General features: G+C 49.6%; 5 protein-coding genes, 1 long non-coding RNA gene and 1 pseudogene across 18 annotated transcripts in view; 4 read left to right on the top strand and 3 right to left on the bottom strand.

Annotated features, from left to right (window-relative positions):
• The first annotated feature begins 27,309 nt into the window (after positions 1–27,309).
• On the top strand, positions 27,310–86,038 carry LAMC3 (laminin subunit gamma 3). Of its 2 annotated transcripts, none has more exons than XM_038549008.1 (28): positions 27,310–27,682; positions 41,676–41,980; positions 45,708–45,838; positions 49,057–49,223; positions 51,323–51,511; positions 51,590–51,707; positions 53,440–53,538; positions 56,095–56,231; positions 58,656–58,766; positions 60,735–60,927; positions 61,107–61,225; positions 64,667–64,885; positions 66,451–66,639; positions 68,869–69,114; positions 69,951–70,104; positions 70,787–70,929; positions 71,436–71,614; positions 73,157–73,298; positions 74,138–74,343; positions 74,720–74,796; positions 75,253–75,387; positions 76,514–76,661; positions 77,666–77,815; positions 77,966–78,068; positions 80,770–80,969; positions 81,531–81,677; positions 81,784–81,883; positions 84,495–86,038. In XM_038549008.1, exons 1-28 carry the CDS (start codon positions 27,310–27,312, stop codon positions 84,743–84,745), a joined length of 4,731 nt encoding a protein of 1,576 aa, XP_038404936.1. In that variant the 3' UTR covers positions 84,746–86,038. The 2 variants fall into 2 exon arrangements, with proteins under 2 accessions (XP_038404936.1, XP_038404935.1); XM_038549007.1 differs by having other exon boundaries at positions 77,636–77,815.
• LOC119873356 lies at positions 82,689–90,925 on the bottom strand. The gene is made up of 3 exons (XR_005364893.1): positions 90,270–90,925; positions 89,670–90,152; positions 82,689–82,972 (listed from the first exon to the last, which is right to left on the bottom strand). It is a non-coding gene; the product is annotated as an uncharacterized LOC119873356 (long non-coding RNA).
• Positions 89,241–111,295, top strand: AIF1L (allograft inflammatory factor 1 like). Of its 7 annotated transcripts, none has more exons than XM_038549010.1 (7): positions 89,241–89,377; positions 89,482–89,543; positions 100,593–100,659; positions 103,155–103,196; positions 103,961–103,984; positions 105,665–105,827; positions 108,448–111,295. In XM_038549010.1, the coding sequence occupies exons 1-7, from the start codon at positions 89,347–89,349 to the stop codon at positions 108,533–108,535; spliced, it is 477 nt and encodes a 158-aa protein (XP_038404938.1). In that variant the 5' UTR covers positions 89,241–89,346; the 3' UTR covers positions 108,536–111,295. The 7 variants fall into 7 exon arrangements, with proteins under 7 accessions (XP_038404938.1, XP_038404939.1, XP_038404942.1 ...); XM_038549014.1 differs by lacking the exons at positions 89,241–89,377; positions 89,482–89,543 and adding exons at positions 90,073–90,591; positions 102,420–102,543; XM_038549013.1 differs by lacking the exons at positions 89,241–89,377; positions 89,482–89,543 and adding exons at positions 94,121–94,269; positions 102,420–102,543.
• A 1,173-nt stretch (positions 111,296–112,468) lies between these two features.
• NUP214 (nucleoporin 214) lies at positions 112,469–215,950 on the top strand. Of its 6 annotated transcripts, none has more exons than XM_038549004.1 (36): positions 112,472–112,629; positions 115,099–115,294; positions 115,890–116,041; positions 117,062–117,260; positions 118,134–118,204; positions 119,361–119,424; positions 119,887–119,990; positions 121,039–121,145; positions 121,797–121,863; positions 124,906–125,032; positions 126,135–126,296; positions 129,179–129,626; positions 131,344–131,516; positions 133,624–133,721; positions 136,684–136,770; positions 136,966–137,115; positions 138,518–138,676; positions 141,655–141,758; positions 143,926–144,108; positions 144,786–144,871; positions 144,968–145,051; positions 156,011–156,268; positions 157,384–157,545; positions 160,314–160,413; positions 173,518–173,593; positions 174,873–174,951; positions 177,786–177,876; positions 180,123–180,184; positions 182,519–184,345; positions 186,073–186,143; positions 198,686–198,836; positions 206,081–206,233; positions 211,009–211,180; positions 213,149–213,288; positions 214,143–214,167; positions 214,675–215,950. In XM_038549004.1, exons 1-36 carry the CDS (start codon positions 112,585–112,587, stop codon positions 214,706–214,708), a joined length of 6,267 nt encoding a protein of 2,088 aa, XP_038404932.1. In that variant the 5' UTR covers positions 112,472–112,584; the 3' UTR covers positions 214,709–215,950. The 6 variants fall into 6 exon arrangements, 5 of the variants coding, with proteins under 5 accessions (XP_038404933.1, XP_038404932.1, XP_038404931.1 ...); XM_038549003.1 differs by having other exon boundaries at positions 112,473–112,629; positions 133,627–133,721; positions 198,683–198,836; XM_038549002.1 differs by having other exon boundaries at positions 112,473–112,629; positions 198,683–198,836.
• Positions 166,412–166,510, bottom strand: LOC119873450 (annotated as a pseudogene).
• Positions 215,951–237,533: 21,583 nt separating the features above from the next.
• FAM78A (family with sequence similarity 78 member A) lies at positions 237,534–250,775 on the bottom strand. Its single transcript, XM_038549001.1, has 2 exons — positions 249,986–250,775; positions 237,534–238,625 (listed from the first exon to the last, which is right to left on the bottom strand). The coding sequence occupies exons 1-2, from the start codon at positions 250,306–250,308 to the stop codon at positions 238,097–238,099; spliced, it is 852 nt and encodes a 283-aa protein (XP_038404929.1). The 5' UTR covers positions 250,309–250,775; the 3' UTR covers positions 237,534–238,096.
• A 4,216-nt stretch (positions 250,776–254,991) lies between these two features.
• Positions 254,992–255,030, top strand: part of PLPP7 (phospholipid phosphatase 7 (inactive)) — a 22,560-nt gene continuing 22,521 nt past the window's right edge. The window contains exon 1 of the mRNA XM_038548997.1: positions 254,992–255,030. This exon is cut by the window's right edge and continues 156 nt beyond it. The gene's annotated coding sequence lies outside the window, so the exon portion shown is untranslated.

Raw genomic sequence — 255,030 nt, 5'->3', positions numbered from 1 at the left:
GGGACAGGCAGGTATGGTGAGGCAGCCCATGGAAGGTCAATGGGGCAGGGTAGGTGCATGGGGTCCCTTCCTGTGGCCAGCACCTGGACTTCCACCCAGGCCTTCAGGAGCACAAGGGCACCCTCAGACCCCAAGAAGAGAGGAGGGAGCTGTGCCCGTGTGCTCTGACAGTTCAACACACAGGGACCCTGCCCCTAAGCAGGGCAGCCCAGATGGACAGGCTTCCTCTGCTCTTGATGAGGAGAGAGGAGGTGAGGGTCTTTGAACACTTCTCTCGAGAGGCCAGCAGCTAGGAGCCGGCCGTGGAATTATCCCTCAGTTGACTTTACTGGTTGGAAGACTGGAGCTGGAGAGAAAGAGCAGGTGGCCTGAGGCCATGAGGGGCTCTGCTGCCCCCCAGGGTGGGGCCTCGGACCAGTCAGCCGTTCGCCCGCCCTCAGCTGTCAGATGAGAATCTCCAACTCCTAAAATCTTCCAACCTCACAGTCTTGAGACCAGAGACTCTTAGGATCATGAAATTGTGGGCCTTCCAGGATGTTTGGGAGAATCTTTTTTCTAAAAAAGAGAGATCAGTAATGGCAAAGGAATTTGAAAATGTTTCCCAAATGTGACGATGGCTGATTCCTTTGTGCCATCTTGGAGGGTGGGTGTGGGGCGTCTGGTTGGGGGTGGAACACCAACACCGAGGGGGCTGGAGAGACATCGAGAGGCTGCCAGGACACCTGCTTCCTCTTGAGCAAGAACGCAGAGACGTGACACACCACTCCAGATGTCGCCAGCCCCCCTCCGCCTTCTCCCAGTAACTCCTGTCCCAGCGGCTGGGCCCTGGTAGCCTGGGACTCAGCTGTGACCAGGACGCAGCCCCTGCCCCGCCCAGCCACACTTTCCCAGTCTTCAAATGAGGGGCGCCTTCGGTTTTAGCTGCAATTCTCTGCTTGCATGAGTTCTCTTACAGAAGCCCCCAGTCTCACATCAGAGCCGTTCTGGGCTGTGAGGGTGGGGTGCTTAAAGGCCTCTGGCTCCCCACTGGCCTCCCAGTGTCCTCTCATGGCCCCTCCAGCTGTCATCCACCCCCCCAAAGTTGCTCTGCAGACCCTGAGACTATGAGCACATCTTTAACCCTGGCCTGGGTGGGTGTGCTGTAGACACAACACCCAAACTTCGGCACAGAAGAATCACTGATTCTGAGTCCATGAGCTGAGCTCCCCGGATTCCAGGTGGGTCTGGGCACCCCCCCCCCAAAGCTGGGAGTCCTGCCTAGGTCTGTGAGGGGCCCCGAGGTCAGTCGGCAGGGATGACTAGAGGATGGCTTGTCTGCTCCAAGGAAGGGCCTTCTGAGGGTGGACCTTGGCACACTTGAAGCTACCACATCCAAGGGGACCAGGCCTGGCCCCAAGCAGGTGCTCAACAAGTAAAGGTTGATTGTGATGGCAGAGTGGGGTGCCCCGGCCTGAACCCAGAGTTGGGGTGGGGTGGGGAGTCTTACAGTAAAGCCAGCACCCTTGGTCGGTCAGCCAGGCTTACATCTGGGGAAGGGTCACCAAAAAGCTGTCAGGTGACCTCTGTGATGTGTGTCCTAAGGGACAGAAACCCCAGGCTGGACAGGAACTCCCTCAGGGGTCTGACTTGGTCAGGTCCCCTGAGGAAGTGACAAGGGGCAGATGAGATGGGAAGGCTAGCAGGTATTACAGGTGAGGAGGCAGAGAGCCAGGACCCTGTGATGGCAGAGCAGGGAGCAGACAAAGGGCATCAGAGAATGATGAGCAGCTAAGTGGGAGGGGAGGGGAGAGGAGGGGAGGGGAGGGGCAGGAAGGGATGTGGGTGGGGAACTGGAGACAGATTCTGTGTCCCCTGCACACCCTGGTTGAAAGAGAACCAGGGACTCCCATAATTTGGTTTTATTTTTTTAAGATTTTATTTATTTATTTATTTATTTATTTATTTATTTATTTATTTATGAGAGAGAGAGAGAGAGAGAGAGAGCTGGCATGTGCGAGAGAGAGCGGGAGAGAGGGAAAGAATCTCAAGCCGATTCCATGCTATGCTAAGCGCAGAGCCCAAAGCAGGGCTCAATCTCTGGACCCTGAGATCATGACCTGAGCCAAAATCAAGAGTCCGACACTCAATCCTCTGAGCCTCTGCCCCCTGGCACCCCAGGACTCTCAGGGTTTTAAACAGGTGGCTCCATGTGATCAGATGGAAGCTCACCCTGGTGGTGACAGAAGATGGACTGAGGGGCTGACCAGGGGATGCACAGAGGCCAAGGTAGGTGATGGCCACTTGAACCAGGCTGGGGAGGAGGTAGAGGGATCGAGGAGGACAGTCAGCGGGGCCGTAGAGGGTGGTAAAGGAGCACGTAGCAATGGTGAAGGAGAGGTAGGTGTCAAGAGTGCCCACCACTCCCACCCCCGCTGGCATCTGGTCCAGGCATTTCCATGACAGAGTCACATCACGTCAATGCAGAATCCCAGGTCAGGACCAGTCTTGGGGGGATAGGTCTGAAGCTCCATGTTGGACATGTGGGGCTGGGGCAGCCCTTGAGACACACCATGGGGAAGTCAAGGTGTTGGAGTCTGGATGTAGTCTGCTACAGCACTGGATGGCAGGTGCTATCTCTGCAGCAGGGGTTCCGGGGGTGAGAGTTCTTGGAATGAGATGAGGCTGGACCCGGGGGGTGAGTCTCAGGGATTCAGCCTGAGAATTCCAGGCCACCATCCTGGGCAGGGTGCCGGCAGCATGGCCGAGAGGACCTTCCAGTGCAGGACATCGGTAAGGGCTGGCGGGCTCCTTGTGAGAAGCCCCCAGGGACCCCCAAGTATATCCAGGTGGCTCTGAGAGGAGGATGTAGCCCCCAAGGCGACTGGATGGCGGGGGAGTGGGCAGGAGTGGGGGGGCAAAGAGAATCCTATGCTCAGGGGACTTGGTCAGAAGGCAGGGCTGCTGGAACCATCCAGATTCAGGAGGGTCTGTAGCAGCCCCTCCAAGATGCCATCCATGACTCTAAGAATCGATGATCTGTGATTCTCAGACAGGAACCACAGAGTCCATGACTGGGGCCCATCTTATGCCAAAGCCTCTGGGATCCGTCCCTGTGCCCCCTCCCAGGGACGTCTCCAGCTGACCTTCCAGCCCCAGCAGCGGCCCCTAATGTGGGGGATCCCAGGGCAGAGGGACAAGGGGGCAGCTGGTGCACACCTCCCACGGAGTAGGCAGGGGTGCTTCCAGGGGGCCTGACTCGCATCCCTGCTCACATGGTTTCTCAGACACCCTTGTAATATTAATAATGGAAGGGCAGCCCGCACTTGGCTCTGGCAGGAGCCTGGAATGTTGTCCCAGGGATGCCACCACAGACAGATGAGGAAGCAAGCTGGCTGCCCGGGCAGGACGGCTCTCAGCAGCCTGCCCCCCGCCCCCGGGGGCTGTCTGGGATGTCTTTAAGGATGCTTTGTTAAGCTCCATTAAATATGCATCGCCCCCGTTAAACTTTAATGCCCCACTTTGAGGTGTCACATTTTTCACCTCCTCCTGCGATGGGGGAGGGTTGAGCTGCCCAGAGCTGACGTCTGGCCCTGGGGACCCAGGGGGGGGCTGCTGGCTGTTGGCTGTCAGGAGCCTGGCTGTGGGTCTCTCCCTCATCCTCTGGCCAGCACCTGGGACCTTGACAAGGCACAACCCAGTGTGAGAACCATCCCCAAACCTCAAGCAGTCTGGGATCCCCAGGCTGGAGGGCTCCAGCCATAAATCCGGGGCACAGCTGTAAAGGGCTGTAAAGGGCCCGACAGTAAATGCTTTCCGGTTTGTGTAATCATTTGATTTCTTTTTTCGATCCTTTAAAAATGTGAACACCATTCTTAACTCTGGATCTGGCCTATGAGCCACAGTTTGCCAATCCTGGCTGCCCGTTTGTGCCGGAGAGGGAGGAATAAAGGGACTTGGAATCAGGCAGACTGGGGCCAGGTGTGTGGGCATTTAAAGCCCTCACCAGCCTGCACAACTTTGTGCGCAGAACAGGTGCTGGCTGCAAACAGTGCGGGAGGTCCTGTCGGGCCCTGCCGCCCACCTCCCCGCCCCTCGGAGAACCTCACCTCTCCCAGCATCTGTTTTCTCTCTGCAAAGCAGACGTGCAGACAGAGCCTCAAGACACTGTCATGAGAATTGAATGAAATGAAGTGGAGAAACACTGACCCGACCAAGCCGGGAGCTTCCACCACAGGCTGCCCATCAGACTCACTGCACATCCTGAGACAATCCTACAGGCAAATCTGCAGTTCTTGCTGGAGCAGCCTGGCAAGAAAAGGACATGGGAGGCATCCATTAGGGAAATGAAAACCAAACCACCAGATACTACTTCACACCATTAGCATAGCTATTCTATTTTAAAAAATCAAAACAGAGGGGATTCCAGGGTGGCTCAGCAATTTAGCTCCTGCCTTGGGCCCAGGGCATGATCCTGGAGTCCCGGGATCGAGTCCTGCATCGGGCTCCCTGCATGGAGCCTGCTTCTCCCTCTGCCTGTGTCTCTGCCTCTTTCTCTGTGTCTTTCATGAATAAATAAATAAAATCTTTAAAAAAAAATCAAAACAGAAGCACCTGGGGAGGGCTTGAGCATCTGCTTTCAGCTCAGGTCATGATCCCGGGGTCCTGGGATCAAGGCCTGCATTGGGCTCCCCACAGGGAGCCTGCTTCTCCTTTTGTCTATGTCTCTGCCTCTCTCTCTGTGTCTCTCATGAATAAAAAAATAAAATAAATAAAAAATTAAAACAAAACAGAAAATCACAAGTGAAGAGGACGTGGAGAAGTTGCAGCCCCCATGTCCTGCAGGTGGGAATGTAAAATGGTGTGGCTGCTGTGGAAACCAGTATGGAGTTTCCTAGAAAAATTAAACATAGAGTGATCACATGACTGGCAATTCCATTTCTGGGATATACCCAAAAGAATTGCAAGCAGGGTCTCAAAGAAATATTTGTACATCCAAGTCTGTAGCAGTTGTTACTCACAATAGCCAAAGATGGAAGCAACCCTAATGCCCATAAGTGGATGAACAGATAAACAAAACATGGTTGATCCACGTAATGGAGAAACACTGCGGGTTTGACACCTGCCACAACATGGAAGAAACTTGAATACGTTATGGGAAATAAAAGAAGCCAGTTGCAGAAGGCCACGTATTGTATGATTCCATTTATATGAAATATTCAGAATAGGAAAATCCATAGAGACAGATGCTGATGCGAGGTTTCCAGGAGCTGGAGGGAGGGCAGGACAGAAGAGGGGCTGACTGCCTGCTTGGTGTAGGGTTTCCACGTGGAGTGGGGAAAAATTCTGGAACTAAAGTATTGGGAATGGTTATAAAACATCCTGGTTATATTTATTTCCATTGAAATTGAAAATGGTTAAAATGTGCATTTTATGCAATATGTATTTTAGCACTCTAAAAGATTACTAGAGGGATGTCCAGGATGGTGGCTTGGGTATCTGCTGTGCAACACCCAGGAGTCCAGCTTTTCTAGACTCTCTGACGTATATCCAGTGTCGGGTGGCAGCCACCTGAGGGAGTAGACTCCAGAAAGCCTAAATTTGAAGAGGAGGATCAAATGAGGCATGGTTTCTCTCAAGCCCTCTGTTCTCTTGAGCCCCAGAGGCCATGAAGGAGAGACCTGGAGGCTATTGGACACTGTGGGCAGCTTGTAAGTCACCGAATGGCCCCTGGCAGTGTAGGCGCTGCCCCCTGGGACAGGTGGGTGATGCTGTCAAGAGTCCTGAGCTCTGCAGAGAAAAGGCAGATGAATGGAGTCCCAGCTTAGACGAAGGTACGGTGATAATCCACAGATGCAGGGGTGGAGAAGATCTTTGGCTCCATGCAGAGGCAGGGAACTCGGATCAAGCTCCAGAGATGTGCCTGGGGTGGCCACATCTGTGCAAGGTCATGATCAAGGACACCAGAGTGGGGGTGGAGCCTATCTGTGGAGGCAGTTAAGGGGGTGAGGTGGCCCGACCTGACAGGCAGGTGGCGGGGAGCACAGGTTTGGATCCCAGCACAAGCTGTGTGACCTCAGATCTGACTCCTCCATTTCCCAGCTGTTAAAATGAAGCCAGTAAGGGGTGCCTGGGTGGCTCAGTCGCTTAGGCATCCGACTCTTGATCTCCACTCAGGTTTTGATCTCAGGCTCATGAGTTGAAGCCCTGAGCTGGGCTCCACCCTGGGCATGGAGTCTACTTTTAAAAAAGTGAAGCTGTAGAACACCTTCCCTCCTGCAGTGCCAGAGCTGAAAGGAGACAGTGTCTGTGCCTGGCACACAGTGAGCATCCAGAAAATGCTACCTGGTGGTGGTTGGAATAGCAAACAGCAGGGTTGTTGTCTGGGCACAGGGTCTAATCTGGCCAGGCCAGGCAGGCCCCCTCCAGGGGGATGGACACCTGGGCCTTCAGAACCCACCTCGGGCACTCCTTGTGAGGCGCATCAGCCAGGGGACCGTGTGCCTGGGAGAGGCTGCATGTGGTCTCTGGGCTTGGAGAAGGAGGCCTGCGGTCCAGCAATCTTTAGGTGGCTGAGAACACTCAGAACATGCCTCTGAAGAACAGTGGACCGCAGTTTTTAAATTTTCACTTATCGATAATCTAGTTTAGCCAGGCAATTCACACACATTCCAGGAGTGAATGAATGAGGGATGGAGCGGGTGAGTGAGTGACAGGCTCTTTGCCCCTGGAGATGGACATCTGCCTGTCCTGAGCCCTTACCCCGACGTTTGCACAGAAACGGGCTGTCGGTCTGCCTGCTTCTGACTCTCAAGGGCACCTGCTCGGGTGGTTGTGATGGGGGGACGCAGGGCTAGCTGAGGACAAGGCATGAGCCTGGGGCAGCACATTGACAAGTCCTTGAAACAGGCAGAGGGACCTTCCTCTACGGACTCAACTGCCTCAATGTTCATACTTTGGGCAAAAGGTAATCTTAGCCCAACCCCCAGGAGCCTGTAAGTCTACTTTAACATATAAAAATTCCTTTAGAAATTTCCTTTATTGGGGATCCCTGGGTGGCGCAGCAGTTTAGCGCCTGCCTTTGGCCCGGGGCGCGATCCTGGAGACCCGGGATCGAATCCCACATCGGGCTCCCGGTGCATGGAGCCTGCTTCTCCCTCTGCCTGTGTCTCTGCCTGTGTCTCTGCCTCTCTCTCTCTCTCTCTCTCTCTCTCTCTGTGACTATCATAAATAAATTAATTAATTTTAAAAAAAAAAGAAATTTCCTTTATCTCTAAACCCCCAAGATACGTGTTGGCAACCATTCCCCAAGCACATGGCCCACCGATGCATACCTGAAGGGTCTCATGACTCAGGTTTTATTAGACGGTGATAAGTGACCTTTTCCCAACAATAGCCAGCCCCTTCAAGGTCCTGGAAATCTTGCTTCCAAAATTCCTTAGAGACTACGCTATCCACAAACCCCTGCCTCCCAACTCTCAGGGATATAATCAGCCACCCCTCACAGGCCCAGGGCAGCAGCTCTTCCCACCCATGGGCCTGTGCCTGGGGTTTAACAAAACCACCATTTTGTACCAAAGACGTCTCAAGAATTCTTTCTTGGTTGTCGGCTCCAGACCTCACCTATATTCCAGAATTTCATCAGTAGGAACATGTTCAAAGGCCTCTATCCAAACCTCCTATCTGTGGAGGCAGTTATGGCACCTCAGGCAAGTCACCATGGTATCCCTCTGTTTTCTCACCTGCACATGGGGATTCCTGGGCCTCACTCACTGATGGTTGTTGGGTCCTCAGAGGGACCTTCCACATCAGAAGTTTCCAGAAAGGGTAGCTGCTGCTGGACTAGCTGATTGCCCATTAAACCATCATGACCACCCTGGGAGGCAAGAATGGCCCACCCTGCCATTCTGCAGATGTTGGGACTGAAGCCAAAGATTTGGTGACTTGCCCAGGGTGGGGGGCAATCCAGCAGCAGGTGGCAGCCCTGGCACTCGTGCCCCTCCCCGTGGCTATGACCTTAAGTGTTACTGCCGGCCAGACCCACCATTCAGTGTCCTGAGCACTAGGGCAGAGGCGGTGGGGCACATGCTCCCCTGCCTGAGGGCCTGGGGACCAAGGACAGGACCCTCATGGCCAGGCTGACCATGGACCCAGCATTTCAGCAGCTTCCCCCTGAAGTCATGAGGCAGCTCAGATCCCCCAGCCCTCCTCCTGGCCCCTACATCCCCCTCCCCATCCTCTGGGTGTCCCCTGGGGTCTCTGTTTCTGTGCATGGGGGTCAGGGGGCCCTCTTCTCTCTCCCTCTGGTGGATCTCTGGCTGCTCTGTGGCATTCAGCTGTGTAGTGACCTCTCTACCTGCCTCTCTCCTTCCCTCTTTTCGTGTATTTCTCTGTGTCTCTGCACGTAAGTGTCTCTCTTTTTCTCTGATATGCCCTGGGTCTCTCTGGGCCAGTCCCTCCCACCCTCTCCCTCTCTCTCCCTCCTGTTCCTTCTCTCCCTCTCCTTCTCCTTTCCCTTCAATGGAATATCGATCGGCCGGGCTTATTAAGCCCCATTATTTCTCAGAACATTTGCCTTTGAAATTCCAGCAGATGGGCCGGGGTGGCAGCCAGCGCCTCGGGCTGCCCAGGCCATGCAGCCTGCTGGGGGCCCAGCCAGAGGGGCAGCCGGGTCCGCTGCCCACTCCCCATTCATGCAGACACCAGACCTGCCTTCCCGAGGTCTCTGCCAGCCTCGGCCGCTCACTCCCAGGCCGCGGGCAGCCCCTGCCTGTGACAGCGACAGCCAGTATGGGGCAAAGCGATTCCAACCCTTCAGCTGAGAAGTGTCACTGTGACATGAAGTGGTGTGCAGGGTGACTCCATGGTCCCACCCCTAAGGCCAAGACCCTGTGCAGTTCACCCAGCTCTGAACCCCCTCATGGCACGCCCGGGGAAGATTAACCAGTCATGTGGGCACCAAGGGGTAAACCGAGGCACCAGAGCATCAGGTCCACGACAACTGTCTTGCGCAGCATGGGGGCAGCCTTTCTCCAAGAGCATAGTGCCCATCCCCATGTGAGCTCCCTGTCCTCACCAGCCTCCATCTCCTGAGTAGCTGCATGGCTGTTTACATGGCAGTTCCTCCGTTATGCTTGGAGGTGGGGAGTAGCTGTGGACATGAGAGCCCACGACCCCCTGGGCCAGACGTGGGGGTGGGGTGGTCACTTAGATGACTTTCCTTCTTCCCTGGCTTACACTGCACTGTTTCCACAAGTCCAGGCCTGCTCCTGGGGGGCTGCTGTGCCCACCTCTCCAGCCCCATATCACCCGACCCCACACCCAGTGCCTGAGAACTAGCCACCAGGCCTCCCCTACACACAAACTCTCCGCATCTTTCCTTCCTCTGGGCCTTTGCCCAAGCTGCCTTTCCTCTGCCTCAGGCCCCTTGTCAGCAGCTAACTCCACTGGCCCTTGAGCTGTCTTCCTGACCCCTGCTGCCTGCAATTCCCATCACAGCACCAGGCAAAATCTGCCTGCCTGGTGGCCAGAGTCACACCTGTGTGCATCTCCACAGTGTCCTCCCCCCACCGTCCTGTGCTCCAGGAGAACAGATTTGCAAGGAGCAGAAGAGGGAGGAGGAGCCCCAGTAAGATTGGGGCAGCTGCCCCAAAGCCCAGAGGTCTAGGCTGAGTGGACGGAGATTTGAGGCTGGACAGGATTTGTTGACAGAACTGTCTTTTGAAAAAAATTGATTGTCCCTGGGGATAGAAGGGAGCCACTGCAGGCCTGTGGGGGTGGACTGGGTTCCAGCTCCACTTCCAGGCAGTGTGACTTTGGCCAAGTTGCCTCATGCCTCTGAGCTGTTTGCTTACCTGTAAAATTGCTCTATCAGTATGACAGGCTGGTGACAAGCCCAGAATCTCAGTGGCTCACAGGTGCTGAGCTTTGTTCCTCACTCACACCACTCATCCTTCCAAAATCTGCTCGGGACCATGGGGAGGGTCCCACACCCACATTTAAATGCCCTGCCCTGGAAGTGGCCCACATCCCATCCCATCGGGTTTCAGGAGCTGGAGCAAGCCCAGTGTCTGCATCTGACTGGGGAGGGTGGGGAAGTGGGTTCCATGGAGCTCACTCCCTAGAGCATCTTGGGGATGGTAGGGGGCAAGATGCTGCAGGGCAGCCGATGGGGGAGCTGATGCCCAGCACAGAGCCACCCCCGCTGCTCGCTGCTCCTGCTCCCTCATCCCTGACACAGGGAGCTTGATCTGGGCTACCAATCCGCACACTGCAGTCGTCCTGCCGTGTCCATGGGCCAACTGTAGCATTGTTTACAACATCATTTCCCTTAAATCAATTCATTTGTGTGCTTGTTTGCTTTGCCACATGAGGAGCAGGGCCCTAAGTCGAGTGTCTAATTGCTCCTCTGCGCATGGGGGTTTTCCAAGTGTGCACAGCCATATGTGTATATATCCAAGGCTGCCCCCCCACACCCCCACCAGGAGGACCGTTGCATAAATAATGCATGAGACACTGTGCTATATTTTCCGTGGTGAGGCCATGTAGTAGAGCATAATACAATACATGGCATCATAAAAGTGTGCAATGGATGTCTGTGTCACTTTGGCACCATGCCTCCAGGCTTCCCGGAGAGCAGGAAATAGGAAACCAGCCTCCAAGTGAGGTCAGAGTGCCAGCTCCCAGCTCTGAGAGAGGTGGTGTGGGGCAGTGGTTAGGAACCCAGTGCCTGTGGGGGCAGGCCTGGGTTTGAATCCTGGTGCCAGATGCATGACTTAGAGCAAGGATGATAGAGACTTTGGTGTCTCGGCCAGGCCCCCTGCATCCCCTTTCCTAACCCTATTGCCCATGTGTAGCCATTGGCTGGCAGGCAGTTACGAAAGCCCCGCTCCGGGTGTTGGGATGGGATGAGCTCCAGGGTACCATCTATGCTCCAGTGCTCAGCCCAGCCAGGGCTTGGGCGGAGACTGGGACCTCGCCTCAAACCACATTTTTGTTGGCCTTCTATCCCTTCTCTGTCCTGCTTTCTCCATCCCTGACCAACCTCTCCTGGGATCACTTCCTTAATGAGATCACTTGCCCTGAAATCCTTCACATGGGCCTGCTCTTGGAAGAACCACCTCAGATAGCAAGTGGCTCTGCCTCTCTGAGCCTCACTTATTTCACTCGTAAAATGGACATAACTTTCCCCACAACATGCAGTTAACATAGGGCCTGGCACACAGTAAGTGCTAAATAAATGCTCTTCTGAAGAGTAGGGAACACGTAGCCATCTTGTCTGATGTTCGTGAGGAATGCATTGCCCCTCGGCAGTGGGGGACTTCCCGGGTCCCCTGCATCGTGGTAAGGAAGAAGCAGCTTCGGAAAGTGTCTGCAGCACCCCCTCTCTGGCCCCGTCCTGCTCACCCTTTCCATCAGAGAAGTTCTCATCCCCGGCTCTGTCCTTATAGCACAGCTGCCTTGACAACTCAGGCCATGGATTGGTGTCTTGGGTGATGATCAGTGCCAAGATGTGGTTTGGCCTCTGACGTGGTCACTTCCTGGAGATGCAGCCTAGGCCACACGGGCTCTGGATAGAGAGTGTGGGTGCTTTCCTGTGAAGCCATCCTCACCGTGGGGGGAATTCGAACAGACAGCAGAGCTGGTGAGCTGTCTGAGGAAAGAGCCACGGCAGGGGCAACCTGGACTGACCCCCACCCTGAGCCACCACCTCTGCTAGAGAAGACCCATGTGGCCGGCAGCCCAGGACAAGTCACATCACCTCTCTGGGCTCGCGTGGCCACATCTGTGAAGGGGTGGGGGCCGTGCTCTTGCCTGAGAGCATGGCACGGCCAATTTCCCTCTGTAGCTCCTCCTGAGTCCAAGGCAGATGATTCTGCAATTCTGCGGGGTGGACTAAAACAAGAAGAGACAAGCTGGTCAGCTTCCTGCCTGCAGGGCTCATAGCATGGAGACCTCAGCCAGGCTGGTGTGCGGCCATCCCACTGCATCCGTGATCACGGTGACACCGACCCATTAGGATGAGGCTGTGACCGAGCCCTAAGGGCTTTACAGCACCCACCGCCTCATTCAACCCCTCATTCATCACTTCCTTGGCCCTGGGGAGGAAAAGGCTACCTGGCCTGTGAGCAGGGGGCATCAGTCCGACCATGGCCGAGCAAACCACTGCGTTGCTGTGCCCCCTCTTGGGAGCCTCCCGCCCCCACCCCCCAGAGCAGCAGGCCCACCCTCGGGGCTTTCCAAGACTACCCCAGGCTGGGAGGGTGTTTAGGACCCCAACACTCTGGCCACAGAGTCCAGGCTTCAGGAATACCCTTGCACTTGCCTGACCCTGGCTTCCCGGACCCCCTGCCGCATCGCGAGCACCTGTAGTTGAGGCTTCCTGCCAGAAAGCAGCATCTCTTAATAAGCCGGCAGCCCCTCTCAGAAGGAGGGTGCTGGGCTGGCTCTGGCTCTCGTCTCTTCCGTGAGCCTTTCATCACAGGGAGAGAAATCCCAGCAAGATGGTGAGCGGACACTCAGCCTGAGTTACCAAGACAACCTTCCCTGGCCACGGCGGGTGCTGGCGGGGAGGCAGGGGAGGCAGGAGGGAGACCCCCGCCCACGCAGCCCTGCCGTGCCCCCCCCCCCAGGGCGCCCCTACAGGCCCGGCATCCCCACCGCGGGGCTAGCAGCCAGAGTGGAAGGCTGTGGCTTTCATCTGAAAGATGCCCCGTCTTTGCAGTGGATCCGATTCTCTCAGGTTCCCGGTGGTGAAATAATTGAGGAGGGAGTGATAGGAGATGGAACGGAATCCTCTCCACTGTGGAAAGGCTCAGTCACGGCTGTCTCCTCCTGCTGCTTCTGTCTTGTCCGGCTCAAGCCTGAATGTGGGGACCCGCGGCCTCAGGGAGGGACAGCACAGGGGCTGAGACAAGGCGGCCTGAGGGTTCAGACTGGCCTCAGTGCAAACTGCAGCTCCACCTTTTCTGAGCTGTGTGACTCTGGACGAGTTACTCAGCCTGGGTCCCGGTACTGACCAGACGCTAGTTACTGTCTTCATGGGGTTGGTGAGATCAAAAAGAGAATGCAAACACTTTCATGAACAGCACCCACAGCCCCAACCCCAGCCTTGGGAGAGGGGAGCTCGGGAAGGAGCAGAGAGCTAGCTGCCCAGGAGAAAACAGTTAAAAACCAAATATCTGCAGTTTGTTTAACAGGTGAGGCTCAGAGAGCAAGCAAGAGAAGGGCCCCACCGCACTCAGCACTCTCTTCCAGGCTGAGGTGATTCAAAGCCCCTGGTCCTCCCAGAGTTGAGTGGCTTCTGGCAGCAGTGGATGTGAGGCCAGCAACTGGCCAAGGTGGGGAGACTGGAGTGGCCAGGTGGCCCTGCTGCCCTCAGAGAGGCCATGCTCCTCACTGCCACTCCCACTCCAGGCCTCCTCCTGGGTGGTGGGCATGCCTTCACTTCCCCCATGTCCTTCCCCTCCCCCCATCCTTGAGGTGACCTCAGACTTGTGACAAAAGCCCTGGGAGGCACACAGAATCCAATAATCTGTCATTAAGTGTCCTCCATGGCGGAGGTCCTCACTGAGAGCTCAGAGGAATATGAACTGTTCAGGAGAGAATGAATCCGTAAACCGATTAGCTGAATCCAATCAACTGGGGTGTGGGGGGGCGTGAGCAGAGAGAAGAATGAGGACTGAGGGGGCAGCCCAGCTGGGGGCCCCTGGGAGGCCAGCGATGGGCCCAGGTGGCGGCTGAGAAGGTGAGCACTGCAGCCGGGCCATGCTGGTCCTTAAGACATTCAGCCAGCAGAGAAGACAGCCCCCAAATCTCCGGGTATGACAAAATCACCCCCATACCAGGTTAGCATCTTTCAGCCCCAAGAAAGTTTGGAATTAAAAATAGACACGTTTTATTTTTTTTCTTTCAAGATTTTATTTAAATTCAAATTAGTTAAAATAGAGTGTAGTATTAGTTTCAAGGGTAAATTTAGTGATTCATCACTTGCATATAACACCAGCGCTCATTACATCAAGTGTCCTCATCATCCAGTTACCCCGTGCCCCCCTCCACCTCCCCTCCAGCAGCCTTGTTTGTTTCCTGGAGTTAAGCGTCTCTTATGGTTTGTCTCCCTCTCTGATTTCGTCTTGTTTTATTTTTCCCTCCTTCCCCTATGCTCCTCTGTTTTGTTTCTTAAACTCCATGTATGACTGAGACCATGCGATAATTGTCTTTCTCTGATTGACTCACTTTGCTTCGCATAATACATTCGAGGAACAGATACATTGAAGAGAATCAAAAGAATGATATTACTATATCTTAAGTGGGTCCAGGTTTCAGCATTTGTAAGGTTCAGGGATATCTGGCTGATTAAAGTGCTAGCTCAGCCTTGCAGTTCAAACTTAAAATATGGCAGTGAAGGCTTGATTTAGATTCGGGGTTTTAAGTTGCGCCTTTAGTAAGTTTGTAAGCAGTGCGGGAACTCACTGCGTTTATTAATGCGTTGTACCGAATATGTGCTCCAATCTGTGGAGAGGCTGGTTTCTCAGGCAGACCACTGAAGTACTGAAAAAGAAATGGAATACGTTCAGTGTGTGTATTCATGCAATTTAAAGTGTTTAAAGGAGCTTGATTAACCAGTTTTGTAAATGGGACCAAACAGTAATCAAAGGGCCCTTAAAAGGGATTGTTCAAATGTGCTAAGTTTATAAATATGTAAATAGAAATAGAATATTATGATACGTAAAGTGAACTTAAAAGCCCAAGGAAGAACCGCATTTGGGGATGTGTAACATTCCTGAATCAAATGTTAATGTTTAGAATCAAAGTCATTGCTTGGCTAATCTCCGTGCAACAAAACTCACCCCAGAGGGTCCATCCACTGGGGAGGTTACATCCTTGTCCCCAACCAAAACTATCCTCCTGTATACCCCAGGGAAATGGGGAGCCCTGTCCCTTCCTAAGAGGTGAGTTCTGGAGGTGACAGACTTGGCTGTTGTCACGGGTTTACAGTGAATGGGTTAATGTCTGGCTCTGGCAGGAAGCAGCTGGGGCTTTGACCCACAGGTCAAATGACCCCCAAGCCTTTCAGTTGCCCCCCATTCAAGGAGGGGGAATGACAAATGTTGCTCTAGCGATATCCAGGAAGGGGTGGAGGTACCAAACAAGGGAACACTGCTACTGGGATTGTTAAATGCCGAGGACATAGATATTACAGGTGTGATTGCCATAACGACCCATTTCACAGATGAGGTAACTGAGATGCAGAGCTGGGCCCCTCTGACCTCTGTGCAGCCCAGACCCAGCCAGGGAGACGGACGTGCAGTACTCAGTGCTCTCATGGTCCTGTAATTAGAGTCATGGCCAGTGTTGTGCAGCAAGGGCAGGGGCTCCGAGTGCACATAACTGGGAGAGCCGGACTGCTCTGGGGACTCGGGGACTGGGGATGCCAGGTGGGAGCAGTGGATGGAGATAGGGGCCAGGGTGGAGAGGAGGACACAGGGTCCAAGGTGCTGAGTGCCCTGGAGGTATGTCCTGGCTTTGGACTTTCTCCTAAGAACCACTGGAGGCAGCTGCGTGTTCTGAGCACAGACGAGCCGATGAGACTCAGGTTTGTGAACCATCTGTCACGAGAGGATGGCAGGATGAGACGGGAGCAGAGAGGGGCTGCTGCTGGTGTCCAGGCTGGGGTGTGGCCCGGAGGCAGGGCTAGGAGAGCACAGGGAGGGTTGTTTAGGTGGCAACCTGGTCAGGATTTGGCAAGGTGGCAGCAGGGGGGTGGGATCAAGGGACTGGGCATCGCACGATGGGCACAGTGTGTGGACGCCTCTCCACGTGGACCCAGGCCTGCGATGCCAGGGCCCCAACCCAAGGGCTCCCATGGGCCAGAGGGCAGCGTGGTGAGCTGCTAATGGACAGACCAGCATGGCCACGGTGGCCGAGGGCAGCACGCTGGCCAAAGTTGAGCCCCCTAGCCCGGCCCGAGGTGCCCTCACCGCGACCCGAACCGCTTATCTGCCCCCAGAGGAGTCGGGGTAATTCAGTCTCTGTGTTTACTCCCGTGGTGAGCGCCTCTGAATCTTTCATCTTGACTGCTGACTGTATCAAAATTCCCGTGGTAATTGGATCAGGTGCAGTATTTTCCATGAGGATATTAAATCAGGCCTTCTGCCCGCGTCCAGAACGATCCGTTTCCGAATATAAAGACGCAGGAGATGGCATTACCCAAGGTATTTTTCCTCCTTTAAACTTTCTCCCCCGCCCCCCCATCTTAATCATGGCAGCTCTTTATTTGCTGCCAAATAAATTGGGTCTTCCTCCCCTGCTCCAGTTATTAGCCCAGGGAAAGGACAGATTCTTGCAGGGGGAGGAGGAAAGCCTGAGGCAGGGGGGAGCTGGGCAGTGGTGCGGGACGGCAGAGCTGAGGGCTGTCCCACTCCAGGCGACCCAAGGGCCTAGGCAGAGTGGCCAGTGGGTGGGTGTGGGGGGTTGGGGGGAGCCCAACGGGCTGCTTCCCTCTCCCGGCCTCTCCATCGTGCCCTGGGAGGGGTGCCCTGGGAGGGGGTCCCTCCTGTCAGCCATCAGCCAGCCGTCAAGGTGGAACTTTTTGACAGCCCATAAACACTGGAGAAGAAAAGCTCAGGGACACAGGACGCCTCGGTGCTGGAAAGGAATTCAGAGACTTTGAGTTGTTAAGAAAGAGTGTTAAGGTCCTGTTAGCGGCCGATGAGACCATGTCCAGACCACCTGTCCTTTGGAACAAGACGGGGGCGGTGGCTGTGCAACAATGTGAACACACTACAACGCCCCCAGATGACACACTTTAAAACGCTTAATTCTATGTTATATAAATTTCATTTCTGTTTTTAAAAAGTGCCCCTGTCAAAATGCCGCATTCCCTGCCACTGGCTCATTTCAATTGTTCGACCAACACTGGTTGAGCCTCTGTTCTGTGCCAGGAACTGATCTAGGCCCCCCGGAGATGCAGCACATCCAGCCCCCTGAGAGCTGACATCAGGGAGGGGACAGATGACAACGTGCTGGAAGTGCTGGGGAGACAAATGAAGCAGGGGGGTGGTGGGGCAGGGGGAGGTTAGCGCAGGTGGCCCTGAGAAGGTGACCCAGGGGGTCTGGAGGTGGGAAGAGGGGCACCGCATGGAAGCAGAGAAGGGGAGCAGAGAGTTGGGGAAGATCCGACCAGAGCCTCAGCTTTTACTCTCAGCAAGGCGGGAGCTGTGGGAGGGTTTCGACGACAGGTGGGTCCTGACAGGACAGCAGGGTCCCTCTGGCTGCTGGGTGCAGGGTGTACTGCAGGGGGCAGGGGCCAGCCAGGGCCCCCCATGGGAGCCGCCAGTGCAGTCATCTAGGTAAAAACTGCTGGTGGAGATAACACATTAAAACCACCAGAAGGGCTAAACTTAAAGACAAGACAAAGCCAAGTGTAGACACAAACTGGAGCAACTAGAACGCACACGCACTGCTGTGAGCACGTGAACTGGCACAGCCACTTGGAAGACGTGCTCGGCACGCGCCAGGACCCTGTAATTCCACTCCCGGCCACATACTCAAGAAACGTGTTTTTATAGTTACAGAAAGACAAACACGAGAACATCCGCAGCAGCTTAGAAACAGCCCAGATGCCCACCCACAGCCAAACGAGTGAACAGATTGTAGTGGCGTCGCACGTGAAATACCACACAATGACGTGGCTGGCTCTCCTGTGCGTTCATGTGGAGCAAACAAGAAAACGGGCACAGAAAGAGCCCAGATGAGACGATTGATTTTTCCGAAATTCTAGAACCCGCGAAATGACCTAAGGCAGTAGTGGTGCAGCTTCCTTTGGAGGGGTGCCAGTGACAGCGAGGGGCCATGAAAGGGCACACGCATCTGTTCATCAAGCCACACACCTACCTGTGCATTTTACTGAATGTAAAAAAGTTATATTTTGGGGGGAAAACTGGCATAGAGAGAAAGACAGGGAGAAGGTTGGCTCCAACCTGGTGGCAGGTGGGGGCCCCGGGCCCAGGAGGTTGTTTCCCTCTGATTGCCAGTCACCTCCTGCCCTTTCCCGCAGGCCCTGCTCCCGGAGTAGGGTGGAGGCAGCCTGAGCAAGCAGATGCCTGCGTCGGTGGGGGCAGGTGGCCTGAGGAAGCGGTTATTTATTTTGGGGACCCAGCCTGTTTGTCTAGTGGGGGAGGGGCTGGTGGTGAGCGTCCTGGGACCTGATTCCTGATTATAACTTCATAACGGGCATTGGCTATTCGGGAGGCACTGATATTTATGGAATAAATACGGCGCGATTTATGGCCGTATCTCCCTCTGATGTCCCATCTGATATGCAATTCAATTTCTTTTATTGTCTTTGGGCTTTTGCCATGGAGGAGAATGCATAAATAAATAAATATATGGGCAAATGGCAGCCGGCAGGCCGGGCTAGGGTTGCCAGCCCGCCGTCTCCAGTCCCATATTAGGCCCATCGATCACGCGCGATGAAGGCAGAGCCAGTCCCCCCGGCTGGGACAGGGAGCAGACGTGCCGGTCACTCCCTATTATGGAGGGGCCTCCTTGGCGGGCCGCCCTGCCTGCCCCCTGCCCACTGCCGGCCCGTGGCGTCCCTCCTCGGTGCCCAAGCCCCCCGCCACTTGCCCACAGGGACCCAGGAGGCCCAGCGTCCTAGCTCCCCGTGCCCGGAGGACCTGCAGACTCCTAGGTGTGCCCCTGCCCGGTCTCCCAAGGAGCCCCACGCCAGATCACGCCGTGCCTCTGCCTCGGAGTCAAACCACGTCTGCTAAACTAAGCACCTGGCTCCCCGTGCCCTGGGAGTCCCCCAGGCCCCAGCCCGAGCACGCAGCTGGGATGTGGGGCTGGCTGTCCAGTCCCCATGCAGAGCTGACCAGCACTCGGCGTGAGGGGTCTTGGGGCCTGTGCACTGTGTCCCTGCTCTTGGCAAAGCCCTGTTCTGGGGGCGGCGGAGGGACTTGGGGGCTGGCTCCTGGGTCATCATGAGCCCAGGCACCCTGGGGTCTCTGGCTAGCCTGCTGGAGGCCCCAATTCAGGCGGAGCCGCTATAGCTTTTTGGGGCCTCCATCTCACATGGACTCCTGCACTCCGGATTGGAGCAGCCTACGGTGCTTCTTCCCTGAACCCCTCAGGGACTGTCCCCAAGAGGCCAGCCTCTGGGTCAGACCCACCAACCCTCAGGTGTGTCACCCCATCCCAGAGTGAGCTCTGAGTCCTGCTAGGCACAGCCTGGGGCCCTGAGGCGCCCCCCTCCTCCTCCAGCCCCAGGTGTAGCCTGCTGCTCCCGGACCCACGGCTCCCCTCTCCTGGGCCCTCAGGCCTGGTCTGTGCCCACACCCCAGCCCGGTTTTGCCATGGGCACATGCACACACTCCAAATGCCACACCACACACTTCACACCACTATACACACCACACCACACACGCACACCCCTCACCACACACACACACACACCAGCATACACACACCACACACATACCAGCACCCACACACCACACCCCCCACGTACATACCAGCATACACACACCATACACATATCATCCATATCACATACACAACACATATGCACATTCACACCGTATACACTCACGTACCCACACCACACACACATAGCACACATACCCCACATCACACCCCCTATGCACACACTAGCATACACACACCATCCATACCACACACACCACACATGCCACACACACACATCATACACTCATAACTCCCACGCAGATCCAAATGGAAGCCTGACAGCCCTCAACACATCCCTAAGACACAGTATTGCAAGAAAGGTGATTTGCAAAAAATCTCTCCGTTGAAGGGACAAATTTCTCTGCTGGGGCGGGGGGAGGGTAGGCACAGATCATACTCCGTGGAGCAGGCTGGCCTTGGGGTGTGGTGGGGAAGGGTGTTCCAGCAGAGGGGACAGTGTGTGATGCTCTGCGGCCCACACAGAACTCCCCAGATGCTCTGAGAGGGAAGTCTAATCGGACACTGCACCAGGGGCCATCCCACACGAGTTTGTCCTGGAAATCAGGGGAAGTGGCGACGGGCAGGGTAAGGAGGCTGCTGTCAGTCGCAGAGAACTGAATTCAAGTCTGGCCTGACCCTCCCAGCTGAGTGACTTTGTTTCCCTGACCCTCACTCTCTGCATTGGAAGCATGGGGCTAATGCCCCTCCCTAGCATGGTGCCAAGACAGGGAATCAGAATGATTTTGTAGCCCAGCGGTGGTCAGGGATAGGGCCTGGCCCAATGGAACGAGGAGGAGGGGTCACCCCTCCCAGGATGCAGGAAACGGGGAGCCCCTAACCCTGCCTGGCCCCCATGGCCTCCACCACCTGTGGGGGTTGTCCCACCTGCCTCCCCGTCCTCCGGGCTTCCGGGCGTCCCCACGGTAGCCCCGTGTCCTCCTGGGGGAGGCATCCGTTCCGCAGCCTTGCTGTTTATGTTTTAGACGCTCCTGCCTTGGCCTCAGCATTAGCCCCAGCAGGCGGCATAAATTTCCCACAGCCTCTGTGCAGCCCCATTAGCGCTGGCACCAGGAATGCAAATCGGCTCTCAGCGGTCCCAGGCTGAGAATCCTACCTTTCCCTGACATTTGTAAAGTTCACGTTTTCAAAATAAAGCCACGTGAAGGGCAAGGTGTGAGAGTAGATCACTTCCCTGTCACAGGCCTGCTGGCTCCTTCCCTGCCCTTGGCCTTCACCTCCTTAAAGGGCCAGCACCTTGGGAGAGGAGCCCAAGCAGAGCCTTGGGCCTCACAGCCACACTTCTTTCCCCTCACTTCCCGTCTGCTTTCTATCCACCCTCCCTCCTTCCCTTCACTCCTCACTTTCCTTCCCTCACTCACTCACTTTCACTCCATACTGTTTAGGGACCACCTGGAATGTCTCCTGCCTGGGGTGTGTATCAGGGACGGAGCACGAAAATCCCAGGATTCTTATCCTCTGGGCTATCCTCTAGTGGAAACGAAGGACATAAAACAAATAACAAGTGTTGGAAGTGCCATGAAATCAAGAACGGGGCACCAGGGAAGGCTTCCTCAGGAAGCGACATTATCCTGACCCCGAGGCCAACAGGAGGAGCAAGAATCAGACAGTGTTTCAGGGTGGAGGCACTGGCAAGTGCAAGGGTCCTGGGGTAGGAGGGGACCTGGCATGTCTCAGTGTCTAGAAGAGGCTGGCCAATGAGGCAAGAGTTGTGGGGATTTGAGGAGCTGAAGCTTGAGAGGTTGCCTTTCCCCAAGGGCCAGGGGAGCCTCTGCAGGGACAGATGGGGTCCAACTCAGGCTTGGGGAGGTGTCCCAACATGGTCCCGCCGGTGCTCACAGCACTGAATCAGAATCCCTAGGGCAGCTGGAGGTCCGTGTTTTCTTATGCCTTCCCCTTCCTTGCTGGGTTCTGTGGCTGACTTATAATTGCTGTTTCCTTGTCCTCAGCAAAAAAGAGCTTGGAGACGAAATGACTGTTTGAGGGCAGCTTCCCTGCAGTGGGAACCCCCGGTGAAGACCTGGGTCACTCTGCCGAGGGACTCTGTGTCCTGCTCCACTGCCTTGCGCTCTATGGATACTGGGCCTCCATTTACTCACCGCACACGTGTACCTGCTGGGCACGGAGCCTGGGCGGCGGAGGGCAGCATAACCTCCACCCTCAGGGAGCTCACAGTCTGATGGAGGAGACAGACCACAGAAAAACAAGCCGGCGCACATATGCCGTCTCTGGCGTGGCGAAGGTTAGGTCAGGAAAGGTTAGGGAGGAAGACACAGGGGAAGGTCAGGAGGTCTGGGCAGTCTCTCCATGCAGGAGAGGGATGGGATGGGAGGGGCCCAGACATCTCTGGAACAGGGCTCCAGGCAGGAGGAGCAGCATCTGCAAAACCCCTGCGGTGGGAGTGTGCTGTTTCTGGGAAGGTGGCCGGTGTGGCCAGAACTGAGCAGCCCACAGGAGAGGGTGGCAGGTGCGTTCACTCTTCACTTTTTATTTATTTGTTTGTCATTCACTCATCATCCTTCATGTGAGCACACATCCTGCCACCAGCCCAGGGTCGGAGTCAGACCCCAAAGGGGTCCCTGGGCTGAGGTGGAGGCGGATGGACAAGAAAGCTTCCTGGGGGGCAGCTCAGATGTTTAGTCTACCCACAGGGTGGGTTCCCTGGCTGGGCCCTCCTGTGAGCTGCACATCCCACACTTCAGCTGCAGCGTCTGGGCACGGCAGGGCCTGGCTGCGTAGACCTGGCCGTGGGCATTTCCTCAGGGAGTCCCAGGCCCATGGGTGTCTGCCCCGGATCCTGGGTGCCCTGAGGAAGAGAGATCCAGACCCAGTAGGGGCCAGAGGTCTGGGCCTAAGGAGTCTCACTGGGAAGGGGGCAGTCTAGACGCCAGGAGAGGTTTAGGGAAGGGAAGCCACTCCACACGGGCCTCGGAGGCCATTCTAGGCCACCCTCTATCATATAGGTAGGAATACCATGGCCCAGAGAGGGGAAGGGACTTGCCCAGGGACACACAGCAAGGGAGGGGACAAACAGGGAGGTGTCTGGCCTCTTGGACACCTCTCTCAGGTGACCCCTGGGATGCATGCTTTCTTGTTTTTTTAAAAACTGACCTTCCTATCTCCCCGGGCCTGCTTCTCGGACTGTGCCCCTGTCTCAGGATGCCCCCCCTCTCCAGGTGGTCCAGCCAGAAGCCTCCGCCCACCCCCTCCCCCTCCCTCCAAGGTACACACAGAGTTTGCACAGCCCCTGCTCCTGTCCAGGCTGCCGCCCTCTCTCCCCAGGTCCTACAGAAGCTTCCAGAGCATTTGCACTTCCATGCCTACTACCCCTTCCCGCAGCCCCTGCTACACTACCTGCAGCAGCCAAGGAGGACTTTCCAAAACCACACCTGCTCCATCTCACCTCTATTGGAACTTTCCAGCTGGTGCCCCAGCTCCCAGGTAATGTGTAGGCTCTTCAGCAGGACATGCAGTGCCACCCGCCCCAGCTCCCACCTCAGCCAGTCCACCTTGCCTCTTCTCAAACTCCCACCTCCAGCCACAGTGAGCCTCCTTCAGATTTGCCTCTGAGCCTCTGCTCCTTTCACACTCTGTTCCCTGTCCTGGAATGCTCATCCCCACCTCCTTCTCCCAGCCATCTCCTCTCTAGCTTTCAGCTGAGAGGCCACCTTCTCCAGAAAGCCTTCCCTGGCCTCTCTGCCCCAGGGCTTCTCTGGCTGCCCCAGTGTTGTAATCACCAGTTTATCCTCCAAGTGCAGGGACACATCAGTCCGGCCCCAGGGCTTGGCGAGCAGACCTAGTACATGTCTGTGCATGGAGCATCCCCTGCAGCCCAGCCTCTGGGCCCCAGACCACTCAGGGGGAGGGCCTCCTTCATCCATCTGATGGGCTACCTAGGGCTGACTCGGCCCGGGCTCCAGCCCCCTTGGCTGGGCACTACGTGGTGGAGGGGGGTGGTGAGACGGTGGCTGGGCTGAGTGGTGACATGCCCATGGCCAGCCATGTCCCTCGGCCTGTCTGAACTTGTTAACAACTCCAGGGAGAGGATGCTCGGTGCTGCCGACAGCCGAGGGGCCCCCTGTCAGCTCCCATCAGCGGGAGCCCTCCCTCCCCAACCTGCTTCCCATCCCAACTTGCAGGACTGCTAATCTGTCACTTCCTTCAAGAAGCCTCCCCTGACTGCCCAAACTAAACTCATCCCCTCTCAGAGTTCATCCTGCCCCATCATCTGTTTCCTTTGTGGCTCTTACTGGTGACCCGTCGCTACCTCATTCATTGGTTTGTTTCCTGGGTCACTGTCTGTCTCCCTAATTCCCGGGGAAGCCCCAGGAGTTCGTGGTCTACCCACTGCCTACCCTTACCTGTGCATGCAGTGCACTCAGCCTGGGCCCGGCCCCCAGGAAGCCTCTATGAAGGCCACCCTGTCCTTGCTCGGAGGTACAGGACGGTGCCCCGGAGGGTGATCACAGTGTGGACAGATGGGCTTGGGCCTGGCAGCGGGGTCCTGGGGGGCCAGCTCTACTCAGGCACTAAATTTCCCGGTTCCCCACACGGCCTGGGCAGACCCCCGGTTCTGGCTTCATGCCTGGTCTGTCTACCTGCTGAGCACGTAGAGTCTCCCCACTTGACAGGAGGAAAGACTGAGACCCAGGCATGCAGATAGAGAGCACAGACCTGCAGAGCCTTGGGGCCAGACAGGGCATCATGGGAAACCACCTACGCCAATGCTCTTGCTGTCCAGATAGGGAAAACGAGGCACCCCAGGGGGGCAGGGCCCACCCAAGTGACTACCAGGGCAGAGCCTCAAGGCCGGGCAAGGGGGCTGCTTTTCCCCCTGTGCCAGAGCCTGACCCTGGGCTCCAGGGAGGCTGTGGAGCTGTCAGGTGGGATCAGCGGGGTCCTGGCCTCATCTCCCCAGATTTAATTAACAGACCTTTCATCTTTGTCTTGAAGGAATCTGATATCTTCTGTCTTTTTAATTAGCGTTCATTAAGCAAATCAGAACAGGATTCTTCTTCTTCCTTTCTTTGCCCGGAAGGTTTTAACCCTTGGTAGGTGGGCTGCAGTGAGGGCAGTCTGCCATCTCCGCTCACAGCCCCAAGTGGCAGCCCAGGCCTCTGCAGAGATCCCCCCATACCTCCCCCCTCTACAGCCCCCCATCAGCCATGCATAGATACTGGCCCCTCCTCCCACACCACCTCCAAGCTGGCCCCCTGGATTCCTCCCCCACCCCACCTTCCCCCATCCATCTTCCTGAAGGAAAGTGACTCTGGCTCTGCAGCTAAAAAGCCTTCCTGGGCTCCCTGCCACCACTAGGACAATGGATTAGGGTCATGGGCAGACTGTGGGATTGGGCCTCACAGCTCTAGGCTGCAGGGAAACTGAGGCTGGGTGATCCCTAACTTCTCTGGGCTGCAAAGCCTGAGTTTCTGTCCTGTGTGTGCAGAGGGGCCCGGCGGCAGGGCACAGGTGCCTTCACTGGGATTTCGGGGCATCCTGCTGGGAGGTAACACACAGAGCCTTCTCTTGATGGACAGTTGGTGGCATGGCTCTTGCCCAGTGGCCCCAAGGGGGAAGGCCACAGTTCTGCTCCTGTCACACAGATTTGGGGGAGTTATCCTGAAACTTTGTGGTGTACAGACACCCCCCTGCTTAGGGGGCCACACTTTGCTTCCCAGCATTTGTAGGTCCCCATCCCTCCCTGACTCCCACTCCCTGGTCATTTCCTGCTGTGAATGTGTTTTCAGCAAACCACTTCCCCTCCCTGGGCCTCAGTTTCCGTATTTGTCCAGCCAGTGTCCTGGCCCCGGTTACTTTATTCTGGTCCCTGCGCCACAGGCTGCCTGGGGACCTCCGCCCAAGTGTCCTTGGCCGCCAGGGGGCGATAGGGGCCAGCCCCGTAATGTGGCCAATGTCGCCACCTGGTGGTGGATCCTGGGTGAACACGGACAACCGGACCGGGTGCTCACGCAGGAGAAACGGGAAAGTGGGAGCCGGGAGGAGAGCAGGACTGAGGTGGCCAGCAGGGCATGATGGCCCTGCTGCCAGGAGCTGGGCAAGGTCGGGGCACACCAAGCTGGCACCTTCTGAAGGAGCCATCACCCCTCCCTGCAGGATCAACCTTTGCCAGGCACGTGGCTCCTGCTCATTCCCCAAACATTCCCTGAACCACCCTCAGCGCAGGCCCTGGGGACACCAGGGGTAGGCACACAAAGCCCCTGTCCCCATGAGCCCCTCAGCTCCCGCAGACCCTCTGCAAGATGAAGCCTCACCTCAGCCCCACGCCCCGCACTGTCTGGGCTCTGCACCGTCGCTTCAGCCCCAGGACCAACCTCCCCACCCCAGGATTGCAAACACACACCAGACCTGCCCTCCCCAGTCACCTCCGAGGCTTTGCACATGCTGTGCCTCCTGCCCTTCCCCCTACTCATCCTTTACGACTCTGTTTGTCACCTCTTCTTTGGAAAGCGTGCTCCCACTCTAGGCAGAAGTAGCCACCCCCCATGGACATCTGCGCATATAGATGTGCTGGGAGGGCGATGTCGAACTCTCCTTGTGCCCCTGCTCTGGCACGGTGCAGAGTACACAGTGGGCAGGGGTATATGTTTGCTGCGGAACAAATGACCGTAAGCACACGGCCACCACCTGTCTTATAAAACAGGTGAGAACAAGCCTTGGAACGCCGTTGTCAGGCTGTTTCTTAGCACCCGCACAACCAGACGGAGGGCTGGGTGAGGGGGCAGGGTCTTGCCTTCATGACAGCGACAGACAGCAACGTGTCTCACGCTCGCCCCGTGCTGGGCTTGGGGCCAAGCACTTGGCAGGTGCTTAGGTATTTCCGGGAGGAAGGATTGAGTGCAGGGAGCGAAGTGCTCAGGGGATGGCTGGGAAGACTGGGTGGGCTGCAGCTAAGACACTGCAGACTGACCCACCTGGGAAGCTGCCACCACCGGAGGCCCTGGGAGCTCACCCTCTGAGTGCAGATCTAGGGACCAGAAGTAGGGGTCAAGCCCCAGCGCCCCACAAAGGCCTCTGCACCCCCACAGAGTGGGATGCGGGAAGCATGCTGCTGCAGGCAAGCTCCTCCGGTGTGACCCCTCTGGCCACTGAGGCAATCCACCAGAAGGGCAGAAGACGGCCTCTGAGCACTTCCGCTTTCCAAGTCACCAGCGAGGACATCTGACCGGCAGGGCCTCGTTTGCTTCTGGGACTGTCGCTGCAGAGGCTGCAGCCGGAGAGCAGCCCTCAGCATGCCAGACCATTTGTTTGCATTTTCCTTAGAGTTTTTCTGGAAGGGCCGCTACATTTCATCAAGTGCTTCCTCTGGCATCTGTTGATGGAAGCCGGTGGCTTTTCTCCCTTGATTTACTAACTGGTGAATCGGGGAGTCAAGGGGGGCGGTGTCTCCGAGGCGACACCGTGAGGGGACTGGGTGCCCTCGGTGACAGATACCAAGTTAGGCTCCCTCTGTCTGCTTGGGGAGAAGCCCGAAGTGAGCGGCGGGCGCGCCGTTCCGAGCTAACGGGGAGGCGGGAAGGGCGGGGGCCTCCGCCCCAGGCCGCCGGCGGTGGCTCTGCCCCGGGAGAGGCCCTTCACCGCGGGGCTGGCCGGAGCCTGGGCCGCAGGTCCCCGGGGGGCGCGATGCGCGACGGGGAGCAGCTGGGGCGCTCCCGGGCGCGTCCACCAGGTGGGGGTGAGCGCCGGGGACCGCGCGGCCCGGGGCGGGGGGGGGGGGGGGGGGGGGGGGGGGGGGCCGGGCCGAGCGGAGCGGAGCCGAGCAGAGCGGAGCCGAGCGGAGCCGGGCGGGCGCGGGGCGCGGGGCGCGGGGCGCGGGGCGTCGGGGCCATGGCGGCGGCCGCGCTCCTGCTGGGCCTGGCGCTGCTGGGGCCGCGGGCGGCGGGCGCGGGGCCGGGCGCGTGCTACGACGGCGCGGGGCGGCCGCGGCGCTGCCTGCCGGGCTTCGAGAACGCGGCGTTCGGGCGGCGCGCCGAGGCCTCGCACACGTGTGGCCGCCCGCCCGAGGACTTCTGCCCGCACCTGGGCGCGCCGGGCGCGGGGCCGCGGTGCCAGCGCTGCGACGCCGCCGACCCCCGGCGCCGCCACGACGCCGCCTACCTCACCGACTTCCACAGCCAGGACGACAGCACCTGGTGGCAGAGCCCGTCCATGGCCCTGGGCGTGCAGCACCCCACCTCGGTCAACATCACGCTCCGCCTGGGTGAGCGCCGCGCCCCGGGCCTGCGGGCGGGCGGGCGGGCGGGCGGGCGGGGGGAGCCTCCGCGGGCCCCTTCCCCGGCGGGGCGGGGCGCCGGGTCTGCACGCGGCGACCGTGCCCGGCCTCCGGGACCGCAACTGCGGGGAGACCCGGCCGGCCGCCCTCTAGGGCGGGAGCCCCCAGGCGTGGCCCGCCGCTCGGCTTCGGGGCGCACGAATCCCCGCGGGGCCGTGTGTGGTCCGGGCCGTGTTCCTGGGGCCGGGAGCCGAGGCGTTCGCCCCATTCACCTCCGGGGAGGTCGAGCCTCTGAGCAGGGCTGGACGCCCCGACCTGGCCGCCCCTCCCGCCCCTCTGCCCGGTACCGGGCGCAAGAGCCCTCGGATCCCTGCGCTCGCTCAGCAGCCTCCCATCCGGAAATAGGAGAACCCCCGCCCCCACCAAGTGCGGCCCCACCCGGGTCCCCCTGGGCCCCAAGGTGTGCCAGGCGCTGAGCTGGGCCCCTTATCTGCTGCGGCCCCTGCAGCCCTTGAAGGGGGGGGGGAGCGAGCTGGCCACTGGTTCCCGCTCCCTTGTCTGCGGATTTGAAATCTTCCCAAACTTTGAAAATTCAAGTATTTCTGTAACTCATTCTGGCTGCTGAACAGGACCCAAGGCTATTTATAGGCCTGTTTATCCTAGTTAGAGTGAATATTCATACATTTTGCTACTGAAATCTCATTTAAGTACAGCCTGTGGGGGCAAACCCAGCTGGGGGTGTCAACACAATTTATGGTATAAGAACTACATCATCTCTCTAAACTGTAAAAAATTGTGAATTCCAAAACACATCCATGGCTGAGCAGTTTGGATATGAGGTTATCCCCAATTTTCAGATGAGAAAATTGAGGCTCAGAAAGGTTAAGTGCTTTGCCCAAGGACACAGCTGCTAAGTGACTGGATAGGGACACCCACGTATTTCCAAGGTCTGGAGCATAAACTCCTTTACGTGAGCTCCGCCCAGCAATGCCTGGGTGACAGCCCTGTGGGGGCGGCTGGGAGATGGCATTGAAGTGGGGTGGGTGGGCGCTGAGCCCCTCAGCAGACCGGCCAGCTGTGGCCTGGCACCCCAAGAAGCTCAGTTCCCTGGGGTTCTGTGGCTTCCCCTGGCCTGTTGGGGCTGCTAGATGGGGCGGGGTCTCTGGCGAGGCGGGTGACCGGAAACCAGTGTGGGGAGGGAGTCTGGGGGAGCCGGCTGGACGGCTGGCAGAACCCCAAGGCCCCTGGGAAGGAATCTGGGGCGGGGTAGGGGCTGCGGGGGAGACACGCTGCTCTGTGACCCAGGGCCGGGGGCTGGCTGATGGGTTACATGTGTCGGGGGGACCCAGCAGGGCAGGGGGCTGAGCCCAGGCTCAAAGTGGGGGCAGGGAGGCCCGGTGCGTGTGCATTTGGGGCTGTTCCTGTTTGCTGAGTGCGGGTGCTTGGCCCGGTGACCCGCTGAGCTCTGCCTGGGACCCTCACACTCACATCCACTCACATATGTCTGCTCACTCTCATACGCTCATCCACACCCCCCCACATACCTACTGACACTCATACACTCACATTCATAACACATCATTCATACTTGTGTGCTCGTCTACACACACACCTACTCACACTTATGTGATCACCCTCACACCCTTACACTCACATTCGCAATCTAGTCACTCATACACACATGCACCCTCACATACATTTGCTCACACTTATGTGATCATCCACATACACATCTACTCACTCACATGATCACCCACACACACTTACGCTCGCATTCACACACTCTAGTCACTCATACACACGTTCATGCATACTCACATACATCTATCATACTCATGTGCTCATCCACACATTCATACATCTACTTACACTCATGCTCATCCACACACGCTCACACTCACACCCACACACCTGTCTACATCCATACACACTCACATACATCTACTGACACATATATGCGCACCCACACACTCACATCTACTTACACTCATAGGCTCATCCACACACACTTACACCCTCACACATCTACCCACACTCATACAGATACATTCATACACACATATCTGCTCATACTCATGTGCTCATCAAGGACACACACACATCTACTTACACTCATATGCTCACCCACCCACACTTACACTCACATTCACACAATCTAGTCACTCATACATTCAACACACATTCATACACACTCACATACTTCTGCTCACACTCATGTGTTCATCCCCATACTCACACACATCTACTTACTCATGCTCATCCATTCATACTCACACCCACACACATCTACCCACATTCATACACTCACACACATTCACACACACATACATCTATTCATACTTGTGTGCTCATCCACGTACACAATCTACTCACACTCATATGTTCACACACACACTTACACTTACACCTATCTAGAGACTCATACACTCACATACATCTGTAGACTTTTGTGCTCATCCACACACACATCTACTCATACTTGTGTGCATAAACACCTATACATGTGTATATGTGCAGTCATACACACTCACATTTACTCATAGTCACCCTTACACACATCCACTTAGTCATATGCTAACCCTCACATGCACACATTTACTCAGATAAATTCATACTCACCTTCACACTCACATTCACACACTCACCTCCACATACCCACACACATCTACTCACACTTACATCTATTCACATGCCTGCACCCACAGTGATGTCCACATACTCACCCTCACACATCTACTTATAGTCACGTTCACCCTCATTCATTTACACTCACACATTCACGCACATCTACTCACTCACATATTCATCCTCACAAACCCACACACTCACTTGCACACTCACTTAAACTCACTCATACAGTTGCACTCAAGCATTCACACACACACACACACACCTTACCCTGAGCCAGCGTTCTTTCTGTCACCTTGTGCGGCACCAGGCATATAGGAGGGGTTCTGGGGTGTTTGTATGAATGAAGAAGAGAAGACTGAATGAGTGGATGGCAGTGTCCCCTCCTCCGTCCTGTGTTTCTGGGCCCAGCTCAGGACCTTGGTTGCCTGCTTGGGGAGACAGAACAGAGTAGAAATCACAAAACAAGCATTGGGTGCAGGCATGGCTCAGCCACTCACTAGGCAAATGCTGCTACCTCTTTGTACCCTCGTGTCCCCACCCCGTGAAACAGGGCTAAGCCTGGCCACCTCCCAGCTGGTTGTGCAGGCTCCATGAGCTCAGGTTGGCCACGTGCTTACAGGAGCTGTGACAGTCCTTGTGTGCGGCCAAGGCCACTCTGCTGAGAACAACTCAGGGCTGAAGTTCCCTGGCGGATGGCCTCTACCCAAGGATTGGGAAATGCCTGCCAAGCTGGCTCCCCAAAGATGTCCTGCCCCTGGGCCCTGTTTCCACACCGGGGGTGCCAGAGACCCATAGCGGCCCCAGATTCAGCCCATTTTGTGTTCCATTCAGCTTTGGTTTGCTCCATGCTGAGCTGTGGATTGCATAATCAGGGGAAGGAGAGGTCTGGGGCGGTCAGGGTGTTCCCAGCGGAGCCCCCCATCCTCCCCTCTGGGTCCTGTGGCCACCTCTGCTGGCTCCGTCTCCTGCTCCCCAGGTCCCCCACTCCTTGGGGCTCATGGGAGGAGAGAGTGGGTGGCTGGCTCTGGCCTGGGGCCCCTAGAGGGAGCAGGGTGAGGGACAGGGGAGGGAGGGGTGGCTGGTCAGCCCCGGGATGGAGGTCGCTGCTTTCCCAGCCCCCTGTGAGCTCACAGACATCTGTTCCAAATCCCAGAGTCGCCAAGCTGAGCCTTCCTGTCTGGGATGAAAGGCAGCAGCAGGGTCTGGCGGCTCCTGGCCCTCCACGGAGGTCCTGGGCAGCGGGCAGGCTGGGGGAGGTGCCTGGGCAGCAGGGATGAGAGACACTATTGGTGGGGCTCCCCGCTAGTGCTAAGAACCCCAGCCCCGCCAGAGTTCTTTTACAGGCAGGGAAACTGAGGCTCCCAAAGTAAAGTCTATTGTCCAGGGTCACACAGACAGTACTTGGCAGGCCCTGGGGTCCTGCCCAGATGGTGCTGCACTTGGGAACGATAAGCTGCTGGGTTAGGCTGGTCTGAGCCTTGGTTTTTGGTGAGGGTGGAGAGAATCTTCCTTCTCACTCCAACACTTCCTTGGATTTCTGAGAATCTCCTGCAATAACAGGAAAATCCTTGAGTTCCTGAGCTAGTGAGCGCTGAGCTGTCCGGTGGGGGGGGGGGGTTGCAGGAGAAAGCAGGTGGGCTCTTGCCTGCCCTCTCTCTCACTGCAGGTCCCACAGCTCGTGTGCAGGCCTTCTCTGTGCCTTTTGCAGTCCAGCTGGCTGCCCACTGTTGACTGAGCCTCGGCTGTGCTGGCCTTGGGGTATGCCCTGCCAGGAGACGGGTGAAGCCCAGGATGATGTGAATGAGGATTTATGCTCTGGGAACATACTCGGTGTCTGCGGAAGCTGACAGAAGAGCAAAGGACGTTTCAGGTCAAGGGGGAGATTGCTGTGTGTGTTCTTGGACCTGGCGGCCTGGATGGCTGGAGCGGAGGGGACCAGGGGGAGACCATGGGGGCTGGACGTCAGGAGGCCCCTGCCGGGCCCTGCCAAGCCCCTGAGCCAGCTGGGTGTCCGGAGCTTTGGCTGCATGGCGTCTTCCTTTTTGAGTGGGCGGCCGTGTTTGCGTTGGCCGGGGCTGGGGCCGGGGGGCTGCGGCCTCCTGCCTTCTCCCTGGAGGTTCTGGCTGGAACGCTGGGCTCTACGCGGATCGAGGGTCAGGGCAGCAGCCTTGCTTGGCCTCCGCGCACAGAAGCAGCCACCCCGCAGCCCCTGGGCCCAGCTGGTCCTGGCCGCCTCCCCCTGGCCTGGGCTCCTCAGGACCCACCGGATTCGCAGGAGCCGGAAGTCCCAAAGTCCAGTTGAGCACCTACTATGTGCTAGGCTCTGTGCCAGGCCCTCGGGATACAGCAGTGCGCAGGCCGCTGTCAGCCCCCCTCAGCTTAGAGGGGCCCTCCTCTGGGCAACCCCCTGCCTTCACAGAGGGTCGTGCTGCACTGGGGTTTGGGCATGTGTCCATCCCTTGCTCTGGGATGCAGAGGGAATGCCTGTCGTCACAGCCTCACCATGGCGCTCGGCACAGGCCCCCCACGCCCTGCGCAGGGGCAGCTTGGTGAATGTTGGTGCGGTGAATGAGGGGCACAGCAGCGGGTGTTTAGCCTCGGACATGCCACGTGTGTGCTAGAACTGTTCCCAGTGCTTTGCAGGTGTTTTAACTCCTTAAGCCCTGTTGTTATGCCCGTTTTGCAAAGCAATTAAAAAAGGAAAGGCAGATGAGGCACCTCGTTCATGTCACTTGCCCAGTTAAGGCCCCAGGAGGTTAGGTATTTTGCCCAAGGCCCCAACGCACGTAAAGGGTGGAGCAGATGTGAATGCCAGCACCTCATGGCCACAGCACGTTCCCTTGTTGGGAACCAGGGAGCAAGTGCAGCAGTGCATGAGCACAGGATTCGACAGTGTTCCAGATACATCCCGAACTCCTAAGCTGTGGCATTCCCGGGGCCCCAGCCCTCCCCAAGGTCCCATCCCTCCATCCCGCTCCAGCCACCTCCCCCTCTCTTCCCCTGCCCTCCCGCCATCAGAAGTACTCTGGCTGTGCCTGTGGGGATCCCAGGGGGACATTCAGGACTTCCCCCTGCACCTCTCTCCTAGTCTCTCCCCCTGAGCTCTTGACCAGGTAAGGTCCTCCTGAATGTCAGCCCTCGGATGTCACACAGCCCTCAAACCTAGGGTCCAGTCATTGCAGCACTCCTCACCATAGCCAGGGCAGAAGCAACTCAAGTGTCCATGGAGAGATGAACGAATAAGCAAAACGTGGGATATACATGCAATGGACTATCGATTAGCCTGGGAGAGGAGAGAGGTTCTGGCACCTGCTACGTGGAGGAACGTTATGCTGAGAAGGACAAATGCCATGTGATTTCACTTATATGAGGCCTTACAACACCCTAATTCTAGAGACAGAAAGTAGAATGGTGGGTGCCGGGGGCAGGGAATGGGAGGGAGTGGGAAGTTGTTCGTGGGGTGAGGACTCTCAGTTCGGCAAGGTGAAGAGAATTCTGGAGGTGGATGGAAGTGAGGGCTGCGCAACGGTGTGAATGTACTTACTTCTGGTGGCCTGTGTACTTCAGCGTGGGTAAGATGGGGTGCCTGGCTGGCCCAGTCAGAAGAGCATGCAGCTCTCCATCTCAGGGTTGTGAGTTCAAGCCCCGTGTTAGGCATAGAGGTGACTTAAATTAAAAAAAAAAAAAAAAAAGTAGGTGGCTCAGTCGGCTAAGTGTCCAACTCTTAATTTCAGCTCAGGTCATCATCTCAGGGTCATGAGATTGAGCCCAATGTTGGGCTCTGCACCGGACGTGGAGCCTGTTTATGATTCTCTCTCTCTCTCTCTCTCTCCCTCCCCCCTCCACTCACTCTCATGTGTGTGCTCTCTCTCTCTCTCTAAAAAAAAAAAAAGTTGAGATGGCAAATTTTATGTGTATTTAAAAGTAAAAAGGGGCAGCCCAGGTGGCTCAATGGTTTAGTGCTGCCTTCAGCCCAGGGCATGATCCTGGAGACTCAGGATCGAGTCCCGCATCGGGCTTCCAGCATGGGGCCTGCTTCTCCTTCTTCCTGTGTCTCTGCCTCTCTGTTTCTCGAATAAATAAATTTTAAAAGATCTTAAAAAAAATAAAATAAAAGGAAATTAAAAAGGAAAGGCATCCTTCTCCCATCTCTCCATGCACCAGGGCAAGAAATTTGGGTGTGAGCTGTGATTCTTCCCTCCTTTGCCTTCAGCACTCACCAGATCACTAGATCATTCTCTGGAATAGCCTTCATGTTTGCCGTCCTCTCCACCATTTTCACTGAGCTCCTCTTCTGTTCCTGGACTTACTGCAGTGGCCTTGAATGCCTTGCCGCCTCCCTTTGCAAATGGGTCATTTGTACGTTTCAGTCACATCGGCCGATCAGACCTGAGAATCCTTCTTAACACAAAGCCCTAGGCAATAATCAATCAGATGAAACTATTTGCTCTTTCCAGGTTAGTGTGCTTGACAATCTTGATTCATATTTAGGGTGTAGACTCTTGGTTCAAAGATAAGAGAACCGTGATGGGCCCAGTTCTCAGCCAGCCAGGCTCCCATGGCACCTGGCATTGTGCTCATGGGGATTCCCTAGCTCCTCACGGACCCACTGTACCCCAAATTGCCAAGACCTGGGGTGGGAGAGGAAGACAGGAGCAGCGAATGACTGTGATAGGGCCAAGTGGTTCCCCTGTAGGCTGGGAGCAGCTCTCCCCACCTGGTTCTCATGCCCGCAGTGGGCAGGGTGGCTTCGCCCACACATTCCCAGCTCAGCTCCCCACCCTGCCCCATCCAGCCCCACCCCCGGGCCACTGCTTCCCAGATGGCTCCAATTAAAGAGCTTTGTTTTGTTTCCACTTTCCCAAAATAAGCTGTGTTCCGAGCGCACTCTGCTTGTCAGTGCCGGATGTGAGCGGCTTGGTTTTGTGACCGCCCTGGTGTCATTCCTGATGGGCTTTATGCCCCAGCTGGTTGGAGAGGACGTGCTTGGTGCTGGTTTGGGTGGCCTCGCAGTCTCCGTGGGTGCCAGCACCTCCTTCCCGGGCAGCCCCTTGTGTCTGGGCACCCACAGATTCCTGAACGAGGGTGGCCTAGTTCAAGGCCGTAACTCTGGGGGCAGACAAGCCTGCAGTCAAGTAGAGACATAGCTAGATTCTGCGTGACATTGAGCGAGGCCCTTTCTCCTGCCTAAGCCTCAGGCTCCCTGTTAGTAAGACGGGCACAGTGATGCAACTGTTTGAGGTCTTAGCCTTAAGGTGCTGAGTAATGTACTTAACATGGTGCCTGGCACATAGTAAGTGCTTACTAAATGCTGACTGTTCTACAACAGATGCATTCAGGGGTTGTGGCTTGCAAAATATCAGCGGCATTGTCAGACCTCCCTGCCTCAACCCATTCACTGGATCATAAACTCCTTGAAGGTACAAATCATGCTACACCTTTACTTGCTCATATGGCAAGCATTTATTGAGCACCTACTGTGTGCCGGGCACTGTGCTCAGCTCTAAGGAGTCCCATGCCCTGTCCCAAGAGGGTCACAAACTAGTGGAACAGATGGGCAGATCTTTTGAGAACTGGATGAAGAAGCCCAGGGAGGCTGGGGTGGGGGGCACTGATGAGGGGGGAGTGGCCATGAGCCAGGAAAGGTGGGAAGAAGGGCATTCCACACTGGACTCAGGCTGGGGTATGTGGTCCGTGGGCTAAGCCAGAGGGATGAGCAGGGGCGCATGGGAGCCAGACAGGTGAGGAGGAGAGGGAACAGCATTCAGGTAGGGGGAACAGCATATTGGGCTGCTAGGAGGCAGATCTATGTGCTCCCAAGCAGTGTTGTCCCTGTTAACAGTTGGGAATGACATTTTGGCCCAGCGTTCCTAACAGGAACACACCTATCTTAATCACCCTGAAGCCTCATCATCCCCCGGAGCTTGCAAGGGTATGGGTAGAGGCTGCGAATTTAATTCTTGTCACTGCTTAGAAGATCTTGGGGCTGCTTCCTTCCCCCGCTTTTGGGTTGCCTTTGGCAGAAACCTTTTCATCACAAAGCTGGGATTAAGCTGTTTTCTTGGCCCTTCTAATTAACTCTTGTAACAAAAAGTCCCTGCCGAGTGTCTGTGATGTTCCTGTGTCTCCTCTCACCTCCTGGCTTGGCAAGGAAGAGGAAGAGCCGTGGTGCTTCCTAGTGCGTGATGTTGCTTCTTTGCATGAAATCCCAGCGACTGCCTTTTTCCGATCACGCTTCTAGCTGCCAGCTACCTTTTAAGTGGCTCCAAGCTCCCCTCCCGCGATGTGTCTGGCTGCTAGATGTTTACAGAGGAGTCTGGGCCGTGGGACCCGCTGCGGCCTCCACCCCGCATGCTCCCGTGAGTGCACATCTGGGCTAAGCCCCTGCCTGGCTCTGAAGCCTGAACCTCGGAACAGACGTGGCCACCAGGCTGCCCCCAGACACTGACTCGGTTTATGACACATGCTTTCTTTTCAGGGACTCGGAGTTACGGTGCCAAGCTGTGCCGTAACAGAACTTTGAAAAACACTGGAAACAGAACATGGCAAGGCGGTTGCTTTTCAAAAAAAAAAAAAAAAAAAGATTTTTTTTAAACGTGTTTTCTCCAGTTTTTAAATTAGAACAAGCTTTGTGAAAGAAAAATAGGAAAATGTAGAACAGTTGAAGAAATGCCACTCGCGGCCTCTGCCCGGAGGACACCACGCTGACTCGTTTGATGTCTCTCTTTTCTGTCTATTCTTCAGGGATTTTTAAATAATAATCTGATGATTCTGAACGTATGATCTTATGTCTTTCAATTCAGCATTATGGCTTAAGCTTTCCCCGTGTCATACAAGCTCACTGCCAGCTGTTTTTCTACGGCTTTGGTCATCCTGTGAATTTATATCCTTCCATTTATTGGATGCTGATGATTCCTGTGTTTCTCCTTTTAAGAAAACACCTGGATGAACGTTTTCATGCATTTAGTCTCCATTCCTCGTTTGAATTCCCAAAAGTGGGATGATTTCACCAGAGGCAGGGGATACTTCCACGGCTCTTCATCCGTGCCTCCAAAATGCCTTCCTAAAGGGCCGATGCACGTAGATATGTTTCCTATTTTTTGTTTTATTGTGTTAAATAGACATAAAATGAAGCTTAAGCATCTTAACCACTTGTACTGTTGTGCAACCGTCACCACCATCTACCCACAGAACTTTTCCCTCTTAAACTGAAACTCTGTTCCTGTTAGACATGGACTGCCCCCACCACCAGCCCCTGGCCCCCGCCACTCCCTTCTCCATCACTATGAACCCAACGTAAGTGGAATTGTAGTATCTGTCCTTTGGTTCCTGGCTTACTTCACTCCACACAATGTCCCTGGGTTCCATCCGTGTTGTAACATGTGTCTGGATTTCCTTCTTTTTCAAGGCCGGATGCTATTCCATGGTGTGGGTGGACCATGGTTTGTCTGTTATCCCTGGATGGACACATGGGTTTTCTTTCCACTTTCTGGCTGTGGTGAATAGGGCCACTATGAACACGGGTGTGCAGATGCCTGTGCAAAACCATGCTCTCAGTTCTTTGGGGTATGTGCCCAAATTGCGGGATCATAGAGTCCTTCCCTTTTCACCTTTTTGAGGAAGTGCCAGACGTTTTCATAGCGAATGCACCATTCTATGCTCCCATAAACCATGCACAAGGCTTGTGTTTCTCCACCTGCTCGCCATCACTTGTGAATAGGTGTTTTTTTGTCTCGAATCATGGCCATCCTAATGGATGTGAGGTCTAGTTTTTTGTTTTTGTTTTTTCAAGATTTTGTTTATTTATTCATGAAAGACAGAGAGGCAGAGACACAGGCAGGCAGAGGGAGAAACAGGCTCCCTGCAAGGAGCCCAATATGGGACTCAATCCCAGGACCCCAGGATCACACCCTGAGCCAAAGGCAGACGCTCAACCACTGAGCCACCCAGGCATCCCCAGTCCACCCGTTAAAAGTGTAAGTGCATTTTAGTCTGCTCATAGAATTGTGTCCCCATCCCCACTGTTGCCTTTGGAACTTTGCATCACCCCCAAAAGGAACCCTGCACCTGCTTGCTGTGTCTGCCCCCCAGCCTCCACTCCTCCCACCAGGCCCTGGCAACCACTAATTAATCTACTCTGTTTTTATGGGTTCGCCTACTTGGGATGCTCAAGATAAGTGGAATCATATGATGTGCAGTCTTTCGTGATTAGCCTCTTTCGTTCGACCTACTGTTTTCGAGATGTATCCACGTTGTAGCATATGTCAGAACATCATTACTTTTTAAAGATTTTTTTATTCATGAGAGACACACAGAGAGGCAGAGACACAGGCAGAGGGAGAAGCAGGCTCCCTGTGGGAGCCTGATGCAGGACTCGATCCAGGACCCCAGAGTCATGCCCTGAGCCAGAGGCAGACTCTCAACCGTTGAGCCACGTAGGCGTCCCAGACCATCATTACTTTTTATTGCTGAACACTATTCCGCCGTGTGACATATCACATTTTATTGATTCATGTGTCAGTTGACAAACATTTGAGTTGTTTCCAGCCTTTGGATATTATGAGTAATGCTGCTGTGAACAGCCGTGTGCGTTTGCACAGACACATGTTTCCCCTTCTTTGCTTGCGCACAAGCCTCGGGGTGGAACTGCTGCATCCTGCGTATTCCGTGTTGGCCTTTGCAGGAAGCACCGGGCTGTGTTCCACGGCAGCCACGCCATCTCGCATTCCCAGCAGCCGTGTAGGAGGGCTCCAGTTTCTCCACATCCTCGCCAGCACTTGTTTTTATCTGTCTTTTTTATTATATCCAGCTTAGGGGAGTGAAGTGGTGTCTCACGGTGGTTTTGATTTGCATTGCCCTTCTGGCTCATGATGTTGGGCATCTTCTCATGTGCTTATTGGCCAGTTGTGTATCTTCTTTGGAGAGATGTCTGTTTAGATGCTTTGCTCATTTTTTTAAAATTGGATTGTCTTGGGATCCCTGGGTGGCGCAGCGGTTTGGCACCTGCCTTTGGCCCAGGGCGCGATCCTAGAGACCTGGGATTGAATCCCACGTCGGGCTCCCGGTGCATGGAGCCTGCTTCTCCCTCTGCCTGTGTCTCTGCCTCTCTCTCTCTCTCTGTTTGTGTGACTATCATAAATAAATAAAAAAATTGGGTTGTCTTTTATTGAGTTATAAGAGTTGTTTGTATAGTTTCGGTAAATCCCTTCTGAGATATGAATTTGCAAATATCGTCTCGCATCCTGTGGGTTTTCATTTTCTCAGTAGCATCTTTAGAAACAGACAATTTTGACTCCGATGAGGACCAACGTATCTCTGTCACTTGGGCTTTTGGTGTCACATCTAAGGAACCTTTGCCCAGCCCAGGTCACAAAGATCTGCTCCTGTATTTTCTTCTGAGTTTTGTAGTTTCAGTGCCTACATGTGACCAAGATGCTTAAACAGGGGAGACTGAAGTGATGTCTCCTGGGTTGGTAAGGAAGACTGCAGACAGGGACAGAGGTGCGGCGAGGGCCAGGCCCCCGGTGGTATCTGGGCCCCAGGGCAGAGAGAAGAAAGCAGATACAGGAAGCAGAGGGTCTCATGCTGCCCTGGGGACGAGAGGCTACCAGCCATGGTAGGACCGGTGACCATTTGTTCACCTGTTCGTATATGTGTAGACACTCGTGGTGCCTGCTCAGGCACTGGGCACTTTGCAAGGTGCTAGGGTGGCAGAGCCTAGAAAGGAAAGGCCAGGTGCTGGTCTGAGCTCCATCCAGTGAGGGAATGCAGGTTAATGAGCAGGTGGTTCTCCGGTGATGAACGGGGGAGAGGGGACAAGGAGCGTATAACAGTCAGCATTCACCTTCCAGATCAGCCTTTGATGTCTTGCCTGTTTTGCAGACATGCATGCTCTTGCTTTAGAGGGGCTGATGCTCAGGGCCCCTGGGTGGCTCAGCGGTTGAACATCTGCCTTCGGCTCAGGGCTTGATCCCAGGGTCTTGGGATCGAGTCCTGCATCGGGCTCCCTGAAGGGAGCCTGCTTCTCCCTCTGTCTCTGCCTCTCTCTGTGTGTCTCTCATGAATAAATAAATAAAATCTTTAAAAAAAAGAGGGGAGAAGCAGGACTGGGGGATGCTCACCAAGCTGTGGAGGCTCCCCCCCTGCCTCCCCCAGCCCAGCCCCCCAGCCCAGAAACAGTCCCCCTCGGGCTCCCAGCGAGTCCTCTTCCAGAGTCCTCTTCCATAGCTTCCCATCCCCCAGCACTACTTGGTTCTTCCGTTCTTGTGGCACTGCTCCCTGACACCCCCTGAGCTCCGATGAGGGTGTAGGGACCCTTCCCTCCCTGCCCACTCTGCTCCCTGCCCATAGCCTTCCTCCCCATCCCGGCCTCCAGCACAGCTCAGAATCACTGTGGGGGATCTAAATTCATTGTTGTGGCTCCTCCTGGGACATGATGGTGGGAGCTGGGCTTGATGGAGAGGAAGGCAGGGCGGGGCCCAAGCTGGAAGGAAGCTCCCCCATTCTCTTGGTGTGGGCAGCGGCAGTGTGGGAGAGGGGAGTGGGGTTCAAGCTACTGGAAGAGGAGGCCCTGGGGGAGGGATGAGCAGGGGTCTGAGGAGCAGCCCAGGAGCATGACCCAAGAGGGGAGCTGCACAGAAGCCTGGGGGAATTGCCAGGCCCCTGGCTGTGGCCATGGAGGGCTGTTGGTGAGGGAGCTTTCCAAGAGCAGTGTCCGTGGAGCAGCCCAGAGAAGCTGAATTGCAGTGGACTGCAGGCCAAGTTGGGAGGTGAGGCCGTGGAGCCAAGCAGATGCAGACTTCTCTTGAGAAATTTGGACCAAAAGAGACATTAGATGGACACTGGAAGAATAGAGGGTCCTGGGAGGGTCGCACTGGGGCTTAGGGGAGTTGGAACAGGGTGTCTCTAGACTCCAAAGGTGTGAAGTCACTGGAGAGGAATGAGCCCAAAGATACAGGTGGAAGGATTGGCTTTGCTGGGGTGTAGTAAAAGAAATAACTTTCTAATGGTAAAGCAGCCTTCTTCAGGATGTGGCAACATGCTGTTGCTAGAGATATTTGAGCAAAAAGAGTTGGCTGCCCATCAGGGGTCTGACAATGCAGGTTCCCATGCAGGGAGGCAAGGTGGCCGAAGCAAGGGATGGCAGGTACCCAGGAAGCTCTCCCTCTGGGTCCGGTGCCCCTGACAGGCATCGCTCATTGATCATGGCACTGCAAGCACGGCGCTCTAGACAGCCTCTAACCTCCCACCCAAGAGAGTTTACACAAGGCCGCCCTCCCACTGTCCCTTGCGCCAGGACTCTGACCCTCCCTTCCCTGCTGTAAAATGGGTCCCTGCCTTCCTGCTGCAGGGAAAGCTTACGAGATCACCTACGTGAGGCTGAAGTTCCACACCAGCCGCCCCGAGAGCTTTGCCATCTACAAGCGCACACGTGCTGGCGGCCCATGGGAGCCCTACCAGTACTACAGTGCCTCCTGCCAGAAGACCTACGGCAGGCCCGAGGGACAGTACCTGCGCCCTGGCGATGACGAGCGGGTGGCCTTCTGCACCTCGGAGTTCAGTGACATCTCCCCACTGAGCGGTGGCAACGTGGCCTTCTCCACCCTGGAGGGCCGGCCCAGCGCTTACAACTTCGAGGAGAGCCCTGTATTGCAGGTCAGAGAGGAGCGGGCTTGGTGGGTTGGGTCCCCAGGACTGGGGGAGCGCAGGAAAAAGTGGGAGGACGCAGGGCTTCCTATGGGATGCCACAGTTTTCAGACCTCAAACAACAGAGGCCTTGGTGGCGTCTCAACGTGTTGTAGATGCCGACAGTGAGGTTGATGCAGGAACCCCTGCGCAGCCTGCAGCAGCAGAGCCCTGGGGCTCCCGGGGGCCCTGTGACAGCCACCAGCTCTCCTGGCCCCTTCCTGACTTGGGTGGGGAGGCGGAGGCCTGGATGGCAGAGACTGTTTCCCAGGGCCACACATGAGTTCGTGGAAGGGCCCAGACCAGATCCTGAGTGTCCTGACTCCTTACTGGGGCTCTTTCTAGAACCTTCTAGAACACCCTTCGGAGGGCCTTGCTTCCTTCCTCTGTGTCCCCAAGGGTTTTTATGATGATAAAATGAGAAACGAGAAAAGAACATAAGTTTAGGAATCGCAGTCCTGGTTCTGTGCTTTAAGCTGGCACTGCGCTCTCCAGAACGTCCTGCAGTGACAGAAATGGTGTCTGGCTGTGCCCTCCAGGGTGGTGGCCACTACCCACATGTCTAGAGTGCTAGGAATGAGACTGGCATGACCGAGGAACTCAATTTTTAAGTCTGGTTTCATTTTAATGAATTTTCATTTAAACTGCTTGGTGTCAGCAGTCAACTCAAACACCGCCAGCACAGTGCTTGGCACGTAAGAGGTGCTCAATCACACTTTTCAGGGAAGAGCTCGAGGTGGCTTACCCTTCTCGTCCTCATGGCCAAGAAAGAATAGCAGGCTTGTAGCTGTGTCCATTCACACAGGCCCCCCTGTCCAGCCCACCCACGTCTGCCCAGGCTTGTGGCCCTACCAGTTTTGGCACCCAGGCACGTCCTTATTCCTGTGTGTCAGTGACCTTTCACCTACAGATGTGGGGGTCTGTGCGATGTTTCTGGGCACTGGACAGCCCTCTAGTCTACTTCCCAGAGTTTCCTGTGCTGAGAAAGACAGCCATCCCTTCCCTTGACAGGTTCAGAACGTTCCCTTTGCCAGTCAGCGATAACGAGGGGGCAAGGGTCAGAATTCCTGTTTATTTCTAGAGGGAACACTTAGGCCCAGAAAGAAATTGTGTCCCTGCCAGGGCTGGTTCGGGGTCGCCAGGACCTCCCTCAAGTCTAGTGATTCTCTCGAAGGACTCACAGAACTCAAGAAATCCGTGAAACTCAAAACGGACCAGAGGTGCCTGGAGCAGGGTCCAGGGAGGACCGGATGTGGAGCTTCCCGTTGTCCGATCCTGGTAGATTCATGGCGACAGCACTTATTTCTCCCAGCAACGATGTGACAATGTGCAGAGTATTGCCAACAGGGAGGCTCCCCTATACCCTGTACCCTGGAGTTGGTCACATAGACGTGGCTGATGGCCTGCACGGATGACTGTGACCGTAGTCAGCTCCCCTAGAGGGCAAGCTGATCCCATGTGGCCCGAGGCACCCCCTAAACCAGTTGTTAGCATAGACTGGAGTGACCCAAGACCGCAGGTGAAAAAAGACACTCTTCTCAAGCAGGGTGTTCTGGGGGCTTAGAAGTGACCTCCCAGGAGCAGGGGGCAAAGGCCTGACCTCTCTTTGGGCAAGGCTAATCCTTCAAGGTACAGAATCACACGTCCAGATGCCCAGCCCTCCTTGTCTTATTCAAAATGGTCACGTCATCATCATGATTCTGTTTAAAATGACAATTTCTTCCCCACAGGGCTCCAGACTCTGTAGATTACAAATTATTAGCCAAGGTCATCTGAAGATGAGCAGAGGGCCAGACCCCCCATTCCTGGGTCTGAGCCATCACCCCAGAGCAGAGGCTCAGGCTAAGGCCCCTCTCTGACTTGCTGTCTCATATGTGCTAGACATTGTCCCCAACAGAGAAGCAGTGTTTTCAGAAATGCTGCCCCCTACCCTCCTCTGCTCCCAGGGGGAAGCGGACAGATGAAAGGCAAGTCCATCTTGCCCTTCTGTCCTCCCCTCCTGGCAGCTCTGGGAAGGTGCTTCCTCTGAGGACTTGGAGCATTTCAGGGTGAGAAGTAATGAAAGACGTGGGTGCGTGGCTGCTGGGTCTTGGGTCCCTCTGTTCCCCATGAAGCAGAATCCAGCTACCAGATCCGAGTGGCCACCTGAGCGTCTCTGCTGTAGGGTGCTGGCCGGAGCAGGGGCTCCCTGCCTCCTGCATCTTAATGCCACATCCCAGACCGCAGGTCTGTGCAAAGTCCACCCAAGACCCCATCCGTGGTTTTAGCTGGGGCCATCACAAGCTGCAAAAGCCCGTCGTACATCACAGATGTGGTTTGCCCTAAAATGACCTTTACGGCATCGGGGAGTGCCTCATACCACTTGGGCTGAGAGAACCAATTCCCCTTCTCTCGCCAGCCCCCAACTGTGCACACTCTCCAGCCCCAGGCACCAGCTCTTTGTTGTCAGCTGACCCAGAGACCTGCCGCATCCACACCACCTGGGCATTTGCTAGAAGTGCAGAAGCCCAGGCCCCACCCCTGACCTCTGCATCAGAGGCTGCATTTTAACCAGATCCCTGAAGGCACACTGACATTTGCCAGGTGATTTGCAGGGTGTCGGAGCACTTATAAGCCCTGCTCAGTGCTGAGGCTTCCGCTGAAGTATTTCAGGTGCTGGACCCTCCCTCCCCAGCAGAGACATCCTTGGGCAGAGGCCCCAGGCCCTGGCAGTGGGCTGACTGAGCCACTGAGCTTAGAGGGAGCAGCAGAGTCCCGCTGGCCTGCGTCATGCTGGGGCCCAAAGACAGACTTTGCCAGAGTTTGTTTCAGCCCTGATGGGCCTGATTGCTAAATCAGGAGCTCCTGGGCTGAATTAAAATGCTGATTAAAATTCAGCCGGAGCTGCCTCTGTGTACCTCTGATTATAACAGCAGGCAGATGAAAATGTCAGCCTTCACGTGCCTTCTCCCCTTCCTCCCCACCATGCTCTTCCAGGGGAAGGTGTCATTCAGCGATCAGCAAGTATTTACTGAGCACCTGTGACGAGCCAGCCAGAGCCTGGGGGCTGGGGTGCCGAGAGAACAAAGGGCCCCAAGTCCCTGCTCTTGTAGGGACAGATGTCACCTGGGGCGGGTGACTTGCTGCAGGAGTCTGTGCATTTGGGGACCTGCCCACATCAGGCCCAGCTGGGCACCGGGACATGTCCTCCTTCTGCTCAGCTCTAGGATGGGGGTGCAGAAGCCGTTGGGAGAGGTTAAGTGACCAGCATGACAAGTTATAGGATGGGCTTCCTCAGCCCTGTCCCCCAGCACCTTGGCTGGCCACTTACTGAGCATGTGCCAGACCCCATGCCCCACTGCTGACGTTGGCTACCCTCTAAACACCCTTGTGGGGTTGGCACAATCCCTTGTTTCATTTTACAGATGGGGAAACCAAGCCTTCAAGACATTGAGTAACTGTCCAGAGTTGCATAGCCAGTAAGTGGCCTGGCACCTGGACCGGCTCAATCCCAAAGCACAGGCTCCTTATTTCTGCACCGTTCTCAGGGATTTATCTAAAATCTAATAAGATTTGTCTAAGCTTGTCCCTGGGTCCTAGGAGACCCCACTCCCCTCCCAGGGCAGCCAGCTGGACCTTCACACAGAATAGGGTGAGAGCAAGTACTCAGGAGCCTACTAATGCCTTCCTTCCTCCATCCTTACCCCCCGCCCCTCAGGAGTGGGTCACCAGCACTGAGCTCCTCATCTCCCTGGATCGGCTCAACACATTTGGGGATGACATCTTCAAGGACCCAAAGGTGCTGCAGTCCTACTACTATGCTGTGTCCGACTTCTCTGTGGGTGGCAGGTAGGTGAAAGGTAGGATGGCGGGGCCTGGGACCCCAGGACCCCAGAACTCTGGGCATGGGGCAGGAGGCAGCAGCCATATGGGGGTCATCCAGTGGCTGCCGTGGAAGGTGAAAAAGCCATATCATGATGCCTCGGCAGGAGAGAGAGTGAGGGCAGGATCCTGTCCCCTGGGCCTGGCATTCGAGGCCTTCATGGCCAGCAGCATCACCAGCTTCTACTTTTCCTGCATCAGCTGTGTTTCCACCACCATGTACAGGATATGCTAGGCCTTTGTACCTGCTGATCCCCCTGCCTGCAGATCAGTCCCTGCCCCTCCTTCCCTCCTCTCTTTCCCTTTTTTCTTTTACTTTTTCTTTCCTTTTTGCATCCTACAAGTACACTCATTTTTTTTTAAAGATTTTATTTATTTGTTAAGAGAGCATACAAGTGTGTGGAGAGAAGCAGGCTGCCCGTTGAGCAGGAACCCGATGTGGGGCTCCATCTCAGGATCATGACCTGAGCCAAAGGCAGACGCTTCACCGACTGAGCTCCCCCAGGCGCCCAAGTACACTCATTCATGCCACAAAGGAAGTGGCACTTATAGGAGTGTCTGGCAGTGGTCCAGGCTTCCACCTACACCCAGACTGGCATTCTATCTGATGTACACTTGCTCCCAGTAAAGCTGGTTAGGGGGGACTGTGGGCAGGTGCAGGACTTGAAGCTTTCAAAGCTTCACTTCTTTTAGCAGCACTCCTGACTTTACAAAGCATGAAGTCCATTCACCCCACTTCTGCCCCAGTCTCCTGGGGACCTTGGGTATGATAGAGCTTCACGGGGACCCAAACATTTTTAATGAGACTTTGAGGCACTTCCGTGCAGATGAACAGCTCAGGCCACTCCAAAGCCCCACAGCTGACTACTTGGAAGGAGCCCCGAGTGAGCAGGGGCTGGATTTCTGCCCCTTGCTCCTGGGGGACCTGCCAGGCTCTGCCATCTGGGTCCCCAGTGCAGGCTCCATGTGCTGCTCCGGTGTTGGTCAGTACATGCTCTGGTTTGGTTAAGCGTCTCCTCTCCAAGAAGCAGGGGCCGCCCAAAGGGCAGAGGCCCAGTCTTGCTCCACCTCCCTGGCCTGTCTCCCATGTGGCTGCAGGTACTGTGTGCACACGGCGGGCTGTGGAACCAGGGGAGGCGTAAGCAGTGTCTTCAGCATGAATGCTTGGGGGCTTCCTTCTTGGAAAGGAAAGAGGGAGACAGAGATTCCTGCCCCAACCTCAAGGGGGTGGCCAACAGTGGTCAGATCACTCTCCCAAAAGCATGTCAGCATGCCCCGGAATAACAAGGCCGGGGCCAGGGCAGGGTGTGCTGGCAGTCGAGGCGACTACTCTGTGGCCGGGGGCCCAGCCAAGGTGGAGGGAGGCTGGCATCCCAGCCAGAAGGGCCGGTGTGTGCCTCATCTGGAGATAGGCCAGGACCGTGGACTGAATTCATCCGTGTCCCACAGGCAGAGGGGAGCCTTTGAAGGGTTTGGCCAGGGTGGTTTTAAAAGGCCCCAGCCCCCGGCATCGCATGGGGAAGGATGAGAGGAGAGAGAGACAGAGATTGTTAGAAAGTGGCCTTGGAGGGCGGGCGGGGAGGGCTAGCTGGTGGGTCCACAGGCTGTCTGGGATGGGAAGTTGGCCTGCTCTGGGGGTGATGGCCTGTGGGAGTGGGAAGCAAGGGGCTTCTGGAATTCAGGGGCGCTCAGGTACTATTCAGAGAAGTAGAGAGGTTCAGAAAGGGAACGGAGGGCCCAGCTTGCACTTGCAGTGTCTGCACTCTTCAGCCCAGGCTGGGCTGGGAGTGACGGGGAAGTGGGGGTGTCTGGGAGGGCTCCTCCACTCCCACACTGGGTTTGGGTCAGACCACGTGGGGGAGGGCGAGCTCTAGCGCCTCCTGTCCGGGGGCTTCGGGCCAGAGAACATCTGGGCCCCAGCTGCCACAGCCAGACCACCCTCGGGCCTGCAGCCGGCTGGGGGGCAGGTGGGCCGGCGCCCTGAGTCCCGCAATGGCCTAGAAGAATTTCTTTCCTTCCCTAGGGGTCGGAGGGCTTCACGGGGGAGGGTGGTGTTTGCAGACCTCCTCGGAAACATGGGTGGTGCCTGTCTCTTGAGACTGCTGGGTGTCCACCTCAGCCTCTACCAGAAATGCTAGGGCATTACCTGCTTCCCTGGGGCTCCTGTGGAGGAAACAATGCCCTGTGCCCTTCCCAAGCCATGTCCCCAGAGTAAACACTGGGGGCACTGGCAGTGGTCACCAGTTTCTTAATGCCAGCTGAGGGCGGAGCATAGAATGCAGCTTATGGGAGCCACCAGGTGACCAGAGGGTAGTAGTGTCTGGGAGCACGGGGTCTGCGTGGAGCAGAACAGGGTGCAAATTCTAGCTCTACCACTTAGCACCTGTCCTTTCGGGGCCTGAGCCTCCATTTCCTCATCTGTGAAATGGGGGTGAGTGTGGTCCCTCCTGCCGCAGCAGGGAGGCTGCAGAGAGGAGGTATAAGCTGGGTCAGGGGTGCCACAGAGGAAAGCTAGAAGCTGAGATCATGGTGTCCCTAAAGCAGCTCAGTCTGGCCCCTGGGGATGGGGTCCAGGGAGGCCCCCACGGCTCACCTGATTCCACGGCTCTCCTAACCCTATATATGCGGGTGGATGGGGTGGGAAACGGGCCTCCCAGAGGCACAGAGTCACTGGGGACCTGAGATGAGTTGGGGGCTGTTCTCCGTAAAGAGCACCCTCTTTCTTGCCCCTGTAGACACAAAGGAGGACTGTGTGAGTTAGCTGGCTGGCTGCCCCCTGCCTCCATCCCCTGCCTGTGAGCTGCCCCACCTTCCACCCAGGGGACTGGGATGACTTCTTTCTGGGGCCCTCTCGGCTAGGGCTCCTTCAGCAGCAGCCTCATCAGCTTTGCCATTCCTAACTGGTGGCCTGGGGCGACCTGCGTGCCTCAGTTCCTTCATCTGTGAAATGGGGAGGTTAGGGGGCTTGTGGAGATGCAGTGGGGTCTGTCCGCACGCACAGAGCTCCAAATAGCCCAGTGCAGCCAGATCTCTGCTACCGTGGCCCACACCCCCGCGGGGCACATAGTGGGGGTTCCCTATGTTCCCCATCATTGAGCGATAGAATCAGGGGCCACCTGGCAATTAACCACTCCTTGGACAGTGCCTTCCCCAGTTCCTGGACCCCCTCTTCCATGTTCCCCCAGATGCAAGTGCAACGGGCATGCCAGCGAGTGCAGTCCCGATGGGGCAGGCCGGCTGGCCTGCCGGTGCCAGCACAACACCACGGGTACAGACTGCGAGCGCTGCCTGCCCTTCTTCCAGGACCGCCCGTGGGGCCGGGGCACAGCCGAGGCTGCCAACGAGTGTGTGCGTGAGTGTCCTGGGGCTTTGGGCACCGGAGGAGGCCATGGCTCAGGCTGGGAAGCAGCCTCCCTGAGACCTGGCAGTGGGGGCTGCACCCAACACTAACCCCCTGTGTCCCTGCAGGGATGAGGAGGGGCTAGGGTGAGAGCAGGAGGGGCTGTTTGTTCCTCAGTCTTTCCCCTACAAAACGCTGCCCCCAGACCAAATCCCCTAGTGGAGGCCACTGCAGTGGGACTGCTGGGAGGCCCCCCTGCCCACCCCCCCCACCCCACTGTTCTTTGTTTCAGTGGCTCCAACCGCAGCTGCTAATCAAAGCCAGAAGGCCCCAGGTCCTGGGGGGCGCTGACCTGCCAACCCAGCCTCTCCCAGGGCCCCCCAGGCAGCCTTTTATGTCCTGGTCCCCTTGTGATGTGGCTCTGACCACCTAACCTCAGAGACGGGCTGGGGGGATGGTGCCATCATCCTTCTCTGGGACGTGGGGCTGCACGTGGGGTGGTTGGGACAGTCCCTTAACGTCCGCCCCAGCCCTCACCCCAGCTTCCCACGGTCTCCAAGTCCTACCCTGTCCCCCAGATGATCACCTGAACTGCTTCAGGCTCTCTGTGTGTAGCTGGCTGTCACCAGGCAGGAGGAACATGTTCTGGGCCGGCTATCCTCTGGGCGGGCAGTCCCAGGCTGGGGTGTGGAGGGGACCCTGTTCTGTGAACAGGGTGGCACTGTCTGCAGGAGCTTCCCAGTTCCACTGTGGCTCTCGCAGGTTCCTGTTACCCTCACTGGCCTGCCTCTATCAGGAAGTCCCCCCTGGGGCCAAGGAAGCTGTACTGGCTGGCTCACCCATTCTGGGACTGAGGCTGTCTCCGTGGTGGGTTCACAAAAGGCCAGACCACTTCTCCTGCCTTGTCCTTGCCCAGTGGTCACATCTTCGTCCTCTCAGCCACCAGCCTGGAAGCCAGGCCTTCGCACCTGAGCCCTCGACACCCCCCAGGGTGGGCAGCCCTGAGCTCGGCCTCATCCCTGTCCCTCCAGCCCACCTGCCTGCGTCCTTCGCCGTCGTGCCTCGGTGCCAGCCCTAGTTCCCCTCCTCCAGGCCTGAAGCTCTGGCTTCCCTGCTCACCAGCCTGCAGCCCTGCTCCCCCCACAGCCTGAGGCCCTAGCTAAAGTGCAAAAGCATAGTTATGCTCAGCCCCCTGTAACCCTCCCAAAGCCTGCCTTGCTCCAGGGTGAAGTCCACTGACCGTGGCTGCCTGGCCTTCCTGGATCAGGCTCTGCCAACCTCTTGACCTCCCAGCTGAGCCTGCACCCCTCCCTGTTCTGTCATTGTTCTGTTATGCCACCCATCGTGTGACATGCCGGCCCCTGCCATGGCCCCCCAACACTGGGCAGACCTTCTTTGGCTGTCCACAGATTATCCTCCTGCCTGGGACCCTCCCCGCCCGCACCTAGCCGACTCCTTTCAGCCTGTGGGGTCCCTCCTTTCAGCTGCCAGAGACTCCCTGCAGCTTTACACCTGTAGGATTTTCACTTGCTGGCTGCAGCTGGCCTCCATGACACAGTGGGCGGTGCAGTGAGTGCTGCTCGCAGCCCACCCACGCTGGGCTCACCGCGGGAGGGGAGGGGAGCCATCCTTAGTACACACTCCTTTTTTTTAATGAGTTAATGCCTGAAGGAGGGATGACCTGTACTTCCATGCATCTGAATGACCTCGTGGTCACTGTGGGGGGTCACCCCCCACTGTGTGGGGCCAGATCCACACAGTTACTATTGCTGAGAGGATCCATGAGACGTCTTGGAGTGAGCCACACCTCTTGGAGTGAGCCACACCGCCGATGCAAAAGGTGGCCGGTCATGGGCCGTGTGTCCAGCTGTGCACTGTACATCCGGCTTGCCTGGGAGGGTCCTGTGTCTTGGTGCTCCCTTTACTCTCGACGGTCCTGTCAGGGAAGAGCAACCAACTGGTCGCCATGTCCTTGATCGAGCTGGGCCTGCACTTCATCCTTGGCCTTCCTGGGACTGCCTGCTCCCCCATCACAAGGAGGCAGGTGGGCACAGACCCCCTCCTGCCGTGCCAAGGCCGCTCACGCGCAGCCCCCTGCCTCCTGCCCGCAGCCTGCAACTGCAGCGGCCACTCCGAGGAGTGTGTGTTCGACCGGGAGCTCTTCCGCAGCACGGGGCATGGTGGGCGCTGCCTCCGCTGCCGGGACCACACGGCTGGGCCGCACTGCGAGCGCTGCCAGGAGGACTTCTATCGCTGGAGCCCACGGACGCCCTGCCAGCCCTGTGACTGCCACCCGGCAGGTATTGGGCCCCACTGCCTCGTGCCCCCCAACCCGGCCCCGATCGGGCCCCTACTGCCCTCTGCCCTTCCTCCCCCAGGCTCCCTGCGCCTCCAGTGTGATGCCTCAGGTACCTGCATCTGCAAGCCCACTGTGACGGGTTGGAAGTGTGACCGCTGCCTGCCTGGGTTCCACTCACTCAGTGAGGGAGGCTGCAGGTAAGGCGGCCAGGGCAGCGGGTGTGGACGGAATGCCAGGGAGCAAGAGGAAGGGGACGTAGCTGTCTTCCTCATTCTGCAGCCACCCCAGTCTCACTTAAGCACTAGAGACACCAGTCCCTGGAGAATGTGAGACAGGGCATGAGTCCCATGGAAGCCCTGCTGGTCTTGGGGGTCCAGGGCAGGCTTCCAGTGAGAGGCACTGAGTTCTAGTGGGAGGCCTGAGAAGCAAGGGCTGCTGAGAGAGGGCAGAAGGACAGGAGTTCCAGGTGGAGGAAGAGCGCATGCAAAGGCTCAGAGGCAAGTGCAAAGGCAAAGGTCAGTATGGATGAGCAGTCGGGGCGGGGAGTGCAGGGCAGGAGGGTGTACAGAGAAGGAGGGTCCAACAGGGCCTCTCAGGTCTCAGGTGGAGCTGTGGACAGATGTGAGGCTGGAGGCCAGGGTAGAGGCTGTGGCAGGAACAGCTGAGAGACATGGCAGCTTGTGCTTGGGTTTGGCCATGGAGAGGCAGAGAGCTGGACGGATTCCAGAGCCCCTTGGAAGGCAGAGTTGGCCAGAGGTGGTCACTAGGGAGCAGAGGAGGAAGAAGGGATGAAGGCTGAGCCGCCAGGCACCTGGGTGGAGGGAGGCTGGTCACGACACGACACGGGGAGCATAGTGTAGGGAGAGGCTGAGTCTTGCAGTGCTGGTGGGGCATTCAGGCAGAGAGAGATGGGCAGGGGGCTGCTGGGGTCTGGACCTCAGAAGAGGGGGTCTAACACGCTGGCCTAACTGCATCTCTTGACTGAGAAACACCCATGACCGAAAAAGTAAAGCTCTTAGAAACTCATACACTCTTAACTGAACTTGGCTTTGGTTATAACAAACTCTTTGTGTATTTGAAAGGCAGCGGAAATGCATTGGGGTTGAATGGGGAGTCTCGGATGCCCCACGGAATACTCAGTGGTTCTAGGCACAACTGGACATTAGGTGTGAACTCAGATGCTTCCCCAGGGTTTCTCTGGCCTCTGGGCTTTTGCACATGCTCCTACCCCAGAGTATTCTTCTCTCCCCAGCCCCCTGCCTCTCCCCAGCCTGGGTCTAGCAAACCCTTACACTTTCTACAGCTCTTAGCTGAGGTACCAGTCTCCCAGGAAGTCTTCTCTCTATCTGTCCTCTGGTCCCCATCCTAAGCACCTCCTTGGTGTACCTATAGCCTCTCATACTTCCTCTTAGGAACATCTCAAAGTACAGTACTTACTTGTTTACTGGTCATTGTCCTTCTTCACTGGACTCTAGGCTCTGTGAGGGCAGGAACCATGGTCTTGTTGGATGGTTGATGGATGGATAGATGGATAGGTGGATGGATGGGTAGGTGGATGGGAAGATGGATGTGTGGATGGATGGATGGATGGTTGGATGGGAAGATGCATGGGTGGGTGAGTGGATAGGTGGGTGGGTGGGTCAATGGATAGAGGCTGGAAGGATGAATAAATAGATAGGTGGTTGGAAAAATGCACAGATGGATGAGTGGGTGGGTCGACAGATGGATCACTCTTCAGGTGAGTGGATGGGTCACTTCCTCACCAAGGTGGGAACAGTACAAGCCAGGCAGCAAGCTCTTGGGTCAGACTGCCTCCTGGTCGTCTAGGGAATGGGGAAGGATAGTGAAGTTCCTTTCAAGGAGGATGGGCTATCTTCAGTCTGGAGTTGCTTATTAGACACCTTTCCTACTATCCTGTCTCATTGGCAGACCCTGTTCCTGTAGTCATGCTGGCAGCCTGGGCACCTGTGACCCCCACAGTGGACGCTGCCCCTGCAAAGAGAATGTGGAAGGCCATGTGTGTGACAGGTGGGTGAGCCGATTCAATGATCAGCTTGCTGGGAGTGACTTTTCAGGGCTTGTGGTGGAGGAGCAGGGACATGGTCCCTATGGACCTGGCATCCTTCCTGGAGCAGCATGGGTCTGCCATCCTGGAAGTTACCTAAAGGTTTTGACACTGAGGGCACCTCAGTGGCTCAGTCGGTTAAGCGTCTGCCTTTGGTTCAGGTCATGACGCCGGGGTCCTGGGATTGAATCCTGCATTGGGCTCCCTGCTCAGTGGGGAGTCTGCTTCTTCCACTGCCTCAGAGGGAGAGGAAGAGAGAATCTGAAGCAGACTCTATGCTCAGCAGGGAGCCTGATGTGGGGTTGTCTCCCAACCCTGAGATCACCACCTGTGCCAAAACCAAGAGTCAGATGCTTACCTGGCTGCGCCACCCAGGAGCCTTGACACTGTTTATACTTTGACCTCCTACCACTGATGGTTATGCTGTGATAGCCGTTTTCTTTTACATTTTAAAAAGAAAGAGCTGGAAAGGATAGGAGAGGTGATCTAATCCAGGGATAGCAAATATCTGGTACTCCTACCACAGCCCTCCCTGCTCACACCCGGGCAGACATCACTAGTGGAGCATCACCTGACTCAGCATCATATCGTGGACTCGAGTCTTATCAGCCTGCCCTGGGCCTCTACTGGCTCAGGAAGTAGCCAGTACCAAACCGGTGGCTGGCCCTGACCTTGACTTGCCTTGGTCAGCCCTGGGCTGCCCCCTCACCTCACCCACATGTGACCTGGGGTGGGAGCTGGGCTCCCTGCTGGGGACCCTCCCTCAGGTGAGGAAGCAGAGTGGAGCTGGGGAACTGGACCCCATCTGGGTTTTCCCACAGATCTGCCCCCACTGCCTTATGCCTTGAGGCGGTCCTCCCTCTGAGCGTCACTTTGCCTGCTTGTGAAATGGGGCTACTTGCTGAGATGTGTTTCTTTTTTTTTTTTTTCTGAGATGTGTTTCTCATAGCTGGCTGGGCATCGCGGCCATCGACAGCTCCTTATGAATTGGATACCTCTGCCTTGGCTGACTCAAACAGAATGCCCGGGGTGCAGTCCAGGAGTCTGTGCAATGTTTCTCCAAGGCTCCTTGGAGAAAGGGCTGATTCCAGGGCTGGGGCAGGGCACATGCAAGACAAGCCCAGAGTGTCTGTCTGGTACTAACAGAGAGCAAGGAAGTGCTTAATTAAAAACAAACAAGAAAAAAGCCTCTAAACCAGGGTGGGGGCCTGTGTCAAAAAGACACAAGCCCGGGGCAGCCCTGGTGGCTCAGCGGTTTAGCGCCGCCTGCAGCCCAGGGTGTGATCCTGGAGACCTGGGATCAAGTCCCATGTCGGGCTCCCTGCATGGAGCCTGCTTCTCCCTCTGCCTATGTCTCTGCCTCTCTCTCTCTCTCTCTCTCTGTGGATGTCTCTCATGAATAAATAAATAAAATCTTAAAAAAAAAAAGACAAGCCCCAACCCAAAAGAGCTCCCAATGCTAGAACAATTTGAACAACAAAATAAATAATGACAGTATTGGATTATAACACAAAGAATAAAATAAATATCCGTGAGTCCACACTGATATACACAGATGAAGGGAAAAATAAATACACCAGGACAAAGGGACAAATCTTCCTGGCAAGAGAATCCCAAATAATAAATGTAGAAGGAACGGGGTAAATACAAAGTCAGTTCAAATTTCGCAGCAACAGTCGCTGTGGGCAAGAGCCACCTAATTTAGTGGGCAGAATTTTAAGGAGAATTAGGATATTTGCGTAGCCCCAAATACCTCCCTTATAAAATATTTGGTAATCACTGCGGTGGTCTCAACATATACCCGCAAGTCTTTAACACCCCGCTCTCCAGGGGACGGGGTTTAACTCCTTTGCACTGCTCGCTGCATTTACTGACTTCCCTCCGACTGCAAAAATATGGCAGTTTTGCAGTGACAGGCAGCAACCTGACCCGGTTGTGAAGGTTAGCACTCCTGGTGTCACACGGGTGTCATTTACCCCAATGTGATGTGACAAGAGGGACATTTCTCTTCTATTTCTTCCCCAAACCCATGGCCCCAGTCCAATCATGAGACAGCATCAGAGAAACCCAAATTGAGGGGCATTCTACAAAATATCTGATTGGACCGAGAGCCTTCAAAGGCGTCAAGGTCGTGAATGACAAGAATATCAGCATAGACTCGAGGAGGTGCCTTGGTCCTGGATTGGATCCAGGCCAGAAAACTGACATTGGTGCAAAAAGGGCAGAAATCCTAATAAAGTCTGCAGTTTAGTAAATAACATTGACTAATGTGAATTTTGTGGCGTGGTGAAGGGCGCCGTGATGTTGGGTGTTGGCATTAAGGAAAGCTGGTGAAGAGGCCACAGGAATTCTCTGTGTGATATTTGCAACTCTTGTAAATCTGGGGGAAAAAAATCTTCTTCCCAGCCACTTCCTCCAGTTGATTCTGACTCCCATCAGTCTAGCTGGGATCTCCTGAACCTCCCTGACTCATTTGGCACCTGCCCTCCCCACTCCCCGGGGGAATGTTGTCCTTTCAGATGTCGTCCAGGAACATTCAACCTACAGCCACACAACCCAGCCGGCTGCACCAGCTGCTTCTGCTATGGCCACTCCAAGGTGTGTGAGGCTGCTGCCCAGTTTCGGGAGCACCACATCATCTCTGACCTCCGCCAGGGTAAGAAGAGCCTCCCAGGGTCTGCCCCTGGCCCAGGTTGGGCAGGCTCTCCCACTCTGAGGAGATCCTGCAGGGGCGGAGGTGGGAGGTGGGAAGAGCGGGCAGCCCCAGGCTGCAGGGGAGGCGTCTCCCTCCACACACAGGCCATGCAAGATGTGCTTCTCTGCACCTGTGAGTGCTCCCTAATACCTACCTGCAACTCTTGGCTCCCTCCCTGGCCCCTGCCTTTTGACTCGGCTCCAGCAGTATTGGGAACTTTTAGATCCTATCGGGGAGTTTCTAATCAGTTTGTCAAGATTGGCCTCCCTTGGTGCATCCTAGTACTGGGGATTCAGGCTCAATCCCCTGGACTCTCACTTACTGAGCACTTGCTGTGTGCCAGGCACTGTGCTGAGCTCTCTCCATGCATGGAACCCACAGAGTCCTTAGAAGGTAGGTGCTCTCATTCCTATTTTACAGAGGAGACAGCTGAGGCCCAGAAAAGGTATGTCACAGGATTTAGTGATTGGCACCCAGGTTTTGACAAACCGCTCCTGAGTTTTGCTCTGAGCTGCTGTGCTGGCCTTCTGTCTGGGGGCAGGGTCCAGGGATGCCCCGGTGCCCTGGGTGTCACACGCATCTTTGGAGCTGGAGGGGCAGTGGAGCTCTGAGTTAGATCACAGCCTGCGAGGCCCCTTGCTGTGCCCCCACGGAGTCTTCCCACCCCTGCATCTCTGCCAGGCGGGGAGCAAGGTATCAGCTGGGCTGGAAGCTTCCAGCGCCTGCTCTGGGGTGTGCCAGATGTGGGGGCAGTGCGCCCTCTGCTGGACGCTGTGCAGCAGGCAGGACAGAACCAGGGGTTCAGCCTTGAGGTCACCTGGCGGGGTCTCAGATGTTAGCAGCAGACGGGTCACATTTTATAGATCTAAGAACAATACCGCTAAACCGCTGCACCACCGGGGCTGCCCAGCACTTTTCTTTATGTGGCCAGTTTGTATGGGTATTTTCCTGTATTCAAAGTAAAAACGGGATCCCTGGGTGGCTCAGCGGTTTAGCGCCTGCCTTAGGCCCAGGGCAAGATCCTGGAGCCCCGGGATCGAGCCCCACATCGGGCTCCCTGCATGGAGCCTGCTTCTCCCTCTGCCTGTGTCTCTGCCTCTCTCTCTCTGTGTCTCTCACGAATAAATGAAATCTTTTAAAAAACCAAAAAAAAAAAAGTGAAAACAGTAATTTAAAAATAGCTATATAGTAATTCACTTAAAAATGACCATAGTAGATGTATAACATAAAATATCAGCCTGTGAAAAAATAGCTTAGCTCTTTTTTAAAAAGACAAAAAGAGGAGAGTGTGCTGGTATATGTTTGCACATCTCTTTACGGTTGGATTAGTAGAGTTCCGTCTGTTGTGATAGCACGTGACTTGCAGTTTCTGGAAAATTCTACCCATTTGTGGGTAAGACACAGCATGAAAGATGCAAACTTTATCTCAGTGTTCCTGAGAAGACAGCCCGGCCTCGTGGGCCCCTGAAAGAATCTCAAGAATCATCCCGGGTATTCAGACCAACTTTGAGAACTGTTGCCAGGGCCACAAGTACTTCATTCTCCCCATTTTGCAGATAAGGAACTGGCTTAGAGAGGTGAAGTCATTTGCCCCAGAAGCTAGTCTAGCACCGGGGAGGCCGCAGTCCTCCTCTCTCTGACCTCTTCATCCCTCCCACCTCACCCCTCCAGTGCTGCAGGGATTGGGCCTCCAACCCCCTTCCCAGCCACGTCCTCCAAGTCATTTGCTCCTTGCCAGGCTGTGTTTGGTGTAGTGCTATCACCAGAGGGAGGGTGGACAGGACTGGGGAGGGAAGGTCTGGGTTCTCATCCCGGCTTGACTGCTTCCTAACCAGGTGGCCTCCCTGAGTGCAGTGGCTAATGACACATGTACCTGAAAGACAGAAGTGGTGAGGTCATGGGTGAGGAAGTTCTATGAAGACCTTTAGATGAGGTTAGGCCCAGTCTGGTTAGAGATGGCCCTGATGGCCCAGTGCCCCGTACTGGGGTCTCCAGACTGTCATGTTGTATTCAGAGCCCACCAAAGGGGCAAGGCAGGCCCAGAGATCTGACCTTGCCCTAAACAGCCAGCACCCTGAGCTTTCTAACTTCTCCTGGGGTTACCTCCCATCCTAAAACCCCTACCCTGACCCTGGGGTTGGAGGATTCTGAGCTGTCTGACTGTGGGCAGCACAGAGCATGTGCTAGCACTAGCTGGCATTCACCGCCCCCCAACCCCTCCCTGTCTCTAGAATGATCTCTCCCCTTTCTGGGCCTAAGGGAGTTGTTTCAGGCTGTGCTCAGGCCTCTGGGGGCCATCCGTGGGACCCTGGGAAGGCTATGAAATAGGAAGAGGTGGAGGCCGCCCTCCAGAGCCTCACACTGGCGTGTGTGTTTGCTGTCCAGGAGCCAAGGGCTGGCGGACTGGAAGTGTGGGGGGCCCAGAACATCCTGCACAATGGGGCCCAAGGGGGCTCCTCCTGAATCCCGAAGATGAGGAGGAGCTCACGCTACCAGGTACCTGCTGGACTGCCCCTGTTCATTTCCTGCTATGACAAATTACCACCAAGCTAGTGGCTAAAACCAATGCAGATTTATTCTCTCCATGTCCTGGAGGCTGGAAATCTCAACTGGGTCTCGAGGGGGCTAAGATCCCAGCATGCACTCCTGGGGCTTCACGGGAGAATCCATTCCCTTGCCTTCTCCACCTTCTGGGGTCCGCTCGCCCCCCTCAGCTGGTGACCCCTCCTCTGTCTTCAGAGCTATCGGGTCTCTCCCTGTTACAGCACGGTGACACCAGCTCTTCTGCCTTCCTCTTCCGTGCATTAAGGACTCTGTGATGACCATGGGCCCAGGTGGATAATCCAGGATACTCTCTAAGATCGGCTGATGAACGGCCTTTATCCCATCTGCAACCTTAATTGCCCCTGCCATGCAACATACCATATTCACAGATTTCTTGGATCAGGACATGGATACCTTTGGGGCCCATTTTTCTGCCAACTGCACACCCTGTGGGGTCTACTAGAGCCCCCCCTCACTTTCTGATCCAGGCCTTCCCACTGGGATCCTAGAGGTCCCCAAAAATCCCAGTACATTTCCCATCAGTTTCTCACCTTACGAGGCCACTGCACCCTCCTCCCAGAGGCCTGAGGTTCCTGCAGAAGCAAGAAGTTCTAGATTATTCTGACTACCACTCCCCCTTTAGTAGGGCAACTTTGGTCTCTTGGAAACTGCACCAGATCTGGAACCAGGATCCAGGAGTCTATTCTTAGCTTTCCTGTGGCCAGACTCCGGATCCACTGGCTCCCCCAGCCCAGTCCTCCCTTTGACCTCAATCTCCAAGGAGGGCCAGAGCAATGGTGCACAGACATCTGGGTTGCTATGTGGACACAGCACCCAGGCAGGAAGCACAAGTCACAGGGGTCCTGAGACCCCATCTTGGGGCAGGTGCTCCTAGCTCAGAGGCCCAAGAGAACGAAACACACACTATTCCGTGTCTGCTTTGTTGATACATTTATTTTTATTTATTTTTATTTATTTTATTTTATTTTATTTTTTAATTTAATTTTTTAATTTAATTTAATTTTATTTTATTATTTTATTTTATTTTATTTTATTTTATATTTTATTTATTTTATTTTTTGTTGACACGTTTAAGAAAAAGTTATTCACTCAAGAAGTGCTAGCTGGGTCCTGTGCATGCCGCGGCAGGTGAGCAAGGCAGCTGGATGGACTCAACCATTTTTATTTCACTTCTTGATACGCACACGATCTGCCAACATGTTCCACCTCCAACTGACTCCTGAGTGCCAAGGCTGAAGGGAGATAGGGGGGTCGGGGGTCCTGCTGGGCCTTTTGCTGCCATGTGGCAGATTTTCAGCTGAAGCAGTTGGAAGAAAGAAAAAGTCTGAGTTTGAAGGCTGTGATAGGGCCCCTGGGTCCTCCGTGTTCTTAGAGTGCCACTGCCTTCTTTCTGCTCAAAGCATCTTCTGACTCCAGGGGAGAGCGTGGCCTTGGGCTGATTGGCACCCCTGCTTCACCACACATACAGCAGGCTTGCCTTGAACCTGCTCTGAGCCTCACTAAGCTCCCACACGTGTGGGATCACCAGAATCTGCTTGTGGGGTATTGTGAGCTCGGCTTGTGAGGGGGCGGACACATGTATCTGCTCTGCTCCCATAGATTCCACTGTCCCATCAGACTTTACTCATCAGACCCCAACTCCAGACAGTGACAGCAGAACAGCGCGCCAGGCGGGGGCCCTGTGTCACTGCGGGATCACAGCCCGCTAAGCTGGCCTGCAGGGGTTGGTGGGGTTTCCACCTCTGCATCTGCTGTGCAGGGAGCCCGTGGCTTTCTCCTTGCTGCCGTTTTAACTTGTTTGAATGTTTCATTGTCAATAAAATCAACATACTGGAGACACTTAAAATCTTCAGAATTAAGCTAATAAAGTGAAGACAAGCCTTCCTCTCTTGTCTTCAGAGAAGTTCCTGGGAGATCAGCGGTTCAGCTATGGACAGCCCCTCACCCTGACCTTCTTGGTGCCCCCTGGGGCCTCCCCGCTTCCTGTGCAGCTGAGGCTGGAAGGGGCTGGCCTGGCCCTGACTCTGCAGCACTCCAGCCTCTCCAGCTCCCTGGATGCCGAGCAGCCTGGGGAGGTACAGCTCAGGTTCGAGTAAGTGTCTCCCTGTGTCTGGGGAGGTGGGGCTGGGCGGTCAGAGTGGTCCCTGAGGTCAGGGCATGCTTGGATTGTCCTGCGGTCCAGGGCCTCCTGCCCTTTCCACCCCTGGTGGTGGCTTCTTGGCACCAGCTGCCCCCAGCCTTGAGTTCCGGTTTGACTCCCTCCCCCGCCAGGCTGCAGGAGACCTCCGAAGATGTGGACCCTCCCCTGCCTCCCTTCCACTTCCAGCGGCTGCTCACCAATCTGACGGCTCTGCGCATCAGGACCAGTGGCCAGAGCCCAAGCCCTTCCGGTCAGTAATGATAAGGAGCTCCCCCATCAGCAGAGCCAGCTGGGCCCCGGGGTATCCTCGGGCATAGCTTTGCTGAGTCCTCAGAACGGACAGCTACGTCCACCCCTGTTTTACCACAAAGACCTCTGAAGGTCAGGGGACACTTTGCCAAAGGTCATCTAACTGGTAAGGGCTGGGAGGGTGGACCCTGAGGACAGGTGAGGGGCCTAAGGGTGGACAGCACTAAGATGTGTGGCCACGAAGCAGTCAGGAACAGTTGGATGTTGTCAGGCCATGGCCGAGTCCACCATTGCCAGAAGGGGGAACTTTGAGGGTCCTCAGTGGGTGCAGGGTGGGGTGTCTCAATGGTCCCGGGGAGGATCTCAGAGTTGGCTTCTCCTGCTGGGCATTGGTGGAATCGTGCCTCAGCCACCCTGAATGCCGATCTGGTATCTAAACCTTCTCAGGGAGGCTGCTGGGCGGGACCCAGTTTCCAGGGGGATTTCTCATCCTGATCACATAGTGAGTGTCCTGATGGTCCTCTGACCTGTCCTGCTTCCCCCCTCTCTCTTTGATGTACATTCTCCTTCTCTCCCCCTGCCCCCCTGCCCCTCCCCCCCGTCCTGTAGACTAGACTTGTTTGGTGCCCCCTGTTAGAAGAGCTATTTCGCATAGAACACCCCTTTACTATCTGGGAGGGAAATGTGTAGATATTATAACCTACCTAGACACAAGATTTTAAGACCAATCTGGAATCTTAATGGTAAAATACAGAGTGAATAAAAGGCAAGTAAATGACACACAAAAGTGATCACTGATTTCCAAAGTGTCGAGTGCTCGACATGTGTCCATGTGTGCACGACCACACTGGACAACAGAAAGAGATAATCACTGTCCCCCACTGTGATGAGTAAGTGTGGGTTTCTCAGAGAATCTGAAGCTCGGGAGCCATGTGCGTACACAGAGAGCAGGGAAGTTCTAAGGCAGAGGCATGCGTGACTAATGCTAGAATAAAAACCAGGGTCAGGATGTGCAGTCCCCAGGCAGACTTCCATGAGGAGCGTCCAGTGGGGCACCCACAGATGGAGATGGCAGGGCCAGGAGCTGCTGGTGTGCCTGGTCACAGGTAGCAAGGAGATGGTGAGTGGGGGGGGGTGTGGTTCTGTCAAAAGGCTTCCTCAGCCTCAGTGGTTTTGTTGCTTTGTTAGGGGAGCAAAATGCCTTGGCTGAGTAACCACCCATTTGTGGGTGAAGCTGTAAAACCACATTTTGAGCATCCATCTGAATATGATTAACCTTTGTCCCTTAACTTAAACCCTTTATGTGCGGCGTCTTGAAATCATCAGTAAATGGGAATATTTGCCAGATATTTGTGATTGGGGCAGATACAGAGGGGACCGTACCAGGGACAGGGTGCACGCTGCTGACAAAGTGTGAGAGCTGGTAGGGGAGGAGGCACTAGTGAGGCGATGCTCCGAAGTGGTACCTGACTATCAAGAATATTCTGAGCAGCACAAAGCATGGCGTTCCCTCCACATTCACGGTATGTGCATTGCTAGACAATTCCACGTGTACCTGAACATTCAAACATGCCTTGTGCTTATGTGTAAAATGGAGTTGGGGTCTGGGCTCACATTTGCAGAGGGGCTTCTCTGCCCCTTTCGGCATCCAGCAAGACGTGAAATCATAGGGGCAGTTTCTGCTCATGTCGGGCTGTCTGATAGCCCTGGCTCTTGTCTCCCTATTGTTGTGGTGACTAGAACAGCCCCAGATTGGCCTCTAGGGGGGTGATTGGCCCCTTCTGAGAACCCTTGACTCCAATGGCCAGTTTTTCCAGGGCCCTTCAAGTCCACACTTGGGGATTGTCACCCAGCCCTCCTGCCCCAGTTCCCTCTTTCATTTTGGAGCCTCATCCCCATCGTCCTTGCCCATGCCCCCCAAAGCCTCCCTGCTCACCAGGTCACCCTGCTGAGCCTCCTCACAGGAATTTTATTTCTGTTCTTTCCAGAGGCTTCCAGCACTTCTTTTTGCCACTCACTCAGCCTTCATTTCACAGATGTCCATGAAGCACCTACTTAGGCCAGGTCTATGCTGGGTGCTGGGGTGAATTGGAGAGGCAGGTAGACATACTGATCATGTCTCTTCCCCCCAGTCCCTGACCTCTTCCCAACGATGATGTTCTGGGCCCTATCTCTCCATGCACTTGCTTTTTTTCAGCTAACTGTGTCTTGGAGGCCATTTCCTTGTCTTGCACATAAAAAAGGCTGTCTGGCCATCTGCCATAAATCATTCCCTGGTATAGATGCTCCCTAAAGTTTTGACCATCACCCTATTCATAGACCGGGAAATGTTTCTGGTTTTTCACTTTGAAAACAGTGCTTCAGAGAATAGCTCCATAGAAAAGGCTTTGTCTCCTTGTGCAAGTCTTTCTTTAGCATCAATTTCTCAAAATGGAAATGTTCGGTGTTAGGTCAAAGGGTGCACATTTTAAGTGTTAATACCTGCTGCCAGATTTTCGTGCTGAAAGGCTATACCAGTCTGTGTTCTCAGGGCCTCTGTGTTCACCCTCCTCCACTGCCTACCTGCTCTGGCTATTCTCCGGGGCTTATGGATCATTGTTATATTTTGCCCTGAGTTTCTAGTTATTTTCTGGAGAAAGGTTGGTCTGATAGGGGCTCCCCAGCATCAGTAGAAACAGACCCCCCCCCCAATGTATAGTCCCATAGCCCTGTGCGTGCTTTCCTCACACCATCTTTCCCTGTCACTTACTTATTTTTAAAGATTTTGTTTATTATTTGAGAAAACACAAACAGGGAGAGCAATAGGCAGAGGCAGAGGGAGAAGCAGACTGCCTGCTGAGCAGGGAGACTGACACAGGGCTCAATCCCAGGACCCGGGCTCATGACCTGAGCCAAAGGCAGATGCTTATCCGATTGAGCCACCCAGGGGCCCTTTTATTTATTTTTAAAGATTTTATTTATTTACTTTGAGAGAGAGAGAGAGCAAGAGAGCGCCTGAGCAGGGGAGGGTCAGAGGGAAAGGGAAAAGCAGACTCCCCAGACTCCCCACTGAGTGTGGACCCTGATGCAGAGCTCAGTGTGGGGCTCGATCCCAGGACCCCGAGATCATGACCTGAGCCACCCAGGCACCTCTCCTGTTATTGATCTTTAAATGCTTACCTGTCTGAGGCTCGTGAATGGTATCCTCGTTGCTTAAATTTATGTATCTTTCATAGCCCATGAGAATGAACGTCTTTCCATAACATTCCCAGCCATATCCATTTTTTGTTCTGAAAATTACCTTATTTTTCCTTTGTCCTTTTTTTTTAAAATAATAATTGACTCAAACACTACCTTTTTATATGTGGGCCAATAACGCTTTGCCTGTTACATATGTGAATAGGAAGGTCTTGGAGTGAACTGTGTGGCTATAACTCTCTTCCTCTCTGTCCTCGTTCTGCAGGCCAGGTGTTCCTGACTGAGGTTCGGCTCACATCGGCCCAGCGGGGGCTCTCCCCCACAGCCTCCTGGGTGGAGACCTGCTCATGTCCCAAGGGGTACACAGGCCAGTTCTGTGAATCCTGTGCTCCAGGATACAAGAGGGAGATACCACTGGGGGGTCCCTACACCAATTGTGTCCCCTGCACCTGCAACCAGCATGGCACCTGTGACCCCCACACAGGTGAGTCCTGGCACCCCAACCAAAAGCCATGTAGGCTATACCCAGCAGCTGATGAATACTGACCTGAACGGGATCAGCTGCGTGTGTGTGCGAGGGATCACTGAGAATGAACCTCTTAAGAGAGTGTCATCAGGTTCCCCTACATGCTAGCTACCTTTCTGTCCACTATATCATGGACTCCTGCAGGTACCGTCCCACCTTATAGGGAAGCTGCACGGCAAGTAGGTCGCAGAGCTGCTCCTGCCACAAGTTTACTACCAGCTGTTCATGCCCACTTGTAGCAGAGAGAGCCCTTGACCAAGGTCACTAGGCAGGAGGGGCTGGATGGGGCTGAATGGAGGCCTCTCTCCACCCTGGAAGTGCCCTGCTGCCCACCTGGAGCAGGTGGGATCTCTGAGAAGAGAAATGCCTGCTCAGCTTTCTCTGGGCTCCACACTGATGCTGACAAAGGACAGCAGCCTGGGACTCAGCCAGCTAGCCAGGGGGGGACAGACACACACTAACTACATCAGTGCCCTCCTCCCCACTTTTGCTGTGGCGGGCATCACTAACCGAGCCTGGATGAGGCCTCATAATCCTCCCTGCGCTGCTGTAGGATGCATGACGCGGGAGCAGACCATGACCCCTCAGAGCCCTTGGCCACACCATGACTCCCTGCTCTGTTTGGACAAGTCCTCATCTGTCTGATGGGCAGAGTGGCTGCTGCTGCTCACACCGGAAAGAGTGCATGTGTGGGTCTGGGCCAAGGCAGGGACCAGCAGAAAGCAGCACAGGCGTGATCATCCCCACTGTCCCACTTGTCTGCCCTGGATTCCCTCTATTTCCCATTCCCTGACCCCCACCTGCCTGGGTGCTGCTGGGCCTCCAGGAAGTGGTGGTCTTGTGTCGTGAGCCCTTCTCAGCCAGGTTCCTCCCTCAGTGGCTGGGAGTGGTGCTTTCGTTCCCCACGGCAGCAGCTCTGAGTGGACTCTAGGTGCTGGAGATGGGGGTTTGCAGACCTCTCAGCATGAGATGGTGTCTCATGGCCCCCCACTGGTGTGGGGGCCAGGGACCATTCTATGAGACCAGGCAGCCTCTGGGACCCTGCAGACTGCATACGTAGGGAGCTTCTTGCAAACTCATGTCAGGAACAATCGTGGGTCTGCATCACTCTTGCTTTTGGCCTCTGAGGTTAAGAGGACACAGAGGAATGGTCCAGAAAACCATGAGTACAAACACAGATGTGCCATCTGTTGGTTTGCTGACAAGCTTTGGAATACAAAACACGGTCCCTGTGTGCCAGGGACCTGCAGGGTGCTCGGGCTACATGGTCCTGCTGCCTACTGACCAAAGCCCTTGAGGTCAGAGCCCCAGTTGTGTCCATCTCACAGGTGGGGACACTGAGGCACAGGGTGCTTTCCTAGCTTCATAATTGTTATCACAGGCCTTGCTGCCTCTCCACCTCGGCAGATTCCCACCTCTGCCCCACTGGGGATATGTTTTGTGACTTCTCCACCAAGATACCCTTATCTCTGGAGCATTATGGGCTCAGACAGTTGTAACCAGGTGCTTCTCTCGGCTCTCAGGGATCTGCGTGTGCGACCACCACACGGAGGGTCCATCCTGTGAGCGCTGCTTGCCAGGTTTCTATGGCAACCCCTTCGCAGGCCAACCTGATGACTGCCAGCCCTGTCCATGCCCTGGACAGTCGGCCTGCATAGCCATCCCAGAGAGCAGCGACGTGGTGTGTACCCACTGCCCCCTCGGCCAGAGAGGTGAGTGGCTAGTGCCCTGGGGCCCTGCCTCTGCCCTGGGCTCTAGCAGCGGAATTCTGGGTTTGGAGTGTGACAAATGGGGGAGGGCCCTGCTTAGGAGTGGCAAGCCTGACCTCTCGGAACATGGCCAGGGCCCCAGGCTGCTGTGGGTTCTCTGGGCAGAACTTGAACCATTGAGCATATCCAGGAGAGCTTTGAAAATCCCCATCTGGGCCCTGGCCCCATGGAGCCTGATTTAGTAGCTCGAGATGAACCCTAAGAATCTAAATGCATGAGAAGTGCTCTAATTCTGATACACAGTTAAGGTGGAAGACCCCTGATTAAACATTCAACTTTTTTTTAAATTTTTTATTTATTTATTTATGATAGTCACACACACAGAGAGAGAGAGAGAGAGAGAGAGAGAGAGAGAAGAGCCAGAGACATAGGCAGAGGGAGAAGCAGGCTCCATGCACCGGGAGCCTGACGTGGGATTCGATCCCGGGTCTCCAGGATTGCGCCCTGGGCCAAAGGCAGGCGCTAAACCACTGGGCTACCCAGGGATCCCCAAACGTTCAACTTTGAAAACATGCTGCCACGTGTTGTTACCTGAGGCAGAAACTCCCCCAGCCCCCACTCCAGGACCCAGGGGCCATCCTTGACATCTGATTCTTCCTTTTTTTTTTTTTTTTTTTTTAAAGATTTTATTTATTTATGAGGGACACAGAAAGAGAGGCAGAGACATAGGCGAAGGGGAAAGCATGCTCCCTGCAAGGAGCCAGATGGGGACTCGATCCCAGACCCCAGGATCATGACCTGAATCGAAGGCAGACACTCAAACCATTGAGCCACCTAGGTGTCCTGACATCTGATTCTTCTTAACAGCTCTTATGAGATACTATTCACATACCCTACAGTTCACCCATTTAAAGTATACAACTCAATGATGATTTGTGGGGTTTTGGGGTATATTCCTTTAATAATTTTTAAAATTATGGCAAAAAAAACCCATAAAATTTGTCATTTTAACCATTTTTAAGCATACAGTTCAGAAGCATTGGGCAGCCCAGATGGCTCAGCGGTTTAGCGCCGCCTTCGGCCCAGGGCGTGATCCTGGAGACCCGGGATTGAGGAGTCCCATGTCGGGCTCCCTGCATGGAGCCTGCTTCTCCCTCTGCCTGTGTCTCTGCCTCTCTATGTGTCTTTCATGAATAAATAAATAAAATCTTAAAAAAAAAAAAAGACATTCACACTGTTGGGTACCTGTCCCCACCATTCGTCTCCAGAACATATTCACCTCCCAAACAGAAAGTCTGTCTCCATTAAACACCCCCCACCCTCTTCTCCAGCCATGTCTCCCCATTCCCCAACCCCCCCCCCAAGGACTGTCCTACTTCCTGTTTCTCTGCATTTGACGCTTTCAGAGATCTCATGTCAGTAGAATCCTCCAGTGTTTGTCCTTCTGTGTCTGGCTTGTTTCACTTACATCATGTTGCCAAGACATCATGTTCTCAGACATCTGATTTTAGGTTTGGTGACTGTGGCTGCCTCAGGACAGCCCATGTTGTCCTGTCAAATGCCTGCTCTGCTGGGGAGCATTCTGAAAGCAGCTCCCTACAGCCAGCGGCAGAGTAGGGGTCCCCCACCCTGCACCCCACCCTGCCATTTTGCTGTGCCTCTGTCCCTAAACTTCCCCACACTTTCTGGCTTCCCCGGCCTGCAGACATGAGGGGAGTCCACCCAGTGGGTGTGGATAGTTCAAGAAGTTTGGTCCTCGAGATGTGCCTGAGGGAGGATTTTGGGGGAGCAGGGTGCATGGAGCAGCAACCCCACGGGAGGGGTGCCCAGATGGGCACCAGCCCCACCTTCGCCACACCAGCATCCTGTGGGCCTCACTGAGGAAGACGATGGTGGCCATGGTGCTGAGGAGAGGGATGACAGTGAAGAAGTGGTGACAGCCCCTGCTGCTGGGCACTTAGCTCACCAGGCCCTCTCCACAGTCCTCTGAGGGGGCTACCATTATCGTCCTTGCTTTGCAGACAGGGAGCCTGAGTTCAGAGAGACGCAGGGGATTACCCAAGGTCACACAGCCAGCTGCTGGCTGAGCTGGGCCCTGGCCCTGGAGCCCCATGGCCCACAGGAAGGCCGAGAGATGCTTGCTCTGGCTCAGGCTGGCCCGTCCCCCCAGGGGACCTGGCAGCCACATGCCTCAGGCCTGCCTCTCCACACGCAGCCTTCTCCCTTACCTAGGGCGGCGCTGTGAGATCTGTGATGATGGCTACTTTGGGGATCCCCTGGGGATCTCTGGGGCTCCCGAGCCGTGCCGGCCGTGCCAGTGCAGTGGGAACGTGGACCCCAACGCTGTGGGCAACTGCGACTCCCAGTCTGGCCACTGCCTGCGTTGCCTGCACAATACAACAGGTGCCCACTGTGAGCGCTGTCAGGACGGCTTCTACGGGAGCGCCCTGGCCCCTCGGCCTGCAGACAGATGCACCCGTGAGTTCCCACCTCCTGCCCCATGGGGGTCGGGCGGGGGGGGGGGGGGGCGCGGTGGCAACAAGGGGAGGTGCCTGCTGGGGCTGTGCAACCTCAGGCAGGTTCCTCACCTCCTCTGTCCCCTCGTCTGGAGGGTGTGTTTGTTCTCCAAAGTCAAGTTTCTCTCAGCCATGACCTAATCAGCTCCAATTCTGTGACTGATCGATTGGCCTTCATAATTTAGTGCTTACCTCCAGCTGCACAGCATCTACAACTGTCCTCTGTGGCTGGCAGCACCTGTCACATTTGTACTGTCCCTGGGTGACCATCAGGCTGTTCCTTTCCACCGCCTGGGTTAGCACTCAGTCTCCAGTCCCCACGCAGAGGGCCACAGCCTACCTTAGCCCCTGGAAGGCCTCTGGAAGTGCTGGAGGGGAAAGCTCAGCGTTTCCCCCAAGCTGACTTGCTCCAGAGCCCATTCTCCACATGGCACCTGTCCGCACTGTGCCAGCCTCTCGTTTTATGGGGCCCAGGAGAGCAGGGTCAGGTGACCCAAAACAGTGAGTACAGGGGTCCACCCGTGACTCTCTGGCCAGGTCTCTGGCCTTCTCTCCAGCCAGTGGGGAGTTCAGGGCGGGCTCAGGAGAGCCATCTGCCCCCATGATGCTTCTACGCTATAATCTCCAAGGACATACAAAGTGGGGGAGATTTGAGCCCACCTCTTGAGCCTTTTTCCAGAAAAAGCTTAGGAGTCTGGGTTGAATGTGAATCATCCCCATGGGTTCCCCATCTTCTCCTGGACCCCCAAAGGTTGATCTGCATCATTCCTCAACACCGTTTTCTGCTTCCATCCGCAGCCTGCAACTGCCACCCTGAGGGCTCAGTCAGCGAGCAGAGACCCTGCGACCCAGTGACCGGCCAGTGTACCTGCTTGCCTCATGTGATGGGACGGGACTGTGACCGCTGCAGCCCCAGCTTCTATGACCTCCAGCCTGGGAGGGGCTGCCGGAGGTGGGTGGGGTGAGACTGTGGGTGCTCCTTCCCTGGGTGTGTCTCCGAGTGGAAGAAGTCCCAGGGAGCCTCCAGAGAGGGGCTTGGCCTAGAATATGTCATCCCAGGCCCACTGCCAGGTACACAGTGGCCTGCACCAAAGGAGGACAAAGGAATGATCCCTTGGGGAGTCAGACTAGTGGCCCTGCCAGCCCAGGATGCAGGCCAAGAGCAGCCCTGAGGGATGTCTGGGTGGGCAGGGGACCGGTTTGGTCTCTGATTCCCTGCTCAGTGACGCTGTTGCTTACTGACCTTTTTGGCCACAGCGGCACCTTAGACAGTGTCTTTAGGGAACAGTGAAGGACCCCAGGGAAACACCCAGTGAAGCAAACAGGTTTCTTCCTTGCAGGACCGCTCAGAGCCTTTAATATGCTAATTGCACTGTGGCTTTCCAACAGAGGGGTGTAATCTCCAAGATTTATGTGTCCCCATAGCCTTTTGGAGGACAGGAGGGGGTAGCATTTTGTGAGACTGTGCTTCCCAGGACACAGCTCCAGGAGAGCTGTTTGACATGTATCCTTGTGGAGGGGCCTCTTCGGCAGAGAACGTGATCTGGAGGCCCCTCGCCGGCTGCAGCCAGCAGAGGCTGGGTTGGGAGCAGCCCAGAGCTTGTTTCAGACCTGGGTTCCTTCCTTTATTGTAGCTGCAAGTGTCACCCGCTGGGCTCCCAGGAGGACCAGTGCCACCCCAAGACTGGGCAGTGCCCCTGTCGCCCGGGTGTTGAGGGCCAGGCCTGCGACAGATGCCAGCTGGGTTTCTTCGGCTTCTCCATCAAGGGCTGCCGGGGTGAGGAAGCCAGGTGCTCCCCGGCTACCCAGAGGGTGGGGCCCAAGATGTCCAGGCAGAGGAGCAGTGGGGACGCCAGCCATGTGGTAGGAGATGGAAAGATCAGGTGCTCTATCTTCTAAGAGCAGCCATAGAAATGTGGGGTGAGAGAGAGCTTAGGGGACCAAATGTCTCCTCCCAGACTCCACTGCCAAGTTCCTGTGTGCTGGGGCCATGGTTTCTCACCTTTCTGGGCCTCAGCATCTGTATTCGTACAGTTGGACTGCATAGCAGTTCCAAAACTTGACTGCTTCTCAGACCCAGGGATGCTGAAATAAGTCAGGCGTCACCTCTGACCTTCTGAATTGGTCTCTCGGGAAGAACCCAGGAGTGGAATTGAACTGGCCATGGCAGCGAGGTTAGGGGAAGGCTGAAGCAGTCAGGTGTGAGGATGCAGGGGACCTGGGGGTTCCGAAGGTGGGGGGGACCACCAGGGCACCCAGCGCCACCTGCCCTGGTTCCCTCAGCCTGTAGGTGCTCCCCGTTGGGTGCTGCCTCACCCCAGTGCCACAAGAACAGCACGTGCGTGTGCAGGCCCGGCTTCGTAGGCTACAAGTGTGACCACTGTCAGGACAACTTCTTCCTCACGGCTGGCGGCACACACTGTCAGGAGTGCCCATCCTGCTACTCCCTGGTGAAGGAGGAGGTGAGCCCGTCCATCCAGGCCCCCAGGAAACGCCCACTCACCCATGGCTCTCAGGCTTTCTAGGGCCACTGGTCACATTCCCCCTGTGCCCACCCAGCTGCTCAAGCCTCACCTCTGCCCGTCCCTGGTTCCTGAGTGAACAGAAGAAAAGTGGCCCTTCCCTGGCACCCAGGCCCATGTCTCACACTTTTTCAAGTTCAGTGGGGATGTGACCATAGGTGGCCCTCTGTGGGGATGGTCAGAAGGAGGGCAGTGCCCATCCTGGGGCACAAATAGGATTTTGAGAGCGGGAACCTGGTGTGGTGCTGGAGTCAGGAGTGTGACCTCTGGGGTTCCCCTCCCCAGCCCCATTAATTGTCCCTATTAGCAGGTAACAGCTTTGGTAAGTTTCGGTGTCTCTCTCCTAATTCCACAATGGACACAGGCCTGCAACCCCTTACCTGGGACCAGTGAGACCAGCCTTCAGAGGGGTGCTACTCGAGAAAGACACAATGATGGGTGCTGAGCATAAGCTACCCCCCAGCAGTGCCTGGCCAGTGCCTGGGCCAGTCCTTGCAGTCATACCCAGTGATGTGTCTGCAGGAAAACAGACGAATAGTCACATCAAATAAATAAGGGCCACAAACAGCCTTGTTCAGAACAGTTTTGCTTCCCAGTGAGTTTAGAAATTTTTTTTAAACCAGATTTTGCCATTAAATAAGGAATGGAAAACCTGTGGTATTTCAGAGCATTCTGGACTTTGAATCAGAGAGTGGGCTCAGGACCTGTTTCCCCTGGCCCTTAAGGTGGTTACAGGGTGGACATGAGCTGGTATGTGGCCAGCAGCCACTAATGGCTGGCTCTTAGCAAGTGCTCTGTAAATGCAGTTATTGTACCTGTGATTTAAAGAACAGCGCTAGGGGTGCCTGATGAAGGAGGCTCAGCTGCTTAAGCATCTGCCTTCAGCTCAGTTCATAATCCTGGGATCCTGGGATCAAGCCTCACATTGGGCTCCTCCTTAGTGGGGAGTCTGTTTCTCCATCTTCCTCCGCCCCTTCCCCTTCTTGTGTGGTTTCTCTTTCAAATAAATAAGTAAACTCTAAAATAAATAAATAAATAAATAAATAAATAAATAAATAAATAAATAAATAAATAAATAAATAAACAAACAAACAAACAAACAAACAGCACCAGGAGACATTGCATGGCACACTTACTCGGCCAGCAGGTATCCATGCACACCTGCTCTGTGGCAATATAGCAGGACAGATGGATTCTCCTGGGCCTTCCCTTCTCGAAGATCCCTGTCTGAGTAGAACAGAGATGTGGTCGGCTAAATGGCAGCAGGTGTTGTGGGTGTGAGAAGGGAAGGGACAGCTCGGAGGAAGGAGCAGGCAAGGCTGGTTCTCGAAGTTCTGCTGTGTCCTCACCTCTGACGCCCAGGATAAGATGGGAGAAAGGAACTGTTGGGGAGGGAAGGCCAGGCAGAAGCCAGGGGGAGGTGTGCAGACAGGACTTCCCCGCCACCAGCCTCACATACCCTTCTTTTCCTGACTCCTCCAGGCTGCCAAGCTGAAGGCCAGGCTGACCCTGATGGAGGGGTGGCTGGAGGGGACCAATTGTGGCAGGTCCTGGGGACCACTGCCCATTCTGCAGGGAGAGGCCCCACGGGGGGACATCTACCAGGACTACCACCTCCTGCAAGGTATGGTGAGAGAGCGGAGAGGGAGGCAACGGGAAGGCCAGCTGGTCGGGCCCAGCCCTGGGAGCCCCTCAGATAACATCCTAGCCCATGCCCCATGCCCCATGAGCTTGGTGAGGCCAGGGCTTGGGTTCCTTCACTGATTGACTCAGGGAACAAATAATCATCGAGGTGCTGTCCCAGGTGCTGAACAGGTAACATTTCTGCTGTCCCCGGCCATTGGCCATTTTGCTCACTTCCCAGCATAGACAATTAACGAGTGAAAGAGGGGGGAGGGGGGGAAGAAAGGCTGTTCTTAGAGCCAGGTGGAATCTGTACTTGGGGCACTACAATTCAGGGAACTTTGAAAGTGAATCGATTCTTCAGTGTAATTTCATGTTCCTAAGCACCTACACACCTTTAGCAGCAATTCTTAGGTAAGCTGAGCACCCTTTAGCAACACTCATTGTCAGAACAGGGAGCTTCCTTCTGGATGCTCTATGTTAAAAGGCCTATCCTGAGCCACACTGCAGATCACAGAGCTGACTCGAGGCAGGGGTTCCTGCTGTCTCTGATTCGGGAATTGCTTGTTGTGACTCCAGCAGATCTGGATTCCTTCCAGCCGACTATGGCCAACTTCCTGTGTGGGAGGCCTTGGGTTGGGATTTGCCTCTTCTGGGCCTCAGCCTTGGCATCTGTAAAATGGCGAGGCAGTTCCCTTGGAATTGGACTGGTGGTGGTGCTCAGGCCTGCTGATGGATGGAGCTAAGCTGTGGGGCACAGATGGGGTCCTCCAAGAGCGGGACCTTCATTGCAAAATCTTAATTGTTCTGTGACCCCTGGACTTTGTGGGCTTCATGCAGGAGCCTGGGAAGTCTTCCTGGAGCAGGTGACAGGCCTCAAGGATGCTGTGAAGGCTGCCCGGGAGCAGCTGTGGGCTCTGAGCAGAGGTGCCAGCTGTGCCCAGGCCCAAACAGAGAAGACCTGCATCCAGCTGGCAGACCTTGACACAGTGTTGGAGTCCTCAGAAGAGGAGATTCTGCAGGCGGCCACTGTCCTCAAGTCCCTGGTACCGCAGGGGCCCCTCCGCACCACCTGTCCTGGGCTTACTGTGGGAATCTGGTGGCCTGAGGTGTGCCTCTTTGGAGAGGTTCAGTTTCCTCATGTGCAGAATGGGGGTCACATAGTATCCCTTCTGCTGACTCAGTGGGCTACTGTCTACATAGAACAAGGCATGTTCCAGGCGGACAGTGAATGCCCATCAAATGGGTGGTGGGTGTCATTCCTGTTGTTTCCACATTCTGGGGCTCTGTTCACTGGGTGCTGACTTTGAGGCTTTTATGAAACAACTGGCATGGTCTGGTTCTCCCAGTAATTTAACCAGACGAGGCCCTTGCCTTTCAGGGATGGCCGTCATTCCTCCTCTCTCACTCTCTTCTTTAAAGGTGATTCCTCAGAATGGGCCCAGCCAGCCCACCACCTGGAGCCACCTCGCCACAGAGGCCCGTGCTCTTGCCAGAAGGTTAGACCCCAAGTCCCAGGAGCCTGCTGAGGTCCTGCCCACACAGTCATGAAGGGAGCCCAGCCCTTTCCCTGCCCCTGGTTCTGGGGTCAGGGTCAACCTCACAGGTGTCCCTCTGCCCAGATCCAGACCTAGGCTGTCCTGAGCACCCTCCTCTGTGATGTCTTTATTAGGGTCATCATATCATTATTGTCCAAACTGAGATTTAATGTGTGGTAAAAGGCCCTCTTGACCATTATGCCAGGATAATAGGCATAAACTCTATGTAACAGGAAGTGGGGTATGGATCCCTTCCCATCAGCCTTCACTGTGTGTCAGGTGGGAAAGAGGAGACTGGCCTTCGGGGCTGGACTGCTTGGGATGGTGGAAGACCCACGTGGTGGGAGGTGTGGGCTCGGGAACACACTCCCTTCTGTGTGAGTGGTTGATGACCGCCAGGTGGGCATTTCCATACAGCCACAAGGACGCCACTGCCAAGATCAAGGCCACTGCTCGGAGGGCTCTAGTTGCTTCCAACACCAGTTACGCCCTTCTCTGGAGTCTAGTAGAGGGCAGAATGGCCTTGGAGGCCCAGCGGGAACTAGAGGACAGGTGAGGCCTCCTGGGTGTGGGTTAGGGCTTGAATTGGCTTCCTGCAGCTGACGGATCCTAGGCCCAGAACTGGCTTCCTTTATTCTTTCAATGGGAGTGGGGGAATGTCTGAGGTCTTGGGCTGACTGGGTGGTGAGTTACAGGAACCCACTTATGCCTGGGGGTGTGGCTCAGCCTCTGGAGAGAAGGGACGAGAACTTGAACCAGGAAGGTCCAGAGCAGCACCATTCTCTCTCACTCCTGCAGCATCCCCCAGCCCCGCTCTACCCGCTCTCCCCCCCCCCCCCCCCCCCAGGCAGCTCCTCCTGTCAGGCAGCAGCTTCCTGCTTGGCCTCTGCTTCTCTGCTCTGGGTGACACTCCTATGTCCTCCGCAGTCAAAGGGTCAGGAGAGACCCAGCAAGGTCTCATAAATCCCAGGTTGACTTCCTAGATGAGAGAATCTGAGACCCACCTCCCATCAGGTAGCCATCCCTGAGCCCACTGGCGTGGGTGGGGTGAGGTCCCATGACTCATTCCTGGGACAGCGGTGGGGACCCCGGCTCTCTGAGAAGTGGGGAGGGAGAAGAGACAGTGGTGGGGGACCGTGCCCCAGCAGTGCCCATGATGGAGCTGGGCAGGAAGGTTGTGGACAGCTGGAAAGTCCTAGGTGGTTGATTCCAGCACCTTGGTGCTGATGGAGCCCCAGAGCGACCATGCAGCCCAGGACTCTGCATCTATCTGGAGAGCAGCATGCCCAAGGTCACCCAAGGGCACAGCCCAGCCAAGACCAGGGCCTGGGCTGAGGTCCCTTCCTCCGCACCAGCACCGCACCTAGCATTTACTGGTTAGTGATTCAGCCAGAGGCTCCAAACATTTGCAAAACAGATGATTCTCAGGCGGAAACCAAGGGCAAGCCCCTTCAGAAAAGAGTGCTTGAATTGAATGAATGAAGAAACAAGAATGTGGTGCCTCTTCTGCCGAATAGCAGCCAGTTTCTGAGGCCAGCTGCTGGGTGCTGAGCCTGCAGAGGACGGCTCTGCCTGGGAAGTTACAGATGGCTCCAGAGAGGGGTGGGGGGCAGCCATGGGGAAGGATGGCCCCGTGCCCCACCCCACCCTGTGAGCCACCTCTGCTGTCTTCTCTCAGGTACCAGGATGTCCAGGCGGCCCAGAAGGCGCTGGGCACAGCCGCGGCAGAGGTGCTGCCTGAAGCGGAGAAGGCGCTGGCCACCATGCAGCGAGTCGGTGTAGACGCAGCCCCGCGCCTGGCCTTGCTGGCTGCACCCATGGCACTGGTCAGCCTGGCCAGGCAGTCCTTGGAGCTCCAAGGGGGTGGGAGGGCGTGGGGGTGGGTGGCTGTGGCAGCTGGGAAACCAGTGCGGCCCAGGCAGAGGCAGATGATGTAGCTTATCTTTATTTGGCAGTCGATTTAAAACGAGATAATCTACCTCCGAGGCTTGGCGGAGCACCTGCCTGGCATGGAGTTAGGGCTCGGCCAGTCTTTGTTGTTGATTGTGGTGATAATAGCGAGGCTGGGACTATTCTTGGTAGTGGCATTAGCAAAGACATGGGATCAAATCCCAGCCCCGCTGCTCCAGATCTGTGACCTTGGCCAAGGACTCCACCCAGCCTCCTCCTGCTCTGGTTAAGTCCTCTGTCAGAGCTTGCCCATCAGGTTACATTAGGGCTGCGTCCAAGGGGGCCGGGAGACGATTCATAAGTAATGGGCAAGGTGGGCGTACCGCTGGTCGGCCCTCTGAATAAATCAGCTCCATCGTAATCCTGAAATCCCACAACTCAGAAACTGCACTTTAAGGATGAGATTAAGCTTCTACAAATGCATTTGGGGCAAAACTTGACCAACCCGAAGCTGTTTATTTGGGGTCTTCGCTTCCCTGCTCCTGAACACGAAGAGTACTATGCAGGTGTTAAAGGGGTTGACCCTGAGCGTGGCCCCAGTTGCCGCCGAAGGTGCCAGAGGATGGGCAGTACTTGCACAGTCTGCTTCTCTCGAGTCAGGAAAGTTCTAAATGTGGAGGCACATCGGGCCCCAGGGTTTCCACTGAGACTGTGGGCCTGGGGAAGGAAGTACAGGTCAGGGAGGCCTCACTTCTAGTAACTAGTAGAGCTGGAGTAGAGACAGGTTCCCCTGCCTGGTATCCCCACCCTGGCCCCCCTGCTTCCTGGGGTCCACATGCAGTGCCCCCCATTCCCATCCCCAGGCTGCCTCTCACCCACTGGAGGGTCTGCCCCACAACCTTCCTACCAGGTCCTGCCTGAGCCTGCCATCTCCCTGCAGCCCCAGAAGTCCCAGGCTGGGGCCCTGGACCTGAAAGTTCAGGCCTTGGAGAAGACGGTCACATCCAGAGAGCGGGTGGTCACCGAGGCTGCCTGGGCCCTCCAGGCCACTGCCCAGGCTATGCTGCACAAGACCCAGCCCCTCATGCAGGTGGGCTCTTGGTGGGGGCTGCCCTGAGGGTGTCCTGGGGTAGGGGACAGGTTTGGGAGAGGAGAGGGCAAAGACCAGGGAGAGTTCTTTCTATCCCTCCAGTGTCTCCCACCTGTAACCCCCTGCCCAGCCTCTCTCCTCTCTCTCCAGCTACGCCAGGAGGCCAGAGCTGCCCTGACCCGGGCTTCCTCGTCTGTCCAGGCCGCCACAGTGACTGTCATGGGAGCCAGGACCCTGCTGGCTGATCTGGAAGGTACACATGATCCTTGCTGAGCCCTGGGCGTCTTGATGCCCAAATGTCCGTGACAGCCACCTGGACTCCTGCCTCAGCCCTAGCAGCTTGGCTCTGGGGACAAGAAGGCGACAAAAGTCCAGCTGTGTGGGCATAAGCCAAACAGCCCATTCCTCCCAGCCAGGACCTCTCCCAGGGCTGCTTGTCTTTCCTTCAAACACCACTCACGGGTACCCTCCCACGTGGCCATCAGTCATCAGACCACACAAAACCGTCAGGGCCGGAAGAGATTCTGATGCCGTCGACCGTCTGTCCCTGGTCTAGTCTTCCCCTGCCAGGGGTCCTGTCCAACCGGTACAAGGGCTGCCACAGTCTGGTGTTCAGCTGGGGCAATAGGAAAGGAGGCAGAGCTCTCTTTAGAAGGGGGTGTGGGTTTATTTTATTTATTTATTTATTTATTTAATTTATTTATAAATAAATAAAATATTTTTAAAAAAAGGGGGGGGTTGATGCCAATCCAGGTCTCCTCTGAGCTGTAGGAAAATGAGGCTAAGTGGTCCCATTTTATAGATGTGTAGACCCAGGAGAGGGATTGATAACTCCCCAGGGTCAGCGGTGTGCCAAATGGAAACCGTCCCATGTTAGGGTCCTCCAGCTCCGCGTCCCCCTACGGAATAGGCTTGTCTGATGTCCTCTTTGCTGCAGACAGAAGACCCCTCACCCTTTATCTCGGTGCCAGTGAACTGGGTAAGGCAGGAGCACGCTCAGCCCCAGAGGCCTCTTGGGGTCTGAGATCAGGAGTCAGACTCTGTGGCCCTAGTGGATCTATGGCTTTCCTCCCCAACTCCATTCGCTGCCCCTGAGAGATGTGGGTCCCACCATGGACCCCTGCCCTCTGGGGCAGAGGGCAAGCTGGTCGGTGCCTCCTGTTCTCTGTCCCTCTGCGGTCTGAAGTCCCAGTCACCCATGGGTCAGGGGGCTTCTCATGGGGAAGGCATGGCTGTGTGCACTTGCCTCTGAGTCGTGTTTAGGAAAATGTAAATTCAGTGATACTAGTGGTAGAATATTAGGACTTTAGAACATAAAATATTTTTAAGGGTTGCTAAAACCATATGCTGCCCCCCACACCCGCCTTCTGCTGGGCTGCCTCCAGTGATGCGTGCTCACTAGCTCATGAGGCATCACCTTCTCATTGTCAGACATACATACTGCATGGACATTGGCCTCCCTGGTGCAGTACCACGATCCACAAAAGGACTCATCTCAACCCGCTAACCCGGGCTCTTTTCCCCGTTCCTGCCCCCTTTCAGAAACACCTCCTTTCACCAACACTTGGCCTGTGCTCAATTGGTATTCAGGATGCAAGGAAAATTGACTGAGCAAAATATGGAGCAGCCTTCCCCAGGGTGTGGCCCTGGGCCCTTAGCCCAGATCCGGAGTCAGGCTCTGTGGTCCTAGTGGCTCTATGGCTTTCCTCCCCAACTCCATCTGCTGTCCCTAAGAGATGTGAGTCCCACCACGGACCTCTGCCCTCTGGGGGAATGTGGGCATGCTGTGCCAACAGTGGGTTTGTGTTCAGATCAGTTTAGGAAATGTCGCTATTATAGTGCCCTCTCGAGGCCACACAGTGCGCACCCTAGGGTAGTAAAGGCCCTGAGAAGTCCTGCAATAGGGAAACCTGGTTCTCTTTATTTAAACTTGATTGACATTTCCTCCTGACGCTTAGAGTTAGGACTCCAAGGATTGCATTTTAAGAAATGCCAATTTTGTACACAAGAAACAAATCTAATTTCCAGATTATCTTCATAGAAAATTATGTGACATTCTGCCTTAGAAGGTTTGATTCATTTTAAAAATTGGCTATAATCAGTACTCCTGATTTCCCTTGAATTTTATCTGAACGAAAGGGCAAAAGTCTTCTTTACAGAGACAAGCTACTTCTTTTTAGGTAAGAAAACCTATGCAAATCATAATACTTTCCCTTTTTATCTTGGCTGCTAGGAAGCTCAGAGGTAAGTAGAGCATTCAATGCCTGCAATATCATTATCCTAATTTTCTGGCACTTCTTCCTCCCTTCCTTCCTTATCCCCCCAGTTGCACGTGGCCCTTAGTTTTTTTATTTTAATGGTCAAGTTGTTGACTTACCTATCACTGTAAGCTGCCCCAAAGCCCTTATAGGAATAAGTGGTCATAGAAACAAAGGGCTGAATGGATTCACTGAGTGCCGCGCTGTGGCTCCCCATCCATTCCCACCCCTGGCCCAGCCATTGACCACCATGTAATCTCGAGATTTTAATAAACATCATAATATACTATGAATCTTTAAATTCATTGAGCAGGGGACACCTGGGTGGCTCAGTTGGTTGGTGTCTGCCTTTGGTTTGGGTCATGATCTCAGGGCCCTGGAATCGAGTCCCATGTTGGGCTCCCTGCTCAGGGGGGAGTCTGTTTCTTCCTCTCCCTGTGCCCCTCCCCACAGATCCAGTACTCTCTCTCTCTCTCAAATAAATAAATAAAATGAAATAAAAATCACTGAGCAGTACATCTTGCTCATTATTTGTTTATTTCCCAAACAAGCCTCAGAAGGTAGCTCTCTTGCATCTAGAACCTCCACTCACATCGTCTGCAGGCCTGAGGCTGGTTGGGTGTCTGGCCGTGGCTGCCGGGCAGGCTCTTGAGGCACAAGCCCGCCTTGCTGACACAGCCTCCCCCGGGTTTGCAGGAATGAAGCGGCAGTTTCCTCAGCCCAAGGACCCGGCCACGCTGGGGAGGAAGGCAGGCTCGGTCAGGGGCAGGCTTCTCACAGACTTGAAAAAGAAGACCAAGCAGGCAGAGAGGATGCTGGGAAATGCAGCGTCTGTCTCCGCCAGTGCCAAGAAGAAGGGCCAGGAAGCCGAGACGTTGGCCAAGGACAGTGCTAAGGTCAGGGCCATGGAGGTGACCACAGTGATGTCCCTGCTCCTGGGCCTGTGGGAGGACTGTCCTATAAGAGCTGCCCTTCTGTAGGTGAAACGTGGTCCCTACAGCCCTGCGCCCTTCTGCATAGACAATGCTGAATGCTCCACACTTACTAAGGGCTCAGTGGATCCCAGGCTCTGAGCCCTGGAGTATCATGCAAGTGACCCTGTTGATCCCCCAAGAAATAGGTGTCACTATTATCCCCATGGGACAGGTGAGTACCCTGAGGATCAGCCGGGTTTCGTTAATGCATCGCCAGGGCTCTCACCTAGGTCTATTTGGCTTTATTCCCCCAAACTTCTAGGTCCTTGTTGTTTAGTTGGGGCCAAGGTCTAATCCAGGTGCATCCCTCTGGTCCCCCGCTAGCTTTGTGTGTCTGGCCAGCATCTAGTACATGTTTGTGGAATGAATGTATGGTGCAGGGCACAAACTGGTGCCTGCTTGGCATGATGGCCTTGAGTGCTCTTTACCTGCTCTTTACTCCACTCACCCTCTGCTGCCCCCCACTGCCGCCCGCCCCCACAGCTCGCCAAGGCCTTGCTCAGGGAGGGCAAGCAGGAGCACCGGCGGGCAGGCCGGCTCTCCAGCCAGGTGCAGACAACGCTCCGACAGGCTTCCCAGCAGGTGCTAGCTTCAGGGGACCGCAGACAGGAGCTGGAGGCAGCTGGGCAGGTATGTGTGCCAAGGACCCCCCCACACACCGCACACACTCCCATGTCCCCCTGGCCCCCTGAACTGGCAGGAGCCCTGTTCAAGCTTTCCCTTCCTCCCTCCCCAGGTGGGTGCCAGGCTGAATGCCGTGGAGCAGCAGATCTGGGAATCACGGACCTCCCTGGAGAAGGATGTCAAGGTCTTGTCGGAGCTGCTCGCCAGGCTGGGTAAGGAGACCCTTGGGTCCCTGGAGCACCTTCAGGACTTCTGGGAGGCTGAGCCCTAGAGAAGATCTCCCCCTCAGCCACGAAGGTCCCCCATCCTCGGCCAAAAGCATTTGTAATAAGCCCAGGACCCCAAGCAAGGAGGGGCTGGCATCCCCAGGCCGGTCACCATGTGCCTCCAAGGGCCAGTAGTCTGGTTGGGGGAGGAGGACGCAGAAAACCTAGCACACAGACCATTGCGGGTACCACAGGAGCAGGAGCAGATTGGCCCTGAGTGCTTGAGGGTTTCGGAGGAGCATGGATGTCACAGAAGCAAGTGTGCTGTCGAGGATCAAGGTGCTGGCTTGGAATCAGACCAAGACTCAAGTCTATGCTTTCCCATCCTGGGCTGTGAGAAAACCACTTGGGAAACCCACTCCACCTCTCTGAGCCTCAGTCCCCTCATCAGTAAAATGGGAGTAGACCCTTGCATAATTTAGAAAGTGCTTGCCACGCTGTGTGGCAAGAGCCAGCGAGCAGCAGCTGCTCTCGGGGGAGGGAGAATGGAGATGAGCCACGGCAAGGAGACATTTCAGATGAAGGGGACAGTGTGCAGCAAGGCCCAGAGGCCTCAGAGCAGGGTGCGGGGGCAGCAGGCCTGCATTTTTTAAAATGGTGGTAAAATACATAATGCAACATTGGCCTCTTTAACCATCTTCAAGCATACGGTTCAGGGGCGTTACATACATTCGCACTGTTGTGCAGCCGTCCCCACCCTCTGTCTCCGGAACTTTCTCATCTTCTCAACCCGAAACACTCTGCACCCATCAGACATGAACTCCCTGCTCCCCTGGCCCCTGGTGTCCCTCATTCTCTCCTCCGTCTCTTTGAACTTCACATTCCAGGGACCTCATGTCAGTGGACTCACACCCAAGATTTGTCCTTCTGTGACTAGCTTCTGCCACTTAGCGTCGCATCCTCAGGGTCACCTGTAGAACAGCACGCATTTTCACTTACCGTTATCAACAAGGGAGAGAATCGCCACGTTCTGAGCTGTGTCTGCACATCAGGCCCACACTAACGCTGTTCCTGCACATGATCTTCTAGAATTCTCTGCGTTAGAGGCAAAAGGACACAGGTTCTCTTGCCATTTGGCAGACAGGCAGTCTGAGGCACAGAGTTTACATGAGGTGCCTGGGGCCCCATGGGCAGTCAGTACAAAAGTTGAGGTTCACATGCGGGTCTAACCGATTCAGGGTGCCCCCTGGCAGCCACTGACTGGTCTGTCCCCGATGCCAAGGACCCAGAGCACTGTGGACCTGGTGCCCAGCCCGGGACAAACGCTCTGCAAGGGTAAACTGCTTTGGCCATTTATCCATGTGTCCTGGTGCTGTGCTCGATTGGGGGTGCAGGCGAGAGCAGCACACAGCTGGACCCTGCCCCATGCCTGGGAGCCCCAGTGGGCAGGTAGAGTGCGGCTGCTGCCTGGACCCGAACCTGCTCGAAGGCCAGGCAGTTTGGACTTGCCTGTGGACCGATGTCTTTGCTGCGAGTGGGATCTGCCCAGGCCAGCAGGGCTCAGATCCCCTCTACCTATTTCTGCCCTCCAACCCCCACCTTTGTTGCCCAGGAAATTTGGGGCTAGGGGACCCCTGAGCTCAGTGGGATCCTGTGGGATTAGAAGCCACATAGAACTTACTTCCCCTGGGGCACCTGGCGGCTCAGTGGTTAAGCGTCTGCCTTCGGCTCAGGTCATGATCCTGGGGTCCTGGGATCGAGTTCTGCATCAGGCTCCCTGCTGAGCTCCTTCCTCTCCCTCTGCCACTCCCCTGCTCATGCTCATGCATGCTCTCTCTTTCTCTCTCTCAAATAATAAAATCTTAAAAAAAAAAAAAAGTACTTCCCCATCCCCCCTACTCTCCCATGTGGATGAACCTCATCTTCCTGTTGAATGTCACCTGTAAATGACAAAGTGACGAGGGCCAGAAGACAGCCCATGGATTCGCCACCACCACCACCCAGTTCAGATGTGAGCACCTGGCCCCACCACCATGATTCACCCTTGGAGAGGCTGTGGGAAGTACTTAATTCCAAGAAATAGAGTTAATCTGTGCTGGGCCAGGATGAGACCCCCACTGCCTGCTTCCCTGGGTCCGCAGCCCTTCCTGCCATATCTGCTGGCCCCACCCTCATTCTAATGCCAGAGATGCTGCTTTTTACCTGCATCTTGGCACAGGTGGTATCTGTAAATGTGTGCCCCTGGCAAATCAGCATGGTATGTTGGAGCCGGTAGGACTCATGGGAACCTTGTGCGCACGCACTGCTCTAGGAAATGGGCTCAGGACTCACACAGGGCCTTCCTTTTATCAATAATAGCAATACCACCAACAAAAATGAACAGTTGCCCAGTGCTGCCTAAGGGGAAAGTTTCAGAGTCCACATGTGAATCCAGGGGGGAGAGGGGGGTGTGCCAGGCACACTGCCCCCTCTGTCCCTTGCTTTCTTGGTAGGTTGTGGACAGTCAGAATCCTGGATGGTTTGGGCTGGCAAGGATCTTAGGGATGGGGGGCTGACCAGGCGTCTTGTGCCTGCAGGGGGGCTGGCCTGTGCTGAGGCTGTCTGTGTCCCTCTGCAGGGTCACTGGACACCCATCAAGCCCCAGTGCAGGCCCTGAACGAGACCCAGTGGGCACTGGAGCGCCTGAGGCTGCAGTTGAGCCCTCCAGGGGCCCTGCAGGGGAAGCTGAGGCTGTTGGAGCAGGAGTCTGAGCAGCAGGAGCTGCAGATCCAGAGCTTCGAGAACGACCTTGCTGAGATCCGTGCTGACAAGCAGAACCTGGAGGCCATTCTGCAGAGCCTGCCCAAGAGCTGTGCCAGCTGGCAGTGAGGGCTGCCCAGACCCCCCCACCCCCCGACCCCCGCAGGCTGTGGCCCTAGCCCAGGGCATGCACACACATCCCACAGGTGCACCCATGCAGGCACATGCACCAGAGTCTGCTGCTGTGTGTCCGCCCTGAATAATGCTCACATAGCCTCCCAAGTCCATGCCCATATCTCCTCCATGCCCGCCGGAGTGAATGTATGTACACAGTTCACCCAGGTGGCCCCTGGGTGCCCACCACCATCAGCAGGCACTCCCATGCTACGGTGCATAAACACACACACCCCAGTGTTAATAACACATACATATATATGCATATGTACACCTTGTGGGGACACGCCTGTGGGCATAATGCTCAAACCCATAGAAGTTCCTCTGTGCATGCACACACGACAGTCCACAGCTGGTTAGCGAGCACCAGCTGTGCTGTGTGCCCTCTGGATGCTCGGGTTATGTTAAATACCCTCTGGCGCTACAGTCCTCACTCTCGCTCCTGAAAGCAAGGACCCAGGCAGAGTGTGGTGCCTGAGAGGCTGAGGGGGAACATCCGCAAAGATCCAGGTGGGCTCAGCAAGAGCCAGAGCCCCAGAGCCTCCCCCTGTTCTGCTGCAGCTTCTCACCCATTGCCCGGCAGCTCCACACCACCGAGGGACCAAGCAGTCCAAGAGATGCAAGGTCCTCAGCCGAGATCTGAGGGTTCTCAGCAGTGGAACCTGAGGCTCAGGGACTTCTGGGGCCATGGGACAGCCTACTTGGCCAGCCGGGAGGATGGCCCACAGCTGCACGGTTATCACCAGCGGCGTGGAATACTTTGGTCTCTGGGGATCCTGGGAATTGCCTGCCCTGGGCTTGGTGCTCCTTTCAGCCTGTGGCCTGTCCACAGAGCTGAGCCTTGAGGGCCGGAGGGGACCTAGGTCAGGGGGCTGAGGGTCATGTGGGAGCTCCTCTTTGTGACTCCATGACCCCCGTATGGCCTTAGACTGATTGACACTGGCCTTGAGACCCTGTGGCCCCACCTGCCACCGGGGAGGCCTCTGCTGGGTGTGGAGGCCAGTCTGTCTTGCTGGGGAGTCCTCCTGTGGTCAGGCCGCCTGCCAGCCTCTGCCCAGGATTCCTGGCCTTCCCTCCGGAGCCCCTCCCCATTCCCAGGGCCCTCTTCCAGCAGACAGTAGGCCCTCAGCTCTGGGACCGATGGTGGCACCCCTTCCATGGCTTCTCTTGCCCCAGGCAGGGGGGACATGCAGCAACATGGACCACTTCTGTTTAATGTGAAAATAAAGGACCTCTTTACTATCTGGGTGACAGGCTTTTGGTCCTCTTGTGCTGGCTGGCAGCAGAGGCCTCGGCTGTGGGTGCCGATTCACTACTCTGGCATGTGGGTGCGCACGCCCGGTACCCGCGAGTGGGTGGAAGAATGTTTGGTGAGCCACCCTGGTCCACTGCAGTAGCAGGAAGGTGGCAAAAGCAGAGCTCACTGGCTTTGCCAGTCTTCCCATGTGGAGGGCTTTGCTGAGACCTACGACCATAGGCACCCACTGTCTCCCCTCTGCTCCAGGGGGTTTGCCAAGCAAAGCCTAGAGGGGTGTGAGGTGCCCTCAGCTGACTTCTGGTTTAGGCTGGAGACAGGCAGGAAACAGTGAACTCAAAATCAAATGTCCCCCGGCACAGAAAGGCACACCGAGGAGGAGGAAGAGGAAGAAGAAGAGGGCTTTGGGCCTGGCTTTAAAGGGTGGGGAGAAAGAGGGAACCTTCCAGGCAGGAGGGTGGGCAATAGCTCCGGGTTTACAGGGTGGGGGCCTGGCCGGGGCAGATCATTCCAGGAACCTAGGTTGTGGTACGATGGATTATGGAGCGTGTGCAGTCTAGGCTCTTGGCCACATAGTCTAAACCCTTTCAAATTGGTTTTTTTTTTTTAAGATTTTATTTATGTATTCAAGAGAGACACATAGAGAGAGAAGCAGAGACACAGGCAGAGGGAGAAGCAGGCTCCATGCAGGGAGCCCAACATGGGACTTGATCCTGGGTCCCCAGGATCAGGCCCTGGGTGGAAGGCAGGCTCTAAATCACGGAGCCACCAGGGCTGTCCTTCAAGTTTGTTTAAATTTAAAAGGGGTTCATTGGGAGGTCATGGAGTGTCTCCTAGGATCCTGGGGTGGGAAGAACTGCCAAGCCTCCAGACAGCCTGGAGGGGGGACTCTCCTGTCCCCTCCCTCCTGCCTCTTCCCTGGGCCTCTGCCTCTCCTTCCCCCTCTGCATTTGCTTCTGTCTTTTTTCCCTGCAGAATAGCTTTCTTTGCTTTTCCTGAGCCTGATGGAAGAGGACGTTCATGCCCCCCCACCCCCACCCCATCATTGGGTCAAATGCAGAGACCAGCTTGAAACTGTCCTGATTCCACCTTTTCTCAAGAGAGACCCAGCTTAGGCCAGGGTCCCCCAGTCCTATTCTGAATAACAGAGGTCTCTGGGTGCAAGGCCATATGGTGAGAGCTGCTCCATACCCTCTCTAGATCTGCCGGGGGAGTTCATTCAGAGAGGAGAGGGAGGCATGCCCCTCCACAGAGAACCGGACAGCCAAGGCCATGGGGGGTTAGGGGTGTGTGTGTGTGTGTGTGTGTGTGTGTGTGTGTGATGTGGACAGCAATGATGCAGGAAGTGACTCGGTAGGTACGAGAGGGAGGATGGGGGCAGGAGGATGGTGCTCGCTAGTGAGATTGATGACCAGTGTCTGGCATAGGTGGTGCCAAAGAGACTGCAGTTCTTTGAAGACTGTGTCCCCTCGGGTCCCTCCTCCCCAACACCCACCTTCTCTGCTGATGGAGGCACACAGCCACTCTGATGCCTGCTCTTGGCATTAAACCCCCACCCACTCAAGCTGTGACTGAGCCCAGCCTCAGCATCCCAACACGGGGTGGGGGCAGGGCAGGGAGGGCACAGTAGGCCTCTTCTCCATTCCACGGTGACGTACCTCAGGCTTGACATCTTGTGACTCATACGGTCCTGTCATGCCTGGTGTGTGCAGAGCCGCTCTCTGGCCCCAGAGGTGGGGCTGTGCTGGGTGGAATGTGACCGCTGTTAAACATCTGACTAGCAATGCAGCCCAGCAGCTGAGCACTGGAAGGTGGGGTGGCCTCTGCCCTGCAGAGTGGCCGATGGGGCCAGCCACCGCCACTGACCAGGGCAACAGGCCATCTGAGCCTAGATCAGGAGGCGGGTTACGAGGGCCCCATTTTAGGTCTGGCCTCCAGATGGAACATCTCCCATCAACCAAGGGTTTTTATTCCTAAGCCCTTGTCCCCTGTAAACTTTTACTATCTGCTTAGACCACCCTGAAAGTCATACAAGTTTTATCAGCCCCTGCTTGGTGAGAGGCACTGTTGCCTCCATCCTACAGGTCAGGACACTGAGCCTCAAGTTGAGTGTCTTGCCCAAAGTCACACACAGCCTGGCCACTTCCTCCCCCAGGGACGACCTCAGAAAAATAAGACACCCAGCTAGTCCCAGGATCACTATCCTTGGGTCAAGATGAAGGTAAGTCTGTGGGGAAGGGGACTTTCCAGATCCAATCCCCAGGGACACACTCTGTGTGTGTGTGTGGGGGGGGGGGGGGGCATACTGGTGACCAGGTGTGCCATTTGCTCAGGACAGTGCCCATTTGTACCTGTGGCCACCAGCATAATTATTAGCAGTGCCACCCTTCACTCTCAGAAGCGTCCTGCTTTGGACAGGAAGCTTCATTATGGCCCTGTCACTTGGTCACTTGTCCCTGGTTCCTGTGCCCTGAGCCCCACTCCCACAGGAGCTGGAGGCTTGGCCTATCATCCCAGTGGTCTTGTGCCCCCAGGCTTCAGCTGCCTGACTTTTCTTTTCTGCAAAACGGGAACACAGTCTTATTATTTCATAGAGTCTTGAGAATTAAGTGACATAAACTATATCCTGTAGTGATCTGGCAAAGTGCCTGATGCAGAGTGAGTGCTCAAGAAATAGATTTTTAAAAAATTTTTATTTATTCATTCATGAGTACACAGAGAGGAGAGAGAGAGAGGCAGAGACACAGGCAGAGGGAGAAGCAGCCTCCACGCAGGGAGCCCGACGTGGGACTCGATCCTGGGACCCCGGGATCACGCCCTGAGCCGAAGGCAGACGCTCAACCACAAGCCACGCTTGTAATTTTCTTTCTAGAATTTAAAGTTCGGGGAGGCTGGCCTGCCTTCTGCAAGGGCGCGCCGCCCGGGCGCCCCGTAACCTAACAGCTGCCCTGGGGCCCGCATCCGACCCGGGGGGCCGCCCCGACCGGCCGCCCCCGAGTCTGGGGGACCCCGCGGGCCGCGCCGTGCACTTTCCGCGGCCTCCAGCAGAGGGGCGGGCGCGGGCGCGGCGTCCCGCATAATAGGCGCTTTGATGCCGGCGGCGGGCGGCGGGCGGAGGGCCGGGCCGGGCCGCGGGGGGGGGGGGGGGGGGGGGGGGCGGAGGGGTGTGTCCGGCCGCCCGCGCCGTCCCTCCGCCCTCCGTCCCGCGCCACACGCCGCCGAGCCCGGACCGCGCGCCCGTCCTCCTCGTCGTGCGTCGCCGCGGCCGCCGGACCCGAGCCCGCCGGAGCCCGGGCTCACCATGTCGGTCGCGCTCAGCAACAGGTTCCAAGGTAGGCGCCGCCGTCGCCGCGCGGTCCCCGCCCCCCCCCACCCCACCTGCGCGCGCGGCCCGGGGGGACCCCCGCTTCCTGGGCCGCCTCTTTGTCTCCTGCAGGAGGGAAGGCGTTCGGCTTGCTCAAAGCGCGGCAGGAGCGGAGGCTGGCCGAGATCAACCGGGTAAGCGCGGGCCCGCGCCCCTGCCCCCTCCTCTTCCTCCGCTCTGGGCGCCCCGCAGTTCCCTCCCTCGGCCCCTGCCCCCGAGCCTCGGATTCCGGGTACGTCCCCGCCACCCCCTCCACCTACCTCGGCTCCCGCGGCTCCCGCGGCTCCCGCGGCTCGGGTTGCAAGTGGTTACTCTTAGCCTGGGGAGGTGGGGCTCGCCCGGGCGCTTTGATGCCGCCGGCCCGGGCCTCCCCGGAAGCCCGCCTGGGACCAGCTGCCAGGATGGGCTCAGGGAGGGACCTCCGGGGTCTCTGAGCGGTCCGGGGAGTACAGCGGTGGAGGGGAAGGAGGCCCAGAGAGGCAAGGTGGCTGCCCCGAGATGGCCCAGAAGTCCAGGTGGGGCTGGGTCCAGGCTGCAGGTAGGCGCTCCCTGCCCCATCGAAGAGCCAAGCGTGCACCCCAGCCCACCCCACTAACTCTTTCTCACTCCTGCCTTTAGGAAAAGTTCTCTGAGAGACCTGATGCTTTTCTTGTTGGACCTCGTGGGTTTTCTTTATAGAAATCCTGCCGTTGCCAGGCACACCATGGGAGCTCCACGAACGTTTGCTTAACAACCAGTGAATTCTAGAAGATAAGGAAAAGTGTCAGGGCCTCCCTAGGTTGGCCAAAGCTCAAAGGCAGCACAGCCCGAGCTTTGGGGATCTGTGAAATCAGGGCTCAGGCCTGGCCTCCATCAGGTACCTGCTCTGTGGTCTTGAGCAAAGACTCTCCAAACAAAGTCGGGGTCACCATGAGGGCCCACCAGGGGAAGGCATGTAGTGTGCATGCTCCAACGCCTGGTGGGACGATGACTTCTGTGGATGGTGCTGGAATGATTTCCTAAGGTAGACATCTCCCAGATTCCCTCCAAACAGGCTGCAGAGGCTTGCCCACTGAAACAGGGCTGGGCGTTCCGCCTGCTGGCTCCCCCAGCTGCTGGGCACCCGAGGCCCAAGCCCAGCTCAGAGTCCCCAGATTGGGAGCTGGTGACGGTCACCAGAGTCATGGTCAAAGTTGTGTGGAGGTAGGTCCATGGACTGCAGTATTTTGTAGTACTACTTCTTGCCAGGGCTCTGCAATCTTGATTCCCTCTTTGATTTTTCTGGAGAGTCTGGAACTCGGTAGCCTATCTGATTTCATCCTGCCGGCTGTAGGAATCAAACACAGGACTCTGGGGACCTTGGGTCCCTCCAAGTAAACTCCGGCCTCCCTGTGCCATCATCACCCTGCCTCTTGGTGCCATCTCGAGCACATGGACGTGTGGCTGGGGCTCTCAGGGGTCCGGGCTGCTGGACTCCCTCCCAGTTTACTCTGCAGCCAGCCCGCCCTTGGTCTTGGCTGCTCCTGCCCTCTGGACAGAAGCCTGCAACCCTGACCTCATACAGCCCCCTGGGCCACTCAACAGGGCGGGTTCCAAGCTGGCTGAATCCACCCACAGCCAGCAGGCCCCTGAGCCAGAGACAGCTGGAGATGGGGGAGAGGTGGCAACAGAGTCAGGCAGACCAGAGTCGCTGAGAATGTGTGGGACTTTCCGTGCCTGTTCTGCCCTTGGTGGGGGGGGGGGGGCAAATCAGGGCAATGGGGAGGGGTAAGCCTCTGGGTTGTTTGGGAGGTGGACTGGCATGGCTCAGAAGGGGGAGAGCCTGTGGCTCCCAGGGGCTGACCTGGACAGCACTAGGGCTGGAGAAAGTGAGTGAGGAGGGGCCATCTGTCGCTGCCTTGGGACCCCAAAGCTCAGAGAGGGCAGGCAGCTGGCTAAGGCCACACAGAAGCTGGTGACAGAGCTTGCAGTCCAGTGTCCTTTCCCTCCCTGCCCAGAAGCTACTATGGGTCTGGCCACGGGAATCCAAGCAGCTGTCGGGCTGCTGGATCAAACCAGAGGAAGGGGACTCCAGGAGCAAACCAGAAGTTTGACCTGCTCCCCACACCCCACAGGAGGTCAGGGTACTCCCCTCCCCACATAGTGTGGAGTCCCGAGTGGGGGTGAAGGGGCTCGCTGGCTCTATGACCTTGGGCACGTCACTCGAGATAATGGTAGTTTGGTTGCTGTGATTTTGCAGGGAGATAATCTATGTAAAGCACATACCTGTCATGATTGTTGTCTTCGGTTTTGTTTGGTGCTTGAAGACGCAGGGAGTGGAAACCCAGGGGCAAGGTCTGAGACAAGCCTCAGCCTATACTGGCTGCTCTGCCCGGGTCAGACCCTTTCATGTGCAGAACCTCAGTCTTCCCTGCCTGAAATGGGAGTAGCGATCCCTGCTTTGTTCCGAGTACCTGTGACAGTCAGTGGTGATGAGTAGACAGGGGGTCCTTGCATACTCAGGGAGTCACTGCTTGACAGTCTGAGTCCACTTCACCTATGACTGGGACCACAGCAGGAGTTTCCCGAGGTGGGTGGATTCTTTTTTTTTTTTTTTTTTTTTTAAGATTTTATTTATTTATTCATGAGAGACACAGGCAGAGGGAGAAACAGGTTCCATGCAGGGAGTCCGATGTGGGACTTGATCCTGGGACCCTGGGACCACGTCCTGAGCTGAAGGCAGACACTCAACTGCTAAGCCCCCCAGGCATCCTGGGTGGGTAGATTCTAGAAGGAACCAGGTTGGCAGCCCAGATCTGCCTTTCTTTGGAGTGCAGCTTCACTGCCCCTTTGGAGCAGAGCTTCTGGGGGGCCGGGCGGAACAGTTTCCCAGTGGCCCTGTGGGAGCAGGAATGCCTTGGAAGATGGGGCTTCTTGACGCCCTGGCTGTGTGTGCTTGAGTACCTCTGAGGCTGCTGCCTGGGGCCAAGCCCAGCCTGGCTGGCAGCTGTGGGGGCTTCTCTGGGCCAACATCCCAGTTCCCTCCAGGGCCTCCCCACCAACCCGGGGGCCAGGCAAGCTTCCAGGGGGTAGCAGGGCAGCTCAGTCTTGGCTACTGTTGTTATAAGGGTCAGGAGTAAAATTAGAAGGGAGTCTTGGGTGGACCTGGAGGTCTTGGGGAGCTGCGTGGAAGTGCACTTTTTTTTTTTTTTTTGGTTTCGCTCTAGTTTTTGTGATCATTTTCTGAGCGCTCGGCATGTGCCAGGCAGCATGCCAGGACTACTTCGGGAATTACCTCGTGGAGCACTCACTCTAATCCCTTGAGTGTCTATTCCCATTTTACAGAAAACAAGACTCAGAGGGGCTGAGTAAACTGCCTGAAGCCAGCCTGTTTGTCCCTGCCATGTGTGTATTGCATGTACCTGTGCATTGTGTGCGTGTGTACAAGGATGTGAGTGTTCTCTGAAGTACTCAAGCGGGCAGGACCTGCACGTGCCTCCTACTCCCCCCCACATAGCTGACATTCCCTGAGCTTTTGCAGCATGGCAGGTGACCCCGGGCCTGGCCTTATATGGCAACAGGACAAATTCTCTCCAGCTTCCCACAGAGGCAGAGAGAAGCAACGGGACTGGGTGGGTGCCCCTCAGAGTGCCCTTACCCTTGGGACTGAGTGGGAGGAGCCCAGAGGATGACGAGGGCTGCATCTCGAACCAGCCAGAGGCCAGGAGCTTTGACGAATAATGTGGGACGTGCCTTTGCTCAGTGCGCAGTGCTTGACATGCATCATCTCCGTGACTCCTCTGGATGGAATGCTTGATTAGATAGATGTGCAGGAGGAACTGTGAACATCCCCATGGGACACGGTTTACTCAGGCCTACATTTTAGAGATGAGGAAACAGCTCAGTGAAGTCACCTGCCCAAGGTCACCCAGCCAGGAAATGGCAGAGCCAGGATTCTAACACCACGCGGTCCCTGTGGCCTGCCCGGGATGCTGTCCGCCAGGGGTGGCCACGGCCTAGCTGTAACACAGAGCCTCTCTTACTCATGTGATAAGGATCTCTGGCTACTGTCCTGCCTTCCCAGCCCTCCTGGGTCGAGCGAAGGGCACTCAGCATTCCCCAAGCGTTTAGGGGCCTAAGGATTATTTCAGAGCCCACACGCCATCTATACTGGCAAGAGCTGGACAGGGTAGGCAGGGGGTCTGTGCCCTGGTGTTACATGTCCCTGGCCCTCCCCCAGCGATAGGGGACCTCTGAGACCTGACCCAGGCACTGGGCAGGTATGTCTCTTTGCCTGTGTACTGGCAGTGCCACCCTGTCCTTGCCCAGGTGAGTGTGCCTGGCTGGCATCGCTGGGCACCCATCTCTCTTGCTCTTCCTTAATATATTATAAGGGAGATGCTGATAAGCAGCCACGTGAGCCTCCGAGGATTCAGTGTCCCCATAGTTGGTCTCGACCTTGGTGTGGCCGTGTCACAGGAAGCCGGGGATGGAATTTCTGTAGAGTCTGCTTCATCTGTGAAGTCTGTGGGGTGTTTTTCTTCAGCTGCCCCAACTGCTGGCAAGGATGCTGTATCCAGAAGAGGCCCCAGAGCTGCTGTGGGGAATGTGAGCCTGCTGTCCTTGTGGGTGCACATTACAGGCTCCTGCCACGCTAGGCACCAGGCCGGACATGGCCCTGGCCCTGGCCCTTTAAGAGCCTGTGAATTGCGTCAGAGGCATCTCGGCCCTGGGCCCTATGGTGCTTCCTGTCCTTGGGGGTTTTGCCCAGGGCTTCAGCCACCAGCTCCTTGGATGGCCTCCAAGATGGTGATATCTGCCCGCCCCAAAATTCTGCTGCAGCTAATACATAAAGACAAGCCCAGAGGGCCAGGAGCAAGCATCCGGGAGCAGGTGCTAGAGGTACCAGCCCAGAAAGAGAGTTAAGTAGAGGGTGGGGGAGGGGAGAGCAGGCAGGTGGCAGGGATCTGGAAGCCGGGACCCGGCAGGGGCTGCCAACATCTGCTGGTTTTGGAAACGTTCCTTTCTGGGCATCAGTGCGTGTAGATGGGGCTCCCAGGCGTGGGGGTAGATTCAGATGTTCATCAGAGGTCCTAGAGGTCCTAGAGAGACTATAGTGAGCAGGTGTGGCTGTGGCGCTGTCCCCTGGGGCTGAGACAGAGCACTCTGTCCCGTATGGATGGTCCATTACTGCCAAGTCCGCCAGGTATCCAAGGACAAATCAAAGCTTGCGCTGCAGAGGGATGCAAAGGGCCAAGGCTTGCCAGGAGGACTGTGTGGCACAATGTGGGACAGGGAGTTTTGGGTAGGTCTCTGCCCTTCCCCTGCTCATGCTTCTCTCTTGACATGGCTTGAGTTTGGGGGATCCCGACATATAATAAGAACAGCTGACACTGGGTAAGCGTACTGGGAGCCAGGCCCTCCCTGTGCAGTTAGCTCCTTTAATCCTTACACCGACCCAATGAGGAGGTTGATCACATTTTACAGATGAGAGAGCTGAGGCCCAGAGTGGCAGAGCAAGTTGCCCAGGGTCCCAGAGCTAGTAAGTGCTGGAGCTGGGATTTGAACCCAGGCAGTTCGATTCAACCTCCCTCCCCAAGCTCTTTGCCCTGCACACCCTGCACCTCGGGAGTCTAGGTGGGTCTCCTGACCACAGTGGCTGGAGGCAAGTCTTTCCCTTCTGAAGCCTCAGTTTCCCCAGTTGTGGAATAAAGAGGACAAGCTGGATGCCCTGAGGAGTCCCCTCTAGGTTCTGTGCCTGAATGGACCTTGCCCGTGGTCTGGTGTGAGGACTGACTGGCTCACAGCTTCCTGCCTTGGACCCCAGACTCCTGCCCACTTGTGGATTCTGGCTTTTTGCCAGGGACTCATCAGGCCATTTCAGGGTGCCATCAGAGCCCAGCCCTCCCTCCCTCCCTTCCCCAAGCATCCCTCATACCTGGAGGCCCTGACAGCAGATTCTGCAGCTGGGAAAACTTGTCTTTTGGGGCCGTGAGTTGGAGTGGGAGAGGGGCCTGGCAGAGGGGCCTGGTGGTGGTGTCATGTATCCACACACCCTCCTCATCCCCCTAGAGGGCTTAGAGTAGTTCCCCAGGGTCTGGAATAACCTTCTGCAGCTCCCCACGAGGAAACATAACTCTAGGTATTGACTTTCTTTACCCAGAAACCTGTGGCCAGGCCACCCTCTTCTCATCTGGGGACAGGGGAGGAGCTGGGATGGTCAAGGGAAGTAGACTTTGCTTGCATTGTTAAAACTTTGTATCGTTGGGCGAGTTGAGCAACATCTCTGGGCCTCAGTTGTCCTATCTGTCCAATGGGAAGACCCGGAAAGGGGAAGGAGAAATCACAACCAGCCTAAGTCAGACGACAGGATTTGCTTCCGAATCTGTTTAATAGCTGATGACGGTCTGGATGATGAGCTGGCGGCGGGGGGGGGGGGGGGGGGGGGGGGGGGGGGGGGGGGGGTAAGTGCATTCCACACACATATAGATGAGAAGGTCACTAACAAATAGCTAACATTTATTTAGTATTAGGTGCCAGGCACTGTACGAGCACTTCACATGCATTTGCTTACGTCCTGCAATTCTCAGACCACACCTATGAGATATTTTTGTCCTTTCCACAAATGAGAGCACCCAGGCACAGACGAATGAAGTAATTTTCAAACAGCTACTAAATGGTTTGATCCCAGACATCTGGCTCCAGCCCACCCTCTTTTTGTCCCTTGTGCTTTTGTTCCAAACATCTGTGGTGGCTTCTGTCTCTTTCTCCTCTGCCTGGGGACCCAGAGTCAGGGCAGCTGGGGGTCCTGCAGTGTGGACACACAGGCAGGGTACCTGCCCACTGGGCAGGGAGTGCCCCAAGGCTGGGCAAGGATACAGGGTGGGTGGTAGGGAGAGGACGCCTAGAAGCGGGAAGGCTATGGGCTGTGCATGAGCAGGAACCAAGAATCCAAAGCGTGGAGCTGGGCTGGGGGCTGGGAGCCCCGCCAATGGAACTCCTGCTCTGGGTTCCACCTTCCTCCTCCCTGGCACCCGGCCAACAGCCTGGCCTGCACAGCTGTCCCAAGCTTGGGCTGAGCAAGGGTTGCCCACACACGCATGGACAGGTCAGCTGCCTCTCCCAGCCCCGGCCACCCTGTGGCTCAAGCACGTGTCATCTTGGGCTCTAAGGAGAAATGCGATTCCCACCTCTGATCTCCTGCAGTTTGTATCGTGCACAGATGCGTTTGTAAAGCTGCCCTGCCACGTCAGGGCTGAGAGTGGAGAAAGTGATTTTGGGCTGGATGCCAGGCTTCTCCATTCACTTGACAGATGTTTACTGAGCACCTACTATATGCTGGGCACTGCTGGGTGCTAGGCATCAGTGGGCCTGGAGACAGTAAACACATCCTCCTGGCACCTACAGCCAAAGCTTTGCTTCCTCCCAGCTTCCTTCCAACAACCACTACCTTGGGGCACTTTGATTCCTCAGCTCTGTGCAGGGAAGGAGCCCAGGCGGTCTCTGCTGTGGACTTTCTTTCTATTTTCTATATTTTTTTAGGATTTTATTTATTTATTCATGAGAGACGCAGAGAGAGAGAGGCAGAGGCAGAGGGCTCCCCAGGGGGAGCCTGATGCGGGACTCGATCCCAGGACTCCGGGATCATGACCTGAGCCAAAGGCAGACACTCAACCACTGAGCCACCCAGGTGTCCCACTGTGGACTTTCATCCCAGCTCAGTCACTTGCCAGCTATGCTGCTTTGAGCAAGTTCTTTATCCTCTCCGGGTCTCAATTCATTCACTCAGCTTGCAAATATTTACTGAGCACCTACTATGTGCAGCCTACACTGTGGCAGGGCAGACAGACAATGGACAGTGCCCTTAATAAGCATCACATTGTAAATTGTGTTCGGAAGTGATTCATCCTGTGGGTAAAAGGAGATGCGAGGCAAGTAAACGGGGGTTGGGAGTGGAGTGGGTGGGGTGGATGGGGTTTGCCTCCTTGAGAAGGTGATGGTTGAGCCAGTGCATGAAGATGGTGAGGGAGGGAGCCGTTCAGGTGTTGGAGGTGGTGAGCGCTGCAGGCAGGGGGCACAGCTAAGCAAAGGTCCCCAGGTGGGAGCAAGCCTGGCATGGGGGAGGCACAGAGAGGAGGCACTCACTCTATAGTGGTGGGGGTGGGTGGAGGGCAAAAACCAATAAAACACAAGTTAGGTGGTTGGTAGCACTAAGGAGAAAACAGTCTCCATCAGAGCGAAGACCGTCCCCATGGCTCCCCTAGGGGTACTGTCCCTGCCAGCTGGGGGTCAGCCCTGTGAAAGGGAATCACCGCCTGGTTGTCGTGTGTCCATCTGTGCATGATTTGCCTCCAGGACTGGGGGCCATGCCTGACCCCTTGAGCCCAACTTCCCTAGATCCCTGGAGGGGTTGGTATGCGCTGTGGGACAGGCTCCAGCTGGTGCGGGATTTCTGGTTAGAGGGAATGTGGGAGCTGGGAGGGCCCCCAGGTCTCTTGCCAGAGGTTCCCAGATGTTGGGCCTTGCCCGTGGCCTTGTGCCTCCCTGAGAAGGTTTTCCGGCTCCTGAAATGGGAAAGCGGAGGGAATACGGGGGTAATGCAGTGAACCGAACATAGGCTAAATGGATTCCATTTAGAAATTATGAACTTTCCAATTTTATGGAATGTCCTTTATTTAAAAAATATTTCATTTATTTATGAGAAAGAGAGTGTAGAGGGAGGGGAGGGGACAAACAGACGCGGTACTGAGCACAGAGCCCATCACAGGGCTCGATCCTGCGACCCTGAGATCATGACCTGAGCCGAGACCAAGAATCGCACGTTCAACCAACTGTGCCACCCTGGCACCCCCAAAATGTCCCTTTCTGAACTCATGGCAACCGGCATTGGTGATTGTTTAGAGTCTCTACTTGGCAAAATAAACCCTTGGCAGCCCTATGTTAGCACCTCCCTCTATTTTCTACTGTTTTGGGAAATGTTTGCTTCTACATTATCTCAAAGTTTGGGAACTAGTGACCTATTTGTCCCTCTGCTGTGCAGATAATAGGACCTGTGACCCCGGGAGGTGCCTGTTGCTTTTGGTCACAGACAAGAGTTAATTGTCCTACTTTTGGTCCGAGGAAAAGAGCTATGAGAGGGAGCCAAGAGGAAGAGAAGAAGAGAACTCCTGGCTGCAGGAGACAGTTCCAGCTCCGGCTAAGCGGGGGCAGGACCGTGCGTGGCACCTGCTACTGAGGGCCAATGCGAAGCTGTGGCCGATCCACACCATGGGCACTGGGCTGCCCTCTGCCAGGTTGCTGGAGGCAGGGACCAAGCCTACTCTTGCCAGCTGCAGGGACTTCAGACACGTCATTTAACCTCCCTGAACCTACTGTTCCCACCTTGAGACCCTCAGAGAGCTCAGTGCCCTCCCAAAGCCGAAATCCTGCACCAGCCAGAGCCTGTCCGCAATATATACTGACCCCTCTGGGGAATCCGGGCGAGTGAGGCTCAAGGGGGTAGAGCAGAGCCCCAGAACCAATGAGGGGAGCCACATGGGCAGATGGGCATCTCTGTCGAAGGGGTGGGTTAATGTGGAGGAACTCGAACCCTTGAGCGGATTGATTCTGCCTCACGTTTCGTCATACCCGTTGCTTCTTGGACGCTGATGGAGAAGTTTGGCACTAGGTGATTACAATGGGTTATCCCCGTTGAGGGGCAGGGGCCTGAGGAGATGGGCACCCTTGCGCCCATTTCGCAGCTAGTAAGGAGGGGACCGAGACCCCAACCCAGAGCACTTTGGTCATCAGTTGGTGGAATATGGCAGCAGGAATTTAGAAACAGATTGAGGGATGGATCCAAATAACATTTGATATCATTTTAAACACGGGCTTCCTGGAATTTTTATGGTAAGGACCTTATTTCCCTGGTCTCACCTGCTCCCTTGGTGCCTGGAATGAGCAGTGTCCCCTGTGGCCCCTCAAGAACTGTTGAAGGAGGGGGCAGTGCCATGTCCGGTCTGCTCAGTAATGAGGAAAGGGAGGTTCAGGGGAGAGAGGGGACTTGCGGAGTCCGGTGCTAGGACAGAACGTGTCCTCTGCTCTCCCATCTGAATACAGGCTCTAGGGCTGCTGGAAGGTTAGCAACAAGGTGAGCAAGCTACCTGGCACTGTGCCCAGCATAACAGGTACTTACTAATTAGTGGTGTTATGTTTTGAATGCCTGCTATCTGTCCGTCTTTAAACATTGGCATTAAGGATGCGGGGTCTATAGGAGACAGAGCTCAGGTGAAGCTCTGCCTGTGTGAGCCTCAGTTTCCTCATCGGTAAGACGGGAGTAGTATACTAGCTACTGGGACGCCTGGATGGCTCAGGGGTTGAACGTCTGCCTTCTGCCCAGGGCATGATCCCGGAGTCCTTGCATGGAGCCTGCTTCCCTCTCTGCCTGTGTCTTTGCCTCTCTCTCTGTGTCTCTCATGAATGGATAGATAAGATCTTTAAAAAAAAAAAAAAAAAACTAGCTACCTTTGGGGCCCACTGGGAGAGCCTAAGAGATCATGCAGGTTGGTGTTTCACTCTGGAGGCTGTGTTCCTCCCCTCCCCCACACATCTGGTTCTGAAAGGCATCGTTTGAGGGGAAGGTGGCCCTGTTTTACAGGTGAGGACACAGACGAGAGAGTAAGTGACCTCCCAAGTGATACACAATCATTTTCTGGCTACAACAGAGACTAATGCAATAGTTGCTGTTTATCGAGCGCTTGCTGTGTGCCAAGAGTTGTACATACACTCTCCTTGGATTCTCTTACAAACTTGAGAAGTTGCTATGATGATTATACCCATTTGTCGGATAAGGCAATAGAAGTACAGAGAGGAATTAATAAGCTGGGGTCACGTACTTAGGAAGTTAATGCTGGAAACAGGCAGCTTGGGTTTGGGGCTCGTGGCTTCATGGGTCTTGAAGCTGGGGTGCCCTGGGGGAGGAGGGTTATACTGTGAATTCAGAGGCTGGCTGAAGGTGTTTAGGGCAGAGGCTCCAGGCCCCACCCTGGGCTGCCGAGCATGGTTCCTGCCTTCGGGGTGGACTGCGGATCTACCTCTGAGGCTTGACAGGAGGCCAGGACAAACATGGGAGCCTCCTGCCCTGCCCGGCCACCTGGCATGGGAGCAGACACGGGGGCAGTGGGCGTATGTGTCAGTGAGTTCCGCCTGCTGGCCCGGTGCTCAGAACTGTCCTTTCACCTTCAAAGGAGTTTCTCTGTGACCAGAAGTACAGTGATGAAGAGAACCTGCCGGAAAAGCTCGCGGCCTTCAAAGGTAAGCTGGGGCTGTCTGCCTCTCCCTCCCGGGAGAGCTGGGCTGGCCCCTGGCACATAGGATCCCTTACCCCACAGGGCCAGCCCACGCCCCCTAATTTTTCCAGAATGCCCTCCTCCTGGGGGGGCTGTGAGAAGGGGTGCTGGCCGCCGGCACAGGCCCCTCCACCTGCCTCCATGCCACCCCAGGCCCCCCCTATGCCCGCAGGCCCAGCCCCTCACCCCCTACCCTGGCTGCCAGGCAGGCAGGGCTGAGGCTGGCTTGCGTCGGCTGCTGCCCAGGCCCTGCTCGCTCCCGGGGCCCCAGCACACAATCAGCCCTTTGTAGCAGCCCTGGCCTCTCCCCTCCACGGGGGAGCGGCTCAGGAGCCCCTGTGCAGAATGGATGTTTGTGTCGCCACAGTGGGGCAGGGGGCAGAGTTTCTGCCCATTGAATCCCAGCAGCACGGGATGAAAAGAAAACAGGGCCCAGGAGCCCGCGCGGGGAGGGGGCGGCATAAAGGTCCCTCTGTTCCGGGCCCTGGCGCTTGGTTCCCAGCCAGCAACTCGAAAGGAGAGGAGCCGTGCACATAAGGAGCAAGACAGACCCACCTTTCCTGCCTGGGAGATGCTCTCGGCGTGCAGGGAGCCCTGGCTGCTGGAGGATCTCGCCGAATACTGAGGTCACATTCCACCTCCCCCCCAAGTTTTGGCAATGGGGACATCCTTCCAGCTCCAAGGCAAAGAGCCTGCCAAGTGCTCCTCAAGCTGCTTGCAGGACACTGATGGCGAACCCTTTGTTGAACGTTGAACTTGTGGGAACTACTTCGAATGCCGTGTTGTGAACTTCCCAACTCATCCCAATTCAGCCAGGAGGGAGATGGGTGTGAGCTTTAATTTATAGTTGAAGACAGTCAGGATTAGAGAGGTGGGGTCACACAGCTCGCCGATGGCAGAGTTGAGGCTTGGGCACGTACTGATCTCTCTCCAAAGCCCCTGCGCTGAACCATTATGCAATGGGGCCATTTATGTGAGCAAAAAGAACTAGAGCAAAGACACCCCCGTCCCTGCCCCATTCCACCAGCCCGTCCTGCTGCCCAGAGGAGAGCCACTCGAGGGAGGAGTAGTCCATTCCCTTCTCTCTGGGATATCAAGGGGATCCTTCTCCAGGGGTGTCTCTGGGAGGAGGGACAGAGGTCTCCCCTCCTTGTCTTCGTTGGCACCTAGGATTGGGTCTGTAGGACTGGAACCACAGAATTACCTTGGAAGTGAAGAGACTAAAGATTTTCAAATCACTCACTCATTGGACCTCTAAATGAGCACTATGTGCTGACCCCACTGCAGGCCTGGAGGTGCGACAGGGCACACGCAGAGACGCCTGCCCAAAGGAGGTTGTGTGCTAGCAGGGGAGGAGTGGGGAAGAGAAAGGTACTGCAGAGCACACAGATGATGGTAGGTGCTCTGTGGGGGGTGGCAGTGCCCAACCAGCAAGGCTGGGGAGCCCTGAAGGTGGGGGCCGGGGCCCTGAAAATACCTGGGAGGAACATCCAGGCAGAGGGGCAGAGCACACCTCAGCAGGAGCGCAGCGGGGGTGAGAGTAGAGCAAGGGGCCGATGGGCCTGGAGTAGTAGGACCAGTGGGAATGGGAGCAGTGGTGAGAAAGGAAGAGGGAGCTTGGTAGGCTGGAGAGCAGGCCCTCGTAAAGGTCATGGGGAAGACCTTGGCTTTCTCATACTGGCTCTTCAGTGCAGAATAGACTTCGAGGGCCCTGCTTTTTTACAGCAGGGGTGACCTGCCCAGGGCCACATGCTGCCCTTGTCAGAGGATTCCAAGCTCATGGCTCTGCATATGTTCCCTCACTGTTGGAGATTCCCTGGATCCTTTGATCAGAGAGGCTTAACTCAAGGTCTGTAGGTGAACTTTTGGGGAGGGTCTGTGTCCCCCTGGACACTGTATGTGCCACTTTGGGTCAAGGGCAGGTCCACGGCATTTCTCTTGGGAGAGCATCATATTCTCAGGGGTGGCTGCAAACTCCCTCCCCCCCCCCCCAAATATTCAGGAACCACAGGGACTCCTTAAATCAGTGGTTCCCACACCTGGCCGCCCAGCCCATCAGAATCACCTGAGACACTCTAGAACATACCAGTTCTTGCCCCCACCTTCCCAAAGCCACTGCATATATATATCAGGGTCTGGGAATCTATTCTGGTCACTTCGTAGCCAATGTGATGCAGCCAGCTCATGCTGGTGAGGACCCAGGAGGAAGCAGCTGCCTTCCTCCGCAGAGAGAAGGGCCCCTCGTACTTTATTCTGTGGCACCTTTGGGAGAGGAGTGTAGGCAGGGTGAGCTCTTTCTCCAGATACAATGGCTGAGATGACAGGACTCATGTCAAGACCCCCAAGTAAGGTGAGGAAGATGGTGTGGGCTCCCTGAGGACCTGGCCAGTTGCCCTCAGGACATCTCTGGGACCCTGCAGGGGGTTGAGCTAATGCCAGTTTTTGCTCTGTGATTTCCAGAGAAGTACATGGAGTTTGACCTGAATAATGAGGGCGAGATTGGTAAGTGAGGCCTCGAGTGTGGGAGGGGAGGAGGGCGTTTGGTGGCTGGAGGGTATGAAGGTCCGGAGAGCCCCACTGACCCACCTGGGTGAGTGAGGGGCACATACCAAAGCTTCCCCAATGTGCCAGACCAGCGAGCTGTCCATCAGCCTGGCTGCCTTGGACCCTGGACCCACTGCCCCCAGACCCCTCTTCTCACTGGTTCCCTCCTACCCACCCCCCTGCACATGCCACAGCCTTCCACGCCAGGTGCCATGGGGACTCAGGATAGAGGGTGCCGTTCCGGCCTGGGGTCGGAGATGCTCAGGCTCCTGATGCACTGGTCCAGGGGGTTGGCAGTTCCTTTGTCCTTGCATTTGTACACTGTCCTGCATGGGACACGGTGCTTCTGTGAACGTAGTTTCCCCTCCTCCAATAGACCCTGATTGTATCGTGTGGTCCGGGCATGAGGGTGGGGGGGCGGGTGACAAGCGCCAGTCCCATGGCCCTTAGAGCCGAGACCATATTTTTTCTTTTTTAAGATTTTATTTCTTTATTCATGAGAGACACACAGAGAGAGGCAGAGACACAGGCAGAGGGAGAAGCAGGCTCCATACAGGGAGCCTGATGCAGGACTCGATCCCAGGACCCTGGGACCATGCCCTGAGCTGAAGGCAGACGCTCAACCACTGAGCCACCCAGGTGCCCCCCGAGACCATATCTTGACCTTCCTGAGTAATGCTATGACATGGTCAAGGCTGACTTGAATTATTCCCATTTTACAGATGAGGAAGCTGAGGCTCAGCAGGGTGCACTGACTTGCTCGGGGCTCATGGTGGTGAAGTGGCAGGCCCAGCGTCCAGATCCCAGCCTTTGGTTCCCAGACTGGCTCTCCCTCCTCTGTTTCGCCCTGAGCTCAGTATTGCTGCCGCTGCAGTGTTTCTACCCTTCCTCTGTCTTGTCTCCTTCTTCTCCTTTTAAAATACTTCTATCCTTGTTTTCCTTTCGGAAAAAAAAATGGGGCGTTATCAAATTAATACATTTTCATCATAAAAAATTTTGGAAAACACAATGAAGCACAAAGACAAAAACAAGTCACCCACAATAACTGCTCTAAATATTTTGGGTTGTATCCTTCCACCCTTTGTTCTAATCACAAATGCTGTTTTATGACCATTTTAGAACCTCTTTTAAATAATATATATATTGTGAGTGTCTTGCCATATGATTAACTTTTCTTTTGAGGTATAATTAATGGCTGCCTAATATTCCATCATGGGGCCAGACTGTGATTTATTCAGCCAGTGCCTTAGAATCGCCCATTTAGACAATTTCAATTTTAACTACTTTTGATAGTCTTGTGAAGAGCGTCTTTGTATATGAATCTTTGTCCACGATTATTTCTTTAGAGTAAATCTCAGGAATTAGACATTCTGGGTCAAAGACTTTTGAAGCATCTTGCCAAATTGCCTTCCAGAAAGGTCTTGCCAATTTAGAGTCTGGCCAGCAGCGTGTGGGAGACCTGTCACTTCTCCCCGCAGAGTGTTGCCTAGTTTCTTTGAAATGTCCTGGGCATCCTGTCACCTAGGGATCTGGCATCAGTCTGCCCACCCTGCTCTCGGGTGAGCTGTCCCGCCACACCCTGGGCCCTAAAATCGGCCCCCTATCCCGCCTCTCTCCCGCCATCCTTTGCCGACCCATTGTTCACAGAACAATCTGGAGGAAATTGCCTAAGATCTGGGCAGCCAGCAGGTCAGAGGCAGCAATTCTGTGGAGTGTTGTGGCTCTTTGGTGCCTCCCTTGTTTTTCTTGAATTTTGTTCCTTTGTTGGTTTTCCTGCTCTGCGGGATATTTTTGGCACCCTCACCCTGCCAGCGAGGCAGAACCCTAGGCCTGCTGGGTGGGAGTGGCAGGTGGAGAGAAGCTGCCACCCGGCACCCCGCGGAGTGACTTTTCATGCCGAGGGGTTGAGCTGACTCCCTGACCCCACCTTGCCGGGCAGTGACTTCCCGGGGAGCTGGAGCAGCAGGCACACAGCTCGCTGTAACCTCAGGGCACAGCAGGTGGAACAGAGTAAACAGTGGTGGCTCTGTTACTGAGCACCTGCTTTATGCCGGGTACTTCTTGCACACCACCCTTCCAAAAGATCCCGTCACCCCATGTTACCACTTCTGGGAGCAGTTTGGGAGCAGTTTCAGAGAGGTTAAGTAGTTTGCCCTCGGTCCCACAGCCGGGAAGAGCAGAGCTGGATTCCAACCCAAGTCCAAGTCTGTCTGACTCTAGGAGTCTGTGTCCCTAACCACTAGTATATACTACCTCTGAAGAGAGCAGGGAGGGTGTGATGGGCTCATCCCCCGCTGGAGGACAGAGGCAGTTGACCACAGTCCGCAGGGAGAGGCTGTCCTGCGGGGCTTCTTCCGGGCGTGGGTGCCAGGGGAGCTTGGCCCGCAGCCTGTCTCCACTTAACAGATCTGCTTTTCCTCTGGCAGACCTGATGTCTTTAAAGAGGATGATGGAGAAGCTTGGAGTCCCCAAGACCCACCTGGAGATGAAAAAGATGATCTCGGAGGTGACAGGTGGGGTCAGTGATACCATCTCCTACCGAGACTTTGTGAACATGATGCTGGGGAAGCGGTCGGCTGTCCTCAAGCTGTGAGTACCTCCTGCCTCTCCTGGGACCTCTGAAGGCAAAGTCATTGTGCGTGGAGAGGCCATTCCCTGGCCAGGAGGGAACGCCCTGTGTGGCCTGCGTGATGAGGGTCTTCATTTCTCTGAACCCAATTTTCTTGTCTGTCAAATGGTCACATTAATACATACCTCATAGGCAAAATTAGCCTGTAGCAGAACTTCTGGTAGAATCAGCACTCAGTAAGCAGAAGGATGGTGGTGATGATAAATCTGTGAGGGCACCTGGGTGGCTGGTGGTCAAGCGTCAGCCTTTGACTCAGTTCATGATCTCAGGGTCCTGGGATGGATGGAGCCCTGTGTCAGGCTCCCTGCTCAGCTCTCTCTCCCTCTGACCCTCCTTCCTGTTTGGGTGCGCTCTCTCTCTCATTCTGTGTCCCAAATAAATAAATAGGATCTTTAAAATAAATTTAATAAATAAAACACCTAAGGTTTAGTGCGTTTACAGTGTCAGGCACTGGCCTACCCAGTAACTCCTTAGATCTATCATTTATTAATTCAGCATATATTTACTGAGCACCAACTATGTGCCCAGAATTATTCTAGGTGCTGAGAACACATGAATTGCTGGCCTCATGGAGCTTACATTCTAGTGGCAAGAGACAGAGAAAAACAAAATCAAAACCCTAAAAGGCAAAAAAAAAAAAAAAAAAAACCCTAAAAGGCTAAAATGCCAGATTGCAATGGTGTGGTTCAAAGGAAAACAAAGTGAACAAGAGGAACAGGGAGGCATGGGATAGTGGGCAGAGAACATCTCACTGAGAAGGCAACACTTGACCAGAGCCCTGAGGGTGGGAGGTGTGAAGAGATGAGCCATGGAAAAGATCTGGGGAAAACCATTCTAGGCAGAGGAAGCAGCAAGTGCAAAGGCCCTGAGACAGACTGCTTGTATGCGCAAAGAAACAGCACGGAAGCTAGTGTGGCTGGCCATCAGTGAGTGCAGTGAGTGAAGGATGAGTTTGCAGAGTGACGTGGGGCCTCATAGGTCACAGTCCCACTTAGTATTTGGCACTAGTGTGAAGGGATGCCATTGGGTGACTCAAAGCTAGGGACTGATTTTTAAAAACCTCTGGCTGCAGCAGGGGTGAGAGTGGCAGCGAGGAGGCTCTGCAGACAAGAGATGAGGCCACTCGGCCTGGAGAAGCTGCAGTGAAGGTGGCAGAAGCCACTAGAATCAGGAATGATTGGGGAGACAGAGCTGGGAGGCTTGCTTCAATGCCCAGAGAGGGGGCGTGAAGGACAGCAAGGAGTCAGATGATCCTGATCTGTTTGGGGTCTGAATAACTGAGTGTAACTGAGTGATGTTCCGTTTGCTTTAGGGAAAGAGCAGGGGAGGGATTAAGAGTTGATTTTTTTAAAGATTTATTTATTCATGAGAGACACAGAGAGAGAGGCAGAGACACAGGCAGAGGGAGAAGCAGGCTCCATGCAGGGAGCCCGATGCGGGACTCGATCCCAGGACTCCAGGATCAGGTCCTGAGCCAAAGACAGACACTCAACCACTGAGCCACCCAGGTGTCCCAAGAGTTGAGTTTTTGATGGATTAAGTTGGAAGTGATCTTTAGACGTCCAAGGGGAGAGGCCATGGAGGGGGCTGGATGTGCAAATCAGCTCAGAGGTAAGCTGCTTGTGGACTGTCGCCCTTAGGGAGGGATTCCTAGCCAGGGGATGGAAAGCGCCCACCCAAGGAGTGCCTACAGAAGGAGTGGGGCACTGATACTTGCTACGGCTCCAGGGTGTTGGCACTTTGGGGATCCTTACTTCCCGATGGCAACACTGAGGATCAGGGGAGTTGAGTGTCTTTTCTTGAGTCACCAGCTGGGAAAGAGTAGGGCTGGGATTCACATCAGGCTGTTTCCCACGAGAGGTCCCATGCAGGACCCTTGTCTTCTACTTTCCAGATGCTACTTTCTTTGAGAGTGGGGGGTGGCAAGGGAGAGGGGAAGAGAGAGAGTCTTAAACAGGCTCCAGGCCCAGCATGGAGCCCGACACAGGCTCAGTCTCACGACCCTGAGATCATGACCTGAGCTGAATTCAAGAGTCGGATGCTTAACAGACTGAGCCACCCAGGCACCCCAGATGTTACTTTTAAAACCTTGGGAGGTTTTTGAAGATCTGAAAGGGTTTTGAGCAGAGCCGTGGCCCAGCCTAACTGCCTCCTTCAGGCAGCGTGGTTAGGGGAAAATGCATGGCCAAGAATACAGAGATCTTTTTTTTTTTTCTTTAAATATTTTATTTATTCATGAGAGGTACACAGAGAGAGGCAGAGACACAGAGGGAGAAGCAGGCTCCCTGTGGGGGGCCTGATGCAGGACTCGATCCCAGGACCTGGGATCATGACCTGAGCTGAAGGCAGACGCTCAACTACTGAGCCACCCAGGTGCCCCAAATACAGAGATCTTTGTACTCGGTTTTCTCTCCTGTGAAGTGGGACTAGCAGCCCCTTCCACACCAGAGAAGATCCCACTGGAGAATGGACGCAAGGACCCTCTAGCCGAGGACCTTGCAGACACTGGGATGATCTATCCCTGGATAAGGGAAGGAATCCTAATCCTGTTTGTTTTTTTTCCCTTCATCTCCAAACCAGAGTCATGATGTTTGAAGGAAAAGCCAACGAGAGCAGCCCCAAGCCAGTTGGCCCCCCTCCAGAGAGAGACATTGCCAGCTTGCCCTGAGGACCCCCGTCTGGACCTGCCCCCGTTCCTCCCTCCTGATCTTGCTGACCTTGATTCATTGTGATTTGTCTTATTTGTTTGGTCATCGTGCGTCTGTTTAGTTTTCAATCAGCAGAATCAGTGATCTCTTTGTAAAGCACAAATTTTCTGCCTTAAAGGGGCTCTGGGCCAGGGAATTCTGAGCCTTGGGGACCCTCCCTCTTTTCTCTTCCCTCTTTCCCCCTTCCCTGTACAGAAGGGCTGACGTCAAACCAAAAACTGAAGGGAGCAGCCAGGACGGGGAGGCTGGAAGATGGTGAGCCTCATGCTCGGCACTGGCACAGTCCGTCCTTCCAGGGTCCCCGAGCTAAGTCCAGGCTCGCTGGCCTGGCCCTGGTGAGAACCACAGCCCACTTGCAGAAGATCCTGGAATGGGAACTAGGGTTTCCTCTTGGGCTGTCTAGGGCGTGGCCACTCACCCTCCTCCCCCAGTCCCCACTTCTTATCCTCACGGAGGTGACAGAAGCAGAGGAGAGGGGCTTGGTAGTCTGAGCCATTCAGGAAGGTTCCAGAAGAAATCCTCTGGCTTTGGCTGCAGCCACATCTTTATAGGCAGCTCGGAGGGAAAGTGTAGCACCCCTGTCCTTTGCTGGGGCAGCAAAGGGCTTTGGGGGTAGAAGGGAGGCCAGGGGCCTTGGGAGGGGCATCTGTTTGGTCTGGTGCCACCTTTCGGGGTGGGGGGGATGCTGAGGATAACAGGATAAGAGAAGGAGGCATAGAATGCCCATGGCAAAAAGTCAGCACCACTAATTAGCCAAGAGCTGAGAAATAGGTTGCCTTTCCGACCCCAATCTGCTTGAAAGCTGACTGTGCCCCACCCCATTTGCCTTCCCATATTACTCCATTCATTTATTCATTCAGTCACTCACTCGCTCACTCAGTCATTCAACAGGTACTGACCACCTATTATAAGCTTTAAGTCCCCCCACTTTGTCCTGACATGTGCTTTGCCCTCTAACCCATCTCTCCATTTCCAATCACCTAAAACCTTGCCCTTGGGAATTGCATTGGGGTCCCTTATAGTGGACTCCCAAGGTTCGAGAGCCCTGATCCACTCTGTAGGTTAGCTGGACGGGTCCTCTTATTTCACAGGTGAGAAAACTGTAGTGCTCACAGGGATTAAGTGCCTTGCCAGGGGGTTAGTTGGGAGACGGAAATTTGGACTGGAACCCAGGGGTTCAGATGCCGTGCCCATGCCTCATCTCTGCTCTGGGCTGGCTCAGTGTTGAAAACGAGGGAAGGGACGGGGAGGGGTAATTCCTAGGTCGATACTTGGGGGAGGCCCTGGGCCAGGACTCACCCTTCCCAGGACCTCCACGTCAGCACCAGGGCTTGGGTAAGGGCCAGGCTGCCTCGGCCGTTCTGCCCTCCCTAGAGCTGCTCCGCCAGGCCACTTCCCAGGAACTCACACAGGAAGGTGTCACACTCAGCCCCTCCTTGGCTGAGCAGAGACCCCAGCCTTGGCCCCATCTGGTTCTGGTGTCCCTTACCCTGCCCACTCAGGACTTAGTTAGATGCGCTCATCCATTGATTATATTCATTAGGCTATGGGCCAAGAGCGAAGAACCAGGTAGTGAACTGGACAGACTCCTAGAGTTTTCATCTAGTGGGGGAAGTCAGAACCAGAGAACCACCAGTGAGATGAATGTTAAGAAAGAGGGGACTGCGGGGGTGACTGCACTGCAAGACTGAGCAAGAGTCTTGGAGAAGCCCTTGCCAAACATCTGGGTGCTGCTGGAGGTGGGAGTCAGTGTGGGCTCCCCGAGGCTCCTTAGTGACTCGTAATCAAGGGCCCAAGGAGTTGCCCTTGCAGCAGCTTGAGGAGTGAAGAAGGTAGGTGGATGAGGAAATGCCCAGGATTAATCGTGGATAATCCTGGTTAACCACCAGGTTAATCTGGTCTCAACCAGTTGAGAAACAAGATTATTTGGCTATGACTGGCTGATCTTTAGCCCAAGGAGCTGCTTCAAATGCACAAGCCTAGTTGAAGTTTAAACCCCAGCAAAACAGTTCTCCCTGTAAATGTAAAACTCACCCCACCACCCCCACTGTCTCCCTCTCCCCCCGGATCGTTAGAGAAACAACTGCCTGTCCCTACCCCTTCCCCCTGGCCTCCTTCTCTGGGACAGGCTGAGACCTTTGAGCAAGGTAATACCTTCCTTCACTATCCATTATAGTCCGTGTACCTGTTCCTCACTCAGGGATGAGGGCAGAAGCAACCGGGCTTGTTTCAGCAGGTCCCACAGTTAACAAGACTGTAGGAAGCCTTCTTTGAGGGAGGGACACGAGTGGGTGTGTCCCCAGCTGCTGGAGAGGGCAGGAAAGACCGTTCTCCATTGGATGAGGAGTGTCCTGGGAAACATCACCAGTTCCTCCACCATTTATTAGCACTCAATTCCTGGTGGGAGAGGGGCTTAAAAGTGGTCCCTGGAAAGGAGGGTCTGCATAGATTTCAGATCGTGGCTATCGGCTCTCGGACTTACTGCTCTGGCCAAGGGCTCAGCTTCTTAGAACTTCAGCTTGTCTTCTTTCTGAAAGAACCAAATCTGACTAACGCAACCAGCAACGCGGGGACCGTCAAGTATGGCTTTGTCCCTAGACTCAAAAGGAAGTTTGCCGGGCACGTTCAGGTGGATGAAGTATGTGAGCGTGTGTGTGCATGTGAGTGCATGTGGCACCGGGTGTCATCTCTACAGACTAGAAATAAAACAGACAAACTTACCAATGTCCCGACTTGTGTATTTTGGGGGCAGCTCCTGGGCTCAGCAAATTCAGAAAAGGTAGTTCATATAGTAACAGCTCTAATGAATGTGTCCTGTGTGCCAGGCTCTGTTAAATGCTGGACTTCATTTACCCGCCGCGACAGCCCCATGAAGCAGCTTCTATTATCCTTTTTTTTTTTTTTTTTTTTTTTTTAAAGATTTTATTTATTTATTCCCGAGAGACAGGCAGAGGGCGAAGGAGCCGGGAGCCCCAGACAGGACTGGATCCCAGGACCCCAGGCTCCCGGCGGGGATCACGACCTGGGCAGGAGGCAGACGCTCCACCACTGAGCCACCCGGGGTCCCCCGTTATCCTTGTTTTAGAAAGGAGAAGGGGGGGGTGGGGGGCGCCTGGGGGGGCTCAGTTCAGTGCCCGACTTCCGCTCAGGTCGTGAGGTCAGGGCCCAAGGATGGAGCTGGAGTCAGCGGGGAGGCAGCTTCCCCTCCCCGCCAACAGCGCTCTTTTTCTCAAATAAATGAAATCCTTAAAAAGATTTTTTTTTTTTTTTTTTAAAGAAATGAGAAGCGGGCTGGGGGCAGATAAGCAATTTGCTGAAAAGCGGGCGGTAAGGGCCGGAAGACAGCCGTGCCCCCGCCCCGAGCTCACCCAGGGGCCCGTCCCCGCCGTTTACAGCCCGGACGCAGACGCCCGCGCGGAGGCCGCCGTCAGTCACCTTCGCCGCCTCCCGCGCGAGGGCCCTGGGTAGCGAGGAGGCCTCGGAGCCGCGACAACACGTCTCAAGAGTTCCGCGCGGCGCCAGGCTCCCGCCCGCGAGGCTCCCGCCCTGCAGGGGCAGACGAGGCCGACGTCGCGCGCCCTGCGCTTCGGGGCCTGTGTCCCCCACGCCCCCTCCGACGCCTCTCTCGGGAGCTGCCCCCTGGAAATGTCCGTCAGGCTCCCAACTCCTCTCGTCCGGGGACCGTCGGGAACCACAACATCCTCCCGCCACCGCGAGGCCTCGGCGCCCCGGCCCGGGCTACGCCCCACCCCCGCCCGCCCCGGCCAATGGGAGGCGGTGGCCGGGAGAGCGCGCGACTTCCGAGGGCCGCTCAGCCTCCTCCGACCGCACGGCGCTCCGGGGCGCGTGACGTCACCAAGGCGCGCCGGAAATGCGGCGTCTGCTGCGCGCTGCCGGCGGCGAGAGGGAAGGAAGTTGGCCTGCGAGCGGCCGGGGCTGAGTGGGGGCTGAGTGGGGGCAAGGCCGCGGGCGGCAGCGGCGGCTGCTTCGAACAACTAAGCGTGGCGCGATGGGAGACGAGATGGATGCCATGATCCCCGAGCGGGAGATGAAGGTCAGAGACTGGCCGGGGCCGCCCTCCCTTCCTTAGTCCCGGCGCTGCCTGGGAGCCCCGCTGAACCGCGCGGCGCGGCGCGGGGCCCGGCTCTCCGGCTTCCCGCCTCCTGCTCGCACCCTTTTGCGCGACTGGAGAGCTCTCTGCGGTGCCGCCGGCGCGCTAGCCCCGCCGAATGCACGGTCCCCGTCCCTTGTTGGTCTTGCGGGCGCCGCTTCAGTTACCCTAGTTACTTTCATGTGGTGCTCGGAGTCGTGGTAATAATTACCGTTTATTGAGCGCTCAGTGTTTGCCAGGTACCGTGGTACCAGGTGCCAGCGGCCCTAGGAGGGATTGCGAATAAAGAGGAGCATAGCGAGGCTGGGGAAGTGACTTAGCCAAAGTCCCACTTGACAGAGGGGCTGAAGTTTAGGTGGTGGGTTTATGTATTTTTTTTTTTTTTATGTATAAGACCCTCTCCCTGTGCTTTGTACTTTGTAAGAGGGTCCTGGCGTGCCTACCGCAGAGCCGGGAGGGTTCGTCCCCTGCGCTGCAAAACCTTTAGTTGAATGGAATAGGAAGCCTCTTTTGCTGTTAGAGATCAGCGTAAAGTCAGGAAACTGAAGAGAGGGGCAGGTGATCCAAATGAAGGTCATGAGGAAGTTGCGGGAAGCTTTGAGGCGATTGAACCCGTCCCTGAAATGCGTTTAGGGAGTAGTAATCCATCCCCACAGTTACAGCAGTGATTCCTGAGGACAGGGGCGGGGAGGGGTGGTGAGCCACCCAGTGAGAGTGAGACTGTGCCAGCTTCTCCCGTAATGCTGGGGGGGGGGGGGGGGCGCAGAAGGAAATAAAAAGGTTTCAGAACCACAGACTTGGAAGATGACAGTCCGCCTTTGGGTTCCTGATGATAGCAGAAAGGAAAGTTTTCATCCCACTGGGTCTTCCCAATGAATGTGATCGTGACCCAGACAGGATATTTAGGATTATCAGGATGAGAATCACACAAATGCTGAAAATTTCATTCTACTTCTGTATGGTTTCATCTGGAAACGTGTGAGTTCCTGGTCACTGTACTCATTTGGCATTAAGAAGCGTATTTCAGTTAAGCTTTCAGTCCCTGTGTGTAAAACACTGAATCTAAGGGAATTAGTATGTGGGGTGTGCTAAGGATCTCATACAAAACACTGTTAAGTGTACAAAAATAAGGGCTGTCTTTGGCTTTTACCCTTTTGGGATGTGAGCAAAAGGCCATTCACAAGCTTCATACCAAAATCTTGACTTAAGATAGATTTGGAATTGAAGGAAGAAAAAAAAAATCAGCGGTGTATGGTACCGCTTAACATACTGATTGGTAAAGTTATGGAATTCCTACCAAGAGGTGGTTCACACTGAAAATTGTATTTGAAAGCATGTAGTTATACTTGTGGAAGATGGTGACAGGAGGCTGGGGAAGGCTCCCAGGCCCTGGAGTGCTAAGGAGCATGAACACTGAAAGAAACGGAAACAAAACAGGTCTAGGATAGAGGGGCCCTGGATGTTGCAGAGGTAATGGTGCACTAGAGGGAGGAAAGCAGAATGCCGTGACGTAAGGTGGCAGAGGTAGGTGGGTCAGGCCATATCTGGCCTTACAGCCTGTATTAATGGCTTTGGACATGGGTTTAATGTCTTCATGGCATCTAGGTATGTTTATGGGTCTCGCAAATTAAGAGATTGACCGTACCTGTCCTTTTCTATGATGAAATTTTGTTTAGTATTTGATGCGGGTAAGCCAGTTCTTGGGATTTGGTTATAGTTCTGTGGTCATTATTTCCATATATATGTATGTGTGTATATATATATCTTTTGAGTACTTCACTGGAAGTTCAGGCTAACAGTGTATTTGGGGGATGTTTTCAATATTTAACAACAGTTATTAAGCACCACCCTGGGTCATGAGACAGTACATAGCATGAAATAGGACAAGATTATGAATTTTGAAGTGCAGCATGTGTGGTGGTTAGGGCAATAAACCAGGAGTTCAGAAAAGGAAAGGATCGGTGTGAGCTGGGTTAGTTAAGGCAGGCTCCGTGAAAGAATTTTTAAAACTTCATTTCATTCAATAAACGTTGATAAGCCCTATGCCAGGTACTACAGTACACGCAGGCAGCTTAAAAACCGCTGAGCCACACAGTCCTTGCTTCAGGGTAATATTTATTTTTCTTTAGGTCTATTGGAATATAATGACAGAGGGATCCCTGGGTGGTGCAATGGTTTGGCGCTTGCCTTCGGCCCAGGGTGCGATCCTGGAGCCTTGAGATTGAGTCCCACATTCGGCTCCCTGCATGGAGCCTGCTTCTCCCTCTGCCTGTGTCTCTGCCTCTCTCTCTCTGTGTCTCTCATGAATAAATAAATAAAATCTTTAAAAAAAAAATGAAAGGAATGTAACAACAGACCTGATTTTATTTCCTCTTTTCCCTGAACTAATCTTGGTTTCATCCCCCACAACAGGATTTTCAGTTTAGAGCACTGAAGAAGGTGAGAATCTTTGACTCACCTGAGGAGTTGCCCAAGGATCGCTCAAGTCTGCTTGCCGTGTCCAACAAATATGGCCTGGTCTTTGCTGGTGGAGCCAGTGGGTTGCAGATTTTTCCTACCAAAAATCTTCTGATTCAAAATAAACCTGGTGATGATCCCAATAAGATAGGTAAGTTACTTATTTTTTGTTGCACGGTAGAGAGAGGAGTGTAGTGAAGTGCTAATGTTGTCTCGTTCCCAAGAAATCATTCTAGTATATGAAATAAAACTGCTATTAGTCTTCATGTTGATCTCCAAGAAGATTAAGTTCCAGGTAGTTTGCTGGAAGCCTTTCTGGTTGTTTTCTTTGGTCCTTTTGGTGAGTTGTTTCTCAGTGCTCAGAAGGAAGAAGAATTGACCAGTCCGCCATGCTTTTTATTTTTGTTCAGTTGAACTTGGGTTCTGGATCTCTAGGAGAAGGGTTTTTTTTGCATGGCATTTTAGTTGGCACAATAGTGCCGTCCAAATAGGAAGCATTGTTGTGAAAATAGAGGTACGGGACATTATTTTTAACAAGGGGAACAGCCACAGTTTCCTTGAGGAAGAGTCTGGGTTATTTAATGCATCACTGTACATCTGTAAGAAAGCTAAGATTTAACTGCATGACCAAGTATCAAAATGTGCTTATATGTTTATGTAGATGTAAAAATTGTTTCACGTAAACCTAGATAAAGGGGTTGTGGCTTATGCTTCTGCTTTGTCTTTTTTTTTTTATGTTTTCTTAGTTGATAAAGTTCAAAGCTTGCTGGTTCCCATGAAATTCCCGATACATCACCTGGCTTTGAGCTGTGATAACCTCACACTCTCCGTGTGCATGATGTCCAGTGAATATGGTTCCATTATCGCTTTTTTTGATGTTCGCACATTTTCAAATGAGGTAAACTACTGGCAAACCATAGTGTCAACATGAGACCTAAAAAAGATTTTCTGGTATTCAGTCATAACCTAGAAACTCCTGGATGACCCTTGGAGTCATTTTCTAGATTAAAGTATGGGTTTAAAAAAAAGTCCTTAGCTATAGAATCATAGATCCTTGCGATAGAAGGGACTTCAAGAAATTATTTCATAACATCTGCCCCAAGGTGTTTTTTCTCCTTTATATATGAGACAGCCAAAGCCCAGGTGGCTTGCCCAAGGCTGTAAAGTTAACAGTAATGTCAGAAATTCCTACATCCCAGGTCTTTGACCTCCTCTGGAGTATTCTTCCATTCCAAGCAGTTTCGTAACGATAATTGTCAATAATTTGAGTATTTTTTTTTTAAGATTTTATTTTTGTTTATGAGAGAGAGAGAAAGAGGGAAGGAGCAGGAGAGGGACAAATGGTCTCTGAGCTGAGAGCCTGACATGTGGACTGATCTCAGGACCCTGAGATCATGACCTGAGCTAAAACCAAGTCAGACACTTAACTGAGCCACCCAGTTGCCCCAATTTGAGTATTTATACTGTGTGCCCAGCTCTGTACTGATGCTTTATATGCCTTGTCCTTATTCGTATATACCACGGCCTCACAAAGTAGGTGCTGTTGTCTTCATTTTATAAATGAAGAAACAGGCCCAAAGAATTTAAACGTTCAAGAACCCAACACTATTAAGCAGAGCCAAGATTTTAATCTAGTATTTGCTCTTTACCTATTATTTTGCATTTGTGTATTCCCTTGCTGAGAGTCCCTCAGTGTGCTAGAATAATTGACTGCTGTTTTCCAAAGTTGTGTTGAAATTGTCTGTAACAAATATACTGTTGTGTAAAGCTCTTTTTTTTTTTTTTTTTTTGGTCATGGCCATGGAGAAAAGTGAAGTAATTTAAGAATACATATTCAATAATTTTCTTTGACTGTTAAATGTCTATGTATTTATTAATTTATCAATTTATTTTTGCTTCTGGGCATTTGTTTTAAAAGGCTAAACAGCAAAAACGCCCATTTGCCTATCATAAGCTTTTGAAAGATGCAGGAGGCATGGTGATCGATATGAAGTGGAACCCCACTGTTCCCTCCATGATGGCAGTTTGTCTGGCCGATGGCAGCATTGCTGTCCTACAAATCACAGAAACAGTGAAAGTGTGTGCGACTCTCCCTTCCACAGTGGCAGTAACATCTGGTGGGTAATAAAGGCTTTCACTCTGTAACATACAGTGATGGTAATCTCCTTAAAAATTAATTTCCTGAAATAAATGCAAATGGGGTTTTTTGTTGTATCTGTTGTTGTTTGGTAGAAGCAGAAAGTGTTCTTTATTTCCATAATGTTTGATACCAAACAGCAGAGTTGATTTAACTTGAATGTGCTTAGGGTTTTTGGAGAAAGAAATATTTTGGTACAGATGGTTTAGAAATGTGTTTTTGAGAATGACTGTTTCTGGACCCAAAGGGGTGGTGTGGATGGTACACTGGAAGTCATTTTTACCTCTGCGGGAAGAGCATTATAAATCTTGGATAGGAGTAAGAGAATGATTTCTTGATACTTGAAAACCTCTATTCTCCTTACCTAAAGATAACAGAGTTTTTGTATTTTCCAGCTTTCTGGACAACACTCTATTGAAAACAGATTTTTTTTTTTTAATATTTTATTTATTTATTTAGGATAGTCACAGAGAGAGAGAGAGAGAGAGAGAGGCAGAGACACAGGCAGAGGGAGAAGCAGGCTCCATGCACTGGGAGCCTGACGTGGGATTCGATCCCGGGTCTCCAGGATCGCGCCCTGGGCCAAAGGCAGGCGCCAAACCGCTGCGCCACCCAGGGATCCCGAAAACAGATTTTTAGCAGTTGATTTAATGGTCCAGTGATAAGTCGTAATTGGTTTGTATCAACAAAAGGAATTTTTTTGGACTTTTGCCAAATAAGGATGATCCTCCTGTCTCCCATGGACTGACAGAGGAACAGGAAGTGGTGGTTATATGGCTGTTTCAGTACAGACCTCTATGGTTTGCTCCATTCTCTTCAGTTCTTAATTGGCAGCATTTTCTTCTTTGCTCAGTGTGCTGGAGCCCCAAAGGAAAGCAGCTGGCAGTGGGGAAGCAGAATGGAACTGTGGTCCAGTATCTTCCTGTAAGTGTTGCCTTGGACTTCAGCACTTTTCTTAAGTTATGTACTGTTTTTGGGATGGTTTGGGAGCTCATTAGGGTTTTTTCTGTTAAAATGTAATTCATGCTCACTGCAACAAATTCATCAGTAAACTAGTGAATGCAGGAAAGGGTGGAACTCTTCCCTTTCTATCCCATAGTCCTTCTAGAGGCTCTCTCTGTGTTTTATTTAGTGGCAGCCTCTAGACATTTCTGGATGCTTATACAAATAGTGTATAGATGCATTACATGTCTACCATACACGCTGGTCATATTCTACGCAGTGTTATCTAAACATTCCATCAAAACAGTTAAGGCATAGCATTATTTGGTAGCCGAGTCCATCTGAAAGATTCAGTTTCTTCAACTCTAGGCACCCGAGACAATGGATGCCCCTGTCACTCTGTCATCCTCTCCCTGGGGTCTTCCTGATATCATCACAGGTATTATTCAATATAAATTGACATAGAATCCATATATGTTACATCAGGCATGGATGGGAAGGAGGGTTCCACAGGCAGTTCTGAGGCCTGTGTTGCTGTCCATTCTTCCTTGAGAGACTGTTCTTGGGTGTAAAGCAGAGAATGTAGTTTATGGGTTTGAGGTGAAGCTTTTATTTCTTGTTATTACAGAAAGTTGTTATATGAGATTTGGTACATACTCTTAGGGCGGTAGCCTCTAAAAAGATAACTGGCTTAATTTTATTGGTTTGCTCTTTGCCTTTTTTGTCTTAAACATAATACTTTATCAAGGTCCTTTTCCCCAACATATTATATATGGAGCCATTCTTTTGAATGACTGCGTAGTAGTCCATGGTGTGGATGTACCATGATTTACTTCTCTATTCCGTTATTGGTGGTTGTCTGTGTCAGTGTGTGTGGCTTTGCTAGTATAAATGGTATAAGCTTGAGCATCTCCTTTCTACGCCCGAACATATTTGTGGGAGATTTCAGTAGGATGGGGTCCTGGATGGAGTCATTCACTATTCCCTGTGTTCATTTCTTTCCTGGCTGGGAAGATGAAGCACAGTGGTTTCTGGGGGGAACATACTGGATTTGACAGAGTTTCATTGGTTTAAGTTTGTTTCATTTGACCATTTGATACTCCCCCCCCCCCCCCCCCGCCCGCCCCATCTCTTTCAGACTCTGCAGGAAAAAAAAGTCATTCCTTGCCCACCATTTTATGAGTCAGATCATCCTGTCAGAGGTAACCCATTTGCTTTTCTTATGCTAGGTCCACCTCTAATGAGGTGACACAGTATTTGCAGAAATTTCACATCATGTGATGCAGCTGCACACTCAGGGAAGTGTTAATGCCTCCTGCATGAACACTCTCATTATTATAGTTGGCTAATTAAGTCAGCATAACAATAATCCTCTGGTAGACACCTGTGTCTCATGGTAAATAATAGTAAATGGGTCCTGATATTTTATTAGAATCCTTTCAAAATTTGCCATCCTTTTATTCTGCCAGGAAAAAAAAAATGCCACTTTGGGATGATTTGGGGCTTCTTGAATTCTTTGTATTTGTGAATTATATTCAGTCAGTGAAATCTGGACCTTTTAGAACTATAGCACTCGGTCTCTTTTATCCATGGGCTGATAATTTTTTGAACATATGGGGGCTATTCCAAACATAAGATGCTTTATTAAAGTGTGTGTATTTCAGTTCTGGATGTGCTGTGGATCGGTACTTATGTCTTCACAATTGTGTATGCTGCTGCGGATGGGACCTTGGAAACTTCTCCAGATGTGGTGATGGCTCTCCTCCCGGTATGTGTGTGAAAGGGACATCTTTGGCAGCCCCGTGTGGCTCAGTGGTTTAGCGCCGCCTTCAGCCCAGGGTGTGATCCTGGAGGCCCAGGATCGAGTCCCACGTCAGGCTCCCTGCATGGAACCTGGCTTTTGCCTCTGCCTGTGTCTCTGCCTCTCTCTCTCTCTCTCTCTCTCTCTGTCATAAATAAATAAAATCTTTAAAAAAAAAAAAGAAAGAAAGAAAAGGACATCTTTATCCTTTGGGAATCATAGAGGTCTTCTAATAAAGTTCTAGGGTTAGGCTTTAGTTTCCTTTTTTTGCTGGCAGGGATGGTACAACTTCAAGCGTAAAACTTGAATGCTGTCCCGTTGCCTGAGGGCCAAAATTACAGTGTTCCTGACAAAGTTGAATTTTAAAAATATGTTTTTGAGGTCCTTATTTTAAGAACTTAAGATTTTCTATTCCCAGAGATCAGATTAGCTTTGGCATTTATTGACTCCTTCTTAGGTTCCATGTTCTGGGCTAAACTCTTCATATGTATCATTTTGTTCCACGCTTAAGACAGAGTGTGGAGTAAGTTCATCAGGCCCACCACAGACCCTAGAAAAATTATCAGAGAAGTGAGCAGTCCATCCATGCCTGTTCCATGGCCAGAAAGTGAAAAAACAGTTTGAATCCAGTTCAGTTAGTGGCCACGGCTCATATTCCTTGTATTACTCAACTCTGTCTTTATAGGATGTCTATATATTTGGACAGAGTTTTTTTTTTTTTTTTTTTTTTTTTTTTTTAATATTCATGAGAAAGAGAGAGGCAGAGACATAGACAGAGGGAGAAGCAGGCTCCTTGCAAGGAGCTCGATGCGGGACTCGATCCTGGACCTCAGGATCATGCCCTGAGCCGAAGGCAGATGCTAAACTGATGAGCCACCCAGGTGTCCCTGGACAGGGATTTTTGAGTGAATTTTCTCATAAAGTGTAAATGGTTTTAGTTTTTGAGATTCTTTAACTGTGTAGAATTAAAGAAAAATTGCATGTGGGATTTTTTTTCTCCTTTTGTTTATTGTAGAAAAAAGAAGAAAAACACCCAGAGATATTTGTGAACTTTATGGAGCCCTGCTATGGCAGCTGCACGGAGAGGCAGCACCATTACTACCTCAGTTACATTGAAGAATGGTGAGCTGAGAACCCAGAATGGATTCCTTCTCTCTCTGTCGGGTCCTACCTGCATTGCTTTGTTCCCACTTTGAGATTCTTTTCTGTAGGGAAGGAGAATAGAGAATTTATGCCCTTGAACATATTTTCCTCTGAGGCTGGATAATGCCTCTGACTACTTCTGTTTCCCCAATCTTAAATTATCTGGATTGAATACTTACTAATCTTAAAAACCCCATTTTCTCAATAACCCCAGTGATGACTTATGACAATATGATATTTAAGGAATGTATTAAATGTGTCCCTTTGAGAGCAAAAACTTCCCCTTGAAAGATAGATAGCTTGAAGCAAAGCTTCTGTCCACGATTTCACCAGATCTTTCTGTTTACAGGGCAGTAGACTTAATGGAAATTCTGACTGGATTTTGTCATGTCTCTGACCTTTGTCAGAAATACATAAGGAGTTGGCTGAGTCTCCAGGGCTTTATCCTAATGAACTAAGAAGTTAAACTTTACATCTAAAATCTTCTCACCTTTCTTCAGCCATGTAGAAGACCTCACCTTCCTCCTTGACATCACACGGAAGTCCTCATGGACGCCACCGCAGGCTCAAGTTGGGTTAGAATTGTTGCTACGTTTGAATTTAACAGTCTCCTGCTTTTGTTCTTTCAAGGGATTTAGTGCTGGCAGCATCTGCAGCTTCAACAGAAGTCAGTATCCTTGCTCGACAGACAGATCAGGTAAATTTCACTCTTCGGTCACTTTTATGTGACACTTTTCTGAGAAAGATTCTTGGAGGAGTTAACTATGTGGTGAAAGTTTAGATGAAGCCACATCCTTTTGAATGAGTTTCTGGATGAGAGCAAAGCTGACACTTGGCTGATGTGACGGAGTGCCTTGGGCCATGTGGCTTGGATTTTGCATGGGACAGATGTGGGTTTCAAACTCAGCAGCTCCCCCACTGTCTTAAAAAGCTCTTCTGTCCTTTCAGGATCCACTCACGATCTGTGGAAGCATAGATATAATCAGCTTCCCACAGGAGCACACCTGGGTGTGTAGGAGGATTTTCTGCCTTGTTCTGTTTCACCACCTTTATTTACTTCCTGTTGCTTGAACCTGCCCCTTCCGTTCAGTTACCTCTAACCCATCCTTGACTAATGGAGAGAAACATGCAGACCATATCAAATTGCGACTCACCAGCAATACTTTCTATTTCACTTTGAAAAACCACCCAAGAGCTAAAAGCACTCATGTGTGTAAGCACCCACCTCCCTTCTTGCGCTCTGTCCTTGCAGACAAGAATTGGGCTGAGGTGATTGTGGTAACCCATCCTCAACCAAGGTAGGTTATGTACAGTGACCACAGAAGGACGTGATAAAAGGGAAACTTTTTTTTTTTTTTTTTTTTTTTTAAGATTTATTAGAGCAAGAAAGAGTGTGCACAGAGGGAGAGAAAAACTCAGGCAGACTGGGCTGAGCACAGAGCCTGACACAGGGCTCTATCCCACAATCCCAAGATCACAACCTGAGCTGAAACTGAGAGGCAGTTTTAACTCTTACCACCCAGGTGCCCCAGGAAACTTTTCTGCTTAAAACTCTGCCTTGAGTTTAAAAATGTTGTATGCGCCCCACACACAGAGACTTAGACCTCTCCAATCATTCAGTATTTATCCCTCATTCTCTGGGTGGCAGGGTGGTCCACTATAAGTACATGGCTCTCATAGTATCTAGGATGAGCGCTTTGGGGTCACAGGCCAGAGTTAGTCTGATGTGAAGCCTTAGATTGTCTTTAAGAGCAATTTCCTATGAGCACAGCTATCTTATGTACTGACACGTTTAAAATGTACTTGTATTTTTGTTTTTTATCAGGATAATTTATGTACATGACTAAAAAATGACGTAGTGGAAAGGATTTATAAAAGAAAAAAAAAAGATTACCCCTGCCTACTCCATCCTTATCCAGCCCTGGTTAGAGGGGAACTTTTTTAACTTGTAAATTTTTGCTTTTAAAGATTACCTCCTTATCCCTAAATAATCTTAAGGGCACCTGGGTGGCTCAGTTGGGTAAACGTCTGACTGAATTTTGGCTCACATTGTGATCTCAGGGTTGGAGATCGAGTCCTGTGTCAGGCTCTGCACTGGGCATGGAGTCTGCTTAAGATTCTCTCTCACTTTGCCCCTCCCGACCTCTAAAAACAAATAATAATCTGCTTCATCACTAGTTAACGATTATTTGTTTTAGACCTTAGGTGTTGTGGTAGATAACAATATAGCTTACATATGGCCCTCAAATCCTCCTTTCCCTTCAACGGGGTTACAGCACTGTTGTAGTTTCTTCTGCTGGTTACCTTTGTAACTGTAAGTAATACTTTTAATCTTCCATTTCTTAGTTATCACTATACCCAGTATCTCTTGACTCTCTACTTTGTGAGAGGAATACCTTCTCTCCCACTCTCGCCTTTAGCATACCTTCCCCGCTCCCACCTCACTGCTGTTCTCATCTGTAGCTTGTCTTTTGCAGAATCAAAACTGGTACTGTTGTATTCTGTTCTGTAGTAATTATTAAGTTTTCTTTATTTTGTCTATAGATTGTTTTTCTTTTTTTTAATATTTTATTTTATTTACTCATGAGAGATACAGAGCGAGAGAAAGAGAGAGAGGCAGAGAGAGAAGCAGGCTCCATGCAGGGAGCCCGACGTGGGATTCGATCCCGGGTCTCCAGGATCATGCCGTGGGCTGCAGGCGGCGCTAAACCGCTGTGCCAGCAAGGCTGTCCTATAGATTGTTTTTCAAACTTGATATCAACTTTATTTACATTATTATGAATGCAATTATTATTCACACCATAGCTAAGTCATGGAGTATGATTACATTCCCTTTCCTGAAGGGCTTTTTGTTTTCTCTCTGTTATTCATAGAGCATTATTTCCTTTTGAGTTGTGCTGCCCAGTTTTGGTCAACACTGAAAGTTAGACAAATGTGTGGTTTTTAAAAATCAGATCATAGGGATGCCTGGGTGGATCAGCAGTTGAACGTCTGCCTTCGGCTCAGGGCGTGATCCCAGGATCAAGTCCCATATGAGTGCTTCTTGCAAGGATCCTGCTTCTCCCTCTGCCTGTGTCTCTGCACCTCTCTCTGTGTCTCTCAGAGTGAATAAATAAAATCTTTAAAAAAAAATCAAATCATGTATTGGCAGGAATATAGCCCATTCAAGCACAGACATAAGCAGAAGAGTTTATTGGAAAGACTCAGTGGTTTCTCAAGAACCCTGAAGGCAGGAAGGGCCCCATGGGAGGAACAGATGCCAAGATCTGGGAGGATAAGAACTAAGGGTAATTCTGTCCATTAACAAGTGGGCATAGGGCATCTGGCCAGCCCTACAAGCCACATTGCTCAAGACCACAGTAGCAATCAACTGGAGTTCCTTGTGCCAATCCCACATTTCCAGGAGCAGCTAATAACTGTTTGGTGCAGGTATTAGATTTATCCACCACGTTTAGGAATGTACCTAGTTGGGGTAGACAGTACTTGGGAAAGTGTTCACGATAGTGGTTATTCACAAGGCAGGTACTTGGTATACCAGTAACACATGGGTTAATTTGGAAAATTAACCCCTCACTTGCTAGGATGCCCGTTGCTTTTAGACCATCTTTCCAAATTTCAGAGTCTGGTCAACACATAAATCTAAACCAAGTGAATTGTCTTCTCTCCTTTTTGAAATATGGGAGGACCATTGCAAAGCTCTAACCAACATAGCTTTTTCATCTTTACTTCTTTTTTCCAGATTAATTGGGAATCTTGGCTCCTAGAGGATTCCAGTCGAGCTGAACTGCCTGTGACAGACAAGAGTGATGACTCGCTGCCTGTGGGAGTTGCCATAGACTATACTAATCAAGTGGAAATCACCCTCAGTAAGTGTGGCCTGATGTAGCTCAGTGCAAAAGTGGTCGTGGTTGATATTGAAATCCTGTTCTGCGTGTTCATGACAGAATCTACTCTGCGGGGCACTTAACTCCTGGTAGTGCATTGCTACTTGAAGAATGATACAGAGTGCATTGTGACGCCACTAGATTAACTTGATTGACATTCATTGATAAGACAAAAGCCAGACTCTGTGCGTGTGTGTGTGTGCGTGCCTGTGTGTGTGCGCACCCGTGTGTACACTCACGCATGCCTATCTCTGTGTGCTTTCATGTATAGGTGAAATCTAGAACAGAAGGGTCTCATTGCCTTGTTTCTCCAAGCATTCCAGTTTCCCAGCGGCCTCCCACAGAAACAGCACCCTAGTTCAGTACTGCGTAACAGTGCTTGGTTTAAAGACACAGATCAGAGAATGGGGACCTCAAGCACTTGGCTTCCAGGGCAGGCCTGAATTTGTGCTATGAATGGGTCTTCTCTCTTGGAGCGAGATAGGGCTGCAGTCTGTGAGATGCACCAGTATAGTGGAACTCATGCCCTATGCTCTTTGGTACTTCAATTTAGAGAGGTGTCATTGTTGAGCACCACTAAGTTCCTTCCTGTCCTTTCCCTGGTAAGATTATTTGGTCTCCTTAGTTCATTTATTCTGAGTCTCTTCAAGTCCTAATTGACAAAATACATCTTAGGATTGAACTGTGAATGAATATAAAGTAGTTTGACTTACCTTTCTACGTCCTGTGTATTTTCCAAAGTGTGTAGTCTGTCACTTTTCTGCTAGGCCAGCCCCCTCCTAGAGACACCTGTCTTGGGACATCATGAACCCTGAGACACTCGTCAAAGTCTCAGGAGCTCAGGGACAGTCACAGCTGCCATAGGACTACTGGAACTTCCCTGCAGGGTCTGGCATGATGGTAGCCACTGAGAATGGCAGTAGTTCTCTTTCAAGAGCCAGTGCTCTCGAGGCTGTTCAGATATGAATCAGAGCAAACAGTCTTGAGCTACTGTTGGGGCAAGTCTACTATAGCCTTCTTGCTTAGAATAGTCTTTGCCTTCGGGACTTGGTTCATTTTTCACTTGTGCTTATTTTCTTAACAGATGATGAGAAAACTCTTCCTCCTGCTCCAGTTCTTATGTTACTTTCAACAGACGGTGTGCTCTGTCCATTTTATATGATCAATCAAAATCCCGGGGTTAGGTCCCTCATCAAGATGCCAGAGCGGCTCTCGTTAGAAGGAGAGCGACAACCCAAGTCGTCAGGTACGTGCCTCTTTCTGCTCTGTCACAGAGGGAGTGCCATGGGCTCGTTCTGGACCATCCCCAGGGATGAACACTGTGTAGGGACACATAATGATCCTCTTCCTTGAGCCAGTCTGAACGAAGCAGGGACTTTTCCTTGAACACACGCACATTCTTGCATCCTCTCACCCACAAGCTTTATTCTCCAACCTTTACTTTAGAGAAAAGGAAACTCAGCCAAATGAATCCCATCAGGTAATCTACCAACAGTATCCTGTTACAGCACCCTGTATCGTATGGTCTGAATCCTACCAACATGTTTAGTCCCAGAGGATTGGTTACATATGTCTTCGTATGTGCATACCGTGAATGCCACGGAACTTAAAAATGTTGCATTTGTTGACAAAGCTGTAGTCGAATGTATCATGAAAAAGCACTGTATGCTTTATGATTTCTTTCTCATTGAGAAAAAAATATGTACATAGGGAAAATACTAGCAAGTTGGATATTAAAATCTAAATAGTGGTTATGTCTGGGCAGTGGGAACATGGTGATTTTATTTTTGTTTATATTTAATTTACTTTAGGTTTTTCTCCCCTCCTCTTTGAAAATATTGCTTGAGTAGTATATGTTTATTGGAGGAAAATTAGAAAGTACACAATCATTTAAGAGCCCATCAGTCATCAAGCAATAGCCATAGTTATTAACATTTTGGTCCATATTCTTCATATACATAAATGCACACATGTAAACACTAATTTTCACAGTGACAGTATCACTTGTGAGAGCAGGGTGATGTTTACTTCTGAGCACAGTCCAGTGTGAAGGACTTTGCTCCTAGCCCATCAAATCCTCTAGCACAAGCAGAGGCTAGTTTTATTTTTTGCCTCATGCTTGGTCCAGAGGTGGTAGCCATGTTTAGATGAGCAGAAGAGAGCCATTGAAGGGGGAGAAAGTAGCCTGCCAGTTATAGCTAAAGCCCAGGGGGTAGACCCAGAAGACACAAATGGTTCTGCTCATTTTTACGCTACCGCTCCACATTTGCTTTGGTGAATGATCAGAAGTAGCAGTGCGGCAGTTTTCATATGTTCAGTTCTATTTTCAATTAAAGTGCCTCTAATTTCTTTCGGGTCCTATATGTACTCTTCATGTTGGTCTACTGAATGTGTGTGGAAGTGACAAATATCTATATGTTTGTGGTTTGTTTTTTGTTTTTTTTTAATATTTTATTTATTTATTCATGAAAGACACAGAGAGAGAGAGAGGCAGAGACACAGGCAGAGGGAGAAGCTGGCTCAATGTAGGGAGGGAGCCCGATGTGGGACTCGATCCCGGGTCTCCAGGATCACGTCCCGGGCTGAAGGCAACACTAAACCACTGAGCCACCTGGGCTGCCCATGTTTGTGTTTTTAAAGAAGTTGGTGGTTGCTGGTTCCCTATTTATTGTGTGAAAGAAATATTAACAATAAATTTGCTTGCATTATTATGCTTCCATAAAAGTGACAATTCACTGAGGTCTTCTTTTTTAGAAGTATTTTTATACTTGTAAGTGTTTCATTACTTTTGACATAGTGAAGGTAAATTTACAGCTCAGACAGTTTGGAAGAGTGGAGACCCACTAAAATAAGTTTATTGATTTAAAAAAATACTATTTTTTAATATATTTATTGAGTTAATTGAATTTGGCAAATTAACACATTTATAGAAAGTTGGGAAAATAGAAAAAAATTTAAACCTGCCCTCCTCTTCTCGTGTTTTTTTCATAAACATCTTTCTTCGTTGTTGTAATTCTATTGTATATACCATTGGTGTGTAGGTTTTTAATTTAAATTGTGTTTCTGTGTTCTTATATAATCTTTGTGATTCACATAAAAGAGTGCTTACTATTCCATTGAACATCTTTTAGCATTTGGGTTGTATTAAATGTGTTTTTCATGTTAGGTTATTTTTGTAGGCTTTATTCTTAGAAGTGGGATTTCTGAGTCTATTTTTTATGATTTTTTGAGACAATGCTAAAGTATTTTCTAAAAGATTATGCTAAATTTGGTGCCTACTAGTGATAAAAGTTTTCAGGTTCATGTTACCCTTCCAAGCATAAGGGGTTATACATATTTAAATTTTAAGGACAATAAAAAATATGCCTTATTTAAATTTGCATTTTTTTGATTACACACAGATTGAATGTATTATTTTATGAATTAGGTTCTCAGCTTATATCGTAGTCTTGGAATTTTTTTTTTGAAATTTCTTTATCTCAGTTTATGTGAGTTTTTTTAAAAATATAAAACATATTTGCTACAGATTTTTAAAATTTCATTTACCTTTTATGTAACTGTTTTTACACAGTCAAATCTTCATCTTTTCCTTTTGTGATTTTTTTTTTCTTTTGGTCACTTCTAAATTTCAGGTTGTTAGATTCAGTGACTTCACTCACTTTTTTGTCTCCTTTGTTTTGAGATGTATGTATACGTGAGCTTTTGTATACGTGGACATCTTTAATTTAGCTGGAATTGCTTTTAGTAACTGTTATGAAGTGGAGGTCTGAAGGGAAGTTTTTTCCTGATTGCTGTGAAATGTTGCAGAATGGTTTCTTTTTCCCTATAACACCGAGACACGCATTTTTCCTCTGGGATTCAGCTGTGTGTCCATGAAGTCCTGTTAACTTAATGCCTTTCCCTGTCTCTCTTTTCCTCTAAAGTTTTGTCCAACTTACTATGTGGAAAGTTTGCTGTGGCAGGTCCCCCATCAGCCCTGCTCTCTTTTCTCCCCCGCTCTTGAACTAGGACCTTTCTTTCTGTCTTCCCTCCGCTGCGAGTTTCTTTCCACTTGCTTTCTGCCGTATGGACCTCCACTGTTGCGGTGCTAACTTCTGTCTTCCTTTTTCTCCATTTCATTTACTGCAGGCAGTACTCCCACTACGCCAACCTCCTCTCAAGCCCCACAGAAGCTCGACACGCCAACCCCTGCAGCTCCAGTCTCTGGCCCACCTTCGTCACTGGCTGCCTCCCCCTCCACCTTCTCTGTGCCTTCTGCTGTTGGAGCCCCTGCCGTGTTCTCCTTTGGTTCTTCATCCTTGAAGTCATCTGGTTCTGTCCCAGGGGAGCCCCCTCCATATTCCAGTGGCTCTGTCGCATCCACCTTTTCTTTTGTTCCCCCTCCTCAAGCCTCCCTAGTGCCCACCCCTGTGGCCTCTCCCATGACACCATCTGCAACCTCGTTCTCCTTTGGATCCTCGGGGTTTAAGCCTACCTTGGAAAGCACGCCGATGCCAAGTGTCTCTGCTCCAAATATAGGACTGAAGCCTGCTTTCCCACCCTCAGCCTCTGCAGTCAAGGTCAACCTTAGTGAGAAGTAAGTAACACTTGAAGAAAGTTCGCTGCTTCTGTGGCATTAGTAGAAACATCACGTTGTTCCCTGGAAGTAGAGTCACGGTGGGTGGAGTTACAATAAATTTTTTCTTTTTCCTGTTTTCCAAAATGGTAACTGCAAATGGTGAGAATTCAAACATAAAAGGTTTGCATCTAATCAATGGATGGAGTCCAGGAGTCTCTTAGATAATTTTTTTTTAATCATTATAAGTTTATGTTTATATGCTGGTTTTTGCTTTTCAGATTTTAAATATAGAAGATATCCCTATCTTTATTTTGTTTTATTTATTTAGCTTGTTTTTTGAGAGAGAGCAAGCACAGGGAGGGGCAGAGGGAGAGGGAATCCCAAGCAGGCTCCACACCCAGTTTGGAGCTGGACTCTCGGGGCTGGATCTCACAACCCTGAGATCATGACCTGAGCCAAAATCAAGAGGCAGACCCCTAACCAACTAAGCCACCTAGGCACCCTGATAATCCTTATTTTAAAAAATGAAGCAATAAGGAATATACATCCTGGGTTGGGGGAGTGAATCTCTTAGAATCCTTCTGTCCCTTTACTCTGTGAACTGCTCTGTGACAGCCACTACGACGGTCTGTGAAGTTGTGCCCGTGTCAGGTGACTTCCCTGTGCAACAGTCCCCAGGGGCTTCTCACTGCTCTTCCTGGATAGTCCATAACTCCTTAACATGGTCCTCGGTTTCTTCCACGTGTGGGTCCTACCAGCTCACTCACATCCCATTTTGGACTTCTTTGTCTGCATCTTATGTTCTCCCTGCTGGAATGCAAGCCTTCTGCAGAAAGTGATCGCTGATACCCCATAACCCTCCCAAGCTTTCCTGCTCTCCTTTGCTGCCTTTTGTTGCCACGGAGGCAGTGCTGGCTGTCACCCTTGCTGCTGCCATTGTCACACAGCCACTTCATTCTAACGGCTGCCTAAGATTCTACTTTGTAGGGGAATCCCCTGGGTGGCTTAGTGGTTTAGCGCCTGCCTTTGGCCCAGGGCGTGATCCTGGAGTCCCGGGATCGAGTCCCACATCAGGCTCCCTGCAATGGAGCCTGCTTCTCCCTCTGCCTTTGTCTCTGCCTCTCTCTCTGTGTGTGTCTTTCATGAATAAATAAATAAATAAAATATCTAAAAAAAAAAAAAATTCTACTTTGTAGCCTCACTGTACTGTATGTGGCCAGTCGGCTCATGCTGGATAATTTAGATTGTTTACAGGCTTTTGCCCTGTAGGTAAAACTTAACTTTCCATGCCTATGAGCACCCTAAAGGTAGTGATCTGCTTTCCTCTGCCTTTCTGACTCCCCAGAGGAGGTGAGCGCCCCAAAGTGAGTTCTCAGTAATTTCATCGGCAGGACAATACTAGACATTCCTAAGTGTAACAGAGTCCTAGCCTCCTTTTTTTTTTTTTCCACTTGGTTTGATAGAAGGGAAAATAAATATTTCACAACCTGATAAACTTCATTTTTCCTTTATATAAAGAGCTCATTATAATTCATGGAATAGTTGACTCCTTAGAACACAGAGGATAAGATAAATGTTTCCTTGCAGCGTTCGCTTTTTATAAGAAATAGCTAAACATTATGTTTCACAAAGAAAACTATAGGAGCCGTAAGTTATCCATTGGTGGCATTGCTCATGATCAATGTGAAGGAGCCTCCTTGAGAGCGCTTCTCACACAGTTGGGCCGCCGTTTCAGGTTCACTGCAGTGGCTCCCTCCGCTCCTGCCATCAGCTCCCAGGGTGCACCCGCGCTGCCGTTCCCCTCCACCTCCAAGCCAGCCGCTTCTGGACCCCTCAACCACCCCACGCCCCTCTCAGCACCACCGGGCTCCGTGTCTTCAAAGTCCTCAGTCTCCCCCTCGGCATCAGGTATGATTTGAAGCAAACTGCTCCAGAGCTCAGCCCCAAATTCTTATGTTTGCATGTTTCCATTGTCAGGAGCCCGAGCTGCCATAGTCAGACTAGATCATTCATTCTTGCTTCCTATACCTCACACTGATGAGCTCTAACCTTTGTACTCTCAGTTGGGAAGATTGCCGTGGCCGTGGTGCTGCCATGCTTGGCTCTCCCAACATTTTTCATGATGCTAAGTGTGCTTGATGATTCAAAGGAAGTCTCTTGCTGTGTGACATCTGTCTTCATGTGGAGCCTGCCCTATATGAAGGGCAGTTATAGAACAATCCATGAAGTTCCCTTGAGGAGGAAAAGCCTGCAGTGACTTAGGCTTACTGCCTCTGATGGTTGTCCTGTGATTTTCACACCAGCCCTACTGTGAGCAAGTCTATTAAATAAAGATGACAAGTGGAATTGGTTCTCATAACCAAGTTGGATCGAAGGGCATGGTACAACTCCATGACCAGATGTACCTGTTTTTTTTTTTCCTTTCATATTTGCAGAAAGGTTGCATGTACTCTAATGAATACTGTGCCCTCCCTCTGCCAAGACAACACTTGGTAACATTTGGTGCCATATGCTTTGTGTTCTTTTTAGCAAAAATTTTTTTTCTAAAATATTTGAGAGTTAATTGCAGGCACTTCACCCCTAAATGTGTAAGCACGTATCTATTAAATATGGGGGTACGTGATACATTATCACGCTAAGGAGATTTAACCATAATCTACTCTGTAGCCCTCATTGACACTTCTGTAGTTGTCCCAGTAGTGTTCTTTATGGCTTTGTCCCCTCCAGTCAAGGACCATATGTCCTATTTCAGTTTTTCCAGTTTTTAGTCTCAGTGTCAAACACTTCTTTGCCATTCTCATATTTCTCCGCATTGATGTTTGTGGAGAGGTCAAGCCAGTGATTTGGGAATAGTCCCTCAATTTGGACTTGATTGTTTCCACACAACGAAATACTATTTGAACGTTTTGGGCAGTAATACCACATAGGTGATGGGTACATACATGTCCCATGACTTTGTTTTGTCCTGATATGAGTAGTGTGAATTTGCTCATGTGGTTAGCATGGTATTTGCCACATCTCTCTCAATTTTTAAGTGGGATATTTTCATGAATGTCAGCTATGATACCTAGCCAGACATGTTTGGGTAACCATTTAGTGTTTGAATGTCAGGAATAATGTTATCTTGGTAAATATTGAGCAGGCATTGAGTTGTGAATTCTTGAAATCCTCTCTCATACCTATCTTCCCTATTGCCCAGGAGAAAAGACTGCCTGTGGAGTTTGCCAAAGTCACCTCATTCTAGGACTTTCTTCCAATTCTGAAAGACATCTGTCTATGACCCAGAAAGTTAAGGAGTCGTGGCTTAGTTTTTTCACATCTATTTTCAGCGTAGGAGAGAAAATTTGAACCATGATGCCCATACACGATCTCCATTTCCATTGCTTACTACCCAGATCACCCTGCCCTGCCGTCGCCATTATTTAATTCTTAAAGTTTGGAGGGTGCTGGGAATAACACCATGGATCACAGTTCCATTGGCACTCTAGACTCCCTTGGGGATCCTTTCCCTAACAGCTCAGTCAGGTTCTCTGGAGGTGAGGTTTGGGTGTGAATTTTTAGTGTGTTTGTTTTTTAAAAGCTCTCTGAGTGATTCTAATGTGCAAAAGAGCAGGGCTTGTTCTAGAAGCTTCCAGGAGGGCCGTGAAGACTCTTATGAGTTCTACAAGGTACTGGGATTATTTAAACTTGTCCCTGGTTCCCAGAGATGCAGCAGGAGTCTCTGGGGAGTAAGGATGGGCCAGGGAGCCTCCTGGGCCTACACCTACAAACAGAGATATTCCAGTTATACCTGCTTTATAAAAGTGCCTTGCATTTAAAAATATAGCTTTTTTTTTTTCATTATCTAGGAATAGGCCTGACAAAACTAGGTGTCACTCTTGGTAACAAAAATCATAGAAGGGCGACCGGGGACACTGAGAAGCTTATTTTTTTTTAGCTTTGAGGAAAGGACACATATGCTGAGAGAAATAATGACAAGAAATACTATCTGTTTTCACTGACCTCTTATTTCCAGCAGGGCGGTCTGCTCAGGGCAGCCCAAGCCCAGTGCCCTCAATGGTACAGAAGTCACCCAGGATAACCCCTCCAGTGGCAAAGTCAGGCTCTCCTCAGGTATGTTTAAACCTAGCTTCCAATAGTGTGTGTATTCATCTACTGCCCCTATCATGCATGTTTATCATAAAGTGGGCTTTCATGTTTTAGAATTCATCCCTTTGAAATAGTACTGAGGGCTGTGTGTTGGGAAATACTAAAGTATGAACTTGGAACATTTGTAATGTGTGCTCCCAAAAGCCATTTACCTCAACCCCAGAGCCATAGTATTGTTGTCTCTGCTGGTTCCTGAGATTGTCCATACTGTGCTATTCACTTTGTTGTAATCTCTTTCTGTCTCAAGACTGTAGCACCTGCTTTTTATCTCCTTCCCAAAGTAACTGGGAAATCTATCCAGTGCCCTCCTTCTCTGTGCTTTCCAGAACATCTCAGTTTATCCATAACATCTTATTTTACTGAATTTTTTTACTGGCACATAATACACACAGGAAAATAAAAGTATTCCCATATACCAGCTGAGTATGCCTTGGTAACCAACACTCAGATCAAGAAGTGGCACATCACCAGGACCCTAGAATCCTCTCTCCTGTGTGCCCTTTTAGTTATTCCCCTTGATAAAAGGGCTACCTGCTATGATTTCTGACATTGGAGCTTAGTTTGGCCAGTTTGTACCTTCTCTAAATTGGAATCATACAGTATATAAGAATACAGTATGTATTCTTGTATCTGGCAGTTTGACTCAACGTTATGTTTGTGAGATTGACCCATATCACTGTGACTGTGTGGAGTTCATTGGGTGGTTATACTATAAATATTTATTCTAGCCATGACAGACATCTGACGAGCCTCCAGGTTTCAGTTATTACAAATAGCATTGCTGTGAGCGTGCTAGTTGAGAGGTCTGTGGGTGAATATACGTATGCATTTCCGTTGGAGTACACCGAGGAGTGGATTTGCTGGGTCATAGAACATATGTGTATGTTTCTCTTTCGTAAGTGCCCGCTGGGAGTATATGAGGGCCCAGCTGCTCCGTATCCTCATCGGTCTTTTTTATTTTCATTTCTTATTGTTGTATTTTTAGTTTTAATTAGTATTTCCCTGGTGACCTCAGAATTGAATATCTTCTTTAATGGGATATCTGTTCTTATATCTGTTATCTATTTTTCTATGGGGTTGTCTGTCTTCCTACTGATTTCTTTCAGAGTTCCTTGTTGGGTACACTCAAGCATGTGCACACACACATAATGCAAATGCTTTAATTGCTTTTTCTGTTCATGGTTTCTTTTGATAACAAGTTTTTAATATAGTTCAGTATATCACCTTTTCTTTTATGATTAGTGCTTTTTGTGTTCTGTTTAGATAGTCTGGTTCCAAGGTCAAAAAGATGTTTTCCTGTGTTTTTCCAAAAGCTTTATTTTCATGTTTAGATTTACAGTCTGTCACCTCAGTTTCTTATTATGGTTTAACTTAAAGAGAATTTTATGTCACTTTCCCACTTGATGGGATGCGTTCCCTGGGGACCAGAGTCGGGTTTTTCTTTCCGTTTCCCAGCCAACCCCATTCCTGCCCTCAACACAACCGCACAGGGCACACAGTAAATGCCCCACTTAGAGGTCTAGTTTTTGGCATAATCCTTGACATGTGGGACTTGTTACATAAATGCTTGCTGTTTTACGGGGTGCATAGTAAATGCCCAGCTTATAGGTTTAGCTTTTGGCATAGTGCATGACACAAGGTATTTATTAGGTAAATGCTTGCTATTTTAATGATTGCTAATGCAGTCTAAATATGCTCTATATGGTAATTGCTATAGTTATTAAATAATCTAAAAGCCATCTCAAGTTATAATGTCTCTACAGCAGAATTCTTGATTTCTCTCTTCCCCAGAGCCTTTTCTGGGTGGTTTGTCAAGCCCCAAACCCAGAAGTCATTCTGGATTCCCTCCCCCTAGTCCTTACTAGCGGAAGATCTCGTCAGCTGTCCTCTGATGGGGCATGTGCGTGGCATAAATCCGCATCTGTCACCCCTTTTAACGTCATATTTTAGACCATTGTCCTCTTTTGCTTCGTTATCCTCCTGACTGGTCTCCTTTCTTCTCTCTTGCTGACATCTCTGCTCGATTTAGCAGCAAGAGGGACATTTTTATTTTATTTTATTTTATTTTATTTTATTTTATTTTATTTTATTTATTTTTTTTATTATTATTTATGATAGTCACACAGAAGAGAGAGAGAGAGAGAGAGAGAGAGGCAGAGACACAGGCAGAGGGAGAAGCAGGCTCCATGCACCGGGAGCCCGACGTGGGACTTGATCCCGGGTCTCCAGGATCACGCCCTGGGCCAAAGGCAGGCGCCAAACCGCTGCGCCACCCAGGGATCCCAAGAGGGACCTTTTAAATCATAAATCAAGAAACAAACTCCTTGAACTCCAATAGTAGTCTTCCGGCACACTTAGAAAAACAGCCAAGCTCCTTGGGTTAATTGTACTTGACCTGCCCAGGCCTTTCCAGTGGCCCTACTCATTTCATTGGGCCCCAGATTTACTTCATCTCTTGGTTTCCAACATGCCAGATGTCTCCTGCCTTACATTCTTTGCTCTTCTCAGTGTCTGGAAGGTACTTCCCCCCAGAACTTACAGAGCTTTCCGCTTTGCCTCGAGGCTAGGTTCAGAGACTGTGCTCTAGGAGGGCGTCCTGGGCCCCCTCTTGTCCAGTAGTGCCCCTTCTCTTAAGTTCCTATTTACTTTTGTCCTGTTGCTATCACCAGCTGGAATGATCTGACTTGTTGGCTTTCTACCTGTTTTGGCCCAGCAAAATGTAAGTGCCATGAGAACAGGGACCTCCTCTATCTTGTTCACCTCTCTCTACACTGTCTAGAACATTCCTAACACAAAGGAGGTATAGATTCAAAAGAACAGGTGAGGGAAGAGTGACTGTATCACAAGTGTGCCAAGCACCGAATCAGCTGCTTCAAGAAGCCATACTGGTGGGGGCACATCTGTCAATCTGTGCTTTCCATTTCAGGCAAAATCACTTCAGCCTCCTGTTTCAGAAAAGCAGGGACATCAGTGGAAAGAGTCAGATCCCGTAATGGCTGGAATCGGGGAGGAGGTAAAGTCATTCCTGCAGATTTTGTGCAGAAGTTGCTCTGACCGTGAGACTGGAGTGGCTCTGAGTGCAGCCTCATGCATGAACTGGCATTCAGCCATGATGCACCCCAGGGGTGTGTGCTCTGTGGGTCCAGAGCAGTGACAGTGCTGCTGTGCCATTCACACCGAGGGGCTTCCTCTTTTGTGGCTTCTGCAGATTGCACACTTTCAGAAGGAGCTGGGGGAGCTGAAAGCCCGGACTTCCAAGGCCTGTTTCCAAGTGGGCACTTCGGAGGAGATGAAGATGCTGCGAACAGAATCTGATGACTTGCACACCTTTCTTTTGGAGATCAAAGAGACCACAGAGGTCTGTGCTTACTGATGTTCTTTCTGAGTTGAATTACACTTCAACAGTTGCTCTCCATGCACTCCATGGGTGTACTTTATTCTTTAAGGACCCTGGTGTTGTTTTTTTCAGAACGATGAGTAGTTTACCTAGGACTGCCCAAGTTCAGGTCCTGTCTTTTTTTTTTTTTTTTTTTTTTTTTTTTTTAAGATTTTATATTTATTTATTTATGAGAGACAGAGAGTGAGGCAGAGACACAGGCAGAGGGAGAAGCAGGCTCCATGCAGGGAGTCCGACGTTGGACTCGATCTCGGGCCCCTAGGATCACACCCCAGGCTGAAGGCAGCGCTAAACCGCTGGACCAGCGGGGCTGCCCTGGGTCCTGTCTTCAGCACTTAACACATTATGTGACATTAGGCAAGTTAATGTAGCTACTCTAGGTTTTAGTGTTCTCCTATAGAAAATAGAATAATAATAGTTCTACCCCATTGACACACAACAGCCATTCCATAAAAGTCTATTATAGTCACTAGTTTAGGTATATTTGAAAATTTACCATATTTTGTAATAAATTGCTTGGTTACAGAGTTAGGTTGAAGAGCATGTACAATATAAAAATATCAAGTATTTGTTGTTAATAGTATGTACTATGTTACTATTATTACTGCTTACTCTGTGCCAGGCACTGTGTTATCTCACTGAATCCTCAAACTGTCCTGTTTGGTAGGTGCTATTGCTCTGTGTCTCTCGCAAGTCAGGCATCTGAAGCATAGAGAAGTGAAATAATTTGCCCAAAGCTACCCAGTTACAGTGTGTCAGTCCCAGACTGTCTGCCGCCAGAACCCTACACTTCTGTTTTTGTTTTTTAAGATTTTATTTATTTATTCATGAGAATACACAGAGAGGAGAGAGAGAGAGAGGCAGAGACACAGGCAGAGGGAGAAGCAGGCTCCATGCAGGGAGCCCGACGTGGGACTCGATCCCGGGTCTCCAGGATCACGTCCTAGGCTGAAGGCAGCGCTAAACCGCTGAGCCACCCGGGCTGCCCCAGAACCCTACTCTTAAAGCATGCTGGGAAAGACGAGAGTTCTGCAGGGTGTCAGCAGTGGTTGTCTTCAGGTACCATCACATTCTTTGGTACCATCAGTGTTCCATCAGTTCTTCCTACTCTCTGAGTTTCTGGTCATTAGAGTATGTGTTTTTTTCAATGAGGAGGAAAAAAATAATTTTTAAAAAGTGAATATTTGTATTTTTCTTACTAAGCAGTGAACTACTTTTTTGTATGAATTTCTTTTTATATACTCACAGGTGCATCATGTAAACTACTTGAGAAACACCCAACAGTTGTCCTTGATCCAGACAAAAAGGTTTATTTCTCAGAAATATCACTCCTTGTCTCAATATGTCCTTGTACCTTTTCTAGTCTCTTCATGGAGATATCAGTACCCTGAAAACGACTTTACTTGAGGGCTTTGCTGGTGTTGAAGAAGCCAGAGAACAAAACGAGAGGGATTGTGACTCTGGGTATCTGCACTTGCTCTATAAGAGACCATTGGATCCCAAGAGTGAAGCCCAGCTCCAGGTAGGAGAATCCAGTCCAAATGAGCTGTTTATTTCTCTTATTTAAGATTTTATTTATTTATTTGAGAGAGAGAGGGAGGGAGAAGCAGGCTCCCCACTGAGCAGGGAGACCAATACGGGGCTCAGTGCCAGGTCTTTGGGATCATGACCCGAGCTGAAAGCAGGCATTCAACTGGCTAAGCCACCCAGGCACCCCTGTTTTTTTTTTTTTTCCTTAAGATTTTATTTATTTGAGAGAGAGCCAGAGCGTGTGCAAAAGCAGAGGGGAGGGGCAAAGGAAGTGGGAAGAGCAGGGAGCCAGACATTGGGCTTTATCCTAGGACCCCTCAGATCATGACCTGAGCCAAAGGCAGATGCTTAACCAACTGAGCCAAGGCATCCCCCGCCCCCGCCCCAAGTGAGCTGTTTGAAACAAATTCCTACAAGTCAGTTCTCCTTTGTGACGTTTTGATTCGGATACCTGCCCTTAGGAAGTTGTTGCCTGTGAATAATTTGCCGCTTTCCATGGATGTCCTTGGCTGTGACAAAGAAAAGAGCACTTCTCCACTTCATGTTTTTTTAGGATTAAAACTGACATTAGAATTCTTTCTTTTTATTTATTTATTTTTTTTTTAAGATTTATTTGCTTATTCATGAGAGACAGAGAGAGAGAGAGAGAGAGAGAGAGAGAGGCAAAGACCTAGGCAGAGGGAGAAGCAGGTTCCATGCAGGGAGCCTGACGTGGGACGCGATCCTGGGTCTCCAGGATCAGGCCCCAGGCTAAAGGCAGCACTAAACCGCTGAGCCACTCAGGCTGCCCTGACGTTAGAATTCTTGATTAAACTTTAAGTTTGGTAGAAAGCATACTGTGGAAAAAATGAATTTAAAAATATATTTATCAAATCATGTATAATAAGATTTCATGTTGCAACCACTCGTTGAGCACTAAGTACTGTGCTGGGTGTTTTTTGCACATTATTTCTAGGCTTCAAAACCAACTGCTCTGCAAGATGAGAGTTACTGATCCCATTATACAGATAAGGGAGTTGGGCCCCATGGTCTAAGGAGCTTGCCCATTATGATGATGTTAATAAGAGTGGAACCAGAGCCAAAGCTGCATCTGCTGGGCCTCTTTCCTGTACACCATACTTCAACATACTTCTCTCATTTATTCATAATTATTCTCTGTTGTAGCAAAATCTGATTTTTGTTTTCATCTTTTAGTTTACTGAAAATTGTCGCGTCGTAAACTTTAGTAGGGTCACCTCCTCCTCCCTCCTCGCATTTCCCCAAAGCCCTGGTAGGAAAGTGTGCATGGGTGGCCGCTCTGAACTTCCTTACCTAAGATGTGAGAAGTGTGTGAGTGTGACGAATCCCCTCCTGTCTTGAGAGTTTGACACTGTGGATTCCTCACTTTCTGCCATTTCCACCCCTTACCTGTCAACTGACTGATAGTAGGAAAATAATCCTTCTCCTGGAGAGGCTGAGGAACCCCTGCTGTGTCTCTCAGCCCTTTGGTGTTGCTGGAGGACTGTGGGTGTTTACTATCTTAGCAAGACAGAGCAGGCTCCCTGCCCGCCCCTCATCAAATTACCCATCTCAGTGTTGCATCTAGATACACTTCATTTCTTCTTGTGTTTTCACCTCTTGCTGTGTGTCCAAACTAAAGAAAACTATGCAGCTTTGGGGAAACACTTTCCTCATTCAAAAGGAAATGCTATTCTTTTTTGCACAGTACTAAGCTGATAATAATAGCTAGCATTGAGTACATATTATGTACAAGAAAAGGATAAGGAAACAGATACTGAAACTGTGCAGGAGTCACCATGAATAGATGCTGGGCCTGGAGTCTGGTACAGAGCCTGCACTCTTGACCAGTGCACTGTGCCCTGCCATCCCTGCAGCTGATAAGTAGTAGTAGAAAAGGGACATATAAACATAATGTGGGCTCTGTTGCTATGGCATTGCTGCAGATGAGGGAGTAGCTAAGCCACAGAAGAAGTATCTGTGAGAGGCCTTAAAAGAGAAGTTGGCTTTTCTGGTAGACAGAGTGGGAGGGCACTCAGAAGCAGCAGTGCTCGCGAGCACCTAAGACCTGGTGGCACCTTGAGTTGCTTGCAGCAAAGGACCTCCCTGCATCCATTCGAGTAGTGAGTTGCAATTTATACTTGATGCTAAGATTACTGCTACTTCCTGAAATCAGCCTGGCTCTTTTTATTTTTTTATTTTATTTTAATTTATTTATTCATGTACAACACAGAGACAGAGAGGCAGAGACACAGGCAGAGGGAGAAGCAGGCTCCATGCAGGGAGCCTGATGTGGGACTCGATCCTGGGTCTCCAGGATCACGCCTTGGGCTGCAGGCGGTGCTAAACCGCTGAGCCACCCGGGCTGCCCTGGACTGAATTCTTTAATTTTAAAGAAAATTACCACAGGCCTAAAATAAATAGGTGTGAATTTTAGTTAATGATCAATTCCATTTCTAGTGCTGATACTATTCTTTGAGAAGAGATGAGTTTTTCTCAACTGGTAAGAAGACTGTGTGTCCTGTGCTAAGAATAGGTTCAGATTTATTTTCAGCACTTTTGGAGGATAATTTTGTCTGTATTACATTTAATTTCATGGGTGGGAGAGCAAAAGCTGAATGGCTGTGCTGTTGGAACCACTGAGTGCAGTGGAAAGTTCCTAGAGCATGTTGAGTTACTTTATAGGAGCTGACAAATGAGAATAAGCAACAGTATTTGTTCCCTGGAGCCCGAGGCCAGCACATACAATCTGTTTCCTTGTGCTTTGTAACCGCTTCTCTGTCACAGTTAAAAAGGTTGGATTCTGTTGTTTTGTTTTAATTATATGTTCTAATGATTATATGAAAGCCTCTTGTGTTTTCTTTGTTATGGCTCTCAGTATAAAAAATATTGCAAAATTATTTTGATTGTTTCAATACACCCTCCTCCAAGCTACTGGAAAACTCATTTGCTTTCTCATTTTTTTTCTTGTAGGAAATTCGGCGCCTTCATCAATATGTGAAATTCGCTGTCCAAGATGTGAATGATGTGCTAGACTTAGAATGGGATCGACATTTGGAACAAAAGAGAAAACAAAAGTGAGCGAGGGCTATCTACCACGGGTTGCAGGAGATACTCTATAGCCTTTTTAAAAGATGATTTAAGGGCATTGATTTAAAAACCTTAAAATTCATTCTCTTTGACCCAGTCACTGTATTTCTAGAAATTTGTTGTACAGATACAATAACAACATTTGCAGCAATTTACATGAAAGAATTCACATTGCAGCAAAATTTACAACAGTGAAAAATTAAATTCAACTTACTATGTAGAAGTTAGAGGAGTGGTCAGATAAGTCTGGTCACATTTCACATTTTTTTTCTTAATGCAGAATATTATGTAATCACTCATTTCTTTTTTTACAAAAAAATATTAAATATATTTTATGGGGCAGCGGTTTAGCGCCGCCTGCGGCCCAGGGTGTGATCCTGTAGACCCAGGATCAAGTTCCACGTTGGGCTTCCTGCATGGAGCCTGCTTCTCCCTCTGCCTGTGTCTCTGCCCCCTCCTCTCTCTCTCTCCCTCTCTTTCTCTGAATAAATAAATTTTAAAAATAAATAAATAAATATATTTTGTGTATTAAGTGAAATTTACAAAATAGGTAATCATATAATGGTAATTATTAAATCCAACATAGGGAAAGGTAAGACAAAAATCATACTGGATGATCTCTGGAAATCTAGACAAGAGGCTAGAAATAAATTTCACAATATTTGGTTATATCTGGGAGATGGGATAAGAGGGATTTTTCTTTTATACTTTTCTGTATATTCTAAATCTTCTTGTTAAGGAAACATTCCTAATTAGTGTGGATAAGTTAGAAGGAAGAGAAGAAGAAAGGCACAGGAAAACCTTGTTACTACCCTGGTCTTCTGTGCCCAGATGTTTTGTTGTATGTCATCTGTTTTCCTAAAGGAATAGAAAGCAGTACATCATGAGAACAGTGAGGTACCCGCAGGAAAGCCGAGAAACAGATCAGCCTCAAAATGCTCAGTTTCTGAACCACTTACACCTGATGAGTGTGATTAGCCCTGTAAAGAAACAACCAGGAAATGATCTGTTTACTTGTTTATGAAGTTGTGGGATCACAGAACTTGCAAGTGGGACAAGCTGGGTGTGATGGCAGGGGCTGGGTTACAATGTGCTTAAAATTCAGTAAACAGAATTTAATACATTATATTGTACAACAGGGTGGAAGGCTTTGTACCTGAATTGAGAGCCTCCATTTGGAGCATAGATAGGGGAAGGTAGAGGTGAGCATTGAGCTGTAGGTGCTGGTCAGGGGGAGGATTCTGTGCCTGGGCACTTGTCCCCTGGGCAGTTGGACCCCATTAGAGATTTCACAGCTCACTGCACTGGTTCTGAATTCACATTCAATTGCATGGGAGGGAATGGCTTGACCCAACAGCAGGAGCCTTCTGTTCTGCGTGACAGATGGATTTCTCTCTGCTAATTAATAAATTGGCTTCTTAGAAAGTGTATGATGCTAACAGAGAAACTGGGCTTTTTCTCCTTCATGACAACCATGGATTTTCCACTTTGTATGTCTTTTTTTAAAAGTTCCTTTTCTGCAGAGATTTAAGTTCATAAATTTATAGTTTTCTAGCACATCTCTGTCTTTTGAGTCTTTCTGAATATTGCTGTACCCTACTGAAATGCCTTCTTAAAAATTTATGTTGAACTGCCCTGTCACCGGAAAGAAAGGGACCGTTGTTCCTTTCTTGTTTTAGATCCTTCAAGTGGGGTACCTTAACTCCCTGTTGCCAAACTGAGTGCTTATCTCCATGTTTCTTCACAGCACTCTAAAGAAGTGACTCCTCCTCATAGACCTCTAGTGGACCCCAGGGCTTTTCTTTTTAGTGTAACTTACATGCAGAAAAATACACAAACCTTAAGTATATAGCTGAATGTATCACCTCTCCCCCCTGTTTTTAACTCTGTCTCCCATCCTTTTCTTCCCTGGAGCCTCTGTGAGGTTTGGTCTGATTATGCCATCTTTTGCTACAGGCTCAGCCTGCTTACCCTAAGCTTCTCCTTCCTCATCCTGTATTATCCTTGTAAAGCTTTCATCGAAACCCTTTTTATGTTCTGGTTAATTTACCATTGCCGCTTGACCACTGGGTGTTCTACATTTTGTTCTTTCACTGTTAGAGTTGTAGTATTTGGACCATTCATGTCAAATTCTTTCTTTCTTGCTGTCCACAGGCGCTTGCTTGTGCCAGAGCGAGAAACACTATTTAACACCCTAGCCAACAACCGGGAAATCATCAACCAACAGAGGAAGAGGTTGAATCACCTGGTGGACAGTCTCCAGCAGCTCCGTCTCTATAACCAAACCTCCCAGTGGAGCCTTCCCTCGGATGTCACCTCCCAGAGCGGCACTCCTGGGTGTGCAGGGAAATGGGCCTGTCCGTGGTGCTGGCGCTTGATGAATGTGGTTGAAGGGCAAATAACCATTTTGGGGTCAGGTGTAAAAGTCGCAGAGTAGTTCAGATGTGGGTGTGCAGGTGACTCTGCTGTCACCTGTGTGAATCTGGTCAGGTTTCTCACCCTCTGTGATCCTTTGTTCCTTTGCCTAAAACATGGGAATAGCAATAACTGCCTCCGGGGATTATTGGAGAGGTAAATTAAGTGTGCCAGATGAAATAGGTGCCAATAGACGATGGCAGATTTTATAGAGATGTTGTTGTTCTTTTGAAAATTAACTGGTAGAATTAGGTGGACTAACGTGTCTAGAAGCTCAGGCTTACCATTTTGTTTGAGTAGAAACTTTCAGACTGTTTACCCCTGAAGTTACCAGGGTATTTGTATGTTTTTCCCTCTAGGCTGAATGTATACATCCTGGTTGCCCTTTGTACTAAAGCGCTTTTAGTGCTGCGTTTGCTGGGAGGTAGGGAGCAGGGTGTAATGTTGAGATTGTAATCTCTTTCCTTTTGAATTGGTTATGTTGATTGATGGGTCAGATTTCCCATCTCTATATTAAGGAGGCTTTCATCTCTGGCACTTACATTTGGGGAGATTTCTCAGGTCATAGTTGATTTGTAGGTAACACGATCCTCTTTTAGTTTTGACAGTGATCTCGAGAGTCTTCGTAATGCTTTGTTGAAAACTACCATAGAATCTCACACCAAGCCCTTGTCCAGAGTGCCAGGTAAACACATTCTCATCTTCAACTCTCTGTATTCCCTTTTATTGACGTCTTAAAATCCAAGTCTGAAGCATTTATGGGTTCATGTATTTCTTGCAGCTAAGCTGTCCCCTGTGAAACAAACCCAACTGAGAAACTTCTTGGCCAAGAGAAAGACCCCCCCAGTGAGATCCACTGCTCCAGGTAAAGGGAACTGGTCCTGAATTTTTTTAGCATAAAACATGCTATACCTGGTATGGAAGTAGAATGGAAGGAGGAGTCTATGAGTGTATCCATGTTTGCGTGTCTGTGTTTTCCTGTAGTTCTTAATAGGAAATAGAGAAAGTGTCCCCAGAATCTGTTGTCCATCTGAATATTGGAGTAGTGAGCAGCTTAGACATACTGAACAAAGCAGTTGAAGGTAGGTGCTGTGGCTCTGACACTGCTCCATCGTTCTTTGGTTATGTGGTGGTAATTCCCAAGGGTTTAGAGGAGGCTGAGCTGGTGCCAGGGATCCAGGCCTCCTCTTTGGAGATGCTTTACTTGTCTAATTTGTATGGGGGTTTTGGGCAGCCTGGGTGGCTCAGCAGTTTAGCACCACCTTCAGCCCAGGGTGTGATCCTGGAGACCTGGGATCGAGTCCCACATCAGGCTCCCTGCATGGAGCCTGCTTCTCCCTCTGCCTGTGTCTCTGCCTCTCTTTCTCTCTGTGTCCCTCATGAATAAATAAATAAATAAATCTTTAAAATAATAATAATAATTTGTATGGGGTTTTGAGCAGAATTGCAGTGAGATGGGGGAACTACTTAGGAAATGGCAAAAAACTACTAATTAGAGAATGATGGCAAAACGCACTTGCGGAAAAGAAGCCATGTGATTAATGAAAAAATTTTTGTCATTAAATTATCTAGAGTATTGTCTCAATTTTCTTTTTAAAAAATACTTGTCGGGACGCCTGGATGGCTCAGTGGTTGAAAGTCTGCCTTTGGCTCAGGGCATGATTATAGTTCAGGGATTGAGTCTCACATTGGGCTCTCTGTGACAAGACTGCTTCTCCCTCTGCTTATGTCTCTGCCACTCTGTGTCTTTCATGAATAAATAAAATCTTTTTTAAAAATTGTCATATGGGAAGCCTGGGTGGCACGGTCATTTCTTGGTTTCAGCTCGGGTCAAGATCTCGTGATTGTGGGGATCAAGCCCCGTCTTGGGCTCTTGCTTAGTGCAGAGTCTGCTTCAGATTCGTTCTCCCTTTCTCTCCCCCCCTCGCCCCACTTGTGTACACTCTATCTCTAAAATGAATAAATGAAATCTTTTTTAAAAAACTTAATTATGTATAACTTTGTACAGAATGATGCTTTGCTTTAGTAGCAGTCATATCTGCTTTTTTAATTAAATTTTGTTGAGAGTTGAAACTTTTTTTTATACACCCACAAATGCTTTTTGGTAATTAAAATAGCAGAAGGAAATTCAATTTAATCTTATTGTACCATGATTTATTAATTTTTCTACAACCAGTTAATGTTGAATTAGGTAAATAGTAGTCATAGACCAGGGAATTTTTTTTTATTTTATTTTATTTATTTTTAATTAATTAATTAATTAATTAATTTTTGTAAGTAGGCTCCATGCCCAGTGCAGGGCTTGAACTCATAACTCTGAGATCAAGAACTAAACTGAGACCAAGAGTCAGGTACTTAACCAACTGAGCCACCCAGGCTACCCGACAAGGGGATTTTTAATACTTTTTTTTTTAATCTAAAGAGTACATTTTCTTGATGTATGATTGGAAAAATAGAGAAAATTCTGAGGAAGAATAGAAAATAATTATCCCTCAATCCAAGTATGTCATCAGTTCATTTTGGTTTACTTCCAAACTTTTTTTCTTTACGTATGTAAATTTGATATTTTGAAAATGAGATTGGGGCTATAAAATGTGTAGTTTTGTGTCCTAACAAGTTCTTGATATGAAACAAAAAGTAAATATTGGCAAGGATATGGAAAAATTGAAACCCTTGTATGCTCTTTGTGGGAATGTAAAATGGCACAGCCACTGTGGAAGACAGTTGGGTAGTTTCTTAAAAAATGGGAAAGAGAATTACCATGTGATCCAGCAAATCACTCATGAGTAGGTGCCCGAAAGAATTGTAAACAGGGTCTCAAACAGGTATGTGTGCACTCATCTTCACAGCAGCACTATGCACAGTAGCTGAAAGGTAGAAGCAAGCCAGATGTCCATCAACAACTGAATGGATAAGTACACTGGAGTAAATGTGCACCCTCACAAGGAAGGAAATTCTGATGATGTGCTGTGCTGTGGATGAACTTCGAGGACGACATGCTAAGAGAGATGAGCCAGTCACAAAAAGGCAAAACACTCTGTGATTGTGCTAATATGAAGTCCTTAGAGTCATCAAACTTACAGACACAAAAGGAATGGTAGTTGCCAGGGGCTGAAGGGGAGAGAGAATGGGAAATCATGTAGACTGGGTACAGAGTTTTGGTTTTACAAGATGAAATGAATTCTGGAGATGGATGGTTGCACAACAGTGTGGATATACTTAAAACCAGTGAAGTGTACATTTTAAAAATAGTTAAGGGACAGCCCGGGTGTCTCAGTGGTTTAGCACTGCCTTCAGCCCAGGGCCTGATCCTGGAGACCCGGGATTGAGTCCCATGTCAGGCTCCGTGCACAGAGCCTGCTTCTCCTTCTGCCTGGGTCTCTGCCTCTCTATTTCTCTCTCTCTCTCTCTCTCTCTCTCTCTCTCTCTGCCTCTCTCTCTCTCTCTCTCTCTGTCTCTCATGAATAAATGAATAAAATATAAATAAATAAATAGATAGATAAATAAATAAATAACTTTCATGAGCCTTTCCTCTGCCTTCTCTTTCTTTTTCTTTTTCTTTTTTTCTTCTTTTTTTTCCCTCTGCCTTCTGTTTTTAAATATTGAACATATGCCTTGTAATGACTGCACACTATTTCCTTATATCAGAAGTCTATAATTTACTTATCCAATTGCAGTTAAGTGTTAATCTTATTGCCAAGATTTTACTCAGAATATCCTTGTTCACAAGTCTTGAACCACATCTCTGATGGTATCTTTGTATTAGGTTCCTTAGAAGTAAGATTTATGTAATTTATTTGCTCATTCAACAAATATGATTGCCTGTTTTGTCCCAGACATTGGTTAATAAGAGCAACATGGTCTCTAACCACATTAGACTTTCAATTAGGAAGATAATACAGACATTAAGCAGAAACTGCACATTATACTTATTTAAATCTAGGAAATACACCATGACGAATAATTCAGAGCATATAAACATTTAACTTTCAGTGTCATGAACTACACATGTACAGAAAAGAAAAAACAAAAATATCCATCTGTGTAACCTCTACCCAGATTAGGAAACAACTTTGTCATTGCCAGCTTTCTAGCCTCCTCTTGTGCACCCCAGTCTTCTCCCAGGAGGTACCACTGTATGGACATATATGAAAGTGTGCCTTTGCTTTTATTTATTTTTTTTCCTTTTGACATTTGCAGTTTTTACTTAACTATTTTGAAAAGTTTCAAAACTCCAGGTGCAAGAATAATACTGAGCACCCACCAACCCTTCACCCATATTTCCTAGTAATGGTGGCTGCCGTCGCTTTACTTTTTTCCTCTCTACCACACATGCTCACATTATTGTTATTGTTATTTTTTAATATATTGCTTATAAAAATACTTTCTTAATATATTAAAAATTAAGTTTTAGTTTCAGGTGTACAATACAGTGAGTGCATCAACAATTCTATACATTCCTCAGTGCTCATCATAATGTGTCGTCTTTAACCCCCATCACCTATTTCACCTTCACCCAGTCCTCCACCCGCCTCCCCTCTGGCAACCAGCAGTTCTCTTTAGTGAAGAGTCTGTTTCTTGGTTTACCCCTCTCTCTTTTTATCCCCTTTGTTTCTTAAGTTCATATATGAGTAAAATGATTTGTCTTTCTCTGACTTACTTTGCTTAGCATTATACTCCCTATATCCATCCATATGGATGCATGGCAAGATTTCATTCTTTTCATTCTTTTTCTACTTGCACACACACCCTACATCTTCTTAATCCATTCATCTATTGATGAATATTTGGGTTGCTTCCATAATTTGGCTATTGTAAATAACGCAATAAACATAGAGGTGCATGTATCCCTTTAAATTAGTATTTTTCTTTGGGTAAATACCCAGTAGTGCAATTCCTGGATTATAGGGTAGTTTTGTTTAGTTTTTTTGAGGAACCTCCATACTATCTTCCACAGTGGCTACATGAGTTTTTATTCCTACCAGCAGTGTACAAGGGTTGCTTTTTTGCCACATTCTCATCAACACTTGTTTCTCGTGTTTTTGATTTTAGTGATTCTGACAGGTGTGAGGTGATGTCGTGTTGTAGTTTTGGTTTGCATTTCCCAGATGATCAGTGATGTTGTGTATCTGTGGGCCATCTGTATGTCTTTGGAGAAATGTTTGTTATGTTAATGTCTTCTGCCCGTTTTTGGTATTGAATTGTATAAGTTCTTTTTATGCATTTTGGATACTAATCCTCTATGGAATATGTCATTTGCAAATATCTTCTCCCATCCGGTACATTGTTTTTTAGTTTTGCTGTGCAGAAGCTTTAATTTTGGTGTAGTCCCAATAGTTTATTTTTGCTTTTGTTTTCCTTACTTCAAGAGACCTATCTAGAAAGATGTTGCTATGGCGGATGTCAGAGAAATTGTTGCCTGTGCCCTCTTCTGGGATTTTTAGGGTTTCGGGTCCCAAATTTAGGTCCTTAATCCTTTTGAGTTTATTTTTGTGTGTGATGTAGGAAAGTGGTCCAATTTCATTCTTTTGCATGTAGCTGTCCCGTTTTCCCAACACCATTTGTTGAGAGAAAAAGACTTGACAATATTAAGCTTGGCAAAAATGTAGGAAACTGAAATAGTCATACCTTGATGTTTTGTGAAAGTAAAATAAGCTGGTACAACCACTTTGGAAAACTGTATAGAAGAATCTACTGAGGCTGGGCATGTGAACAGAGTACTTTTCCCCATTGCATATTCTTTTCTCCTTTGCCAAAGATTAATTAACCATATAATTGTGGGTTTATTTCTGGGTTTTTTATTCTGTTCCATTGATCTGTGTGTCTATTTTAATGTGCCAGTACCATAGTATTTTGATTACCAAAGCTTTGTGATATAACTTGAAATTGGGAATTATGATACCTCTAGTTTTGTTTTTCTTTTTCAAGATTGCTTTGGCTATTTGAGATCTTTCGTGGTTCCATGTAAAGTTTAGCATTGTTCTAATTCTATGAAAAATGCTGTTGGTGTTTTGATAGGGATTGCATTAAATGTGTAGATTGGTTTGGGTAATACATTTTGATAATATTTGTTCTTCCAGTCTGTGAGCATGGAAAGCCATTTCTTTGTGTCATCTTGAATTGCTTTTATTAATTTTTTATAGTTTTCAGAGTACAGGTCTTTCGATTAGTATTTTTGATGAACTATTTGAAAATAGGTTGTCAACTGGACTCATTACTCCTAAATATTCCAGCATGTGTCCTTGAAGAACAAGATGTTCTCTTACACAATAATACTATGATCAGATTTAGGAAATGTAACATTGACAGAACATCTAATATGCAGTCCATACTCAGTTTGCCAACTGTCTTTCTTTTCTTTTTTTTTTTTTTAATTTTTTATTTATTTATGATAGTTAGAGAGAGAGAGGGAGGCAGAGACACAGGCAGAGGGAGAAGCAGGCTCCATGCACCGGAAGCCCGATGTGGGATTCGATCCCGGGTCTCCGGGATCACGCCCTGGGCCAAAGGCAGGTGCCAAACCGCTGCGCCACCCAGGGATCCCGCCAACTGTCTTTCTTATGACCTTCATAGCATCACTTTTTTAAAAATCAAGGATCCAGTCCAGGATTGGACATTGCACTAAGTTGTCACCCTCTTTGGTCTCCTTAACTTTGCTTTTTTGGTCTGTTTTACTACCTGAGCATGTCTTCGCATGCCTGTCATTTGGTGTTGCCTATTTTTGGGGGGGGTTTGGATGCTGTGTATATCTGTTTGTTTATTCTCTGGGTGGATTTCTCTTGTTCCACATCAGGTTTGTAAGAGTCATCCATGCCATCACAGGTAGCTGTGATTTGTTTTGTTGCTGTGTAGTATTCAGCTGTATAAATGTACAGCATTTGCTTATCCATTCTCCTCTTAGTGGACATTTACTGTTTCCAGTTTCTGGCTGTAATAGAACAGAATGTTGTTCTGAACATCTTTGGTCACATGGCTAGGAATGGAATTGTGGGCTCGTACTCTGTCCACATGCCCAGCCTCAGTAGATTCTCCTATACAGTTTTCCAAAGTGGTTGTACCAGCTTATTTTACTTTCACAAAACATCAAGGTATGACTATTTCAGTTTCCTACATTTTTGCCAACTTAATATTGTCAGCCTTTTCCCTAACTTTTAACTACTCTGATGTAACCCTTGTATGTGTTACCAAGTATTTGGTTAATAGTTGACTTTTATAAAATGTGCAATTGCATCTTTTGCTCATTCGTCTATTGGGTAATCTGTCTTACTGATTTATGAAAGTTCTCATTCATTCTGGATACCAGCCCATTGTTGGTTATATGGGTTGTAGGTACCCACTTTGTTGCTTTTCCCCCTCTTAATCATGTCTTTTGGCAAACAGAAGTGCTTTGTTTTATTTTATTTTTTTTTTCTTTTTTAAAAATAATTTTATTTATTTATTCATGAGAGACACAGATAGAGAGGCAGAGATATAGGCAGAGGGAGAAGTAGGCTCCCTACAGGGAGCCTGATATGGGACTCGATCCTGGGACTTTGAGATCGCGCCCTCAGCCAAAGGCAAACGCTCAACCACTGAGCCACCCAAGTGTCCTGAAGTGCTTCATTTTAAAAAAGACTTCTCGGCCTTCTCTTTTGCAGTTGGTACTTTCTGGATTCTATTTAAGAAATACTTCTCTATTGCTGAGTAACAATGATACGTGTGTACCTTTATTATTGTCTGTGGAAATATTAATGGTTTGCCTTCCAAATTTAGATCTACCTGGAATTGATTTTCTTTTAAACAGATATACCAAGGTACTACTTATATATTGAAAAATTCATCTGAGTGTAGAGTTTGATGATTTTTATTAAACTTACAGAATTATATAATCATCACCACGTTCCAGTTTTAGAACACTTCTACCACTCGGGAAGTTCCTTCGTGCTTATTTGTAGTCATTCCTTCCTTTGCCCCCAGCAACCACTAATCTCTGTTCTTTCTGCAGGAATCTGCCTTTTTTTGAAATTGCATATAAATGGAATCATATGTCGTTTGGTTTCTTTCACTTAGTATATTTTTGGGATTCATGATGCATAACATGTATAAGTAGTTCATTGCTTTTAGTTGCTGAATAATAGTTTATTGTATGGATTAACCACATTTTATTTGTACTGTCTGGAATTGATTTGTATGTAAGATGTAAAATTTGGCTCACGTGTTTTATATTTAGGTATCTGATTGTCCCAATAATGTTTATTGAAAAGTCTCCTTTCCTCCCTTAGTGGCTACCTTTGTTGTATGTAAGTTATCCTTGTATATAGGTCTGTTGGTCTCATACACTAATTAAAAACCACTGCTGCCACACTGCCTTAATTATCTTGTACTAAAATAAGCCTCAGTGCTGTTCTTCTTCTAGATTCTAAAGCTGTGCTAATACAGTAGCCTATTTAAATTTAAAGTAATAAAAACTGAATCAAGTTAAAAATTCAGTTATACAATCCCAGTAGCTACATTTCTCAGTAGGCACATGTGACTGGCAGCTGTTATATAACATAATAGTAATTTCATCATCACAGAAAGTTCAGTCTAGGGCAGTGGTTGGCAAACTTTTTCTTTAAGGGCTAGGTAGTGAATATTTTAGGCTTGCTGGTCTCATGGTTTCTGCTATACCTAATTCAGCTCTGCCTTTGTGATGGAAAAGCAGCTACAGACAATATACAAATAATGAGCATGGCTGTGTTTCAATAAAACCTTATTTATAAAAACAAGTAGCTGGTAGTTGTAGTTTACTGACCCATGATCTAGAATATTTTGGCTCTTCCTAGTGCTTTCCATTTCCATATTAATACTGCAATTGTCTTGCTAAATTCTGTCTCCCTCAACCCTTGAAGAAAAGTTGAGATTTTGATTGGGATTGGATTAAATCTCTAGATCAACTTGAGAGAATTGGTATTTGTACAGTGTTGATCTTTCAGTTCCTAAACATGGCATGTATTTATTTGGGTCTTTAATTTCTCTCAGTATTTTCTTCATGAAGGACACACCTTTTGTTAGATTTACTCCTATGAGTTTAATATTTTTAATGTTCTTATAATTTCTTCATTAGATTTCATTTTATGGGGCAGCCAGGTAGCTCAGCGGTTTAGCGGCGCCTTCAACCCAGGGCGTGATCCTGGAGACCTGGGATCAAGTCCCACGTCGGGCTCCCTGCATGGAGCCTGCTTCTCTGCCTGTGTCTCTGCCTCTCTCTCTCTCTCTCTCTCTCTCTCTCGTCTGTGTGTCTCTCATAAATAAAAACAAACAAAAAAAGATTTCATTTTATGTTTTACTTTATGTTAGATGTGATAATAGAAATATATTGGATCTCTTGTATGTTGACTTTGTATCCAGAAACCTAGCTAAACTCATTTATTCAGATAATGTCTTTGGGATCCCTGGGTGGCTCAGCGGTTTAGCGCCTGCCTTGGGCCCAAGGTATGATCCTGGAGTCCCGAGATCCAAGTCCCACATCAGGCTCCCTACATGGAGCCTACTCCTCCCTCTGCCTGTCTGTCTGTCTCTCTCTCTCTGTCTCTCATGAACAAATAAATAAAATCTTAAAAAAAAGATAATCTTTTTTATCAAAGATAATAATAGTCTGACTATTTCTTGGGCTTTCTATGGGAACAGTTATAGTCTTTATAGATACTAATACTTTGGTTCTGCTTTTTTGGTCCTTTTTTTTTTTTTTTAAAGATTTTATTTATTCATGACAGACACAGAAAGAGAGGCAGAGACACAGGCAGAGGGAAAGGGAGAGAAGCAAGCTCCATGCAGGAAGCCCAATGCGGGACTCCACCCCGGGTCTCCAGGATCACATCCCGGGCCGAAGGCGGCACCAAACTGCTGGGCCAGAGCTGCCCGCAGTCCTTTATTTTTCTTGCCTTATTACCCTTTCTAAGACATTGAGTTTTGTTGCTATTATCTCTCAAGAACTAAGATTTTTGGGAACTGTTTTAAAGCAGTGTGGCTCTAAAAAAATGGAGGATTTGTGTTTATTTTCTGTGTATGCTGTTATAAGTTATCATAGATGTAGTGGCTTGAAGCACCACCCATTGATTCTTGCACAGTAGTGTGGGACAAAAGTCCAGGCGCAACACGGCTCAACTGTGTCCTCTGCTCAGGGCTCCCAGGCTGAAATCAAGATGTTGGCTGGGACAAGCTCTTATTTGGAGGCTCTGGGGAAGAGTCCACCTCTAAGCTTATTCTACTTGTTGGCAGAACTCAGTTCCTTGCAGCTGTCGGAGTGAGGTCCATGTTTCTTTGACGTGTGTTCCTGGCCCCTTCATCTGCACGCCAGCAAGAGTACATTGCGGTCTTCTTGTGCTTCTGCCCTTTAAGGTCTCATGAAATATTACCTTGAGCACAACTGGATAATCCAGGATAACTTTCCTATTTTTAAGACGAACTGATTAGTAACTTTTATGTCTGCCATAGCCCTTTTCCATCTAATGAATCATAATCATGGCTGTGGTGCGAGGGGCAAAGGTCATGGGGTCCCAGTTCTGCCTAGCACAGGGTTCAGTCTTGTGTAATACTGTCTAGAAAGAACATGGTCTTTTCCAATCAGATGCACCTAGATTTGAATTCTGGCTCCACCACTTAGCAGCCTTAGGACCTTGTGCAAATAGTTAACCTTTACAAATATTTAAAGTCTGATAATAGCAATTTTTAACTTACAAGGTAATTATGAGAATTAAATGGGATAATATTTGAAGGTCCTTTGTGCAGCACCTGGCCCAAATAAGTTCTCTTCAGAAAATATGGACTGCAGTTTTACTAGTGGTGCTGGTGGTTATGTATGGAATTTCCACATGACCCTCCTACAAATTCACTTGCATGAGAATACTGTGGCACAGCACTGTCCAGTAGAACTTTCGGTGCTGAGAGAAATGTTCTATGTATCTGCACTCCAGTGTGGTAGCCACATGTAGCTGTTGAGCAGTTAAAATGTGGCTGGTGAAGCTGAAGACTTGAAATTTTCATTAATTACTTTAAATTATTTTTAACTTAAATAGGCACATATGGCTAATGGCAACAATGCAACAGCTCCAGTAACATTGGTTTTCATTTGCATTTGTTGATTGTGACAAATAAAATCTTGTAGAGTGATGTGCCTGTAAGGCAACCAAGCCAGCAAATTTTAGCAATGCTTTTAAATAACTTGAGAAAGGGCTAGGTTTTTGGTTTGGTTTGTTTTTTCCAGTACACAGCCAGTAATATATATTACAAAATGAATTGAGGCCTTACTTCATCATTTATAGAAAGGGGGAAAAAACCCAGGGAAAGTCAGGATTAGTTTCAGGGATTTTTTTTTTTTTTTTTTAAATCTAATTGATTCAAAAGAATCATTCAAGGATTGGGGATGTTGGAGATGCCAGGATTGAGGACATTCAGCCTTCCCCAGTTTGCATGACCTGTTCTTAGAAGTTAGTTGTTGGCAAGTGGTTCTTCTGCACAGGCTTGTCTGATACTTTCCTGGTTTGTTGGTATTCTGCCCGTGAGAGCTTGTGGTGGGGGCTCGAGGACTCCTGCCTTTGCCAGCACGTACTCTGTCTCTCACTTCTCATGTTGTTTGTTTGACAATCAAAATGTTCCTGTCCTACACAGCTTGGTTTTTTCAAAGCTTCATTTGAGTAAAGCCCCCAAACTGTGTACGTTTACCTTCCACAACAGCTTCTTCCTCTTAAAAAAAGTCATAGTTAAAGTGTTTCCAAACTGGTTATTTCTCTCTTGATAGTGAGAATTACAGAGCTTTCAGACTTGCTAGAATCATCTAACTTGTGTTTTGTTTCGGGCTTGATAGCCAGCCTGTCCCGGTCAGCCTTCCTGTCACAGAGATACTATGAAGACTTGGATGAAGCCAGCTCTACGTCGTCCGTCTCTCAGTCTTTGGAGAGTGAAGACACGCGGGCGTCTAAAGATGATGACACAGTGGCACAGGTCCCACGGCATGCGCCTGTGGTTCGCACCCCTTCCATCCAGCCTGGTGTCTTGCCGCAGGCAGTGCCTTTTGCTAAATCTCACCTGATTCATGGTTCACCTGGCGTGATGGGAACATCCAGTAAGTGCAGAGTGAGCTCCCTGTTAAGTTTGTGTCTGCTAGAGGAGCCATAGCTGAGCTCATATACTATTGCACCAGTAAGTCCAGCTCCTCTCTGGTAATAGTCTAGAAATTAAAAGACAAATTCAGAAAATCTGGTTTCCCCTGAAAGAGGCAGGAAGAAGGGGGCCCTGTAGGGCTCACACTGGCACAGCTTTCTTGGTAGTGCAGCTGGTGTTTCAAATTTTTTTTTTTTTAATTTTTATTTATTTATGATAGTCACAGAGAGAGAGAGAGAGGGGCAGAGACACAGGCAGAGGGAGAAGCAGGCTCCATGCACCGGGAGCCTGATGTGGGATTCGATCCTGGGTCTCCAGGATCGCGCCCTGGGCCAAAGGCAGGCGCCAAACTGCTGCGCCACCCAGGGATCCCTCAGCTGGTGTTTCTAGAACAGGTATGGGGCATTCACCTGGCTGGCTCAGCTGGAGGAGTATGTGACTCTTGATCTCAGCGTCCTGAGTTAGAGCCCCACGTTGGGTGGAGAGATTATATACATAAATTAAAACACACACACACACAAAATGGTGTTTTCAGGAGTAAGAGGAGGAGGTTATTTGTCTCACTCTGAAGCATCATCCACACTCCTGCCTTTCAAATCCTAGCTCATTTCAGATCATTACTTGTAGCCATATTCTGCCCCAGAACTTGCCAGCTGCCATGCTCGTATCAGTATTGATTCCCAGAAGTGACCAGTACTGGGCTGTCACACCTCCAATTCAGTGTTAGGACTTCACTTGGAGGAACTTCTATAAGAGAATACCCCTGGGGAGGTGCTCGAATGGAGATATTTTATGAGAAGAGAGCAGGAAGTTGACCTATGTTGGCATGAAAGTTCTATCTCAGTATCAGAGGAAATGCTCATGTCAAGGATTTAGCTAACGGATATGGGCAGGGACATCTTTGAAAGATAGAGGTGCCACCCTGTGATTTTATTGGTACTTTTCTGTGTGCATGTTTAAGTATTTTTAATCTTAGTGTTTTCCCTATAGCCTCACAGTGGAGGACTTGCCACTGTCACTTTTGTGTTTTCCTCTCTTCTGACCCACTCTCTTACTTAGCATTGTTTTTTTCTTCAGTGTCGACGTCTGCTAGCAAAATTATTCCTCAAGGGGCTGATAGCACAATGCTGGCAACAAAAACCGTGAAGCATGGTGCCCCTGGTCCTTCCCACAGCCTCTCAGCCCCCCAGGCAGCTGCCGCTGCAGCACTGAGACGTCAGATGGCCAGCCAAGCACCAGGTAGGACATGGTCGGGAGCTGCGGCCACACAGCAGGTCCCAGGCAGCAACTGGCTCTTTTTGCCACCCTCAGAAAGAGGGGACTGATGGGACAGTCCTCTTCCCTTTTCGGGGAGCAAGTCCTGAGAAGACAGAGACCAGATATGAAGCTTTTTCATTTCAAAGAAAGGTGTTAGATCCACTCTACCTGGCCTATCAGTGGTCTTTGGATGAAGTGGTTGATCTCTGCTTTTTTTTTTTCTTTTTAAGATTTCATTTATTCATGAGAGACACAGAGAGAGAGGGAGGCAGAGACACAGGCAGAGGGAGAAGCAGGCTCCATGCAGGGAGCCTAATATAGGATTCGATCCTGGGACTCTAGGATCACGCCCTGGGCCGAAGGCAGGCACTAAACTGCTGAGGCACCCAGGAATCCCTAATCTCTACTTTTGAATAATGTCTGCTTTAAGCCTCCAATTAATCTTTGCTGTTAGATCATCTGATAACATTGGAATCATCTCACAGTGTCCTGTGGATCCCAGACACCCTGGGAGGTGGCTATTGGTGTGCCCATTTTGCTTTTGAGTAATGTCAGGTTCAGAGAGGTGAAGGTGACCCAACCAGTAAGTAGCAGAGCCCAGACTGGACTCCTACCCTGTGCTCTATTTCAGCACAGCATTTTCGTAAGATTACCAACCTAGCCTTTACAGATGGAAACTCTAATGAGCTAGTCATAATCAGCACTTGCATTTTGTCAGTGCTCTGTGGTTATCCAGGATTTCCTGCATTAGCATTTCTGGGTAATTGGCCTCAAGGGCTTCAGTTATCACTAGTTAATCAGTTTGTACAAGCTAGTGGTTCTCAAGTGGAGACTATTTTTGTGCCCCGTACTCCTCCCCAGCAGTTGGCAGTGCTGCTGGCATCTAGTGGGTAGAAGTCAGGAATGCTGCAAAAAATCTTCAAATGTGCAGGACACCACCACAACAAAGGATTATCCAGACCCAAAATGTCAGTAGTGCCAAATTCGAGAAATTCTGTTATAAATAAAATATTTTTGTTTCAGTTGAATGAAATTGTATTTTAGTTTTATCCCTGCTCGGAACATGTATCACTTTGGACAATACTTTTTTATTTTTATTTTTTTTATTATTTATTTATGATAGTCACAGAGAGAGAGAGAGAGAGAGAGGCAGAGACACAGGCAGAGGGAGAAGCAGGCTTCATGCACTGGGACCCCGACGTGGGACTCGATCCCGGGTCTCCAGGATTGCGCCCCGGGCCAAAGGCAGGTGCTAAACCGCTGCGCCACCCAGGGATCCCTGGACAATACTTTTTAAAGAACTAAAGAGAGGGAATCCCTGGGTGGCTCAGCGGTTTAGCGCCTGCCTTTGGCCCAGGGCTCGATTCTGGAGTCCCGGGATCAAGTCCCACGTCAGGCTCCCAAGGCTCCCAGCATTAAGCCTGCTTCTCCCTCCTCCTGTGTCTCTGCCTCTCTCTCTATGTCTGTCATAAATAAATAAATAAATCTTTAAAAAAAAGAACTAACGAGATACAGTAGTTTGATTTAGACAAAGAAAGGATTACCATTATATAGTATAAAAGCATTCTTAAGAAATCTCAAATATTAAAACCTTATTAAGGCATCTAGAACAGATATGAAAGAGCACAAACAAGATAACTTTTTAAGGTACCTTTGAGCCTTCTGAAAAAATAGAAGTCTTTGATGTTTTCTTTAAACGTTACTTGGAGGAAGCAGAATCTTGGCATTGTGCTGAGTAGGCCGCAAATCAAGCTGATTGAGTCAGGAATCTGCCAGGATGTAGGATTATTCCACTTAGCAGGAGGTGGTATGATCTCTGTTACCATCTTAGAAGCAAAAAATTTCTAAGGTGTTAGGTACCTTTGAATGTAAAGGATGCAGTATGTACAGTTGTAGGCAAGACGAGCCATCTCACTTCTCTGAAGGAGGGAATGAGAGCATGCTGCCATGCACCCACCATTCTGTGGCCACAGCATTCAACTGTGCCAAAAAACTGGTCCAAGAGCTTTGCTCAAACTTTCTTGGTAGTTAATTAGAAAATGTCATTAAGTGCTTTAGAATGCAGTTTTAAAATATAAGACCAAAAAAGACATGCAAGCTGACACGCCTAATAAGATGTCATGTCCATCTCTGTTGCCGTTCCTTAAATAAGCCTCTTGGACTTTCCTCCCATTCTTGCCCAAGCTCCATTTTCCACATCTTATTCATGTGCCTGTCTCACTAAGCCATGAGCTCCTTTAGAGAAGAAGCTATATTTTGGACATTTTTTTGTATTCCCAGCATCTGACAATCTGGCAATAATGAGCTGCCCGTGTGAAAGGATGATTGGATGGTTGGATGGTTGGATGGATGGAATAGATGGCAGAAATCCTTAATCTGAACACTGCTTATCGTCTAGCTCTTTCTGCCCTTTCCAGGGTGAGCCAACAATGTTGCAGGTAGCTCAGCTCTGCTCTCTGAGAACTGGCCAGGGAATTCTTTTTCCCTAAACTAGTACATTTGACTAAATTGCACAAAACTTCATCCCATAATCTTCATAAATAGAGTAGAACAGCTGTCCCATTGAACACAGAGCTTTAGAACTCCCCAGAGTAGATTTCCTTTATAATAAAATTACATCCTGCTTGAATATGTTGTCCTGGTTATTCAGTTGTACATGGCTGGGATTTGTGATCCTTTACTGCAATTAATATGCTTCTCTCTCCTCTATTTATTTATTTTTATTTTTATTTTCTCTCCTATTTAAATAGCTGTAAGTACTTTGACTGAATCAACTCTGAAGAATGTCCCTCAAGTGGTAAATGTGCAGGAACTGAAAAATAATCCTACAGCCACCTCTGCAGCGATGAGGTATGTAACTGCTTTGTTAAACTGTGTTTAAGCCAGGGAGTTCTTCTGTAATAGCGATGAGCTGTCTGCAGGGAGCAGCACTGCTGCTGTCACAGTTTCTGGCAGAGCCTTAGGTTCTCTTAGGTTAGATCTCTTTATCCATGACACCCTCTCCTGGGCACAGGGAAGAGTTGAGGGGCATTTCTTCACTTTGAACATAGGGATGGTGAGGACCAGTGTAATTCAGGGAGTTGGTGTCTGGCGATTAGTCCAGCGGTAGGAAGAGCAGCCACAGGCCCAGTGTTTTTTCCACATTGTGCCTGTTCTCTTCATCCCATAGAGCAGGTCTGCTCACTGCTGTGTTTGGGCCTTATCAAGTGGCTCTGCATCTCTAGTCCACTGGCCTTCTCTTTCTTCTACATTGGTCCGTTTATCAACACTGCCTGTTCCAGGAATTTCTTAGTTATCTCAGGGCTATCCTAACAGCCAAAAACAAGCCTACTCACTTTCCTATCTTGTAGTGACCTTGAAGCTTTGGTATGCTGTTTATACCAAGATGGCATTTGTGGTTGTTGTGAACTTCCCAAGAGAAAAAACTGTACATTAGAGTTTGGGAATTGCAGCCAAATTCCTAGTGTAGGGAAGGCAAAGAAAAGCCACCAAAAGGCAGAATATTGCATAAGACAGGAATATCCAGCTTAACGGTAAAAGCAATGTAGTCTGGTATTTCTGAGATACTTTAGCCATTAACCATGGAGTAGAAACACCTCTTAGTGATTTCATTTAACCATTTCTTAAACTCTGTTTCCTTCAACTGGTTCTTAGCATATCTCTGATCAGGGTTTTGTCAGAGGAACAGTTCTAAGTTTGCCCTTTCCTCTGACTTGAGAAAAATAGACACAAAAAATCAAAAGGAATCTTAAAGAAACTTTCTCTCCCTTCCCTTTGGATTTGGACTCTAGTACAGTTATTGAACTTGTATGCCCAGCAAGTTGCCTGGAACATAGTTCATTTATACTTTTTTTATTTTTTGCTTTTGTTTTATTTATTTATTAGAGAGATACGGAGATAGTGAGAGAGAGCATGGAGCAGGGAGGAGAGGGAGAAGCAGGCTCTCCACTGAGCAGCCCTACACGGGACTCAATCCCAATACCCTGGGACCATGACCCAAACCAAGGGCAGGCACTCAGCTGGTGGAACCACCCAGGCGCCTCATAGTTCATTTTTATTTTTTTTAAAGATTTTATTTATTTATTTGAGAGAGTGACAGAGCAAGCATGAACAAGGTGGGGAGGATGGGCAGAGGGAGAGGGAGAAGCAGACTCCCCTCTGAGCAGGGAGCTGATGCGGGGCTTGATCCCAGGACCCTGGGATCATGACCTGAGCTGAAGGCAGATGCTTAACCACCTGAGCCACCCAGGCGCCCCTCATAGTTCATTTTTAATCACCATGCATTGAGTAATGCGTTAATGCTAAGCAGAATTCATTAATGCAAATTGACATTTACTACATCTTCCAATAAGAAAGCTAGAGAAATACGTTCATTATGAAATTGCTTTCATATTCTGTTAAGCGGTAGTTTCCCTAAGTGTATTTTAAGTATTTAACTTTGCATTTAATTTCCTGAGTAGTATCTTGCAGAAGATTATTATAAGATGAGCTTACATATTTCTGCTATTGATGTATCTTATGTTCATTGGCTTCATCCTTTACATTCATTGACTAACCACCCTGTTTTAAGTAAGGAAGAGGGTTTATCTAGTGCAAATCCATGGGTACTCAGTCAGTTTGGATCCCACAGATTCTTATGGGGCATCTGCTAGGAGTATGATACTGCCCTGGGTATTAGGGGATGCAGTAGTGAATAAGACCTACAAAGTCCCCGCTTTCACAGCACTTATATTTTAGCAAGACAGCCACTAAATTGGCAATTACACAAGGAGTTGTATGATTGCAATATAATAAGTCCAATGAAGGAGTGCAGGGTGCTAAGAAAGCATATAATGAGGCAATTGGATTGAATCTGGGTTGATGAGGTTGGTGAGGGAAACGTACTTTAGCTAGAAGTGAACAATGACCAACAGTTGCCCAGAGAAGAGTGTTCTGGACAGAGGATGCAGAATCTGGAAACCCAAACTGGGGACAGGGCAGAGCACATTTCAGGCAGAGTTGAAGGAAGGCTGGTATGACCTGTCAGGAGGTAGAATATAGAATATGAAGAGGGGGGCCAAATGAGGTGAGGTTGTTGGTTTCTTTTTTTTTTTTTTTTTTTTTTAACCAAAACACACCAGACACACCCATTTCTTTCAGAAATTTTGGTGTTTATTCTTTCAACAAATGCTTAATTTAGTACTTCTTAAAAAAAATGTATTTGTTTTAGAGAGAGAGAGAGAGAGTAGAGCACATGACCCGGGGGGGAGGGGGAAAGGAAGGGAGGGAGAGAAGCAGATTCTGCATCAAGCTTGGAGTCTGACATGGGACTTGATCTCATGACCCCGAGATCATGACCCAAGCTGAACCCAACTGACTGAGCCACCCAGGTTCCCTTTAATTAATTAAATATTTAATACACTATTCTAGCTATTCTAGGTGCTGGGTATAAAGCAGTTAACGAAACAGACAAAAACCACCAATGAATCCTGCACTAGATATGGAAAGACATTAAGTGTGAAATGAGTGAGTAAAATATGCAGTGTTTTAGGTGATGACAGATGTGGAGAAAATTGAAGTAGGAAAGGGATTTAAGACCTATTATCTGGGTGTGGGCTACAATTTTAAAGAAGGTGGCCAAAGAAGGTGCTTCTCCTCCATGATTAATGACTAAACTATCTCAGAAGTACCAGACCATTGTGTATACATAGCACATCTTCTTTATTCATTCATCTGCTGAAGGACATCATAGCTCCTTCCACAGTTTGGCTATTGTGGACATTGCTGCTATGAGCTACCTACTGTTTACATCAATGTGGATGGAACTGGAAGGTATTATGCTGAGTGAAATAAGTCAATCAGAGAAAGACAATTATCATATGATTTCGCTCATATGTGGAATATAAGAAATAGTGAAAGGGACCATAAGGGAAGCGGCTGGACGGGAGGGTGGGGGTGGTGGCTGAATGTGGAAAAATTAGAAAGGAAGACAAACCACAAGAGACTCCTAACTGGGAAACAAAGGGTTGCAGAAGGGGAGGTAGGTGGGGTTTGGGATAACTGGGTGATGGGCTTTAAGGAGGGCACATGATGAGATGAGCACTGGATATTATACGTATGTTGGCAAATTGAATTTAAATTAAAAAAAAAAAAAAAAAGTACCAGACCATGTTGCTTTCACTGTTAAGCTGAATCTTCCTATTTTATGTGGCTTTTGATACTTGACATTTGAGTAAAGACCAAAAGGCTAGAGAGCAGGTCTCATGACCATCCTAAGGAAAATGGCCCCAGGTATAGGGCCAGTGGCAAGTTCAAGAAGACCAGGAGGCTGTTGGTGGCTGGAGCAGGAGGGAGGGCACCTGGAGTGGGGGCAGAGGTGGAATCCTGTGTCCTGTGACATTTAGTGAGCCTTGTTCAGGACCTGGCTGCAGAGTGTTGGATGCTTTGGCACAGTCATATAACCTGATCTGATTTGTTTTTTTAATCTTAGCAAGTTTTTTTTAATTGAGGCATAATTTATATACAGTAAAATTCACCTTTCTTTTAGTGTAAAATTCTGTGAGCTTTGATAAACATGAATGGTTGCAATGACCTAAGGTTTTAGCAGGAAGCTTCTGGTTCTTATATTGAGAAAGATTCAAAAGGGCTAGAGTGTGGAATGGTAGAAAGAGGATAGTTAGGAAGCTTTTTCTTTTTTTTTCATTGTGGTAAAATATATACATAACAAATGTTAACCATTTTTAAGTGTACATTTTTTTTAATTTTTATTTATTTATGTTAGTCACAGAGAGAGAGAGAGGCAGAGACACAGGCAGAGGGAGAAGCAGGCTTCATGCACCGGGAGCCCGACGTGGGATTCGATCCCGGGTCTCCAGGATCGCGCCCTGGGCCAAAGGCAGGCGCCAAACCGCTGTGCCACCCAGGGATCCCTAGAATAGGCAAATTCTTAGAGACAGAAAATAGCACAGAAGTTAGCAGGGGCTGGAGGGAAGTGGAGAGTTATTAATAATTTAATAGGTACAAGTTCTATCTGGGATAATGAAAAAATTCTGGAAATAAATAGTGGTGAGGTTTATACAACATGGTAAATGACTTGGTGTCATTAACAATGTACACTTAGGGATCCCTGGCAGCAGCAATGAGTGAGAGTTCCATTTTTCTCTACATCCTCACCAACACTTGTACTCTGCATGTTTTGATTTTAGTCATGCTAGCTGGATGTTAAGTGGTATCTCATTTTTTTTTTTTTTTTTTTTTTTTTTTTTAGGATTTTGTTTATTTATTCATAGAGACAGAGAGGGAGGCAGAGACACAGGCAGAGGGAGAAGCAGGCATCATACAGAGAGCCTGATGTGGGACTCGATCCAGAGTCTCCAGGATCACGCCCTGGGCTGCAGGCGGCGCTAAACCTCTGCGCCACCGGGGCTGCCCTCATGTGGTTTTAATATGTATTTCCTAATGACTAATGATGTTGGGCATCCATTTGTGCTTATTGGCCATTTGTATCTTTTTTAGAAAAATGTCCATTTAGATCCTTTGCCCATTCATAAAATGGATTGTCTCCCACTCCTCAGTTGGTTTTTCACTTTCTTGATGACATCCTTTGAATCACAAAAGTTTTAATTTTGATGAAGTTGTTTATTGTTTTCTCTTTTTTTCTTTTTCCTGTGCTTTGGATGTCATATTTAAGAAACCATTGCCATATCAGAGATCATAAAGATTTATGTCTATATTTTCTTCTAAATCTTTTAGTTTTAGTTCTTACATTTTGGTCTTTGATCCATTTTGACTTAATTTTTGTAAATAGTATGACATGGTGGTCTACCTTCATTCTTTGGCAAGTGGATATCCAGTTGTCCCAGCTCCATTTGTCGAAATACTCTTTTTTTCCTCCATTAAATTGTCTTGGTGCCCTTGTTACACTGATTGGTTTTTTAATGTTAAAGCAGTCTTTAATAATGATGCATTACCCTTGTTGTATATGGTTGGACTCCATTTTCTAAAATTCTTTTAAGTGGGACACCTGGGTTGGCTCAGTGGTTAAGCATGTCTGCTTTCAGCTCAGGGTGTGATCCTGGAGTTCTGGGATCGAGTCCCACATCAGACTCCCTGCATGGAGCCTGCTTCTCCCTCTGCCTATGTCTCTGCCTCTTTCTTTCTGTGTCTCTCATGAATAAATAAATAAAAATCTTCAAAAACAAATAAAATTCTTTTAAGAGTTTTTGCATCTAAGGCACCTGGGTGGCTCAGTGGTTGAGTGTCTGCCTTTGGTTCAGGTCGTGATCCCGGGGTCCTGGGATTGAGTCCTGCATCAGGCTCCTACTGCTTCTCAGCTCTGCCTATGTCTCTGTCTCTGTCTCTCTCTCATGAATAAATAAGTAATCTTAATTTTTTTTAAGATTTTATTTATTCATTCATGAAAAACGCAGAGAAGCAGAGACATAGGCAGAGGGAGAAGCAGGCTTCCCACTAGGAGGCCAATGTGGGACTTGATCTCAGGACCCAGGAGCCGAAGGCAGATGCTCAACCACTGAGCCATCTAGGCACCCCAATAAGTAAATCATCTTTAAAAAATGAATTTTTGCATCTACCTTAATGAAGGATATTGGTGTATTGATTTTCTTGTGATGTCTTTTTTCAGTTTTGTTTATTAGAACAATGCAGGCCTTGTAGGATGAGTTGGGAAGTATTTGTTCCTATTCAGTTTCTGGAAGAGTTTATGTAGATTTGTTATTATTTTATCTTTAAATGTTTGGTAGAAGTCACTAGTGGAGCCATCTGGGCCCAAAATTTTCAGGTTTTTTTTAATAGCTATAAGATTCTTCAGCTTACCTACTTCTTGAGTGAACTTTGATAGTTTGTGTCTTTCATGAAATTTGTACATTTTGCGTGTCATCCTTGTTAAGGGGCCATGCTAATCTTCTCTGTATCATTCCAATTTTAGTGTATGTGCTGCCAAAGCAAGCACAGGAAATTTCTACATTTTATTTGAATTGTTGAATCTGTTTTCGTGAGGTTTTTCATAATAGTCCCAAATTAGTAAACTCTTAATGTGTTTAGAATTCATAGTGATTTCACTTCCCTCTTTCCTGTTAGTGGTAATTCGTATCTCTTTTTTTCCTGCTGATCAGTCTAGCTAGAGGTTTATCAGTTTTATTGATCTCATAGAACTAGCTTTTGGTTTCACTGATATTTTTTTTCCTATTATTCCCCCCTCCCTTTTTTTTTTTCAGTTTTCTGTTTGCTTTGGGTTTTATTTGATCCTTTTCTAGTTTCTTAAGGTGGAAACCGAGTCATTGATTTGTGACCATTCTTTTCTGTTACAGGCATTTGGTGTTATACACTTCTGTCTTGAACTACCTTGACTACATCCCACAGATTTTGAATATGTTCGGTTTTCATTTTCATTCAGTTCAAAATACTTTTTAATTTATCCTTTGGGGTTTAAAAAAATTTATATATAATTTATATATATATATATATATATATATATATATACATACACACACACACACACACACACACCTATGGGTTATTTAAAAGTGTGTTAATTTCTAAGTAGTTGGATGTTTTTTAGATATCTTTTTGTTATTTTTAATTTAATTCCGCTGTGGTCAGAGAACATGCTTCATGTGACCTGAAGTCTTTAGAGTTTTTGAGACTTCTTTTATGACTCAGAACTGAGATCAACAAAGTTTTTCTTAAAGGACCATATAGTAAATACTTCACGCTTGTTAGGGTGACATGTGGTCTCTATCTCAACCACTCATCCAGGCCACTGTAGCCTTCATGCAGCCATAGACAATATGTAAATGAATAGGCATTGCTGCTAACAATAAAACTTTATTTATAAAAACAGGCAGTTGGTCCTTGCTCAGTAGTTTGCCAACTTCTGAACTAGAATATCAGTCATTTTGGTAAATGTTCTCTGTGTATTTCAAAAAGAACACGTATTCTGCTCTACTGGTTGAAGTGTTCTATAAATGTCAATTAAGTTAAGATAGTGGATAGTGTTGCTCAAGTGTTCTATATTCTTAATGATTTTATGTACTTGTTCTGTCAGTTACTGAAAGTGGTGGTGAGATTTTCAACTATAATTGTGGATTTGCTAACTTACCTAGCAGTGCTATCAGTTTTTGTGTCATTTTGAAATTCCTGTTATTGGTTGCATAAATGTTTAGGATTGTTACATTCTTTTGATGAAATGGCCCATTTATCATTATAAAAATGACGTTCTTTATCCCTGGTAAGATTAATTGCTCTGAAATCTACTTTCTCCTATATTAATTTAGCCAATCCAGCTTGCTTTGTTTGGTGCTAGTATGGCATATCTTTTTTCCATTCTTTTATTTTGAACCTATTTTGTGTCTATAATTTAAAATGGATTTCTTGTAGACAACATATAGTTGAGTATTTGCTCTTTATTTAGGCTGACAATCTGTGACTTTAAATTGGAGTATATAGACCATTTATATTTAATATATGATGTTGGGTTTTATTTTTTTATTATTATTTTTTAAAGATTTTATTTATTTATTCATGAGAGACACAGAGAGAGAGGCAGAGACACAGGCAGAGGGAAAAGCAGCCTCCACGCAAGGAGCCCAATGTGGGACTCGATCCCGGGACTCTGGGATCATGCCCTGAGCCAAAGGCAGACGTTCAACTGCTGAGCCACCCAGGCGTCCCTGATGTTGGGTCTTAATACATCATATTGCTGTTTGGTTTATTTGTCTCATCTGTTCTTTGCTCCATTTTTTCCTCTTTTTCTGCAGCTTCTTTTGGGTTGAATATTTTTTATGATTCTATTTTATCTTTCTCAGCTTAATCAGCTGCAACACTATGTTATTTACATGATTGCATTAGGGTTTACAGTGTACTTCTTTAACTTACCCCATTCTGACTCCACGTGATACTGTACCCTCTGTCGGGGTCCCCACTCAGTGCGAGTCTTCTCCCTTTCCTTCTGTCCCTCCCACTGCTTGTGCATGCTCAGGCTCACTCGCTCTCTCTCTCTCTCAAATAAATAAATAAAATATTTTTTAAAAATACCATATAAGAATCTTTTTTTTTTTTTTAAGATTTTATTTATTTATTCATAGAGACACAGAGAGAGAGAGAGAGGCAGAGACACAGGCAGAGGGAGAAGCAGGCTCCAGCAGGGAGCCTGACACAGGACTTGATCCCGGGTCTCCAGGATCACACCATGGGCTGCAGGTGGCACTAAACCGCTGCGCCACCAGGGCTGCCCTCATATAAGAATCTTATAGCAGTATTCCTCTGTTCCTGCCCTCCCCACCTTTGTGGTGCTGTCATCATCATTGTACATTTACTTCCACTGGTGTTATCAGTTCCATGATACGTTCATTGTTACATATAGTTCATTATCTTTGAAGCAGATTTAAAGAAGAAGGAAAACCTCTTTTGCTTATCCATATGGTGGTGTCATTTCTGGTGTCCTTCATTTGTTTGTTTAATCCCATGTCTCTGTCTGGTATGTTTTCCCTTCTGCTTAAAGGGCTTCCTCTGACATTTCTTCAGGTGTAGATCTGAGTTCTTTCAGCTTGTGTGTGTCTGCCAGAGTCTTTATTTTGCTTTAGTTTTTGAAAGATATTTTCACTAAGAATTCTAGGTTGGCAGTTTTTTCTTTCACGGACTTAAAGATGTTGCTCCACTTTAAAAATAACTTTAGTAACGACCATAACCTTAAAAAAAACTTTGATCCTTGACTTCTGATTATAAATGTTCATTGTAGACATTATAATAAACAGAGATAGTTAAAAAGAACAAAATTGGGGCACCCGAGTGACTCAGTGGGTTAAGCATCTGCCTTTGGCTCAGGGTATGATCCCAGGGTTCTGAGATTGAGCCTCGCATCTGGCTCCCTGCTCAGTGGGGAGTCTGCTTCTCCCTCTGCCCCTCCCCAGCTCGTGCTTGCTTGCTCACTCTCAAATAATAAAATAATAAAAATAAAAAAAACAAAATTAAAATCACCTTTATTCCCACCATAGAGATTCAGTCACTATTTACATATTATTCATCTTTATTCTATGAAAATTTAGTTTTTTCAAGTTTGAATACATGAAGCTTTGAAACCTCCTCTTTCAGCTTAATCATGAAACATTATTGTGAACATTTTCCACAGTCTTAGTAAATTCTTAACAGAATCCCATTTTTATATTTAATATAGGCCCTTCTCAGAGCTCTAAAGCAGTTCCAACTTACATTATTTAAGTCATTTGGCATATGGACATTCATACAAGAACCACAGTTTGGGTTAGAAGACTTAATGATATTTGGGAAAATATTTTGAATTTTCAGGGACATAAAATTTACCAGTAGGGGACAACGGTTGGCAGTTAAAATCTCCAGTGATGGATATAAGAAACTCGTGAAAATGAACTGATAGCTTTTTTTTCCCCCTCCACTGATTGATATTGGGGATGCTCCTCTTGCATTATTACTAACGATGCTTGATAAATAATTGGCCACATGAATCATTTTGCACACTTGTAGCTGTATCTATAGGATAAACTCTCCAGTGCAAGACTGCTGAGGCCATGGGGGTGTCTGTGTCCTTGTATCCAGATGTGGGTGAATTGTGACAGCTGTTGCCATATTTACCCCCTTAGAGGTTGTATCATTTATCTTCCCACAAGCAGTGTATGATGACATGCTGACCGGTATCTTTACCCAGAGTGTCTCATTTGTTATCACCCTTGAGGGTGACTGCCCATCTGGTAGATGAGAAAATTGACTTTTGTTTTCCACATTTCCTATCATCTGCTTTCTTTTTCTCCCCTGATTTTGTTTTGTCTGTTTCTTCAGCTGCTCTTGAGATGTTGTCCTTTCTCCCCACTTGCCTTACCTTTCTCTAATCTATTACCAAAAGTTTCTTAAGTCATTAGGTAACTTTTGAGTAGCTTTCACAGCTTAGATCTGCCGTGTCATCCACTAATACATAACAGGATACTCATGATCATAATTCAGATTTATCAAAATAAAGCATAGCCTGGTTTCTTGTTTTTTAAGATCTTTAAAACGTTGAAATAGAGGCACCTGGCTGGCTCAGTCGGTAGAGCATGCAACTCTTGATCACGGAGTTGTGAGTTCGAGCCCCATACTGGGCATGGAGCTTATTTAAAAAAATGTTGAAACAGGTAAAAGAATGAGTAGTTGGCCCCTTTCACAACAACAATATATTTACCTTGTTAAAGTTCATTGACATCTAAACGACTGCTAAGAAAAGGCCAAGATGACATTTTCATGCTTCAACGTCTCAACAATTCAGTGTTATAATCGTGTGTAGATCGTGCACCCTACAGCATGTGTGCCTCAGTCCACCTCTGTGGGCACGTGACGTTGGTAGAGTGTGCTAACAACAGGGAGCAAAGTGACTCTTCTGTATTCAAGGTAGCCCTTGACACAGGTGTGTGGTGACATTTCCTGTGTGTAGGATATTTGGTATTTTCATCTGTAATTATTGCTTAATCTTTATCAGAGTGCTCTGGGGAATGGGAGCCAGAGGACATAGATTCTGTTGAGAGTGTTTTTCTCCAGTAACCAAATTGGACCACTCTCCATGACCTATGTGACCCTATTACTCATCTCTAAAGCAGCACTTGAGTGTTGTCAGTAATGTAATGTCATCTGTGGACGCCTGTGCTATGGGTTTCTCTTTGGAGTTCTGGTGCAGTGCCAGTTTCTGCTTGCGGTCCTCTGACTTGTTTTTGCTTGTGGAACAGCACATCAAATGAAGTTCTGATCATCCCTTTCAGGCCTGTGCTGCTAGAAAGTAGAATTCAGTCATCCCTTGCTTTTGCTGTCTTGGATCATGGCAGATGTAGTCCATCTAGATCTAGTCCCATCTGATCCACTGGTTTGTCAGCAGATTGCGCTGAGCAGCATTTCTCTGCAGGGCTATCACGTGGGCCAGTGTGTAGGTACTGTGAATTCCTAATGTTGTGTGTTTGGGGATTTAGGACACCCAAGAGATTTTGTAGCATTATCACAAACATTTAGAACGATAATTACACTCAGCCTATTTTGTGTGTGATTTAGTTTACCATCACGTCATAACTAAGTTTTAGGCATAAAAAATATTCTAAAGTTGGATAAATTGCTGCTTTTATTTTTACTTATAATTTCTTTTTTGTTTGTCTTTGGGAAAGAATAAAAGATTTTCATTTCCCTTGTGGTTTTTATGAGCTCAAACCACATCTTTACCCAGGTCTGCCGTGTCTGCCCGGGGCTTTCTTAGTCTTAGCAACCTCAGTCCCACATTCTTCTCTCTCTGGTGGAATATCTCAGGGGAGCAGAGACATGTTTCTTCAGAGAACACATTTTTAGCTTCTTCTGTCTTCATGGAAAAGCAAAGGGGATTTGTTTCATTGAAAATAACTCCATTTTTTCTCATCTCTCAATCTCATAAAGTTTGGGACAGTTCCTGTGTTTATCCAACAGAGGATTGTGAGGTGCTTGTAAGATTGTTAAATCATTTAATAATTTTCTTCTATGAGGCATGGGCTTATTTTAGTCTTTCCTCTTCCAAATTAATTTTTTGATGGAAAAATAGCAATCCTCCCTAGTCTAGGGGGAATTCTGAAAAATAAAACTAGATCCTACAGCTACTACTGCTATACTTACCAGTCAAAGGAGCTTTGGGCTTAGGACAGATAAATAAATTGCTTCCAATAGCTAAGAGTAGAGCTTTTATCCATGATTGCATTAATAAGCAAGAGGGTTTGTTCCCTCACCCTTTTAACACTAAATAATTACTGAAATAACAGCTCACTGCATACCTCATTCAGAGTTAACAAAAGATCTCTTTTCTACAAATAGTGGATAGGCTTCTCAGACTGCAGCAGAGGTGCAGTTTGTAGTTTGTACGGTACAGGGGTACATTTGAATCTCTGTGTGCTGACCTGGTGGGCAGTGGGCTCAAAGGGGCTGGTTGCTGTCTCTTCTTTAAGTACTACAGTCCAGGGATGCCTGGGTGGCTCAGCAGTTTAGCGCCTGCCTTTGGCCCAGGGCATGATCCTGGGGTCCCGGGATTGAGTCCCACATCGGGCTCCCTGCATGGAGCCTGCTTCTTCCTCTGCCTGTGTCTCTGCCCTTCTCTCTCTCTCCCTGTGTCTCTTATGAATAAATAAAATATTTAAAAAAAAATAAGTAACAGTTCATATACATCCCATGGATCCTGATGAACATTTTCTCAGGCTTGGAAAGAGAATCAGGCATGCCCCATAGAATCTAGAACTGGGGATGGCAGGGAGGGAGAAGATAAAGAAGGCTGAATCTCCTGAAAAGAAAAAGCTCTACTTCTGAATAGTTTTAACTTTTTTTCTTAGGATTTCAGGAAGAAAAAAAAAGTTTTAGGCTCACTGCTTTGACTTTTATGCTGAAGACTCAGATTTCATTTAAAGAATTTATTCTTCAGAAAAGTATTAAATGGGGGATCCCTGGGTGGCTTAGCGGTTTAGCGCCTGCCTTTGGCCCAGGGCATGATCTGGAGTCCCGGGATCAAATCCTGCATCAGGCTCCCTGCAGGGAGCCTGCTTCTCCCTCTGCCAGTGTCTCTGCCTCTCTCTGTGTCTCTCATAAATAAATAAATAAAATCTTTTAAAAAAGAAAGAAAGAAAAGTGTTAAATGACTGTTTAGGGTCCCTGAGATAGTCTACCCAAAATTAGTATGATTTATTGGATAGAAGGTAGGCTTGGGCAGCCCGGGTGGCTCAGTGGTTTAGCGCCTGCCTTCAGCCCAGGGCGTGATCCATGGAGACCCAGGATCGAGTCCCGCATTGGGCTCCCTGCATGGAGCCTGCTTCTCCCTCTGTCTGTCTGTCTCTTTCTCTGTGTCTCTCATGAATAAATAAATAAAATCTTAAAAAAAAAAAAAAAAAGGGTAGGCTCAAGGATGAATATAATTTCCACCTACGTGCCTTCCTGTTGAACATAATCTTTTGTGTTTTCCAGTTCTTCGGTGCCATACTCTTCAGCCAAGACACCTCACCCTGTGATGACCCCAGTAGCTGCTAACCAGGCTAAGCAGGTGACTTACTGATCTTTGCTTTTGTGAACAGCCATGCTGTTTTAAGTACTGTTTTAAGTCCTGACTTCATTTAAACAGATTATAGGTCTAACAAAGACCTGTGATCCTTTCCTTACAATTTATGCTTCCCTATAATTTAATTTAGTAGGTCATTTGGAACCTGACATTGTCTTCTCAGGTCATTTAACATTCTGCATCTAGTCATCTTGGGTCATAATTCTAATACCTTATAGTTCAGGATATTTGGGTTTATAATTTACTTTCACTTAACATGATCTTCATTTACCCATATGACAGCCATGTGCAGTAGAACGGGGCAGATGTTTAAATGTGTTTCACAAATGAAGAGGCTGAGGTGCAGGTGACCAGTGCAAGCTCACATGATCAGTAGATGCTGGAGCCAGAGCTGGACCCCAGCTCTTGTACCATCTTCCTGTCTGTGGCTTTCAGGATCAGTACCTGGAGAGTGACTTCTGGCTTTCTCCTACAATCTCTTTTTCAGAGCTTGCCTATTCAGTGACGTTCAGTAGGTCTACAACTAGGCTTTTGCCTGATGAAAAATTACTGTCTCACAAAAATAGGTTATATTATTATAAACAGTTAAACAATCCAGCAAAGACTAATAGGAAGTGGCTAAAAGATAGATCAAGCTATCTTTGAAACCTTCCCCAAGAAAACCTGGTTTCTCCACTAATCTCCATGTCTCTGAGATGAGTCATTTCAGATTGTGTTTGAGATCACAATTTGCCTATCATGAGTTTTCAACATGGCTCTGAGCCTTGGTTTGCCATGACTTAAAGTGGCATTTTAGCATTTGGTCACGCCTCTGGAGGGTTTCATGTTGACCTTATGTAGGCATAAGTCATAACAAATAAGAGTAAAGCAACATTCTCTGAAGATGGAGAAGTTGAACAGTTTTGCTTTTTATTTTATTATGAATTTATTGAGAATCAGTATCTATTTCATTCATTCACTTACTCTTCTACCTGATAATCTGGTCCCTCTTGTGTACCAGGGACTGTGCTGGGCACTAAGAAAATAGCCAGAAGCCACATAGGCGAGACTGTGTTCTTGGAGCTCACAGGATATTCCATTTGCATCCTCCAATACACTCTTACACATGGCAGGCATTTTTAAAGTACTCACATTGTAAGGATTTTTTAAATTAAGATAAATAAAAGTGCTTATGCTTGCTTACTTTTAGATGTTTTATATGTTTCTTTATTCTAAAGGATGGTTAGTGGTTTCACATAAATGTTCTGCTTGTGTTCTGTTACAGGGATCTCTAATAAATTCCCTGAAGCCATCGGGGCCCACGCCAGTGTCCAGTCAGTTGTCATCTGGTGATAAAGCTTCAGGTCAGTTTGCATTTTTGTTTTAGTGAAAATAAAGGTGAAAGAACACACACCCACAGCAGAGGTTAGTGTTCTAGATCATAGAGGGCAGTTGACATAGGAAACCAAGTAAAGAGATCTTGGAAGGTTTCAGTCGATGAAGTCTCTAGGAAATAGCGAGCCCTCCACCAGCTCTGCAGACTCCGAAATTCAAGCACAGTATGAAAAAAATCTTCCTAGAAATGCTCTTCCTGAAAAGGAGCAATACCGTTGTCTTCACTAGCCTTGCTGGATGATCAAAGTTAAGAGGGGAGGAGAGTGGAACAGGAACTATAGTCTTCTACTAAAAGGAGTGAAATATCCTCTTGGTTCACAGTGATAATTCAAAGCTGGAAAAACAGAGCGGTTGTAATATAAGATGTCAGAGTAGATATAATGTCAGTATCAGATTTTATGGTTTCACGTACTTCCCAAAGCCCACTCAAGCTTAGTTATTCTTAAAATTCATAGTTTTTGTAGTCACCATTGTGCCATGACCAAGGGGTCAATGTTCCCCAAACCACCTTGAAGCACAAGGTTATGTATAACTTGATGTTGATGTGGGGTCGCCCTTGGCACCCCCTTCCTGGTGGCTCCTTTTTTATAACCCCTAGTTTGGCATGTGTCACCTTCTGCTTTGGGAGTCTTGTGCTGCCTGCAGTTCTGTATTTTCACCACACCATGGACTCCGACTTTTGCTTTCATTCATGCTCTCAAGTGGGTCTCCAGGCGGATTCTGTTGGACACTGAACCTCCCCCATCGGCAGCCCACATTCTGTCATCTCTGCTCAGCCATATAGTCATTCTATTCTCTATGATTGAGAGCTATCTGCCTGGATATTGGGTCTATCTTCTGTAAATAGTCCCTGCATTCAGGAGAAATCCATTAGCATGTATGCCAAAGTTGAGCTCTAGAATTTGGATTAGTGCAGAGCCACCATAGTGTCGTGTAAGCTTTCTATGAGAAGGAGTTTTGTAGCACTTCTTAACTGAGATCTAAAGTTGTCTGTTAAAAGTGAAAATTTAGTGGAGTTGTCAAAGACTTTTGAATCATTTAAGATTCAAATTAAGTTCATTTCCATTTCTGGCTAATGTTCTAGAAAGTTTTTGAAAGACATCTATCCCAGCTTCTTTCAAGGACTGCTTTGAAGAGCTTGTCACTCTAGAACTTAAGAACCAAGGATATCTAAGAAACTTTGCTTCACATACATCTTACACAGTTAGCGTGACTTTCCCAGACATTTTCTGAGATTCATCATGCAGCAGTGATTGTGAAATCTGTCTTTCATTGCTCGGCATATACTTCTGTTTTCACTCACTGGATAATCAAAGGAAAAGGGTTTTGGGGGCAGAAAAATTTCCCTGAAAAATACTATTCAGAAGCTTACAAAGTTTCTTTAAAAATTTATTCTGAGACCTCTGTAGTTCTCTCTTTAAGAATGGAAATACCTCTGTTGCTATTCTGATTATGAAACAATTTTAGATGTTCAAAAAGTCTACACTGAAGAGGTATAGAATGTAAAAAAGTAAAAGCTGCCCTTTCAAATCATATTCTAGAAATAGCAGCCCTTAATGATTTAATTTGTATATCTTGAAGTTTACTTCATTGTTGTTTTTTTTTTTTTTTCTTTTTTAACAAAAATAGGCATATCCTGTGTATGTTAATCCTCCCCCCATTGCAGTAACTATTCGGCTCATCTTTCCAAATCTGACACAGCTCTAACTAACTTGTTTCAGCTGTAGCCTAGGAGTTGCACCCTGTTAAGTTTTATCAGTACTATGCTGATAGTTTAGATTATTTCTAATTTTTCAAGATTATAAGCAAGATTGCATTGAATATCCCTATACATACCACATTGCATTATAGTAGTTTTTAAAATAATTTTACTAATATCTACCCCATACTCATCTGAAGAGAATGTACTTTTTCTTACATTTGATTTGATTTGTGCCCCCCCCCCTTTTTTTTTTTTTAAGTAGGCTTCATGCCCACCTCTAGCGTGGAGCCCAGCTTGGGGCTGGAACTCAGGAACTCATCAAGACCTGAGTTACCAAGAGTCAGACACTTAACTGACTGAGCCACCCAGGCGCCCCAGTTTGGGCTTTTTAGACATAGTGTTTCTTCTCCCTCCCTCTTTTAAAGTAGAGCAATGGGGGAGGAAATTAAAGATATACCCCAAACTGTTTATGAGTACTTACAGTGAAATTGAACTTGGAGAAGAGAATGGATCATACTTTTAGCTTTCTACACTTTCTGCATTGCAGGAATCATGTATTACTTTTGTAATGAAAAAGAAAGTTAATATTTATGAAATATAAAACGATGCCCTAAGAGAAATACAGGAATGTAGAGAGAAAGCAAATAGCCATGAAGTCACTATTCAGATATATTTCACCTATTAACCTATTTCTTTTTGGATCTTTTTCCTTCAGTTATATACTACTTAACCATAATTATAAAACTTCATTATAAAGTATATCTTATAAAATTAAAAAACTACTTTCAGAGGTTTCAATTTAAACTGCACTGGAACGATTTCGATATCTTTTCTGGAAAGAAGGCTGGGGCATGTGTTGGTTTGGAATTAACACGGACGGAGCCAACCAGAAAGTTCAGAGGCCTCGCGCACGAGTTTGGCAACACGTCCACTCCCCTGGCCACTGACCTGACCTGTCAGAGAGCATGGTAGGGGCCTGCGGACTATAGCCGCGCTCCTCTACGTGGCATTGCACAACTGGTGCTATACAGAATCACAAAGTGGAACGGTGTTTCTAACAGCATTTTTGTAATGTTCTTATTTTCTTTCCCACGATTTCAGGGCCAGGGGCAGCCAAGATAGAAACAGCTGTGACTTCTCCTCCGCCTGCTGCTGGGCAGCTCAGCAAGTCGTTCTCATTTTCTCCAGCAGGGTCAGTAATGAACTAAATTTCATGGCAGATTGCCAGCAACCTTATAGATAGCTTCCCCCAGTCTTAAAATCAGAGGTATATTTATCTGCTTATTAACTGTATATGAACCCCAGAGTTGTTATCACTTCAGTAATGCATCTGATAATAGTGGCAGCAGCTTATTGTCCTAATGTAGATCTACAGCTGACCCTTGAGCAATAGGGGTTTGAACGGTGCAGGTCCACTTATATGTGAATTTTTTTTCCTAATAAATGCAGTATAGTACTATAGATGTCTTTTCCTTATGATTTTAATTTTTTTCTTTAGCTTCCTGTATTATAAGATACAGGACATAATGCATATAATATGTGTTCATCAACTGTTGATGTTGTTAGTAAAGCTTCCCATCAACAATAGACTATTTGTAGTTAAGTTTTGGGGAATTAGAAGTTACACGCAGATTTTCAACTGCATGGGGTGGGTGCCCCTAACCGCTGCATTGTTCAAGGGCCAACTGTATTTCCCATTTTCAATTCAAGTTTATATGTGTGTTACAATATATTTCTTTGTTTTGTTTTTTAGGTTAAGCCTCCTTTTCTTTGGGTAGTAGGTCTGTGTCAGATTCTGTGGTGGGTTTTCTAACTTCTCACCCTGATATATTTGCATTCTGACACCATTTGGGGGTTAGGTGTGACATTTGGATTGGCTTGACTGCTTGAGAGATCACTATACATTAAACTTCGAAAAGGTGATGAAAGACAGGAGCCATTGGGGAATCTGGGTCTTATATAGATATGGAGAAGTATTCCTGTCTCATTTTTCTAAAAGTAGTGATGGCTGTACTTGGAAAGTTGAGTCATTTTTAAAAATGAAAGAGTCTTCTAACCTTCGTTCCATGTGCACCTTGATTATCTTTATAGGGACAGTGCCTCTTCTCAGTGCTGGAGGCACTTGCCTGTGTGGAGTCCTGTGAAAGGTGCCCTCAGCCGGGAGCTGGGCTCAGTGGAAGAGAGATAAAAACTTGTCCAAAGACTTTTGCCATTGAAGGGCTGCATGATATTCAGCTCCCATTAGGAAAACCTCTGGAGCTCTCCCATTTTGTGCTTTTGTGACTGGAGTCACATTAACCACAGTCTCTCCCCTAATATTAATGTGTTTCCTAAATGCCCTTCAACTTAACATGTTAAGAGCAAATAGGGGGTTTACAATTTAATTTGAGGGGGGAGATGATATATTATTTTTTCCTTAGTGTAAATCATTGTGTTTTATACTTCTCAGAGATAATTGGGAGCCAGTTTCAAAGAGTAGGTCAGTGCCAGGAGTTATTGCTTCTTTTACGAAGGCTAATAATCTTTACTTCTGTAAATGGATATTCTTCTTCCATTTTTAACATAAGGTGAAAAAGTTTGGGTCACTCTGTCAGTTGGTTTACGCCTATTAGGTAAAATTTCTTCAAGGTTGAGACAAAGAAGGGTTTTTTTAAAAATACAAAATGTAGAACACATCCTCTTAGATAATTAGTGTCCATTGGAGGAAGGCAATGATGGGTAAGAAAAACCTAAATCCTTACAATACTATATTTGATGTGGTTGGCCATAAGTTTTAAAACTAGACTTTTAAATGTGCTATTTGAACTTTACCACAGTGAGTGGTCTGTTCTAGTTCATGTGTGTGTTGAATTTTCTCCTTTGGCTGTGGAGTCTTTACTCACAGCTTAAAGAAAACCTACAATAGGAGAGAGGGGTTGATAAGAGGGGTACAGAAAGGTTTTGACCCAAATTTTCCCAGCCAAGAACCAAGTGTTCTGTCAAAATGGCAGAGACAGTGGCTTCTATTTCATGCTTTCCTTCCTGTCCCCTGGCAGCGTGGCACACTCCTGACGAGCTCTCTGATCTTAGGGTGGGTTACGAGGGAGGGGGTTCTCCCTGGCCTGGGCCCCTTTACATCCATCCTGAGGCACACCATCTGCCCTAGCCACTGTGCCTGCATACGCATTCCCTGTGCGTTTCCACAACTGCTCCTTAGCTTTCCTTGGCACAGGTCCCCACCCAGACTCTGCCGAGGAAATGCAGCTGTCGCTCTGAGCCCTTTACTGTCTCTGAGATTCATGCATTTACTCTACTGCTGTTTATCTTCTCTATTGTAAGTTCCTGCGAGTAGATCAATCAGATCAGTTGTATGAATGAGTCATAAAATGTGACAGTAAAAGGGCAGCATTGTGCCCTAGTTGTTTGTTCCTCTTTAACTTCTCTTCTTGCGCTCCCTAGGACTGGCTTTAATTTTGGGATAATCACACCAACCCCGTCTTCTAACGTCACCGTCACACAAGGTACAGTCTCTCTGTGGGGTGCAGCCATCCTCTTGTGTTACCTCTAAACAGGTGCTGGGTTCTGTACAGATATGTCAACATTTTCCTTGCTGCCGAGTCTTGACTTAAAGCATCGGCAGTAAGTTCGGTGTCGATGTTGGTCCTTTGAAATAAGCAGGATTTATTTTTTTTAAATTTTTATTTATTTATGATAGTCACAGAGAGAGAGAGAGAGGCAGAGACACAGGCAGAGGGAGAAGCAGGCTCCATGCACTGGGAGCCCGACGTGGGATTCGATCCCGGGTCTCCAGGATCGCGCCCTGGGCCAAAGGCAGGCGCCAAACCGCTGCGCCACCCAGGAATCCCTAAGCAGGATTTAAACCAAAGGGGAGGACTTCTGTTGACTTTTTAAATTACGAACAAGGAAAAGATTTGTTTCTGGGAAAGCAAGACTGGGCTATAAAGGTAGATGTTAATGTGTGAATTAAAATGTCTCACTCCATCTTCTTATCTGTAAAAGACCAGATTCATCTTCTCTCCCAGATAACCTGTCTGTGAACACACTGGTCCGCAGTGTGTTGTTATATATCCATCAACTGGCATGTTTTTAACGTTGAAAAGAATTTAGGGACCTGTAAAGAAACCACATGTATTTTTTAAGTGCCTCTCAGTTCTCAGTTTAATTAAGTTTATTTTTCTTTCATTTTGAAAAGCAAGCTCTTCCTATGAAAGGGATGTATTCCATAATCAAACATTGTGCTCCTCAGTTGCTGCATTTCTTTTATATGTCCTTCTGGGTTTTTTGTCTTCTTCTATATTTCATTTAACACCATCTCTTAGGATTTTTCCAGTATTACTGGAAACGTTATATAAATGTTACTTGCAATGGCTACGTGATTTCTGTCTTGTATATATGCTGTGATCTATTTAACCCATTTACCTTTTGGACATTTAGGTTATTTCTAGGTTTTCCAAATAATAACACATTAAGCGTCTTTCTTCTGTTCATTCAACAAATATTTTTTGAGTGCTTTCTTTGTGCCAACCTAAGTGGTAGAAGTTTTAGTGAAAAAGGGATCCCTTAAGATCTGGAGAGAGATTAGGGAGCTAAAAGCATAGCAGACTTCCTAAACCTAATTTGTGTGTGGCACTTAAAGAGTTGATGGTTTCCTTCCTTTCTTTCTAGAATAATGATTCTTAAACTGTTTTCATAACCTTTGCCCGCATAGATATGGCAGCGTACACTGGAGGCCAGGCCCATGTCTTCCCCTGTCCCACTTTCTAGAGGAAAAACAACTCAGTGATATAAAAAGATTAAGAGGAACAAAATAATAACTGTCAGAAGTCATAAGTAAAATAGTCCTAAAATGCAGTGGTAATTCCATAAACATTTTAATTAATAGAATAGAAACCACCCAGAACCATAAGCAACCCAGTACAACAGCAGTGATACAAGGTTTTTCAGGAAATTGTACACAGGAAATTGGGGCTTTGCAGTCTTCCAAGAAACCAGACTTCTTAGAACAATATGGGTTAGAAACATCAATAAACACTGTAATAGGTGAATTTTACCTAGAACTATCATATTTTGGTTACTTTTATTCGCGCTTACTATTTGACCGGGAGTTGGTAGTGCTTCACCTGTTTCATTTCATCTTTATAACAGCTCTCTGATGTAGCTACTCTTACTATGTCTATTTTTCAAATGGGGAAATTGAGGCCCCAAGAGGTAAAGTAACTTTTTCAGAGTTATTAGTTGTACAGACAGCAGGTGGCAGAGTACCAGGCTCCAGAGCCTATGACCTTGACCCCCGGGTCATATTGCCTCTTTATGTAAAGCTGATTACCGAGTGAGCACTAGGGAATGACCCTTCATTGTACATAAAAATAATTGTCTGTGTACTGATATTTTCTTTGCCCATAAAAAACGCATGAGGAACTTCCATTTTGGATCAAGTCCTGGCCTACCAGGAGGTCCGTAGACAAGCACTGTGTCAAAAGTATTATTGAGGAAGGCACACACAGGGAAAAAAAGAGAGAAGATGTCATTTTATTTCTCTATCACAGTGTGATAACCCTGTGAATTTCATGCATTCTAGATAGGACAGTATGTTAGTTATGATGTAATGGTCACAAAAAGGATGTTTATTCTTCTCACCTCCGTGAGCTTGCTCAGAACTAGCCCTCTCGTGGAAAAGCCTTCACTATGTTTCCCCAAGGAAAAGTGCTGTCCCAGGACAGCCATCCCGACTGTATCGAGGGGAGAGAGACATGGGCTTGGAAACAGTCCGTGGGAATATGACAGATTATGTGTTGCTAAATCCAACCCACTTTCTAATTTCTTTTTCTTGCTAGGGGCAGCACCCCCCACTAAAGAGTCACACCAGCTCGACGCATTCTCCTTTGGCGGGGGAGGCAAAACTTTTTATGAGCCAGGTACTGAAAGCTCCCCACCCTCGGGGATGGCAGCGCCACACAGCTCTGGAGCCACCACCACCTCTCCTGCGGAGCCTGCGCCTTCCAGTGGCCGACCTGCAGCACCTTCTGGACTTGCTGCCTCTACTGCCTCTGGCAAGCTGGAAACTCCACCATCCAAGTTGGGAGAGCTTCTGTTTCCAAGTTCTTTGGCTGGAGAGACCCTGGGAAGTTTTTCAGGACTGCGCGTCGGCCAAGCAGATGATTCTACAAAACCAACCATTAAGGCTTCATCCACAAACCTGACTGGTGTGCAGCCGGCCAAGACTTCAACCGTCCCCTCGGGGTTTAGTTTTACTGGCCCTCCCCTGGTAGGGAAGCATGCAGAGCCCCCCGTGACCTCCTCTGTGACCACCACTGCAGGGGCACCAGCGGCAGCTGGCACAAGCACTAGCAGCTCCTCAACTGGCATCTTTGGCGGCCTGCCCCTCACCAGTGCAGGATCCTCAGGGATAATGGGTTTTGGTGGGATGACCCCAGGTGGTAGCAAGACGAGTTTTTCCTTTGGCAACCAACAGACGAGTAGTATGGTACCCCCACCTACCCCCCCATCAGCAACAACTGCCACCCCCCTTCCTACCGCATTCCCCACATTGTCCTTTGGTAGCCTCCTGAATTCAGCATCTGCTCCCACCCTGCCTGTGGCCTCTGGGAAAAGCACAGAGGAATCCACGTCATCAGCTTCTCCTGAGAAGCCAGACAACAGTGAGGTCTCAGCCTCAACAAGCTCGCTTCTGGGGCCGCAGCCGTCAACCTCACTTCCCCAGGCTCCTCTGCAGACTTCCGACTCTGTTAAAAAAGAAGCTGCTGTGGCTCAGCCTGCAGCCAGCAGCCCTGGCCCTGCAGGCTCCAATACCAGTCTCATAGCACCTGGTGCCGAGGCCGCTCCAGCTGCCCCCACAGTCCCCGATGTCAGGACGGAATCAGCGTCTCCCACCTCAACGCTCTCAGCAACTGGGCAGAGCACTGTCACGGCTGCTGCAGTCCCCAGCGTGGTCCCTGTGGCCATTGAAACCCCAGGTCCCCCTGTAACCTCCAGCTCTGTTTCCAGTGTTGCTCCAAGCCCAGTCACAGAGACACCAGTGTTTGGGACTGCCACCGCGGGCTCATCTGTCTTCACTCAGCCCCCCGCTGCCAGTTCTAGCTCAGCTTTCAGTCAGCTCCCCAGCAACACGGCCACTGCCCCCTCGACCACCCCTGTGTTTGGGCAGGCGGCCGTCAGCACCGCACCAAGCCTGTTTGGGCCACAGACTGGCAGTGTAGCCAGCACGGCAGCCGCCACACCTCCGGTCAGCAGCTCAGGCTTTGGCAGCCCTGCCTTCGGCACCTCAGCCACCGGGGTCTTTGGACAGACGACGTTTGGACAGGCTCCGGCCTTTGGGCAGTCCACCAGCAGCCCTGCAAGTGGCTTTTCCTTCAATCAGCCTGGGTTCAGCTCTGGGCCTGCTTTTGGCCAGTCCGCATCTTCCACCTCCACGTCTGCCAGTGGGAATGTCTTTGGTGCCTCCTCAAGTACCAGTAGCTCCAGCTCCTTCTCGTTTGGACAGTCTTCTGCCAACACAGGAGGGGTGCTATTTGGCCAGAGCAACCCTCCCGCGTTTGGGCAGAGTCCTGGCTTCGGGCAGGGAGGCTCTGTGTTTGGTGGCACCTCTGCCACCACCACAACGGTGGCGTCATCCTCTGGGTTTAGCTTTTGTCAAGCTTCAGGTAAGAATTTACAGAAGACTCCCTTTGTTCTCCTCTGCATTATTTGAAACATTTGCAAAAATCCTGTATTTCAAATTAAAAGAAAGGAGGGGAAACAAAAGAGAGACTCCAAATTCAAGAAGGGCACCTCAGAGCACTGGCGGCCTCAGGCATTTCCTGGGCCTTGTCACCATCACTGCAGTTCTGCTCCTCAGCAAGTTCTCCAGTCTTAGTCAGCAGAGTGCCAGTTTCATGGGGAAAAACACACATCTTTAGCTTAAGGTCATAGCAAGGTTCATACCTTTAGATTTGGAAGGTGCTTAGAGGCTGTTAGGTCCCAAACTGTCAAGCCTCGAGGAGACTCATCTAAGGTCATGAGCCAGAACCAGACTCTGAAGTGCCTCCTAGTTCGCTGCCCTGCCAACATTTTATATCCTGCTGCCTCTGACGCCATCTTACTTGCTATGAGGGCAGATACTGATGTTTGAGAAGTTGTGTTTTTTCCCCATTTTCAGTGTAATTAAACAAAAATCTTTAAATGTTACTTTTTTAAGTAAAACACAATCCACTGTTGTGTGTCCAATTTTAGCAGCTGCCTTTACTTCCACAAGTTATCAATAAGACAATTTGAAAATAATTTCGCTTTCTGATAATTATCTTAGGGAAAAGGCATTTCTTCAGTTAGGCTGTGGGAGGAGAAACAGGGATTGATGAATTCTTGTTGGGCAAGGTTATGAATAACTGCTTATTCGTTCACATGGTGATGATTTATTTGAAAATGGTTCATAATTTATCAGGAAGGAAAATTTTTCCTTCCTTCCCTCAACAAATATTTGTTAAGCTCCCACTAAGTTCAGCTACAAGGACACAGAGCTGAAAGAGTCCTGAGATCTACCTGCTGCCCTATCAGGAGGCTGTTTGGCCTGTGGGAATTATGGGAAATGTGATGATGGTTGTGGAGAGTGGGCAAGGGGAAAGGCCTGAGGAGTCTCACAGAGAAGGGTGTTCCACACACTGGGGTGCATCCTTTTTCTGCAGTCTGAACCTGAGAATCCCTCATGCACAAGTTTAATCCAACTATTTGAACATAATTGAGAACCTCTGAAAAAATCTTTCATCTAGTAACTATGTGGAAAGGTACCTGAACAATATACTTAAGCCCTGGTGGAAGAATTGACACTTGCCTGAGCTCACCCACCTAGATCAGTGACACGGCTGGGAAGGGAACTCTTGCCTTCTAACTCCTTGTCTAGGGCTCTTCAGTTAGAGTACACAGTCTCATCTGGTTTTCCCAGGTCCTGTTCAGACCAGCGCTTCAGACATCCTCTGCCAACCAGAAGAAAGATGAACTACCCCAAAAGAATCTCCTATTTGAGGAAACCAGAGAGTAAAAATATTCATGATATTAAGTCAGTCATTGGAAAGACTCCATGACAGCTAAGTCTAAGGAAAAACTACCCTGAGAGTATACTGCTGTATCAGTCCCTACCCACCTGGGGTTTGGTAGGAGACAAGAATTCAGTCCTCAGGATTTTGGAATTTATATTAGTATGAAATGTTAACGATGACCAAAGGTCTTTATTTACTCATAATGTTCTCCGTTTCCTATAAAGGAAAACAGATTTTATTTGTGAGTTGACTTATTATCAGGTATCTTAGTACATCTGAATGCAATTTAAAAACAAACAAAATACTTGATGTTGTAAAGGAGTCATCCAAATTAAACTTGTTCTCTTCTTATTTTACAGGTTTTGGGTCTAGTAATACTGGTTCTTTGTTTGGTCAAGCAACCAGTACTGGCGGAACAGTCTTTGGCCAGGTAAATAATGTATGTTTGTTTCCATTCATGTCAACGTGTAGCAGACCCATCCACATCATTCCCACACAGTGTAAGCAGTTTGTACTCTATGCCCGATGCCAGCAAATAGCCTCATAGGATTCTCAAGCTCTGCCTTCTTTGGCTCCCTTGGGGAGGCAGAAATCTCAGTCTCTGATTCGAGAGAATCACTATAGTTTTGACCCTTCTCTGACAGTCCTCTAGGAAGCACTTTAGAAGCACAGTATCTGATCTCTATCCATCTTCTCTGCCCATTCTGCTAGGGCGGGAGTTCACACACTACAGTCCATGGGCTACATCTCCTCCTCAGCCTTGTTGTATAGGGTTTTTTGTTTTCTTTTTAAGGTCCTGGAGCTAAGAATACTTTTTACCTTTTTAAATGGTTATTTAAGCCAAAAGAAGAAAATGTAACCGACACCATATATGGCCTCTGGACTAAGCTGTATGCACTTTGGTGACCTGAGTTGTTTGAGTTTGTACAGATAGTGGTGATCTACATGTGGGCATGGTTTTAAGTGCTTTACATAAATGGACTCACATAATCATTAGTGCTTCTGGGAGGTAGGTGCTATTATTGTCCCCATTCCACAGATGAGGACAGCGAGGGCTCAGAGAGAGTAAATGTATTGTTATATCACATGCTTTCAGATCACAGTAACCCCTCAAGGAGTCCTTGTGAAGAAAGGTCCTCTAATGTAGCAAAGACGATGGTGGCTTTCTGAAGGTGGACTTGACACATGTCCGTTAACTAACGAAGTGGCAGATGTACCGTATGTTTCTGCCACATCTTCAGGAAGATATTTTCTTAGTGCTCCCTTTCCTTCAAAGACAGGTTTTATCCTGATCAGTGATCTGTGGCAGGGGGAAGTCTAACTTCGGAGCTGATAATGGCAGGTGAAGTCATTTAAACTGAGGTCCTCACTGGAAATGGCTAAAAATGGTAGATAAAACACAAAAACCACAGTTTCAAAAGCACTGGCAAAAAAATTAAAATAATAAATAATAAATAAATAAATAAATAAAATGCATGCATGCACTGGCAGCTAACAGGGTATTTTGCCAAGCCAGATAAAAAGAAAATGGGCATCTGTAGAAGTGATGAGAACGCAAGAGCCAGTGTTACCATGAGGGCATTCATTCATCGATAAAATTTTATTTTATTTTTTTTAAGATTTAATTTACTTTTTTTTTAATTTTTTTTATTTATTTATGATAGTCACATATTGAGAGAGAGAGAGAGAGAGAGGCAGAGACATAGGCAGAGGGAGAAGCAGGCTCCATACACCGGGAGCCCGACGTGGGATTCGATCCCGGGTCTCCAGGATCGCGCCCTGGGCCAAAGGCAGGCGCTAAACCGCTGTGCCACCCAGGGATCCCTAGATTTAATTTATTTATTCATGAGAGACACAGAGAGAGAAAGAGGCAGAGACACAGGCAGAGGGAGAGGCAGGCTCCTTGCCAGGAGCCCAATGTGGGACTTGATCCTGGGACTCCAAGATCACGTCCTGGGCTGAAGGCAGGCGCTAAACCACTGAGCCACCCAGGCGTCCCTCATCTGAGAAAATTTTAATAACCCCAAAGGGCAAAGGAACAGAAGTCCCAACTGATATAGGCACAGAATGAGGAGTCTAAAAGAGACCACCCCAAGGTGAGCTGGGACTCCAGATTCACTGGGTCTCCACCTGTGAATGTAGCCTGACAGGATCCTATGGTGGTGATGTCTGCAGATGGCTGGCAAAAGCAGCGCAGACCCACTTTGAAGAAAAGTAGCTTTACTCTAAGCCTGGGATGATTTTACTCCTAAGCCTAGGACGTCAATTCTCTCGCCTAAATTAATCAAAAAAGGAAATAAGGAACTATGAGCAGGGCCCAGAATAAACATCAGACATACATGTGCAAAGACTTCCACACTATAAAACATCTATGTTTTACATGCTTGATAGAAATAAAAGGCAAACTTGAACATACCGGTGAAGAGGAAGGGGTGAGATGTGTCATAGCTGCATTGAAAACCAAATAGAACTTCTAGAAAAATATAATTAAAATTTAAAATCAGCAGATTAGACCCAGCTGAAGAGAATGGTAATCTACCAGAATAGGGATCAGCAAACTTCTATAAAGGACTGGATAGTTCGAGAACCACATACAGTTTCCACCACAGCTACTTATTGCTACACAAAAGCAGGCCATAGACAGTAAATACGTGAATGAACATGATTATGCTTTCATAAAACTTTATTTACCAAAACAGCAGCCCGGATTGAGTCCACAGATTATAGTTTGGCGGCTGTCAAACTCACGAGCAGGTCAGATTGAATTACCTGGAATATATCATGGGGAGCAAAAAAGATGAAAGATACAAAAGATAGCCAGATGTTAAGAAAAATTTAACACGTTTAATCAAAGAAGAGGAGAAAAGATGTGTGACAATATCAGAGAAAAAGACATTTCCAAAACCAGTAGAAAACAGTAACCCACAGATTCAAAAGTCCCACAAATGCTGAGTAGAACGTGTGAAAAGAAACTGATTCCAAGACCCATCACAGTGAAGCTGCACAGCTATAAAGATAAAATGTTAAAAACCGGGATCCCTGGGTGGCGCAGCGGTTTGGCGCCTGCCTTTGGCCCAGGGCGCGATCCTGGAGACCCGGGATCGAATCCCACGTCGGGCTCCCGGTGCATGGAGCCTGCTTCTCCCTCTGCCTGTGTCTCTGCCTCTCTCTCTCTGTGACTATCATAAATAAATAAAAATTTAAAAAAAAAAAATGTTAAAAACCCTCAAGAGAAAGACAAGTTACCTTTAAAAGAGCAATAGTTGGACTCAGAGCTGACTTCTCAGCAGTGACAGTGAAAGCCAGAGACAGTCTTTTTACCTAGAATTTCTAAACCCCAGAAAAAACATCTTTAAAGATTGAAGGGAAATCAAGACATTTCTCAGACAGATACTGAGAGAATTTATGCCTAGCAGACCTGAAGCAAATTCTAAAGGATATTCTTCAGGCAAAAAGAAAATTTGACTTCACTAAAATTATAGCTCTCTTAAGGTAAAATAAGCCATGAAATGGTAAAATTACAGCCTATAAAACTGACAGAGTAATTGAATTTAGAATATGTAAACAATACAACTAAAAAGAAGGCAAGTACACCACCACCAAAATGGCTAAAAGGTTGACAGTATTCAATATTGGTGAGGAGGTATAGCAACTAGAAACTCGTATGTTGCATAAGGGAGTATAAATCCATATAACCACAAAAAAATTCGTCTTGAGCCAGCGTATCTACTTCGGTATAACGTAACCAGCAGAAACAAGTGCTTTCCTTCACAAGAAGGTAGGAATGAGAATGTTCCTGGTAGTGTATTTGTAATAACTAAAAACAAGAAACAACCAAAATGCCTATCAGCTGAAGAATGGATAAATAAATTGTGGTATATTTGTACGGTGGCATACTACAAAATAGTGAAATCAAATGCATGTTCGTATACAAAACAAAATGGGTAAATCCCACAGATGTAGTGTTAAATGAAAGAAGCTAGATCTGAGAGTATGTACTGTTGGATTACAGTTTCTTAAAGAGGCAAATACAGGCAAAACTTAGCATGATAGAAATTATAGTGATGGTTTCTCCTAGGGCATTAAACATGGGGTACAGAGGAGCTGTCTAAAGTTCTCAAACAATGTCTGCTATTTTGAACTGCTATAAACACTTGTATGTCAAAATTCACTGAGCTCTCTACACATAAAATGTGTAAATTTAAACACAAGGAAAATAAGCAAAAAGGTTTCATTAAAAAAAGATAGTTTATTGCACAACTTTGTAAATGTACCTGATGCTGCTAAATTGTACACTTAAAAATGCTGAAGTCAATAACTTTTATGAATATTTTATCACAATTTTTTAAAGAAGGAGGAATAAAATATAATAAATAGATAGATAGATAGATAGATAGATAGAGGTTAGCTAGAAGACCAAGAAACATTCAGTTAAAAAAAAAAGAAGAAAGAAACATTCAGTTAGTAATATGAATTAAACCAACAGAGATACACACCTATACAACAGCAAAAATTCAAAGCGCAATTATAACAAATGCCAGCAAATCTATACAGAGCAAAGGAAGTTTGCATGTACCCCTGGTTGGAGTGTCATTTGGTACAACCTTACCTTGGAAAATAGTGTGGCTTAATCCAACAGAGACTGGTAGTTCCAACTCCTAGGTGTGTTCTTTAGAGAAAGTCATCATGGACATGGGCACCAGGATACAGGAGCGTTTATAGCCACATTGTTACAGTAACCAAAGACTGGAAGCATCCCACATGTTTACCAGTATTCCAATGTGTAGACAAGTTTGTATTGTTCTATAGTAGAATTTAACCAGCTGTGAAAATGACTAAACCAAAGTGGCATGAGGAACTCACAGGCATAATGTTGAGCTAACAGATATAAAACTTACTGTGATAAACTCTATATTGGTTACTCGTTTCCACCACCCACCCCCATATTCTTCTGTCACAGAAATTATGTTTGCAATTGGAGGGGCCAAAAATTCAAATCAATATTTTTTCTGATGATAGGGGCTTTCTGTGTTGTATTCATTGCTATATCCCCAATTCTTAGGACTGTGGCTAGCACATGATAGACACCATAAAAATGAATAAATTTTCAGTTGATAGGAGTATCCTCAGAAATATCTAAGAGAAAGAAAGAGAAAGAAAGAGAAAAGAAAAGAAAGATAGATCTAAGAGTACAAGGCAGATTCTGGCTAGGATTCGGAAGACCTTAATTCCTTTAATAACACCAAGCAAAATCCAGATAGTGTAATAATCACATTTATCCCATGGATATTGGAATTATCTAGTGCCATGTAACACATGACCTCCAAATCAGTAGCATTTATATATATCCAGTGGTTGGTTTTGCTGTTGGCTCAGAATTTAACTGGAGTTCTTGGTTTCTCTCTGTGGCCTGGGCTTCCTTACAACATGGTGGCTGGATTCCAAGGAAATTTTTCAAAAAAAGAAAGGGAATCAAGCAGAAGCCATATAACCTTTTATGACCTATTTGCAGAGCATTACTTAGGTTGCATTCTCTTGTTCAAGGCAGTCATAAAATCTCATTCAAGTGTAAAAGGAGGGCAATAGACTTTACCTCTTAGAAGAGCACATGAGTCTAGAAACATTGCTGTGACCATCTTTGGAAAGTATCTGTCACAGTGGGACTCAGACTGGCAGAAAGCCTTGTGGAATTGATTTCCAGAGAGGGAAGCCCATGGTAGGTGAATGTGATGGGATAGCGGATTCTGGGGGCACATGTCAGGTCTGGGTTTGAGAAGTGGAAGAGAAGCCTTGCTAAAGACTGAAGAAATGTACTGGCTAGAGAAGAATCCAGAAGGAGCTCTTGGCAACAAGGGGAACAAGCAAAATAAATGACCAGTAAGTGCATGAAAAGATCAATACCATTCAACATTAGGAATATGAAAATCAAAACCATAATGAAAATACCTCTTTACACCCATTCGGTGGCAATAATAATAATTTTTAAAACCCTGAGAATAATAGGTGTTGACAAGGATGTAGAGAAATTGGAACCCTCATACATTGTTGGTTAGAATGTAAAATAGTGCATCTGTAGAACATAGTTCAGTGGTTCCTCAAAAAGCCAAACATAGAATTGCCATATGACCCAGCAATGCCACTACTGGGTATATACCTATAGGAATTAAAAGTAGGAAGTCAAAGAGACTCTTTTCACCAGTCTTCACAGCAGACTATTGTGAGCATTACTCACAATAGCCAAAAGGAGGAAACAACCCAAGTTTCCATCAACAGATGACTGGACAAACAAAATATGGCCTATTCATATGGCAGAATATTATCCAGCCTTCTAAAGGGATGAAGTTCTGATTCATACACACTACACTTGGATGAACCTTGAATGCATTATGCTAAATAAAATGAGCCAGACATAAAGGGACAAGTAACGTATGATTCCACCATGAAGTATTTATTTAGAATAGGTAAATTCATAGAGCAAGAAAATAGATTAGAAATTACCATTGGCTATAAGGAGGAGAGAGTGGGACTTACTGCTTAATGGTTAAGAATTTTGGTTGTGGTGATGAAAAAATCCTGGAAATAGGTATTGATGATGGCTGTATAACATTGTGAATATAGGGATCCCTGGGTGGCGCAGCGGTTTGGCGCCTGCCTCTGGCCCAGGGCGCGATCCTGGAGACCCAGGATCGAGTCCCACATCGGGCTCCCGGTGCATGGAGCCTGCTTCTCCCTCTGCCTATGTCTCTGCCTCTCTCTCTCTCTGTGAGTGACTATCATAAATAAATAAATAATTAAAAAAAATAAACTTATAAAAAAAAAAACATTGTGAATATAGTTCATGCCACTGAATTGTATACTTACATGGTTAAAATTACAAAATGATATTTTGCCACAATTTTAACTTAATAATGTAACATACCAAAAACTATTTAATTCTATCCTTTAAAATCGGTGACTTTTATGGTATGTGGATTAAATCCCAATAAAGCTGTTTTGTTAAGAAAAAAAAAAAGATGGAGGTCGAAAGACTTGCAAGTACAACAGTAATTTGTTCAATATAAAAATCTTCCCTAACCACCTCTCCCCGACTTTTTCTAAGAGAAAAGAAGTAAAGGCAGGACCAAAAAGCAGAAAGACTTGCACAGTCCTGCAATCTTGCTGCCCAGAACTGTTGAATCCAAAGGTAACATTGCAGCCCAACTCCCTCTTGGCTCCAGACTCAACAATAAGAGAAATACCCTAAACCCTAAGCAAACAGAGGTGAGTTCAGTCTTTGGCTCATTTCCAGATCAATTCAACACATAGTAAAATGTGAATAGTTGCATATTCACTTTTGGATACAGATGAAAGAGGGCTCTCGTGCTGTGGGAGAAACAGTGTTCTTCATTCCCCATGTCTTTGTTCTACATGCAAAGTCTGGTATACCAAAAGAAAAAATGTATGTATTTTACACATATATGGCATATATAATATATAACATGAAGAAGCAAAAATAGTAGGGGACACCCACAATCATATTTTAGAAAACAATAAAAAACAACCTGTAGATGATCCAGATAATGGAACTAGCAGGCAGAGACTTTAAAATAACAATTGTGACTCTTGTGCTCAAGTATTTACAGTAAAAGGAAAGAACGGGTGAAAAAGGAATCTCAGCAGAGAATTGAAGGTCATAAAAATAAATAGTCTTGATCTGTATCTAAAGTTTAAATCTAGGGACACCTGGGTGGCTCAGCAGTTGAGCGTCTGCCTTCAGCTCAGGGCATGATCCCAGAGTCCCAGGATTGAATCCCACATCGGGCTCCCTGGATGGAGCCTGCTTCTCCCTCTGCCTGTGTCTCTGCCTCTCTCTGTGTGTCTCTCATGGATAAGTAAATAAAATCTTCAAAAAAAAAAAAAAGTTTAAATCTAGTATCTGAAATTAAAAATGATTAGACAGACTTACCAGCAGTGTGAGTACTACAGAAAAACCGTGAACTTGAACACGTGTCAAAAATTATTTCAGAAATTATCTGAAGTGAAGCTCGGAATGGGGCTCAGTTGGCAGAACATGTGACTCTTGATCTGAGGGCCCCATTTTATTGGTGTGGAGCCTACTTAAAATGAATATGTAAACAATGTTTTGAATGAAACTCAGACTGAGATACCCACCAAGCAGAACATTAATGACCTGTGTGACAAAGTATCAGGCAGTCTGGAGTGTTTGTAATTTGAGTCCTTGAAGGCAAGGAGACAGACAAAAGTACTTGAAGAAAAATGGCCAAGCTCTTCCAAATGTATGGAAAAACAAATCCTGAAGCCCAAGAAACTCTGTGAACCCTAAACAGAATAAATGCCAGAAGACCACATCTAGACACATCATAGATAAGCTTCTGAAAACCAAATACAAGGAGTAGAATCTTAAAGCAGCTAAAAAAGACTCAGGCCATACTGGGAAACAATGTATTGTATGGTTATGAGGAGATGTTAAATATGTGACATCCGGAGCAAAAAGCCTTCTTTTGCTCCTTTTGCACAGACCAATGGTTCTCAAATGGTATCAATTCCACCCCTACCCCCATCCCTGTGGGAGAATTCCACAATTACAATGTCTGGAGACCTGTTTGGTCCTCAGGAGTAGGGGATACTGTCAGCATCTAGGGGGTTAGAGGCCAGGGATGCTGCTCAACATATATCCCTCCAAAACAAGGAATTATCCAGCCCAAAAGGCTAGTGCCACTGTTAAAAAACCATTGTTAGGTAAACAAAGATATCTTAGAACACAAAAAGCAGTAAGCATTAATGGAGAAACTTTAGAAAGTAGCCTCCATCAGAATTTGAAAGTAATACTCATCAAAAGACTGTTATGAAGTGAAAAGGCAGGGCATAGACTGGGAGAAAATATAATGTACCAAATGAAAGGCTTCTGTCCAGATTATATAAGGAATATATAAAGAACTTTTAAAAAGTAAGCAAAGTACTTAGATACTTTACAAAAGAGGATATGAATGGCCAATAAGCATGTGAAAACTTGCCTGTTGTCATTAGTCATCAGAGAAACGCAAATTGGAATCACAATAAGACACTGCTCCATAGCTGCTAGAATCACTAAAATTTAAGAGCTAACAAAATCAAATGTGGAGATCTAAAGCAAGTAGATCTCTGAATATGTTGCTGGTGGGATGATAACCTAGTGATTTGGAAAACCATTTGGCAATAAATCTGAAAAATGTACTATTTTTATAGTTTAACAGTTCCAGTCCTAGGTATTTACCCACAAAAGCTGAAAATAAAGGTCCACAAAAAGACTTAATGCTTTTAGCAGCTTTGTTTATGACAGCTAAAACCTGGAAACAATCCAGATGTTTACCAGGATACTAGTAAACACCAGCATACTCCTGCAATGGAATACTGCTCAGCAGTCTAAAGAGAAGAATGACCAACACATGCAGCAATATAGATGAATCTCAAAAGCACATGTTGATTCTAGCCAGGTCAGTTAGGCAAGGAAATGAAATAAAGGCATCTAGATTGGAAGGGAGAAAGTAAAACTATCTGCAGATAGCATGATCAGGTAAATAGAAAATCCTAAGGAATCCACTAAAATACTGTTAGAACTAATAAATGGGTTCAGTTGTAGGATGTAAGATTAATATTTTTAAAATCTATTATATTTCTATACATTCACAATGAACTATCTGAAGATGAAAGTAAGACAATTCGATTTTTGATAACATCAAAACGAGTATGATACTTAGGAATAAATTTAACAAAATAACTGTAAAACATACTCTGAATACTATAAAATATTGTTTAAAGAAATTAAAGATCTAAAAAAATGGAAGGACATCCATTGTTCATAAATTGGAAGGTTACATTTGATAGAGTCTTTATTAAAATAGTTCATTTCAGAGAGTTTGAGTACTATGAAGAGAATAAATAATGAGGGAAAAGGATTTAGGTTACATACATAGTCAGGAAATGCCTTTCTGAAGTCTCATCACTGTCTCCTTTTCCTTTTTATATTTGTTTCTTTGTATTAGGATCAAATCCAGTCCACACATTGAGACTGCTTGATAGGTCTCCTGAGTATGTCTCCATAGATAACTCTTCATTGTATCTCTTCCCCTCGTTTCTCATAATTCAGTTGTTCGGTAGAATTTCCTGTGATCTGGTTGCTGACTGCATTCCTGTGTTACAGCTCCCAGTTAACTTGGTCCCCTGCCCTTTGTTCCTTCCTTTGAAGTGAGGGTTGGGTCTGGAGGCTTAAGGAGGTTCAACTTTGATTTTTTTTTTATTTATTTTATTTATTTATTTTGGCAACATTATGAGGTTGGATCTTAAACAGTAACTGCCTATTTCATGATATTAAAGAATTGTTCATTTTTAAGGCATGATAATGGTATGGTTATAGTTTATTTTAGAGATTATATTAGAAAAATCAGTGGTTCAAATGATAAGATGTCTAGGATTTGCTTCATACTAATAAAAGATGAGGGGAGATAAATGGAGTATAGATAAAGATCAACTGGCCATGAGTTCATCAAAATTGCATGATGGGCCTGGGGTAATAGCATTACTTTCTGTACACTTTTAAGATTTTCCATAATTTAAAGTTTTAAAACTGTAGTAGTTTATTGTATTTAAAATGAATGGGAAAAAAAATAAAATAAAATAAAATAAAATGAATGGGGGGATCCCTGGGTGGGATCAGTGGTTTAGTGGTTTAGTGCCTGCCTGTGACTCTGGGGTCCCGGGATCGAGTCCCCCATCAGGTTCCCTGCATGGAGCCTGCTTCTCCCTCTGCCTGTGTCTCTGCCTCTGTCTCTCATGAATAAATAAATAAAAATTTTTAAAAAAATGAATGGGACTCTCTAACCTATTTCTGAGGTTGCAATAACTATCAATTCACATTCACTTTTGTGATCCCCATCTATTCATTTCTGCAGGTAGCCATTATTTTTCAGATCCTATTTTTACCATTTAGGTCGAGCCATCTGAAATTGCCATCTTTTGGTAGGGTGAAAATATCCACATATTGGCAGTTGACTGTGTTTTGGTCTGATGCATGGAAGTCAGCTACGAAGTCTGATATTTTCTGTATGATGCTTGGATTCATTGCCATGCCTTCCTTCCTTTCAAAGTTTGGCTATTAGTTATCAAAGCCTATGCTTTTGTGATTGGATTCCAGGTTTTAAAAAACTCTTACTCATCGTTAAGTGGTTGTAGTAAACTGTTATTGTCGTTTTAAAGAAATTTAGGGAGAAAAAAAAGGGAGTTAGAGACAAGTGTCTTAAAATTAGCCTGTCGCATTCAAGTACAAAAGACCAGTGTAAATTGGACCATGTTGAGGGGAGAGGGAAGGAGAGATGCTAAAAGATGATGTCAGAGGTAGACTGGGGCCAGATGATGGAGGATCTTGTAGAATTTTTAATTAATGCATTTAATGGTCTGACTGCCACTCGTAGATATTATTCTAGCTGCTGTTTGAACAGAGATTGTAGTGGAAGCAGGACATCGGTTAAGTTGTATAGTAAGGTTAGGTGGCTCAGACCAGTGTGGTGGCTGTGCCCCTGAGGGGACGCACTAGGGAGTTGTTTCAAAGGTGGCCCTCTGGAGGTGTGATTTAGTGTGAAGTGTTAGAAAAATGCCTGGCATCTAGAAAGTGCTCAGTCATTGGTCTGTTCCCATCACTGTGAAAATACTAAACAGCAGCTGTTTTCTGAGCATGTGTTTATATTTCAGGCGCTATTCTAAAGTGCATCATGTTTCTTAGCACATTTAATTGTTTTGAGCTGGATAGTTCATTATTCCCATTTCAGAGACACCATTCTGTCTGCCTTTGAAGGACACTTTTTTTTTTTTTAGGATTTTATTTATTTATTCATGAGAGACACGGAGAAAGAGGCAGAGACAGGCAGAGGGCGAAGCAGGGTCCCTGCAGGAAACCTGATGTGGGGCTCAATCCCAGACCTCAGGATCATGACCTGAGCCAAACACAGCTGCTCAACCACTGAACCACCCAGGCATCCCTGAAGGACACTTCTATAAGATTTCTGTACATTAGTAACCCATTTCTGTTTTTGTTTTCTTTTGTTTTTTGGAACTAGGCTCCATACCCAGTGTGGAGCCCAGTGTGGGACTTGAACTCACCACCCTGAGAACAAGACCTTATAAGCTGAGATCAAGAGTCAGATGCTTAACCACCTGAGGGGCACCCCCACATAACCCATTTCTAAAAGTCTGTCTAATTCTACATTATCATCCAAGAAGACATCACATTTAACTAATATTAATGGTCCCTCAAATCTAGCACTGGTCTTTCCTAATGAATTTCCAAACAGAAATAGTGTGTGATGCCTGAGACAGCTTTGAGTCAGCAAGCACCCTAAGTTAGCAGCCTCCTCTAAGCATAAGATTTGCAGACTTGGACAAAATTCAGCCATGGTCATCATTTCAACAATGGAAGCTAATTTGAGCTTATTTCTGCAGTATGGGAAAGTCATTATGAAATAAAAGTACTCAAATTGGGAGAAAAGACAGTGTAAATCACTTTTCATCAGTTGCTGATGAGTTCAGCCAAATACTGGAGGAATCAAAATCAGTCGTGTTCATAATTGTCCAGAAATGTTTTTAAACTTTCTCATTTGGGGGAATCCTTGAGGGATAGGTTTTCCTGCCCCTGGCATTGTGTCAAGCAGAGACTACAGGCAGCAGAGCAGATAAACATTCAAAGTTCCCTCCTCCCCTAAATCATGTTTTCAGAGAACTGTGAACATGGAATAGCTTGAGAACTTCTGATTTGTAGGAAGTGCCTGTCCAGAGTCCAGCTTCTTGTGTGGTTGTTAGAGTATCCGTCCCAGAACTAATCAGAGTACTCTTGCTTTTTCCATCTGTCCCAGCTGTGAATGCCTCCTTTCCACGGATGTGGCCTGCCGTTTGACGATGACCTCTCATCCTATCTCACTTCCTGCCCCTTTTGTTTTCCAGCAGCCCTCTTCCAGTGGGAGTGTGTTTGGGTCTGGAAACACTGGAAGAGGGGGAGGTTTCTTCAGTGGCCTTGGAGGGAAACCCAGCCAGGATGCAGCCAACAAAAACCCATTCAGCTCAGCCAGCGGGGGCTTTGGATCTGCAGCCACCCCAAGTAAGTTGAGACCATTTTCCCAGTCCCTTGGCCCCATAATGCCATTGTCATCCTTGTGGTGCGAGCAGAGCTTTGGTGACAAGTGTAGAAAGGAAAGAGAAGATCTAGAAGGCCCATTTAACATGGATCAAAGCAGTGTGATCTGTTTTGATTTTGCTTTTCGGTTTTCAGTTTTTTAATGAGATGTCCTGTATAATTATGAAAAGACATCGGAGCTGCAGGGTGAGGATCTGTGCATTGAGTTCCTCCCCTATTCTCTCCCAAGGCCCAGATTGCTCTGTTTTTTGGGATTGAAATGACTTGAAGTGAATGCGAGTGGACAGGCATAAATGAGAGCAGCAGAGCAAGTTGGGTATGCTTGGAGAAGAGCATCTGGATTTTCGTTGTGTCGTACTCACTCTGAATTTGCTTTAAAATTCAGCTGCCACAGGGAAATGTTGCCCAAAACTTGAAGCCTTCATTATTTCTCATCTCTTACATTTTTGTCTTATTTTCAAATGAAGCTGTATCGTTCTGCTCTGGCTAATTTTTCAAATTCTTTGTTGATCTGTCTATTCATAGTTGGAAATAAAAGAAATTTGGGGTTTTTTTTTAAGTCCTAAAAAAAAAGAAAACTCCGCTGCCGATGGAGGCCGATACGGAAAGTTGGGGGCCTGTCATCTTCCTCTCTGCTTCCCTCATTTAACATGCTACCCACGGAACACCTCTTGTCTGCTGTGCCACACAAGATCTTCGCAAATCGGGAGCTAATGTTCTACAGAACAAGATAGATCTTCCTTCACGTTAAGACTTATGCAGTTCAAAGCACAGTTCTCTGTTCTGAGTCTCCAGATTCACTGATGAGTTGTTTTGATGTCACTGTCCACCTAAAAAGTATATAAAGAAAGATTATAGTCTAGAGACACAGACTTCTTCACTTGTGAAGGTATATGATTAGAAATCTTTGCTTCCTGTCTGCCAAGAGGAATTTAAAATCCTAGAATAGAGAGATCGTAGAAATTGAGTCTAGTGGTTTTCAAAAACTACTTCTGCAGATAAACTTCTAAGCAGAATTCTTGATGCTTAGAACAGATAAAAGTAGATGTACTTGGAAGCAAGGGTCAAGAACCAGAGATGCGTCTGGGTGGTTTCCCAGCCTTTCCCCCCAGCTCTTAGCATGGGACTGCAGGACTTCACGGCACATACTTAGACAATAGGATCCTTGTGTGGCACTCTCTCCATTTTCCAATGATGAAACAAGCCCCGAATGGTTAGGTGATTTTTTTTTTTTTTTTTTTAAGTCACAAGGCCAGGAAGTGGCAGATCTAGAACTCTACTAGATCATATATAATGTACAAAACAGCCTCCAGCACAGAAGAACCACTCAGTAACATGCTACTTAGAAATATGAGTTTCTCCCATAGGTAGGTTACCATCTACGAGATTGTGTTATAAACCAGTTTTGTTGAAACTTAGGCACGTTGTATCCTTTTAAAAACCCCTTTCCGGGGTGCCTGGGTGGCTCAGTCAGTTAAGTGTCTGCCTTCGGTTCAGTTTCAGGATCTTAAGGTCCTAAGTCCTACATCAGGCTCCCTGCACAGTAGGAAGTCTGCTTCTCCTTCTACCCTCCCCCCGCTGCTCCTGTGCACGCTTGCACTCTCTCTCTCTCTCTCTTTCTCTCATGCGTGCACTCTCTCTTTCAAATAAATAAATCTTAAAATAAAGAATGAAAAAGTAAAAACCCCTTACCTCCTTGCTGATTCATCCCTTACACCTTACCTGTCAAAGAGTTGCCTTTCCTCAGTGGGGGACTAGAGATGGCTTGCCCTGGCTTGTGGGAGCCAACTGTGCACATCTCTCTCCAGTTGTACCCAGTGTACATCATGTTGGAGAGCCTGAACTCCACTGTTACGTGAGTATTTATATGATGGGAATTGGACAACGCTGCAAGTCAGCACTGCCCTCCCCTACCCCTAGTCCGTTGTTCACTGGCACACTGTTGTTTCCAAAGCTTTAATTCTGCCTTAAAATCAAAGCAGATGCTTTTGTAAGATTATACATTCATGATACCAGACACCTCCTGGTCTTTATTTTCCTGAATGTTAGTTTTTTTTTTAACTGGCAGTTTACTTTTATGGCAAGAGAAGTTTCAGGTACCAGAAAGACTTAAACATTATTTTGTTTTTATTTTTTTAATTTTTTAAAGATTTTATTTATTCATGAGAGACACACAGTGAGAGGCAGAAACATAGGGAGAGAGAGAAGCGGGCTCCCCATGGGGAGCCCGATGCAGGACTCGATTGCAGGACCCTGGGATCCCTCCCTGAGCTGAAAGCAAGACACTCAACCACTGAGCCACCCAGGTGTCCCAACAGTATTTTGTTTTTAAAACTGAAGATAGGATTCAATAGTGGAAGGGACAGGAGCCTTTGTAGCCTGAGGACCAGGTGCAGGAGAAGAGGAAGAGCCTTGGAAGAGGAAAAGCTAGAAGTCATCCCGGGACAGGCATTGTCCTCACCAGAACTAAGGCAGCTTTCTGCAAACCATGGGTCACCTCTTTCTTTTTGGGTGACTTGGCAATATTTGGCACTTGGAGCACAACATCTGTCCTAGGCCATATAGATGGTTCTCCTGGTTCTCTTCCTGCCTTTCCACTGGTTCCTTTGCTGCTGCTTCTCTCTGTCCTTGGAGGCATGTCCCCCATTGTCCTCTAGGTTATCACAGCAGTCCGCATATCCCCCTCCCTGCTTCCAGCCTCCTCTCCAGGCATCTGGACATTCACACCAAGTAGAGTGTTTTTAACTCTGCTTTGCTTTCACCATTCTCCCTGCACACAACCCCTGGCAGCTTCCCACTTACTTGAAGTCAGCAGTCAGGGCCCTCTGTGAACTGTTCCTACACTCTTTTCTGTTCTCCTAACATGTTCCCTCTGCTTTGGCCAGGTTGTCTGCTGGCCGACCTTCATACACACGCCCCTCACCCTACTCCCGGCTTCAGGGGCAGGGCTCACCTGCTCCCTCCACTCCACCCACCGAACCTCCCCTTCCTTTAAGGGTGACTGTAAGTCTGCACCCATGTGCAGCTTGACCTGAGGGTCATAGGGGTCCACAGTGACCTCTCTCTCTCTCCGGAATCCCACAGCCCTCGTGTCACCTTCCTGTGACATGAAGTGGAAGACAGTGGATCTTTATGGACCATCTATTATGTGCTAGATGCTCAGTGTAGTTGGGCTAACCATTTCTTACAACAGTACTTTGAGGTGTGGCTTTCCCTGTTTTACCAATAAAGAAATAGGTTCAGAGAAGGGTTTTGGACCTACAGAGGTAGCAGCAGTTAGGGGGAGCAGCCAGGGTTTCATCTGAGTATGCTTCCAGAATTCTGATCTACCCTGTTGCCTCCTGAGTTCTTCCTAGCCTTGCAGCGGAGCACAGATCCTCTTCCCAGTGTGTCTTGTCTGACAGCCCTCAGGCTCATTCTCTGTGGCATCGAACACGCTCCCCTGCAGATAGGTATCTGAGCCCAGATTGAGCAACCAGCAATTTCCCTTGTGACATTCAGGCCCCCGGTCACCCGCTCCTGAAGCTGCCCTCTTTAGCCCTGAGAAATAATTAGACCTCTGCCCTGAATGAGAAAGACAAGCTGGGAATACTGTTGCTTGGAGTTGGCATGTTCTTTATCCAACTCCCACCTTGTAAAGGTTTCTGTTCTCTGTCTTCCCCAGAGACTACCTGAGATACACTGTTAACCCCTGGGGTCACTTAAAATTCAGCACCACTGTACATTGTCACCTGTCAGGACTTACTGCCTCAAGTGTTGTGCTGAGGACACTGGTTAGAACCATTTTCAGCACATTCTATCTGTCCAGAGGCCTGAAAGACATACTTGGGTGAGGATAAAGAAGCCATTTGGGAAGAATCTGTTTGGGCCCGCAAGGCCTCCCTCTACAACTGTTCTGGAAGAAAATGTCTTAGAAAGCATCCTGGATGGGATGCCTGTGTGGCTCAGTGGTTGAGCCGCTGCCTTTGGCTCAGGGCATGATCCCAGGTCTGGGGATTGAGTCCCACATCCTGCTTCCTGCATGTAGCCTGCTTCTTCTGTGTCTCTGCCTCTCTGTGTCTCTCTTGAATAAATAAATAAAATCTTTAAAGAAAAAAAAATCTTGTACTAGAGCTTCTTGAGAAACCCCTTCTCAGTGTGTGTGAAATTCTAATTGGTGACTCTAGACCTGCAGAAGGAAATGGGAGCTGGTCTTTGTGATGGTATTTATATCAAATTTATACCAGATATAATTTAACTGAAGTAGGGTTGGCCCCAGTGTTGGGTCATGCAAGTGTTTTTTGCCAAATAAAAGGACCCAAGAGGATCCATGTCGTGCCAGCAGGGGGAGGCCCAGAGCAGATGCCACTTGTCCCTGGCCTTGCCACCCTGGAGAGTAGAAGCCACCAAACAGCTCTGTGACTACGGGCTCTCTCTGGGCTGCTCTGCCCACAAGTGAAGAGGTATCTACTACAATGATATGTTGTTCCAACAACGAAGATACCCTCTTACTTGTATTTCCAGAGCCAGGGACTATGTTATTTTAGAACCACTAAGAGAACCGAGCAGCACGTTGACGACTGTGGAAACAGAAGCAGACCTCGTTTAATGCCACTTTGCTTCAGAGCAGCTTAAATAAATCCTAAAACGTTTCAACATGTAGAGCTCCTCTTGAGACTGTGAACGAAAACTGTTACAACTTGACTGGTTTAACTCATGATCTTTGCAAAATGAAAAGGATTACTGTTTTTTGCCACTGATCTGCTCTGTGTCTTCTTATGGTGAACACGAGTGGGATGTAGCAGGAGGAGGAGTTAAAGAAACGGGAAGTTTTGTATCCTAAGGAGAGGATCTGCCATCGGCCCAACTGGGCACTCTGCACACGTCAGCTCATCTGATCCTCACCGCAGCCATGTGGACACCCTCTCCCCCCTCACTGTCCCCATTTTATCTCAGAAGAAACTGGGACTTGGGAAGGTGAAGTCCTTGCCCACAGCTACTAGGTAGCCTGAGCCAGGGCTGACTGCAGAACACCTGTGTACTCCACTGTAATGTCCATGAGCATCTTCAGACAGAGGAGTCTCCAAGGTGAAGGGGTAAATCTGCCTAGAAGCTTCTGTGTTCTCTGACTTCAGGCATTTCAGTCTCCCAATATCATCCTGGTAAAATCACTTCACCTCTGTGTCTCAGATTTCTCCAAGAGGAGAGCTAGCCCCAAATCTCGCACTTGACTTGATTTGCTATTTGGAATTTTTGCCACATGAGTACTAATGAAGTCGGAAAGTTGCAGTCTCTATTCCTGAGGTACCAAGTAAAAGGAATGGCTGGATAGCCCGTTTTTCACCACCATTGTTGAGTGTACTGCCACCGCAAGAATATAATGTGGCCTCTAAGCTAGCTCCCTGACGGAAAGCTCAGGCTGTTCAAGAGGACATTTTTGTAAACTCCACCTACAAGTCCCTTTACAATAGAAGAATGGATAATCCTGTGGTACCATGTATGAGGGTGATGAAAAGGAGCTTGTGCACCCCTCCCACCATCAGTGCCTGGCACACTGCTAGCCAGGTGCTCCAACTACCACCAGGAGTTTTTTTTTTTATTTTTAAGATTTAATTTATTTATTCATGAGAGACACAAAGAGAGGCAGAGACACCGGCAGAGGGAGAAGCAGGCTCCATGCAGGGAGCCCGACGTGGGACTTGATCCTGGGTCTCCAGGATCAGGCCCTGGACTGAAGGTGGCACTAAACCACTGAGCCACCCGGGCTGCCCACCACCAGGAGTTTCACAGAGCAAATGACCATGTGGTGGCCAGGGGTTCCATGTATTGGTGCCTAGAAATTCAAGGTGGTCATGTCCCTGAGGTAAGCTATTCAGTTCCTGGATTGTAGATCAAGAGCATTGCAACTGCAACTATGAGCAGTCGCATCTCACGCCTGGGTAGGATTGGCAGCAGAGTGAGATGGGGGACCTTGGGATTGACAGGTTCGAGGTGGGACACTTTCATATACCTGGACTTTGAAAGTGAGTTCCTCTCCTCCCCTTCCCTCCATCACCTTCACTGGAAGCACCTAATCAGCTCAGGGCCATACTGGCCTCATATAGATGTTTACACTTCTCACTTGCTAATGTGGCATGTGCCCTGTCACTACCAGGAGCATCAGTTCAGTGCCCCACTTACTCCCGTGCCTTTGAGCCTTGACCCCATTTCAGGACAGCTTCACCCCACCGCCTTTGGGCTCAAACTTATTTTAACAAAATGCCCACCCAAACATGGTAGTGAAGTGTGAGTTGTCTCTACCTTCTCCCCCCAAAAGGTGAAAGAAAAACTCCTGATGGTGTGCTGTTTGTGTTACCCAAGTGCTCCTATGTGTACAATTTTGGCTACTTGTGCATTACTGGTCAGATTTGCATTTCTTGTAACAGGCAAAACACTTCTTACCCATCTTGGTCTTTAGGAGTTCATTTCCTTTATTCCTTTCATTTTTGGTGTAGATTCAGTGTGTAGAGGGAGTGACCCACCTAGATAACCATCTGAAAGGTCAAGGGCTTCATTGAACTGCTTAGGAAAAGGAAATCAGACTGCAAGTCTTGCTACCTCTTACATTCTTCATAATATCTTTAGTCGTGTCTGTTCCCCCCCCCCCCCCGCCCCCCCCGCCGCCGCCGCCAAGATCAGAGTTAGGAGCATTGTGGTTTTTCTTGTTTTGCTGCCATTCCTTGAGGAGATCCGGCAACAGCCAAGAGGCCCAACCTGACTATAAAATCGGGAAGCTGGTAGCCATTAAGCATGGTTTGGATTTACTCTGACTTTTTTTTCTCTAGCTCTACAAAGCGTGAAGTTGGTTTTCATGGGAGGAGATGAATGAAAGCAAGCCCTATTCTTCAGGAGAAAACAGTCTCATGGGAAGCTGGTAGAGAGACCTGATCCCCATGGGGGTACAGATGCGTTTCTGCAAAGGAGCCTCTTTACTGGGCCTGTTGCAGCACCCCCCTCCCTGGAAGGTGTTCCCCTAGAATCCAGAGTCTGGGCTCCCAGAGATTAAGAATTTGTTATTAACATGTGGGCAAATCAGAGAAGGTGCTCACTACAGCCCAGCTCCCTTGAGTCCCAGACTTGTCATTTGCTTCTCCTCAAACACCTAGCTGCAGTTTTTTTTCTTCTGTTCCAAGTAGATAAGGACATTTTTCTACCTCTGATCTCCCTCAACATGTTCCTCCTTTCTTTAGATACCTCTAATCTATTCGGAAACAGTGGGGCCAAGACATTTGGTGGATTTGCCAGCTCATCGTTTGGGGAGCAGAAACCTGCAGGCACTTTCAGCTCTGGAGGAGGAAGTGTGGCATCCCAAGGCTTCGGGTTCTCTACTCCAAATAAAACAGGTACTCTGATACTTAATAGCTGTGGTGATTTTTAGATGTGTATTTACATATGCATGGACACCTGGAAGGAGATCTCTCTAGGGTGGCTCTCAAGGGAGTAGGATTGAGTATGGATGAAGTGACTTTTCCTCCCTAATTCATTTTTATATTTACTGAGCATCTGTTGTGTTCCTAACACTGTTCTAGGTCTCCTGAGACATGCCCAAAGCAAGAATGTAAATATGTAGCAAGTGCAGAGCAACCAAAGTAGGAGAACATACAAAACAGTGATAACTAAAATATAAACAAGAAAGCACCCAAGTCACAGAATAGCTTGGGTCCCATTCCAGGTCATGGGCAAGACAGATGATCTGCTTAGTTTTGGGGTCTATTTCATTTGTTCTCTTTCTCAAAACTTTTTTTTTTTTTTTAGCATAACATACATAAGTATATTACATGTACACATACAACATCCACTTACTGCAAGTATACAGCGTAGTTACTTCCCACAGCTAGTGGATTCCAGAGTAAAGGGCATCGCTAGCACTACTTCTTATCCCAGCATTACTTTTAAAGTATATCTTTGTGAACTGTGTGACTTTCTATATCATATGCTACATTTGTAATTTCAGAATTTAAGGAACAATACATATGTAGATAAAAAAACACTTCATTTCTGTCAACTGCCTTTCTGTCCTCTTTCTGTCTCAGATCTTCAGAGGGTCTGCATTCCTATCCCTGTTGCGTGGAAAATTGTGTCAAAAGATTTTTTTTCCCCAAAAAAGATCAGTGGCAGAGTGGGGGAGGATGTTTGCAGAGAAAGGAGTTTTTTAAAGCAGACTCCCCAAGGGTGAGTGGTCAGGATTCTTGTTCCTTGTGTGTATGGGAGACTTTAAAATTATGTGAGTTCGAGAGGAAAGACCCTACCAAGGACCAGATGCATAGGTGGCTCTGACATAGGACCGTCCCACATTCCATGCCTGGAATCCCACCTTCTGGAACCTAAATTGCTGTGGTTTCCACACATCGTGCTCCATTACTCAGACCTGTGGCTTGGGTGGGTTAGTCTTTGGTTGCAGTGTTTGATTCTTCCTAGAACTTAAAATGCACTAGACATGAGCATTGCAGCTTTATTTTGGCCCCACCCTTCCTCACAGTGAATGATTTAAAAATGAAAAAGCTACAAAGCTCTGAGTCCTAGTTAACAAAGCAGACATTTGACTGAGAAATTTTAATCCATTAATCATCAAGGCGTCTTTTTTTTTTTTTAAGGAACTGGATAATTTTTTTTTTTTTATTCAAGTGTTTTTCTTATATGTCGTTCTTATTCTGGAATCAGGTCCCAGTTGACTTTGAGAATCTTATGCTTTTATTTTTTTAATCTTAGAGAAAATATATTCTACCTTTCCGAATATTTTTCCTGTTTTTTTGCCCTGTGAAAGGCCTCAGACTGAAGACTCCAACAGAGAAAGCTGCAGGGGATGAATGAACTGGTAGCAACAGAGGTGACACTAAGGGTAGAGGAAGCCCATGTCCCCTGTGCTTCTGGCACTTTGGCTCTCCCTGCAGGACTTAATGGCAGTTCTCAGGGGGCTTCTGGTGTAGATGGAGGTGCTAGAGTCTTGAGCATAAGGAAAGGCTGCTTTAAATAAAGGAGTCATCCTTCTTGCCGAGGCAATACAAATGCCTAAGACATCACAGTTGGCATTTTGCTTTAAGACAGATTTTAGATGGATCATTTTGATGGGTCTTTGAAAAATTCCAAAAGTGTCCATCCTCTCTCAGTACAATTACCTTAGGAAATAATAGTGCTGGAGATTACTTGTGAGGGAAACAGAGGTGGGCCCAAACCACCGTTCCCAGCCTGTCAGGCTCACTCCATTGCCCTGTTGCTGGGGTTGCGGTGGAGAGAGGCTGGGTGACACATGCAGTTCAGTGGTAGGTGCTCTCTTGAGTCACACAGCCCTTGCTTCAGTCCCAGGACTGCCACCATCAGCTGGCTGATCTCAGGCAAATAACATATTCTCTGAGCCTGTTTCCTCCCCTGCAAGGCAGGGACTCCGGGTTTATTGGGAGAATTAAGGCAAAGTGTTGTGTAACACCTGGCACTATACGTGGCATACAGAGGGCCCTCAGTAAGTCAGGTGTTTTATTATCATTGATTATTAGCAAATTTCTGTTTCTTCTGGAGAAGAAAATCATGAAAATACGGCATCTAATACAGTCGAACCCTTCCTAGCATCAGTAGTGCCTAGATCCAAAAAATAATAGAGTGATCATTTTCCTCCTGTTTCACTTAGCTATGACCCAGGTTTGTTGTTTGGGGGCATTGTGTGTATGTGGTATGTGTGTTATATGTGTATGGGGGGGGGGTGTATGTGGTATATCTGTATGTGGGGGGTGTATATATGGGGGGTATGTATGTGTGTATGTGGTGTCAGTTTGTATGTGGTTTGTATGTGTTGTGTATGTGATATATGTATCTGTGATGTGTGATATATATGGTGTGTATGTGTGTTTCTGGTGTGGGGGGTTGTATATGTTGTGTGTGTGTGTCTGTGGTATGTGGGGGGGGTGTATATGTGGTATGTGTGGTTGTGTCTGGTATGTGTTGCATGGGGGAGTTATATATGTGATGTGTGTCTGGTGTGTGTATGTGTGTGTGATATGTGTGTGGTGTGTGTCTGGTGTTTGGGGGTGTGTCTGTGGTGTGTATGAGGATGTATGAGGGGTGTGTATGTGGTATGTGGGGGTGTATATGTGGTGGGGGGTGTATATCTGGTGTGTGAGGTGTGTATATGGTGTGTGTCTGTGGGGTGTGTGTGTGATATGTGATTGTGTGTGTGGTGGGTGTGCATATAGGGGTGGGGAGGGCGTGCGTTTGTGTGTGTGATTCTGTGTGTCTCACCTCCTCTCCCCAGTCCAGTTTATTTTCTGTATCATTGTGACTTCTCTTATTTCACTCACCCTCCACCAAGAAGTCAGAGTAATATTGTGCGCAAGGCACCAGGTACAGCTGTGTGTGTCTAGGAAGAAAATGTAACTAGATCTATGATCGGTCTTAAATAATTCAACTGCAAGGGTTTTTTAGCACTTTTTTTTTTTCCACTCTCTTATATTTGTAACCCAACAGTCTCCATTATCATGGCTTGGAATTTCACTCATGGTTTGAAAATCTAGAATGTTAACCCAAACATGAGCCCTAGCAAAAAGTATCTTCACTAGGAATGATAAGTAAGCACAGGAGTGAATCACAACAAATAATGAAAGAATTCAGCTAACAGCTTTTCCTGCCCAGAGTTTGATCTTTCCTGATTCAGGTAGCAGAAGTTTGCAGTCTGATTGTGCTTACATAAGAAGGCCTGACTCCTGCCTTTGGCCCAGGGCGCAATCCTGGAGTCCCGGGATCGAGTCCCGCATTGGGCTCTCGGCATGGAGCTTGCTTCTCCCTCCTCTTGTGTCTGCCTCTCTCTCTCTCTCTGTCTATCATGAATAAATAAATAAATAAATCTTAAAAAAAAAAAAAAAGAAGAAGAAGGCCTGATGCGTGCCTCTGATGGCAGGACTCACTTTCCACAAAGCGCGAGAAGAGTGTCCTTGGCCTCTCTTTCGTTGCACCGAGGCCACTGTCATCCCCTTTAGCACATTAGCTCCTTAGGCCAGCACTCATTTTAAGAAATACTCTGTTCTAGAGCACCTTTCTTTTACAGTTTATTCCATTCTGTTCAACAGACACTCACTGAGGTTCCCAGCTCATAGCCTAAAATAAGGTACACAGTATCTTGGGGTTGGGAACCCTCTCCAGAGCAGAAGGAATATTCAGGGAAGGACAGTCCGTCTCCCCGCCCAGCATGCATCTCCGCCAATCCAAGGGGGCCACCTCAGAGCACCTGCCCTTCGGCACGATGGCCTGCGCATGTGCCAGCCCCCCAGCCCCCGTTCAGCAGTCAGGGACTCCGATGGCTCTCCTCAGGGCTGATTGATTGTTTTATCACATTTATCCAGCAGCCTTCCTCCAGAGAGGAAATTCAGTGTGCTTTTTTATTGAGAAGTTGCTCCTGACTGCAGAGAGAAAGCATTTTTAAGAAATTTTTCTGTGCAGCGAGACTGTGGAGAGATGTGAGAGCCATAGGGCTTTAAATAAATAAAAAGCCCCTGGCTGAGCACCAGTGCCGTGTGCCTCTCCCATCTCTTCTGTAACCCAGTTCATAGGTTCTCCCCAAGAGGAGACTTTGAGGCTCTAGCTTTATTTATTTATTTTTTTTTTATTTTTTATTTTTTATTTTTTTTGAGGCTCTAGCTTTAGAATGTGGATTTTCATGAAGCTAGAAGCCCTACCTGAGTCGTGATAGTAACAACATCTGTCATCTTTGACAGCCAGGCAGGGACCAGAGTTTTCCAGAATGCTTTTTCAGTGAGGAGTCTCAGAACCACGTGGTCGGGCTGGGAAGGGGTCAGAAATGCACCAGGCTGGTTCTTGGTGACGATCTGATTCCACGAGACTGGGAGCTGACACGTCCACCTTGCCCATGGGAGGGATCGAGGGTCTCATAGACAAACAAGGGTCTGCTGGATTCTTAGAGCTCCAGGGAGCTCCCCTGGTGGACCCCACCCTTCTGCTAGAAGTGGAGGGGGTGGTTCGGTACTTAGAAGTCACAGTTATTTTAATTTGATTTTCTAACCTGTTTTCCCCTTTTTCCTTCCTCTTTTGATTTGGTTTCTCACCACTTATTGTCTTCTCTTCCTGTCTCCTTTCTTTTTCCCTGTTTCTGTTTGTTTGCCTCTGTTTTGCTCAGGTGGCTTCGGTGCTGCTCCAGTGTTTGGCAGCCCTCCTACTTTTGGGGGATCCCCTGGGTTTGGAGGGGTGCCAGCATTCGGTTCAGCCCCAGCCTTTACAAGCCCTCTGGGCTCGACGGGAGGCAAAGTGTTCGGAGAGGGTACTGCGGCTGCCAGCGCAGGAGGATTCGGGTAAGCCCCCCCGGGGATGGACCTGGGGACGGCCGAGAAAGCACTGGGGCCCAGCATGCCCATTTTGGCAGGACAGTTCTTGCATTTTCCCTACTCTTGACTGAGCTGAAGCCCGCCTCCCTCAAAATCAGCAAGTCAGTCCAGGAAGCCTCTTCCTTCTCTGGGAAGGCTCATTTCTTCTAAGCTAGACACTGTCGAGTAGGCGAGTGGATGCGAGCTGTGTTGCCATTAGCCAAAAACATAGAGTACTGGTTGGCAGGCCCTGTTCTGGTGGAACTAAAGGATGATATAAGGAAGAAAAACAGTCCCATCCTAGCTTCTTTAGAGCCAGGCCTGCCCCTTGTGTGGTGATTTCTGTTAGGGAGTTCAAGGTGAATAGTTTTCACCACATTCTTTCTCCATGGGACTGTGGTGTCATCCGACCCATTGTCCTTGAGCAAACCGTTCCTTTTGTCCTTTGTTCCACTCCAGACCCCCAGAGTGGGTGTGTGGGTCCCAGTCCCATGGGCCAGCTTCCACACTGGGCACTAACTGGGCACCCCACACATTTCAGAGTCTCAGCTTAGCTCTCAGAGCTGCTTTTTTACTGCCTTGTGCACATCCTCACTTGAAAATGCCATATTAGGGATTTGCTTTTAAGGGCCCCAGAAATTCAGTCTGGTTGCCAAAACCCCAAGGAGAAAATAAATAGCCTTCACCAGACCACAGAGTCCCAATAAAATATATGTGGTGATGACTACAAAGTGCCTCATTCAAAGGACATATGAGTGTCTGAAATCAGCATCTGGTGGACCTTGTCCTGGCACTGGGCACAAGACTCAGGATGCTTAAAGCTCAAGACATGGGAAGGGGATGAGGGCTTTGTTTGGGGGAATTGTTGGGATACTTGGGGTGAATCTTAAAGACAAGGTGATAGCATCTTTATCTTGAAAGTAAACTAAAGTATGTTTTTACTCATATGCCCTCCCCCATATCATGAAAGATATTGGTGTGGAAATGCTGGCAAATTTCCAGAAAGTGAGTGAGTTGATAGATTGCTTCCTGGATTTCATGTAGAAACTAATGATTCCTTTAAGTTTCCCCCCAGAAACCCCAAGAATTAAAATTAAGAAAAGCTTTTAAAGGAGAGTTTGGACCAACTTAAACCAATATTCTTGGCAGGTTCCAACAGACACTGATGTCTCCAGTGGCCGCCCAGCACAGGGTACTGCAGAGTTGGAGGATTTGGGGTTGACTAGGAATCTTGAGGTTTATTTATTTATCTGAAACCTGCTATTTTCTTTACTAGTAGCAAAGTATCATATTCTGCCTTGGGAGGGAGCTCACGCACACAAATCCTGACTGGTTAGTTCCATTTTGTCAAAGAGGCTGACAAGTACTGACTCTGTTATGAGGTGACTCTGTCACCTTTTCCCAGGTCCATGTCTGCCCCTGGCCAACATTTGAGGAGCTCCCACTGTTCCTGGGAGGCCTGGAGCAGGAGTAGGAATAGAGCAGGACCAGTCAGGACCACCCCAAGGGTCTGCTTTCAGAAGACCCATCACCTTGTTGTGAAAAGTCCATAGAATCAAGATCCAGAAAGAAGCTAAAGACAAATAACTGGAAGAAGGTTGTTGATAAACAAGAAACTAAAATGATGGGATGAAATCCAAGAACTATTGGAGATAGAGAAAAAACTGTAGTGCTGCTCCATTTCCAGATAACCTGGAATTTCCAGACAGTGGAGAAAAGCTAAAACCCCGGACCATTTGGCTTTTGTATCGTGTTCCTGTTGTCTTCCTTCCCAAAGCTGAGATTTGCTCTGGGCTCTAGCCTGCCACTTCTGAGAGACCACTAGTCTAAACCAAGCACGTCCCCTCAATTTGTGTATCGTGCAGCCTGAGGCCTGCCAGAGCAGGCCTGAGACTCTGGACAGCAGGTGCCAACATGGCCACACTAACCACCATCTGCTTTCTCACTGGAACCCAGGTTTGGGAGCAGCAGCAATACCACATCCTTTGGCACCCTCGCAAGTCAGAACGCTCCGACTTTCGGATCACTGTCCCAACAGACTTCTGGTTTTGGGACCCAGAGTGGGGGATTCTCTGGCTTTGGATCCAGCACAGGAGGTAGGCGGCCAGACCTGTTCCATCACTGTAATCCCTCCTGCATTCTCCTTAATAAATGCCCCCCACCTCTCTGCACACCCTGCCCCCCACCCAAGAATTGAGTGGTTTTTACCTGACAATTCTGTTTAGTATTTTAAAGGCTGAAAGTGGGTGAAAAACAAAATGTTCTTTTTAGGCTTTAATTAGACATGTAATGTGCCATTTCTTACCAAAGAAAAAAATGACTGCCTTGATTTTCTCTCAAGACAAGAACCCATAATAATAATCGCCTTACTAGATCTTGGTTTAAAAATCAAAGGTGGCAAATGCCAAAGATAAGATGTAAAGACTGGACAAAATGTCTGATTTGTTGAACCCACGCTTCTTCAGATAGTGGAATACGTATGTTCTTCTGGTTTTATTTCTGCAACATTTATGAGGTGCAGAAGTGAGGCATCGTTGTTACTTTACAAATGAAGAAAAAAAATCCCCCTCAAGGCCCATTTGGACAAAGGGCCAAAGGGCAAGCCGCAGAACCAGGCCTAGTACCCAAGTGTCTTGCTTCTCCAAGCAGCAGCAAGTGAATGGGAAAAGGAAACCATGGTTTCCTAATGAAAGGGGTCCGTGTGGCCCCAGAGCAGCTGAGTGGGAGGCGCCATGCCAGGGACCCACAGCCCACACTGGCCGTGGGGGAGAGAAGAACCTTGAAATGCCAAGAAGGCTCCTCACCTCTTCCCCACCCCCACCCTCCGCTGGCCTTCAGATGGGGGGCAACAGGGCTCTGCAGGGAGGGACGAGGTGGGGCCCGGGACTGCCCCTCCGCCTCTTGAGTGCATGTGTGCATGCACTCACTTCACCCTTCCCATCTTTTTCAGGATTCAGCTTTGGATCATCTAACTCGTAAGTATCCACCTCCAGTTTGCAGCCATTAAATAAGGAGGGAGGAGTGTGTGGTATGTGAAAATATTACACTACTAACTTTTGCTCTATTTGTATATTTGTATCTGTTTTTCCTGTTTTGTAAGCTTGTCCTGGAAGCATGGGGGTTCAGCAGTAGGTTTTGGGTTTGGTGAACCTGCTGATCTCAGCAGGAGTGTAGCAGGAGGTGCCAGGCCTGGCCTCCTCAGGGGCCACGCATAAGAGAGAGGAGTATGCCTTCCGATGAGCAAGGACTGGAGGGCAGGACCCGAGAGATGCTGTTCCCTGATTCCCTATTAGTGTCTCAGGAGCTTCGTGCTGCCTACGGGCCTCCAGTCTTATATTTTGATCCTAGCTCTGTGCTTCTGTGTGGAATCCTATGACGTTAAAAATTCAGAGTCCTGAACTTGGACCTCAGGCTGTTGCATGAGCCTCGGAGCCCTTCCTCAGCAGGCACTGACCTGCCTCTCTCCCGGTGCTTCCTTACAGGTCTGTCCAGGGCTTTGGTGGCTGGAGAAGTTGAGTGGGTGTCCGTGTTCCTTTCCGATCCTGAGACCAACCACGTTCTCAGCTCCTCTTCACTGAGCCACACTGGAGCAGTCCTCCACGTGGACATTCGCACTGAAACACACACCCAGACAGAAACAGCAGAAACCAAAACTCTTGAGATGCTTGATCGCTTGTTCATATCTTTTCTATTTCATGTTGGTTATTATGGGTGCCCTCTCCCCACCGCCCCCCTCCCCGCTATTAAACTCTGGTCCGTTTCCATGCTGAATATATGTGGGTTTTGTCAGGTCACAGCCTGGGAGAGGGGTTTCCTCATTGCTGTGGCTCCGAGAAAACTTCCCAGCCTCCGGCCAACCAGCCATGTATATATCTTCAAGATTGGCACCAGAAGTCAGCAGCATCGGAGATGGATGCATGAAGAGGGGGGGTGGAAGCTTCTCCTATGACACCGACTCTCCTCGAGCCTTGGCCCTTGCCTACAGAAGAGACTGAGTGCTGGCCAGCCACCTTTGTGAGGCCATAACTTGGGTATCTCCTTTTCGTGTCCTTGCTCCTGTGGGACATCCAGACCCTAGAGACACCAGCCTTGTGATTGGGTGAAGGGCAGGGAACTCCCTTGTGCGGGCATCAGCCAAGTCAGAAGAGCTCGTGGCACCTGAAATCAAAGTGCAGGCAGCCATGAGGCGAGCGTGGAAAACAGGCCAGTGCATGCTGATAACAAGGACACTGCCCTTGGACCAGCCCCGTCAGCTCATCTTGTCGAGGTGGCTCTGGGTGCTTGTGTCCCGCAGCGGATTTCTTTGACTCTGGAGAAGAGTGATGGAGAAGAGCGCCTTTATCTCCAGTGACAGTGACATCGGCCACCCCGCCTGGTCCGCTGTCTGTTAACCACAGTGCAGATAACCCCAGGACAGGCCTGCAGTTGAGACGACGCTGCTGTCACTGACACTGTGGCCACGTGTTTGCCAAGATGGCAAAGGGCCCCCAACTTCCGTCTTATCAAAGTGTGTGAAATGCCATATCTTTTGGGTCTGGGCATGTTTTACTTCTCAGGCCTATGGTGTCCTAGGCATTTGCTGACAAACAAGAACTGCTTCACATCTAAAGCAGACGGGAGGATTTGTCGTCTTTCAGGCCAGGATGCAACCGTGCGTTGGCTCGGGTCACAGCAGGGGAGGGTCAGGAAGGATTGTTCAAAGTTTTACATCTTGGAAAATTCTATTTTAAAATGTTTTAATAAAAGTTTTCCATGTGATTGAATCTGTCACGTTACAGCCAGTGTGATCTCACTGGTTCGGTCAGCCTGTTGGGGTGGGTGGGCGTGGGGGCATTGCCCCTGCATCACCGTCACCACCTGCTCTGCTGATCCTGCCCTGAGAGGTTCTGTGTGAAGTAAAGCCCCTTGAGCCCCAGGCCTGCAGATTGTGATTCAGTAGGCCTGAAATTGGGCCTGGACACCCCAGGGTGTTGAGCTCAGTGGCTCTTGGGGCCCTCAGAAAAGGAGTGTCATCATGCATCACTGTTGGGTTCCAGGAACCCCAAACCAGAATTAGGTCCCCGGTGCCCCCTGGGTGATGATGTATCCTGCTCCCATTGTGGCCTAGGAAGAGTAGGGGCTATCTGTGCCTCTCTCAGCTTTGATCCGAGTTCTTTAACACGTACTCGTTTGGGACCTTGTGGAATGAAAGAATATCCCGCCACCACCCCCATCCCCGTGCTGTCACACGAGGCCCCTCAGCTGTGGAGCTGGGCTCAGCCCCCATGACATCCACACTGCCAGACGTGGGGCTTGTTCCCCCTGCCTGCGCCCTCTTTAGTTCCTACAAAGGGGCCATCTTGAGAGCAGGAACTCAGATTCCCTGGGAAAAGCTCGCAATGGAGGGCTTCACCCTAAAGGGGGCCAGGTGATGAGAGCTGACTTGGGCCTCAGCAGGTCATCCTGCCGACTGGCACCCAAACCCAGCCAGTCTCCTGCCCTCCTCTTTACCCCCTGAGGCTCTTTTTTTATAAATAGAAGCTGGTTCCGCCTAAACCCTTGACCTGGAATTCTCTGCGTTAATCCTCCATCGAGGTGGCAGGTGACATCTTTCCATAAGGCCTTATCAGCTGTGCCCCACCCACTAACGCCCCCGCCACTTGCTGTCTGGCGGCAGCACAGAGGAATGCACTGCCGGTGCCTCAGCCCCTCTGCCGGCCTTTTCTGGGGTCGATTACACTAGTAGGTGGCAGGGGTCATCTCAGAGCAGGGCCTGCATGCTGGTGCTGAAACCTGAGCTCCCAGGGGCATGAGCCTTTCCTGAAGAGCCGCAGGAGTGTGGGGCCTGGGTCCCCAGGAGGGGAAAGGCCTAGAGAGGCTGCTCGAGCCCAGGAGGAGGCTCACCCACTGTCGTGGCACCATCAGTTGCAGTGGGGAGGTGGGCAGCCCTGCTGGCTGCTGGGGTGGCCCAGGAGAGGCAGGAAGGAAAAAGGGAAGACAGTTTAATGAGCAAGGTTGTGTTTTGTTTGGCTTTTCTAGACACAAATGTCATACAGTTGTAATTGGTGCTTCAGATGACAACACAGTGATACAGTGATAAAAGGTCAGAAAATGGGTTTCTTGGGGACAGGAGAACCTGAATAACAAGATAGGTGTGCGTGCAAGTCCCCTGGCGTGTTGCCATGGTTGTGAAGCCCTCTAGACCTGAGGCAGAGGTCCCGTCACTGCTGTCCTGCCTGTCTGCGTTAGCATCCCAGTGCTTGCCCTCAGCATTGCTCTCCGTTTCTGGCAACTCTCCAGAGAAGTTTCTGGGTCAGATCTTTGGCGCTGCAGGAGGGGTGTGGACTGGGCAGGCTGACCCACTCCTAACCCTCACGGGGCTGTGTCACCAGAAGCACACGAGGTCTGCAGCCTCCTGGTGTCCTGAGGGCCTTTCCCTTGGTGGTGATGGAGATTGGAAGGCTGGTCTTGCAGGGCATCTTGCAGGGATGTGCAGGTTGAAGTGACAGAGAGCACCCAGCACAAAGCAGGTTCTCACTAAATGAAGACGAATGCTCTCACCTCAAAGGACCTTGCCCTACCTCCAGGGTAAAGAGCTCTAGATTCCTGCCTCAGCCTCCCCCGGTTTGGAGTGGGGGGTATCTTCCACACGGCTGTTGAGCCTCTTGTCATCAAACACAGAACCCCGTTGGGTAAGGGATCATCCCCCACTTAATGAAGCGCTAACACAGAAGTCCTCAACTTTAATTTGGGATTCTGATCCGAGAGCTGACGTGGGCCCTTGGATATGTTAACAAGCTTCGCAGGTCATCTGTGGGACACATTCTGAGAGCCCTTTTAACTGCAATAACTAGAAATATTCTCCGCTCCAGGGGAGCGTCTGAAAGAGAACCTCACTCCCGTGGACGTGTTTCTTTTTGCCTTTAATCCAAGGTAAAGGATCTTTATGAATTGTCAACGAGAGACATGCATTTTGTATTTCAGCTGCTTGTTGGGCCATCTGCTCATACTTGTGCGCGCGCTCTCTCTCTCTCTCTCTCTCTCTCTCTCTCTCTCTCTCTATATATATATATATATATATAGCAGCACAGGTGGACTGTCAGTTCCTGAACACCACCTCTTGACCTCACCCTGCCTCCCGATATGGGTCCTCCCCCTCCTTCCTCCCTCCGTGTAGCCGGTTATGACAAGGTTTTAGAGGCGGAGTGGTGCCCCCACGCCTCCCAAGCTTGAGTCTATGTCCCTCCCTCCCCTCCAATGTCATCATCCCGTGGGCTCCATCCACAGTCTCACAGGACACCCGGCCAGCGCCCCTGAGCACAGGCTGACGCGTCCACTCGGCACTACTCAGTGTTGCCTGCCGGGTGGGCAGCAGGGGCAGGTGTACCCCCCTACCTGGTCCGTCAGGATCCGTGTCTCCCTCCTACCCCGTTTTCCCTGGCCTGTCGCTCTTGCCTTGCTCACGTGTGAAACCAGCAGTTGGACTAGGACTATGTTGGCCCCTAAACTTCTGTGTTTGAAGTGATTCCTGTGGGAAGTTCATGTTCAGCCAAAACAGAAAGGGCTCCGTGGTCAAATAAGTTGGACAGAGGTCAAATAACGGACAGAACAAAATTTAACAGATTTTCATAGTGAAAGACCTCTTTTGAGCCTTTAATATGCAAATTTGCTTTGTAATTCAGTGAGATGGAACAGCCTGCCATTTCCCAAATCTTTCTGACCAGGGAACCCTTCCTTCTGCTGGAGCCAGATGCCTTGGAACTCATGCTGGGAGCTGCTTCGTTGCTGGTGTCGCGGGACAGAAGCATAGCTTGCTTCCTGTGGGTTGTGTTTCTAACATACGTTCCTCTCTTGCATTCAATTATAATAGTAGTGATAATTCACCAGAGACTTACTATATGCCACGTACTGTCTATCGCAAGCACTTCACGGGCATTTTCACGTTTAACCTACAAGCTAGAGACTGTGACCCACATTTTCCAGATGAGAGCAGGAAGCCAAGAGAGTTCAGTCATTTGCTGAGTCTTAAGCCAGGTGTTGGTAGAGCCAGAAGGAACCCAAGCAGTGCCCCCTACCCAGCCTGGCACTGCATGCCTCTAACCTCCCCTAGGCCCGGGCCATCCACCATTGGCTCTCAAGGCTCTTCTTCCCCAATATAGTCATTATTTTGGAAGAAATACCTGCCTGCTTGTGCCAAAGACACTGCTGAGCCCCTTCTGCACCTGCCCAGCCTACCCCATGCACCTGAGCCAACTTCGGACACAGACCACAGCAAACGTTCTGACTATCATGTGGTTACCTGCCCCCATTCTGCTGGCTCCAGCCTCGTAAATGGTCATAGTCTGTCTAGACCACAACCCCGGGGAGGGAGGTGGGGCAGAGGCTGAATCAGTTTAGCTCACGTTGGTACACACCAGGTGCAGATGGGGGCTTACTAGCTGCTCTCTGATGGTGATCGGACCCCAGAGGAAGCAGCTGGCGTCATGCCCTTGAGCTGTCTAATCCCCCTCCTTCCTGCGCTGTCTCTTCCGGGGCCTGGCTTTGAGGCTCTCCAGAGTCCCACAGGAGGTCAGGCCGCAGACCCATTGAGGTGGCAGTTGCTCCATTGTTCAGCCCCTCTCTGCTTATAAATAGAATCCCCTCCATTCCACAGCCCTGGCCGGAGATTCTCCACATTGTTTTCGGCCCAGGATCACCAGCTGCAGTGAAAGAGCCTGTGTGCAGGAGGGCGGTGCAGGCAGGAGCCCTCGAAACCATGGCAGCAAGCCAGGCTCTGTCCCATCACAGTGTCTCCCCACCAGCATCACCAGCAATGCCTCTGCCCTTGTTGGCCCAGCTGGTCCTGGGCGAGGAGGACACAGAAGAGGTGTTGCTACTCTTCCGGAGGTGTCCACAGTCACAGTTTGGCCTGGCATTCTGTCTAGAGTCCTTACACCAGCCTGCAGGCCCCGCGTCTGGTCCCTCCTTCCTATCCTCTGACTCTAGCCTCCTGACTCTCAAAGCCCCTCTGCACCATCTCCAATCTTCAGATGGCCTGTTGTCCTTCCCGCCTCAGGGGCTTAAGTACGTGGTTTTTGCAGCAGTGAACCCTCCTGCCATTCCCACTCGCCCACAGGGCTCAGGTTAGATAATTCTATACCCCAGCGCCAGCCCTCATCAGATACAACAGCTCCTGTTTTTCTCCTGTCGTACTGTACTATGTTGAGGCATGCGTCACAATTACTATTGTATAATCAGTCATTTGATTTGTATCTAGTCTGTCCCCTGCCCCCTCCCTCCAAAAAGTCAGTTCCCAGAGGGGAAGGGCCATGTCCTCCTTGTCTGTCAAGCCCTTACCAGCGCCAAGACAGCGTGAGTCAGGAACTGTGGAATCAGTGCCACCCAGAATGACTTCCCAGACAGAAGCTAGGACTTTCCCAGCAGCCAGACCCCAGCAGGAGATGGCAAGGGATGGGGGCAGGCCAAGAGCCAATCACACCAGGGCCACACAGCAAGGGCAGTGTTAGAGCAGGGCCTGGGGGCTGGTTCCCAGTGCTCTCTGCCCAAGCTGACCAGAGCCCCCACCAGCCCTTACTGCAGTGGCCCCAGGAAGGCACTGGCTTGGGACTGGAGCAGGAGCAGCTGTCCATGGCACTCCAGTGATGACGAGCACAGACCGGACATGGGGACACCTGGGCATGAGGCTCTCTGACACCAGCTGGAGCAGGTCATGTCATCTGGCCCAAACTAAAATGGGGTAGTTAGGGCAGGTGTGCACAGGGCAGGTGTGCACAGGACGAATGACAGTACCTGGCAGAGCCCCTGGACGTCTGGCAGATGAGCCACAGTGCCCCTGCACTGGGCACATGCCCACATGTCTTCATCTCTCCCAGCGCTGACCAACAGCACTCCCTTCCCTCCCAAAGGAGGGGCAGGGCCTGCGGCTGAAAGACCCGTTGGCCTTGTGTCCCCTGCTCAGCCTCATCCTGGCCTAGAAGGGCACGGGGCTGGCCCCAGGGAAAGGAGCCCCCATACTCCCCAACGTTCGGTCTACAGATTCTGTTGCTGCAGGGAAAGCAGCGATATACACAGCTCACACCTTATCCAGGCCCCTCTCTGGCCCTGTCCTTGCTAATCTTAACATCCCAGAGCTCTCCAGCTGGCCAGAGGGGGCACAGGAGGAGCCAGGAGGGCCACCAGGCTGAAGTTGGCGTCCCTGGCTGCAGCTGACGGAGGGGCTGTATTAGCTGAACGAACAGCTTGATGGTACCAGCCAGCATTTTCAGAAGCATGTAGAATTCTCAAGTCTTGAGATGTTTGCTTTTAAATCACTTTCATTTTCTGTGTTTTAGGGAACAAGATGTGTCCCAGTGTAGGGAAATGAAACTGCTATAATTATTTTCAAGGTTCTACATACGGGTGATTTGACAGTGCAGTCTGAACCCCCACCCCCACCCCTACCCCCCGCCCAGGGCCCAAGGGAGCCAAGACTCTGTTTATCAAGTGGTAGCTATTGTTCACAGCTAAATTCAGCTCTGGAGCCTCTTCCCCATGTGAGGGCTTCAGGCATCTGGCCTGGCTGACTTCTGACTCTTGTCTATAGGGTTGTCTTTTCTCATTTTGAGCCATCCTGGAAACAGGAACAAACGTCATCTCTGAGACATCCAAGCCAAGTGGTGCTCAGACTGCCGTGTGGTTGTCAGCATCACAGATGGCGGGACCAGTGGTCACCATCCAAAGGCATTTATTGACGTGTCATACTTTGCGCATGTGGCTCCCATCAGGATGCCATCAGCACAGCAGGCACATCATACTTTGTCCTATTGCATGCTGCATCTGGCAGTTCCAGCCACGCACTTGTCTCCCAGGCCCTTTTCTCACCAAGTGTGTTGTTGGCTGTCAGATGTGTGTTCAAGAAGGAGGCGGTCCCTTCTGTGGACCTGTCACATAGCAAAGCTGGCCCATGTGGGAACCACAGAAGCCTAGCATTTTAGGACTGAAGATGAGCCAATTTGATTCCTTCCTTGAATACAGAAGGGAATGGAGACAAAAGTAACTCAAGTCTCGCAAATAGAGTTTATTGGTTAAGACCATGGGTATTGTCTGTACCAGAATCCCATCCTAGCTGTGTGACTTCAGACAAGTCCCTTAACCTCTCTGAGCCCCAGTTTCATCATCTATAGAAAGGGTGAGCAATAATACATTCATCTAGATGTGTGGAGGATTAAATGAGACATTGTATATAAAGCTGGTAGTACTTCTATCATTATTTATTGGAGTGAGAGCAGAATGCGAATTTCCCCATTCCTAACCTGTTTCTCTTTTACTGCACATAATGATTCTCATACTTGTTAGTATATGGCCACAGTTGAAGAACTAAAATGGAGTCTGTTGCAAGATCTGAGTCACTTGCTCCGTTAGCTTTTTATGCTCCCAAATGAAATGACTGGCCAGAGGTAAAATCTTTCTCAGCATACTACAACTTTAAAAGCTGATGGATCAGCTTGTGCAGTAAATGTTCACTGGATAAGGAAAATATCCACAGTCAAAATTATTGTGGTAAATATTTATCTTCACATATTTAGCCACAGAAATCAATTACTGGAAGTCAAATCACAGGGATCTGCTGAACTGCGGGTCCCTCTGGTCTCCGAAGGACTGAGGAGTAGCAGGAACACATGGTCCATTGGAGGCTGTTGCTTGGCCTCAGAAAACAGTGCCCGTCGCTCAAAGGTGCAAACCAGGCAGGTTCTGCTTCTTCCCACCTCTGTCTGTTTACCAAGATCCATCCCTAATTGCCTTTGGCTGTTCCTAATGCCCTCTCTGCACAATTTTCCCCAATAGAATGGCACCTATGAAGGTGAGATTTCACTTTTCAGCAGTCCATGTTAAAGTGAGGTCTCAAAGTGCACTGGGCCTGAAATTGGAACCCAGTAATGATACACAGAAATTAAAACCCTTCGTCTGAAGAAGCCTATGGTCTGATTTTTATTGTAGAGATGAGCCTTTTCACAATGGTGTCCATCCACTTGCCAGAACGCCAGAATGCACCTTGGGCTTCTCTGCAACTCATTTTTTCTTTCTAGTGGCTTGTCTTGCTTATAAAGAGTATTTTATACCGAAGTGATTAGATTGGATGGTCTGGAGTGAGAAAGGACTCAGCTTTACTCAAGTGGTCATGTAATGTTGTTCAGGGCATGAGAGCAACTCCCCTGAGTACCTAGAGCTATTCTAATCTAAAAGCCAATTCAATTTCCAATTAGATTCTTAATCAGTGATGTTCATTTTTTCTTACAGTTAAACTTCTGTCAAGAACAAATAGAATATTTGAGGTACACTTGGCTTAGCTGCCTTGTAACAGGAAACAGGACCTTGGAGACCTATGTTAAGGTGATCTGTTACCACTGTAGGTTTATTAATATTGTCAAAAGACTCTGGTTATGGGTTTGTCCCCTCCTTGATGTTAACATAAGCTTTGAGAAGTAGAAGAGGGCAAAGGGCAGTGGAAGGCCTGTTCATCTTTAAAGCCAAACCCTCATTCTGTATCTCAACTATTGGTCTCAGAGCTACTTCTTATGGACCAAGTGCCCAAGGCTTTGGGCAGCATTCTGTATAAGGGTCTATGGATCTAAAGATGAAAGTCTGTTCTTCAATACAGAATTCCTTAGATTTCTTTCACATACAAGGAAGTGACTATTGAGTTAGAAAGGGCTACCCAGTGTAAACTTGCTATTCACAAGTTAAAAGCATGGGGAAAGTCTATGAGGAATTCTAAGTCCCTGTTGAGGTGTGTGGGCATTGTACAATTTTTGGCAACATGAGGTGCTTCTTCATGAGTACCTGTAAGGAGAGCTTGGAATTCTTGCAGTTTGGGGGGATGGGGGAACACTTTTTTCCTGCAGGCCTCACTGTTGCCTTGAGTTGGTCATGTTTCTGGTTGCTGTCCATGGATGAATTAATGAATTATAGAATTACTATTGCTCTCCTCTTTAGTAATCATTAACATTCTTGTGAAATTGCTATAGTAATACTTTTTTAAAAAAGATTTCATTTATTTATTCATGAAAGACACAGAGAGAGACAGAGAAAGAAGCAGAGACACAGGTAGAGGGAGAAGCAGGCTCCATGCAGGGAGTCCGACGTGGAACTCGATCCTGGCTCTCCAGGATCATGCCCTGGGCCAAAGGCAGATGCCAAACCACTGAGCCACCAGGGATTCCCCAGTAATACTTTTTTTTTTTTTAATAAGTTGATTCCTCTAAGTCTTTGTTATTTCTGAGTTCTTTTCCTCTAGAAAATATAGAAATGGGTGACATTGGCCCACAGATTTTTTTCATTCCCAAGTAAATGAAGATGAGCTTTTCTTTTTCAGCAAGATGAATTAGTAGATATTGGACTTAGTCTCTTTTCTGAAACAACTAAAAATTCAAAACAGTTTTCAAGATGGTTGACATTAGGCAGCAAAGGATACTGACCCCTGAGATTCAAGAAACAAATGAGGTAAGCCCTACAGTTGCCCCAGTTTCTTGTCTAGAGGACATTTCCAGACTAGCATAGAGAAGGAGAGTCCAAGTGGATCCCAGTAATCCCCTTGAGTTCACAAGGCAAGATATCAGAGAAGAGAGGAGAGGGCTGCACGGAGAGGACTCTGGACCCTGGCTCTGCAGAAGGTCTCTCACGTACTGGCTAAGTGCTGATCAGTGTGCCCATTTGAGGTATTCTGTGTCTAGAGAAAAAGCAACATGAAAGGATTAGAGGCAGAATCCTCAGAGTTCTAGGGCAGAAAATAGTGCTGGTTCCTGCCAGCCAAAGTGGAAGTCCTCATAATTCACTGAGCATTGGATAGAGTACTCAAGAGTTTTGCCTCAGTAGCAAGGAAAAATGATTCCTAAACAAAATTCTACTCTGATCTCATCTAGCAAATCTTAGAAGCAAGACCCAAATGAATCAGACTATTTCCAAGTTAGATCCCAGAACTAAGTGAAAAAAACTTACTGCTATACAAAAATATCCAACACCAAACAAGATAAATTTCAGTTTCCAGCATCCAATCAGAAATTACCAAGTATGATGGGCACCTGGGTGGCTCAGTCAGTTGAGCATCTGCCTTTGGCTCAGGTCATGATCCCAGGGTCCTGGGATCAAGCCCCACATCAGGCTCCCTGTTCAGCAGGGAGTCTGCTTCTCCCTCTCCTTCTATTCCTCCCCCTGCTTATGCGAGTGCACACTCTCTCTTACTCATTCTCTCTCTCTTTCTCAAATAAAATCTTTTTAAAAATTACCATGTATGCAAAAATCAGAGAAATATGGTCTATAACACAAAAAAATCAAATAACTGAAATTGATCCAGAAGTGACACCTGATAAAATGAGTAGTCAAGAACTTTGAAGCCATTATTAAAACTGTATTCTATATGTTTTTTTTAAGATTTTATTTATTTATTCATGAGAGACACACAGAGAAAGAGAGAGAGAGGCAGGGACACAGGCAGAGGGAGAAGCAGGCTCCATGCAGGGAGCCTGATGTAGGACTCGATCCCGGGTCTCCAGGATCAGGCCCTGGGCCGAAGGCAGTGCTAAACCACTGAACCACTGCCCTTTATTTTATATGTTTAAGAAGCTAGAAGAAAGATTGAGCATGTTACATAGTGGCATAGAAAAGACCCAAATCAAACTAGAGGTGAAAACTGTTATGTCTGAGATGAGAGTATCCTGGATGGGACTAAGAGGATGTTATCCACTACAGAGGAAAGAATTAGTGAAATTGAAGGTTTAGCAATAGAAATGATCCAAAATGAACCAAACATAGAAGACTGAAAAAGTTGAAATAGAGCATCACTCACCAGTGGGACAACTTCAAGCAGCCTAATATGTGTAACGAGAGTCCCTGAAAAGGGGAGGAGTTGGGGGGAAAATATGAAAGACACCAGAAATTGTAACTACATGAGTAAATATAAATATTTTGTAGGGGATTTTTCAAGCCTCCTTAGAAGATAGCTGTTTAAAGCAAAAATAATAACCATGCATTACGGGGTTTGTAACATATGTAGAAAAAAATTATGACAATAATAACAAAAAGGTTGGGAGAGAAGAAATGAAAGTATACTGTTGTAAGGTTTATCTACTACGCCTAATGTGGTATAACATCAATTGAAGACAGACGATGGTAAGTTAAAGATGTGTATGTGAACCTCAAACCAATCACCAAAATGGTACAACAGAGAGTTTCAGCTAATAAACCAACAAAGGAGTTATAAAGAAATCATAAAACCTAATCCAAAAGAACGCAAAAAAGCAGGGGCTGGGAGAAAGAGCAAAGAAGAGATAGGACAAATAGAAAACAAACAGCAAGATGGCTGATTTAAACCCAGCCATATCAATAATCACAACAAATGTAAATGGTCTAATTCTTCAATTAAAATGCCAAGATTGAAAAAAAAAATGCCAAGATTGTCAAATTGGATACAAAAGTAAAACCCGACTATATGCTACCTACAAGAAACCAACTTTAAATATAAGATACAAGTAGGTTAAAAAGGAAAGAATAGAAGAAGATACCATGCCAACATAAATTTTTCTGAAAAGCCGGAGTGGCTATATTTATATTAAATATGATAGATTTCAGGGCTCAGAATATTATCAGGGAAGACACAGTCATTTTGTAACATGTCTGTTTATGAAGAGTACGTGTGTCCTAAATGCTTCTGGACCTTAGAGCCTTAAAGTACATGAAGAAAAACCATTAGAACTACAAGAAGAAATAGATAAGCCCACAATTATAGTCAGAATCAATAACCCTCTCAACAGCTGATAGAAGTACAGAAAAATCAATAAGACTCTAAAAGACTTGAATAATGCTTTCAACCAACTTGAACATAATTGACATTTATACAACACTCTATCCAATATCAGTTGAATATATGTTATTTTCAAGTATACACAGTTACCAAGACAGACCATATCCTGAGTCATAAAACAGGTCTCAATAAATGTGAAAGGAATAAGTGATAAAAAATATGTTCTCTGACTACAGTGGGATTAAATTAGAAGTCAGTAACAGAAAGATAGCTGGAAAATCACCAAGTATTTAGAAGCTAAATAACATTTTCTAAATAACCTGTGACTTGAAATTTTTAAATAAACAAGAAAATAGTTTTAACTAAAAAAATTTTTTTAACTGAAAAATAAAAGTACAACCAATCATAATTCGTGGTGCTAAAGCAGTACTTAGTGGGAACTTCATAGCACTAAATGCCTATATTTTATTTAATTTTATTTAATTTTTTTATTTGAGAGAGAGAGACTTTGAGGGAGAAGGAAAGGGAGAAAGACCCAAGCAGATTTCACACCGAGCACAGAGCCCAATGTGGGGTTCCATCCCTCTACCTGAGATCATCATCCAACCAAGAGTTGGATACCCAACCGACCGAGCCAGCCAGATGCCCCAATCCCTATATTTTAAAAATAAGAAAGCTATCTAAAAAACTAGAAAAAGAAAAGTAAATGAAACCCAAGATAGGCAGGAAAAGGAAATAATAAAGAAGAGAGCCGAAATGAATAAAATAAGGTAAAAAATAAGACAAGAAAAATCAATGAAACTGGTTCTTTGAGAAGATCAATTAAACTGATAAACCTCTAGCCAGAATGATAAGGAAAAAAAGACACAAATTACCAATTTCAGTAATGAGTAAGGTGGCATCATTAAAAATATTTGTATTAAAAGGATAATCAGGAACGTATAAACTAATAAATCCAACTTAGATGAAGTAGACAAAATTTCTTGAAAAACACAAATCATCAAAGTTCACTCAAGAAGAAACATAAATAGCCCTATAGCTATTAAAGAAATTGAATTTATCATCAACAAATTCCATATACAAATGGCTTCCCCAGTAAGTTCTACCAAGTATTGAAGGAATAAATAATACATTTACACACAAACTCTTCCAGAAAATTAAAGGGAAGAGAATACTTCCCAACTCATTTTATGAGGCTCGCATTCCTCTGATGCCAAAACCCAACAAAGATATATAATAAAACTACAAACAAACCACTAATCAAGATGGATGTAAAAATCACTATTTGGGTGAGGGGAAGGGCAGAGGGAGAGAGAGAATCTCAGGCAGGCTCCATACCCAGTGCACAGCCCAATGCAGGGCTCGATCTCAACCCTGAGCTCATGACCGGAGCTGAAATCGAGAGTCAGATGCTTAACCAACTGAGCCACCCAGCTACCCCTAGATGAAAGAATTCTTAACAAAAGTTTAGCCATTCGATCCAATACTGTATAAGAAGGATCTGCATGGTGACCCAAGTAGGATTTGTTCTAGAAACTCAAGATTGGTTTAACATTTTAAAATCAATCAATATAATTCACCACATTAACAGAAACAGCCATTAAAAGAAAAAGAAAAAAAAAAACATATGATCATCTCAATAGATACAGAAAAGGCATTTGATAAAAGCCGGTGTTTGTTCCTAACAAACTCTCAGCAAAATAGAAGTGGAAGGGAATTTCTTTGGCCTGATAAGGAGCATCTGAGAAGATCCTACTGTTACCATCATACGTGATGGTGAAAGAATGCTAGATGTGGAACAAGGCAAGAATGGCTGCTCTCATGGCTTCTGTCTCTCCAACATTGCGCAGGAGGATCTAGCCAATATACCAAGGCAAGAGAAAGAAATAAAAGGCATCCAGATTAGAAAGGAAGAAATTAAACTTTGTTCACTGATAACATGATCTTTTTGTTTTTGTTTTTGTAGCTGATTCTAAATTTCATACGGAAATGCAAAGGACTCATAACAGCCAAAACAGCCTCAGAGAAGAAAAACAAAGTTGCAGGACTTATTATAAAGCTACAGGATTTAGGACCACATGATATTGGTGTCAAGATAAAAGGATCAGTTATGCAAAATAGTCCAGAAACAGATCCACACATATGATTGACTTTTGACAAAGGTGAAGAGGCAGTTTGGGGGAGATTCTCTGCAGGACCCAGCTTTCTGGATTCTCAGGCTGGATTTCAGGACCCCTCTGTCCAGCTAAAAAGGAAGTGAGCAGGATTCAGAGCTTTCTGGGCTCCCTGGCCATCTAACCACCAGCTATGCCAATCCCACCATTTACCACACCCATCATTCCTATAGGATCATCAGCTTCCTGTCGGGAGCAGGGGGTTGGATTCTCTTCATGCATCAGGAGCTGGAACACGTCCATGTGGCAGAATCACTGTGGTGTGGTGCTGTCAGTCAGGAGGACAGCTGCAGAGGCCATGCCAGCCTCCCCTCGCTAACCTTTACAGGAAGTGGCAGGCTGTTTACAGGGAAATCCCTTCGCCTCACACATAGCAACATCCTAAGTGCCATGTTAACCACTCAGTCCACTGCTCTGCAGTGAAAGGCTGGTGCCTGGTTTTCAGACTTCACCAGCTGCCAGCCTTATTCTCTGAGGCCCTGCAGTGCAGAACTCCTCACTGATCAGAAGAAGTCCCAAAGAGACCTCATTTTCCATTGCTGACAGCCAGATCTGCCGCCAAACCAAATGATCACTGAACATCAGGGCAGATGCCTCTGCCGGTAACTCATCATGAGGATGTCAGCTGGTGGTCAAGTGGGAGCACCCTGACCACAGCCTCTGGGTCCCCCTCCTGTCCCCACCACCTCTTGGGATGAGCCATGTCCAGATGAAAAGGATGGGGGAAGCCCAAGTTTACACCTACCCCTGAGAATACAGTAAAGGACCTTCTCAAAGCTCACCCTAAAGTCCAGCTACACTACAGCATTTCCCAAAATGCTTCCTCCTACTCTTACCTCCTTATTCATGCATAGAAATAGCCTCATTTTGTGGAAAATAGCATTTTCCAGATAAGTGAATTTTCCAGATGAGAAAAATTTATCTCTTTAAGCACTTGGAATTTTATTATTTTAACTAGCTGGGAGGGAAGTCTTCCAAAATGAACCACACGTGGACTTCCTTGCACAGCTCTATAATTTACTGGCGTATTGATGACTCACTGTGAGCAGTGGGGAGTAGGCTGTAATCCCAGGAGGCCTCTGGGTAGTCGAGACAGAAATGCCTTGAAAGGCATAGCCAGCCTTGAAAAGGAAGGACATTCTGACACATACTACTCTATGGATGGACCTTGAGGACTTGATGCAGAGTGAAGTAAAGCAGTCGCAAGAAGACAAGTTATGATTCCACTGATATGAGGTCCCTAGAGCCATCAGATCCAGACAGAAAGTAGAAAGGTGTCTGCCAGGGCACTGGGAAGAGGGAAGCAGTTTTTTGGTGAGTATAGAGTTGCAGTTGTGCAAGATGACAAAGTTCCAGAGAAGGAGGGTGGTGATGGTTGCACATGAGCTAATGGCACAGACCTGCACGCTTAAAAATGATGGCGAACATTCTATGGGCATGTTATCACAAGTAATGATAAATAATAGGCCATCCACATTGTCATTCTCAGCTAAGGACACTGATGATGCTCAGAATGAACCGACAAGCCAAGGTGGCCAGCAGGGGAGCTGGACTCCGGGACCATGCCTCTAAGCTATTTGGGATAGTTGCCAACATTAGAGATGGTGATGAATGTTCACTGAGCCTTGAGCACCTGGTGGGTAGAGGCCAAGTCCACACAGAGCTAGGTGGGCATACACTGGCATCTCGGACAAGGGCTGGAGTGAAGCAGCCACCCCTGAGGAACGCACTGGGCACCAACAGCCCTCCATAGGGTGGCCTTTCTCCCGCCTTGGCGACCCTGCCTCGCTTACATGCCTGAGCAGGGATTGGGCCAGGGCTGGCCAAAGTGCTCCTGGGTACCTTGGCAGATCCAGCGTGGGTGGCCTGTGCCGGGGGCTCAGGGTGGGGTGGTTCCACTTGTGTTGTTTCTTACCTTCCTCATCAGCTGAAACTGGGGGAGAAAAAATCATTTCAACATCCAGTTACCAGGTCAATAATAGCTAACACCTGTGGCCCTGGGCTAAGGCTGGGGCTTGCCCATCCCACCAAATCCTCCTGCCTGTGAGAACAGCATCGTAGCCCCTCTTGCAGATGAGGAAGCAGAGTCTCACGGATTACCAGTATTAATAGGTCAAATTTCCCGAGTACCTACTGTGTGCCAGGTACTGTTCCGGTTGCTTTGTATCCATTAACCATTGGACACCCACCACAGTCCTATGAGAAGAGGAGCCATTTCCACCCTCTCTCCACATCTGAAGGAATGGAGAACATCAAAGGTTCCCTGCTCAAGGTCACATAGCCAGGGAAGGGCAGAGCAGGCCTGCAAACCCAGGTGGAGGTGGCCTCACCGTGTCCCACTCCTGCCTCCCTAGTCAGGCCTATTGGAAGTAAGAGGACATGCAGTCCCAGAAGCCCAGAGAACTCCCTCCTGACCTGCAGGGACGTGGACTCTTCCTCTCCTTCATAGAATCTTCTTGGTCATTCCCAAGTGACAGAACCTTTAGACCCGCAGTTAACCGGACAAAGGAGTGTCAGTGGCGCCCTCTCCTGCAGAGGTGGTAGGAACCTGCAGAGCCTTGGGCCCTGCCCTGGTCACTCTCCTTCCTTTAGCTGCGACACCTTTCCTCCCCTCTCTCTCCCACCCGTGGCCCAGAACCCAGCCATCTTCCAGGTCCCACTTCTGACCCTCCAGACCTGTTGGTCTCCTGCAGACCCATCATCACAGACCACCTGCTCCTGGGAACAGTATGCACCAAGCCGCTGCTTCTCCAACACCTAGCAAAGATGGTCAGGAGGACATCCGTGAAAAAGGAGGTGCCAGTGCTTGCTATAACACGGGGGAACCCTGAAAGCACCATGCCAAGGGAAAGAAGCCAGGCACGGGCAAGCACACATGGAGTGACTCCTTTCCCATGAAATGTCCTGGGAGGGACATGGAGACAGGAGGGAGATGGGCGGTTGCTTAGGGCTGGGGCACTGGGGGCAGTAATTCCCTATGAGGTATAAACATTACAAAATTGGGGTACCGGCTGCACAGCTCTGGGAAGACACTGGATGGTACACTTTAAACGGGTGAGCTGTTTGATATGTGAATTCTAGCTCGATTCAGCTGTGGAAACAACATTGAAATCCTCTTGCCTGACTGACCAGCTGGCACTCAGTATGCATTTGTGGAGGGTCTAAGGATCCTGAATAACCAAGTCCTGTGGTCTGGATGTTGCAGGTGACTTGAGCCATGTTGAAGGAGGGGAGTCTCTGGTCTCTCCTGGAAGCCCCAATCCAGTATGGTCATCCCCAGGCCGCCCCAAGGGCAGGGTTAACAGCTGCTGCGCATTGCTGGCCCTGGACCGGAGGGCAAGCTAGGTGTGCGTGTCCCAGCTTGCCGATCAGGAAACTCAGGCATGCGAGGTCAGGCAACCAGCCGACCTCACTCAGCAAGACAAGTGGCAGCCAAGAATAGCGCAGGGCTTCTAACTGCGTCTTACTTGTTGTAAACACCCAGTGCCGCCACCCGTCATCTGTCTGATTAAAAAGGGACCATAAAATATGAAGCAGGCCAGAGGCGCTGGAAGCTAAGTTGGGCTCAGGCCGGTGGAGAAACTAATCCTGCCTCTGCCTTCCAGTCTGCATGGACCAGTGGAGAAGGCCCTGCCTGGACAGAAGTAGGACTGACTTCTGCCAGGACCCATGTCGGCTGTGCGGGCTGGCCTCTCTGGACACAAGTGCAGAGACGGAGCTCCTTCACCCAGATGTGTTTTTCTGCATTTGATCATTTTCATCTTCCAGTGTCAGTGGCCCTGCTGATGACTTGCATTCAGCCCCGCGCCTGGAGCCTTCTGCCCAGCAGTCAGCAGAAGAGTGGTTCAGGGCAGTCTGGTAGAACTAGAGTGCAGAGAGGCCGGAGGTGGTGTAGCCAAAAAAGCAGTGACTGAGCAAGGTCAAAAGATGGCTATTTGAAACCTGCCCGGCATTGCAACTTCCCAGCTGAGTGACCTCTAGCTAGTCCCTCAGCCCCTTCTGAGGGCCAGTTTCCTCATCTATGAAAATTCCCCTTTCAGAGTCTTACATGCTCAGCAGTGACAGGAAGGGCCCTCCAGCGCCAGGGCGCTCACTCTGGATGTGCATCCCTGTGGGACTAAGTTGTGTGCTAAGGATTTGGGTGGGTAGGTTTGGATGGCATGTGTGCACAGCAACTTGTTACTACCTCCAATATTTGCCATAATAGGATGCCCAGACCCCAACCAGGTGAGAAACAATGTCTGTGGGGCCAGCCAGGCAGGACAGATGGTGGCCAAGAGAGAAATCAATCCAGAGGTGAGAAGGTACACGTGGGCCAGTAGAAATGTGCAGGGGCCTGAGAGCCTCTCTAGTTGTCACCCCTCTCCAGCTCCCACTAAGCCATTTCTTTCTTGGCCCAGCAAGTGGGGATTCCTCTGTGTCCTCAAGATCTAACCAGCAATGAGCCCAAGTCCAGAGTTTGGACTCCACCCAGAAGGAAACAGAGGTGACAGGCAGGCTGTGAGTGGGGTCACAGCACGCCTGCTTCTCTCAGACATCACAGGGAAGGCAGGCCCGGCCCAGCCCAGACAGCCAGCTCTCCCAGGCCCTGCTCCTGGAGGGAAGCTTGAGACAGCTGGCTTGAGACTGGTGTCTGTGTCTCATCCCAGTCTGGGACGTCTAAATTTAACTTGCTATCAGCTTGAGAGGTGGGAGGGCTTCCACTGTGTGACCAAATGCCACTTGGAATCCACTTTACTCATGGCCACCCTTCTGGCACATTCCCCTCTGGAACGTTACCCCCGTGCAGGGCTGCCATCTGAGCGTCCATCCTCAGCTGCATGTTGGCCCAAAGGTTCAAATGGCTGAGCAACTCTGGCTTCATCCTGATGTGATCCAGCTCGGCTTTGTCCCGCCGCTGGCTATGCCCACACCTCTGTTGTCTGCTCATGCATGCACACGTACACGCACACACACGCATACCCCATGCTCTCTTAACAGGCATTGCTCAGGAGCCAGCTCCACAACCGAAAGCCAAACCACGGCAGTGAACTGTACCACCCATAAGCCATCTGGGTGGAGGGCGGCCAGCGGAGCCTGTTATGCAATTTCCTGCTTTGGTGTCTCAGATCCAGGAGACAGGATGCAGAATGCTGTTGGGTTGTTGCAATGTGGGAAACCCAGAGAAGAAACCAAATCCCTAATGCCCAGAGTGAATGCGGGCCCCTTGTCCTCTGTAGCAATGCCGAGGGGCCACCGGCAACCCTGGAGGATGAGCCTGTGGTCTGCAGCCAACCGGCTAGCCCCTCCTCAAATGGAATGAGCTGGACTCACTGTGGGCATCAGGGAACTGATTGCTGCACAAAACCTTCCTGGGGGAGCAGGGGAGAAAGGCATTTCCTTCCTCAGGAGCCCAGGATGGATGGAGTCAAAGGCACAGGGCCTTCTTAATAGTCATGATAATTATTGAGCACCAAATGTATGCTCTGTAGCAACATGCCACGATTGAGGGTATGCAGCGATAAGGGTTTGGGCTCTGCATCCAGGGTTCAAACTCTGACTCTGCCTCTTGCCAGATGCGTGGCCCTGGGCAGCTCCTGCTGTCTCTCAGCTCCGCCATCTGTGAAATGGGGACCTTAAGAACACCTGGAGACCAAGTAGAATGTTCACCACATATGTTCACCACATCAGCTTGGAGGCAGCTACTCAGAGAATCCCTGCTTCCCCTACAAGCTAAATGGAGCTCAAAGGGGCTCAGTGTCTTCCCCAATCCCATACAAATTGCCTTGAATCCATGGTCCACCTCAGAGCCCACACCCACTCTAGGACCTCTGGGCTCATCCTCTCCCAACCTTTCACGAGAAAGTTCTCATTAGAAGAAAAGTGTTTACTATGAGGGCCCTGACTCCATGCCACCACCTTTCATCAGCTGCTGGCTGTGGGCAGGGCACAGAGCCATGTTCTAGACTGACACTGTCCTGGCAGCCGTTTTTCTGAGGACGGTTTGCGAGTCCCATCTGAACACTAACTCCCCCTCATCACATGGGTTTCTACGGTTTGACAAAAAGCCGAGCTGCCCCCATGTCCTGCCTCCACCTCAAGCCTGCTGTCCTTCCTCCACACAGGGCACCAGCCAGGGGCACTCTGGGCGGAACTTGAGGTCCCAGGGCTACGGGCAGCAGAGGATGCATGAACAAAGTGACCTGCCTCCAAACACCCTCACTCCCATGGCCAGAACCCCAGGCCATCAACCCCGAAATGAACCACCACTTTAGAAACATCCAGATCCTAGGCAGGCCTACTTTAAAATTACATTTTATTTCTCTTTGTGAAGATTTGTTGTTTCTTTTTTTAAAAAATTTAACTTTACATATTCTTCAAGAGTCTTGTGCCTCCTGGTAAGTGCATTGGTTTGTTTTCACAGTACTCTCCATGACCACGGATAGTCCTTATTGCTGGAGGAGTGTGTCCACACCAGGGGAGAGGGACACCAGGGGATTGGGGACCCAGGTGAGAAGCCCAGGGTCTGTGCTCCTGACAGGGAGGAGGCCCAGGGGCCAGACCCAGGCTAAGCCCAGTGTCCTGGGCCAGACCTGCGGCCTCTCCAGGGCCTTTCCAGCCCTGTCTCCAGAAGGGCCAGGAGGGTCAGAGAGAAAGGGGTGCAGGAGGGGCGGGATGAGTCAAGGAGCAAGGTGAGCTGGGGCCCAGGCATGCAGTAGGCGGGGGGAGGCAGCCAGAGTAGCTTTGCCCCCTCCTAGTGGGCATAGCACTGGTCCCTGGCAAGAGGGCTTGCTCACACTCAGCAGGTACGTGTTTGGGGGACTCTGCCCACAACAGCTCAGGACCACTCGTTACTGTCCTCTCCTGCTCCCACCCCTAGGGCAGTAAGAACCCCTTAGTGATGACCCCGCCCAGAACCTGAACTCCAGCCTCCGACCCCTCACCCAGGGCCCTTCCTCCTTTTTTTAGTGCAAGAAAGACCTGAGTGCAGAGAAGGGCCGCTCCATTAGGAGGCCAGGTCCTGTCCACAGCAGCAGGACGCCGGCAGCCTAGCCCCTCCCAGGCCCTTCCTTGGGAGGTAGAGCTGGGACCCATCATCCCCCCTCACTTGAGGCTATGGCCTCTCTGGGTGACGGGGTCTCCGTACACACCAAGGGGAACGGGCAGTTTCCAGGGGAAAATCTTGGGCCTGACAAAGGGGTTCCCCATGCAGCACACGGGCGACACAGACATGTTTCTGATCTGGTTGTTCCAAGATAGCTGTGGACCTGCTATCAGGAGCAGGGCTGGGAGACAGATGGGACGTTAAGCACCCCTTGACTAAGTTACAATGCCACGTGGTTAAAGGAGCAGATCAAGGTGACCCACGTCCTCCCACGTTGTCACTGGGACTCCTACAAGTGGCTCATCTGCAGCAGAAATGAATTATTTTTCTTTTCTGATGATTTTCTGTACTTGGGTATTATTAGTTCAAATGCAGGGCGGGGTAAAGTAGCTGTGGGGTTCAGCAGGTTTGAGGAAGGGGGCTTCCGTGGGGTAACCCCCATCTGCAAGCAGGCATCAAGGCAGACATTACTAAGAAAGCTTAGTGTCGCTCAGGACCATCCTAGGGCTCTGCAGGGCCCTGGAACCGAGGGATAGTGGCCCTCTGGACTAGCCACGCTGTCGACCAGCCTCTGGAGCGGCCCCAATGCCTGTCAACTATGTCCCCATGTAACCCCCGCCAACTCCCTGGTCTGCTTCACAGTGGGGCACCTGTGATGGCCTTTCTGGCCTCTCCCCAGATCCAGGACCGCCTATCCTGGGTGCCCCCCTGGGCAGCTTCCCCCCACCTCCAACACTGGTGCCCAGAACCTGTCTGCAGCTTCTCCCAGAGTACCTGGGAGGGGCATCCCCTGAGAAGGAGCCAGTAGGAAAGTTGCCTGCCTTCCTTACCTTCAGACTAAATCTGGCTCAAGGTGGCTGGCCCTCCAGGCATTTGGGGCCAGTGTGGACAGAAAAGGAAAAGCTATAAAACACTTAGATGTGCCGACGGACGCATCCGTGGCTGGGTGCTGAGGACTGAGATGGCGAGAACCACTGAGGCTCAACCCTCCCTCTCTCCTCCCAGATTTACCCCAGGCAAGTTAAGGCTGACAGAAGAGAGACCAGAGAAGCAGCCCCAGCAGGTCTACCCCAACAGAGCGCACAGGTACCTCTGCAGGTATGGTGGGGTGGGGGGTTCCCACCAGAGCCTGAGAGAAGGGGCTCTGCAGATGGTCAGTCTCGGTTTCAGCAGAAATAAAAGAACAAGTAGCTGGTTTTAGGTCTAAATCTGTCCCCCTGCCCCTCTGCCAGGACACCTGGGAGCAGGGCACAGGTGCCTCTCTGCTCCCTGGCCCTGCCCCCCCCCCTTCACCTGTAGCCGAAAATAAACAGTCTGGTAGAAAAGAGATCCTGCTTTCTTTGTCTGTTTTGGGCTTTTTTCCTTTAAATTTAGCTTAAGGCAAAAGTTTGGCAAAGCGAGTCTAGGTAAGGCCGCGTGACAGAGGACGAGGGGAGCTGCCATGGGGGGCCGCCACTCACAAATCAGCAGCAGGTGCCGGTCAGTGTCACAACCAGCTCCGCCTCCTCCCGCCCCTGAACCTCTTAAAGAGGTGTTTTTTAAAAAAAAAAAAAAAAAAGAGAGAGAGAGAGAGAGAGAGAGAAGAAGAAGAACTGAAAAAAGCAGTTGTTTCAGGGAGTCTTGCAAAGTGAATGATAGAAACTGCCAGGAAAGGAGACTCAGGGTGAAGGGGGGACGTGGGGTTGGGTGTCCCGGCCGGGCCTCCCCCTCCCCGAAAGGAAGCAGGTGCCAAGAGGGCTGGGGAAGGCCATCCCGGGGCATTTGCACAGTGAGATCCGCCCGCTCGAGAAGGTAGAGTGGTTGTATTTTGCTGAATGACTAAAGAGTCCGTGTGGGTGTTGTTGGAGCAGTGTTATTATTTGAGTCTATGGCCTAGCAGGGCACCCTGGCTGTTACCGGTGCTTGGGCGGGATCACCACCAGTGGCTGCCCGTACTTGGGCCGCCACATGAGGACCTGAGCATCGTTGGCATTGGGCTTGACCAGGGCGCTGGGTGGTATCGGCTCGTTCTTGCTTAGGATTTTGGGCTGGTCCTGGGCGATGGGCTCCCGCAGCCTGGCACGCTGGCCCAGGGGGCGGTTGGGGTTCACCTCGATGCTGAGCTGCATGCGCCAGTGCAGCGTCTGTAAAATGATCATGTCATTGGTTGAGGTGTTGGTGGCCACCAGCCACGTGGTGAAGCTCTGGTCCCGGTAGATGTTGGTCAGTTTGGCCACGTTGCTCTCACTGACGGGCACGGCCCATGTGACGCTGGGATAGAAGTTGTCGTTCATGCTGATGATGAACTTGGAGTCTCTCTTGGTGGGGCCTACAATGGTGCATGTCTCTGTGGTGTTGCCGTACCAGGGGTAGTTCACCCCGTCCGAGTCACTAATGGCCTCGATCTTGCCCTCCTGGAGGTCTGGGAGCTCCCAGCTGGACCTGAGGACAGGAAGGCCAGTTTACTCAGTCAGCCACCCACAAGGCTACGTCCCGGGGGGCCAGACGAGAAACAGACATCCACTGTCACGTCTGGGCTCCCCCAGACACAGCCCCCGTCAAAGCCACATCCTGTTCTCCTGCATCATCTCGTATCGGTCATTACTACTAGTCCTATAATAATAGCTCCTAGACAGAAGAGGACGCCAGCCTGTCGAACAGCTCCGAGGACACTCACTCCCGTGTGGCCAAGGGGACAGCACCATCTGGGGAGCCCACCCCTCGGACACTCATCCACAATCACGTCCATCCCACCAGACAGACACAACAAAGCCGGGGGTGAGGGTGGCTTTTTCCCAGGTAGTGGGGCCCAGACCCCAGGCAGCTTGGCTTCGTCCAGCACTGCTTCCACCTGAGCACCTATAATACCAAAGCTCGGGACATTTTCCACCCAGAATCCTGCACAACCCAGTAAGCCAGCAGTGCTCTCCAGGACATAACTACTTCACAAAACACACTCCTGTTCACAGCAGCATTATTCACGAGGGCCAAAAGGTGGGAGAAACCCAAGTGTCCATTGACAGGAGAATGAATAAACAAAACGGGGTCTAGCCACACAACGGAATATTATTCAGCCCTAGAAAAGAAGGAAATTCGTGATGTACTGTGGCATGTCTAAAGCCCAAGGACATCATGCTGAGTAAAATAAATCAGACACAAAAGGATAAATACCATATGATTCCACATATATGAGCTCCTTAGGGTGGTCAAACCATAGAAACAAGATGCAGAACGGTGGTTGCTGGGTGGGGGAGGAAGGGGCCCACATTTCACAGTGCAGAGTTCCAGGTGGAGATGGGAAACTTCTGGAAACAGACACACAATGATGTGCGTGTACTTAATGCCACCAAACTAAAAAATAGTTAAGATGGCCATTTTCGTCAGGTGTATCGCATTACCGTAAAAAGATGCACCCCTCTACCCAAATGCGTCATTTAATATGAGCAATTAGCAAATCTGGGGCCCCTCTGTGAGGGATGAATAGGAATGTGAAGTTGTTCATCTTCCTGCTTATTTCCTTTCTGTTTTGTGTTTATTTAATTGAAAAAGTCACAAATTAGGGTAACACCTGCCTACTAGGCCACCTCCTGCCCGGGGCCCTAAGCTCATCAAAGTCCAAGGGAACTGGGGCAGCAGCTCAGACGACCTCCCATGTCTGAAGTCCCCACCAGCCACCAAGGGCCCCCAGGCCACAGCAGCCATGGGCGGGTGGTGGCGGGGGTGAGCCTGCTGATCTGGCTCCCCTCTCAGGTAGGGGCCATGGGCCAGAGAAGGAGATTAGGGCCCCTGTCCTGGATTTCTTAGAAGTCCATGCCTTTGGCCCACTTGTACCCAGATGCCCAGAAGGCACCCCCTCTGTCCTCTCACGGTGGCTGTAATCACTCGCAAAAGGGTTTGTTTTTTTTTTAAGGCAGAAAGTAGGACATCTGCATGGCCCAGTCCGTTAGCCTCTGACTCTTGCCCTCAGCTTAGGTCATTGAGTTCAAGCCCTCAAATAATAATAATTAATAATTATAATAATAATAAGGCAAAGACTAAAGTTACAAAAGGAGTTTTGCTCTTCCATGGCCCCCTTTCACTGCCCAAGAGCTGGCTTGTTTTGAGGGGGTGGGAATCAGCACCAGAAGGTGCTCTCTCCCAGCCTCAGGTTTGCTTCCCTCCCCCAAGCCCCAAATGCCCGAGCCTTGGCTCGGTCACAGCCAGGTGATGGTCCTTGTGAGCTGGCAGACAAGCCGTGTCTCACATGGGTCTTACTCAGAACCAGGTCCCCAGGCATCTGTCCTCAAATCATCACAGGCCAACACGGGCTGTCTCCGCTCCCAGGAGTCCCAGTCCCACCCACCACCCCACCACACCCCTGGCAAGGTCGGGGAGCTCAGGTAAGAGCACAGCTCCTGGGGGACACAGACCAGCCTGGATCTAGTCCCGATCCAGCGACAAGCTCTAAGTCACAAATCTCCGATCCTCTGTTTTCTTATCAGTTAACTGTTGATAATCCTACCCACCTTGCAAGGTTTTTGTGATGATTAAATGCATCAGTATAAATGGCAATACATGGAAGCTTCCAGAAACCATGTGAGGGAGGTATTTAGAGGGCTGCCAGCCCTGACTGACCTGAAGCTTCTTTGGCCTCAGTTACAGTTTTTGGACAATACACGCATGGAAGGGAATGGATTCCATATAGTTATTGCGTCCTCTAGGAATGACATCGGACTTCAAGGCAGACCCTCCATCCTTTGCTCCACGGCACAAAGGGGCGAGCAGGGACCCCGGCCTGCACACACTGAACCTTCTCCTTTTTGCACAGCAGAGATACTCTAGGTAGGCTTTGTTACACAGAGGCCACTGAAAGGTGTAAGCAAGTGTCCCAGGACCGCGCCTACACACAAGTGCTCAGCCAGTGGATCGACTAGGGGTAGAGGCATTTTGTAAGTGCAGATGCACCTGTTTCTGCCCACAGTTCACAGACTTTGATCCCATCTGCCCCCAGCAGCCTTCTCTCCAGATCCCAGGGTGGCTTATGTCCACCTTCGCACAGGTGAGGAGAAGACACTGGTCTCCCTTGCATCTACTACCCCCTTAATCTGTTCCCTGGCTTTTGCTGTCTTCCGGGCGTGACCAGCTAAAGAACTTGGGGGATTCAGTGCAAAGCAAAAACTCAAGATCACCTGTTCAAAAATTAAGAATTTCCATGCGGCAACAGCAGAGCACTGAACCATGTTAGGGGCCCTTCGGAGTCCGGGCCCAGGACAACCACACAGTCTGCACATCCAGGAAACTGACCTGCTGCCGTGGGCCGCCTGTCACACTGCTGCCCTCGTCCTCATAAGTGTGTGACTCCAAAGGACAGCAGGCAAGGCCAGGCTTGAAGCTGGACTTCAGAATGCTCTGGGATCTACTCACATCACATCAGCCTCCCTCACACCTGTTCCTGCAGCAGTCCCCATCCGTCATCCACTCACCAAACATTTGCAGAGCACCCATCATCACTGTTTACAGAGCAAACCGGAGGTCCCTGCACCCTCCAGGCACCTGGCACCATCCTTGATGCTTCCTCTCACCTCTGGATGCCCCATTTCTCCTTGCCTTCACCCTGGCCAGGACCTCCTCCCAGGTCTCCCAGCCTCTACCCCTGCCTCCTGAAACATTCCCCAAAAGCCTGAGTGATCTTTTAAAAACACCAATCTGGGCATCCCTGGTGGCTCAGCGGTTTAGCGCTGCCTTCAGCCCAGGGAGTGATCCTGGAGACCCGGGATCGAGTCCCACATCGGGCTCCGTGCATGGAGCCTGCTTCTCCCTCTGTCTGTGTCTCTGCCTCTCTGTATGTCTCTCCTGAATAAATAAAATCTTAAAAAAAAATAATAAAAACACCAATCTGTTTCACCATCCCTGCCTCCAACTCTGTTAAACCTGCCATAGTTCCTTGTGGCCCTTAAAGTTGATGCAGTCAAACCCCAGGACCCCTTGTGCTGCGTGTGCATGTGCATATACACACACACACACATCCATGCCCTCCCCAGGCTCCAGGCCCACCAGTACTCTCAGTTCCTCTAATGGGTCATGCCTCTCCTGTCACGGGGCCTTCTGCCAGGAGCAGTGCCCCTCCTCCTCCTGTGCCAGCCAGTGATACTCATGGCTCAGCCCTGGAGCCCCCCTGGGAAGCCCACCCTGACCCTACCCCCAAGGCCAAGTGGCCCCACATTCGACGCCACTCAGTCCTCGTCCTGCTGCTTCCTGGAATAGGCACAGGACTGATTAAATAATCATGTGATCGTTTGTTGATGATTTCAAGAGGGCAGGGGCCAGGCTTCCAGGATTTGCTCTGGTGCCTGGCCTGGAGTCAGTGACTGTGAGCAGCCTGCCCAGTCTCTCCTTCTGGGCCTGGGCCCCATAAGGGGGTCTCCTTACTGGGTTTAGAGTGCCTCAAGCTGCTCGTGTTTGTGCACTGTCTCACCTAGAGCAGCTGCCACTCAAATAGCCACTACCAGCACGGGGTCACCCCTGCAGAGATACCTGGTGACAGTGGTCATGTTCCCTAAGCACGTCGGATATGCTAGGCATCCCGGGCATATACATCCGTCCATGCAGTGCTTCTCCTCAACCACCCTGGGGCCAAGACCAGAGAGCACGTTTTATAGAAGAGGCTTGCAGACAGTAGAGGCCTAACCACAAGACCACCAGGCCACAACCTGCAGCTGCAGTGAGTTCTTCCCCAGCAGCTCCCACAGACCCTCACTCAACACACACATGCATACACACATATGCACACATACACACATGGGACACACACACATGGACACAGACACACATCCACACACGAATTTATGCATACACACACAAGCTCTGAGTGGCCCAACTGACCGAGAATGTGAGTCTGAAGGGGTTATAGAAGGGCCTTCCCTGGGGGTGCCTCAGTGACTCAGTCAGTTAAGCATCAGACTCTTGTTTCAGCTCAGGTTAAGATCTCAGGGTCCTGGGATTGATCGGAGTCAGGCTCCACACTCAGTGGGGAGTCTGCTGCTTGGGATTCTCTCTCCAATCTTAAAAAAAAAGGGGGGGGCCTTCCCTGGAGACTGAGGAGGGATGGAGGCTGGGCTGTGCTGAGGGGCAACCATGAGGGCTGGGGAGCACTACTCTGTGGCTCCAGGCCCAGCTCCCTCCCAGGACTGGCCCAAGGCAGAGGCCCCTTGGTGGAAGGTGAAGGAACCCAAGGATGCCCAGGGCAGTGCCTTGGAGGGCAGGTGGGACCTGCACCTCTGTGATATTGGGAGACAGCAGCATACCTCTCCCATCGGCTCCAGGAAGAGCCTTGCCCATGCCAGGCAGAGGTGGTGAGCCGGTCCTGGGCGCTCTTCCCAGAGTGGATGGCCCCTCGCACCCCCAGGGTTCCCCACCTCTCCCAGGGCTCTGACTGCATTTTGAGTCCTGAACCCCAGAGCCAGACTGGCCCAGCCCACCAGGCCTCAGAGCAGAGTTTCCAAACTTTACATCTCTGTTCATATTGGTCCTGTCTACATATCTCCTGTATTATTAGTCACTTAACTTTTTTCTTTAAAATCAATCATTTTTTAAAAACTACATTTAGTTTTTTTCCTAAGAAACACATTGAAATAATGTGTTGGGTATGCTAGCTATATTTTTTTCTCTAATATAATTAGAATAAATATGTTGCTTTAAATTCAAATTATACTTAGGCTTAACTGAGTTCACTTAAATATTATTTCATATCCCACAATGGTGCCCATTGGATGCTCTGAGAAATTCATTCACAGACAAGGATTTGAGGCTTGAGGGCAAGAGGGCTGCCTGCACCAAGGCTGTTCTGCCCATACTGGCCTCAGGGCCCCAGATGGGTCACATGGGCACTTAGGGCTTATCTCTGCACCCCACACACACACACCAGTTTTACAGATTTCACAGTTTTGTACAATTTGCAAAAAGTGTAAATTCTGTAAAAGTTTGCAACTGGGAACCCAATTTCCCGACTTCTGCCCCATGTGGCTGCCCACTGGGCTGGCCCCTTCCCACCAGGCACCTGCTCTTTGAAGAAGGGTCTGGAGGTGTCCCCCCTCCCTGCCTGCTCCCAGGGTTCTCCCTAAACTCCAATCCTTCTGGGGCATGGCCTCCCTCTTTGTCCAGGCCATAGACCCCGGTCCCCCGGAAAGGACCAACGTGCCTGTATAACTTGAGTTTTTAATTATAAAACCTGTGCTTTACTTTTTATTTTTTTACTTTTTATGTTTTTACATTTTATTTATTTATTTGAGAGAGAGAGCAAGCATGAGTTGGGTGGAGGGACAGCAGAGGGAGAGGGAGAAGCCGACTCCCCACTGAGCAGGAAGCCGAATGCAGAGCTTGATCCCAGGACACCAGGATCATGACCTGAGTCAAAGGCAGACAACCAACTAAGTCACTTGGGTGCCCCAAAAGCTGTGCTTTTCTTTAAAAAAAAAAAAAAAAAAGATGTAGAGAAGAGTATAAAGTGAGAAGCAAAAGCCGTATCTTCTATGCCTTCCCCCACCTCGCTGAGGTTACTCACCACATTACACTTTGGTAAACATCCTTCTAGACCTTTCTCTGCACAGACACACAGTACATGTTCCCACTCACGGGGTTCTCTTTTTAACAAAAATGGGTTTCTACCCCACATATTTTACAACTTCTGTAAAGAAAGAAAATGCAACACTATGATCATGTTCCCCCATGGCGGCAGCTCTGTCTCTGCCTCATCCTTCGCAGTGGTCTCCCCATCTTCTGCACTGTACAGACTGTAAGTCCCTGACCCCCAGGTGGGCACTTGAGTGGCGCCTGGCTCTCTGCAATTACAAACAGTGCTGGAGTTTTCAACCTCATACTTACATCCTTATGCCCTTGCTCTTCTGTTGTGCATTAGGCAAATTTTTTTTTTTTTTTTTTTTTTTTTTTTTTTTTTGGTCAGGAAATTTTTTTAAACGCCTACTGTATGTCAGGCACAGGGCCAGGTGCTCCAAGTCTCTGTAAGACAAAATCTACAAGCAGAACAGCACTGAAGGGCATGTATGTTTGAAACTGTCAGAGATCCAGCCAAACTCATCACCTTCCAGAAGCTGCCTATGTTGTATCCCTGCAAACGGCGCATGAGCCTGTCCACATCCCCCCTCCCTGACATAGGGCGTGAATGATCAGGTTCATTTTTACCCAGATCTGATCAGCAAACAACAGAGGATCTCAGGATTTAATTTGTTATTTCCCTGATTACTATGGCCATCAGGTCCCCCCAGGCACATCTCAGGGAGCAGCCAGCTTTTGTTTTCAGCACTCGGAAGGTGAGGGTTGGAGCTATCACTTGGCCAGGGCTGGTCCATGGGGAGCTCTCTCTGGGCTAGGCCATCCCCCCCACTTCCTCCTACCCTAAAGCCTGGAAACAAGGACTTCCCTCTCCTACGCACACCACCCTTGCCTCCGCCAGGGCCCAGCAGTTGGGGGAGGCCGCCTTCCGGTCCCAGAGAGGAAGCTTCATCCTCGATTGTTCTATGCGGGCCCGCGGCTGCAGGAAGAGGCCACGTGGTCCCCTGCTGGAGCAGAGCAAGACCCCTTGGGCAAGTGGCCTCAGCTCTCAGAGGTTGTTTCCTTGTTATAAAAAGAGGACCCCATGAGGTCCTGGGGAGACAAGAGAGGAAGGGGAGCCAAGGCAGCTGTGTACAGCACCCAGCTCCACTCTATCCACCCCACACCGCCTGAGGCTCCTTCCCACCAGCCTCCCAGACGGTCCTGACGGCAGGTGTCACCACATGTTCTGGCTGGACAGACCCTTCCTTGCAGTCTCATCACTCACGCTCTCACACCGTAGGCGGGTCTGCGAAACCCAACCCAGAAGAGAGCTCAGCTCTACTACAGCAATCTTTCTGCTGACTCCGCCAGACATGGCAGGATTAATAATGCACTAGTAGTAGCTCTGCCTTTGACAGGCCCACGGATGGAGTGCATGGACCGCGCCAGGCACTGTGCTGAGCTCTTACCACACATCATCTCATTTATTCCTCGCAACAACCCAGGGAGGAAAGGACCACTCTCCCCACCTCCTAGATGGGAATACAGAGGCTCAGGAGGGTTAAGAGACCAGCCCCAATTTCGCAGCATTAGTGCGGGGTCCACTAGGATCCACACCCTGCCAGGCCAGGGTGTGGGGAGGTGGCACCGTCCACCCACAGTGCCCCTCTCTGGAGCTGTTCTCCCCCCCCCTTCACCCCCAACTAGCCCTGGCCTTGGCCTCAGCCATGCGCCAGCCTCCCTGGGGGCTCCAGAGGAGGGCAAGCTAGGGACAATGTGAAGCGTCTCCCACACAGGCTAGAAATTGTGACTTGTCACTTAGAAGGCTGTGCCAGCTGACAGGTGGCGGTTGAGGAATCGTGGAAGATGGGGTTGTGGAGGCAGGTGTCTCCAACAGTTTGGAGGGGAGGTGGCTTTTAAAGTAATGTGGGTTGGACGAACACCATATAGAATCCTGTGAAGCTGGCACGGAGAGACTCGCCATTTTATAGCTCTCGTCTGTAGGAGTCAGGGTATTACTGAGGTGGTGTGCATGATTGTTCCGCTTCAAATAGTTCAAACCCAGGATGTCATTCTAAAAAGTTCTCCTAGATTAGAGATTAATTTTAAGCAGGGATAACGTGCAGGGGGTATTATGGGCTTTGGTTAAGTATTTGGAATTAATATTTTGAATACAAGCCCATTTGTAAAGGACAGAAGCCCTCACCTTCACCTTTGCCACCTGGCTGCCCTCTCTCCGGGACCACTAAGGCCCAGGGCGTGGGTTTCATTTTAATTATTCCGATTGTGAGGGTCTAGTCCAGTGGTTCTCAGTCAGGGGTGACTCTGTACCCCTCCGGGGGACACAGGCAATGTCCGGGGACAGTTTGGCCATCCCAGCAGGGGTGGAGTGCTCCTGGCATAAGGTGGGCAGAGTCTGCAGTGCGCAGGATGGGGGCAGCTGTGGCCCGCCTGTGGTCTCTGCTCCATCCCACCTGACCACCCCTCTCTTTCTGTCATATCTCGGGGCTTATAAATATGAAAAAGCAGAGTTTGGGGTTGGGAAGCACCTAAAATGCTTCCATTTACACTCAAGAAGGGGCAGACATCGGCCTTTCTCTAAAGGAACCCTTCTCATTTCCAGAGAGTGCTGGTTGGATACTGAGCTCTGCCCACAGATCAGAGGAGCCACATTCTCTGGTAATTCCACTTTTTAATACGATTCCACCGATTAGTACTAAGTCGAGCCGCTTCCAACTCGGTGTCTCAACCACAGGGTGATCACCCAGAGCTGTCCTCTCACGGGGAGCTCTTTCCTTATCCCCCCTGACAGCTGACACATGGCACAAAATGAGGAGCCAGGGCCCCAGAGCCAGCGTGGTTGGTTCTTCTGCCCCTGGGCCTAAGCCCGGGACGGATAGGTGCACACGGCCCCTGCCAGGGAGCCTTAGTCTCTGCCCTCTCTCAGAGGCTAGTCCTGCCCAGGCTGGGAGTTGGGGCCCAAGGAGGACGGGTTAGAGAACACAGGCCGCCCCTCCACCAATGCACTGCCATGCTGTAAGAGGTGCCCCAGGGAGGGGCAAGGAAACATAAGGGAAGCCAAAGGAGAGCAAAGACAACGGCCTTCAACTTCCGAAAACTCAAATCATCCATGACTTGGACTATTTTTAAACGTTTAAAAGTGGGCGCTGTGTCAAAGAGGGAGACCCGGGCTCCAAGAAACTTCAGGACCAGGAGAGGTTTGCACCTGTCTGGGTTCTGCAGTCTCAGCTGGGGTTCTGAAGGCCTTGCAGACTTGAAGGCTCACCCCTGGGGTTAAAAGAATGATGGTCACGGTAACAACAACATTTAAGATGACAACCTTGGGCTTGGAGCAGTGCCGACCACCCGTCAAATGTCACCTCCCCTAATTCTCACAATAAGGGGGGGCGGGGGGAGGGGGAGGGCTGTAACTGGCCCTGTTTGCAGACAAGGAAACCAAGGGCCAGAGTGACTAAGGTCACACCCTGGAAAGTGGCAGAGCCTGGACTCCTGCCCAGGTCTGCTTGACTGCAGTCTAGGTGTGCACCAGGCACCTCTAACCAGGAACCAAGGGCTGGCACAGAAAGGAAAAGTCATCTCAGGTCTCCAGCCTCAGGCCCGGCCTGCTCCTCACCACTGCTCCTCGCCACTGCACACTGTGTCTGTCTCAACCTCCACCCCCCGCGGCCCCCCCCAACTCTCCCCACTTCCTTCCTCCCGGCCGTTCACTCACTCGCTCACTTGTTATCTTTCCGAAAGACCCTCTGCCTTCCCACCACTTCTAGGGAAGAAGACGAGCTTCACCTAAAAGCCCTAGAAAAAACCTTTGTGTGTTGTCAGTTGTCCCAGATCCTCTACAAAGTCCAAGAAAGCTTCCAGCTTAAGTAAGGCTTCCTAAGAAAGTCCACACTGAATAACTAAGAGTCAGGTTTCCCTTCTTACAATGGAAAGTCAGCCCCCGCCTGGGTTCCCAGCCACTTTTGAGAATTAAAAGGCTTTGGGTATAGACATCAGGTTGACAGAGGGACATGCCCCCCCATGCACCTCTGTGGGGTGATCTTGGTTACACCCTCGTTCTATACTTTACCACCTCCTTCTTGTTTCCCTCCCAACCTCAGAGGCGCCCCAGGAGTCATTAAGTGGGGAATCGACAAGATCTGGCATCCTGCCACCCTCCATCCCCTCTTCACCCCCTCTAATTTCGGGGGTCACCCAGGATGTTCTGAAATCAGTGAAAGGGTCCAACTCCCAGGGAATCCCCTGCTCCACTCCTCACTTGGAAGAACTGGGAAGCAGTGTGCAGGCCATGCACCCGGAGAGGCCAGCTGCAGGGGGAGTGTCCACAGCCAGGCCCAGGCACAGGTTGGGGGCTCCCCTCAGGGCCTGCCTAGCTCTCTCAGAGACTTATGCTCGTCTACGGCCATACCACCCTGAACGCGCCCGATCTCATCAGAGACTTGTGCTCCAAAACAGCTATTTTCACCGTCTTATCTTAGGGCGGCTGTGAAAGCTAAGTTGCTTTCCTTTCTGTCTATACCGGGGATGACCATCTCTAGGGCCAGAGAACATGCCAGGAAAGAAGACTCAGGCCTCCTGTGTCCTGCACCGTGACATGCATTGTCCTGGGAACATTCTGGAGACCAGGCTGGAGAGAAGAGGCCAGTAGGCTCCTCTCAGCCTTCTGGACACTGACACTGGATGTCTACATAGAAGGGCCTCCTGCCTTGGGGAGAGAAAAACGCTACTCCGTGAAGCAAACTAGATTTCTAAGACTAGCCACCCTCTCAAATGAAACAGCATACACTGTAGGAATAGCAAAGCGTGCCCCCAGGTCCCAATGTGCCTATGAAAACACTCCAGAGACCAGATCAAACCCAGCACAGAGCACTGTACGAATAACCCCCATTCTCATTCTGAGTGTCCGCCACGGCTGCCTCCCTGGGAGGCCTGAGCCTGGGGTCCAAGCCTCAGCCTCTCGAATGGCCCCAGGACGGCATGCTTGTTTGCCAAAGAGACACCTGGTGGAATGCACCTCTGCTTTCTCAGCATCTTACAGGGAAGGACACAGGAACCCCCAGGGCCGGTGACCCCAGTCAGAATCAACAGGCAAAGCCTTGAGGAGATCACCTGGCCAAGGAGGACTCAGAGGCCACTTCCATATCTGCCTAAAGCCTCCCTCCGGCCCCCCTCCAGCCCCCTAGCCCCCACACCCCAGGCCTCCAAAGTCCCCACCCCGAGCAGCCCCCTAAAACTTGCACCTGGGCCATACTCACATGCCCTGCTCCCCATACTGGTTGTAGAACTCCATGTGGCTGCACGCCTGAATCCAGCCGACAATCCAGGTCTCTTTCTTAGGGATGGGTGGCATGACCACCTGGGCCGAGGCACGGAAGTGGGGCGTCCGATAGCGCAGCACCACGCTGGAGGACTCATCGATGCTGGTGGGGATGGGGTCGATAGAGGCTTTCACATCAATCACCGTGATACCTTCCCGGAAGACTCTGGCTTTGCCCCCGATGCTCTGAATACAGCCCATGGCACACAGTACAGCTCTGATCTCCAGGGAAGGCCAGCAGTCCCAGAGGAAACTGGGCATTGAAAGGACGGAGGCTGCCAGACCCAGCGCAGACAGGACTGCTCTCCAACCTCAAATCTCAAGACCGATATCCATAGGATAGAAAATTCACTGAGTGCAGGGGGTTTGCATATCACTATCTCGGGCCTGTTTATAAATAAGGATTTTGCTGCATTTCAAGAGCCCCAGGTTCTCTCTTCTTCTCCTAGCAGTGGACAAAAATCACCGATATTCTTTGGGTTTAAAAAAAGGAAAGTCTGGAGGTTAATGGATAATCATGTTGTTCGGACATCCAGCCCTTCCGTGCCTCACACGCGGGGAACGCAGCCCGGAGACGCTCCCTGAAGTCTTGGGGCGAAGAAGGCGAATGCCAGCAGACACATAAATGAGGAAGGCTCGTCCCCCTGCGCGGTGCACAAGTCCGACTTCCTGGCCGCCCGCCTTCCGCACGCGCTCGCTCGGGGCACACGCGCCGGCCCCGGCCCCGGCCGCTCGCCCGACCGGGCCAATCAATGGAAGCGCAGTCTCTGCTGGAGCGCGGAGGCCCGGGCGCCCTCGGGGGCGAGCGCCGACCCGCGGCTTCCAGGAGGCGAGCGCCGGGCTCCCGCCGCCCGCGGGGTCCCCGTGGGCGCCCACTCGCGGGCGCGGGCCGACGCCCCCACGCGGGCGCACCGCGTCCCCCCGCCGCTGTCGCTGTCGCCGCCCGCCGCCCGCCGCCCGCCGCCGCGCGGGGCTCCGGGGCCGCACTCGGGCCGCCGCCTGGCTCGCCGCGGCCGCCGAGAACCTGGTGGGGGGTAGAAGGGACGGGGCGTCAGGGCCCGCCGCAAAGTTGAACCGAACTTTGCTGCGGGGGGCGCGCGAGGCGGCGACGCGTGTGCGCGGGGCGCGGGCTGCGGCGCTGACGGCACAGCTCTGGGCGGTCTCCCCGGAGGCGGCGGCCCCCCCAGCACCCGCCCGCCCCGTCAGTGGCGGCTGCACGACCGCGCGCACCAGCGAATAATCGCCGCCCGTGACATCTCCGCTGACACCCTCCCGGCCCAGGGGTGGCGTGGCGGGAGTGGGGGCGGCGACCGGTTGGCCTGCAGTGGGCCGCGTGGACTTGCCGGCCTTGGCACAGCCCCCACCACCTCGCCACCGGCGCCGGTCCCTCCGGCCCCCTGGGGGCGCAGTGTCACCCCGCACACCGGTCTGACCCGGCCGGGATCCCCCGACCCCGGAGGGCGCCTCTGCCCCCACCCTAGCCAGCCCCGAGCGGCCCCGGGTCCCCCGCGCGTCGGGCGCGCTCGCCGCCGCCGGGAACTTTGGCGTGCACGCCCCCACCCGGGCGGCGCCGCCGACTCACCTGCCCCTCGGGCCGCTCCGCGGGGCCCGGACGCCGCCCTCCGGACGCCCCCGCCCCCCGCCGCGGGTTCGTCCTGGGGCGTCCCCCCTCCCCCGGGCAGTGTCCTTTGGCTCTACTGGGGTCCCGGGCGGCCGTGGGCGCCCCCGACCGCCACCTCCTCCTAGTTCGGGGCTGCCGGCGGGGTGGCCGGGGGCGGAGGGGTGAGGCTCGGGGCTCTCTCGCCCCCACCCCGCGCGCCCGCTTTATTTTACGATCATTGCGAGCGCGCGATCGCCGCTCAGCCCCGCCGCCGCGCCGCAGCCGCCTGGCGCGCCCCGCGCTGCCTCGCTCCGCCGCAGCATCGGAAAGGCAACCAGGTCAAACTTTGCAGAAACTCAGCCCCTGCGCCGGCCTGGCCCCGCGTCCGCCCGCAGCCGCCGGCCGGAGCGCAGCGCACGCAGGGACCGCCGGCCGGAGCGCAGCGCACGCAGGCACCGCCACCCGCTCGCCGGCCGCGCGAGGATGCAGGTCCGCAGGCGGCGGCGGCGGCGGCGGCGGGCGGCGCCGCCTCCTCCTCGCCGCCCGCCCTGCTCTCCACCCTCGCTCCCCGCACACAGCCCGCTCTCCCCCTGCTAAACCTCTCCCCGGCTCCCCCCACCCTCGCTCTCCCTCTGCAGCTTGTGGGGAGCTGAGCCTCTCCTTGCATAAACGACATTTCCTTTTTGGCTAACCCCAGGAATTCTGGGTAGTGTAGTTCAGCTTCTGTCTCGGGTCCAGGTGGGCAGCCTCTCTGGGGAGGTCCTGGTATTGCACGGTCCTAGTATTCCTGGCCACGTGAGGTGAGGCCGAGGCTGGGCCGAAGCAGTGCAGGGGCCCTGGGAGGCTCCAGGCCGGGAGGCTTGGGGTAGAGAAGTCTGGGGATAGGATCCCTGGGACTGAGCCTCTAGGCCCCCTGACAGGTGATCAGGCCCTTTGGGTCCCAGCTGTGATCAGTGTTATACAAGCTTCATTACTTCATCAGCCAGCAGCCAGAGGGAGGTCTCTTATGGGTACTTCACAGAGTAGGAATCCAAAGCTGGGAGACCCCAGAGACATGCCTGATACCCCACCCTGGCAGGTGTCCCAGCTGATACTGGAACCCCAGAAGTCTGAGTGCAGAGGTCCGAGGAGGGTTTGACCCTGGACAGCCCTGTGAACCTCCCTAAGCGACCTCAGGCCAATAGCCCCACCCCCATCGTACAATTTACTCCCCTAGGGAAAGGCCAGGTGGTTTGTGACATCAGAAAACCTGGCAAGCCACATTAGAGCAATGCTCTGCCTCCCCACCCCCGTGATTCTGACTTCCAAAGGTCCCCACAGCCAGCTGGGGAGCAGGTCGTTGGGCCATTCTCCAGCCAGAGCATCTTGAGTGCCAGTGGGGGCAGGAGCTGGAGAGGGAGGATTCGAGCCACTTTGAGGTCTCTTCTTTGAGGGATGATCAGCCAGGTCAGGTGATCTGTCGCATGTCAACATCAGCCTAGACCACAGGTACCTTATTTCTCATCCTGCTGACTGAGACCCAGGGAAGGTGGCCCTCATGACCTGTTTTCTGCTGCCGAGTAGAACCCCAGACAGCACAGGTCTCCCAGGGACCCCGTGTAAATGTCCATTTCCAGGACGATTTCCCTGGCCTCGTAATGCATACTGGTCTCTCCCAAAGCATTCTGCCCTTCTGGGACTCACTACAGCCCTCAACACCTCCTTTGCCACCAGATGATTATTATGCAATTCAGTTTATATGCAGGTAAGATATCCCTTGGGGATGTCTATCCCATCACCCCAGTACCCGGAACTGAGCAGACCCCACTGGCTAGGTACTCCCCGAGGTACAGATGCCATTCTGCCGACAAGGGCTTGTGTGCTCTGTGAACATGTGCTGAGCTGCACACTTTTCTCATTTGATGTGAAGAGGACAGAGGCCAGAGCCTTAACCTTCTCAATAAATAGCCAAACCCCTAGAGATGATGCTGCCTGAGTACACACTGACCCTGAGAGGTGGGCTATACAGAGACCGTGGGGGGCTGGGGACAGGAGCTCTTCAGAGTCTGGATTCCCAACCAGATCTGGCCAAGTCCAAAGCCCATTCAATTCCTTCCTCCGGGGATGCTGCCCTTGCCAGCTGGGGCCAGCCCCTCTGAACAGGATGGAACTGACGAACTGATCCCTAGACTTCCCTATCTCTCGTGAGTCCCACGGGAAGAGGTGCTCAGGTGCCCACAGGGTGAGGACTCTTGCAAAATAGAAGCCCCCTCCCTATTAAGCTCAGCCCCAGAGACTCCTCCCCTTACACACACACACACACACCCCCACCCCCACCCCCATGCAGTCCTTTCTTTGTGACGGCTAGCTTCGTGGGAGGAGGGCTGAGGCAGTGTTTGTGGACCTGTTTGCGAGGCTCTGAGCTGAAAAGTGCTCCCCGCAAGCCAGCCCTGACCTATGGAGGGTCTCCCCGGGCTGGGCTCTTGCACATACCCTGTCCTAGCTGCTGCTGGGCCCTTGAACGTTCTGGCTGCTTCCCCAACTCTCAGGTCCCTCTGGCCCTCCAGCCTCCTGACTCAGTCTTCCTCATGCTCAGCATTTTCTGGAGCTCTGTGGGTGTTGGGCACAGACCCATGGCTGCCTCAGCATATGTGGAAGGCCCAGGGTGCATCCACATGTGTGTGTGAAGCACTGGCATCTGCAGAACAGAGGAAGGGGACATCTGGTGATAACATACCCAACACCATAGGGACACTCGCATTGCCCACCCCCACCCCCGCTGACCTTATCCCCTCCCCAAGACCTTGGTCTCCCTAGAATCCTCCGTAAAGTCTCCAGTGGATAGGAGAGAAGGACTGGGTGCACAGCCCCAGTGCCGGCCCGGAGATGGTGAACTCCCCAAATGCCAACCTGGGGACCCAAAGTATGGTCCATCAAATCTGGGCACGTTGGCCCAGAGAGGCCATGGAAAACCAGCCATATAATAAATCAGAGATCAAAACTACATCGCTCTGCCCAGCTAGGTTTTCATGTGCAACCCAAATAAGCCAAGATTTCCCCAAGGTCTGCGGAAAGACCCGGAAGATGCAGCTTTCTCCTCATGAGCATCACAGTAAGCCATCACACATATCCTCTTCATGGCTCTCCACAGTGAACACACCATGCCCTCCTGTAGCTGAGACACGGGGCGGGGCGGGGGGGCGGGTGGCAGATGGTGGTATGGACTGCACTCAGCAGCCTGGCGCTAAGACCCAGAGGCTAGTGATTCAAGGTAGCAGGCGCTCACTGGTGTCCCTGTAGTTGGGGGTGGGGGTGGGGGGCTTTTATGGCCATAGTCTCAAGGCTCCTTCTCCCTCATTGGCCAACCTGTGTCTCAAGGCCAAAGCCAGTCCTTCAAGAGCTCT

This window comes from Canis lupus, chromosome 9 (assembly GCF_011100685.1).
Source record: "Canis lupus familiaris isolate Mischka breed German Shepherd chromosome 9, alternate assembly UU_Cfam_GSD_1.0, whole genome shotgun sequence".
Lineage (NCBI taxonomy): Eukaryota > Metazoa > Chordata > Mammalia > Carnivora > Canidae > Canis > Canis lupus.
The sequence above is the reverse complement of the archived record's forward strand: the minus strand, read 5'-3'. Positions and strand labels throughout refer to the sequence as shown.

Coding starts and splice junctions, on each gene's coding strand:
- NUP214 (XM_038549002.1), top strand. CDS start 112,585: ATGGGAGACGAGATGGATGCCATGATCCCCGAGCGGGAGATGAAG. Junction 119,425..119,886: donor GTCAGATCATCCTGTCAGAG/GTAACCCATTTG, acceptor TGTGTATTTCAG/TTCTGGATGTGCTGTGGATC. Junction 119,991..121,038: donor TGGTGATGGCTCTCCTCCCG/GTATGTGTGTGA, acceptor TGTTTATTGTAG/AAAAAAGAAGAAAAACACCC.
- FAM78A (XM_038549001.1), bottom strand. CDS start 250,308: ATGCCCAGTTTCCTCTGGGACTGCTGGCCTTCCCTGGAGATCAGAGCT. Junction 238,626..249,985: donor CAGTATGGGGAGCAGGGCAT/GTGAGTATGGCC, acceptor TCCTGTCCTCAG/GTCCAGCTGGGAGCTCCCAG.
- AIF1L (XM_038549010.1), top strand. CDS start 89,347: ATGTCGGTCGCGCTCAGCAACAGGTTCCAAG. Junction 89,378..89,481: donor GCTCAGCAACAGGTTCCAAG/GTAGGCGCCGCC, acceptor TGTCTCCTGCAG/GAGGGAAGGCGTTCGGCTTG. Junction 100,660..103,154: donor AAAGCTCGCGGCCTTCAAAG/GTAAGCTGGGGC, acceptor TGTGATTTCCAG/AGAAGTACATGGAGTTTGAC.
- LAMC3 (XM_038549007.1), top strand. CDS start 27,310: ATGGCGGCGGCCGCGCTCCTGCTGGGCCTGGCGCTGCTGGGGCCGCGG. Junction 49,224..51,322: donor GGCTGCCAACGAGTGTGTGC/GTGAGTGTCCTG, acceptor TCCTGCCCGCAG/CCTGCAACTGCAGCGGCCAC. Junction 69,115..69,950: donor GCCTGCAGACAGATGCACCC/GTGAGTTCCCAC, acceptor TTCCATCCGCAG/CCTGCAACTGCCACCCTGAG.